This window comes from Rhinopithecus roxellana, chromosome 6, assembly GCF_007565055.1.
Source record: "Rhinopithecus roxellana isolate Shanxi Qingling chromosome 6, ASM756505v1, whole genome shotgun sequence".
Lineage (NCBI taxonomy): Eukaryota > Metazoa > Chordata > Mammalia > Primates > Cercopithecidae > Rhinopithecus > Rhinopithecus roxellana.
The window spans coordinates 52403846-52684367 of record NC_044554.1 but is presented as its reverse complement, the minus strand read 5'-3'; the positions used below and the strand labels follow the sequence as shown (position 1 = coordinate 52684367).

The 280522-nt window shown below is 47.6% G+C and overlaps 3 protein-coding genes across 9 annotated transcripts; 1 reads left to right on the top strand and 2 right to left on the bottom strand.

The window, feature by feature from the left end:
* The first annotated feature begins 5025 nt into the window (after positions 1-5025).
* Positions 5026-26757, top strand: RAB19 (RAB19, member RAS oncogene family). Its single transcript, XM_010356276.2, has 5 exons — positions 5026-5092; positions 5215-5363; positions 9730-9953; positions 13718-13901; positions 25950-26757. Exons 3-5 carry the CDS (start codon positions 9753-9755, stop codon positions 26216-26218), a joined length of 654 nt encoding a protein of 217 aa, XP_010354578.1. The 5' UTR covers positions 5026-5092; positions 5215-5363; positions 9730-9752; the 3' UTR covers positions 26219-26757.
* A 44932-nt stretch (positions 26758-71689) lies between these two features.
* On the bottom strand, positions 71690-92188 carry MKRN1 (makorin ring finger protein 1). 2 transcript variants are annotated; one of them, XM_030932466.1, is made up of 8 exons: positions 91779-92188; positions 85671-85799; positions 78246-78475; positions 77519-77745; positions 75267-75481; positions 74402-74512; positions 73708-73846; positions 71690-73345 (listed from the first exon to the last, which is right to left on the bottom strand). In XM_030932466.1, exons 1-8 carry the CDS (start codon positions 91961-91963, stop codon positions 73133-73135), a joined length of 1449 nt encoding a protein of 482 aa, XP_030788326.1. In that variant the 5' UTR covers positions 91964-92188; the 3' UTR covers positions 71690-73132. The 2 variants fall into 2 exon arrangements, with proteins under 2 accessions (XP_030788326.1, XP_030788327.1); XM_030932467.1 differs by lacking the exon at positions 91779-92188 and adding an exon at positions 91216-91604.
* Positions 92189-133223: 41035 nt separating this feature from the next.
* On the bottom strand, positions 133224-263359 carry DENND2A (DENN domain containing 2A). Of its 6 annotated transcripts, none has more exons than XM_030932781.1 (19): positions 263075-263354; positions 223562-224702; positions 209116-209243; positions 207104-207225; positions 194476-194673; positions 190019-190112; positions 189127-189177; positions 187465-187652; positions 180250-180359; positions 178666-178735; positions 176515-176592; positions 167253-167393; positions 164780-164928; positions 142737-142914; positions 140834-140875; positions 138488-138605; positions 136726-136971; positions 134438-134524; positions 133224-133545 (listed from the first exon to the last, which is right to left on the bottom strand). In XM_030932781.1, exons 2-19 carry the CDS (start codon positions 224554-224556, stop codon positions 133514-133516), a joined length of 3027 nt encoding a protein of 1008 aa, XP_030788641.1. In that variant the 5' UTR covers positions 224557-224702; positions 263075-263354; the 3' UTR covers positions 133224-133513. The 6 variants fall into 6 exon arrangements, with proteins under 6 accessions (XP_030788641.1, XP_030788643.1, XP_030788642.1 ...); XM_010359807.2 differs by having other exon boundaries at positions 133232-133545; positions 194476-194676; XM_030932783.1 differs by lacking the exon at positions 136726-136971 and having other exon boundaries at positions 194476-194676; positions 263075-263359.
* Positions 263360-280522: the final 17163 nt, after the last annotated feature.

The following is a 280522-nucleotide window of genomic DNA, read 5'->3' as shown; positions in this document are numbered from 1 at the left end:
TGGGGAGTCCACTCATGTTGGCTTTATCCAGAAGCAAAACAAACTTCGCATAACTTTTTGTTGTTGTTGTTCGTTTTTTAAACTTCGCATATCTTTTTTGTTTTGTTTTGTTTTTGAGACAGAGTCTTGCTCTGTCGCCCAGGCTGGAGGGCAGTGGCGCGATCTCGGCTCACTGCAAGCTCCGCCTCCCGGGTTCACGCCATTCTCCTGCCTCAGCCTCCTGAGTAGCGGGAGGCGCCCACCACCGCGCCCTGCTAATTTTTTTGTATTTTTAGTAGAGACGGGGTTTCACCATGTTAGCCAGAATGGTCTCGATCTGCTTACCTCCTGATGTGCCCGCCTTGGCCTCCCAAAGTGCTGGGATTACAGGCATGAGCCACCGTGCCAGGCCAAACTTCGCATATCTTTATAGCAGGAGGTAGTTTTACAAGTTGGAGCAAGGCGCCCATGCCCACTAAGTGTAGTCTCCTACCCTCCCGTAGGAACTGGGAGATACAGGCACTAACTTCACGTCTGCATTTCAAAAAGATGACCCCCAAGTCCTTGAGGACACATTTCTGAGTTGTGATACTGGCAAGAGGCTCATTTTGCCGTTATAAAGATTTGTATACATTTGAAAAGGAAAGAGAAAGAAATTTTGAAAGAAAAGAGAGAAGGCTGAGAAGTCTCTATTTTCAGCAGAGGAATTAAACCTGTTACTTTTCACTTTTATTTGCCCTTATACAGTGGTAGTTTTGTCTCTAGGCATCCAAGGAGAAATATGATGTCAGGATGAGTAAAAATAAATGAGCCAAATATGTTACTTTTATTTTTAAAAATGTATTGTGAGTCGTTTATTTTTCAGCCTAAAAAAGGAAGCAAATTCTGACACACACTACAACATAGATGAATCTTAAAAAACATTATGCTTGCCGGGCGCGGTGGCTCAAGCCTGTAATCCCAGCACTTTGGGAGGCCGAGGCGGGTGGATCACGAGGTCAGGAGATCGAGACCATCCTGGCTAACACGGTGAGACCCCGTCTCTACTAAAAATACAAAAAAACTAGCCGGGCGAGTTGGCGGGCGCCTGTAGTCCCAGCTACTCGGGAGGCTGAGGCAGGAGAATGGCGTGAACCCGGGAGGCGGAGCTTGCAGTGAGCTGAGATCCGGCCACTGCACTCCAGCTTGGGCGACAGAGCGAGACTCCGTCTCAAAAAAAAAAAAAAAAAAAAAAAAAAAAAAAAAAAATTATGCTAAGTGAAATAAGTGAGACATAAAAGGACCAGTACAGTACAATTACACTTATATGAAGTAGCCAGAATAGTCAAATTCATAGAGTCAGAAAGTAGCATAGTGGTTGCCCATGGCTGGAGGGAAGGGGAAATGAGAAATTGTTGTTTAATGGCTATGGAGTTTCTGTTTGGGATGACAAAAAAGTCCCGGAGAGGGATGGTGATGTTGGTTGCACAACAATATATTTAATGCCATTGAATTGTACACTTGAAAATGGTTAAAATGGTAAACACATATGCATAGAGTGAGATACATACTTTTTTGTGTTGTATTTACATATGGGTATATACATATATATGTGTGTGTGTATACTATCAAGTATATGACCCGTGTCACCAGCACTCAGGGCTAGAATGCCTTCTTAGCCACGTGGTGGTGTGGACCTGAAGTTCCAGCTGCTAGGGAGATTGAGGCAGGAGGATCACTTCAGCCCCGCCTTTGGAGGCTACAGTGAGCTATGATTGTGCCACTGCACTCCGGCCTGGATGACAGAGGGAGACCCAATCTCTTAAAAAAGAAAGAAAAAAAGTGTATATATACACACATATTTATACATATGAATGCCTTCTTTCCTGTAGCCCAAGCTATGCTCTTTGTATTTATAGTGACCTTGGTGGAGAGGGTCGGGTGGTAGACAGAGGCCCGATCTCTCTCTCCTTGACTTCCAAAACCATCAGGATAGGCCGGGCGCAGTGGCTCAAGCCTGTAATCCCAGCACTCTGGGAGGCCGAGACGGGTGGATCACGAGGTCAGGAGATCGAGACCATCCTGGCTAACACGGTGAAACCCCGTCTCTACTAAAAAAAAATACAAAAAACTAGCCGGGCGAGGTGGCGGGCACCTGTAGTCCCAGCTACTCGGGAGGCTGAGGCAGGAGAATGGCATGAACCCGGGAGGCAGAGCCTGCAGTGAGCTGAGATCCGGCCACTGCACTCCAGCCTGGGCGACAGAGCGAGACTCCGTCTCAAAAAAAAAAAAAAAAAAACCATCAGGATATTTAAATATTTGTAGAATTTGTTTTCTACCTGTAGATGTTCTCCAAGTGCTCAGTGGGTCTGAGTCATGTGACTTTTTTTTTTTTTTAAATAGTAACCACCCTGGGTGCAATGGCTCACCCCTATAATCCCAGCACTTTGGGAGGCCGAGGCAGGCAGATCACCTGAGGTCAGGAGTTCGAGACCAGCCTGGCTAATATAGTGAAACCCCATCTCTACTAAAAATACAAAAATTAGCTGGGTGTGGTGGTGGGTGCCTGTAATCCCAACTACTCGGGAGGCTGAGGCAGGAGAATCGCTTGAACCCGGGAGGTGGAGGTTGCAGTGAGCCAAGATCGTACCATTGCACTCCAGCCTAGGTAACAAAAGCTAAACCTTGTCTCAGAAAAAAAAAAAAGAAAAAAAAAAGTAACCATTACCAGAAAAAGACAACATTTGGACACTTAACTTCATGACATTGACACCTAACAGGTTTTATTTCCTGATCACACATTTGGGGCAAATCTTGACCTACACTGGATTTCTACATTGTGCTGGTGGTTCTCACCCTGCAGCAATATTTGGCAGAGTCTCTTGTTTTCTTGCTCTGCTTGCCAGTGTTGAGTTTATCTCACCCAGAAGAGAGTATCCTGAAAATGGATATGTAACTGGAATTTTGGGTAAGATAAATATTTTCAAGGATATCTGAAGACATCATAGAAGTAATATTCTTGGACAGTGAATAAATTGCCCTGTATTTCAGTGCTTCTCAAACGTTGTGGATCCCAGCCTACAGTAAAAAAAGACATTTCAGGCCGGGCACAGTGGCCTACACCTGTTATCCAGCACTTTGAGAGGCTGATGTGGGAGGACTGCTTGATCCCAGGAGTTCGAGACCAGTCTGGGTAACAAAGTGAGGCCCTGGCTCTGAAAAAAATGAAAAAAATAGCTGGGCATGATGGTGTACACCTATAGTCCAAGATACACAGGAGGCTGAGGCAGGAAGATTGCTTGAGCCCAGGAGGTTGAGGCTGCAATGAACCATGATGGTGCCACTGCACTTCAGCCTGGGTGACAAAGCGAGACCCTGTCTCAAAGAAAAACATTTTTTCTTTTTTACATCACCCAGTACAATATGCATGTGTACAGCTGACCCAAATATTTTGCAAAACATTAGTAACTGTTACTACATAAGATACATTCTGAAATTGTTTCCTAATCCCTGCTTGTGAAAACGCTGGTTGCAACCCACAAAGATTGATTTCATGACTCATTTATAGGTCTCAGCGCACAGTTTGGAAACAGGACACCAATGTCAACATTTTATCAAACAAGATGTCTCTGTTTCAATTTTACTTATTGTGTCTTTAATGCCATTTAACTGCCTACATATCACATCCTATGTAGTGGAGAAAATCTGGTCCCTGTGATAGACAATGAGAGGCAGTTACTGTTCTAGACTCTGTGGAAAAAATAGTATGGAAAAGTCACCTCAGCTTTATGCTTCTGCCGCCAGCGTCTGGGACTGATAAACTGGAGGTTTTCTGCACGGTAACCTTTGCTCTATGGTAGAATTTTTGAGAGAGTGAGGTAGACTTTTTTTTTTTCAGCTCTTTCTTCCCATATACCTTCAAAGTTCTTTTAGTTTTAATTTTTATTTCCTTGTCTTTGCATCATCTTCTTTCCCTGACTCCTCACAAAGAGATATTCAGATCCACAAAACAAAGACTTAAATTACTTACAATCTGGCCAGGCATGGTGGTTCATGCCTTGTAATCCCAGCACTTTGGGAAGCCAAGGCAGGAGAATCACTTACTTGAGCCCAGGAGTTTCTTTTCTTTTTTTCTTTTTCTTTTTCTTTTTTTTTTGAGACAGAGTCTCACTCTGTCACCCAGGCTGGAGTGCAGTGGCGCGACCTTGGCTCACTGCAACCTCCACCTCTCAGGCTCAAGTGATTCTCTTGCCAGAGTACCTGGGATTATAGGCACACCACCATACCCGGCTAATTTTTGTATTTTTAGTAGAGATGGGGTTTTGCCATGTTGGCCAGGCTGGTCTCGAACTCCTGACCTTAGGTGATCTGCCCACCTCAGCCTCCCAAAGTGCTGGGATTACAGGCATGAGCCACCACGCCTGGTCAAACCCAGGAGTTTCAAACCACCATGGGCAACATAGGGAGACCCCATCTCTAAAAATTAAATAAATAATAAGCGGGCATGGTGGTGTATGACTGTAGTCCCAGCTACTTGGGAGGCTGAAGTGGGAGGCTTCCTTGAGCCTGGGATGTTGTGGCTGCAGTGAACCATGATCACACCTCTGCACTCCAGCCTGGGCCACAGAGCAAGACCCTGTCTCTAAAAAATATGCATATATATAATAAAATAAATTACTTAAGATCTATATCCTCCTTTAGTTGATATTCTCTCAGCTAACAACCCCCAGGCCAGCTGTAGTCCCAGATACTCAGGAGGCTGAGGCAGGAGGATTATTGAGCCCAGGAGGCTGAGGCTGCAGTGAGCCATGATGGTGCCACTGCACTTCAGCCTGGGTGACAGAGTGAGACCTTGTCTCAAAAAAAAAATTTTTTTTACATCACCCAGTACAATATGCACATGTACAACTGACCCAAACATTTTGCAAAACAGTCACTGTTACTACATGAGATACATTCTGAAATTTTTTCCTAACAAGGGACACCAGGACAAATTGAGAGCAAAGGACGCAAGAGCACACAAGAGAAGATAAGTAGAAGAAAGGAGCAGGGGCAGCATCGTATGGGCCAGCGCTGGTTGAATTTGCTGGCTCTTCCTTCCCATGAGGGCTTTCTGCTAGGCCGGCAAAGGCTGGTGAGAAAGCCGGTTCTGCGCTCTGCCCTGTGCTGGCCACTTTCACCTGGCGCTTTGTACCCTGCGGCAGCCCTGGGCTCAGGGCAGGTGGGAGGGATTGTACTTTCCTTTCACTTTCTCAGGACGCCAAACCTGACACCTGGGGCCAGAACTACACTTCCCACCAAGCAGCGAGGCAGGAGGAAGAAGGGGGCACTGAGGGCTGAAAAGGAAAACCAGAAGAAAGAGAAAACATTACCTGCTGACCAGCAGAGGTGAGAGAGCTGGACAGGTAAGTGACAGGTGAACCAGGAAGGCTAAGGTTGCGGGATGCCGGCGGGAGGACATCATCGGGGTGGACGCTGCTGTGTCTCCCGGCAAGGGTTGTAAGCTAAATGAAAGGGGGCTTTCGTGGAAACCCTGAGGACTCCGGAGGGTGGGGGGAGACATGGAAGTAAAGTCTCAGCTCAAGTTACAGTGATAAGACCAAGACACCGGAAGTGGAATGGCTGTCTTTAGTTGAAAAGTCAGACAGGAAAATGTGGTTTGCTTGTGTCTGTTGTCTGCTGGATCATCTACCCATATTGATTTCAGAGAGGTCCAAGAAAGGTATGGGATCCTTCTTCATCGCCTTAAAGCCCTGGGTTTTTGCATGCAGATTGGACACTTGAGTGCATTTTACCTTGTGTGATGAGACAGACTGTCCTTGTCTATGACTTCAGAGAAAACCAGGGTAAAACAGAGAAGTGAAGAAGGATGTCACAAGGCAGGGGCAATTTGCAGCACATCAGATGTGATCATTAAGTGGGATCAGGTTTCAGTTACTTTTAGAGCTATTGGATGAGGAGTCCGAACACACTCTCATGAAGAACAGTTAAAGAAGATGGGGATATTCTCCTCGGGGGGATATTCTTGCTGCTTCAAATATCTGATGGGCTGTCATGTGGAACAGGAATGTGATGTGTCTTGGCAGAGTAAGGATAGCACTGAGCTAGACAGATGGAAACCTCATGGAGGGAGGTATCAATCCCACAGAAGTGAGAACTGCCCAGTGTAAAATGGAAATTTTTCAGGAGGTAGTCAGTTCCTTGTGATCAGAGATATTTAAGCATGGGTGGACATTTAAGCCACGGATGCTGATGGTAGGAGTAAAGTTTCAGGTAGGTGACTTGTTCAATTGGTGTTTTCCAAACCTGGCTTGTCATCAGAATCATCTGGGGAAGAGACAGCATGAGAGAGAAGAGGGGAGGGTAGGGGAGGGAAGAGAGAGAGAGGTTTTGGGTTTTGTGTTTTTGTTTGTTTGTTTGCGTTTTGAAATGGAGTTTCACTCTTGTTGCCCAGGCTGGACTGCAATGGTGCGATCTTGGCTCACTGCAACCTCTGCCCTCTGGGTTCAAGCCATTCTCCTGCCTTAGCCTCCCATGTAGCTGGGATTATAGGTGCATGACACCACACCCGGCTAATTTTTTGTATTTTTAGTAGAGATGGGGTTTCACCATGTTGGCCAGGCTGATCTTGAACTCCTGACCTCAAGTGATCCACCTGCCTCAGCCTCCCAAATTGCTGGGATTACAGGTGTGAGCCACTGCACCCGGCCTATTTCTTATGATTTTAATAAAGATGGGCAGGGGGGTGGGGGGCCGGTGGGGAGTCTCATTATGTTGACCAGACTACTTTCAACCTCCTGTCATCAAGTGATCCTTCTGCCTTGGCCTCACAAAGTGCTGGGATTACAGGCATGAGCGACTGCACCTGGCACAGTAAACATATTTTTTTTTTTTTTTTTTTTTTTGAGACGGAGTCTCGCTCTGTCGCCCAGGCTGGAGTGCAGTGGCCGGATCTCGGCTCACTGCAAGCTCCGCCTCCCGGGTTTACACCATTCTCCTGCCTCAGCCTCCCAAGTAGCTGGGACTACAGGTGCCTGTCACCTCGCCCGGCTAATTTTTTTTTTTTTTTGTATTTTTTAGTAGAGACAGAGTTTCACTGTGTTAGCCAGGATGGTCTCGATCTCCTGACCTCATGATCCGCCCGTCTCGGCCTCCCAAAGTGCTGGGATTACAGGCTTGAGCCACCGCGCCCAACCAGTAAACATATTTTAAAGTTAAAAACACAAAACACAAAACCTGGCCCGGTGCAGTTTTGAGATCATACCACTGCACTCCAACCTGAGTGATAGAGCAAGACTCTGTCTCAAAAAAAAAAAAAAGAAAAAGAAAAAGAATACTAAGAAATAATTTTTAGGCCGGGTGCGGTGGCTCAAGCCTGTAATCCCAGCACTTTGGGAGGCCGAGATGGGCGGATCACGAGGTCAGGAGATCGAGACCATCCTGGCTAACACGGTGAAACCCCGTCTCTACTAAAAATACAAAAAACTAGCCGGGCGAGGTGGCGGCACCTGTAGTCCAGCTACTCCGGAGGCTGAGGCAGGAGAATGGCGTGAACCCGGGAGGCGGAGCTTGCAGTGAGCTGAGATCTGGCCACTGCACTCCAGCCTGGGTGACAGAGCGAGACTCCGTCTCAAAAAAAAAAAAAAAAAAAAAAATAGCCGGGCGCGGTGGCTCAAGCCTGTAATCCCAGCACTTTGGGAGGCCGAGACGGGCGGATCATGAGGTCAGGAGATCGAGACCATCCTGGCTAATACGGTGAAACCCCGTCTCTACTAAAAAATACAAAAAAAAAAACTAGCCGGGCGACGAGGCGGGCGCCTGTAGTCCCAGCTACTCGGGAGGCTGAGACAGGAGAATGGCGTGAACCCGGGAGGCGGAGCTTGCAGTGAGCGGAGAGCCGGCCACTGCACTCCAGCCTGGGCGGCAGAGCAAGACTCCGTCTCAAAAAAAAAAAAAAAAAAATAATAATAATAATAATAATAATAATTTTTAAAAGAACAAGGTAAAATTAGTTTAGCAAGTCTGGGATGAGCTCCGAAAATATATTTTTTTCAATGATATTCCCAGATAATTCTGACCATCAGTTAGTTTGTGAAACACTGTCATTAGAAACCTTTATTTTCCAACCAGACACAGTGGCTCATGCCTGTAATCTCAACACTTTGGGAGGCCGAGGTGGGCAGATCACCTGAGGTCAGATGACTGGAGTTCATAACCAGCCTGCTCAACATCGTGAAACCCCGTGTCGACTAAAAATACAAAAATTAGCTGAGCCTGGTGGCAGGTGCCTATAATCCCAGCTACTTGGGAGGCTGAGGCAAGAGAATCGCTTGAACCAGGGAGGCCAAGGTTGCAGTGAGCCAAGATCACACCATTGCAATCCAGCCTGGGCAAGAAGAGTGAAACTCTGTCTCAAAAAAAAAAAGAAGGAAATGTATATTTTTCAATGATACTCGCAGATAATTCTGATAATCATTTAGTTTGTGAAACACTATCATTAGAAACCTTAATTTTCCGGCAGTGCGTGGTGACTCAGGCCTGTAATCCCGGCACTTTGGGAGGCTGAGGTGGGTAAATCACTTGAGGTCAGGCATTCGAGACCAGCCTGACCAACATGGTGAAACCCTGTCTCTACTAAAAATACAAAAATTAGCTGGGTGTGGTGGTGCAGGTCTATAGTCCCAGCTACTCGGGAGGCTGAGGCAGGAGAATCATTTGAACTGGAAGGCAGAGGTCGCAGTGCGCTGAGATTGCACTCCAGCCTGGGCGACAGAGCAAGACTCTGTCTCAAAAAAAAAAGAAAAAGAAAAAAAAAAACCTTTGGTAAAACATGCCATAACCAGCCTTTGGTAAAATATGCCATAACATTATAGCCATGATTTTAATTTTGAATATTCTCAAAATCCTAATTTCCTGGTTGAAAAAATTAGGCTCCAAACAAGACAAAAAGGCCATGTCACTCTTCTCCAAGTTGACTTACCAATCACCGCTTATCAATCCTTGTTGTTGGCTGCCTGGATGGTCAACATTTTTGTTTTTGGTTTTTCTTTGAGATGGAGTTTCACTCTTGTTGCCCAGGCTGGAGTGCAATGGCGTGATCTCAGCTCACTGCAACCTCCGCCTCCTGGGTTCAAGGGATTCTCCTGCCTCAGCCTCCCAAGTAGCTAGAATTACAGGCATGAGCCACCACACCCAGCTGATTTTACATTTTTAGTAAAGACGGGGTTTCTCCATGTTGTTCAGGCTTGTCTCGAACTCCCAACCTCAGGTGATCCACCCACCTCAGCCTCCCAAAGCACTGGGATTGCAGGCATGAGCCACCGTGCCTGGCCTGGATGGTCAGCCTTATAGCAGTTGGGAGTCTTTCTCCCCAGGTAAAATTGACACTGGTGGGACGTCCAATGGCAGGTGAGTCACTGCTGTAGGCATTTCCTCTGCCATCCTCCTGCTCTCCAGGCACTCTGATGGAGCATGTGGCACCTCATCTCTAGGCCTAGGATATATCACTGCTTTTCTCTGATGGTGTTGACCGTCCACTGGACCCACCAGAGAATGGCAGTAGAAACTCTTTATTCCAAGAGCACCCCTAAAGTAAGATCAACACATGTAAGGCAGATGTCCGCTTATGGGGGCAACTCCTCTGTGCCTAACTACCATCATTAGCATCATCTTCTCACAAGGATGTAGCGCTGTGAAGGTAATGACCTCCCTCCATCTTGTCTTGTACTGGATCCCCAGTTCCTGGTGCTGAATTCCATCCTTTCTACCTAGCTCTATTCTAGGTGGCAAGAATCATGCACTTCTCCAGCTCAGCCAGGGCAGCAGATGAGAACTTTGACTATTTGTTCAAGATTATCCTCATTGGGGATTCCAATGTGGGGAAGACGTGTGTGGTGCAGCATTTCAAGTCTGGAGTCTACACGGAGACGCAGCAGAACACGATTGGAGTGGACTTTACCGTGCGCTCCCTTGATATTGATGGCAAGAAAGTGAAGGTCAGAGGGCACTGGGACGGGACTGATTCCACCTTTTTTTTTTTTTTTTTTTTTTTGAGACAAAATCTTGCTCCGTTGCCCAAGCTGGAGTGCAGTGGTGCCATCTTGGCTTACTGCAAGCTCCACCTCCCAGGTTCACGCCATTCTCCTGTCTCAGCCTCCCAAGTAGCTGGGAGTACAGGTGCCCACCACCATGCGTGGCTAATTTTTTTTTTTTTTTTTTTTTTTTTTTTTTGTATTTTTAGTAGAGACAGGGTTTCACTGCGTTAGCCAGGATGGTCTGGATCTCCTGACCTCGTGATCTGCCCGCCTCGGCCTCCCAAAGTGCTGGGATTACAGGTGTGAGCCACTGCACCCAGCCAGTTCCACTTCTTTTAGCCAGAATTCGCAACAACAAAGCACATGTCTGAGCAATAAAATATTTCAATACAAAACATAAAATCATACAAATAGTGGAAGAAAACATGGGAGTATTTATTTTTCTCATCATGGAATGGGAAAATCAGGCTTTAAATGAGACACGAATCCAGAAGCTGATAAAAAAAATACTGCTGAATCTAACTATGAAGGCCAAATTCATACATTTCTCTAACTATATAAAGGTCAAATTTGCTTTTTTTTTTTTTTTTTCTTTTGGCAGGGGGAGGGGATAGACAGGGTTTTTTGTTTTTGTTTTTTTGAGGCAGAGTCTCACTCCGTCACCCATGCTGGAGTACAGGAGCGCAATTTCAGCTCACTGCAATCTCTGCCTCCTGGGCTCAAGCAATTCTCATGCCTCAGCATTCCAAGTAGCTGGATTTACAGGTGCACACCACCACGCCTGGCTAAGTTTTGTATTTTTAGTAGAGATAGGGTTTCACTATGCTGGCCAGACTGGTCTCAAACTCCTGACCTCAAGTGATCGACCCGCCTCTACCTCCCAAAGTGCTGGGATTACAGGTGTGAGCTACCACACCCAGCCTGAGACAGGGTCTTGTTCTGTCACCCAGCCTAAAGTGCAGTGGCATGATCACAGCTCACTCCAGCCTCCATCTCCCTGGCTCAAGCCATCCTCTCACCTCAGCCTCCTGAATAGCTGGGACCACAGGTGCACCCCATCACGCCCAACTCATTTTTTAAATTTGTTGTAGAGATGGGATTTTCCTGTGTTGCTCAGGCCAGTCTCAAACTCCAGGGCTCAAATCCTCCCACTTCACCCTCCCAAAGTGCTGGGATTACAGGCATGAGCCACCATGCCTGGCCTTAAAAGGTCAAATTTTCTAGCGGCCAGGCAAGGTGGCTCACACTTGTAATCCTAGCACTTTGGGAGTCCAAGGCGGGTGGATCACTTGAGGTCAGGAGTTCAAGACCAGCCTGGCCAACATGTTGAAACCCTGTCTCTACTAAAAATACAAAAACTAGCCAGGCGTGGTGGTGGGCGCCTGTAGTCCCAGCTACTCAGGAGGCTGAGGCACGAGAATCTCTCAAACCTGGGAGGCAGAGGTTACAGTGAGCCGAGATCATACCGCTGGACTCCAGCCTAGGCGACAGAGTCTCAAAAAAAAAAGAGGTCAAATTTTCTATGTACTCAAAAATGCCATAAACTGCCAGGCACGGTGGCTCATGCCTGTAATCCCAGCACTTTTGGAGGCCGAGGCAGGAGGATTACCCAAGGTCAGGAGTTCAAGACCAGCCTGGCCAATGTGGTGAAAACCTATCTCTACTAAAAATACAAAAAATTAACTGGGCATGGTGGCACACACCTGTAATCCCAGCTGCTCGGGAGGCTTGAGGCATGAAAATTACTTGAACCCAGGAGACAGAGGTTGCAGTGAGCCCACATCACACCATTGCACTCCAGCCTGGGAGTCAGCAAGACTCTATCTCAAAAAGATAAAATAATAAATAAAAATTTTAAAAATTTGGCCGGGCGCGGTGGCTCAAGCCTGTAATCCCAGCACTTTGGGAGGCCGAGGCGGGCGGATCACGAGGTCAGGAGATCGAGACCATCCTGGCTAACACAGTGAAACCCCGTCTCTACTAAAAAATACAAAAAACTAGCCGGGCGAGGTAGCGGCGCCTGTAGTCCCAGCTACTCGGGAGGCTGAGGCAGGAGAATGGCGTAAACCCGGGAGGCGGAGCTTGCAGTGAGCTGAGATCCGGCCACAGCACTCCAGCCCGGGTGACAGAGCGAGACTCCGTCTCAAAAAAAAAAAAAAAAAAAAAAAAAAAAAAAAAATTTTTTAAATTTAAAAATACCTCAAAGAAATCAACAGAAAGGGCTAGATGAAGCAAGTAACAAAATCTCATTAATTATTAAATCTGGATGATAGGTGTATGAGGGGTTTTTTTTATTTTTTTTTGAGACAGGGTCTCACTCTGTTGCCCAGATGGAGGGCAGTGGCGCATGATCTCAGCTCACTACAGCCTCGACCTCCTGTGCTCAAGGGATCCTCCTGCCTCAGTCTCCCAAGTAGCTGGGACTACAGGCATGTGCTGCCATGCCCAGCTAATTTTTGTATGTTTCATAGAGATGGGGTTTCACCATATTGCCAGGCTGGTCTCAAACCCCTGAGCTTAAGCAATCCGCCACCTCAGCCTCCCAAAGTGCTGGGATCATAGGCATGAGCCGCTGCACCCAGCCTCATTTTTCTATTATCTCTAGCTTTGGTGTATGGTTTGCAAACTTTCTCTAAAAAATAAATTTTATATAAATAGTATGAGAATATGAAGAAATTGTTACCCTCAGACACGGTGAGAGGCTGTGTGAATTGGTGCTGCCGCTTGGGTGGCTAATTTGGGAGGCATTATTGTGAGGACATTCCAGACATGAACAGCTTGAGTGTTCCTTTAAAATCAAAACAGTTCGGCCAATATTATCACCTTTGCCAGTGTTCAGATCCATGGGCAGCCTCAAAAGATGAGCCCCCAAATCTGGACCATGTGATGAATCAGGTGAAAAGGCAAAGAACACAAGACCCCAGGATAAAATAGGTCTGCCTCTCTGACAGCAGCATCCCTTCAATCAGGGCTGTCCAAGCTTCTGGTTTTCCTGGGCCATGTTGGAAGAAGAATTGTCTTGGGCCACACATAAATTACACTAACACTAATGATACCTGATGAGCTAAAAAAAAAAAAAAAAAAATTGCAAAAAGATCGCATAATATTTTAAGAAAGTTTAAAAATTTGTGTTGGGCCACATCCCAACCTGTCCTGGGCCAAATGTGTCCCGCGGGTTGCAGGATGGACAAGTTTGTCTTAGATGGTCTTTCCCCAGCCAAGGAGCATACCCAAGTCATCCAGTGAAAAATTTAAAGAATAGATTCCTGCATCCTACTCTAGATCTGCTGGGTCTGAATATCTAGAAGTGAGACCCAGAAAACTTTTTTTTTTTTTTTTTTTTTTTTTTTTTGAGATGGAGTCTCGCTCTGTCGCCCAGGCTGGAGTGCAGTGGCTGGATCTCAGCTCACTGCAAGCTCCGTCTCCCGGGTTTACGCCATTCTCCTGCCTCAGCCTCCCAAGTAGCTGGGACTATAGGCGCCCGCCACCTCGCCCGGCTAGTTTTTTGTATTTTTTAGTAGAGACGGGGTTTCACCGGGTTAGCCAGGATGGTCTCGATCTCCTGACCTTGTGATCCGCCCGTCTCGGCCTCCCAAAGTGCTGGGATTACAGGCTTGAGCCACCGCGCCCGGCCGAAAACTGTGTTTTTAAGATGATGTAGGAAAAGGAGTTCCCATTACCTGTGGGAACCCCTGATTTGGACTCCCCTTCCTGTCCTTCTCCAGATGCAGGTGTGGGACACAGCTGGCCAGGAGCGCTTTCGCACCATCACCCAAAGCTACTACCGCAGTGCCCATGCGGCCATCATCGCCTATGACCTCACCCGGCGGTCCACGTTTGAGTCAGTCCCTCACTGGATTCATGAGATAGAGAAATATGGAGCTGCAAATTTGGTCATTATGCTGATTGGTATGGCATTTTTAAAGTTTTTAACTTTAGTTTACTCTCCTCTGAGGATGCTCAGCTTTCTTTTTTTTTATTATTTTTTATTTTTATTTATTTATTTTTTTGAGACAGAGTCTCGCTCTGTCGCCCAGGCTGAAGTGCAGTGGCCAGATCTCAGCTCACTGCAAGCTCCGCCTCCTGGGTTTTACGCCATTCTCCTGCCTCAGCCTCCCAAGTAGCTGGGACTACAGGCGCCCACTACCTTGCCTGGCTAGTTTTTGTATTTTTTAGTACAGACGGGATTTCATCGTGTTAGCCAGGATGGTCTCGATCTCCTGACCTCGTGATCCGCCCGTCTCAGCCTCCCAAAGTGCTGGGATTACAGGCTTGAGCCACCGCGCCCGGCGATGCTCAGCTTTCTGCGTGTTTCTGATGGCAGTGGAAAATGAAATCTTAAATGTGCAAGTGATGGATAGGGCCTCAGAAAGTGCCTTTAAACTGGATCCCACCATGCCCAGTCCTTTTTTTTTTTTTTCAATTTTTGTAAAGATGGGGTTTTGCCTTGTTGCCCAGGCTGGTCTTGAACTCCTGGGCTCAAGTGATCCTCCTGCCTGGCCCTCCCAAAGTGCTGGGATTACGGCATGAGCCACTGTGCCTGGCCCTTTATTTTTATTTTTGACAATCTCTACTGCAGAGTGAACAGGTGAGTTTTGTTTTTTACTTGTTTATGGGAATCTAGTAGGTATATATATTATATATATATTTATTTATTGGGTACAAGTGGGTTTTTTTGTTTGTTTGTTTGTTTGTTTGCTTTTGAGACGGAGTCTTGCTCTGTCGCCCGAGCTGGAGTGCAGTGGCCAGATCTCAGCTCACTGCAAGCTCTGCCTCCCGGGTTTACGCCATTCTCCTGCCTCAGCCTCCCGAGTAGCTGGGACTACAGGTGCCGCCACCTCGCCCGGCTAGTTTTTTGTATTTTTAGTAGAGACGGGGTTTCACCGTGTTAGCCAGGATAGTCTCGATCTCCTGACCTCGTGATCCGCCCGTCTCGGCCTCCCAAAGTGCTGGGATTACAGGCTTGAGCCACCACACCCGGCCTGTTTGTTTTTGAGACGGAGTCTTGTGCTGTCACCCAGTCTCGAGTGCAGTGGCGTGATCTCAGCTCATTGCAAGCTCCACCTCCCGGGTTCATGCCATTCTCCTGCCTCAGCCTCCGGAGTACCTGGGACTACAGGCGCCTGCCACCACGCCTGGCTAATTTTTTTGTATTTTTAGTAGAAACGGGGTTTCACCATGTTAGCCAGAATGGTCTCGATCTGCTTACCTCCTGATCTGCCCGCCTCGGCCTCCCAAAGTGCTGGGATTACAGGCATGGGCCACCGCTCCCGGCCACAAGTGGATTTTTAAAAAGAAAAAAGAAGAGTCAATTTATAAGTGTTTACCAATAATTTACATTAAAATACATAAACTAGGTGGGGCGCAGTGGCTCATGCCTGTAATCCCAGCACTTTGGAGGGCGAGGCAGGTAAATTGCTTGAGCCCAGGAGATCGAGACCAGCCTGAGCAACATGGCAAAACCTTGTCTCTACAAAAAATAAAAAAAAATTAGCTGAGTGTGGTGGTGTGCACCTGCAGTCCCAGCTACTCAGGAGGCTGAGGAGGGAGGATTGCTTGAGCCCAGCAGGCAGAGGTTGCAGTGAGCTGAGATTATACCATTGCACTCCATATGGGTATCCAGTTTTCCCAGCACCATCTATTGAAGAGACTGTCCTTTCTCCAACATGTGTTCTTAGCACCTTTGTTGAAAGTGACTTTATTGTAGATGTATGGATTTATTTCTGGATTCCGTATTGTGTTCCATTGGTCTATGTGTCTGTTTTTATCAGTACCACACTGTTTTGGTTACTATAATTCTATAGTATAATTTGAAATAAGGCAATGTGATTCCTCGAGGTTGGTTCTTTTTGCTCAGGATATCTTTGGCTATTCTGAGTCTTTCATGCTTCCATATAAATTTTAGGATAATCTTTTCTATTTCTGTGATGAATGTCTTTGGGCCAGGTGTGGTGGTTCATGCCTGTAATCCCAGCACTTTGGGAAGCTGAGGCAGGAAGATAGCTTGAGACCATCCTGGTCAACATAGTGAGACTTCATCTCTACAAAAACTAAAACAAAATAAAATAGTGGGATGTGGTGGCACAGGCCTATAGTCCCAGCTACTTGGGAGGTTGGGGTGGGGGGATCACTTGAGCCCAGGAATTTGAGGCTGCAGGGAGCTGTGATCATACCACTGTACTCCAGCCTGGGTGAGAAGGCAAAACCTTGTCTCTTAAAAATAAATAAATAAATAAATAAATAATAAAAGGAAACAGTTATGTCCTAGTAGAACAAAGATGGGAGAGCTGTGCCATGGCATACAAAGGGCCGGAGTGGACAGGCAGGTGCAGCCCATGCCCTCCAGGGGCAGAAGGAAACCCAGCAATGGTGACTCCTAGAGAAGGGCGGCACACGCATCTCACTTGAGAATGAAGCAGTTCTAAGCTATGTGCGGTTTCCCCAGGAATGTGGACCAGATCTACCTTTTTATTAAGGTCATGCATCTCCAGGACACAATGGAGGCAGTTCTTCCTCAGGGCTGAAGGGAAAGCTGTCCAACCTCAGGTGCCACCCTCTGTGCTACCTTCTCTCTTTTTGAGACGGAGTCTTGCTCTGTTGCCCAGGCTGGAGTGCAGTGGCATGACCTTGACTCACTGCAATCTCCGCTTCTCAGGTTCAAGCAATTCTCCTGCCTCAGCCTCCCAAGTAACTGGGATTACAGGCTCCCACCACCACCCTTAGCTAATGTTTGTATTTTTAGTAGAGACAGGATTTCACCATGTTGGCCAGGCTGGTCTGGAACTCCCGACCTCAGGTGATCCACCCACCTCAGGCTACCAAAGTGCTGGGATTACAGGCATGAGCCACCACACCTGGCCCCTCTGTGCTGTCTTTGAAGGCAGCTCCCTATCTCCAGCCCACAAGCCCCCAGCTGCCTCTCCCTCAGCCAGCTCCATCTTTAACTAGTCGCTCTGTGAAACAGATGCATCAGAGAAGGGTGACAGATGCCAGGATGTCGCAGGATTTCCAGGAGTCTCAGAATGTTCTCTTGGTATTTTTACCCTAGTCTGTCTTTCATAACAATCATCTCTGCCTCACTTCTTCCTCGGTTCTAAAAATGTCCCCAAAGATGACCTGGAGTGTTGCAGTCTCTCAGTTTATAAAGTGTCCATGTCAGAGGGCTGACACAGGGGCCTTCCTGTTTTCTGTACGTGGCCTCCCCACCTGAATCCAGAAAAATTTATGTCATCCCTCACGGAAGTGTCCCTCACACAGGTGCTTCTTTCTGTCTCAGAAGTTTATCCCCAGCTCCTTGAAGCCACTTCATCAGCACAGGAAAGACCCCAGTGTCAGTGGTTGATTGCATGTTGATTGGTACAGCTCTTCCTCCTCTAGCTGGCCACAGGGGGCCCGGATCCTCCTAATGGCACCATGTAAAACCCTCAAAGGCCTCCGTTTCCCTTAGAATAATGCACATATTCCTGAACATGGTTCATAAGGTACTTCAGGTCTCAGCCCTGCTTTCTTCTGGGCATGGCTGGCTTCCCATCTTTCTCCCACCCCCACTCCATCGCAGCAAGGGCTTTAGGAGGTGACCTCATTTATGTATGTATTTATTTATTTATTTTTAATTTTTTTTTGAGATAGGGTCTTGCTCTGTTGCCCAGGCTGGAGTGCAGTGGTGCAATCTCGGCTCACTGCAACCTCTGCCACCAGGGTTCAAGTGATTCTCCTGCCTCAGCCTCCCAAGCAGATGGGATTACAGGCACCTGCCACCATGCCTGGGTAATTTTTGTATTTTTAATACAGACAGAGTTTCACCGTGCTGGACAGACTGGTCTCAAACTCCTAACCTCAAGTGATCCATCCGCCTCTGCCTCCCAAAGTGCTGGGATTATAGGGAGCTGACCTTTTTTTATAGGTTATCCTGGATGCTCTGTCTCATAACTTCCTTCAGCATCTGATATTTGTCCCTCTAAGGATCTTAACCAAACCTTCCGCTTAAAGTCCTGTTATATTTACAGGTCCACAGTCACTCAACAAAATATTTTTCAAATATTTTTCAAATATTTCAGAGTTCAGAATTTGTCAGATTTTAGAAAAGTGTACTCTGTGTTACATAACACCCTCAGCAGGGTCTGGGCCAATGCCCCATGGCCAAATACATTACTATTTATGCAGTCAAATGTATAAATAGTCATACAGAACAGGTTGAATAAAATCTTCAAGGCCGGGCACAGTGGCTCACACCTATAATCCCAGCACTTTGGGAGGCCGAGGCGGGCGGATCACTTGAGGTCAGGAGTTTGAGACCAGCCTGGCCAACATGGTGAAACCCCGGCTCTATTAAAAATACAAAAAAAATCAGCCAGGCATGGTGGTGAGTGCCTGTAGTCCCAGCTACTTGGGAGGCTGAGGCATGAGAATCTCTTGAACCCAGGAGGCGGAGGTTGCAGTGAGCCAAGAGCACACCACTGCACTCCAGCCTGGGTGACACAGTGAGACCCTGTCTCAAAAAAAAAAAAAGAATATTACCAGACCGCTCTCCACCCCCACCAGCTTTCACTTCGTTACTCCCTACTCCTTCTGCCCCAAAGGCAAGTGCTTTTATGATAAATACTTCTTTGCTTTTTTCTTTTTTAATCATTTTACTACCTAAGCCCACATCCCTAAATACTGCAGTTTTGTTTTGCTTTTTTTTTTTTTTTTTTTTTTTTGAGATGGAGTCTCGCTCTCTCACCCAGGCTGGAGTGCAGTGGCCGGATCTCAGCTCACTGCAAGCTCCGCCTCCCGGGTTTACGCCATTTTCCTGCCTCAGCCTCCCGAGTAGCTGGGACTACAGGCGCCCGCCACCTCACCCGGCTAGTTTTTTGTATTTTTTAGTAAAGACGGGGTTTCACCGTGTTAGCCAGGATGGTCTTGATCTCCTGACCTCGTGATCCGCCCGTCTCGGCCTCCCAAAGTGCTGGGATTACAGGCTTGAGCCGCCGCGCCCGGCCTGCTTTTTTTTTTTTTTTTTGAGATGGAGTCTCACTCCATTGTCCAGGCCGGAGTGCAGTGCCATGATCTCGGCTCACTGCAAACTCTGCCTCCCAAGTTCAAGCGATTCTTATGCCTCAGACTCCCAAGTAGCTGGGATTACAGGCAGGTGCCACCATGCCCAGCTGATTTTTGTATTTTTAGTACTTACAGGTTTTACTATGTTGGCCAGGCTGGTCTTGAACTCCCGACCTCAAGTGATCCACCCATCTCAGCCTCCCAAAGTGCTGGGATTACAGGCATGATCCACCATGCCTCATCTTGTTTTGCTATTGTTTTGTACGTTATATATAAACAAAATCATACCTTTTTGCCTAAGTTTATTTCCCTCGATATTGTTTATGAGTTTCATCCATTGTTGCATGTGGCTGTAATCTATTCTTTTGTATAATTTGTATACTATTCCTTTGCAAGAACACCCTACAGAGTATTTCTCTGTTCTGTTGGCAATGGACATTTGAGTTGTTTCTAGTTTAGGGCAACTAGGAAAATAATGCTGCTCTGAGCATTCTGGTACATGTTTATTGATGCCGATGGGCACACGGCTCTGCTGGGTAATACCCAGGAAAAAAATTGCATGGTCATGCCGCTCTAGATAATCTCAAACCACTTGCAGAGTTGTTGTTCTAGTCTATACTCCCATCAGCAGCGTGCCCAGGTTCCAACTGTTCTACATCCTCACCAACATTTGGTGCTGTTAGTCCTTTTACTTCCATGCATCCTGAGAAGTGTGTCATGAGATCACTAGTGTTTTCCATTTGCACTTCCCTGTCTATTAATGAGATTGAACACCTTTCAGAGGTGTGTTAGCTATTTGGATATCCTCTGTTGTGAAATACTTTTCAAGTCCAAGTCCCATTTTTCTGTTTGTTATCTTTTTCTTGTTAATTCCTAAGAGTAGCTTATATCTTCTGAAAATGAGTCTGTGTCAGTGTGGGTCCTCCAGGAAGCAGATGTTGGGACAGGATAAGATAGACATGCAAGAGATTTATTGGGAGAAACAGCAGTGAGGGATAAAGAAGAAGGAGCAGGGCTGGGCACGATGGCTCATGCCTGTAATCCCAGCACTTTGGGAGGCCGAGGCAGGTGGATCACCTGAGGTCAGGAGTTCGAGACCAGCCTGTCCAACATGGTGAAACCTCGTCTCTACTAAAAATACAAAAAATAGCTGCGTGTGGTGGCAGGCGACTGTAATCCCAGCTGCTCAGGAGGCTGAGGCAGGAGAATCGCTTGAACCTGGGAGGCAGAGGTTGCAGTGAGCTGAGATTGTACCATTGCACTCCAGCCTGGGGGCAACAGAGTGAGACTCCATCTCAAAAAAAAAAAAAAGAAGGAGCAGAAGGAGGAGGCAGGGAGTCTTCTATGAGATGTAGACCTGCCCCTGGGAAGGAGTGAACGGAGGAAGGACAACTTGGTAGGTAGAATGAGTCTTAGACTAAGCTCAACTCGAAGAAAGTTTATTTTTCAGGCGATGGGGTGCTCAAAAGCCAAGGTTGCCTGATAGAGGAGTCGAATCCTGCATCTTCCAGCATGGTTGTGCATGAGTGCCTGCACGGTACAGGGGATGGGGTGCTATCCCCCCGGGGCACTGCACTAGGGTCCTGCTGGACTATCTGTCACCTGCATTCCCTGCACTAGGCTGTCTTGAAGGAGGCCCCAGCCATTGTCAGTTACATGTGTTGCAAACATCATCTTCTACCCTGTGGAGTAACCTTTCCCTGTCTCTTCTTAAAAATACCTGAAGGAAGGAACATTTTGGTTTTTTTATGTTTTATTTTTTATAGATAGGGTCCAACTCTGTCACCCAGGCTGGAGTGCAATAGTGCCATCCTAGCTTACTGCAGCTTCGAACTCCTGGGCTGAAGTAATCCTCCTGCCTCAATCTTCCAAGTAGCTGGGACGACAGGTGCATTCCACCATGTCCAGTTAGGTTTTGTTTTGGTTTTGGTTTTCTTTTTTCTTTTTCTTTTTTTTTTTGAGGCAGAGTCTCGAACTGTGACCCAGGCTGGGGTTCAGTGGCCCAATCTTGTCTCACTGCAACCTCCACCTCCTGGGTTCAAGCGAGTCTCATGCCTCAACCTCCCAAGTAGCTGGGATTACAGGCATGTGCCACTACACCCAGCTAATTTTTGTATTATGAGTAAAGATGGGGTTTTGCCGTGTTGGCCAAGCTGGTCTCAAACTCCTGGCCTCAAGTAATCCACCAGCCTCAGCCTCCCAAAGTGCTGAGATTAGAGATGTGAGGCACCATGCCCAACCCCAGCTAGTTTTTTTTATGTTTTGTAGAGATGGAGCCTTGCTGTATAGCCCAGACTGGTCTTGAATTCCTGGGCTCAAGTGATCCTCTTGCCTCAGCTTCCCAAACCACTGGGATTACAGGCATGAACTACTATACCCAGCCTTTTCCTCTCTTGATGGTGTGTTTTGGTGAACAGATCCTCTTAATTTTAATATATTTCAATCTATTGATCTTTTCTTTAATAATGATTGCTTCCTGTGTCCTATTTAGGAAATTTTTTCTTAATTGAAATCATCAAGATTATATTACCTTTTAAAGTTTAATCGATTAATTATTATCATTACTCTGCCTTTTACATTTAGATCTGTGATCTACCTGTAATTGATTTTTTGTGTATGGTGAAAGGTATGGGTCAAAACTTTTTCATATAAAGATCTAATTGTCTCGGTACAGTTTACTAAAAAGGCAACCTTGGCCAGGCACAGTGGTTAACGCCTGTAATCCCAACACTTTGGGAGGCCGAGGTGGGCTGATCACCTGAAGTCAGGAGTTCAAGACCAGCCTGGCCAACATGGTAAAACTCCATCTCTACTAGAAAAATACAAAAATTAGCTGGGTGTTGTGGTGGGTGCCTGTAATCTCAGCTACTTGGGAGGCAGAGGCAGGAGAATCACTTGAACCTGCGAAGTGGAGGTTGCAGTGAGCCGACATCGTGCCACTGCACTCCAGCCTGGACAACAGAGTGAGACTCTGTCTCAAAAAAAAAAAAAAAAAAAGGGCAGCCTTTTCCACTGCTCTGTGGCACCATCTTTTTGTAGAGTACACCATTTATACATGAGTTTGCTTCTGAGCTGTTTTTCCTCTCCATTGATCTTATTCATTCATGCTCTTGGGAGTGAAAATATCTTCAATATTACAATGGTTTATGACCCTCCAAAGGGCCATACACAGTACATCTGTGGTATTAAATTTTCATAGGCCATGATCACTCCACTGAACTCCAGCCTGGGCAACAAAGTGAGACCCTGTCACACACACACAAACAAAACAAAACAAAACAAAACAAAAAATTTGCCATGTGTGGTGGTGTGTGCCTATAGTCCTAGCTATTTGAGAGGCTGATTGCTTGAGCCCAGAACATTAACGTTGCAGTGAGCTATGACCATGCTACTGCACTCCAGCCCAGGTGACAGGACATGACCCTGTCTCAAAAAAAAATGAATAAAGGCCAGGCACAGTAGCTCATGCCTGTAAGCCCAGCACTTCGGGAGGCCGAGGCGGGTGGAACACTTGAGGTCAGGAGTTCAAGACCAGCCTGGCAAACATGGTGAAACCCTGTCTTTCCAAAAAATACAAAAATTAGCCAGGCATGGGGGTGCACACCTGTAATCCCAGTACTCGAGAGGCTGAGGCAGGAGAATCGCTTGAATCTGGGAGGTGGAGGTTGCAGTGAGCCAAGATCGCACCACTGCACTCCATCCTAGGCGACAGAGCAAGGCTGTGCTCAAATTAATAAATAAATAAGGTGGATGGTTAAACAAATATTGGTCCTTGGCTGGGTGTGGTGGCTCACGCCTGTAATCCCAACATGTAGGGAGGCCAAGGTGGGCAGATCACCTGAGGTCAGGAGTTCAGGCCAGCCTTGCCAACATGGTGAAACCCCGTCTCTACTAAAAATACAAAAATTAGCTGGGCATGGTGGTGCACTCCTGGAGTCCCAGCTACTTAAGAGGTAGAGGCAGGAGAATCCAGCCTGGGCAACAGAGAGACTATGTTTAAAAAAAAAACAAACCACAAATGTTGGTCCATGCATATTATTGAATACTACTCAGCAGTGAAAACCATTAGTGGTATGCAGAAAACAAACTACTGATTTATACAACAACTTGAATGGATCTCAAAGGAATTATGCTGAGTGAAAAAAAGACAATCTCAGAAGGTTGCGTATATGAATCCATTTATATAATATTCTGGAACTAGAAGAGATTGGTGGTTAGCAGGGGCGGAGGACCGGGGGTGGTGAGAGTTATAAAGGAATAATATGAAAGAGAGCTTTGTGAGAATGGAGCTGTTCAGTGCTTTGACTGTAGTGGTGATTAAAGGAATCTACGCATGTGATCAAATTGTGTATAATTATAAACATACACACAAATAAGTGCGTGGGACATTTATTCATTTCATAACAAGAAATCTTTTTATTTTTTATTTTTTAGAAAGAATTTTGTTCTTGTTGCCCAGGCTGGAGCGCAGTGGCATGATCTTAGTTCACTGCAACCTCTGCCTCCCAGGTTCAAGTGATTCTCCTGCCTCAGCCTCCTGAGTAGCTGGGATTATAGGTGCATGCCACTACACCCAGCTAATTTTTTGTATTTTTAGCAGAGACAGGGTTTTTACCATGTTGGCCAGGCGGGTCTCGAATTCCTGACCTCAGGTGATCCACCCACCTTGGCCTCCCATAGTGCAGGGATTACAGGTGTGAGCCACTGCGCCTGGCCAAGAAATTGTTTTTTTTTTTTTTTTTTGTTTGTTTTTTTTTTTGAGATGGTGTTTCACTGTTGTCGCCCAGGCTGGAGTGCAATGGTGCGATATCAGCTCACTGCAACCTCTGCCTCCTGGGTTCAGGTGATTCTCCTGCTTCAGCTTCCCAAGTAGCTGGGACTACAGGCATCCACCACCACACCCAGCTAATTTTGTATTTTTAGTAGAGATGGGGTTTCGCCATGTTGGTCAGGCTGGTCTCAAACTTCTGACCTCAGGTGATCCACCTGCCTCGGCTTCCCAAAGTGCAGGGATTACAGGCATGAGCCATCAAGCCTGGCCTCATGACAAGAAATCTGATTAAAGTCTGTGGATAGCACCCATGTCAGTTTCCTGGTATTGATAATGTGCTATATTTATACAAGATATTACCATTGGGGGAAACTGGGTGAAGGGTAAACTGGACCCCCCCTTTCTCTCTCTCTATATATATGTATATATATGTATAGATATGTGTATATATATGTATATATGTATAGATATGTGTGTATATATACATATGTGTGTATATATGTGTATATATATACACATGTCTATAATATATACATATATAATGACTTCCCGTATATCTATAATTGTTTCAAAATAAAAGGCTTAAACATGTTTTATGGAAGAAGGGGGAAGTAGGGAAAAAAATCTCTACAGAGGCTCCTGTGGGGACAGTAATGAAAACCAGGTTGAGAAACACTAGTCTAGCTTGTCTTAATTACTACAGTTTTATAATAAATCTTGATGTCTGGTAGAACAAATCCTGTGGGAAAGTAATTTTATCTTTAGATTCCTCCCTCAGGGAAACCAAGGCAAACTTTTATTGTATGTAAATTATAGCTTTCTCAGAAAGTCCTTTAGGCCAGGCGTGGTGGCTCATGCCTATAATCCCAGCACTTTGGGAGGCCAAGGCGGGCAGATCACTGGAGGCCAGGAGTTCAAGACCAGCCTGGCCAATATGGTGAAACCTTGTCTCTACTGAAAATACAAAAATTAGCCAGGCATGGTAGCACTAGCCTGTAATCCCAGCTACTCAGGAGTCTGAGGCACAAGAATAGTTTGAACCTGGGAGGCAAAGGTAGCAGTGAGCCGAGACAGCACCACTGTACTCCAGCCTGAGTGACAGAGCGAGACTACATCTCAGAAAAAAAAAAAGAAAGTCTTCCATTATGCACCTCCAATCCAGCAAATCCTGATCACAGTCTACTCAGCTAAATGAGCCCTGTCTCACATAGCATCCAACACTCTGCTGTTTGAGGGGGGGAAAAAAAGAGTAAAAAGAGGAGCAAGGGCTGGGTGCAGTGGCTCACACCTGTAATCCCAGCACTTTGGGAGGCCGAGGCAGGAGATCACCTGAGGTCAGGAGTTCAAGACCAGCCTGGCCAATATGGCGAAACCCCATCTCTACTAAAAATACAAAACTAGCCGGGCATGGTGGCAGGTGCCTGTAATTCCAGCTGCTTGGGAGGTTGAGGCAGGGGAATTGCTTGAACCCAGGAGATGGAGGTTGCAGTGAGCCAAGATTCTGCCATTGCACTCCAGCCTAGGCGACAAATTGTGTATAATTATACACAATTTGATCACATGCATAGATTCCTTTAATCACCACCACAGTCAGATTGCACTCCAGCCTGGGCGACAGCCTACACTCCACCTTGAGACAAGAGTGAAACTCCGTCTCAAAAAAAACAAAAGAAACAAGCAAACAAAACAAAGTGCCCTCAATGACCGTTTGTGAATGAGTGCATGCATGCCTATTGAAGAACTAAAATGTTATTTGTAAAGTTCATCTTGAAAGAAACCAGATTTTTTTTTTTTTTTTTTTTTTTTTTTGAGACAGAGTCTCACTCTGTCGCCCAGGCTGGAGTGCAGTGGCCGGATCTCAGCTCACTGCAAGCCCCGCCTCCCGGGTTCGCGCCATTCTCCTGCCTCAGCCTCCCGAGTAGCTGGGACTACAGGCCCCCACCACCTCGCCCAGCTAGTTTTTTGTATTTTTTTTTAGTAGAGACGGGGTTTCACCGTGTTAGCCAGGATGGTCTCGATCTCCTGACCTTGTGATCCACCCGTCTCGGCCTCCCAAAGTGCTGGGATTACAAGCTTGAGCCACCGCGCCCGGCCAGAAACCAGATTAAGTTATTCAATGGAATATCTGCTTATCTTTTTCCTTCCAGGAAATAAATGTGACCTCTGGGAAAAGCGGCATGTCCTGTTCGAAGATGCCTGCACACTGGCTGAGAAGTATGGCCTCCTGGCCGTTTTGGAGACATCTGCCAAAGAATCCAAGAACATAGACGAAGTCTTCGTGCTCATGGCCAAGGAGCTGATCGCCCGCAACAGCCTGCACCTATATGGGGAGAGTGCCCTGAACAGCCTCCCACTGGACTCCAGCCCCGTTCTCATGGCCCAGGGTCCAACTGAAAAGACCCACTGCACTTGCTAAGATGTTTGCAAAGCCAGTCACACACACCAAAGAGGCCGCCTCTGAAACTAAAGGTAGCCAGGATACCGTAGTGTTGCCCCAGTGGCACTTTAGACCCCAGCGTGGACTTGCCGCTCACCCCTAATCCTCCCAGTCTGGATGGGTCACGCTTCTCCCTTGACTCACACCACAGGTCATAGCTGCTGACTCTCAGGAAAACCAGCACCATTGTTTTCACTGACTCTTGACTCCTGGAGAAAGCAGGACTTCAGGCCAGGAGAGGGAGGACGAATTGTACTCTTCTCCCCTTTCACTTTTCTGTCTCCCCAACGCTTCTGCTGCTTTCTACTGAATTTTATTTCTTGCTTGAAGAAGAGCGTAGTAAAGGAGAGGAGGGAGGCGAAACAGCAAGAGAGAGAAGAGGCTGTTTGGAACATTCTGGAGCAGTTTGAAACAGCTCAGGCAGGGAGAATGAAACAAAAGCCTGCAATAAGAAACCAGAGGCCGGCGCGGTGGCTCAAGCCTGTGATCCCAGCACTTTGGGAGGCCGAGACGGGTGGATCACGAGGTCAGAAGATCGAAACCATCCTGGCTAACACAGTGAAACCCCGTCTCTACTAAAAATACAAAAAACTAGCCGGGCGAGGTGGCGGCACCTGTAGTCCCAGCTACTCGGGAGGCTGAGGCAGGAGAATGGCGTGAACCTGGGAGGCGGAGCTTGCAGTGAGCTGAGATCTGGCCACTGCACTCTAGTCTGGGTGACAGAGCGAGACTCCATCTCAAAAAAAAAAAAAAAAAAAAAAAAAGAAACCAGAATGCTGCTATCATTTTGTTCCTGACATTCACACCTCAGGTCTTCACTTTGGGGAGCAAAGCCTTTTAGCAGAAATACCAGAAGTACCATCTTGCCAAATGGTCAGGAACTGTCTGATGGAGATGGAACTGGAATTCACTCTATTCTAGCAGGGGTCCCTTGGCCACCCACCTGGGATAGGGGACACACCTACAATTTTTTTTTCTTTCTTTTCTTTTTTTTTTTTTTCTTTGAGACAGGGTCATACTCTGTCACCCAGGCTGGAGTACAGTGGTGGGATCTTAGCTCACTGCAACCTCCGCATTCTGGGTTCAAGAGATTCTCCCACTTCAGTCTCCCAAGTGGCTGGGACTACAGGCACACGCCACCACACCTGGCTAATTTTTGTACTTGTAGAGACGAGGTTTCACCATGTTGCTCAGGCTGATCTTGAACTCCTGAGCTCAAGTGATCTGCCCACATTAGCTTCCCAAAGTGCTGGGATTATAGGCATGAGCCACCACACCAGATCTTCTTCTTCTTCTTCTTTTTTTTTTTTTTTTTTGAGACTGAGTCTTACTCTGTCACCCAGGCTGGAATGCAGGGGTGCGATCTCCGCTCACTGCAACCTCAACCTCCACCTCCTGGGTTCAAGCGAGTCTCCTGCCTCAGCCTCCCAAGTAGCTGGGACTATAGGCGCCCACCACCACGCCCAGGTAATTTTTTTTTTGTATTTTTAGTACAGACTGGGTTTCACTATGTTGGCCAGGCTGGTCTTGAACTCCTGACCTCGTGATCCACTTGTCTCGGCCTCCCAAAGTGCTGGGATTACGGGCATGAGCCACCATGCCCGGCCTTTTTTTTTTTTTTTTTTTTTTTTTTTTTTTGAGACGGAGTTTCACTCTTGTTGCCCAGGCTGGAGTGAAATGATGTGATCTCGGCTCACTGCAACCTCCCCCTTCCAGATTCAAGCGATTCTCCTGCCTCAACTCCCTAGTATCTGGGATTACAGGCGCCCGCCACCACGCCTAGCTAATTTTTGTATTTTTAGTAGAGATGGGGTTTCACCATGTTAGCCAGGCTGGTCTCGAACTCCTGACCTCGTGATCCACCCGTCTCGGCCTCCCAAAGTGCTGGGATTACAGGCGTGAACTGCTGCACCCAGTCTTTTTTCTTTTTTTTTAATTGTAGAAATGAAGTCTTGCTCTGTTGCCCAGGCTGGTCTCCAATTCCTGAGCTCACAGGATTCTCCCACCTCAGCCTCCCAAAAAGCTGGGATTACAGGCGTCAGCCACCATGCCTGGCCCAATTTCTTTCTAGAACCCCAAATCATCTGCCAGATCAGAAGTCATTTTGAATTAAAATTAAATTGGTTCATAGATGAACATCAAGCCAGCGTTGTATTGCTCCTTCTGTAAGATGTGGCCAGAGAGCAGCTGGTGCCTTCTGGAATGTAGTAACCCCGGATTTCAGAACTAAACATGTAAGAGGAGGCTGGAAGGCACCAGGTGCCCCTCGTTTCCAGGACTGTGTTAGGGGACATCAGGGCAAGCAGCAGGAGCAGGCCAGGGAGCCCTTCCAGGGTCCCAGGGAACTGTGGACACTCACCTAGGGCTTCTGGAGGGCAAACACCACTTATGACTGCAGCTGCCACTTACTGAGCTGCTTCTTGTGGCCAGAAGTTGTGTGAGGTCTGTGGGAAGTGAATGGTCCCCTTGGTTTGTGATGTCAGTGGAGGGGAAAGAGGTACCAGCTGCATTCTGCTGCTCCTCTTTTTTTTTTTTTTTTTTTTTTTGAGATGGAGTCTTGCTCTGTCACCCAGGCTGGAGTGCAATGGGGCGATCTCAGCTCACTGCAACCTCCAACTCCCAGGTTCAAGTGATTCTCCTGCCTCGGCCTCCTGAGTAGCTGAGATTACAGGGGTAGACCACCACACCTGGCTAATTTTTGTATTTTTAGTAGAGACAGGGTTTCACCATGTCGGTCAGGCTGGTCTTGAACTCCTGACCTCAGGTGATCCACCCGCCTCAGCCTCCCAAAGTGCTGGAATTACAGGCTTGAGCCACTGCGCCCAGCCTGCTACTCTTAACATCCTTGGACTTTCTCTCATCCAGCAGTAGCTCTCAGTCCCCCCTTTCCCTGCTCCACTCTTTTTCTTTTCTTTTCTTTTTTTCTTTTCTGAAACAGTGTCTTGCTCTGTTGCCCAAGTTGGAGTGCAGTGGCATGATCTCGGCTCACTGCAAGCTCTGCCTCCCAGGTTCAAGCGATTCTCCTGCCTCAGCCTCCTGAGTAGCTCGGACTATAGGCATGTGCCACCACACCCGGCTAATTTTTTGTATTTTTAGTAGAGATGGGGTTTCACCATGTTAGCCAGGATGGCCTCGATCTCCTGACCTCGTGATCCGACCCCTCGGCCTCCCAAAGTGCTGGGATTACAGGTGTGAGCCTCTGTGCCCAGCCCTTTTTTTTTTTTTTTTTTTTTTTTTTTGAGATTGGGTTTTGCTCTTGTTGCCCAGGCTGGCGTGCAATGGCACGATCTGGCTCCCTGCAACGTCTGCCTCCTGGGATCAAGTGATTCTCCTGCCTCAGCCTCCCGAGTAGCTGGGATTACAGGCGTGTGCCACCACACCTGGCTAATTTTGTATTTTTAGTAGAGACAGTGTTTCTCCATGTTGGTCAGGCTGGTCCCGAACTCCCGACCTCAGGTGATCCGCCTGACTTGGCCTACGAAAGCGCTGGGATTACAGGCATGAGCCACTGCACCCGGCCCCCTGCTCCACTCTTAGCATCTGAGTATCAGGGCCCCAATCACAGCCCATCTGCCTTTCAGGGAGAGGAAGGCAGTCTTTGGGCTCCTTTCCTGGACTGGTCTTCTCCTTGGCCTTAAGTTATTCTCCTGCTCCTTTATACATTTCTTGGTCCCCAAGGAGTCCTTAGGTAGGAGCCAGAATTTAAATTCTGACCTTCGGGATACATCCATAAACTAAGCCAGCCACAGAGAAGGACAAAACTATGAGACCTACGGAGCATGAGCCTCCTGCCAGTTCTCCTTCACCATCAGGAAGCACTCTTAATTTTTCTCAGTTAAGGTGCCTTTTAGAAATTTCTTGTCTTGCGACAGAGTCTTCCTTCCTTGTTGATTAGTCTATTCTTGAGGAATGGATCCATCAATCTGTTCAGTGTGTGTCCCAGTGCTGGCTCAGGGTGGGCACCGATCAAGATGAACGGCCTGCCGTGCCTCCCATGGGGGCTAGCCCTCTCCCGTTCTGAGGAGCAGCCATGCAGCCTCCGCTGAAAGCAAGCCGCACCCTCTTTCCCCTCCTCCTCCACCCCCAGGAAGAGATCTCAGGTCAGAGACCAGTGGCAGCCTGGAGTACTAGTCTTCCCTGAGACATCTGTATTTTGATGGGAATCAAAGACACAAACCGACACATAAAGCTGTAAGGTTGGAACTGTAGCCAGGACTTCAGCTCACAGGATCACAGGAAAAGAAAGGCATCTAGAGAGAAGGAGGCCTTCTGGGAACCCCTGAGATCACCGCTAGGACAGCCATCATCCTAGTGTGGGACATCCCCACCGGGAGATTGTTTTTCTATGCACAGGTGTCCTCCACTCCAGGCCTCCCAGACAGGTGTTGAGGGGATGGAGATGGCTGCTTGGTGCCGGGTGGAGGGAGGGCTCCACACAAAGACACCAGTCACCTGAGCAGCTCCCCTAAACAAGCCGAAGCCCAGAGGAGTCATGTGAGTCCCTCATTTTTGCTGGAGTGTCTGCCTTTCCTTACAGAACCCTCCTCTCCGCACTTTGTTCACAAAGGGCAAGTTCTGAGACCAGCTGCCAAACCCTGGCTTTCACAGTCCAGTTAAGAATTTGCATTAGGCCGGGTTACCTGAGGTCAGGAGTTCGAGACCAGCCTGACCAACATGGTGAAACCCTGTCTCTACTAAAAATACAAAAATCAGCCAGGTGTGGTGGCGTATGCCTATAATCCCAGCTACTCAGGAGGCTGAGGCAAGAGAATCACTTGAACCTGGGAGGCGGAGGGTGCAGTGAGCCGAGATTGCACCATTGCACTCCAGCCTGAGTGACAGAGTGAGACTCCGTCTCAAAAATAAATAAATAAATAAATAAATAAATAAAAAGAATTTGCATTAAAGTTCTGAGAGGTACTGCAGCCATATCCACGGGTCCTTCCTCACTCAATCAACTGTCTCTACCAGGACACCTACCAGAAAAACCAACTTCCTAGGTCTGTCACCAATATAGCAGCCTCCTGTGTTTGGGTGCAGGTACTTGGCAGTGTGTGTGCACGTGCCCAGGCTCACCCACTTAGTCAACAAGTCAAAGCAGGGGCCCACAGCTCTCTGCGACCCACCTGGACAAACGTGGCCCGTGATAGAAGGAGAGGGTGATAGTATGAGACTCAAACCCCTGGGCTGGGGCACTATGTATCCTTGGACAAGTCACACACCTCTGTGAATTCCCTTTGCTCAAGCATATGATGCCGTTGCTTAATTAAACACTTGTGAGGTCCAAGAGAGGGAATGACTGTGAAAATACTTTGAAAATATAAAACCAGGCCAGGTACGGTGGCTCATGCCTGTAATCCCAACACTTTGGGAGGCTGAGGTGGGAGGATCACCTGAGGTCAGGAGTTCAAGACCAGCCTGGCCAACATAGCAAAACCCTGTCACTACTAAAAATACAAAAAATTAGCCGGGTGTGGTGGCATGTGCCTGTAATCCCAGCTACCCAGGAGGCTGAGGCAGGAGAATCGCTGGAACCCAGGAGGCAGAGGCTGTAGTGAGCCGAGATTGTGCCACTGCACCCCAGCCTAGACGACAGAGCAAGACTCCATCTAAAAAAAAAAAAAAAGATATAAAAGCAAGACAACGGTGATAGGGAATCATTGTCATGCTGTTCAGCAGCCATCAGGGAACTGAAGCTCAGTGTCTGGACACTTGGTTTGGTATTTAAGGCCTTGCCACCTGGGAAGAGGTGGAAAGGGGTGCATCTTCCCTGTGGCCTACTAGTTCCTTGAAAATAAAGCCCTTCTGTACTCTATGTGTTGGCACAAATACTCTTGATGACATAAAGAAATTCTTGCCGGGCGCAGTGGCTCAAGCCTGTAATCCCAGCACTTTGGGAGGCCGAGACGGGCGGATCACGAGGTCAAGAGATCGAGACCATCCTGGCTAACACGGTGAAACCCCGTCTCTACTAAAAAAATACAAAAAACTAGCCGGGCCAGGTGGCGGGCGCCTGTAGTCCCAGCTACTCCGGAGGCTGAGGCAGGAGAATGGTGTAAACCCAGAAGGCGGAGCTTGCAGTGAGCTGAGATCAGGCCACTGCACTCCAGCCTGGGCGACAGAGCGAGACTCCGCCTCAAAAAAAAAAAAAAAAAGAAATTCTTGAGAAACTCACATTATCTGAAAATGCACATGTCAAAGCACTGTCCTCACAAGAAGCGATGGTAAAGGACTTCATTGTCCCTCCACAGAGCAAACAGCCCTGAACTACCTACACCCAACCTCACAGAGCCCCTGTGGCTGGTCCCTGCCACTTAGCCTGCCCAGGGAAGAGTTGTGGTGGGGGATGTGAAATTTTGGGGTGGTGTCTCTTCCGAAAGAGGGTTCGCAAAACCCTTCCTGCCGCTATTCCAAGCCCTGTGCCCTTCAGCTCCAGAAAGGACCTTTTACAGCTTCTTGGTGCCAGCATGTTCTGACAAACGCCATTTCTAGAATAATTTCCTAAAGGTTCCAAGATCAAATCACACATGGTTAATGCAACATAATTTCCAGGGCATAGGAACAGAGGGATATGAAATTGACTGGGTGTCGGAGGGATGCTGTGCGTCACTCATGATGACGAATGCTGGAAAGGCCTCGGGTTGCCTGGCCCGAAGCAAAGGCTGAGGCAGTGTTCCTTGGGTTCTCTGGACTATCTTTTTTTTTTTTTTTCTTTCTTTCTTTTTTTTTTTTTTTAGAGATATGGTCTCACTCTGCCACCCAATCTGGAGAGCAGTAACATGATCATAGATAGCTCCCTGTAGCCTTGACCTCCCAGGCTCAAGTGATCCTCCCACCTCAGCCCCATGAATAGCTAGCTGAACTACAGGCTTGTACCACCATACTCGGCTCATTTTTTGTATTTTTTGTAAAGATGGGGTCTTGTGGCTGGGCATGGTGGCTCACGCCCATAATCCCAGAACTTTGGGAGGCCAAGGTGGGCAGATCACGAGGTCAGGAGTTAGAGACCAGCCTGGCCAACATAGGGAAACCCCGTCTCTACTAAAAATAGAAAAATTAGCCGGGTATGGTGGCACATGCCTGTAGTCCTAGCTACTCGGGAAACTGAGGCAGGCAAATCACTTGAACCTGGGAGGCAGAGGTTGTGGTGAGCTGAGATTGAGCCCCTGCACTCCAGCCTGGGCAACTGAGCGAGACTCCATCTCAAAAAAAAAAAATAGATGGGGTCTTTCTATGTTGCCCAGGCTGGTCTCAAACTCCTGAGCTCAAGCAATCCTCCCGCCTCAGCCTCCCAAAGTGCTCGGATTACAGGTGTGAGCCACCACACTGGGCCCCTGGACTATATTCTTCTGACTTGGTCATGGGTGAAGCCTCTGGGGAAAGCAGGCTCCATTATGAACCCCAGGAAAGTGAGAAGAGTCAGATGACAGCTGCCCGCCTAGCTCAGACCTACTAAGACCTGGAGAAGGGTTGGGGTGAACAGCAGAGTTCAAACAACTTCAGTACAGAAAACCCTCCTACGTTTCTTGATAAATCCACTGACCAAGATGTAATCTTCAAAGAAAACTCCCTCTTTAGAGAGACTCCTACCTTATTCCATTTAAAAATTCTAGGGGCCAGGTGCAGTGGCTCACATCTGTAATCCCAGCACTTTGGGAGACCAAGGCAGGCAGATCACTTGAAGTCAGGAGTTCAAGACCAGTCTGGCCAACATGGTGAAACCCCATCTCTACTAAAAATAGAAAAATTAGCCAGGTGGGGTGGTGCACGCCTATGAAAAAAGAAATTATATTTTAGAGATGGAGTCTGTCTGCATTGCCCAGGCTGGTCTTGAACTCCTGGACTCAAGGGATCCTCCTGCCTCAGCCTCCCGCGCAGCTGAGATTACAGGTACCAAAGTTGGTGGCTCAAACTCCTCTGGGCTAGGGCGGGGCAGAGGTGAACAGGGAAGCGTTTGGGAGAGGCAGATATGGGTGTGGGCCTGGGTTCTTGCTGACGGAGGGAGTTAGGAGGGTGGCCTGGGCCTCGGGCTGGGTGGCCGCAGCTGTGCTCGCGCGGTGCCCAGCTCACCAGGTCCCTGATCGGGAACCACAGCGTGATCCGTCTCCGAGCCCCCTCCACGGAGTTTCTTGCCTGGAAGAGGTTCCTGCTGATGTGGGCGCTGAAGTCTCCCCATGTGGTCCCGGGGCGCGGGACCACACTGCACCCTTCGCAGGCCTTGGGTAGCAGGGTTTCCCCCGCGGGCGCTCGCGGTGCCCGACAAGGACGCGCTGTGCGCGAGCAGTGTTTTCATCCCCATCAGCGTGAAGCCGCCTCTCAAAGCGCTGGATCCCGTCCACAGCGAGCCGCCGCTGCGCCCCATCTGGCTTCTCCGCGAAGAGGGACCACTCCAGGGTCCAGGAGGGCTCTCCTGAGCTGGGGTGCACCAAGGCTCAGCCGGGGCCCACAAGCAGCAGCGACACCCGCGCGCAACTGCCCGGAGAAGCCGCCTGTGACGCTGGCCCGCGGGTTGCCTGCTGAGCGCTAGTATCAGTTATTTCTACAACCTCACAACATGCAGCCACCCTGTACTCCCATTCCTCGCAGCCTCATGCAGCAGCGTGTCATTGGCACTCTTTGGAGTGTGGGGGTGTGTGTAACAGGGTCTCAGGTTAGGCGCGGTGGCTCATGCCAGTAATCCCACTTTGGGAGGCCGAGGTGGGAGGATCGCTTGAGCTCAGGAGTTGGAGATCAGCCTGGGCAATATAGTGAGGAGACCCCCATCTCTACAGAAAAAAAAATTTTAATTAGCCAGGCATGTTTGTGGGAGTCTGTGGTCCTAGCTAATTGGAAGGCTGAGGTTGGAGAATCGCTTTAGCCTGGGAGGCGGAGGTTGCAATGAGCCAAGATCCACAACTGCACTCCAGCCTGGGTGACTGAACCAGACCCTGTCTCAAATTAAATAAATAAATAAATAAATAAATAAAGTAAATTGATCTTTCTAGGTTGCCCAGGCTGGTCTCAAACTCCTGGACTCAACCAATCCTCCAGCCTCCCAGGTAGCAGTAGCTGGGATCGCAGGTGGCACCAGGGCACCTGGTTCTGGCACCACAATGTACTCCTATGCTTCTCAGGCTAGTTGGAATGAGGTGGTTTAAGACGAGATTCTTCTTCAGCAGAATGAGGTTCTTTATGTAGTCACACAAGAAGCTTGCGATGAAAGAGCTGGGAACCTGGGTGGCCACCATTAATTCTCTTTGATCACTATTTATTTTTATATTTATTTATTCATTCATTCATTCATTCATTTATTTATTTATTTTTTGAGGCAGAGTCTCACTCTGTCGCCGGGGCTGGAGTGCAGTGGCCGGATCTCAGCTCACTGCAATCTCCGCCTCCCGGGTTCACGCCATTCTCCTGCCTCAGCCTCCCGAGTAGCTGGGACTACAGGCGCCTGCCACCTCGCCCGGCTAGTTTTTTTTTTGTACTTTTTAGTAGAGACGGGGTTTCACCGTGTTAGCCAGGATGGTCTCGATCTCCTGACCTTGTGATCCGCCCGCCTCGGCCTCCCAAAGTGCTGGGATTACAGGCTTGAGCCACCGCGCCCGGCCTGATCACTATTTGTAATAAAATGCTGACTTGGCTTATATTAGCCAGCACTTCATCTTTGGATTTTTTCATTTCCCTGGCTTTTATGCAGCATCCCCCTGACCCCTGCCCATACATACACATACACCATCCTTCTAGTTCCCCAGCCCCTCAGTGCTATCTGCTGCTATGGACAGCAGAGTTTCCAAGCTTTTTCCCTTCCTGACTGTATTCTAGATAGCTAGTGAGATGTGAAAAATAATATTTCTCTCCTAACATTTTTTTTTTTTTTTGAGATGGAGTCTTGCTTTGTTGCCCAGGCTGGAGTGCAGTGGTGCAATCTCAGCTCACTGCAGCCTCTGCCTCCTGAGTTCAAGTAATTCTCCTGCCTCAGCCTCCCGGGTAGCTGGGATAACAGGTGCCCACCACCACACCTGGCTAATTTTTGTATTTTTAGTAGAGACGGGGTTTCACCTGAACTCCGCCAGGAGCTCACCAGACAGGGTCTCGAACTCCTGACCTCAAGTGATCCACCCACCTTAGCCTCCCAAAGTGCTGGGATTATAGGCGTGAGCCACCGCACCTGACGTCTCCTAACTTTTTATATGAAAAACTTCAAACACAGAAAAAAGTTGAAATAATAGAACAGAACAATGAATGTCTACCCATCACCCACATACCTAGATTCAAATTTTGTTATAATTTTCCCATATTTGATATATAGTAGATATCACACTTCAGCCCTCCAAAGGTTTAATATGCATTTCCTACAAATAAGAGCATTCTCCTAATAGCTGGGCATGGTGGCCCACGCTTGTAATCCCAGCTACTTGGGAGGCAGAGGCAGGAGAATTGCTTGAACCCAGGAGGTGGAGGTTGCAGTGAGCCAAGATCATGCCACTGCACTCCAGCCTGGGCAACAGACTGAGACCCTGTCTCAAAAAAAATTAAAACAAAAAAAGTTTAAAGAATATTCTCCTAAATACAATGATCACATCCAAGGAAATTTACAGTGATTCACTAATATCATCTAATATTCAGTCCAAAATGTCTTTGGTAATTTTACTTTTTTTTTTTTCATGTTCCCCTTGTTACCCAGGCTAGAATGCAATGGCACGATCTCAGCCTACCACAACCTTCGCCTCCCGGGTTCGAACAATTTTTCTGCCTCAGCCTCCCGAGTAGCTGGGATTACAGGCATACGCCACCACACCCAGCTAATTTTGTATTTTTAGTAGAGACAGGGTTTCTCCATGCTGGTCAGGCTGGTCTCAAACTCCCTACCTCAGGTGATCTACCCGCCTTGGCCTCCCAAAGTGCTGGGATTACAGGCGTGAGCCACTGTGCCCGGCTTACATTTTTGTATCAAAAAAAAAACCAAAAAACAAAAAACACAGAATTCCAACGCTTGTAATTCCAACTACTCAGGAGACTGAGGCACAAGAATTGTTTGAACCCAGGAGGCAGAGGTTGCAGTGAGCCAAGATCATGCCACTGCACTCCAGCCTGGGTGATAAAGCAAGACATCATCTCAAAAAAAGGAAAAAAAGGCCGGATGTGGTGGCTCATGCCTATATAATCCCAGCGCTTTGAGAGGATGAGGCGGGCAGATCATGAGGTCAGGAAATCGAGACCATCCTGGCTAACACAGTGAAACCCCGTCTCTACTAAAAACACAAAATACTGGCCAGGTGTGGTGGTGCACACTTGCAATCCCAGCTACTTGGGAGGCTGAGGCAGGAGAATCACTTGAACCAGGGAGGTGGAGGTTGCAGTGAGCCAAGATTGAGTCATTGCACTCCAGCCCAGGAGACAGTATGAGACTCCGTATCAAAACAAAAACAAGAACAAAACAAAACAAAAACCCCCCAGAATCCCACATCTGTTAGAATGGCCATTATAAAAAAAAGATGAAAGATAACAGGTATCGGCAAGGATGTGGAAAAAAAGGAGACCACAATCACTATGGAAAATGGTATGGAGGTGCTTCAAAAAACCTAAAACTACAACTACAGGATCCAGCAATCTCCCTTCTGGGTAGCTATCTAAAGGAAGTGAAATCAATATGGGGGTTTTATTTTGGGATTTTTTGAGACGGAGTCTCGCTCTGTCACCCAGGCTGGGGTGCAGTGGCCCAGTCTTGGTTCACTGCAACCTTCGCCTCCCAGGTTCAAGTGATTCAACTGCCTCAGCCTCCTGCGTAGCTGGGATTATGGGCCCCACCACCATGCCTGGACAATTTTTGTATTTTTATTTTCATTTGTTTATTTTATTTTTTTTTTTTAATTAAAAAAAATTTTTTTTTTGAGACAGAATCTTGCTCTGTGTCAAAGGCTGGAGTGCAGTAGCGAGATCACGGCTCACTGCTATCTCCGCCTCCCAGGTTCAAGCGATTCTTCAGCCTCCTGAGTAGCTGGGACTAACTACAGGCACTTGCCACAATGCCCTGTTAATTTTTTGTATTTTTAGTAGGGACAGGGTTTTACCATACTGGCCAGGTTGGTCTTGAACTCCTGACCTCAGCTGATCTGCCTGCCTCGGCCTCCCAAAGTGCTAGGATTACAGGTGTGAGCCACAGCGCCTGGTCTATTTTTTTTTTTTTTTTTTTTTTTGAGACAGTGTCTCACTTCGTCACCCAGTCTGGAGTACCGTGGCACAATCTTGGCTCACTGCAACCTCCATCTCCCAGGTGCAAGCGATTCTCCTACCTCAACCTCCCAAGTAGCTGAGATTACAGGCATGAGCCATCACGCCTGGCCTAGTTTTTGTATTTTTAGTAGAGACGGGGTTTCACCATGTTGGCCAGACTGGTCTTGAACTTCTGACCTCACATGATCCACCACCTCGGCCTTCCAAAGTGTTAGGATTACATGCGTGAGCCACCGCGCCCAGCCGAAATCAATATGTTGAAGAGATAGCTGCACTTTCATGTTCATTGCAGCATTATTCATGATAGCCAATATATGGAAGCCACTTAAGTGCCCAGCACAGATACATAGATAAAAAAATATGGTGTATATATATATATATATATATATATATATACACACACACACACATATATATACACACTATTCAGTGTGTGTGTGTATATATATAAAATATATATATACACACTATTCAGCAATTAAAAATAAGTAAATTCTGTCATTTGCAACAACATGGATGAACCTGGAGGACATTATGCTGAGTGAAATAAACCAAGCACAGAAACACAGATACCACATGTTCTCGCTGATATGCAGAATCTGAAAAAGTCGAACTCATAGAAGTACAGAGTAAAATGGAGGTTACCAGGGGCTAGAAGCGGGGTGGACAGGGAAGGAGAGAATGGGAAGATGTTAGTCAAAGCATATGAAGTTTCAGTTAGACAGGAAAAATAAGCTTTTGAGATTTATTGCATAGCTCAATGACTATAGTTAATATATATTTCAGGCTGGGCATGGTGGTTCATGCCTGTAATCCAAGCACTTTGGGAGGCAGAGGCGGGCAGATCACCTGAGGTCAGGAGTTCAAGACTAGCCTGGCCAATGTGGTGAAACCCCATCTCTACTAAAAATAAAAAAATTAGCCAAACATGGTGGTACATGCCTGTGATCCCAGCTACTCGGGAGGCTGAGCCAGGAGAATGGCTTGAACCCAGGAGGCAGAGGTTGCAGTGAGCCGAGATCACGCCACTGCCCTCCAGCCTGGGCAACAGAGCGAAACTCTGTCTCAAAAAAAATAAAAAAGGAAAATAAAATAATAATATATATTTCAAAATAGCTAAGAGTAAATTTCAAATGTCTCACCAGTGAAGGAAGTGAGATCATTGTTAATTAACTTGATTTAATCATTTCATGATGTATACAACACATTGTATCCTATAAATGTATATAATTATGATTTTTCAACTAAATATTAATAAAAATAACTAGGATCCAGTCATGTGTTTTCATTTTACATTTAGTTGTCATGTTTCTCCAGACTCCTCACTTTTTTCCATGACGCTGGCTGTTTGAAGATAAAGGCGTCTTTTAGAATTCTGAATTTGTTTCTTCAAGGTTAATTTCTTTTTTTTTTTTTGAGACAGTATTTCACTCTATTGCCCAGGCTGGAGTGCAGTGGCACGGTCACAGCTCACTATGGCCTCAATTTCCTGGGCTCAAGTGATCCTCCCACCTCAGCCTCCCAAGTAGCTGAGACCACGGGCTGCTCTGGAATTCCTGAGCTCAAGGGATCCTTCTGCCTCAGCCTCCCAAAGTGCTGGGATTACAGGCATGAGCCACTGGGCCGGCCAAGGTTACTTTCTTCTACCCACTGTTTTCCCCATCTGCTGGAAGTCAGGCCTAAAGGCTTGTTATTAGGGCTAAACATTTTGGGCACCACAGTCACCTGGGGGATGCTCTGTGCTTGCTGCTGTATCAGGCCTGAAGGTCATCTCTTCTCGGAAATGCTGAGTTCACTCACTTGTTGGAGGTGGAGACTGAAGATCTCTCTGTGAAAAAGCATGTTTCCTCCTTTGCAGTAAGATGTCCTCATTGAGCCGATACTTTGGACTATGCAAATACTGACATTTCACTAACTCTTTTCACCACCCACTGATGATACCTGTCTGAATCAGTTTAATCAAGGGTTATAAAATGGCGCTTTTCAAATTATATCATTTCTGCTACATTTGTTAACTGTCACTCTTCCATAAAAAAGAGCTTTCCCTCATCAACTGGGAATGAACCACAGAAGCACTAATGTGTCATATTTGCGTGCCTAGTAGAGGTAAAGATTTTTTTCATTTTCAAAACTGTCACTTGCAATAGCTACTATTCACATTTTACAAAGAGATTAAGGCTAAATAATTTGCCCAAGGTAACATTCCAATAAGTGACAGGAGACGCTTGGTCCCAGGATTTTGCTGATTAGGTAACCTGAAATCCCCTTACTATAAGTACCTGAAAACACTGGATAAAATATTTATAAATGGGCCAGGCGCGGTGGCTTACACCCATAATGCCAGCACTTTGGGAGGCTGAGGCGGATGGGTCACAAGGTCAGAAGTTCAAGACCAGCCTGGCCAACATGGTGAAGCCCCATCTATACTAAAAATACAAAATTAGCTGGGCAGGGTGGTGTGCATCTGTAATCCCAGCTCCTGGGGAGGCTGAGGCAGGAGAATCTCTTGAACCCGGGAGGTGGAGGTTGCAGTGAGCTGAGATTTCGCCACTGCACTCCAACCTGAGCAACAGAGCAGGACTCCATCTCAAAAAAAAAAAATTATAAATGGTTGTAAATTCATAGTCAAACTCAAAAAAAAATTAAGGCAATGCCTAGGGGCTGAGAATGAATCAGCAAGTCCCCCATGGTGGCCCACATCTGTAGTCCCAGCATTTTGGGAGGGTGAGGTGGGATGATGGCTTGAGCCAAGCAGTTTGAGACCAGTCTGGGCAACATGGCAAAACCCTATCTCTACAAAAATACAAATTAATTGGATGTGATGGTGCATGCCTGTAGTCCCAGCTACTCAGGAGGCTGAGGCAGGAGGATCACTTGAGCCTGGGAGGTCAAGACTGCAGTGAGCCAAGATCATGCTACTGCACTCCAGCCTGGGCAACAGAGTGAGATCCTGTCTCAAAAAAAAAAAAAAAAAAAAAAAATTCCAGGTGTGTGCCAACATGCTTGGCTAAATTTTGTATTTTTTGTAGAGACAGGGTTTCGCCATGTTGGCAAGGTTGATATTGAACTCCTGACTTCAAGTGATCTGCCCGCCTTGGCCTCCCAAGGTGCTGGGATTTGGCCACCGCGCCTGGACAAAAATGTATGTTTCAATTACACACTCAAGGCCGGACGCAGTGGCTCATGCCTGTAATCCCAGCACTTTGGGAGGCCAAGGTGGGCAGATCACCTGAGGTCAGGAGTTCCAGACCAGCCTGGCCATCATGTTGAAACCCCATCTCTACTAACGCTACAAAAATTAGCTGGGTGTGGTAGTGGGCACCCGAAATCCCAGCTACTCGGGAAGCTGAGGCAGGAGAATTGCTTGAACCTGGGAGGCGGAGGTTGCAGTGAGCCGAGATCACACCATTGCACTCCAGCCTGGGCAATAGAGTGAGACTCTGTCTCAAAAATAAATAAATAAATAAAATTATACACTCAAAAGAAGGAACACAAAACTTGAACAAATACAACCCTAATGACACACATCAATCTACCTGCACATTTACCTGCACATCAATTCTAATCAATATTCTGAAAATCTCATCAATTTCTGGGATCATGCACTTTATGGGATTACTTACCATTGAAATTGTCCTACCAACAAGTTACACAACAGGAGAACACAGTCACTGAAAACCATCGACCTGTAATTAACCAGCCTTTGCTTCTGTTGAAATTACAGTGTGCACTTGAAAGGGATCCATAAAATTTACCAGTTTCCCTGAATTAGAGGCTACAAGGGTCTTGTTTGCTGTGAAAACAGGGACAACTTCTCTGAAGTTTACCACAGTCCCATAACTGGCACTGTGAAACTGCCTCAGGCAGATTTTGCTTTATAGATATGGTACTGTGTGTTAATTCTGGCACTTTTTTCACGTCTTCCAAATTGTGTAATTGGTAACAAACAAATGATATGAAATTAAGTGAAGGCCAAGCATGGTGGCTCACGCCTGTAATGACAATGTTTTGGGAGGCTGAGGTGGGAATATTGCTTAAGCCCAGGTTTTTGAGACCAGCCTGGGCAACACGGTGAGACTCCATCTCTATAAAAAATTAAAACATAAAAAATTAGCTGGGCATGATGGCATGAACCTGTAGTCCCAATTACTTGGGGTGGAGGGGGAAGCCTGAGGCAGAAGTATGCCCAGGAGATCGAAGCTGCAGTGAGCCATGATCATGGCACTGAATTCCAGCTTGAGCAACAGAGAAAGACCCTGTCTCAAAAAAATAAATAAATAAATAAACAAAAGTTCCAAGAGGAACATTTTGGGTTTTTTGTTGTGTGTGTGTGTGTGTGTGTGTGTGCTTTGTTTTTTACTTTTTTTTTTTCTTTTTTGGAGATGGAGTCTTGCTCTGTCACCAGGCTGGAGTGCAGTGGCTCGATCTCGGCTCACTACAACCTCCGCCTCCCGCATTCAAGCGATTCTCCTGCCTCAGCCTCCCGAGTAGCTGGGATTACAGGCATGCACCACCATGCCCGGCTAATTTTTGTATTGTTAGTAGAGACGGGGTTTCACCATATTGGCCAGGCTGGTCTCGAACTCCTGACCTCGTGATCTGCCCACCTCCACCTCCCAAAGTGCTGGGATTACAGGCGTGAGCCAACGTGCCCAGCCATTTGTTTTCTACTTTTTAACCCAACACGAATATGCTTGAACAAAAAGTACATTTCAGAAGAATACATTTTTTTTTTTTTTTTTTTTTTTTTTTTTTTTTTTTTTTTTTTTTTTTGAGACGGAGTCTCGCTCTGTCGCCCAGGCTGGAGTGCAGTGGCCGGATCTCAGCTCACTGCAAGCTCCGCCTCCCGGGTTTACGCCATTCTCCTGCCTCAGCCTCCCAAGTAGCTGGGACTACAGGCGCCAGCCACCTCGCCCGGCTAGCTTTTTGTATTTTTTAGTAGAGACAGGGTTTCACCGTGTTAGCCAGGATGGTCTCGATCTCCTGACCTCATGATCCGCCCGTCTCGGCCTCCCAAAGTGCTGGGATTACAGGCTTGAGCCACCGCGCCCGGCCAAGAATACATTTAATATAATTTATTATATTATATTATAATATTGATTATAATATATTATAAAATGTCTCAATATTTTATTTTGTCTGCTGGTGTCAAATGTACTTCCATATGTGGGGGAATTGTTCAGTTAATATATCCATGTTCATAAATTTTTTCTGAATCTCTTCCCCCACTTTCTTACTTTTAAGACCTATTGGCCAGGGAGGTGGCTCACACCTGTAATCCCAGCACTCTGGGAGGCTGAGGCAAGCAGATCACCTGAGGTCAGGAGTTCAAGACCAGCCTGGCCAACATGATGAAGCCCCATCTCTACTAAAAATACAAAAAAATTCAGCTGGGCGTGGTGGTGGGCACCTGTAATCACAGCTACTTGGGAGGCTGAGGCAAGAGAATCACTTGAACTCGGGAGGCGGAGGTTTCAATGAGCCAAGATCACACCATTGCACTCCAGCATGGGCCACAAGAACGAAACTCCATCTCAAAAATATATATATATATATTAGTATTAATAGTAATAATAGTATAATAGTAATAATAGTGGTAAACACATATGGCAGTTACTACGTCCCAGCACTGTAGCAAACAATTTATCAACTATATTTTGGAGTATGTACTATTTATCATTCCTAGTTTTAAAATGAGGCTATGAGACACAGAGACATTAAGGTTATACAGCTAGTGAATGGCAGAGCCAGGACTCAAATCCCAGCAATCTGATTCCAGAGTCCACTTTTAACAATTATGCTGCACTGGAGGCTGTGGCTCACGCCTGTAATCCCAGCACTTTGGGAGGCTAAGACGGGCAGATCACTTGAGGACAGGAGTTTGAAAACAGCCTGGCCAACGTGGTGAAACCCCGTCTCTACTAAAAATACAAAAATTAGCCAGGCATGGTGGTGCCTGCCTGCAACTTGAGCTGCTTGGGAGGCTGAGGCAGGAGAATCACTTGAACCCAGGAGGCGGAGGTTGCAGTGAGCCGAGATGCCACCACTGCACTCCAGCCTGGGTGACAAAGCCAGACTTTGTCTCAGAACAAAACAAGCAAACAAAGAAACAAAAACAACCGGCCGGGCGCGGTGGCTCAAGCCTGTAATCCCAGCACTTTGGGAGGCCGAGACGTGCGGATCACAAGGTCAGGAGATCGAGACCATCCTGGCTAACATGGTGAAACCCCGTCTGTACTAAAAAATACAAAAAACTAGCCGAGCGACATGGCGGGCGCCTGTAGTCCCAGCTACTCGGGAGGCTGAGGCAGGAGAATGGTGTGAACCCGGGAGGCGGGGCTTGCAGTGAGCTGAGTTCCGGCCACTGCACTCCAGCCTGGGCGACAGAGTGAGACTCTGTCTCAAAAAAAAAAAAAAAAAAAAAAAAAAAAAAAAAAAAAAAAAAAATTATGCTGAACTCCCTCTCAGATAATGGCCAGCATCAGATTTGGGCTCCATCATATTAACCCCTCATCATTCTCAGCACACACACACACACACACACACACACACACACACACGAGAGCGAGAGAGAGAAACATACCCACTCCAAGATATACTCTCATGCATGTATTTCAATGTCTTCCAAAGTAAAATTGTGCAGCTCTTTGTAAAAGAAGCTAAATAGGAAGGAGTAGGTGGGGTGGAGAAGGTCTAGATGGCTGGGTGGAGTAGCCCAAATCCGTCTAACTGTAGGAGAATCAGGGGCAAGCTGTGCCTGAAATGTTCTAGGCCCGGCCTGTGTACACTCTCTTAGATCATGAGGAAACTCCAGTTCACTCAGTGCAAGGTTATTTGGGTGAGCCAGGGCAAATCAGGCTAAGCTCCACCCTATCATCCGAGTCCAAGGGTTGTAACAGACACTGGAAGGCAAACAGGGGTGGGGAAGGATGCAGTAAGGCAAGCACAGATCAGCGCCCCCTGCAGGTGGTTAGCAAAACTCCGGGTCATTGAGACGCGTTTCTGAGGATTCATTATCATCAAAGGCAGTAACAGAATCTGTTTGGCCGGGCTCGGTGGCTCACGCCTGTAATCCCAGCACTCTGGGAGGCCAAGGCGGATGGATCACGAGGTCAGGAATTCCAGACCAGCCTGGCCAAGATGGTGAAACTCCTTTTCTACTAAAAATACAAAAATTAGCCGGGCGCGGTAGCCAGTGCCTGTAATCCCAGCTACTCAGGAGTCTGAGGCAGGAGAATCGCTTGACCCGGGGAGGCAGAGGTTGTACTGGGTCAAGATCGTACCACTGCCCTCTAGCCTGGGCAACAGAGCAAGACTCCATCTCAAAAACAAACAAAAAAAGTAGCCAGGTGTGGTGGCGGGCGCCTGCAGTCCCAACTCAGGAGGCTGAGGCAGGAGCATCACTTGAACCCGGGAGGTGGAGGTTGCAGTGAGCCAAGATTGCACCACTGCACTCCAGCCTGGGCAACAGAGCAAGACTCTATCTCAAAATAATAATGATAGTAATAATAGAATCTGCTTCAGTTTTTCATTTTCAAATATCAATATCCAGGCTGGGCGGGTGGCTCATTCCTGTAATCCCAGCACTTTGGGAGGCTGAGGCGGGCGGATCACCTCAGGTCAGGGGTTCGAAGCCAGCCTGACCAACATGGAGAAACCCCATCTCTACTAAAAATACAAAATTAGCTGGGCATAGTGGTATGGTGGTGCATGCCTGTAATCCCAGCTACTTGGGAGGCTGAGGCAGGAGAATTGCTTAAACCCGGGAGTGTGGTGAACCGAGATCAGGCCGTTGCACTCCAGCCTGGGGAACAAGAGTGAAACTCCGTCTCAAAAAAAAAAAAAAAAAAAATCAATATCCAAGCCAGTGGCTCGTGCCTCTAATCCCAACACTTTGGGAGACCAAGGTGGGAGAATCACTTGAGCTCAGGAATTCAAGATCAACCTGGGTAACACAGCAAGACTCCATCTCAAAAATTTAAAAAGTAGCTGGGTGTGATGTCACATGCCTGTAGTCCTAGCTACTTGGAAGGCTGGGGCAGGAGGATCATTTGAATCCCTGTGTTTGAAGCTGCAGTGAGCTATGACTGTGCCACTGCAGTTCAGCCCAGGTGACACAGCAAGACTCTCTTTAAAAAAAATTTTTGTAAGTACATCAGTAATGGAACCGGTTCAAGATCTGTGATCAATTACTAAATGAACATATGCAAATGCCCACAAGAGGCACTCCGCCTGCTTCAGCCTCCCAGAGTGCTGGGATTACAGGCATGAGCCACTGCACCCGGCCCAAAATTCTTATATAGTGTATCAAGATATTTCCAGGTTTACCTCAGCAGGATACTGCTAGCTTCAAAAATGGTCTTGACATCCATCCTACAGTTTGTTTTGTGTTTATTTTTCACTGTACATTGTTTAATTTGTGCTCAAAAATATTTGCCAACCCAGACACAGTGGCTCATGCTTGTAATGCCGGCACTTGGGGAAGCTGAGGTAGGAGGATGGCTTGAAGCCAGGAGTTGGGACCAGCCAGGGCAACATAGTGAGGCCCTGTTGCTACAAAAAAAAAAAATCAAAAGAAATTAGCCAGGTATGGTGGCATATGCCTGTGTTCACAGCTACTTGGGAGGCTCAGGTGGGAAGATCGCTTGACCCCAGGAGGTCAGGCTGCAGTGAGCTGTGATCTGTGATCGTGCCACTGCACTCCAGCCTAGGTGACACTGTGAGACCCTATCTCAAAAAAAAAAAAAAAAAAAAAAAAAAAAATCCCTGGAATCACCAAGCATGCTAAAAGTAATAAGGAGCGCAATAATTTGGAATAATTCTGCAGAATCATCCAGAGGTTGCTCTTCACCTGATAGATGTTGCATTTGCTTATCAAAAGATAAAATTTTTTTTTTTTGAGATGGAGTCTGGCTCTGTCCCCCAGGTTGGAATGCGGTGGTGCGATCTTGACTCACTCCCGGGTTCACACCATTCTCCTGCCTCAGCCTCCTAAGTAGCTGGTAATACAGGCACCCGCCACCTCACCCGGCTAATTTTTTGTATTTTTAGTAGAGATGGGATTTCACCGTGATATCCAGGATGGTCTCGATCTCCTAACTTCGTGATCCGCCTGCTTCAGCCTCCCAGAGTGCTGGGATTACAGGCATGAGCCACTGCACCCGGCCCAAAATTCTTATATAGTGTATCAAGATATTTCCAGAACTTGAAAGATAGATATTTAAAATAAGTAACATAGCAATGATTATATTCAATAAGATTTTCACTTGTTGGTATTAAAATTATCTGCATATAATTTTTTTTTTTAAGTTGCTTGCAAGCTGGGCGCGGTAGTTCATGCCTGTAATCCCAGCACTTTGGGAGGCTGAGGCATGCAGATCACTCAAAGCCAGGAGTTGAAGACCAGCCCGGCCAACATGGCGAAACCCCGTCTCCACTAAAAATACTAAAAAGTTGGCCAGGCACTGTCACTGATGACTGTAATCCCAGCACTTTGGGAGGCCAAGGAGGGCAGATCATGAGGTCAGGAGTTCGAGACCAGCCTGACCAACATGGTGAAACCCTGTCTCTACTAAAAATACAAAAATTAGCTGGGTGTGGTGGCATGCACCTGTAATCCCAGCTACTCAGAAGGCGAAGGCAGGAGAATCGCTTGAACCCTGGAGGTGGAGGTTTCACTGAGCCAAGATTGTGCCACTGCACTCCAGCCTAGACAACAAAGCAAAACTCTATCTCAAAAAAAAAAAAAAAAAAAAAAAAAGCTGTGGTGGCACATGCCTGTAGTCCTAGGTACTCAGGAGGCTGAGGCAGGAGAATCGCTTGAACCCAGGAGGCAGATGTTGCATTGAGCCAAGATTGTGCCACTGCACTCCAGCCTGGGTGACACAGTGAGACTCAGTGAGTCTAAAAAAAAAATAATAAAAATTGAAGCTGGGCGTGGTGGCTCACACCTGTAATCCCAGCACTTTGGGAGGCCAAGGCAGGTGGATCATGTGAGGTCAGGTGTTCAAGACCAGCCTGGCCAACATGGCAAAACCTCATCTTTACTAAAAATAGAAAAATTAGCTGGGTGTCGTGGCATGCACCTGCAATCTCAGCTACTCAGGAGGCTGAGACAGGAGAATCGCTTGAATTCAGGAGGCAAAGGTTGCAGTGAACTGAGATTATGTCATTGCACTCCAGCCTGGGCAACAGAGCTAGACTCCATCTCAAAAATTAAATAAATAAATAAATGAAAATTAAGACACAAAATTTCAAATACAAAAATAAATTGTGGGCCAGGCACAGTGGCTCATGCCTGTAATCCCAGCACTTTGGAACGCTGAGGCAGACAGATCACCTGAGGTCAGTAGTTCCAGACCAGCCTGGCCAACATGGCAAAACCCCATCTCTACTTAAAAACACAAAAAATTAGCTGGGTGTGGTGGCGAGTGTCTGTAATTCCTGCTACTTGGGAGGCTGACACAGGAGAATCGCTTGAACCCGGGAGGCGGAGGTTGTGTTGAGCCAAGATTGCACCATTGCATTCCAGCCTGGGCAGCAAGAGCAAAACTCTGTCTCAAAAAAATTAATTAATTAATTAAAATTAAAATAAAAAATACAATTCAAGCAATGTTTAACATAATTAAAAATAAACTGTGAACATTACCTTAAATATTCACTATATATATATTCTGCATATATATATTTCAATATATCAACATAAATTGTCAATATATCAACATAAAGTCAATATATCAACATAAATTGAAAACTCCACTCTCAGTAGTAGTTGAACAGCATTGTGAATATAATTAATGCCACTGAGTCGTGCACTCACAATGGTTAGAATGACAAATTTTCGGCTGGGCGCCGTGGCTCGTGCCTGTAATCCCAGCACTTTGGGAGGCCGAGCGAGGCCAGCAGATCACTTGAGGTCAGGATTTCAAGACCAGCCTGGTCAACATGGTGAAACTCTGTCTCTACTAAAAATACAAAATTAGCCAGGCATGGTGGTGCAGGCCTGTAATCCCAGCTACTTGGGAGGCTGAGGCAGGAGAATCACTTGAACCTGGGAGGTGGAGGTTGCACTGAGCCGAGAGGGTGCCATTGCACTCCAGCCTGGGCAACAAAAGCGAAACTGCGTCTCAAAAAAAAAAAAAAAAAAAAAAAGGCCGGGCGTGGTGGCTCACGCCTGTAATCCCAGCACTTTGGGAGGCTGAGGCAGGCGGATCACGAGGTCAGGAGATCGAGACCATCCTGGCTAACACGGTGAAACCCCGTCTCTACTAAAAATACAAAAAAATTAGCCGGGCGTGGTGGCGGGCGCCTGTGGTCCCAGCTACTCGGGAGGCTGAGGCAGGAGAATGGCGTGGGCCCGGGAGGTGGAGCTTGCAGTGAGCCGAGATTGCGCCACTGCACTCCAGCCTGGGCGACAGAGCAAGACTTCGTCTCAAAAAAAAAAAAAAAAAAGGAAATGCATTTGCCCAGGCTGGAGTGCAGTGGTACGCTGCAGCTCACTGCTCTTAAGGGATCCTCTCCACTAAGCGTCTGGAGTAGCTGGAACCACAGGCACGTGCCACTATGCCTGGCTTATAACAAAAAAAAAAAAATTGTAGAAACAGTCTCCCTCAATTTTTTTTTCTAATATATCATTTTTTAGATTTTTTTCTTATGCTACTCATTGCAGAAAAAATTTTCAATTACAGAAAAGCTTAAGAATATTAAAATCAGCTTAAAATATTAAAATTAAAATTTAATATTTAAGAATATTAAAATGCCTGTAATCTCTGCTACTTGGGAGGCTGAGATGGGAGAATTGCTTGAGCCAAGGAGTTTGAGAGCAGCCTGGGCAATTCAAAAAAAAAAAAAAGAAAAAAAGTCAGGCATAGTGGCTTATGCCTGTAATCCCAGCACTTTGGGAGGCCGAGGTGGGTGGATCACGAGGTCAGGAGATCAAGACCATCCTGGCCAACATGGTGAAACCCTGTCTCTACTAAAAATACAAAAAAAGTAGCTGAGCGTGGTGGTGCACACCTGTAGTCCCAACTACTTGGGAGGCTGAGGCAGGAGAATCGTTTGAACCCAGGAGGCAGGGGTTGCAGTGAGCCGAGATTGCACCACTGCACTCCAGCCTAGGCGACAGAATGAGACTCCGTCTCAAGAAAAAAGAAGAAAAGCAAAGAAAAGAAAAGTAAAGAAAAGAAAAGAAGGAATATTAAATCACCAGAGATCCCATGCAGAGGGACTTTCTCAACATGATCATGTATATGTTCTTTTTTCCCATACCTTCACTTTCTTTTTTTTTTTGGAGACGGAGTCTCGCTCTGTTGCCCAGGCTGGAGTGCAGTTGCCGGATCTCAGCTCACTGCAAGCTCCGCCTCCCGGGTTCACGCCATTCTCCTGCCTCAGCCTCCTGAGTAGCTGGGACTACAGGCTCCTGCCACCTCGCCCGGCTAGTTTTTTTGTTTTTTTTTTAGTAGAGACGGGGTTTCACCGTGTTAGCCAGAATGGTCTCGATCTCCTGACCTCGTGATCCGCCCGTCTTGGCCTCCCAAAGTGCTGGGATTACAGGCTTGAGCCACCACGCCCGGCCTCCCATATCTTCACTTTCTATAATATTTTGACATGCACAAGGAATTAGCTATCAGGTAGTCCCCAAGGGGTATGAGTCCTGCCCATGTCATTTACAATATGAACTTGACAACTCATTTCCATTTTGGGGATCTTAGTATTCTCAACTGAGAAAAGAGGTGACTGGACTAGAGAATGCTTCCTCAGGCTGGGCATGGGGCTTACGCCTGTAACCCCAGGACTTTGGGAGGCCAAGGTGGGTGGATCACCTGAGGTCAGGAGTTCAAGACCAGTCTGGCCAACATGGCAAAACCCTGTCTCTACTAAAAATACAAAAATTGCCGGGCACAGTGGCTCAAGCCTGTAATCCCAGCACTTTGGGAGGCCGAGACGGGCGGATCACGAGGTCAGGAGATCGAGACCATCCTGGCTAACACAGTGAAACCCCGTCTCTACTAAAAAATACAAAAAAAACTAGCCGGGCGAGGTGGCGGGCGCCTGTAGTCCCAGCTACTCGGAGGCTGAGGCAGGAGAATGGCATAAACCCGGTCGGCAGAGCTTGCAGTGAGGTGAGATCCGGCCACTGCACTCCAGCCCAGGTGACAGAGCGAGACTCCGTCTCAAAAAAAAAAAAAAAAAATACAAAAATTAGGTGGGCATGGTGGCGCACACCTGTAGTCTCAGCTACTTGGGGAGGCTGACACAGGAGAATCACCTGAACCCGGGAGGCAGAGCTTGCAGTGAGCTGAGATCAAGCCACTGCACTCCAGCCTGGGTAACACAGCGAGACTCCGCCTCAAAAAAAAAAAAAAAAAAAAAAAAAAGAGAACGCTTCTCCCTGTGTTCCTAATGTAAAGGCTGGAAAAAAAAAAAAAAAAAAAAAAAAAAAAGGAGATTGCTTCTCCATCTTGGCTGCGTAGTTGCGTAGTGACAGGCCTCAGTAGTTTGCTAAGTGTACCAATTCCTAAGTCCCAGCCCTAAAGATCAGCTTCAGTAAGTCTGGAGTGGTGTTCATATGTACATTTTAATTTTTTTATTTTATTTTTTTTTAGACAGGGTCTTGCTCTGTCACCCAGGCTGGAGTGCAGTGATACAATCTTGGCTCATGGCAACCTCTGCCTCCCAGGTTCAAGTGATTCTCATGCCTCAGCCTCCTGAGTAGCTGGGACTACAGACATGGACCACCATCGACCATGCCTGGCCAATTTTTTTTTTTTTTTGAGACGGAGTCTCGCTCTGTCACCCAGGCTGGAGTGCAGTGGTGCGATCTCGGCTCACTGCAACCTCCGCCTCCCGGGTTCACGCCATTCTCCTGCCTCAGCCTCCTGAGTATCTGGGACTACAGGCGCCCAACACCATGTCAGGCTAAATTTTTGTATTTTTAGTAGCGACAGGGTTTCATTGTGTTAGCCAGGAAGGTCTCAATCTCCTGATCTCATGATCCGCCTGCCTCAGCCTCCCAAAGTGCTGGGATTACAGGTATGAGCCACCGTGCCTGGCCAACTTTTATATTTTTAGTAGAGACAGGGTTTCACCATGTGGGGAAAAGAAAGAGAGATCAGACTGTTACTGTGTCTATATAGAAAGAAGTAGACATAAGAGACTCCATTTTGTTCTGTATTTGAGATGCTGTTAATCTGTGACCCTACCCCCAACCCTGTCCTTCCAAGAGACATGTGCTGTGGTGACTCAAGGTTTAAAGGATTTTGGGCTGTGCAGGGTGTGCTTTGTTAAACAAGTGCCTAAAGGCAGTATGCTGGTTAAAAGTCATCACCATTCTCTTCATCTCAAGTACCCAGGGACACGTAGACTGCCAAAGGTAAAGGTCGCAGGGACCTCTGCCTAGGAAAGCTAGGTATTGTCCAAGGTTTCTCCCCATGTGATAGTCTGAAATATGGCCTCGTGGGAAGGGAAAGACCTGATCGTCCCCCAGCCTGACACCCGTGAAGGGTCTGTGCTGAGGAGGACTAGTACAAAAGGAAAGAAGGCCTCTTGGCAGTTGAGATAGAGAAAAGCATCTGTCTCCTGCCTGTCCCTGGGCAATGGAACATCTGAGTGTAAAACTCGATTGTATGTTCTATTTACTGAGAAAGGAGAAAACCGCCTTAGGGCGAAAGGTGGGACTTGCTAGCTAGCGCAATGCAGATCTTTATGCACTTAAAAGGTTTATGGAGATGTTTGCATATGCATATCAAGGCACAGCACTTTTCCTTAAACTTATGTCACAGAGTTCTTTATTCATATGTCTTACTGCTGACCTTCTCCCTACGATGATCCTATTATCCTGCTACTTCCCTTTTTCTAAGATGGTAAAGATAATGATCAATAAATACTGAGGGAACTCAGAGGCCGGTGGGTTCTCTGTATGCTGAGCGCCGGTCCCCTGGGCCCACTTTTTCTTTCTCTATACTTTGTCTCTGTGTCTCATTTCTTTTCTCAAGTCTCTCGTTCCACCAAACGAGAAACGCCCACAGGTGTGGAGGGGCAGGCCACCCCTTCACACCATGTTGGCCAGGCTGGTCTCAAACTCTTGACCTCAAGTGATCTGCCCACCTCAGCCTCCCAAAGTGCTGGGATTACAGGCATGAGCCACCGTGTCTGGCCCTTTTTATAAGTCTCTTCACGAGCAAATTCTCACAAGCCAATCCATAGACTGACATTTGGAAATCATTAGATTAAAACTGATCTCTCTTGTTCCTCCCAGCTCTCAGAGCTTCTGCACCCAAAGCCTTAGTAGCCAGAGACCACAGAGATCTAAAGCATAAATTGACATGCCAGAGAAGCCCACTGCTTTCTAGAAGCTTTTGCTAATCCAAGCATGTGTACCTTCTGCTCAAGTTAAGCCTTACTATATATTTTGTCCTGGGAGATGTGAGAGATAAAGGAGTATCAAGGAGTTTCCTGACCTAAAAGAACTCCATGTTTAGCAGGAAAGAAGCTGACATACCCAGAAGGGGAAACATGGCATAATTTGTGGCCACCAACGTGGACTCGCAGGGCAGTTCAGGGTGGTGAGAAAGCTCCGGGGCTGGCTGCAGAGTCTGGGAAAATGTCTTCCAGAAACTGGGACCCCAAGGGGTCCTGTGACAGAAAGGACTGCCAAGGCTGAATCAATGACTGGGGTGTGAACATGAAGGTGATGAGGAGGAGGACACAGCCCAGTGCTCCAAGTGAGGAAGGGCTGGTGCTGGAATGTGCTGGGGCCTGGGCCATTCTGAAGAAGCAGAATGAAGAGGTTCATGGATCTGATCCTAGTTCTGCAGGCAGCAAAAAGTAACCAGGGATTTGAAGGAAGGGAATTATATGATGCTATGAACAGAAATACATGAAGGCAAGGGGTGGGGCCAAATCTGAGATGAGGATGGTTTCCAGTTGCAGAAACTAATGATGAGGTGATCTCGGGGTATCACAGCTCTCCAGCAAGCTATTACTATTAGAGATCACACAAGCACTTGACAGAAGGCCAGGACTCAGGCACAATGTGAAGTCATGTGACACTGGGGATGATTATTATTGTTTCGGTGAAAACACTACTGGACACAGCTATTTGTGCAACTCCCTCGAGCTCCTCCCTTAAGGCAATTATATGTTGTCATTAGCTTTGTGTCCCTACCATTGTGCCTTATACACAGAAGTTGCTTAAAATGTTATTTGGTGAGGCCAGGCACAATGGCTCACGTCTGTAATTGCAGCACTTTGGGAGGCCGAGGCGGGCGTATCACCTGAGGTCAGGAGTTCAAGACCAGCCTGGCCAACATAGCAAAACCCCTTCTCTACTAAAAATACAAAATTAGCCAGGCGTGGTGGAGAACACCTGTAATCCCAGCTACTTGGCAGGCTGAGGCAGGAGAACTGCTTGAACAAGGGAGGCAGAAGTCGCAGTGAAGTGATTTCACACCACGGCACTCCAGCCTGGGTGACAGAGCAAGACTCCATCTCAAAAAAAAAAAAAACAACAAAAAACAAATAGAATAGATCAGCAGCTCCCCACCACTGCCCCCAATATTTTTCTTTTTAAGAGACAGGGTCTCAGCCAGGCACAGTGGCTCACGCCTGTAATCCCAGCACTTTGGGAGTCCAAGGCGGGCGGATCATGAGGTCAGGAGATCAAGACCATCCTGGCTAATGAGGAGTGGAAAAATACTGAATATCAGAGGTCAGAAAAGTCAGGAAACTCCCCTTAATGCTAAAACAACAAGGTTATCTGGAAAGCCCCTAGCAGGGCAAGCGGCCGTTTATGGTTTGGTCAAAGGGCGGGAACCAATGAACAACTGACTAATGTTTAACTTTAAATGTCAGCCAATTGTAAACCTACAACTGTAAAAATCCCCAGTGACTCTGTAACTTGCTGTAACTTGTTTGTGTCTGACTATAAAAGACGGCTGAACACCGAGCTCGGGGTCTCTCCCTAGGATCTGATACCTAGCTGGAGGGAACCGAGTTCGAACTCGAAATAAAGCGATCCCTGCCGCTTGGCTTTGTCTCTGGACTCTGGTGGTTGCTTTCGGCTCATCGCGGGTCTGGGCATTACATCCTGGGGACTCGTCCGGGATTGCCCCTAAGCCCACCAGACCCCAGGCCAACGGGTCATCGCAAAAGTGAGTAAGCCGGCTCTGTTTATGTGTTGTCTGTCTGCCTCTGAATAATCCCGCGGGGTCTGTATATGAGACTGATCTAGTCCTGGCGGACACGCTATAGGACAGTCAGTGGAGGCCGGTGGGAGACGTCCTCCGGTACTCATCTGGGGCTCTGTATTCTGTGGCCCATCTGCTTCTGGTCGGGTCCTAAACCCGAGACGTGCTAGCGATCGATATATCTTGGTTGTTGGAAGTTATCTGTTGCACGCCCCTTACTAATTTACCTTGATTTACAGGAGCTCCGGAGCCAGTCCTGTAGCAGGCACTAATATCCCTTACCACCCATCTTCTATCAACAGGACTTCCTCGGAATGGGCAACTCCCAGACCACACCACTTTCTCTCCTTGTCAATAATTTTAAAGATGTGAGAGCAAGGGGACATGATCTCAGTACAGAACTTAAAAAGGGAAAATTAATAACCCTCTGCTGCTCTGAGTGGCCCACCTTCGGCGTAGGCTGGCCAGCCGAGGGAACTTTTTGCCTCCCCATTATCCTCCAGGTAAAATCAAGGGTTTTCCTGCCAGGTTGTTCGGGACACCCAGATCAGATCCCCTACATTTTAGTCTGGCAAGATCTGGTGGAAATCCGCCCCCGTGGCTAGCTCCCTTTCTGCTGACCTCTGAACCCTGTAAAACCCTAGTCGCGCAACCAACTGGGACCACCAAAAGACCAAAAACTCCAACTGCCCCCGCCTTATCCTCCCCCTCCCGGACCCCATGCCCAAGCCCAACTGGCCGCACTCCCAGGAAGCCATGAGGGCCGAGAAGCGGCCGCGGCGCCAGGAGAAACTGAAAGTGAACATGGCTCGGGAGGGCTGGCAGGGCGAACGCGTGGGCTTGTCCAGTGTGAGGCAACTCCACGAGTTCCCGATTCCACTGTAGTGCTCCCCTTAAGGGAAATAGGACCCCCCGATGACACAGGTAACCCTAGACTCCAGTATTGGCCATTCTCTACCAGTGACCTGTACAACTGGAAGACTCAGAATGCCTGGTTCTCTGATAACCCCAAGGACTTAACAGCCCTTCTAGATAGTGTCATGTTCACTCATCGGCCCACCTGGGATGACTGCCAACAGCTCCTCCACATTCTGTTCACAACGGAGGAACGGGAGAGAATCCAGGTAGAGGCTAGAAAGTTGGTTCCTGGAGATGACGGTCAACCGACTGCAAACCCCGACCTCATTAATGCAGCATTTCCCTTGACCAGGCCAACGTGGGACTACAATACAGCAGAAGGTAGGGGAAAGCTACTCATTTATCGCCAGACTCTAATGGCAGGTCTCCGGGCTGCAGCTCGCAAGCCCACTAATTTGGCTAAGGTATATTCTGTTTTACAGGGAAAGACAGAAAGCCCCGCTGTTTATCTAGAAAGACTAATGGAAGCCTTTAGACAGTATACACCTATAGATCCAGAGGCACCTGAAAATCAGGCAGCAGTCGTTATGTCCTTTGTCAACCAGGCGGCCCCAGATATTAAAAAAAAGCTACAAAAATTAGAAGATTTGGAGGGAAAACAGGTCCAGGACCTCCTTCGCATAGCACAGAGAGTTTACAACAACAGAGATGCTCCAGAGGAAAGACAAATTAGGGCCACTGAGAAAATGACCAAAGTCCTGGCGGCGGTCGTCCAAAAAGAACAACCACCACCAGGAAGCACCCAATCCACGCGTGCCCCTAGGCGCAATCTGAGTAAAGACCAATGTGCATACTGTAAAGAAATTGGTCACTGGATAAAAGACTGCCCCAAAAAGAAACAGTGCCAGCCAGGCCAAGGACAATGGCAGCCCAAATCTATGCCGATACTAGTTACCCAAGATACAGACTAGGGGAGACGGGGTTCGGATCCCCTCCCCGAACCTAGGGTAACTTTACAAGTGGAGGGGTCCCCGGTCCAGTTCCTGGTCGATACCGGGGCACAACATTCGGTCTTAGTCAAGCCCTATGGAAAGTTATCTTCCAACTCCTCCTGGGTTCAAGGGGCCACAGGAACCAAGAAATATCCATGGACAACCCAGAGAGCAGTAAACTTGGGAACCGGGAAAGTGTCCCATAGCTTCCTGGTCATCCCTGACAGCCCTTGTCCCCTGTTGGGGAGAGATCTGTTGACAAAAATGGGGGCACAAATCCATTTTCAACCAGAAGGGCCCAAAGTGACTGACTCCCAAAACAGGCCACTATCTGTTCTTACCGTAACTCTAGAGGATGAGTACCAGCTTCACCAGGAGTTAACGCCTCCTAACCAAAATATAGACTCCTGGCTCCAGAACTTCCCGGAGGCTTGGGCAGAAACAGGAGGGCTAGGGCTAGCAAAGCACCGTCCTGCCATTTTTGTTGAGCTTAAGCCCGGGATGGACACTGTTCGCGTGCGCCAATACCCAATGGCCCTGGAAGCCAAAGAGAGAATTATACCACACATCTGCCGACTCCTAGATCATGGAGTCCTACGCCCCTGCCACTCACCATGGAACACTCCGCTGCTACCAATACAAAAACCCAACAGTAAAGAATATAGGCCGGTACAAGACTTAAGAGAAGTCAATAAAAGGGTAATGGACATACACCCGACGGTGCCAAATCCATACACCCTCCTGAGTACCTTGAGTCCTGAAAATCAATGGTATACTGTTCTAGACCTAAAAGATGCTTTTTTAAGCCTGCCTTTAGCCCCTAAAAGCCAGGAAATTTTTGTCTTTGAGTGGACAGACTCTGAGAGAGGCATAAGTGGCCAACTGACGTGGACCAGACTGCCACAAGGATTCAAAAACCCCCCAACTCTGTTTGATGAAGCCCTCCACGAAGACTTGGGTGAGTACCGACGCCAACACCCCAGTATAACTCTCTTGCAGTATGTTGATGATCTCTTAATAGCGGCAACGTCCCCAGAGGCCTGCATCCAAGGAACCAAAGACCTCCTGAAAACCTTGGGAAACCTGGGTTATCGAGCCTCAGCTAAAAAGGCCCAGCTCTGCAGGCCAGAGGTAACCTACTTGGGGTATCTACTTAGAGGGGGACAGCGCTGGCTAACAAATGCTCAAAAAGAAACTGTCCTACAGATCCCGACTGCAGTCAACACGACAGGTAAGAGAGTTCGTGGGATCTGCAGGGTTCTGCAGACTCTGGATACCTGGCTTTGCTGAACTGGCAAAACCCCTCTATCAGGCTACCAAAGAGCAGCAGCCCTTCAATTGGACTGAAGAGGCTGAGCAAGCTTTCCAGCAAATCAAAACTGCTCTGCTCTCGGCCCCCGCGCTGGGTCTTCCGGATGTCTCTAAGCCTTTCCACTTATACGTGGACGAGAGCCGGGGCATAGCGAAAGCAGTATTAACTCAAAATTTAGGTCCCTGGCGCAGACTGGTTGCATACCTCTCAAAGAGACTGGACCCGGTAGCTGCAGGATGGCCTCCTTGCCTCCGGATGATTGCTGCAACGGCCCTGATGGTCAAAGACGCTAACAAACTGGCCATGGGCCAAGAATTACAAGTCACCATCCCTCATGCTGTCGAAGTCATCCTCCGACAACCCCCTGACCGATGGCTCAGCAATGCTCGGCTTACCCATTATCAAGGGCTGTTACTAAACCCCCTCAGAATAACATTTAAGCCCCCGACAACCCTAAACCCAGCATCATTGCTGCCAGACCCAGACTTAAGTAAGCCGCTCCACAACTGTGCTGAAATACTAGCCCAGGTACATGGAGTCAGAGAAGACCTCCAGGACCAACCGCCACCAGATGCAGACCTCAGTTCCACTTCCAGGCCCGTCTAACACTTCTCTCAGCCTAAACCCTAACAATAGCCACATACCACCCCCGATTCACTGATGGAACCCACCTGGTTCACTGATGGAAGCAGCTTCGTTCACCAAGGACAGAGGTATGCGGGGGCGGCGGTAACCTCAGAGACTGAGATAGTTTGGGCTGAGCCTTTACCTCCAGGAACATCGGCTCAAAAGGCTGAGTTAATAGCCTTGGCACAAGCCCTGAAACTAGGCAAAGACCGTAAACTGACAGTATATACTGACAGCCGGTATGCATTTGCCACTGCCCACATACATAGGGCTATATACAAAGAGAGGGGGCTTCTCACAGCTGAAGGAAAAGACATTAAAAATAAAGAAGAAATCTTAAATCTTCTGGCTGCCCTTTGGGAACCCAAAAAGCTGGCTATCGTCCACTGTATGGGACATCAAAAGGCCACTAACCCAGTCACTCGAGGAAACAACCTGGCTGACCAGACTGCAAAAGACGTGGCTAAAACCACTCCTCAGCTGCTGGCCCTCCAGCTGCCTGATCCCGGGCCCAGAGAATTGCCCTTTCACCCAGAATACTCAGAAGAAGACCTCCAGTGGATAAGTAAACTCCCTGGAACACAGGTCAGTAATCAGTGGTGGAAAGATTCTAACAACAATACCATTCTCCCGGACAGGTTGGGGCAGCGAGTAATAGCACAAATCCACCGAAGCACTCATCTGGGCCCGCGGCGGATGTTAGATTTGATCCAACACGCTGGACTAAAAATTAAAAACGCCCCTGAAAAAGTAGACGCCACGGTTAAAAACTGTGTAGTATGTCAACTCAATAACGCCAGACATGGGACCCAAACCACGGGAAAAAGACACAGGGGAGATAGACCTGGTATATATTGGGAAATTGACTTTACTGAAATAAAGCCAGGAAAATATGGATACAAATATTTACTAGTTTTTATAGATACATTCTCAGGATGGGCAGAAGCTTTTCCGACAAAAAAAGAAACTGCACAGATTGTGGCCAAAAAGATCCTAGAAGAAATCCTGCCCAGGTACGGCTTTCCAGTCATGATAGGGTCGGATAATGGGCCGGCCTTCACCGCAAAGGTAAGTCAGGGACTGGCTTCCATCCTTGGGGCTAATTGGAAACTACATTGTGCTTATCAACCCCAAAGCTCAGGTCAGGTAGAAAGAATGAATAGAACATTAAAAGAGACCCTAACTAAATTGACCATGGAGACTGGCGCTAACTGGGTAGTCCTCCTCCCCTACGCTCTGTTCCGGGCACGTAACTCTCCTTATAAACTAGGACTTACCCCTTATGGCAAACCACCCCCTATCCTCCCTAACCTTAAAGACAATCTCCTCAAAGCTGACACAGATAATGGTCTTGAACTTTTGTTCTCTTTACAAGCCCTACAGAGAGTTCATGAGGAAGTCTGGCCCAAGCTAAAAGAACTATAGGAAGCTGGGCCTCCACCCATTCCACATCAATACAAACCGGGAGACTGGGTCCTCGTCAAGCGCCACCGACAAGAAACCCTAGAACCCCGGTGGAAAGGACCATTCCAGGTGATCCTGACTATGCCTACAGCCCTCAAAGTGGAAGGCATCGCCGCCTGGATTCATCACACCCACGCCAAGCCTATAGACCCACTCTCGGACCTTGTTACATCCTCGACGGGAGAGGCAGCAACCTGGACAGTTGACCGGACCAAAGAAAACCCTCTAAAACTTGTTCTATGTCGTCAGCAACCTAAACTGTAACTATGACACCTACCTCCTTTATAACTCTTCTACTCTTATGGATCCCTTGTGGGGAGACCCAGGCAAACCCGGCAACATCCCCTTTCGCTTGGCGTTTCTTCCTGACTGAGAACTGGACCAATTATGCTCAGACAGAACAAAAGGGCTATGTATTAGGCACTGCTGACTGTCCCCCGGGGGGTTGTGGCACTCCCATCCATCTAAATTTCACTGATTTTAAACACCAGCCAGGAAAAGCAGCACCCGCAATTTGTTTCCTCTTTGACCAAACACTCTCTTATTGTAATAACTCATGGGTAGAACAAAGTGTCGGCTGTCCATATAGGTCCTGCAAAATCCACACCGTTAAAATCCTAAAAACTTCTGAGTCCCTATCCAGTCAAACGTGGCAGTCACACAATTTCTTTAAAACCACATCAGGCTATACCTGGGTTATCTGGGACCCCTGGGACTCCCGCTGGACTTCCCAGCAAAAAGGGGCTATGTACTTGACTTCAGAAACTACCTGGCCTAGTAGCCGTCTCTTTCTCTGGCGTTCCCTTGTTCAGATCCAGACCACCCTACACGCGGCTATACAGAACCAGGAAAGGGAATTAAATGTCCAGCTTTCAACTTTAACTCCTACCTGCCCCTTTTCCTGGTTATCCCTATTAAGAGAAGGGTTAGAAATCACAAACGCCACTGGCCTAGGCAATCTCTGCATGCTTCTTCTGCGCAGCTCTAGGGCGACCGCCGTTAACCGCAGTTCCACTTCCAGGCCCGTCTAACACTTCTCTCAGCCTAAACCCTAACAATAGCCACATACCACCCCCCATCCCTGACGTCCCCTTGTCCCTAAACCCTGGACAGACACAAGTTTCCTTTTGTTATTCAAATGCCAGCACTACCCTCTGTAATACAACTTCCATTCCCAACTCAACCCTCTTTGCCCCTCCCGGTTCTTTCTTCCGGTGCAATGGGACCCTATATAAGAACCTTTCCACTCAGGCCACTATAACCCTACTGTGTCTCCCTGTCACTCTAGTCCCCCAACTAACCTTGCGCACCCCTGCAGAATTTTCCAGGTGGGACTCCGCCCTTTTCCCTAGACCAAAATGAGCTATATTCCTCCCCCTAGTAGCCGGAGTCTCACTCACCACGTCCTTAGTTGCTGCAGGACTAGCCGGGGGAGCTTTAGGTCACTCCCTTATCAGCACTGCAAAACTCTCTCATCAATTCTCCATAGCTATGGAAGCTTCCGCCGAATCCCTTGCCTCATTACAGAGACAATTGACCTCCCTTGCCCAAGTTACTTTACAAAACCGCCGTGCACTAGACCTGTTAACGGCCGAAAAAGGAGGGAGCTGTCTTTTCCTCAGAGAAGATTGTTGTTTCTACATAAATGAATCTGGACTCGTAGAAACGCGAGTTCAACAACTACATAAACTCAGCCTAGAATTGCAGAAACAACAATTCACCTCTGCTGCCAACAGCTGGTGGAATTCCTCCATGTACTCCCTTCTAGTGCCCCTCATAGGACCATTCATAAGTATACTTCTCTTACTCACTATAGGACCATGTATAATAAACAGATTAACAAACTTTGTAAAAGAAAGACTCAACACTGTCCAGCTTATGGTCCTGAGAGCCCAGTACCAACCTGTACTCACCGAGACTTCCGAGTCAGACATATAAGACCCAAGATTGGCTCTCAAGATACTAGAGAGAGGGGGGAATGAGGAGTGGAAAAATACTGAATATCAGAGGTCAGAAAAGTCAGGAAACTCCCCTTAATGCTAAAACAACAAGGTTATCTGGAAAGCCCCTAGCAGGGCAAGCGGCCGTTTGTGGTTTGGTCAAAGGGCGGGAACCAATGAACAACTGACTAATGTTTAACTTTAAATGTCAGCCAATTGTAAACCTACAACTGTAAAAATCCCCAGTGACTCTGTAACTTGCTGTAACTTGTTTGTGTCTGACTATAAAAGACGGCTGAACACCGAGCTCGGGGTCTCTCCCTAGGATCTGATACCTAGCTGGAGGGAACCGAGTTCGAACTCGAAATAAAGCGATCCCTGCCGCTTGGCTTTGTCTCTGGACTCTGGTGGTTGCTTTCGGGTCATCGCGGGTCTGGGCATTACACTAACACGGTGAAACCTTGTCTCTACTAAAAATAGAAAAATTAGCCGGGCGTGGTGGCAGGTGCCTGTAATCCCAGCTACTCAGGAGGCTGAGGCAGGAGAATGGCGTGAACCCAGGTGGCAGAGCTTGCAGTGAGCCGAGATCCGGCCACTGCACTCCAGCCTGGGCGACAGAGCAAGACTCCATCTAAAACAAACAAACAAACAAAAAAAAAAAAAAACGAGAGAGAGAGACAGGGTCTCACTATGTTGCCAAGGCTGAAGTGTAGTGGCTATTCACAGGCATAATCATAGGACACTGTGGGCCTCAAACTCCTGGACTCAAGTGATCCTCCCACCTCAGCCTCCCATGTAGCTGGGATTACAGGTCACCGTGCCTGCCCATCCCCTGAAATCTTGAGGTTTAGGACTCCACAGGGTCAAAAGAAAACAGATAACTATGATATACTATGCCACAAACACAGGCATAGTATAGCGAGGAAGAATGTAAATCTACTAATGTCACCCAGAAACGTGAGATAGGTGCACAAAGGCAGCCAACAGTAGCAGATCTATATAAACAAACACAGATTTGGAATCCAAAGCTGTAGCACTTATACACTGGCTGTTAGACAGGGTTAGTTGTTTAACTTCTAAACCTTAGTTTCTTCATTTGCAAACTAAGAATAATAAGGGCTTAACTTCTTTACACAAATGAGAGGATCAAATATGACAGCCATGAAAATGGTTTACAGGCCGGGCGCGGTGGCTCAAGCCTGTAATCCCAGCACTTTGGGAGGCCGAGACGGGCGGATCACGAGGTCAGGAGATCAAGACCATCCTGGCTAACACGGTGAAACTCCGTCTCTACTAAAAAATACAAAAAAAAAATCTAGCCGGGCGAGGTGATGGGCGCCTGTAGTCCCAGCTACTCGGGAGGCTGAGGCAGGAGAATGGCATAAACCCGGGAGGCGGAGCTTGCAGTGAGCTGAGATCCGGCCACTGCACTCCAGCCTGGGCGACAGAGCGAGACTCCGTCTCAAAAAAAAAAAAAAAAAAAAAGAAAATGGTTTATAAAGCATCACACGAGTTCTTTTTTTTTTTTTTTTTTTTTGGAGACAGAGTCTTGCTCTGTCGCCCAGGCTGGAGTGCAGTGGCCGGATCTCAGCTCACTGCAAGCTCCACCTCCCGGGTTCCCAGCTATTCTCCTGCCTCAGCCTCCCAAGTTGCTGGGACTACAGGCGCCCGTCACCACGCCCGGCTAGTTTTTTGTATTTTTTTTTAGTAGAGATGGGGTTTCACCGTGTTAGCCAGGATGGTCTCGATCTCCTGACCTCGTGATCCGCCTGTCTCAGCCTCCCAAAGTGCTGGGATTACAGGCTTGAGCCACCGCGCCTGGCCACAAGTTCTTATTTGAACACAGTGGTGTAAGGATGGGCGCTGTGGCTCACGCCTGTAATCCTAGCATTTTGGGAGGCTGAGGCAGGAGAATCTCTTGAACCTGTGAGGCAGAGGTTGCAGTGAGCTGAGACGGCACTACTGCCCTCCAGCCTGGGCAACAAGAGCGAAACTCCCTCTCAAAAAAAAAAAAAAAAAAAAAAGTGGAGAAATTAGAACCCTCACACATTGCTGACAGGCATGAAAAGTGGTACAGCCACTTTGGAAAACAATTTGGCACTTCCTCAAAACGTTAAACAGTTACCATATGACCCAGCAATTCTACTCCTAGGTATACACCCCAAAGAATCTGAAAACGTATCTTTACACAAAAACCTGTACACAAATGTTCATAGCAGCATTATTCATAATGGCCAAAAGGTGGAAATCACTTCAGTGTCCACCAAGTCATGAATCAATAAACAAAATGTGGTATATCCATACAATAAAACAGCAGTCCCCAAACTTTTTTGCACCAGGGACTGGTTTCCTGGAAGACAATTTTTTCCATGGATGGGGGTGGCAGGGATGGTTTCAGGAAGAAACTGTGCCATCTCAGATCATTAGGCATGAGATTCTCATAGGCAGCACGCAACAAAGATCCCTCGTATGCACAGTTCACAATAGGGTTCATAGTCTGAGAACCATGACATGCCGCCACTGATCTGACTGAAGGCGGAGCTCCAGGAGTAATGCTTGCTTGCCGCTCACCTACTACTGTGCAGCCCGGTTCCTAACAGGCCATGGATTGGTACTGGTACTGGTACTGGTAGGTGGCCTGGGGGTTGAGGACCCCTGTAATAAAACACTATCCATCCATTGAAAGAAATGAAGTACTGATAAATGCTACAGCACAGATGAAACTTGAAAACATTATGCTAAATCAAAGAAACCAGTCACAAAAAGCCACAGATTATACAATTCCATTTATATGAAGTGTCCAGAACAGGCAAATCCATAGACAGGAATCCTGTCTCTATGGAGTAGTAGCATGGGTTAGTGGTTGCCAGGGGCTAGGGAAACAGAGAAATGGGGAGTGACTGCCAATGGGTATAGGAGTTTTTGGGGTGATGGGGGGTGGTGATGAAAATGTTCTCGAGTTAGTGGTGAGTACTGCATACTCTTTTTGGTTTTTTGTTTGTTTTTGAGACGGAGTTCAGAGTTTCACTCTTGTTGGCCAGGCTGGAGTGCAATGGTGTGATCTCTGCTCACCGCAACCTCCACCTCCCAGGTTCAAGCGATTCTCCTGCCTCAGCCTCCCAAGTAGCTGGGATTACAGGAATGCACCCGGCTAATTTCGTATATTTTAGTAGAGACGGGGTTTCTCCATGTTGGTCAGGTTGGTCTCGAACTCCTGACCTCAGGTGATCCATCCACCTCGGCCTCCCAAAGTGCTGGGATTACAGGCACGAGCCACCGTGTCCAGCCTGTTTTTTGTTTTTTTATGAGACAAAGTCCCACTCAATCATCTAGGCTGGAGTGCAGTGGTGTGATCTCGGTTTGTCGTAGCATCCATCTCCCGGGTTCAAGCAATTATCCTGCCTTAGCCTCCTGAGTAGCTGGGACTACAGGTGCATGCCACCACACCAGGCTAATTTTTGTGTATTTTTAGTAGAGTTGGGGTTTCACCATGTTGGCCAGGCCGGTCTCAAACTCTTGAACTCAGGTGATCCACCTGCCTTGGCCTCCCAAAGTGCTGGGATTACAGGCATGAGCCCAGCTAACATTGTATGTTTAAAACCACTAAATTGTACCCTCTAAAAGGGTGAATTTTAGGGTATGTAAATTAGATCTCCATAAAAAAGACAACTGCTGACATGAGACATAGATTAAGACTAAAGTTTAGCTCATAGATGGTCTTTAGGGTGTGATGGAAGGAGGCAGTCGACAAGCCTAGATGGGGAGAATAACAATGGGATTGAAGGAGGACATATGCAGCACCCAGCAGTATGCAGAGTGGTGAAAGACGATAATGGGGCTGCAAAAAGTTCTACATTCAATGCTTTTGAAATCACATGTGTCCTCTCAAACTCAACCACTTCCCTGACGCCACCCATCATAACAGAAATATGTTTACTGAAGACTTACTGGCTTAATAGAATAGCTGTTATTAGAATACTTCAAAAATCAGACTAAAGAAAGGACTGGGCCTTTCAACGTTGCATGCATGATGGTTTATTGATCACTAACTTGCTAGATTTGACTGGTTATTGAACCCCAGCAGGGTAAAAGGGTATTTGGAGTTCTTTTACTAGTACCCTTGCTACACCCTCTTACTTCTTAATACAGTCTGCACTTCCATATGGTCATTTTCAGTTGTAAATTATTTCAAATGTTAAATCAAAATTCCTCCACATGCATTTGGCCTGCAGGATTTGCTCTTACTGGTTTTGGCCTATGGAACCAAGTTTAAGTTTTTTTTTTTAATTGGCTAGGCACGGTGGCTCACGCCTGTAATTCCAACACTTTGGGAGGCCAAGGCGGGCCGTTCTGGCCAACACGGTGAAACCTGTCTCTAATAAAAATACAAAAATTAGCTGGGTGTGGTGATGCACATCTGTAGTCCCAGGTACTTCGGAGGCTGAGACAGGAGAATCGCTTGAACCCGGGAAGTGGAGGTTGCAGTGAGCCAAGAGAGCGAGCACCACTACACTCCAGCCTGGGTAACAGAGTAACCCAGTCTCAAAAAATAAGTGTCATGTACCTATTTCAGACCCACTGAATCAGAATCTGCGTTTTAACAAGAACCCCCTCCTCTCATTCATTTGCACATTAAAGGCTGAGAAGCCCTGCTCTGGAGACTGGTTCCAATTGCAGCAGATCCTGATCAGGTGAGTGTGTTGCAGTTTATTAAAGCATTAAATTGTAGAAGAATGTTTTTGATATTTTAAGGCAATCCAACATTATTCCTGTAAATGTTGCTGACATTGTTATGTTACTGACTTGCACGTATATACTTTTCTGAAAGTAAAAGTTATACCTAACACAGGAAGTTGAATGTGCCCTGTAGGCCACTGAGTGTCCTTAATGGTGACGTCCAGGAAAAGCTATTGGATGTCTTGCCTTTGCCTGCCTCAGGCTTTAAGACGGGATGTCTTCTGTCTGCAGGGTACCTTTTCTCCCATTCAGATCTCAATTCAAATGAGCGTTCCATGGCCAGACTAGCCCAGGCCCCCTATCGAAAGCAGTCACCAGTTTTATGAAGGGCCACAACTGCCTTATTAGGATATTTCATATTAGGCTACTGGCAAAACAGACAAACGAGCTCTCCCTCTATCCATGACACAGAGATCCAGGATCCCTCCTGTCTTCTGACTCTGCCACTTTAACACATGGCTTCCAATACCTCCATGAAACAGGGACGATGACAAGGAGGGCACACGGCACATGATGTGAGTTAGTCATGCAGCACCAACCAAACTGCAAAGGGCCTGGGAAGTGGAAGGGACCACATGTGCTAGTTTGATGAGCACTTGTTCTGCAAACTTTGCTCTGCTCACAGCATCTCTAGCACTAGTACAGTGCCTGTATGCACAAGGACTCAAATTACTTGTAAAATATGTGGATACCTTCATTCTGCTAAAGAGGTCAACCATTAAGTGTTTTAGGACAGGCGTGGTGGTGCCTGTAGTCTCAGCACTTTGGGAGGCAAATCACCTGAGGTCAGGAGTTCCAGACCTGCGTGGCCAACATGGCGAAATCCTGCCTCTACTAAAAATACAAATATTAGCCAGGCATGGTGGCTGGCGCCTATAATCTGAGCTACTTGAGAAGCTGAGGCAGAATAGCTTGAACCCAGGAGGCAGAGGTTGCAGTGAGCCGAGATTGTGCCATTGCACTCCAGCCTGGGTGACAGAGCAAGACTCTGTCTCAGAAAACAAACAAAAAACATGGCGAAACCCCATCTCTACTAAAAATGCAAAAATTAGCTGGGCATGATGGCACGTACCTGTAGTCCCAGCTACTTAGGAGGCTAAGGCAGGAGAATCGCTTGAACCCAGGAGGCAGAGGCTGCAGTGAGCCGAAACTGCGCCACTGCACTCCAGCTGGGGTGGAGTGAGACTCCGTCTCAAACACACACACACACACACACACACACACACACACACACACACACTCGCGCGAAGCATATCACTAGAACCTAAAAATGCTTTTATTTGCTCAGGTACTGTGTGGTGTTACTTCTTCTATACACTGATGAGGGGGCTGAGATAAAGACCTAGTGAACTAAACAAAGAGCCCAGGACAGTTCTGGGGGAAGTAGGATGTGAGGCATATTCCACTACTAGCAACAGATCTCTTCCTGTCATTCAATACAAAGAAATAAGCGGTGTCTTAAGACAATTTAAGACAGAGCACTTCCTTTATCAACAAATGTAAACTTGTTTAAAGGTTTGCAAAATAAGTCCTGGACAAGGAAAAGTAATAAAACACAGCCGCTGCGTGAGAGTGAGTTTGCATTTACCACTTCAGATGAACAAGTACGTAAGTACTTACTGTTTTTAAAAATTATTTCTCAGCTGGGCGAGGTGGCTTATGCCTGTAATCACAGCACTTTGGGAGGCCAAGGCAGGCGGATCATGAGGTCAGGAGATGGAGACCATCCTGGCCAACATGGTGAAACCCCATCTCTACTAAAAATACAAAAAAGTAGTTAGGTGTGGTGGCGCACATTTGTAGCCTAGCTACTCAAGAGGCTGAGGCAGGAGAATCGCTTGAATCCAGGAGGTAGAGGTTGCAGTGAGCCAAGATCGTGCCACTGCACTCAAGCTTGGTGACAGTGACACTCTGTCTCAAAACAAACAAACAAAAAAAAGTCTTTTGCTTAATTTTCCTTATACAATGACAGTTTAAACAAGATTTCAAGACAGGACAGGCTGTTTGGCCTCAGCGGCTTCTCACCCCAAAGGTTTATCGGTTGCTCACATTCCATGTCCCTCACGGATTAACTGAGTGTTCCAGTTAAGTGTACCAGCATGGTGACCCAGGCTGGTTGAACAGTCACCTTCTCACAATTTACTAGTTGCCATGGAAAGAGGATCACATGTGGGCTCTTAAACTTTCATCCAGAAACGACACTTCTGCTCACATTTCAGCCTAGGAAAGTCAGCTGGGCCTTGCAACTGAACCACGAACCCACAAAGCAGGATTGGAAATCTGTTGCCAGTACTATGACTACCATTTCAATACCTACCTTTATCAATATGAAGCCTCTTTCTTCTCCTTTATCAACTACCTTTATCAATACCAAGCCTCTTCCCTCCCAAATCACTGGCACGATGCGATGTCATTTATTGTGTATAGTGGCAGGGAAGAGGTTGAAATTGTAGTTTTGCGCAAATGAGAAAGTGAGACATTTCATCCATCAATGCTTACACCTCAGCTTGTTTTGCAACAGGCAATTAACACTAGGGGGAAGAAGAGAACTCACTCTCAAAGGATCCAGCGAGGGGGGCGAGCTGCATTCCAGATTACTCTGCCTAGTACACAATCTTCCACTGCCTTTTCCAAGATACAACAGTTGCTCTAAACATACACTTCTCTACACCCCAGAAGTGACTGATTGCCACTCCCTGGACCTTGCCATACCCTTCTCTCCTGTTGCAGATTCAGATATGCAAACAGGGTGTTTCTTCCTCCTTTCCAGAAGTGCTCAAGGCTCTCTCCACCTCCTAGCTCCAGCACTCCCAACCCATCTCTCAGGCTCTTTCTTCCCCACCCCTCTGCAGGCCCCCAGAACAGCCTGATTAGTACAGCTGAGGGTGGGCTTAACTCCCCCAGGGAGATGCTGTACTGCAAGCTTACAGAAACGGACTACTCAGTGGATCTCCAGTTATTGTCATGACTACAGTAAGTACACTCAGAAATGATTCCTAAACATTTTACAGTAGCATAATTTTTTTTTTTTTTTTGAGACGGAGTCTCGCTGTCGCCCAGGCTGGAGTGCAGTGGCGTGATCTCAGCTCACACCATTCTCCTGCCTCAGCCTCCCAGCCTGTAAGCTGGGACTACAGGTGGCCCCCACCATGCCCGGCTAATTTTTTGTATTTTTAGTAGAGACAGGGTTTCGCCGTGTTAGCCAGGTTGGTCTCGCTCTCCTGACCCCATGATCCGCCCACCTCGGCCTCCTAAAGTGCTGGGGTTACAGGCGTGAGTCACCGCGCCCGGCCCCAATAGCATAAATTCTTTCTCTTTTTTTTTTTTTTTGCGGTGGAGTTTCCCTCTCACTCTATTGCCCAGGCTGAAGTGCAATGGTGCGATCTCGGCTCACTGAAACTTCCACCTCCCAGGTTCAAGTGATTCTCCTGCCTCAGCCTTCCAAGTTGCTGGGATTACAGGCACGCGCCACCACACCCAGCTAATTTTTGTATTTTTAGTAGAGACGGGGCTTCACCATGTTGGCCAGGCTGGTCTCGAACTCCTGACCTCATGATCGGCCTGCCTCAGCCTCCCAAAGTGCTGGGATTACAGGCATGAGCTACTATGCCTGGCCATAAATTCTTAATATAAATATTAAAATCGAGGAAGTTATTTTTACAAGTGTGGAAAAAAGGTAACCTGAAGGTCTTCCATGGGAATGGCAGAATGGTTCTTAGTCACAAAAAATTCACAATAACGAAAACGCCTTAAAAATTCACAAAATAATGATGCAGAACAATAAGCTTTCAAAACACAATTATGTTATGACCTTCCCCCGTTATCTGAGGGCACGAAGCAAGTTCAACCACAAGTGTGTGGTGGCAGAAAACTGCTGGTGCCTTTTGCTGATCAGGTGGCTCAGTGTTAGTGTTGAATATTTTCAAGTATAGAATTGTTTGATGACCCCAGCTAGGTAAGGTTCCCCTTTCTCTCTCACACACATTTCTCAAATTACCTATCCTCACGAATACCTGACAAGAGACCAATCGAAGAGTCAGTGAAAGAAAAACATTATTCTTTGACATTGGCACATTTCAAAACAGCTCATTACACAGAACAGCCAACTTTTTTTTTTAAATTGTTTTATTTGGGAAAAGTGCTTCTTACAAAAGGGCAGCTGCAAAATACAGAGACCTCTGCAACAATTATTTGTTTTTTCTTAAAGTGAAAGAATGGGCGGGATCCAAGGAATCAAAGCAGTAGATGGACAACCCAGGAGCATCCCCGAGTTACTTTCAGGAAACAGAGCAACAAAACACAAAGGCAAAATTTCCAATCAAGGAATTCTTCCAACAACTTAACTTTAGCTAGTCTCAGGGATTCTCCCAAGCCCTCCCCTTCGGTGGCAAAGTATGACTTATCACTGCAAACCCATTATTCCACTACAATAAACACCTTAGAACAGAGTTTTGAACCACATCTGTCTACCTGAAAGCTCAGGGGTGGAATGAGGCAAATACAAAAACAAACACTAAAAACCCGACAACAAAATGCCCCAAATGAGGACAAAGGTTTCTCAGAAAGTGCCAGTACTGGAAAGGCTATATCGTAAAACATTAAATACAACTGTGTATCCAAGACCCAGTTTGTGTTAATATATGGGATAACCAGGTAGTTTTAACCTCTATGGCTAACCCGATTTCTCTATTGATATAGACAGAGCTAGCACTGCTATATTGACAACTACCAATATACTGCTTTGCCCTTTAAGATCTATCTGTCACACAAGGCTTAAACCACTAAACCAAGTTTTTCTACTAAGGCTAAGAATACTGCATCTATGCAGGGATGAGAAGCTTATCACACACCCACACTCACACACACCATGTCAGCCCTTGGGAGTCAACTTCCAACTCTGCATTGATGTTATGCCTCTCTTATCTTTTATATGTATTCTTTCTCAATTTTCCTATCATGCAAAACAGTAGAAATCTCAACACATTCACACCTGATTCTGGTTACCCAGTAGTATTACTTGTGTGCAATTAAACAAGAGACCAAAACCACAGAACAAGTGCACGTGGTAGGGAACAGATAAAAAAACAGATGTGCAGATTTCACCAGAAACCTCAAGGATCCACATCCCATGTCTGTGGCAGAGGGCTATTGGCCAGCTTAGGTCCCTTCACCCATCACTCCTATTCTTGGACCCCAAAGCAGGGCCACTGCTTTTACTTTTGAACCTGGGGTCCTCAAAATGAGTGTGTGAAAAGTCCATAAACGCAATCTGGTTGAAAACAGATGACGCAACACACCTACACTAACTGTCTGACAGTTAAATTTGTGTTACAAAAAACTAACTTTTAAGATTTATTTTTGTAACTTTTTTCAACAGGGAAAACAACACACTCCTCAGGGAAAGGTGAGGGGTTGAGAAGACAGGCCCTGGGTAAAAATTCTTAGGACAGCACCTGGAGTTGAGAGGCCTGCCTAGGAGAGAACACAGGCCCTGCCACACCACCACAGGGCACAGCTGCTGTCTGGGGTCAGCGGACCAGTTCACACGCCACGCAAGGTTGCTATAGATCCAAGTCATAAAAATCTTCCAGCTCATCATGAAACAAGTCCCACTCATCTTCAGAGTCTGTTAGTTCGTCATCCCCACCTGCAGCCAAAAGCATAAGCAACATCTCGCCCAGCTCAAAGGTGACAACCTCTTCTTCATCGTTGTCAAAGGGGTTGCTGTTCTCTCTTTCCTCAATGAGTTCCCAGAAGTGGTTCCTTCGTTGGGCCTGTAAAAAACAAGGCCATGATAGGGATGGCACTGTCGAGCAGTATCTTCTATCCTGTTGTTTATAAGGCAAAACGTCCAGCACACCAGAGGGCATGACGAACCAGACTTCTTAGTTAGGGTTTCCATTTACCACTTCCTCCCCTATGGTTACTCGATGGAAATCGTTTAGGCTAGAACTTTAACACACATTTTTTCCTTTCCTATCCCTCCCAGGTTTCTGAGGTTTGTTTCCTCCTTTAATACTCTACACTTTGGCTCCCAGACCTGAGCGTTAACCTTTTCCTTCCCCTACCCCAGTATGTGCAGGACTCAACTGATACCTTGGAATTTCCCCTCTTTTAAGAAAACAGTGAGAGTTACCCGGTATCTGCTTGATGTTCCCACTTTCTGTCTCTGTGGCTCCTCTCTACGGCCATCAGGGTACGCATGCTTGTAAAAACAGTTCCCTCCAAATGGGCAGCTCCCACGTCCTTCATCAAAATACCTGCACGCCTTGTTGCTGGAAAGGAAAATATCGCAACCCTTATTCACAGTGGATTTCAGGTCTGTATTTGACTATCATCCGGGGTTTCTTTAAACAGGTAGGGACTAGAACCAGTATGTCAGCTTACAGCCCTCCCCAAGATGTGTTCTTATGAACATGTGTGTGCCAATGCAAGAAACACTAACTAGAAACCGGTAACTCTGTTCAAGTCTATGCTGGTTAATAGCTCTGCAGATGCCATAGAGAGAAAATCTTCTAGAAAGCCAACACACAAGAACATAGGACAGCTATGACATGGATTCAGAATAACGTAGAACCCCACTCGTGGGGCCTTACTTGTCAACAATAGAGACCTCTTTATAACACAGTCCCTTGGTATGGACCCCAAGGACTGTGTTATAGCAAGATACGTACTGGGTTAAGTGTTATCAGGGTGACAAAATAAATTCTCCTGGGAAGTCAAAGAAGGGTAGGAAGGAGGTAGGAGTGTATAATGCAGCACCATTCTTTTCAAAGTGAACCCAAGCTCTGTTGGGCTCTTCGCTTGAGAAAAGGCTGCAGTGCTCATACCTCATTGCCTCCTTGTATTTCAGAATGAGTTTCTGCTTCTCTTCTTTCTCCTCCACCCAGTACTCACTTGGAATGACAAAGTTAGATGTGATCCGGCATTCTGGGCAGGACCTGGGAAACAATGAACAGGCTGCAATGCAAATTCCCCTTTCACAGGCCCACTCTTCAAGGACACACCCTGGTGTGTCGCCTCCAGACTTAAAGACTAAACTGAAAGGCACGTGGGCATTTCCTGAAAGGGTTCCACATACTGTCACACAACTGACCATTTCTTTCAAGCAAAACAACCTCCTTTATAAATCCAACTCAATGGCTAGCCAGTTCTTTTTTTTTTTTTTTAAATATAACTTAGGTAGAAAACAAAAACAAAAGAAGACATTTCACACAGACTCCTTTTTCTTTCGTTTAAATAAATTTATTTCTTGTAGCTTTGCTCTGTTTAGATTATGTGGTTTTTGTTCAGTTATGAGAACAATCTTTAAAGGATGGTGGATTATTGGCTAGCTTAATGAATGGAATAGGAAAGTGGAAAATGTAAAATGTCAGGAAACATACATTCAGAGCTAGATCAGTTTGTTCACTGAGCCTAAACTGGCTAATAATCCATTAAACACAATCTCCTCAGAAAAAGCACGAAGATTCTACTAACTGATACACAAGGTTTCCTCATTCAAATAAAAGTAGATATAGACCAACTAACCTAGAAGCTAGCTGGCATACAAAGAAGAAATCCCCATTAGAATATCCCAGTTTCAAGATAAAATGCATGCATTTAAATGCGGTCCATCTGGTTGAAAGTTGGCACAAGTTACTAAATTCTTCCCCAAAAGAGAAAGCACAAATGAAGACTGGGGAGGAGTCTCACTTTATGATCTTGCTCTCAAATTGCTTAGCACTCCTCCACTTGCGAATGCACTTGAGACAGTAGGTGTGGTTGCAGTTGGAGAGGATCCCAAAGCGGCGCTCGCTGGGGTTGGCTTTCTCATAGACCACCTCCATGCAGATCCCACACACCATGTCCTTGCTGCGCTGCACAGCAAATGAGAGCTCCATGTCCTTCTCATGGGCCTCAATGCACGACTAGAGAAGGTGGAGAGAAAACAAGTGGAATCGAGTCATTGAATCCTGAAAAACTTGAGCAACAGTTAATGATGCACGTTCAAAGAACCAAACAGTCAACTGAAGAAACAGTGTTCCCGAGCTGACAAGAAAATTAGCTTTGCTGACTAGTAAACACAGGTGTGGTGTTTTTTGGGTTTTTTGTTTGTTCGTTTGTTTTGCGGTGGTACTTAACAATGCTAGAAAATCAAACTAGGAAGACTCAACTTTGGGAACTGAAAAATTACCCAATTTTCTCTGCCCCAAACCTGGAGCTCAACTATATTAAAGACAGTTTTCCATACTGTTTGTTATTTCTGGTTTCTACATGAGGTTAAGACCCTACTTAAAACCTGTCAGAAAATAAGGGTGACAGGCACGTAACTCTCTTGTGCTTTTAAACAAAAACATCTTCGAGATTTTTCAACTACTCAGCTTGATAGATTAGCCCACTTTGGGGCTATATAAATAATGTTGCCAAGAACATTCATGTACCAATTTTTGTGTGGACATCATATTTTAACTTATAAAAGTCCAAGGTTGGGTAGATCACATGAGGTCAGGAGTTTGAGACCATCCTGGCCAACATGGCGAAACCCCGTCTCTACTAAAAATACAAAAATTAGCTGGGCGTGGTGGTGCACTCCTGTAGTCCCAGCTACTCCGGAGGCTGAGGTGGGAGAATGGCTTGAACCAGGAAGGCAGAGGCTGCAGTGAGCCGAGATTATGCTGCTACACTCCAGCCTGGGCGACAAAGCAAGACTGTCTCAAACAAACAAACAAAATACAGAAAAGCAATGTCATCCATAATCTCACATCATCACTAAACATGTCTTTTCCTAAACCTTTAAAAAAAAAATCCATATATTCAGAGGTAGGTTCCACTATTTCAATATATAGCTATAACATACAGATAGGGATCAAATTATGTCTACCTTATAACATGCCTTACCCCCTACAACCAAATTTAAACAGATGGAAATTTAAAAGAGACAGAAATGATTAGAAGCAAACTTTGCTCCAATAAATTTAAAGTTTGTAATACACTGTCTTCTGAACCTACCCTGGCTCCCATACATTGCTGCTGGAAATGTAAAATCCTAAAGCCACTGTGGAAAAGTATGGCAGTTTCTCAAAACATAAAGCATACAGTTCCTACGTAACCCAGCAATTCCACTCCTAGGTATATATACCCAAGAGAACTGAAAACACATCTTCACAAAAAAATCTATATACCAATATTCCTAGCAGCCTTATTCATAATAGCCAAAAACTGGAAATGACCTAAGTGTCCATCAACTCATGAATGGAAAAACAAATGTGGTCTAGCCATACAATGACAATAATTCAGCCATCAAAACTAAGAACAGATACACACAACCACACGGAGAACCTTGAAAGCAGTACGTTAAGTGAAAGAAGCCAGTCACAAAGGACCACATTACAGGATTCCATTTATACGAAATGTCCACAATAGGCCAATCCAGAGACAAAGCACATTCGTTATTGCCAGGAGCTGGAGGAAGGGTGGAACAAAGACTGCTAATGGGTGTAGGATGATCAAAGTATCCTAAAATTTGTACAATGGCAATGGTTGCACATCTCTGTAAATATTCTAAAAACCAATGAAATGTGCATTTTCAAAAGATTAAATATATTCAGCTTGAATCTCAGAAACATTATTTTTTAAAAGAGGAAAAAAATGTTAGAAGTCCATAGTCTGAAGTTCTGGAAGTATGACCTCTTTTTTTCTTTTGCCTCAACCTCCCGGGCTTGAGCGATCCTCTTGCCTCAGCTTCCCAAGTGGCTGGGACTACAGACACCCGCCTCCATGCCCAGTTAATTTTGTTCACTGGACTTCTTGATAAAGCATCCAAGAAGCCCAAGGAAGGAAAACTTCCCTACTCACTGATAACCATTCAATTCATCAAATGTTTCTCTGAAATAAACCCACAATGCTGTGAAAAGGCAAATAATGATTATCACACCTAATAACACACACACTCCCTAAAGACTTACTTTGATATGCTGTGATCTCTGGGCAGCATCCATCGGATGCAGGACTTGCAGCCCACACATGTCACAAGAATCTCCGTGGAGATACACACAGTTCTCCCCGTATCGGCACTCTCCCACTGCAGCATAGGGGCACAGCTGCTTCTTTGTCTCCACGGCGGTTTGCTCTTTCTCTGATTCTTCCTTGGTCACTGAGCCCTGCAGGGGTGCTTCAGTGCAGGAAGGTGCAGCTGAAAATGTGTAAGAGGGTGAAAAAAGTCCAAACAATAAGGCAGATACATGAACTATAAGGGAACTGAGAATCTAACTTCAAAACATGAAAATAAAACTGCAATTAAATACCAAAACAGTCTATTGAACTCATTTCTTCACTTGAAAGAAAGGAATGTTTTCTAACACTGGTATTTCTAAGATTAGACTTGTAAAACAAAACAAAACAAAACAAAAAACACTGCTTCTTTATCTACGTCTTGGGTAACTGAAATTTATTTCAAAAAGTACTCATTAAAGAGAGGATTCAGTTTTTCAAAACATTCTGAATTCATTTCACTGGGATTCAAAGTTTCCTTCACTCTATCTGTAAATCTTAGGTAATCCAAACTAAAGTACTGTACTAAGATTAAACTTAAAAAGGAATGGAATCAGAAAGGGGAAAGTTGTCAAAGCTAAGCAAATGGATGAACTGCTATCCAAGCCCTCTAACTCTTATTTTCTTCTTCAGAATACTTACTACGGCCACAGTAGGGTTGCCCAGGAACAAACTCAATAGCATTCACCCAGTCCTCTGAACCTGCTCCTACAGTTGCAAAGTTTGAATTTCTTGACTCAGCTTCGCCTGTATTCATTTCAACAAGTGGTCCAACTATCGATGAGAGACTTGAGGAAGCAGCAAGGGATGACTTTGTAGTTAGCTCTGTAGCAGTTGCTTCTTCCTGTTTCAATGGCTTGCTATGTTCATATCTAAGAAAAAAATCAAAAGTAAGCAGTCGGCTGGGTGTGGTGGCTCACACCTATAATCCCAGCACTTTCACCAGAGGTCAAGAGTTCAAGACCAGCCTGGCCAATGTGGTGAAACCCCATCTCTACTAAAAATGCAAAAATTAGCTGGGTATGGTGGTGGGCAAACAAACAAAACAAAACAACTCTCTGGTTTAAAAGATAATTTCCAAAAACAAAAAATTAATTATTTTTACACACTTTCTTTTGTTTTCTTTTCTTTTTTGTTTTTGAGACGGAGTCTCACTCTGTCGCCCAGGCTGGAGTGCAGTGGCCGGATCTCAGCTCACTGCAAGCTTCGCCTCCCGGGTTTACCGCCATTCTCCTGCCTCAGCCTCCCGAGTAGCTGGGACTACAGGCGCCCACCACCTCGCCCGGCTAGCTTTTTGTATTTTTTTTTTAGTAGAGACGGGGTTTCACCGTGTTAGCCAGGATGGTCTTGATCTCCTGACCTCGTGATCCGCCCGTCTCGGCCTCCCAAAGTGCTGGGATTACAGGCTTGAGCCACCGCGCCCGGCCTCTATCTTTTGTTTTCTTTGAGACAAGGTCTCGCTCTGTCACCCAGACTGGAGTGCAGTGGCATGATCACAATTCACTGCACTCAACCTCCCTGGGCTCCGGTGATCCTCCCACCTCACTCAGCCTCCCCAGTAACCAGGACTACAGGTACACACCACCACACGCAGCTAATTTTTATTTTGTAAATACGGGGTTTTGCCATGTTGCCTACATTGGTCTCCTGGGTTCAAGTGATCTGCCCCGCCCAGCCTAGCTATAAATGTGTAAGGAAGTTTAATCAATTTTTCTGTCTCTGTGAGAGAAGACAACTCTTTCTTTTTTTTTTTTTTTTTTTTTTTGTTGAGACGGAGTCTCGCTCTGTCGCCCAGGCTGGAGTGCAGTGGCCGGATCTCAGCTCACTGCAAGCTCCGCCTCCCGGGTTTACACCATTCTCCTGCCTCAGCCTCCCGAGTAGCTGGGACTACAGGCACCTGCCACCTCGCCCGGCTAGTTTTTTGTATTTCTAGTAGAGACGGGGTTTCACCGTGTTAGCCAGGATGGTCTCGATCTCCTGACCTCGTGATCCGCCCGTCTCGGCCTCCCAAAGTGCTGGGATTACAGGCTTGAGCCACCGCGCCCGGCCGAAGACAACTCTTTCTTTCCCTGGTTGGTTTACAACTCCCACCCCATTGCTTCTGTGGCCTTTAGTATTTTAAAGTATCAGATTCTTCAGTTGGTCCAAAAGTCAAAACTCCAAACAAGAAGCCAGCCAAGCCAGCCCAGGCACGGTAGTTCACACCTGTAATCCCCAGGACTTAGAGAGGCCAAGGCAGGCAGATCACTTGAGGGCAGGAGTTCGAGACCAGCCTGGCCAACACACTGAAACCCCATCTCTACTGAAAATACAAAATTTAGCCAGGCATGGTGGCACACGCCTGTAATTCCATCTACTTGGGAGGCTGAGGAGGAAGGTGGAGGTTGTGTCACTGGGCCACTACACTCTAGTCTGGGCGACACAGCAAGACTGTCTAAAAAAAAAGAAAGAAGTCAACCAAGACAATATCGCCCCTTTCCCCAGAGGGTGTCCAGAAACAAAGACTGGGAATTATAATGGCATTCTGGGAGAATACTAGGTATCTGCAATATGCAAAACAGTCCCAAAGAACAGTCCCGGCCGGGCGCGGTGGCTCAAGCCTGTAATCCTAGCACTTTGGGAGGCCGAGATGGGCGGATCACGAGGTCAGGAGATCAAGACCATCCTGGCTAACACGGTGAAACCCCGTCTCTACTAAAAATTACAAAAAACTAGCCGGGCGAGGTGGCAGGCGCCTGTAGTCCCAGCTACTGGGGAGGCTGAGGCAGGAGAATGGCGTGAGCCCGGGAGGCGGAGCTTGCAGTGAGCTGAGATCCGGCCACTGCACTCCAGCCTGGGTGACAGAGAGAGACTCCGTCTCAAAAAAAAAAAAAAAAAAAGAACAGTCCCAAAACAGCAACAAAGAACTGGCCTCACTAAACAACAGCACCATCATTACAAAACATTGATGCAGAAAATCCTCTGAACTGTTGTGGCTATGATGCTATCCTTCATTATCAATGATCTACTCCCTCTATGAAGAGGGAAATCCCAGGGCATTGAGGAAGTTACATAAAAGGATCCCAACACTAAGAGTAAGAAGTAGGTGGCCAGGCGTGGTGGCTCATGCCTGTAATCCCAGCCCTTTGGGAGGCCAAGGCGGGTGGATCACCAGGTCAGGAGAACGAGACCATCCTGGCCAGCATGGTGAAACCCTGTCTTTACTAAAATACAAAAAAAAATTAGCTGGGCATGGTGGTGGGCACCTGTAGTCCCACTTACTCAGGAGGCTGAGGTCGGGGAATCGCTTGAACCCAGGAAGTGGAGACTGCAGTGAGCTAAGATCACACCACTGCACTCCAGCCTGGCGACAGAGCAAGACTCCATCTCAAAAAAAAAAAGAGTAAGAAGTAGGTTTAAGTTCCTAGATATAATTTTAATAGGAAACAATCACAGAGCAAGCCTTTCTTTAAGATTCCTTCTTTAGCTAGTCCATAATCATCTTTTAATAATCACCCATATCAGCCAGTAATCAACAATTATCACCAAACTTTCAAGTAGACTACTATAGTTTCTCTTTCTTTCACTGTATGCTATGAGATCTAAACCCAGCTCCATTCTGGCTCATCCTTTAAAGAGTTTTAGAAAAGGGGCAGCTACGGCCGGGGGCGGTGGCTCACGCCTGTAATCCCAGCATGTTGGGAGGCCAAAACAAGGGGATCACAAGGTCAGGAGATTGAGAATACCCTGGCTAACACGGTGAAACCCCATCTCTACTAAAAATACAAAAAATTTGCTGGGCATGGAGGCGGGTGCCTGTAGTCCCAGCTACTCGGGAGGCTGAGGCAGGAGGATGGCATGAACCTGGGAGGCGGAGCTTGCAGTGAGCTGAGATCGTGCCACTGCACTCCAGCCTGGGCGACAGAGCGAGACTCTGTCTCAAAAAAAAAAGAAAAGAAAAGAAAAGAAAAGAGGCAGCTATATCCTTATTAAAAAGAAAACTAAGAGGTCAGGAGGCCCAGTGGGTTCACATCTATGATCCCGGCATATTGGGAGGCAAAGGTGGGAGGATCAGTTGAGGCCAGGAGTTTGAGACCAACCTGGATGAGAGAGGGAGACCCTGTCTCTACAAACAAAACAAAAAACTTAGCCAAAGGTGGTGGTTGTAGTAAGTCGTGTTCACACCATCGTGTTCACTGCAAACTCCACCTTCCGGGGTTCAAGTGATTCTCCCACCTCAGCCTCCCAAATAGCTGGGATTACTGGCACATGCCACTATGCCCAGCTAATATTTATACTTTTAGTAGAGACAGGGTTTAACCATGTTGACCAGGCTGGTCTTAAAATCCTGACCGCAAGTGATCCACCCGCCTCAGCCTCCCAAAGTGCGCGGATTATAGGTGTGAGCCACCGTGCCCAGTCCCTTTCAACTTTGAAGTTGAGCCATGTGCATCTGCCTCAATATCAGAGGCTTACCAAAATAGGGAACCTACCTAATTTCTTCTGGTCTCAAAACTATTTGGGGCTGGCAAAGTTGCCTGAAAAATAAGCTGGTTAATATGCAAAGCCTAGGGCTTAGCACAGATTTCTTCAATTTAACCTTCAATTTTTCCATTCACTTATCCACACAGTCCATTCAGATGAGCACTTCTGAAATAGGGACCAAATGCTAATTAACTATAGCCTTCTGATTCTATCTCAAAGTCTATTCTCATCCCTCTGCTTGGGAGGTTGGATTCTTCACTCTCATCAATATTCAACTCCTCCTGCCCCAGTAACAGTTGGCAGTAACTCTCAAAAGACTGGAACCCAGTTCAAGGAACACAGCTCCCCTACAATTAGCCTCAATACCTGCAGAGACTGTACCACCACAAAGATTGCCCCATTCATCATTGTAGGGTAAAGTTCTCACTACTTTTTCTGCCTTTTATATTGGGACTGCAGAAGACATGCCTAGTGGAGAGGCTGGGCGCCGTAGCTCACGCCTGTAATCCCAGCACTTTGGGAGGCCAAGGCAGGTGGATCACCTGAGGTTAGGAGTTCGAGACCAGCCTGGCCAACACAGTGAAACTCTCTCTCTACTAAAAATACAAAAATTAGCCGGGCATGGTGGCGCATGCCTGTAATCCCAGCTACTCGGGAGGCTGAGGCAGGAGAATTGCTTGAACCAGGGAGTCGGAGGTTGCAGTGAGTCGAGATCATGCCACAGCACTCCAGCCTGGTGACAGAGTAAGACTGTCTCAAAAAAAAAAAAAAAAAAAAAAAAAAAAGACATACCTGGTAGAGAGTTTGAGAATAATGTCTCTGTGTCACTTTTCCCCCTTTCCAGCAATACTCTAATGACAAATTAGCAGAGGGCAAAATGAGTAACAACTAAACAAAGTTTTCATGGGATCAACTTCTGAAATCCTACACAGTCATTTGAAAAAGATCTTCTCTTCCCCCCCATCTTGACTGGACTCTCTAATAAACAGATGTGGGATGACTTAATATTAATATCCCACCCCATCAATAATGTCAGGTTCTGAACTCTAATCATTTGAACCCAGTGACTCACACTAGATTTTCTGATAATGACAGTTAAAGTGACTATGACGCCAGGCGTGGTGGCTCACGCCTGTAATCCCAGTCCTTTGGGAGTCCGAGATGGGGGAATCACGAGGTCAGGAGATCAAGACCATTCTGGCTAACACATTGAAACCCCACCTCGGCCGGGCGCGGTGGCTCAAGCCTGTAATCCCAGCACTTTGGGAGGCCGAGACGGGCGGATCACGAGGTCAGGAGATCGAGACCATCCTGGCTAACAGGGTGAAACCTCGTCTCTACTAAAAATACAAAAAAACTAGCCGGGCGAGGTGGCAGGCGCCTGTAGTCCCAGCTACTTGGAGGCTGAGGCAGGAGAATGGCGTAAATCCGGGAGGCGGAGCTTGCAGTGAGCTGAGATCCGGCCACTGCACTCCAGCCTGGGCGACAGAGACTCCGCCTCAAAAAAAAAAAAAAAAAAAAAAGAAACCCCACCCCTAAAAACACAAAAAATTAGCCTGGCGAGGTGGCGGGCGCCTGTAGTCCCAGCTACTCGGCAGGCTGAGGCAGGAGAATGGCATGAACCCAGGGGGCGGAGGCTGCAGTGAGTTGAGATCGCGCCACTGCACTCCAGCCTGGGCGAGACAGCAAGACTCCATCTCAACAACAACAAAAAACATTGACTATAACACTGTCAAGTCTTACCGAGGGTAGTGGTTTCAAGTATGTCCAAAACTCCTTGACATGTCTCCCTTCAAAAGTTGGAGCCCAATCCTCTCCCTTTACATGTGGGCTGGACTTAGTCCAGAATCAGTGGAAGTGACACTACATGACTCCTGACACTAGGTCATAAAAGGCACTGTGGTGTCTCCTTGTCTCCTCTGTTAAATTGTTTGCTCTGGGGAAAGCTAGCTGCTAAGCAGAAAGGACACTAAAGCATCCCTATGAAAAGGCCCATGTGGGCCAGGCATGGTGGCTCAGGTCTGTAATTCCAGCACTTTGGGAGGCAGAGGCAGGCAGGCAGACTGCCTGAGCGCAAGTGTTGAGACCAGCCTGGCCAACATGGTGAAACACCCTCTCTACTAAAAATACAAAAGTTAGTGGGGTGTGTGGGCCGGGCGTGATGGCTCATGCCTATTTAATCCCAGCACTTTGGGAGGCTGGTGTGGTCTGGTCAGGAGATCGAGACCATGCTTTCAACAAGGTTGAAAACCCCGTCACTACTAAAAATACAAAAATTAGCTGGGCGTGGCAGTGCATGCCTGTAATCCCAGCTACTCAGGAGGCTGAGGCAGAAGAATTGTTTGAACCTGGGAGCCGGAGGTTGCAGTGAGCCGATATCGTGCCATTGCACTCCAGCCTGGGTGACAAGAGAAAGACTGTCTTAAACCAAACCAAACAAACAAAAAACCAAACAAAACAAAACAAAAAAAAACAATCCTGGCTGGGCATCGTGGCTCATGCCTGTAATCCTAGCACTTTGGGAGGCCGAGGTGGGCAGATCACTTGAGGTCAGGAGTTTGAGACTAGCCTGGCCAACATGATCAAACCCTGTCGCTACCAAAAATATAAAAAAATTAGCCGGGCATGGTGGCACACAGCTGTAATCCCATCTTACTCGGGAAACTGAGGCAGGAGAATTGCTTGAATCTGGGAGGTGGAAGTTGTAGTGAGCCCAGATCTTGCCACTGCACTCCAGCCTGGGTGACAGAGGAACGAGACTCAGTCTCACAAAAAAAAGAAAGAAGAAAAAAAAATATATATATATATATATATCCTGGAGTCCTCATCAAGTCTTCAGATGACTACTACCCTTGCTAAAATTTTGACTGCCATCTCTTAAGAGTCTCTGAGCTAGAACTATCCAGCTAAGGCACTCACAGAATCCACAACCCCAGAAACTGAGATAATAAATGTTCACTGTTTTAAGTTACTCAATTTGGGGGTGGGTCAGGTTCCGTGGCTCATGCCTGTAATCCCAACACTTTTCCGAGGCCAAGGCAGGAAGACTGTTTGAGCCCAGGAATCTGAGACCAGCCTACGCTACATAGCGAGACACCCATCTCTACAAAAAATTAAATTTGAGGGTTACCTGTTTAACATCCATAGATAATACACCTAGACATTACTGAACTAGGAAGACAGAAAAGCCCTACCCAATTTTCTTTTTAAGGTAGAGTCTCGCTCTGTTGCCCAGGCTGGAGTGTAGTGGCAGGCTCTTGGCTCACTGCAACCTCCATCTCCCGGGTTCATGCAATTCTCCTGCTTCAGCCTCCAAAGTAGCTGGGATTACAGACACACACCACCATGCCCAGCTAATTTTTCTATATTTTGTAGACACGAGGTCTCACTAGGTTACCCAGGCTGGTCTCAAACTTCCAAGCTCAAGCAATCCTCCTACCTCAGCCTCCCAAAGTGCTGGGATTATAGGCATGAGCCACTGCCCAGTCAAGAGTCATTTTCAAAGCATTATTTTTAATCAATGACATATAAAGCTATCAGAATTACATCTTTTACATTTTTCCTCCAACCCACCCCTGAAGAAATTTATAAACAAATTCTTACCTGCAGCGGTCTCCATAAATACAGTACCCTCGCTGAAAATACTTGCACACTACACTATACGGACTGTCAGAGAGGTCATGCGAGTAGCGACAGTTGTCTCCTTCCTTACAAACCCCATGCATAAAATACCTGTGAGACAAAGGAACACAAAACTAGATTAAAATCAATCCTTGAAAAGATTAAAACCAATTAGTATTCATGGCTAATATATTCAACCATCAAATACATAAACATACGAAATAAACACAAAGAAAGGGCCGGGCTGGGTGCCTCATGTCTGCAATCCCAGCACCTTTGGGAGGCTGAGGTGGACAGATTGGGAGGTCAGGAGATCAAGCCCATTCTGACTAATATGGTGAAACACTATCTCTACTAAAAATACAAAAAATTAGCCGGGCGTGGTGGCAGGCGCCTATAATCCCAACTACTCAGACGCTGAGGCAGGGGAATCGCTTGAACCCGGGAGGCGGAGGTTGCAGTGAGCCAAGAGCCTGCGACTACACTCCTGCCTGGGCAACAGAGCGAGACTCTACCTTAAAAAGAAAATTGGGTAGGGCTTTTCTGTCTTCCTAGTTCAGAAATGTCTAGGTGTATTATCTATGGATGTTAAACAAGTAACCCTCAAATTTAATTTTTTGTAGAGATGGGTGTCTCGCTATGTTGCATAGGCAGGCCTCAGATTCCTGGGCTTGAGATCACGCCACTGAGTCACTGCACTCCAGCCTGGGCAACAGAGAGAGACTCCACCTCAAAAAGAAAGAAAAAGTAAAAAAAAAAGATAGTCTACGTCAAAGAATTTCTCCTCCAAACAAAAACCAATGAATATAAGTAGGTGTCTTGTTTTTAAATGACACCACCGAAAAAAAACACATCATCCAAATTCACCTTAACGTCACTACCCAAGTTGAGTTTGCCTTCAGTGAAAGCCTGGGCCATGTATTACTTCTGAAGTTCCTTCCACCGTGCAGACTCTGACTCCATGAGAGACACTGTCCAGTAATAAAGACAAAATTTACTAGAATCCCCCTGCTGCTGTGCCTCTTAGAAAACTAATAGTGGCTGCTAAGATAGAAAACAAACTGCCAGGTTACCCTGTAAGGGTACAAGAGAACCAAACAGCACCCTCAGAGCATCTCTAGGCATCTTAACAACCTCTTTAGGAACTTCTATAAATTATAGATATGGCATTTAATCAATTCATCTGCAGTGACATTTCTTACTTTGATATTTAACTTTTAATGAGTGAGTACACTGTTTATCAAACTAGATTATAAATTCCTGATGGGTAAAGACCGGTTTATTCCCCCTTTTATCTCCTACTATCTGTCCACATAACATGTACTTGTTAGATAAAGGCAGAAGGCTGGGCGCGGTGGCTCCTGCCTGTAATCCTAGCACTTTGGGAGGCCAAGGCAGGTGGATCACCTGAGGTTGGGAGTTCGAGACTAGCCTGACCAACATGGTGAAACCCGTTCCTACTGAAAATACAAAATCAGCTGAGCGTGGTGACACAAGCCTGTAATCCCAGCTACTCAGGAGGCTGAGAGAGGAGAATCACTTGAACCCAGGAGGCAGCGGCTGCAGGGAGCTGAGACTGCACTGAGCCAATATTGTACCACTGCACTCTAGCCTGGGCAACAAGAGCAAAACCCCATCTTAGATTACAAAAAGAGAGAGAGAGAAGAAAAAGAAAAAGGTAGAAGAGCCTGGGTGGTGGCTCACGCCTGTATTCCTAGCACTTTGGGAGGTTAAATTGGGCGGATCATCTGAGATCCGGAAATAAAAAAAAAAAAAAGAAAGAATAAAAGGCCGTAGGGTGGGCCCGGTGGCTCACACCTGTAATCCCAGCACTTTGGGAGGCTGAGGCGGGTAGATCACCAGAGGTCAGGTGTTCAAAATCAGCCTGGCCAACATGGTGAAACCCTCTATCTACTAAAAATACAAAAATTAGGCCAGGCATGGTGGCTCACACCTGTAATCCCAGCACTTTGGGAGGCTGAGGGAAATGGATCATGAGGTCAGGAGATCGAGACCATCCTGGCTAACACTGTGACACCCTGTCTCTACTAAAAATACAAAAAAAAAAAATTAGCCAGGCATGGTGGCACGCACCTGTAGTCCCAGCTACTCAGGAGGCTGAGGCAGGAGAATTGCTTGAACCCGCGGTGGGTGGGGGGCCCAGAGGTTGCAGTGAGCCAAGATCACGCCACTGAGACTCCGTCTCCAAAAAAAAGAATGAAAGGCTGTAGAAGACAGCTAGATGTGATGATGAATCACGGTACCAGTAGCAAATTTTTCTTTCCCAGCTGCATAACCTTTTTAATACCATCTAAATATTTATTACTTATTTCCTCTCACAATCACTAGGTAGTTTCCAAGTAATAAATTTCACTACGGACATCACAGCACTCAGATAAAGAATTTCCTTCTTTCTTTCTTTTTTTTTTTTTTTTTGAGATGAAGTCTCGCTCTGTCACCTGCCTGCCTTGGCCTCCCAAAGTGCTGGAATTAATAGGTGTAAGCCACCATGCCCAGCCGATTTTTAAGTTATGTTAACCACATTTTTCAAAACTTTTGAGGCCAGGTGGCTCCTGCCTGTAATCCCAGGAATTCGGGAGGCTGAGGCAGGTGGATCACCTGAGGTCAGGAGTTCAAGACCAGCCTGGGCAACATGGTGAAACCCCTTCTCTACTAAACATACAAATAATTAGCCAGGCGTGATGGCACGCACCTGTAATCCCAGGTCCTCGGGAGGCTGAGGCAGCACTCTAATAAAGCGGGGTCTAAATTCGAATTACAACTTCTCTTTAAGTATTAACTGTTCTAACTGCACACACTCAAGGTAACTCAAGGTAGCAGATGCAATGAGCATATTTCTATTTCTTAGTATTTCTCTAATAAAAGATATGAAAAACAGCCTGGTGGTGGCAGCATAACACAGTTTCTGAGCGAAGGTATTCTTAGGTTACTTAAGCGGCAGAAATAAAACACAATGAAAACCTCAGGAGAAACATCAGAAAAAATGTAACCAGTAAGAAAATACAGGTGATTCCGAGCAATTAAAAACATTCTAATCAAAACTAACTTAAGAGGATTACACCCTAAGTGAAGAAAACAGCTTTAGTCAAATTCCTAGATACAGGAGAGATGTGCTATAGGGAGAAATCAGCACAAACACTAAACCACACCTCTAACCTGATTCTCTTTAGGGGACGTTTACCTAGCAAACATACTGAAAATGTTTATTTATAATACAGTATACACATCTGCACTCTCGAGCACCTAATATTGTGTCTCCCATTGCTGGCGTGCAATGTTTACTTACTGAATGATTGAATAACGTAAGTTCCAGAAAGATACACATGTGGCCGGGCATAATCCCAGCTACTCAGAAGGCTGAGGCAGGAGAATCGCTTGAACCCGGGAGGCAGAAGTCGCAGTGGGCGGAGATCTTGCCACTGCACTCCAGCCTGGGCAACAGAGCGAGATTCCGTCTCAAAAAAAAAAAAGAAAGAAAGAAAAAAAGAAAGACACACATGTGTTCTATTAAGTACTTTGTCTTTAGTAATTTACAATTTTTTTTTAAATGGAAGGAGAAGAATCTTACAAAGTTCCTGTTAAAGTGGGTAATTCTAGGTATGGCTTTATCAACATCATTCAAGCATTTACTGAGTATCTGCTCTATGCCAGGAACTGAGGAAAGAAAGTCCTGCAGATAAAATAGGGCCCTGCTCTTCTCAGAAAGCTCAAAGTGTATAATAAAGATCATAGTTAGGCCGGGTGCAGTGGCTCACGCCTCTAATCCCAGCACTTTGGGAGGCCGAGGGGGGCAGATCACCTGAGGTTGGGAGTTCAAGACCAGCCTTGCCAACATGGCGAAACCCCGTCTCTACTAAAAATACAAAACTAGCCGGGTGTGGTGGTGCATGCCTGTAATCCCAGCTACTGAGGCATCTGTAATCCCAGAGCCTGAGGCAGGAGAATCAATTAAACCTGGGAGGCAGGGGTTGTGGTGAGTTGAGAGCACACCTTTGCACTCCAACCTGGGCAACAAGAGGGAAACTGTCTCAAAAAGAAAAAAAAAAAAAAGATCATAGTTGACATTCCTCTATCTAAAGGAGAAAATAGTTTTTAGTAAGAGATCATGTTGGTACCTAGAACAAATGAAAACAATGTCAAACACTAAAATCCCAGACCTATCAAGTAATCTGCACAACAACAAAAAAAGTCTCAAGCAAAAGCTATACTAAAAAACCCCAAAAACTAGTAAATCTAAGCTCTTTCTTTTCTTTCTTTTGACAGTTTCACTTTCACCCAGGCTGGAGTGAAGTGGTGTGATCTCGGCTCACCGCAACCTCCGCCTCCTGGGTTCAAGCAACTACCCTGCCTCCGCCTCCCGAGCAGCTGAGATTACAGGGGCCTGACACCACGCCCGGCTAATGTTTTTTGTATTTTTAGTAGAGACAGGGTTTCACCATCTTGGCCAGCCTGGTCTTGAACTCCTCACCTCGTGATCTACCTGCCTTGGCCTCCCAAACTGCTGGGATTGGAAGTGTGAGCCACCGTGCCTGGCCTAATTTTCATATTCTTAGTAGAGACAGGTCACCATGTTGGCCAGACTGGTCTCAAACTCCTGACCTCAGGCGATCCGCCTCAGCCTCCCAAAATGCTGGGATTACAGGCGTGAGCCACCGCGCCGACCTGGCCACCCCGACAGGCCGGCTTCAATTTTTAAAAAATGTAACTAGCACATATAGATCAACTGTAGCATTGTAAAAGGGAAATAGATATTCAAATAATTTGCTTCTTGAGTAGAAACTTTAAAATCATCATTCCTTGCAATATTCCACTTTTACAATCCACCGATGAATAAGACAAGTGATCTGAAATTGCGTTTCTGCTTTCTACATCCCATTATGTAAAATAACTAAGCTTATTCTTCACACCTCAAATGTATCATATCAAAGGCTGAGAGAGCTTCGAAGGTCGCCAGGATAAATGTATCACATCAAAGACTGGGAAGGTTTCAAATTTCACCCTTAATACTACAAATTCTTATTAGGAATCGTTTTTACATACTAGCATTTAAATTACACCACCTAGGTGAAAACCGGCATTTCAGCTGATTTATTCAACTGATAGAAAAAGAAAAGCTTACAGTCGCTACTGATCACTATTTAAAAACTGGAATATAAAAAACGTACAATTAAATGCCCTCTTCTGCGTAGAGCTAGGTAGTTTTTTTTTTACAAGTGTACACATCCATACAACCGCCATCCCTTAATTTTTCCAATATTTAAGTCTCGCATATCAAACCAAAACCAAACCTCTCTCTTCCGGGAGCGAAGAGCCCTTTCACTCCCTTCAGAAGATGCGTAAATTTCAAAAGAGGAACACAGCGCTGGGGGAGGGTAATAATCTGCAGCTCAAAAAACCGCGGGTGGAGAAGACGACCCCGGCCCCCGAACGTCTGCTTCTAAGACAAAGCTCAGCACCGCCAACCTCGACAAACATACAAAGAAGAAATACAAAAGCTTCTTCTCACAGTTGGGCGGAGGATGGGGGGCGGAGGGACCGAGGGACGTGAAAAGACGTTACAAACGGATGGCACGGAGGGAGAAGAGAGCCGGGAGCCAGGCAAGCTCGCTGGGGCCCTCGGCCGGGTATCTAGGCCCGGAGAGGATCGCTGGGAGACCGGCTGGAAGAGCCCACCTCCCGAGCCCCGGAAGCCGGAGGCAGCGGCGGGGGCATCCTTCCAGCGGCAGGGGAGGAGCCAGCCCACCTCTCCCCGATGCGCTCGCAGCCAGCTCAGGCAACGCTCAGAGAAGAGTAAGCGGCGGTGCAGTCCCGCGGCTCCGCAGCAATCGCGCACCGCCAGGCCCCCGCGGACAGCGATGAGGTCTCCGCGGCCCAGCGGGGGTTGACGCAGTGACTGAGGGAACGCGGCGGCGGCGGCGGGGGCCGCGAGGGCTGCAGAGGTCGAGACAACGCCGGTCCCCACCTTCCCGCGCCTCTCGCCGCCGGCCGGCCGCCCTCCTCCCTCCCGCGCCGCAGGCTTCGCCCGCGGCCCCCTCCCCGCGGCCGGCGCTCCGCCGCGCAACGTCCTACCTGCAGGTGACCTGTTTAGTCCAGCCGCCGCCGCTGCCGTCGCTGCCGCCGCCCCCTCCACCCGCCCCCAGGGACGGGGCGGTGACTGTGGGGATCGGGGTGGGGGAGGCTGCTGCCGCCGCCGCCGCTGCCGCTCCTGCTCCTGATGTTGTGGCTGTTGTTCCGGGAGCTGCAGCCTCCGCCATTACTGTTTATCCCACACAGCAAAGGCCCCGGAACTTCCGGGATCACATAGTTCCGGTCCGGCTGCGGGGAGAGGACGGCGAGGCCAGGAGAGGGGAGGGGAAGGACACTGAGGCACCCGCTCCGTCCCCGCCTGCTATGCGTCGCTTCTCTGAGCGCTCTCGCCACTTCAACTGCGGGGCCGGAGCGTGCGCGCCCGCGGCCCGCCCACGGCGCCGCTGATTGGTGGAGGGGACGTCTCCTCTGGGAAAGGGGCGGGGCTAGCGGGGGTTCTGTACAGGTGTGTCCTGGGCTCGAAACCCCTGCGACGAAAGTCCACAGTTAGCGGCTTGCTTCCTACCAGAGGCTGATATAGTGGAGCGGGGCTGGGGACTAGGAACCCGCAGTCGGAAGACCTGGGTTTGAATATACACTTTACCAATTCTCTAGTAAGATTTGAGCTAGGTACCTGTTCTGAGCCTCAGTTTCAGCCTCTCTCAAATCAGGATGACAGCAGACCCACATATGGTTGCTGTGAGGATTACATGTCTTTAGAAATCACTGAACTTAGTGCCTGGTACATGGTAAACAGTTAATAAAGGTTATATCATTCCTGGTATCAGAGATGAGATCTTGGCCAAGTATTTTGGCTGAGCAATGCTCTGAAGGGCTGTTCCCCTTATCTCCCGGCTTCCCTTTCTAAGCTATGTGTGTCTTCCAGCAAATTATCCTACCTCTTGGTGCTCCTGCTTTCTCCTCTGTAAAAACGACAATAATAATAATAATAATAATAATAATAGTCCAGGCGCGGTGGCTCACGTCTGTAATCCCAGCACTTTGGGAGGCCAATGTGGGTGGATCACCTGAGGTCATGAGTTCGAGATCAGCCTGACCAACGTGGTGAAACCCCCGTCTTTACTAAAAATACAAAAATTAGCCGGGTGTAGTGGCTAGTCCCAGTTACTCAGAGGCTGAGGCAGGAGAATTCCTTGAACCCCGGAGGCGAAGGTTGCAGTGAGCCGAGATCGCGCCACACTGCACTCCAGCTTGGGCGGCAGAGTGAAACTCCGTCTCAAAATAATAATAATAATACATAATAGTACCTACTCCAGAGATGGCTGTGAAAATTAAATGAGAGTCTGTTTAAAAACCTTTGCATTGGCTGCGCGCGGCGGCTCAAGCCTGTAATCTCAACACTTTGAGAGGGAGGGGGGCGGATCACGAGCTCAGGAGATTGAGACCATCCTGGCTAACGCGGTGAAACCCCGTCTCTACTAAAAAATACAAAAATATTAGCCGGGCGTGGTGGCGGGCGCCTGTAGTCCCAGCTACTCGGGAGGCTGAGACAGGAGAATGGCGTGAACCCGAGAGGTGGAGCTTGCAGTGAGCTGAGATTGCGCCACTGCACTCCAGCCTGGGCGACAGAGCGAGACTCCATCTCAAAAAAAACAACAACAATCCTTTGCGTTGTGCTTTTGACACTGTGGTGAATACAAAATGAGTAACAAAATATGTCTGGAATATCCTAGCTTTTTTTTAAATGCATCTTTAAAATTGTATATATTTGCCGGGTGCGGTGGCTCAAGCCTGTAATCCCAGCACTTAGGGAGGCCGAGACGGGCGGATCACGAGGTCAGGAGATCGAGACCATCCTGGCTAACACGGTGAAACCCCGTCTCTACTAAAAAATACAAAAAAAAAAACTAGCCGGGCGAGGTGGCGGGCGCCTGTAGTCCCAGCTACTCGGGAGGCTGAGGCAGGAGAATGGCGTAAACCCGGGAGGCGGAGCTTGCAGTGAGCTGAAATCCGGCCACTGCACTCCAGCCTGGGCGACAGAGCGAGACTCCGTCTCAAAAAAAAATAAAATAAAATAAAATAAAATAAAATTGTATATATTTAAGGTGTAAAACATTGTTTTAATATACATGTACATAGTGAAGTGATTACCTCAGTCAAGCAGATTTAGCATATCACCTCACATGAATATTTTGTGTATGTGTTTGTGGTAAAAACCCAAACTCTACTCTTAGCAATTTTCCAGTATACAATACAATATTATCTATTAACAATAATCATAGTCTTCATGTGGTACATTAGATATCTAGACTTACTCATCCTATGCAGCTGCAGCTTTGTCCCCTTTGACCTAGATGTCCCCATTCCCCACTCCACTCCTGGTAAACCACTGTTCTACTCATGTATTCAACTTTTTCACATCTTCACATATAAGTGAGATAATGTAGTATTGTTCTTTGTGTCTGGCTTATTTCATTTAGCATAATGTCCTGCAGGTTTATCCATGTTGTGGCAAATAGAGGCTACCATACAGGTAGTAACCTTCAGAGACACAATAGGTGGTAAATATTTCTTTCAGACTTTCAAAGTTGTCAGACTCTCAGTTAGTATCTCCTAGATCTGGAGAAGGGAGGGCCCCAAAGAAGTCTCTTGTAAATACAGCCTTCTATTTTAAGGCTGAGAAATAAGGAATATCCTAACTTCTGAGGATTACTTCTTTTTTTTTGTTTTGTTTTGTTTTTTTGAGACCGAGTCTTGCTCTGTCACCAGGCTGGAGTGCAATGGCGCAATCTCGGCTCATTGCAACCTCTGCCTCCCGAGTTTAAGCGATTCTCCTGCCTCAGCCTCCCAAGTAGCTAGGACTACAGATGCATGCCACCACACCCAGCTAATTTTTGTATTTTTAGTAGAGACAGGGTTTCGCCACGTTGGCCAGGATGGTCTCGATCTCTTGACTTCATGATCCCCGCCAAACCCCCCGCCTAGGCCTCTCAAAGTGCTGGGATTACAGACGTGAGCCACCGCGCCCGGCCTGGATTACTTCTAAAACTATGAGAAGTAAAGTGTACTTAACTTTTAATTTTGTTTAGAGATGGAGTCTCACTATATATTGGCCAGGCTGGTCTCCAGCACCTGGGCTCAAGTGATGCTCCTGCCTTGGCCTCCCTAAGTGCTGGGATTATAGGCATGAACTACCACTCTGGGCCTGAGAGCGTATTTAATTATTTTTCCCCATAAGGCCTACTGTCCACTCAGATGCAACGTATTAAACTCTGAGCTTCCATAGGCAGTTTTTCATAAGCCCTTAAGTTCGACTTTTCTGTAGTCTCTACTTTGAGAAAGTGAAAATCAGCCTATTGATCATCAGACCACAATGCGCCCAACACAGGCAAACAAAGAAGGTGGCAAAAACAACAGAAAAGAATGCATCTCCCAAGGCCACACCACAGCAAGATAACTAATAATCCCCTTGAAGGAAACCAAAATATTTCACTTCACCTCAAAATATATACTTCTGGCCAGGTGTAGTGGCTCAGGCCTGTAATCCCAGCACTTTGGAATGCAGAGGTGGGCGGATCGTGTGAAGTCAGGAGTTCGAGACCAGCCTGGGCAACATAGCAAAATCCCCGTGTCTACTAAAAATACAAAAATTAGCTGGGCTTGATGGCGTGCGTCTGTAATCCCAGCTCAGGAGGCTGAGGCAGGATAATCTCTTGAACCCGGGAGGGGGAGGTTGCAGTGAGCCGAGATCAGGCCACTGCACTCCAGCCTGGGCAACAGAGTGAGACTCCATCTCAAAAATAAATAAATTCGTTAATTAAACTTATTTGACATATTTTATTATTTCATAATAAAAAAGAAAAAGAAGATACCTCTTCAGAAGAGTTGGAAATACAAGAATAGAAGGAAAGAAATACAAGAGTAGAAGGAAAGCTGTCTTTTATGGGAAAGACTTGCATCTGTAGAGAAAATCTGCCCTGAGGCAGCCAGGCTTTCTTTGGAGCCCTCCCTTCCCCAGATGTAGGAAACATTAGCTGAGAGCCTGACAACTTTTAAAGCCTGAAGGAATATTTACTACCTATTTTGTCTCTGAAGGCTGCTACCTTCTGTGTAGCAGACCACTGTGGCTAGCCAGGCTTCCGCTTCTCTCCATCCCATAACTGCTGGCCACCATATGATTTACCCTTATATCCTGTTTTGGGGTATGTTCCCCATTCTTTCAGTAACATCAAGATGGAATATAACCTTCCCTTCCCCGTTGAGGGGCTGGGATCATCACTCTCTTATTCTTCTTCTGCGCATTAGTAACTTTGTATGCCTTTTCACCAATTAATCTGCCAGAGTTTTTGTTTGTTTGTTTGTTTTGAGACAGGGTCTTGCTCTGTCATGCAGGATTAAGTGCAGTGGTGCAATCTTGGCTCACTGCAATCCCTGGACCTATCAGGCTCATGCGATCCTCCTGCCTCAGTCTTCCGTGTAGCTGAGACCACAGGTACACACCCCTATGTCCAGCCAATTTTTTTATTTTTGGTAGAGACAGGGTTTCGCCATGATGTCCTAGCTGGTCTCAAACTCCTGGGCTCAAGCAATCCTCTCGTCTTGGCCTCCCAAAGTTCTAGGACTACAGCCTCTCGGAGGACTGGGATCTTTGCAGAGATGTATCCCAAGTGACTAGAATAGTGTCTGGCATATAGTAGGTGCTCAATCTCTGATGTTATCAAAATTACCCAGCAATACTATGCCTTGGCTCACCATCCATACCAAACAAAAGTAACAATGTGTTGTATTAAAAGGAAACAAAATAAACAAAAGCCATCTCTCCTTTAGTGTGCCGGGGTAAACATGCAGCAAAAGGACAATTCATGCATTTATTTCCTACCAAACTATTTATTAGGGACCCTACTGTGCCAGCACTACATAGCCAGGTGTTTTTTGTTGCTGTTGTCGTGTTTGTGTATGTGTGTGTGTGTGTTTGTGGGATGGAATCTCGCTCTGTCGCCCAGGCTGGAGTGCAGTGGTGTGATACCGCCTCACTGCAACATTTGCCTCCTGGGTTCAAGCGGTTCTCCTGCCTCAGCCTCCCGAGTAGCTGGGACTACAGGAGCCCACCACCATGCCCAGCTAATTTTTGTATTTTTAGTAGAGATGGGGTTTCACTATGTTGGTAAAGATGGTCTCGAACTCCTGACCTCAAGTGATTAGTCCACCTCCTCCTCCCAAAGTGCTGGGATTACAGGCATGAGCTACCACGCCTGGCCCGTGTTTTTGTTTGTTTTTAATAGAAACCAGGCTGGTCTTATCCCCCCTTCCCTTCCCACACCTTGGCCTCCCAAAGTGCTAGGATTATAGCCTTGAGCCACCATGCCTGGCCTAGGTTCTAAATTGTAGGCGGAGTGTGATGTGTAGGCCTTGGTGTGATGTGAAGGGACCCAGAACTTTCTCCGATTACTAATGCCTTCTCAGATGCCAAAGTCCAGAGGGGGATGCCTGTATGCTGGGAAGGACTCCAGTAGGAGCAGAAGATCTTTGCCTCATCCATCTCCACTGACTGGGGTTAAGGCCAGTAAAGGAACACAGGGAACTTCACCCCAAAATATGACTCCCTGGTATAATGAGTGTTTTGAAATAAATATGCCCTAGAGATCAACAGGGTCAGAAGAGACTTCCCCAATCTACATAAAGACCCAAGGACCCTCCAAGAGCAATTGTTTTTCCTCCCCCTGTCTATTATCTTTTGATCTTTTGCAGGAAGGAAGACCAAGAATGTAATCACATCGGAACAGATTCTTTTACAAGACAATGTCTGTCTTTCAGGCTCATTCAGTTTCCAAAGAGAACCATTTACAAGTTAATCTCTGTTCCCTTATCCATTCATTCTGACTCGTAATCATTTATTGCCCTTTAATAGAACTGCTGTGTTTCTGATCTCTCCCTCCTCTCTGAAATAAGGCTACACAATTACTGGGATATTGGGTAATTACTGTGTGATTCCCCCCACCCATACCCCGTGCATGTTAATAAATGTGTATGCATTTTCTCTATTAATCTGCCTTTGTCAGTTGATTTTTCAGCAGGGACACTTGGTAGAGAAAGCAGGAATAACAAGAGGCGGTGGTGGGTATCTCCTTCACAACTTTACATGAAACTATAGTCATTTTCTTTCTTTTTTTTTTTTTTTTGAGACAGAGTCTGGCTCTGTCGCCCAGGCTGGAGTGCAGTGGTGCGATCTCGGCTCACTGCAAGCTCTGCCTCCAGGGTTCATGCCATTCTCCTGCCTCAGCCTCTGGAGTAGCTGGGACTACAGGCGCCCGCCACCACACCCGGCTAATTTTTTGTATTTTTAGTAGAGATGGAATTTCACCGTTTTAGCCAGGATGGTCTCAATGTCCTGACCTTGTGATCTACCCGCCTTGGCCTCCCAAAGCGCTGGGATTACAGGCGTGAGCCAACACGCCTGGCCCAAACTATAGTCATTTTCTGAGCGTGGTGATCATACTCATTAGAACAAAATGTTGCATGGCTTGGCAAGGAGTGTTGAGTAGAACTAGTCAGGATAGCAGAATACTTAAAATCATAACTGCAAAAACAAAAACAAACAAAAAAATCATAACTGCGCAGAAAATCTGAGCTATATAGGAGTCACATGGGCACTTTTGTTCCTGTACATAGTGGCTGTGTGGCATTGAGCAAATTACCACCTCAGTTTCCTTGTTGATGAAATAAAGCCAAAAACATGCCGGGTGTGGTGGCTCACACCTGAAATCCCAGCGCTTTGGAAGGCCCAGCTGTTCGTGTAACCGCCCAAGGAATTCACCTTGCCTGCTGCCTAGACAGACCCAATTCATCAAGATGGGAATTGCAATAGAGAAAGAATAATTCATGCAGAGCCGGCTGTCCAGGAGACCAGAGTTTTATTATTACTCAAATCAGTCTCCTGGAGCATTCAGGGAGCAGAGTTTTTAAGGATAACCTGGTGGGTGGGGGGAAGCCAGTGAGCCAGGAGTGCTGATTCGTTGGTCAGAGATGAAATCCTAAGAAATCGGAGCTGTCTTCTTGCACTGAGTCAGTTCCTGGGTGGGGGCCACAGGATCAGCTGAGCCAGTTTATTGATCTCTTTCCTGGGAGCAGCTGGGATTATAAGCACCCGCCACCACGCTGGGCTAATTTTTTTGTATTTTTAGTGGAGATGGGGTTGCGCCATGTTGGCCAGGCTGGTCTCAAACTCCTGACCTCGGGTGATCAGCCCACCTGGGCCTCTCAGAGTGCTGGGCACTGATCTTAGGAGAAGTTTAGGGAGGGTCAGAATCTTGTAGCCTCCAGCTGCATGACCCCTAAACCGTAATCTCTAATCTTGTGGCTAATGTTAGTCCTACAAAGGCAATCGAGTTCCCAGCCAAGAAGGAGGTCTGCTTTGGTAAAGGGCTGTTATGATCTTTGTTTAAACTATAAACTAAGTTTCTCCCAAAGTTAGTTCAGCCTACACCCAGGAATGAACAAGGACAGCTTGTAGGTTAGAAGGAAGATGAAGTCAGTTAAGTTAGATCTGTAATAATTTTGCAGAGGTGGTTTCAGTCGGATCACTTGAGGTCAGGAGTTCAAGATCAGTCTGGCCAACATGGTGAAACCCTGTCTCTACCAAAAATACAAAAATGAGCCAGACATGGTGGTGTGTGTCTGCAGTCCCAGCTACTCAGGAGGCTGAGGTGGGAGAATTGCTTGAACCTGGGAGACGGAGGTTGCAGTGAAGCCAGATAACGCGACTGCACTCCAGACTGTATGACAGAGCAAGACTCCATCTCACACACACACAAAAAAGAAAAGAAATAAAGCCAAAAACGAAAAGCAAACAAAAAGCTGCACACAAAAACACCTTCCTTATAAATATTAAAGGAGTTAATGGATGCAAAACTCAAAGGATATTCACTTCATTTAATAACTGCTAGATATAGGCCGGGCGTGGTGGCTCATGCCTATAATCCCAGCACTTTGGGAGGCCAAGGTGGGCAGATCACGAAGTCAGGAGATTGAGACCATCCTGGCTAACACGGTGAAACCCTGTCTCTTTTAAAAACACAAAAAATTAGCTGGGCCTGGTGGCACACACCTGTAGTCCCAGCTACTCAGGAGGCTGAGGCAGGAGAATCCTTTGAACCTGGAATGCAGAGGTTGCAGTAAGCCGAGATCGCGCCACTGCACTCCAGCCTGGCGACAGAGCAAGACTCTGTCTCAAAACAAAACAAAACCTATTAGATATGTGTTTGCTATTGTTTTCATTGCTGTTGTTATATGACATTAGAACAGGGTTGTCAAACTTAGCAAATAAAGATATAGAATGGCAGGCGACCCTGGCTCACATCTGTAATCCCAGCCCTTTGGGAGGCTGAGGCAGGAGGATGGCTTGGAGCCAGGAGTTCTAGACCAGCCTGGGCAATATAGTGAGACCTCCATCGCTACAAAAGAAAAATTAAATTTAAAAATTAAAAAAAATCAGGATGCCAAGTTAAATTTGAATTTCATCTAAATAATCAGTATTTAGTATAAATATATTCCAAATATGAGATACACTTAAAATTTATTCATTGTTTATCTGAAATTAAAATATAACTAGTGTGTTGGCCTTGCACAGTGGCTCATGCCTGTAATCCCAGCACTTTTGGAAGCCAAGGTGGGAGGAACACTTGAGGTCAGGAGTTCGAGACCAGCCTGGCCCACATGGTGGAACCCAATCTCTACTAAAAATACATCAAAACTTAGCCAGTCTTGGTGGTGAAGTATGCTGTAATCCCAGCTACTCAGGAGGCTGAGGCACCAGAATCATTTGAACCCTGGAGGCGGAGGTTGCAGTGAACCAAGATCACGCCGCTGCACTCCAGCCTAGGCAACACAGCAAGACTCCGTCTCAAAAAAAAAACAAACCTGTATATAGTGTTAAAGGAAAATAAATCTTGGGACCTGTAAATTACTAAACTAAAGGGAAAAGTCAAGCTGGAAACTCCTTAGGGCCAACCCATCTCCCATTCTATTCAAAGTCACCCCTCTGGTCACTGAGAGAAACGCATATCTGATTGCCTCCTTTGGAGATGCTAATCAGAAACTCAAAAGAATGCAACCATTTGTCTGTTATCTACCTATGACCTGGAAAACTCCTCCCTGCTTGGAATCTTCCCTTTTTTGCTTCAAGTTGTCCTGCCTTTCCAGACTGAACCAATGTTCGTGTTGCATATGTTGATTGATGGCTCATGTCTCCCTAGAATGTATAAAAAGCAAGCTGTGCTCTGATCACCTTGGACACATATAATCAAGAACCTCCTGAGGCTGAGTGCAGTGGCTCATGCGTGTAATCCCAGCACATTGGGAGACCGAGGTGGGCAAATTACTTGAGGTCAGGAGTTCCAAACCACCCAGGCCAACATGGTGAAACTCCACCTCTACTAAAAATACAAAAATTAGCCAGGCATGGTTGCATGCACCTGTAATCACAGTTGCTCAGGAGGCTGAGGCAGGAGAATCACTTGAACCCTGGAGGTGGAGGTTGCAGTGAGCCAAGATCATGCCATTACATTCCAGCCTAGGGTCCATAGATTCTGTTTCAAAAAAATTAGCTGGGCCGGGCGCGGTGGCTCAAGCCTGTAATCCCAGCACTTTGGGAGGCTGAGACGGGCGGATCACGAGGTCAGGAGATCGAGACCATCCTGGCTAACACGGTGAAACCCCGTCTCTACTAAAAATACAAAAAAAATTAGCCGGGCGAGATGGCGGGCGCCTATAGTCCCAGCTACTTGGGAGGCTGAGGCGAGAGAATGGCGTAAACCCGGGAGGTGGAGCTTGCAGTGAGCTGACATCCGGCCACTGCACTCCAGCCTGGGCGACAGAGCAAGACTCCGTCTCAAAAAAAAAAAAAAAAATTAGCTGGTGGGGCACACCTGCAATCCCAGCTTCTCCCAAAAAGCGAAGGTTGCAGTGAGCCAAGATCATGCCACTGCACTCCAGCTTGGGCAGCAGAGCAAGACTCCATCTCAAAAAAAAAAAAAAAAAAAGACCTCCTGAGGTTGTGTCACAGGTGCACATCCTCAACCTTGGCAAAATAAACTTTCAAAATTAACTGAGACCTGTCTCAGATTTGGGGAGTTCACACTAGTTAATCTATATTCTACCTGGCAACCTTATATAAAGAACCACACTTGATGATTTTCAAAGGCCTTACACCTACATTATTTAGTTTGAGTCCCACAGTGGCCTTTAGAAGTAGAAGTACAGAGTACTTTGCCATTTTAAAGCCTGGAAAATGAGGTTGTTGAGTCTTGCACAAATGCCCATAATCGCATAGCCCGTAAATGAGCTTGGAGCTTGAGGAATTTAAGCTTCTGCTCTTTTGCTTCCCTAGCTGGTGCTGGAGATTAGGCCTTGCTCTAAAGGAGCTTTTCCTTTGAAAGAAAAGACTACGGCTGGGTGTGGTGGTTCACTCCTGTAATCCTAGCACTTTGGGAGGCCAAGGCAGGTGGATCACGAGATCAGGAGATCGAGACCATCCTGGTTAACACGGTGAAACCCCGTTTCCACTAAAAATACAAAACCAAAATTAGCCCAGCGTGGTGGCGGGTGCCTGTAGTCCCAGCTACTCGGGAGGCTGAGGTGGGAGAATGGCGTGAACCTGGAAGGCTGAGCTTGCAGTGAGCTGAGATCGCGCCACTGCACTCCAGCCTGGGTGACAGAGCGAGACTCCGTCTCGAAAAAATAAAATAAAGTAAAATAAATAAATAAAATAAAATAAAATAAATTAAAATAACTCATGGCTGGGGGTGATAGCTCACACCCATAATCTCAGCATTATGGGATTACCGAGGGAGGCCCAGGCAGGAGCATTGATTGAGGAGGATTTAAACCTCAGTGAACCACTGGCCTACAAGAGAATACGGACTGTTTTTACAGGGAACAAATCATTAATTAAACTCCCTTTGGAAAGAAAATAACACATAGATCAACATTATGCTTATTGTGTAGGCTATAGTTTCCAGATTAAGGTTGTCAAAACTTATGTAACATAGTACAAACCAGATATGCTGACAATAAAATATTCCACACTGGCTTGGGAAGATGCCAGACAAATCTCTTATCTTTTAACTTTGCAGCACTTAATGTGATTGTGTCTTATTTGTAGTCTTCTATCCTTTTTTTTTGAGATGGAGTCTCGCCTTGTGGCCCAGGCTGGAGTGCAATGGGTGGGAGTGAACCCGGGAGGTGGAGCCTGCAGTGAGCCAAGATCACACCACTGCACTGCAGCCTCGGCAACAGAGCGAGACTCTGTCTCAAAAAAAAATAAACAAAAATAAATAAATAAAGGCCAAGACGGGCGGATCACGAGGTAAGGAGATCGAGACCATCCTGGCTAACACGGTGAAACCCCGTCTCTACTAAAAAATACAAAAAACTAGCCGGGCGAGGTAGCGGCGCCTGTAGTCCCAGCTACCCGGGAGGCTGAGGCAGGAGAATGGCGTGAACCTGGGAGGCGGAGCTTGCAGTGAGCTGAGATCCGGCCACAGCACTCCAGCCTGGGTGACAGAGCGAGACTCCGTCTCAAAATAAAAATAAAATAAATAAATAAATAAATAACCAAATGAATGGATGACACATGAATCAATGAATGCAAATGTGAATTTGTGGGGCCTTACCCTATCTCTAAGCTCCCCTCCTCCCTCAAAAGGGTTAGGAACAAAAGGATTTTGGGAAAAGATCAGGAAAACTTAGAGCAGTTCCTCCCTAGAAATGGCAAGATATCTCAGCTTTCCCACCCCAGCCCTCACCCCTGGAGGGGATTGTGCTTATGCTGCTGGAGGGCTCTCTTAGGGAGGGGCAAAAATACCAATAAAGTTACCTTCTTCTGTTCTGTCCCCTGCTACCAAATCTGACCTGCAATCAGCCCATAGGTGTCCTAAAGTATGGAAATGTACTGAGGCCACCTGCCGGTGGGAAAAAGATAAATTAGATTTCAGAAAAGGGCTGATAGTAAGCATTTTGAAATATAATACCGTCGACGGGCACAGTGGCTCACCCCTGTAATCCCAGCACTCTGGGAGGCCGAGGCGGGCGGATCATGAGGTCAGGAGATAGAGACCATCCTGGCTAACACGGTGAAACCCCGTCTCCACTAAAAACACAAAAAATTAGCCGGACGTGGTGGCGGGCGCCTGTAGTCCCAGCTACTCTGGAGCTGAGGCAGGAGGCTGAGGCAGGAGAATGGTGTGGACCCTGGAGGTGGAGCTTGCAGTGAGCTGAGATCGTGCCACTGGGCTCCAGCCTGGGTGACAGAGCGAGACTCCTCAAAAAAATAAAAATAAAAATAAAATAAAATATAATACCATAGAGCACGGTGGCTCATGCCTGTAATCCCAGCACTTTGAGAGGCCAAGGTGGGTGAATCACCTGAGGTCGGGAGTTCGAGACCAGCCTGACCAACATGGAGAAACCCCATCTGTACTAAAACTACAAAAAAATTAGCCAGGAGTGGTGGTGCAGGCCTGTAATCCCAGTTACTCTCAAGGCTGAGGCAGGAGAATCACTTGAACATGGGAGACAGAGGTTGCGGTGAGCCGAGATCTCATCATTGCACTCCAACCTGGGCAACAAGAGCGAAACTCTGTATCAAAAAATAAAATAAAATAAAATACCAAGAAGCTGTATTTATAAAACTCTTACATGCTTGAACCTTTACTTCCTTGATTTTTTTGTTTCGTTTTTTGGCTTAACATCCATTTACAGGCCAGGATTAATGGCTCATGCCTGTAATCCCAGCACTTTGGGAGGCTGAGGTGGGCAAATCATTTGAGGTCAGGAGTTCAAGACCAGCCTGGCCAACATGGTGAAATCCCATCTCTACTAAAAGTACAAAAATTAGCCAGGTGTGGTGGTGTGCCTCTAATCCCAGCTACTCAGGGGGCTGAGGCAGAAGAATCCCTTGAACGTAAGAGGCCTGGGCAACAGAGTGAGACTCAGTCTCAAAAAAAAAACAAGCCAGGCATGGTGTCTCATGCCTGTAATCCCAGCACCTTGGGAGTCCAAGGCAGGCGGATCACCTGAGGTCAAGAGTTTGAGATCACCTTGGCCAACGTGATGGAACCCCATCTCTACTAAAAATACAAAAATTAGCCGGCTGTGGTGGCAGGCACCTGTAATCCCAGCTACTTGGGAGGCTGAGGCTGGAGAATCGCTTGAACCCAGGAGGGGGAGGTTGCAGTGAGCCGAGCACGCCGCTGTACTCCAGCCTGGGCAACACAGTGAGACTCCATCTCGAAAAAATAAAAATAAATAAAATCCATTTATTAGTGAGGAGTTCTTGATTTTTTTGTGTGTGTGCTTTAAAAGTTATAAATGGAGGCCAGGTGCTGTGGCTCACGCCTGTAATCCCAGCACTTTGGGAGGCTGAGGCAGGTGTATCAGCTGAGGTCAGGAGTTCGAGACCAGCCTAACTAACATGGAGAAACCCCGTCTCTACTAAAAATACAAAATTAGTTAGACGTGGTGGTGCATGCCTGTAATCCCAGCTACTTAGGAGGCTGAGGCAGGAGAATCGCTTGAACCCAGGGTGCAGAGGTTCAAGATCACGCCATTGCACTCCAGCCTGGGCAACAAGAGGGAAACTCCATCTCAAAAAAAAAAAAGTTATAAATGGAACTACGATGTATTCATGTGCATGAGTCTGCTCTGCAGTTTGATAGAAAGCCTGACTGCATTGTGTGGTAAGCGTGTGTGAGTGATTTGTGTGCAGGTACCTTAGCTCTTCGAACTAATGCTGCTCCAACTCTCCTCTGCCATAGCGGAACCCAGCCTTCCAGGGAAGAAAGGCCAGGAAAGGCAGCCTAGTCTCTGCAGAAACTAGGAAGTGAATGCTGAGAATGAATTGACGAATTTCCTGGGTTTATTTGGTGAAAATGTAGCTTGCTTTAAAAAGAAAGGTCTCAGGCCAGGCGTGGTGGGCTCACATCTATAATCCCAGCACTTTGGGAGACCAAAGCGGGTGGATAACAAGGTCAGGAGTTCAAGACCAACCCGACCAACATGGTGAAAACCCGTCTCTACTAATTACAAAGATTAGCCGGGCATGGTGGTGCGTGCCTGTAATCCCAGCTACTCAGGAGGCTGAGGCAGGAGAATCGCTTGAACCCGGCGGCAGAGGTTGCCGTGAGCCGAGATTGCACCATTGCACTCCAGCCTGGGTGACAGAGCAAGATTCTGTCTCAAAAAAAAGAGAAAGAAAAAGTGTCTTCTGGCCGGGCGCGGTGGCTCAAGCCTGTAATCCCAGCACTTTGGGAGGCCGAGACGGGCGGATCACGAGGTCAGCAGATCGAGACCATCCTGGCTAACACGGTGAAACCCCGTCTCTACTAAAAAATACAAAAAAAAAAAAAAAAAAAAAACTAGCCGGGCGAGGTGGCGGGCGCCTGTAATCCCAGCTACTCGGGAGGCTGAGGCAGGAGAATGGCGTGAACCCGGGACGCGGAGCTTGCAGTGAGCTGAGATCCGGCCACTGCACTCCAGCCTGAGCGACAGAGCGAGACTCCGTCTCAAAAAAAAAAAAAAAGAAAAAAAGAAAAGGTGTCTTCCGGGTGCAGCCTAAATGAGCCACAGTCTTAGGGGATAATGGCATCAGTGGATTCATTCATTCCTTCATTCAGGTACGGTGGTCAGGAAAGGCCCTTCTAAGATAGTATTTGAAAGTAGTCCTAAAGGAGTGGAAAGAATGAGCCATGTGAAGACATGAGGGCAGAGCGCACAGGCCAGAGGGAACAGCAGGTATGGCCCGGAGGCCGGGCCCTGCTTGGGGTGATCAGGGACCTGCTGACGCCCCTGTGGCTGGACCCAGGGAGCCAGGCCAAGGGTGGTCAGAGACAAGGCAGACTGGAGAGCAAAGGGGAGATGGAATCACCTGATGGGTTCTTCCTGCCCTCAGAACAGACAAAATCGATCCCCTGAGACCATGGCACAGCAGTAAAGAATGCTGAATTGACAGAAGCTGGCTACAAATCAATCTCCTTGAAGTCTCTGAGGTTAGGGATTTTCTTTCCTTTCCTTTTCTTTTTTTTTTTTCCATATCAATACCTGGTTTAAATTTTTTTTTTTTTTTTTGAGATGGAGTCTTGCTCTGTCACCCAGGCTGGAGTGCAGTGGCGCGATCTTGGCTCACTGCAAGCTCCGCCTCCCGAGTTCAAGCGATTCTCCTGCCTCAGCCTCCCAAGTAGCTGGGACTACAGGCGCCCACCACCATGCCCGGCTAATTTTTTGTATTTTTTTTTTTTTTGAGACGGAGTCTCGCTGTGTCGCCCAGGCTGGAGTGCAGTGGCGCGATCTCGGCTCACTGCAAGCTCCGCCTCCCGGGTTCCCGCCATTCTCCCGCCTCAGCCTCCGAGTAGCTGGGACTACAGGCGCCCGCCACCGCGCCCGGCTAGTTTTTTGTATTTTTAGTAGAGACGGGGTTTCACCGTGTTAGCCAGGAGGGTCTCGATCTCCTGACCTAGTGATCCGCCCGCCTTGGCTTCCCAAAGTGCTGGGATTACAGGCTTGAGCCACCGCGCCCGGCCTTGTATTTTTAATAGAGATGGGTTTTCACTGTGTTAGCCAGGATGGTCTCGATCTCCTGACCTCGTGATCCATCTGCCTCGGCCTCCCAAAGTTCTGGGATTACAGGCGTGAGCCACCTTGCCTGGCCAATTTTAATTTTTTTTAGAGTAAGCACTATAATCTTTTTTTTTTTTTTTTTTTTGAGACACAGTTTCACTCCGTCACCCAGGCTGGAGTGCAGGGGCATGATCTCAGCTCACTGCAACCTCCACCTCCCGTATTCAAGCAATTCTCCTGCCTCAGCCTCCTGTGTAGCTGGGATTATAGGTACCCGCCACCACACTCGGCTAACTTTTATATATTTTTTTAGTAGAGACTAAAAACCAGACCATGTTTTTTTTTGGAGAAACTGAAAACCTGACCATGTTGGTCAGGCTGGTCTTGAACTCTTGAACTGGTGATCCACCCACTTCGGCCTTCCAAAGTGCTGGGATTACAGGTGTGAGCCACCGCGCCCAGCCGGAAATACTATAATCTTAAAAAAGAGTTCCAAAAAACTTAATAGCATTTTCAATCATGACTATTTCTGAAATGTAAACATTTGAAAGATAATTTATACAAAACTAAAAATCAGAAAGATTCATTCTTGCTTTTTCTTTTTAAAAAAATCCAGATAAAATTTGTCACAGGAAAGTTTGGCAAGCTACTGGGCACAGTAGCTCACGTCTATAATCCCAGCACTTTGGGAGGCGGTGGTGGGTGGATCACCTGAAGTCAGGAGTTCAAGACCAGCGTGGCCAACATAGTGAAACCCCATCTCTACTAAAAATACAAAAATTTGCTGGACTTGGTGGTGCGCCTGTAATCCCAGCTATTCGGGAGACTGAGGCAGGAGAATCACTTGAACCCATGAGGTGGAGGTTGCAGTGAGCCAAGATCACGCCATTGCACTCCAGCCTGGGCGACAAGAGCAAAACTCCATCTCCAAAAAAAAAAAAAGAAGGTCATTCTACTCAGTGTCTGCGCTGGGGGTTCTACATCTTATTTCCAGTCACTCAAACCAGTTGCGCCACCTGAGGTTAAGGGTTTTCAAGGATCGTTTGGTGGGCAGGGGACTAGGGGTTGGGGAATGAATGTTGGGGATGCAATCATAGGGGTGTGGAAAATGGACCTGTGTGCTGAGTTCCCCTCTGGGTGGGGTCCACAGGACTGGTTGAGTCATGAGTCATAAGTGCAGGTGGAGCCATCAGGTAGCCAGAAATGTAAAAGTGTGAAAGGACATCTGGGAAAGCCAATCTTAGCTTCTACAATAGTGATGTTATCTACAGGAGTAACTGGGGAAGTCACAAATCTTGTGACCTCCAGAACAATGGCTGGTTATCCTTTAACTATGCCTATATCTCAGCAAAATTCAGGCTCCTCTCATAATCCTAACCTTATGGCTTTTCATTAGTTTTACAAAGGCAGTTTGGTTTTGGGAAGGGCCATTATCATCCTTACTTTAAGGTTAAATTATTTATTTATTTATTTTGAGACGGAGTCGGGCTCTGTTGCCCAGACTGGAGTACAGTGGCATGATCTTGGCTCACTGCAACCTCCACCTCCTGGTTTCAAGCAATTCTCCTGTCTCACCCTCCCAGGTAGCTGGGATTACAGGCACATGCCAGCATGCCCAGCTAATTTTTGGTATTTTTAGTAGAGACAGGGGTTTCACCATGTTGGCCAGGCTAGTCTTGAACTCCTGACCTCAGGTGATTTACCCGCCTCGGCCTCCCAAAGTGCTGGGTTTACAGGTGTGAGTCACTGCGCCCTGCCTAAGGTTAAACTATAAACTAAATTTCTCTCAATGTTAGTTTGGCCTACTCCCAGGAATGATCAAGGACAGCTTGGCAATTAGAAGCAAGACGGAGGCAACAACGTCAGGTTTCTCTTACTGTATTAATTTTGCAAAGGCACTTTTAGAGACACAGTGAGAGCTAGTGTTCCCACTGAACAGACTCCTCCTCCCCAGTTTGCAGCACGCTTTAGGGTATCTTTGGGTGTTACTCTACCAGCCATGCAGAAGTTATCAGACCCAGTGAGACTGCAGCAGACTCAGGCCGCCAGGATGGGAGCGTTCTGAGTGGTGGGGTAGAGGAAGAACAGACTCCTTTTCCACACTTAGATAATCCCAGGTGCGCGGTGTCACTCTGGCTTCATGGCTGCTGCTGGTCCTGGCCTCACATTTGTCTGGAGGCTTCAGTCTGAGGGACTGCAGCAGTACATTCTGGATTTGGTAGTTAGCTAACATAGAGCTCAGTGTCGTGTGCCTACTGTCCAAAAAATAAAATTGCACATGTAATTGATGGCTGAAACCTGTTGATAAAAAGAGCCAAACTCTAGGGGTTGGGCTCAGTTGCTCATGTCTGTAATCGAGCACTTTGGGAGGTTGAGGAGGGAGGATCACTTGAGCCCAGGAATTCAAGACCAGCCTGAGCAACATTGTAAAAATTTTAAAAAATTAGCCGGGTTTGGCCGGGCGCGGTGGCTCAAGCCTGTAATCCCAGCACTTTGGGAGGCCGAGACGGGCGGATCACGAGGTCAGGAGATCAAGACCATCCTGGCTAACATGGTGAAACCCCGTCTCTACTAAAAAAATACAAAAAACTAGCCGGGCGACCTGGCGGGCGCCTGTAGTCCCAGCTACTGGGGAGGGTGAGGCAGGAGAATGGCGTGAACCCGGGAGGCGGAGCTTGCAGTGAGCTGAGATCCGGCCACTGCACTCCAGCCTGGGCGGCAGAGCGAGACTGCGTCTCAAAAAAAAAAAAAAAAAAAAAAAAATTAGCCAGGTTTGGTGGTGCGTGCCCATGGTGCCAGTTCTTGCTCTTTGTTTTTTCATTTAAAAAAAAATATTCTTAGGCCTGGCGCAGTGGCTCATGCCTGTAATCTTAACACTTTGGGAGGCCAAGGTGGGCGGATCACAAGGTCAGGAGATCGAGACCATCCTGGCTAACATAGTAAAACCTCGTCTGTACTAAAAATACAAAAAAATTAGCTGCGCGTGGTGGTGGGCACCTGTGGTCCCAGCTACCCAGTTACTCGGGAGTCTGAGGCAGCAGAATGGCATGAACCCCAGGAGGTGGAGTTTGCAGTGAGCCAAGATTGAGCCACTGCACTCCAGCCTGGGCAACAGAGCGAGACCCTTTTTTTTTTTTTTTTTTTGTGCAATCTCAGCTCATGAAACCTCCACTTCCGTGGCTCAAGCAATCCTCCCACTTGAGCCTCCTGAGTAGCTGAGACCACAGGCATGCTCCACCACACCTGGCTAAAGTCCCAGCACCTTGGGAAGCTGAGGAAGGAGGATTGCTTGAGCCCAGGAGCTCAAGACCAGCCTGGGAAACATAGCAAGACCCTGTATTTATTTATTTGTTATAAAAGAATTGTATTTATTTATTCATTTTTGAGATGGAGTTTTGCTCTTGTTGCCCAGGCTACAGTGCAGTGGTGCAATCTCAGCTCACTGCAACCTCTGCCTCCTGGGTGCAAGCAATTCTCCTGCCTCAGCCCCCCAAGTAGCTGGGATTACAAGCGCCTGCCACCACGCCCGGCTAATTTTTTGTGTTTGTAGTAGGGACGGGGTTTCACCATGTTGGTCAGGCTGGTCTTGAACTCCTAACCTCAGGTGATCCACCTGCCTCGGCCTCCCAAAGTGCTGGGATTACAGGTGTGAGCCACCATGCCCAGCTGATTTTTTAATTTTAATTTTTTTTGAGACAGTTTCACTCTGTCCCCCACGCTGCAGTGCAATGGTGTGATCTCGGCTCACTGCAACCTCCACCTCCCGGGCTCAAGCGATTCTCCTGCCTCAGCCTCCTGAGTATCTGGGATTACAGGCATGTGCCACCACATCCGACTAATTTTTGTATTATTAGTAGAGATGGGGGTTTCACCACGTTGGCCAGGCTGGTTTCGAACTCCTGATGTCAGGTGATCCGCTCACTTTGATCTCCTAAAGTGGTGGGATTACAAACGTGAGTCACCATGCCTGGCCTTCTATTTAAATATGCCAGGTGTGGAGCAAAGTGGCCAAATTTGAGATAGATCTCATAAGTAAAAATGCCAGGACTTGGGCAGGTTTCTTGCTGGGTTGTTACAATGACCTCCTAACTGGTCTGTCAACATCCACTCTGACCCCTTCTGTTCTATTGTCTGCATTGCAGTCTGTGATTTTCTAAGTCCAAAGGTACTTAATGTCATTCTCCTGCTTAAATTTTTTTTTTTTTTTTTTTTTTTTTTAATGTTTTGAGACAGAGTTTCACTCTTGTTAGCCAGGCTGGAGTGCAATGGCGTGATCTCGGCTCACTGCAACCTCCGCCTTCCAGTTTCAAGTGATTCTCCTGCCTCAGCCTCCTGAGTAGTTGGGACTACAGGTGCCTGCCACCAAGTCTGGCTAATTTTTGTATTTTTTTTTTTTTTTTTTTCTGAGACGGAGTCTCACTCCTTCACCCAGGCTGGAGTATAATGATACAATCTCAGCTCAGTGCAACCTCCGCCTCCTGGGTTCAAGCAATTCTCCTGCCTCAGCCTCTTGAGTATCAAGGAGTATAGGCGTGCGCCACCACACCCAGCTAATTTTTTTTGTATTTAGTAGAGACAGGGTTTCACCATGTTGGCCAGGCTGATCTTGAACTCCTGACCTTGTGATCTACCCACCTCGACCTCCCAAAGTGCTGGGATTACAGGCGTGAGCCACTGGGCCCTTCTAGTTTTTGTATTTTTTAGTAGAGGTGGGGTTTCACCATGTTGGTCAGGCTGGTCTCGAACTCCTGACCTCAGGTGATCTACCCACCTCGTCCTCCCAAAGTGCTGGGATTATAGGAATGAGCCACCACGCCCAGCAAAAATTTTTCATAGTTTCAGATTCCTTTCATCTGATTTTTAAATTTTTTTTTTTTTTTTTTTTTTTTTTTGAGACGGAGTCTCAGGCCGGGCGCGGTGGCTCAAGCCTGTAATCCCAGCACTTTGGGAGGCCGAGACGGGCGGATCACGAGGTCAGGAGATCGAGACCATCCTGGCTAACACGGTGAAACCCCGTCTCTACTAAAAAATACAAAAAAAAAACTAGCCGGGCGAGGTGGCGGGCGCCTGTAGTCCCAGCTACTCGGGAGGCTGAGGCAGGAGAATGGCGTGAACCCGGGAGGCGGAGCTTGCAGTGAGCTGAAATCCGGCCACTGCACTCCAGCCTGGGCGACAGAGCGAGACTCCGTCTCAAAAAAAAAAAAAAAAAAAAAAAAGAGACGGAGTCTCGCTCTGTCACCCAAGCTGGAGTGCAGTGGCCGGATCTCAGCTCACTGCAAGCTCCACCTCCCGGGTTCACGCCATTCTCCTGCCTCAGCCTCCCAACTCCCAAGTAGCTGGGACTACAGGCGCCCGCCACCTCGCCCGGCTAGTTTTTTGTATTTTTTAGTAGAGACGGGGTTTCACCGTGTTAGCCAGGATGGTCTCGATCTCCTGACCTCGTGATCCGCCCGTCTCGGCCTCCCAAAGTGCTGGGATTACAGGCTTGAGCCACCGCGCCCGGCCTTTAAATTTTTATTTATTTATTTATTTTGAGATGGAGTCTCATTCTGTTGCCCAGGCTGGAGTGCAGTGGCACAATCTCAGCTCACTGTAACCTCTGTCTCCTGGGTTCAAGCGATTCTCCTGCCTCAGCCTCCCAAGCAGCTGGGACTATGCCATGTGCCACCATGCCTAGCTAATTTTTTTTTTTTTTTTTTTTGTAGCGATAAGGTCTCTTTATGTTGGCCAGGTTGGTGTTGAACTCCTGGGTTCAAGTGATCCTCCTGCCTGAGCTTCCCAAAGTGTTGTGATTACAGGCTTGAGCCACCACATCCAACCTCTGATTAATGTTAAAGTTAAAATTAAAATCCTTAACATGATCTACAGAGCCTTATGAAATTTGACCCTGTTGTGAGCTAAATTGTATCCCGCACCCCTAAATTCATGTAGAGTCCTAACCCCCAGTACCTCAGAATGTAACTGTATTTGGAGATGGGGTCTTTATTGAATTAAAATGAGCTTTTTTTTTTTTTTTTGAGATGGAGTCTCGCTCTGTCGCCCAGGCTGGAGTGCAGTGGCCAGATCTTGGCTCACTGCAAGCTCCGCCTCCTGGGTTAACACCATTCTCCTGCCTCAGCCTCCCCAGTAGCTGGGACTACAGGCGCCCGCCACCTCGCCCGGCTAGTTTTTTTGTATTTTTTAATAGAGACAGGGTTTCACCAGGTTAGCCAGGATGGTCTTGATCTCCTGACCTCGTGATCCGCCCGCCTCGGCCTCCCAAAGTGCTGGGATTACAGGCTTGAGCCACTGCGCCCGGCCTAAAATGAGCTTATTAGGATGGGCCCTAATCCAACATGACTCCTTAGAAGAAGAAGAGATTAGGACATAGACACCCATAAAGGGACGGCCTTGTGAGGACACAGAAGAATCCTCTGCAAGCCAAGGAGAGAGATGTTAGGGGACACTTGCCCTGCCAATAAAACCACGTTTGCCAAAATTATAACTGACAGAATTATTACAGTGAAAGAGATCTGACTGAACTGACTCTGTCCTGCTTCATTTTTTTCTTTTTTTAAGACCAAGTGTCGCTCTGTCACCCAGGCTGGAGTGCAGTGGCTGGATCTCGGCTCATTGCAACCTCTGCCTCCCGGGTTCAAGAGATTCTCCTGCCTCAGCCTCCCAAGTAGCTGGGATTACAGTTGCCTACCACCACCCCTGGCTAATTTTTGTATTTTAGTAGAGACGGGGTTTCACCATGTTGGCCAGGTTGGTCTCGAACTCTTGACCTCAGGTGATCCACCCACCTCAGCCTCCCAAAGTGTTGAGATTACAGGCGTGAGCCACCACACCTGGCCTGAGCTGTGCATTTATTGTTGGAGCATAAAGGCCTAGGCAGCCAGGGCAGCTTGCAGCCAGCTGGTGGCTGGACTTAGTCCTGCAGGCCACAGGGAGCCCCTGGGTGGTTTCAGGCAGAGGACTGGCATGGTCAGATTACATTCTAGCTGTGGAAGAAAGGTAGCTCTGGGCCCTGCAGCTGCCAGTTTTGCTGGTGTTATCTAGCCTTCTAACTGGGATGTTTCCAAGTTCTACTCAAGGTTTCTACACACAAGCTGTTCTGAAAAACAAATCAACCCTGTTAATTGAGTCAAGTAAACAAGTCCTGACCATTTATCAGAGACCTTGGCACCCGCCTTGAAGTCTTTCTATGCCAAGCCATATCAAAATTCTAGACATCTTTAAAATCCACATGTGGGCTGGGTACGGTGGCTCATACCTGTAATTCCAACACTTTATGAGGCCGAGGTGGGAGAATCATTTGAGCCCAGCAATTCGAGACCAGCCAGGGCAACATAGTGAGACTTGGTCTCTACAAAAAACAAAAAATTAGGCCAGGCGCAGTGGCTCACGCCTATAATCCCAGCACTTTGGGAGGCTGAGGTGGGGGGATCACCTGAGGTCAGGAGTTCTAGACCAGCCTGGCCAACATGGTGAAACCCCGTCTCTACTAAAAATACAAAAATTAGCTGGGCGTGGTGGAAGGCACCTGTAATCCCAGCTACTCGCGGGGGCCGAGGCAGGAGAATTGCTTGAACCCAGGAGGCGGAAGTTGCAGTGAGCCAAGATCACGCCATGGCAGTCCAGCCTGGGAGACAAGAGTGAGACTTTGTCTCAAAAAAAAAAAAAAAAAATTAGTCAGGCGTGGTGGCACACACTTGTAGTCCCAGCTACTCGGGAGGCTGAAGTGGGAGGATCACCTGAGCCCAGGAGGTTGATACTCCCTGAGCCCAGGAGGTTGATACTCCCTCTCCAGGAGGCGGAAGTTGCAGTGAGCCAAGATCACGCCATGGCAGTCCAGCCTGGGAGACAAGAGCGAGACTTTGTCTCAAAAAAAAAAAAAAAATTAGTCAGGCGTGGTGGCACACACTTGTAGTCCCAGCTACTCGGGAGGCTGAAGTGGGAGGATCACCTGAGCCCAGGAGGTTGATACTGGAGGAAGCTATGAGCTCACCACCGCACTCCATGCAGTGTGTGTGACAGTGAGACCCTGTCTCAAAATAAAATAAGAAAAATATGCTCAAATTAATAGAGACAAAAAGTAGAATGGTGGTTGCCAGGGGTTGGAAAAAGGGGGAATAGGGAGTTGTTTCATGGGTATAGAATTTGGGAAAATAAAAAAAATTCTGGAGATGGATGATGGTAATTGTTGTATTAGGTTGGCACAAAAGTAGTCGCAGTTTTTGCCATCACTTTCTTTTTTTTTTTTTTTTTGAGATGAGACGGAGTTTTGCTCTTGTTGTCCAGGCTGGAGTGCAATGGCACAATCTCGGTTCACCGAAACCTCTGCCTCCTGGGTTCAAGTGATTCTCCTGCCTCAGCCTCCCTAGTAGCTGGGATTACAGGCGCCCACCACCACGCCCAGCTAATTTTTTTTATTTTTAGGAGAGATGGGGTTTCACTATGTTGGCCAGGCTGGTCTTGAACTCCTGACCTCAGGTGATCCACCGGCCTCAGCCTCCCAAAGTGCTGGGATTACAGGTGTGAGCCACCATCACTTTCAATGGCAAAAACCACAACTTATTTATTTGAGACAGAGTCTTGCTCTGTCGCCCAGGCTGGAGTGCAGTGGCGCAATCTCAGCTCAATGCAAGCTTACTGTGTGGTGAGCAGCAGAACCTAAGCCAAGCTTATCCAAGTCGTGGCCCAGCCTGGCCAACATGGCGAACCCCATCTCTACTAAAAATACAAAAGTTAGCCGGGTGTGGTGGCACACGCCTGTATTCCCAGCTACTCATGAGGCTGAGGTGGGAGAATGGCTTGAACCGGGGAGGCGGAGGTTGCAGTGAGCCGAGATCGCACCACTGCACTCCAGCCTGGGCGACAGAGTGAGTGTAAGATTCTGTTTAAAAAAAATAAAAATTGATAGGCCGAGCGCGGTGGCTCAAGCCTGTAATCCCAGCACTTTGGGAGGCCGAGACGGGCGGATCACGAGGTCAGGAGTTCGAGACCATCCTGGCTAACACGGTGAAACCCCGTCTCTACTAAAAAATACAAAAAGCTAGCCGGGCGAGGTGGCCGGCGCCTGTAGTCCCAGCTACTCGGGAGGCTGAGGCAGGAGAATGGCGTAAACCCGGGAGGCAGAGCTTGCAGCGAGGTGAGATCCGGCCACTGCACTCCAGCCTGGGCGACAGAGCGAGACTCCATCTCAAAAAAAAAAAAATTGGCCGGGCGCAGTGGCTCACACCTGTACTCCCAGCACTTTGGGAGGCCAAGGTGGGTGGATCACCTGATGTTAGGAGTTTGAGACTAGCCTGACTAACATGGTGAAACCCCATTTCTACTAAAAATGCAAAAAAATTAGCTGGGCTTGGTGGCACGCGCCTGCAATCCCAGATACTCGGGAGCCTGAGGCAGGAGAATTGCTTGAACCTGGGAGGTGGAGGTTGCAGTGAGCCGAGATCGTGGCATTGCACTCCAGCTTGGGCAACAAGAGCAAAACTCCGTCTCCAAAAAAAAAAAAAAAAAAAAATCTTCTCCACTAGGTGGGATGTCTCCTGAGGACAAGGAATGGGTCATTTTTCTTGTGCCATTGCTTGCTGAAGTCTCCGGCCCACAGAAGATACTAAAGCGACATGTGTTGAGTGGAATCTCAATGGATAATTCCTTTAGGGGTGGACTGTGATGTGGGGAGGGGTGGAAGGACTCAGGCCTGTGGAGCATTGTGTCTTGATTCACGGTCAGTGCTCAATGTGTTTACATAGACATGTGTCTATGTTAAATGCTGCCTCACTGGCCACAGCCTCTACTGGGAAAATCCTCGTGGCGCAAATGAGGCCTGGGAAGCTTGGTTTGAGGTGGGACCCATGTGAAATGGGCAAGTTGGAAGGCCCATTTCAGAGCTGGGAGAGGACAGCAGTGACACTGGCTCCTTGAGAAAGCAGCAGGGGTCTATGGGAAAAAGTGTCCATCCAGAGGTCCCGGGAATCCTGGTGTGTCTGTGCTGTGGAGGACTGAGGAGGGTGAGCCTCAAAAGCCCAGCCAATGCTTTGCCATTTGAAACTCTCCTTGCCCCAAAAATCAAATTTGAGGAGGAATCCAGCTCAGGATATTCTTTGTAAAATCAGAGAACAGAGGAGAGGAGTCGTAACAGTCAACTAGGGCTGCCATTACCAAGTTTCACAAACGTGGCTTAACTAAGAGAAACTCATCATCCCCCAGTTCTGGAAGCTGGAAGTGTGAGATCAAGGTGTTGATTGGCAGGGTTGGTTTCTTCTGAGGTCTCTCTCCTTGGCTTGTAGATGGCCACTTTCTCCCCATATCCTCACACAGTTTTCTCTCTAAGTGTGTTTGCATCCACATTTCTTTCTTTCTTTTTTTTGAGACGGAGTCTCACTCTGTCACCCAGCCTGGAGTGCAGTGGCATAATCTCGGCTCACTTCAACCTCAGCCTCCCAGGTTCAAGTGATTCTCTTGCCTCAACCTCCTGAGTAGCTGGGATTACAGGCACGCACCACCACACCCGTCTATTTTTTCTTTGTATTTTACGTAGAGATGGGGTTTGTCATGTTGGCCAGGCTGGTCTCAAACTCCTGACCTCAGGGGATCCTCTTGCCTCGGCCTCCCAAAGTGCTGGGATTACAGGCATGAACCACCGCACCTGGCCCCAATTTTCTTTCTTTTAAGGACACTAGTCATGTTGGATTAGAGGCCACCCATAGGCCCTCATTTTAACTTATTACCTCCTCCAGACCCTATCTTCAAATACAGTTACATTCTGAGGTGCTGGAAGTTGAGACTTTAGCATATGAATTTTGGGATGGACACAGTTAAGCCCATAATGGGTGGGAGAGGAGAGACGGGTACCCATTGTGCCCCCAAATGCATGACAGGGTGGAAAGACTGGTTCTTTAAAGATTCTGTCTTGGATTGGTGAGAGTAAATAGGCTAGAGTGATCACCTCCAAACCCTGGCCAGTCACAGAGGGCATCCTAAACCCCATTATCTTCTTTTTTTTTTGAGACGGAGTCTTGCTCTGTCGCCCAGGCTGGAGTGCAGTGGCTGGATCTCAGCTCACTGCAACCTCTGCCTTCCGGGTTCACGCCATTCTCCCGCCTCAGCCTCCTGAGTAGTTGGGACCACAGGCGCCCGCCACCTCGCCCGGCTAATTTTTTTTTTGTATTTTTAGTAGAGACGGGGTTTCGCCGTGTTAGCCAGGATGGTCTCGATCTCCTGACCTCGTGATCCGCCCGTCTCGGCCTCCCAAAGTGCTGGGATTACAGGCTTGAGCCACCGCGCCCGGCCTATCTTCTTTTTTTTAAAGTATAGATGGGGGTCTTGCTATGCTGCTCAGGCTGGTGTCAAACTCCTGGCCCCTCAAATGATCCTCTGGCCGCCTCGACCTCCCCAAATGCTGGGATTATCTTATGTGTATTTTAACACAATGAAACATGTAACGGCTATGTAAATGACGTTAAAAGGCATTTGGAATAGGTGAGTCTCACACAGCTGTGAGCCTGTTCTGTGTAAAGCCTGCAGGAGACAGAACTGCATCAGGAGCCTGGGCTGCTTGTCAGGAAGGCAGGCATCCCTGTGGAGAGAGGCCGCAGCCTGCAGTGCAGTCAGCTACCAAATAAGGAGGCACCCGAGCTATAAATAGCTGTTAAGACAAGCTGAGGCGTGCCCTGACTTTAAGGTCAGCTCAGCTGTTAGCTGCTTGGCAGACATGGGGGCAACAGCTAACTCTCGTCTCCTCCCTCCTCAAGCACCCCCTTGTTTTGCACAGGGCTCCAGCTCCTCCCTGCCTCCTGAATCGGACAATGTCACCATCAACTGAAGGCCTTGGACCAGGCTTCCAGGTCATCCGTCCTGGGTATGGCCACAGGTGTGCCAGGTGTCAGACAAGGCTGGGGACAGGAGGGACTTCTTCTGTTGTACAAATAGGGGAACAGGGGGCTGGGAGGAGAGGAGTCAAGTTCTAAGTTCCACAGTAAGCAGGTGGCAGTGCTGACGCAGCTGCTCTGTGCCTCACTCTCTCCTGTGCCCCTCGGCCCCTTTGGTGCCCTGGTCCCCAGAAGGGAAGGTAAGAGTCTGGAGTAATGGCTGGCATAAGTCTCCTCCCCTCCCCCAGGAAAGGCCAAGACAACCGGTTTGCCATTGAGATGCCAGCTGGGGCCGTGTGCGATGGCTCACACCTGTAATCCCAGCACTTTGGGAGGCCGAGGAAGGCGGATCACCTCAGTTCAGGAGTTCCAGATCAGCCTGGTCAACACGGTGAAACCCCGTTTCTACTAAAAATACAAAAACAATTTTTTTTTTTTTTTTTGAGACATTCGAGTCTCGCTCTGTCTCCCAGGCTGGAGTGCAGTGGCCGGATCTCAGTTCACTGCAAGCTCCACCTCCCAGGTTTACGCCATTCTCCTGCCTCAGCCTCCCGAATAGCTGGGACTACATTAGCTGGGACTACAGGCGCCCGCCACCTCACCCGGCAATTTTTTTGTATTTTTTAGTAGAAACGGGGTTTCACCATGTTAGCCAGGATGGTCTTGATCTCCTGACCCCGTGATCCGCCCGTCTCGGCCTCCCAAAGTGCTGGGATTACAGGCTTGAGCCACCGCACCCGGCCTAAAATACAAAAAAATTAACCTGGCGTGGTGGCATGCCCCTGTAATCCCAGCTACTCGGGAGGCTGAGGCATGAGAATCACTTTAACCTGGGAGGCAGAGGCTGCAGTGAGCTGAGATCACGCCACTGCACACCAGCCTCGGTAACAGAGCAAGACTCCGTCTCAAAAAAAAAAAAAAAAAAAGAGAGATGCCAGTTCGCTGGGCTTGGCATAACATGAAAGGGGGATGATGACTTTTTTTTTTGAAGATTATTGCTTTTTCTCAGCAATGTGCACAGTTTTAATGGAAAAGGATCAGGTTGTGCCAGCCCCAAGCAATGCACTTTGGCATAGGATTATTTTGAGCTGAAAGAAATTGAGGATCAACAGATGGAAGAAGGTTCTCTGCCCTCTTCTTAGCCAACCAAGAGCAGAGCAGAAATTTCCCTCAGTGGTGTGAATTTCCCTTGTGAAGGTGCCTCCCTTCTTGTACCAGAAAGAGGAGAGCCGCTCTTATCACCAGAGACAGAGAGCTGGCAGCAGGGTGAGTCTGCATAAACAAGCCTGATGAAAATAACCCTTGTCTGCCATTAATTTCTCCTGTATTCCTAGTCACTTTCCCACAAGTAATCAATCAACCCTTGAAGCCCAAACCCCCTTTCTTTTGTTAAAATGGTATATAAGCCCCAGAGTCTAAGCGACCTTTGAGTTTCAATTTTCTGTGAACTCCTGTGCTCATAAATATTAATTAAAAATTTATGCTTTGGGGGCTTGGTGAAGTGACTCGTGCCTGCTACCCCAGCACTTTGGGAGGCCAAGGCGGGTGGATCATTTGAGGTCAGGAGTTCGAAGCCAGCCTGGCCAACATGGCGAAACCCCCTCTCCACTGAAAATACAAAAAAATTAGTTAGGCATGGTGGTGCATACCTGTAGTCTCAGTTACTCAGGAGGTTGAGGCAGAGAATTCCTTGAACCCGGGAGGTGGAGGTTGCAGTGAGCTGAGATCACATCATGGCACTCCAGCCTGGGTGACAGAGCGAGACTTCGTCTCAAAAAAACGAGAAAACGCCGGGCGCGGTAGCTCAAGCCTGTAATCCCAGCACTTTGGGAGGCCAAGACGGGCAGATCACAAGGTCAGGAGATCGAGACCATCCTGGCTAACACGGTGAAACCCCGTCTCTACTAAAAACTGCAAAAAACTAGCCGGGCAAGGTGGCGGCGCCTGTAGTCCCAGCTACCCGGGAGGCTGAGGCAGGAGAATGGCGTGAACCCGGGAGGCGGAGCTTGCAGTGAGCTGAGATCCGGCCACAGCACTCCAGCCTGGGTGACAGAGCGAGACTCTGTCTCAAAAAAACAAACAAACAAACAAAAAAACACATAAAATTGGCCAGATACAGTGGTGTGTGCTTGTAGCTACTTGGGAGGCTGAGGTGGGGTTGAGCCCAGGAGGGCCAAGCTGCAGTGAGCTGTGATGGTGCCATTGCACTCCAGCCTGGGCAACAGAGCCAGATCCTGTCTTAAGGAAAAAAAAAAATACTAATCCTTTGTTAGTTATATGTGTTACAAATATCGTTCCCCAGTGTATGACGTATCTTTTCACTCTGCTAATGATATTTTTTGATGAGGTGACTTTTTTCCCCCAGTATTTTTTTCAATTACACTTCTCAAATTGAGAAATAATTTACATTTCCAGCCAGTGTATCTGCAGAAAAAAACAAAAACAAACAAACGGGGGGCGGGGCTTGGTAGGTCACGCCTGTAATCCCAACACTTTGGAAGGCCGAGGCGGGCAGATCACTTGAGATCAGGAGTTCAAGACCAGCTTGGTCAATGTGGTGAAACCCACCTCTGCTAAAAATACACAAATTAGCCAGGCATGGTACCCCCTACCTGTAATTCCAGCTACTCTTGGAGGCTGAGGCAGGAAAATTGCTTGAACCCAGGAGGCGGAGGTTGTAGTGAGCCAAGATTGTGGCACTGCACTCCAGCTTGGGCGACAGAGTGAGACTCTGTCTCAATAAAAGAGAAATAATTTACATGCAAAAACATGCACAGATATTACATATTCAGTCCTTCCCTTCCCTTCCCTTCCCCTCCCCTCCCCTCCACTCTCTTCCCTTCCCTTCCCTTTTTCTTTTTCTTTTTTTTTTTCAGAAGGAGTCTCACTCTGTTACCCAGGCTGGAGTGTAGTCGCACAATCTCAGCTCACTGCAACCTCTGCCTCCTGGGTTCACACCATTCTCCTGCCTCAGCCTCCTGAGTAGCTGGGACTACAGGCGCCCGCTACCACGCCCGGCTAATTTTTTGTATTTTTAGTAGAGATAGAGTGTCACCGTGTTAGCCAGGATGGTCTCGATCTCCTGACCCCGTGATCAGCCTCCCAAAGTGCTAGGATTACAGGCCTGAGCCACCACGCCCAGCCCTTTTCCTCTTTTTTTTTTTTTTTTTAAAGATGGAGTATCCTTTTGTTGCCTAGCCCAGAGTGCAGTGGCATGATCTCGGCTCACTGCATCCTCCACCTCCTGGGTTCAAGCAATTCTTCTGTCTCAGTTTCCGGAGTAGCTGGGTCCACAAGCGTGCACCACCATGCCCAGCTAATTTTTGTATTTTTTTTTTGAGACGGAGTCTCGCTCTGTGGCCCAGGCTGGAGTGCAGTGGCCGGATCTTGGCTCACTGCAAGCTCCGCCTCACGGGTTTACACCATTCTCCTGCCTCAGCCTCCCCAGTAGCTGGGACTACAGGCGCCCGCCACCTCGCCCGGCTAGTTTTTTTGTATGTTTTAGTAGAGACGGGGTTTCACCGGGTTAGCCAGGATGGTCTTGATCTCCTGACCTTGTGATCCGCCCGTCTCAGCCTCCCAAAGTGCTGGGATTACAGGCTTGAGCCACCACGCCCAGCCTTTTTTTTTTTTTTTTTTTTTAAGACAGGGTCTCACTCTGTAGCCTAGGCTGGAGTGCAGTGGCGCAATCTCGGCTCACTGCAACCTCTGCCTCCTGGGTTCAGGTGATTCTCCTGCCTCAGCCTCCTCAGTAGCTGGGATTATAGGCACACACCACCACGCCTGGCTAATTTTTGTATTTTTAGTAGAGACGGGGTTTCACCATGTTGGTCAGGCTGGTCTTGAACTCCTGACCTCATGATCCACCCACCTCGGCCTCCCAAAGTGCTGGGATTACAGGCGTGAGCCACTGTGCCTGGTTAATTTTTGTATTTTTATTAGAAGTGGGATTTCACCATGTTGGCCAGGCTGGTCTCGAACTTCTGACCTCAAGTGAGTTGCCTGCCTTGGCCTCCCAAAGTGCTGGGATAACAGGCGTAAGCCACCACACCTAGTCTTTTTTTTTTTTGACTTGATGTTGTTTTTTGCCCATGCTGGTCTCGAACTTGTGGCCTCAAATGATTCACCTGGCTGGGCCTCCCAAAACGATAGGATTACATGCATGAGCCACCGAGCTCAGCTCTGCTTTTTGCTTTTAATTTTGGTAAGGCCGGGAAATATAGTCATGACGCCTCTGCTTGGTATGGCAAGCCCTCATTCGGCCTTCTTCCTCAGAGGGTAAACGGCCCCCGTCTCCAGATATAGGGCATCTGTGGCTTTACACTTGGATCTCATAGCCCCATCTCTTTTAATTTTTTTTTTTAACTTTTTTTTTTTTTTTTTTTTTTTTTTTTTTGAGACGGAGTCTCGCTCTGTCACCCAGGCTGGAGTGCAGTGGCCGGATCTCAGCTCACTGCAAGCTCTGCCTCCCGGGTTCACACCATTCTCCTGCCTCAGCCTCCCGAGCAGCTGAGACTACAGGCGCCCGCCACCTCGCCCAGCTAGTTTTTTGTATTTTTTAGTAGAGACGGGGTTTCACTGTGTTAGCCAGGATGGTCTCGATCTCCTGACCTCGTGATCCGCCCATCTTGGCCTCCCAAAGTGCTGGGATTACCGGCTTGAGCCACCGCGCCTGGCCTTTTTTTTTTTTTTAACGTTTTTCTTTTGTTTTGTTTTGTTTTTGAGACAGAGCCTGTTGCCCAGGCTGGAGTGCAGTGGCGCAATCAGGGCTCACTGCAGCCTCATCCTGTGGGTAGTCCTCCTCAATCACCCACAGCCCCGTTAATAGCTCTTTCACACCTGTCCGTGGGGCTGGTGAGAGGGAAGGGCAGGTCCGTGTGAATCTAGAGTTCTCTGACAGAAAAACAACCTAGTCCACATTCCCCTGGGGTGGGGGTGGGGGTGGGGGGTGGTGGCAGGGTGACGGGCACTGGAATTAGCTCTATAGCGGGAGGGACAACCTGTTGTGAGGTTCCAGTTTCAGACCTTAAGTGTGTGGTCTTTTAGGATTATACTGGGGCGGGAAGGGGTGACGGGCAGAGTACGAGGAGAGCAAGAGGGACCGGTAAGGAGCCCAGGGCTGATCAAAGGTCAGATGGTTTGCTCCCTGGCCTGCTGCCAGCATCTGTTCATGTCAGAAAGAAGTCAGAGGTTGGGCTGCTGAACTCCAGCTAAGTGCCGGGTGAGGGCTGGGTGTGGTCACTGTACAAGCCGTGGGCTGAAGTTAATTGGCTTTCACAGGTGTCAGCAGGTACATGGCCCTGCTCACTTGCCTTTGGCTTTGCTTTTTTTTTTTTTTAATTTTGATTTTAGGTTCAAGGGTACATGTGCAGGTTTGTTATATAAGTAAACTCGTGGCCGGGTGTGGTGGCTCACGCCTGTAATCCCAGCACTTTGGGAGGCTGAAGTGGGCGGATCACCTGAGGTCAGGAGTTCAAGACCAGCCTGGCCAACATGGTGAAACCCTGTCTCTACTAAAAATACAAAAATTAGCCGAGTGTGGTGGTGGGCACCTGTGGTCCCAGCTACTCAGGAGGCTGAGGCAGGAGAATCGCTTGAACCCAGGAGGCAGAGGTTGTAGTGAGCCAAGATTGCTCCACTGCATTCCAGCCTGGGTGACAGAGTGAGACTCCATCTCAAAAAAATAAAAAATAAATAAACTCACGTCACTGGGATTTGTTGTACAGATCGTTTCATCTCCCAGGTACTAAGCTTAGTACCCCATAGTTATTTTTTCGGATCTTCTCTCTCCTTCCACCCCTCCTGTCCCAAGTAGGCGCCAGTGTGTTCTCCTCTTTGTATCCATGTGTTCTCATCATTTAGCTCTCCCAATAGGCAGGAATATGCAGTGTTTGGTTTTCTGTTCCTGCATTAGTTTGCTAAAGAAGATGGTTGGCTGGGTGTGGTGGCTCATGCCTGTAATTCCAACACTTTGGGAGGTCAAGGCGGGTGGATCACCTGAGGTCAGGAGTTAGAGACCAGACTGACCAATATGGTGAAACCCTGCCTCTACTAAAAATACAAAAAAAAATTAACCTGGTATGGTGGTACGTGTCTATAATCCCAGTTACTCGGGAGGCTGAAACAGGAGAATTTCTTGAACCTGGGAGGTGGAGGTTGCGGTGAGCTGAGATTGTGCCACTGCACTCCAGCTGGGATGACAGAGTGAGACTCCATCTCAAAAAAAAAAAAAAAAAAAGATGGTCTCTAGATCCATCCATGTTCCTGCAATGGACATGATCTAATTCTCTTTTATGGTTGCATAGTATACCATGGTGTATATGTACCACATTTCTTTTTTCTTTTTCTTTTTCTTTTTCTTTTTTTTTGAGATGAAGCCTCACTCTGTCACCCAGGCTGGAGTGCAATGGCACAGCCCCAGCTCACCACAATCAGCCTCCTGGATTCAAGTGATTCTTGTGCCTCAGCCTCCCAAGTAGCTGGGAATGCAGGTGTGCACCACCATGCCGGCTAATTTTTGTATTTTCTTTTTTTAGCTTTAGTAGACATGGGGTTTCACCATGTTGGCCAGGCCAGGCTGGTCTCGAACATCTGACCTCAAGTGATCCACCTGCCTTGGACTTCCAAAGTGCTGGGATTACAGGTGTGAGCCACCACACCCAGCTCTCAAAATGTTTGAAGAAAGTTTAGGAATTTGTCTTGGGCCACATTCAAAGCTGTCCTGGGTCGTATGTGGCCCATGGGCTGTGGGTTGGACAAGCTTGTTTTAAGCGTTACTTTTTCGCAAACAACCTCTCCAGCATCTGTTATTTTTTGACTTTTTTTTTTTAATTGAGATGAGGTCTCACTCCTCTGCCAAGGCTCCTCTTGAACTCCTGGCCTCAAGTATTCCACCTGCCGTGGCCTCCCAAAGTTCTGGGATGACAGGCATGAGCCATCACGTTTGGCCGACTTTTTAATAATAGCTATTCTGAGAGGTGCGAGATGGTATCTCATTGTGGTTTTGATTTGCATTTCTGTAATGTTAAGTGATACTGAACTTTTTCTCGTATGCTTGTTGGCTGTATGTATAACTTTTCTTTTTTTTTTTTTTTGAGGCGGAGTCTCGCTCTGTCACCCAGGCTGGAGTGCAGTGGCCGGATCTCAGCTCACTGCAAGCTCCGCCTCCCGGGTTCCCGCCATTCTCCTGCCTCAGCCTCCAGAGTAGCTGGGACTGCAGGCGTCTGCCACCTCGCCCGGCTAGTTTTTTGTATTTTTTAGTAGAGACGGTGTTTCACCATGTTAGCCAGGATGGTCTCGATCTCCTGACCTCATGATCCGCCCGTCTCGGCCTCCCAAAGTGCTGGGATTACAGGCTTGAGCCACCGCGCCCGGCCTTGTATAACTTTTCTTACTAACCTTTGCACAGGCCTCCAGCTTCCACTCATCTTGTCCTCCCCTAAGCCCACTCCCTCAGCTTGCTTGGCTCCTCAGGGTCTTTGGGGCCTGCTGTGTACTGCTTTGGGTTTGCTTTTCAAGCCTATGCAAGGTATCCAGAGCAATGGTACTTAAAAGAAAAAAGAGGCCGGGCACGGTGGCTCAAGCCTGTAATCCCAGCACTTTGGGAGGCCGAGGCGGGCGGATCACGAGGTCAGGAGATCGAGACCATCCTGGCTAACACTGTGAAACCCCGTCTCTACTAAAAAATACAAAAAACTAGCCGGGCGAGGTGGCGGGCGCCTGTAGTCCCAGCTACTCGGAGGCTGAGGCAGGAGAATGGCCGTAAACCCGGGAGGCGGAGCTTGCAGTGAGCTGAGATCCGCCCACTGCACTCCAGTCCGGGCGACAGAGCAAGACTCCGTCTCAAAAAAAAAAAAAAAGAAAAGAAAAGAAAAAAGACCAGGTCAGGCATGGTGGCTCATGCCTGTAATCTCAACACTTTGGGAGGCTGAGGCAGGAGGATTCTTTGAAACCAGGAGTTCAAGAACAGCCCTGACGGCCGGGTGCAGTGGCTCACGCCTGTAATCCCAGTACTTTGGGAGGCCGAGGTGGGTGAATCACAAGGTCAGGAGTTCAAGACCAGCCTGGCCAAGATGGTGAAACCCCATCTCAAATAAAAAAAATTAGCCAGGCATGGTGGCGGGTGCCTATAATCCCAGCTACTCGGGAGGCTGAGGCAGGAGAATTCCTTGAATCCAGGAGGCAGAGGTTGCACTGAGCTGAGATAGCATCACTGCACTCTAGCCTGGGTGACAGATTGAGACTCCGTCTCAAAAAAAAAAAAAAAAAAAAAAAAAAGAACAGCCCGAGCAACATAGTGAGACCCCTATTTCTACAAAAAAAAAAAAAAAAAAAAAAAAAAAAGAAAAAAGAAAAAAGAAAAAAAAGAAAAAGAAAAAAAGAAAAAAAAATTTCAATTTACCAGCTTTGATATGCCTGAGAGTGTGACACCGGTGGTCCTGGGTGCTTTCACTCATTTCATTCTTTTTTTTTTGAGACAAAGTCTCACTCTGTAGCCCAGGCTGGAGTGCACTGGTGCGATCTCAGCGCACTGCAACCTCTGCGTCCCGAGTTCAGGTGATTCTCCCACGTCAGACCCACGAGTGGCCGAGATTATAGGCGCCCGCCACCACACCTAGCTACCTTTTGTATTTTTAGTAGAGACGAGATTTCACCATGTTGGCCACGCTGGTCTTGAGCTCCTGACCTCAAGTGATCCACCCACCTCAGCCTCCCAAAGTGCTGGGATTACAGGCGTGATGTTTTGCTTTGTTTTGTTTTGTTTTGTTTTGAGTCAGGGTCTTGCTCTGTCACTCAGCTTGGAGTGCAGTGGTGTAATCTCGGTTCACTGGAACCTCTGCTTCCCAGGTTCAAGCGATTCTCCTGCCTCAGGCTCTCGAGTAGGTGGGATTATAGGCGCCCACCACCACACTCAGCTAATTTTTGTATTTTTGGTAGAGATGGGGTTTCATCATGTTGGGCAGGCTGGTCTTGAACTCCTGACCTTAGGTGATCTGCCCGCCTCGGCCTTACAGGCATGATGTTCTTATTCTTCAAAGCACTTTATTATTTATTTATTTATTTATTTATTTATTTATTTATTTATTTATTTATTTGAGATGGAGTCTCGCTCTGTCCCCCAGGCTAGAGTGCAGTGGCCTGATCTCAGCTCACTGCAAGCTCCGCCTCCCGGGTTCATGCCATTCTCCTGCTTCAGCCTCCCCAGCAGCTGGGACCACAGGCGCCCACCACCTCGCCCAGCTAGTTTTTTGTATTTTTTAGTAGAGACGGGGTTTCAACGTGTTAGCCAGGATGGTCTCAATCTCCTGACCTCGTGATCCGCCCATCTCGGCCTCCCAAAGTGCTGGGATTACAGGCTTGAGCCACCGTGCCTGGCCCTTCAAAGCACTTTAAAAGCTCTTAGGAAATGCAGAATTTAGGACTTGAGGGACTAAAGAGTTGTCTCCAAAACTTAGCCCTAAGATCGCTCTCTGTCAGTAAAACTTAAGGGAGAATATGGGTATAAGAGAGGCTATCAGTCACCTGAGGAAATGAGCTACCTAAGACATCCTGTAAATGCAGGCATTTGAGGGAACTGTTGCCCCACTGCGTCGCCCGGGCTGGAGTGCAGTGGCGCGATCTCGGCTCTCTGCAAGCTCCGCCTCCCGGGTTCCCGCCATTCTCCCGCCTCAGCCTCCGAGTAGCTGGGACTATAGGCGCCCGCCACCGCGCCCGGCTAGTTTTTTGTATTTTTAGTAGAGACGGGGGTTTCACCGTGTTAGCCAGGAGGGTCTCGATCTCCTGACCTCGTGATCCGCCCGCCTCGGCCTCCCAAAGTGCTGGGATTACAGGCTTGAGCCACCGCGCCCGGCTGCTGTGTGAATTTCACCTCAATAAAATAAGAAAGAAGAAAAAGAAACAGGGGGAAGAAAGAGAATGGGGAGGGTGGAGAGCGCAAGTGGTTGAGGAACGAAGGGTTGTCCAGCGCTGCCAAGAGGAAGCAGAGGAAGATCTGGTGGGCAGAGGACACACTCTCTTGTAAGACAAGGCCACAGTGCCAGACCTCCCCAGCCCTCCCGGGAAAATGTTCCTCAGGCTCTTCGATCCCTTGGGCTGACTTCCTACTCACCAAGCAAGCTTATGATTATTATTATTTTTTGGGTGGGCACAGTGGCTCACGCCTGTAATCCTAGCACTTTGGGAGGCCGAGGCGGGTGGATCACCTGAGGTTGGGAGTTCGAGACCAGCCTGACTAACATGGAGAAACCCTATCTCTACTAAAAATGCAAAATTAGCTGGGCATGGTGGCACATGCCTGTAGTCCTAGCTACTTAGGAGGCTGAGGCAGGAGAATCACTTGAACCTGGGAGGCGGAGGTTGCAGTGAGCTGAGATCGCACCATTGCACTCCAGCCTGGGCAACAAGAGTAAAACTCTGTCTCTAAATAAATAAATAAATATTATTTTTTGAACTGAGTCTCTTACTCTGTTGCCCAGGCTGGAGTGCAATGGCTCTATCTTGGCACACTGCAACCTCCACCTCCTGAGTTCAAGCAATTCTCATATCTAGGCCTCCCGAGTAGCTGGGATTACAGGCACGCACCACCACACCTGGCTAATTTTTGTATTTTTAGTAGAGACGGGGTTTCACCATGTTGGCAAGGCTGGTCTTGCACTCCTGACCTCAGGTAATTTACCTGCCTCGGCCTCCCAAAATGCTGGGATTACAGGTGTGCGCCACCGCGCCCAGCCTTTTTCTTTTCTTTTTTTTTTGAGACAGACTTTCACTCTTGTTGTCCAGGCTGGAGTGCAAAGGTGTGATCTTGGATCACTGCAACCTCTGCCTCCCAGGTTCAAGGAATTCTCCTGCCTCAGCCTCCTGAGTAGCAGGCACGCGCCACCATGCCCAGCTAACTTTGTATTTTTAGTAGAGACGGGGTTTCTCCATGTTGGTCAGGCTGGTCTTGAACTCCCGGCCTCAGGTAATCTGCCCGCCTCGGCCTCCCAAAGTGTTGGGATTACAGGCGTGAGCCAATGCGTCCAGCCTATTATTTTAATTTTAGATTCAGAGGATATGTGTGTAGATTTGTAACATAGGTAAACTGCATCTGTTTCTTCTTCTTTTTTTTTTTTTTGAGACAGGGTCTCACTCTGTCACCCAGGCTGGAGCGCAGTGATGTAGCCTCTAGTGATCCTCTTTCCTCAGCCTCCCGAGTAGCTGGGACTACAGGAGTGTGCCACCACGCCAGGCTAATTTTAAAATTTTCTGTAGAGATGGGTGGACCCACTATGTTGCCCAGGGTGGCCTTGAACTCCTGGTCTCAAGTGATCCTCCCGCCTCAGCCTCCCGAAGTGTTAGGATTATAAACATGGACCTCTGTGCCCGAAAACCATGTTTATTTGAGGATAGCCATTGCAAAGGTGATACACGGGACATAGTAAACTATGTGCTGCATATTCAAGGAGGTAAAGGAAGACGAGGATTTTAAAGGAAAAGTAGGGAGGACCACATTGTTTTGAGATCATTATGCTTGGCTACAAGGATCCGTAATAAGACTGGCGCCAGTCTGAGGCTGGACAGGTAGTTGCTGGGCAGATATCCTCACACAAGTATTTTGTGTGTCTGCGTGGCTCCATTTTGATTCTGGCAACGTTCACATGGTCGTTTGCGAACATTTGTTAGGCTGTACACTAATATCTGTATGTGTATTTTTAAAGCATGTATATTTTGGCAGGGCATGGTGGCTCACGCCTATAATCCCAGCACTTTGGGAGGTCATGGTGGGTGGATCACCTGAGATCAGGAGTTTGAGACCAGCCTGGTCAACATGGTGAAACCCCATCTCTACTAAAAATACAAAAATTAGCCGGATGTGGTGGCACACGCCTGTAATCCCAGCTACTTGGGAGCCTGAAGGGGGAGAATTGCTTGAACTTCGGGAGGTAGAAGTTGCAGTGAGCCAAGATCGTGCCACTGCACCCAGCCTGGGCGACAGAGCGAGACTCCATCTCAAAAAAAAAAAAAAGTAAATAAATAAAAAAATAAAGTATGTATATTTTACTTTAAGCAAAAATGAAAATTAAGATGGGGCAAGTATGCTAAGATACTTGTACAAAGATGCTTTTTTCGATGTTATGATGTTTAAAATTGGAAACGTCCTGCATGCATAAAGAGCCAAAGGCTGATGAACTCACAGCTTTTAGTATCCCCACAAAATGGAATATTATGCAGTCATTAGGAATGTTGATAAAGATGTACATTTATTCGCTTGGCGTTATTAAGTAAACAATATAATGCGAAATAAGTTAAAAAAAGAAAGTATATTCCAAAAAGTGACCCTTTCTGGTCAATATACAAATATGCAGACTATTAATAAAGTTGACTAGTCTGAGGAGCTTGTTAGATACATATATTCCTGAGCCCCCACACTCAAGGATTCAGGGATTCTCATTCAGGCACCCCCCAGTCCCCACCCACACACACCCCGCCAGAGTTTTTTTGAGAAGAAGTCTTGCTCTGTTGTCCAGGCTGGAGTGCAGTGGCATGATCTCGGCTCACTGCAACCTTCGCCTTCCAAGTTCAAGCAATTCTTCTGCCTCAGCCTTCTAGGTAGTTGGGATTACAGGCGCTCACCACCATGCCCTGCTGATTTTTTTTTTTTTTTTGTATTTTTGGTAGAGATGGGGTTTTGCCATGTTGGCCAGGCTGATCTTGAACTCCTGACCTCAGGTGATCCACCTGCCTTGGCCTCTCAAAGTGCTAGGATTATGTGTGAGCCGTTGCACCTGGCAAGGCAGGTTAATTTTTATGCACAGCCTGATTTCTACCATTCTGGGGGCATCTTTGAGAATTTGATGTGAACTGTGGATCCTCACCTCTGAAAAAGTAATGGACACACCAAAGCCTGGGTAGAACTTGGAGGGGAGAGGTAGTCCATAATTCCAGCTGAGAGGAAGGATGAGAGATCACCTTCCCTCATTTTCCTCGTGTTTCTATGTATCCTCGGGAGGCCCCTTGCTCCCCCTCCCTAAAGGTTGAGAACCCCTGCCAGGTAGCACAGACCCCCTGGGCCATTGTTGAGGTTGGAGCCCCTCCCTTTTGTGTTTCTGTGAGGGTCTCTGGTGAGGGCTGCGGGCAGCGGTCGGCCTGGTTGTGGCCCTGAGGCCTGCTCTGGGAACCTGCCTGAGCTGCATTCTGGGCTCTTCCTGCCTCCCCGCTGTCCCTGCTGTCCCCACTGTCCCCGCTGCAGGACAGCTCTTAGGTCGCCCTGAGGTTTCAGCCTTCTTCACACTCTCCCTGCTTCTGGTCCAGAAAACGCAAGCTGCCTGTCTGGCTGCACAAGGCTAATGACGCTGCCCCCAGCGTTCTCACCCTCTGTCTTGTTACCATCAGCTGCAAAAGGTCCCCCCGCCCCCCACCGTGTACACGCAGTGCACATCCACTATTGCATGAATGCTGCTGCTCTGGGCCCCTGGAATGAGATGGGAATGGGGTCAAAGTTGTGGCTATGTGTTGGAAGGTGGGCCGTAGGCAGTGTCATAAACTTGAGGACCTCCAGGACAGTTTACTAACAGACTTCCTCTTTTTGTGTGTGCCTGTAAAAGCCAGGGACTACTCAGGCAGTGGACAGTTCATAGCTGCTTCTAAGAGAGCAGGCGGTCAAGAAGAGTCAGGTCCATTTGGGAAGAGAGACGTCCATGGCCTCGGCCACCAGGTGGCATCACTGACCCTTCTGGAAGTGCAGCGTGTCTGGGAAGCCACATCCGTCTACAGCTCCCGTCCCTCCCTGGCCTCCACTCTAGGGCAAGGGCCCAGCCTTTCACCAGGAGGCCTCGCGCCCTGAACCCGAGGCACCAGCTCTGCCTCCTCCCCTCACAGTCCTCGTGTGTCCTCAGCCCCGCCCAGAGGAGCACCTCATTTCTGTTGCCCATCACCGCACCTCTTCGCTCCATTGCTGAGCGGATGGATGGGACGAACGAGGGGAACATGTAGGGCAGGACAGGCTCCTCTTGTCCTTGGCATAATAAACAGAAAACCCACACATTTTTCTTACTTTTAATATCTAAGATTAAAAAAACCCCAACCACCAAAACAACCCATTTGCATGTCGGCGACACGCCTGGTCTCGGGCTCCCTTTCAGGGGCTGTCCTCCCGGGTGGCTCCCAGGCCCCCGTCCAGGGGAAAGCCCAGCCTCAGTCAGAAGCCACCGTGGCCTCCAGTTCCGCACCAGGACAACCTGGGAGCCAGCCTTTCAGAAAGGCCACCAAGAACTGTTTTCAAAGCATGGAGCTGCACTAGGAGGAAGTTTTCCCTTGAGGCTGAGCTGAGAGTTATTTCTTGTGGAGAAATTTCATTTTATTGCCTAAAAAAAGGAAAATGAGAACATTTCACAAGGTAGACAAAGGCGGGTGAGATAAATCTTGCCCTTTCCCCCCAGAAGTGGTGTGGGTAACAGGGCCCCCACGCCACCCCAGGGAGCCTCATCCCTTGCTCTGGATAAACCAAAGGGCTTTGTTCTTTCCAGAGATCCCCCTAGGGTCTTCCTTAGACTTTGAGGGGTTTGAAAGGAAGACCATCAGAGCTGTCTAGGAGGGCTGGCTTCTGCTGTGGTAATAAAGGAAGCACCGAATTGACACATCCCTCAGGAGCCAAGGGAGGAGAAAGTGCCCAGCAATGCTGTGTTATTTAAAACACTCCGCTTCCAGGTAGCCCTCCATCCTGCAGGAGGCACAGACATGGCACCCCTGGCAGGCCCTCTGGGAGGGCCTCACTGCTGCAGACACCTCCCTACTGGGGCCTCCGTCCTCTTTTTCTGCTGTGTTCTTCATCCTCCCTTTCCCTGTAAGGCCTTTTCACTGATTAAACTGCAGTCCTTGTAAGTGTCACGTTTCTACTTTCCAGGGGAATTTAGACACCAGTGCGAGTCTTTCTTGCCAGACATTCTTGTCTGGTTCCCGCCATGCTCCCTCGGCTCAGTTCCACTGAGATTTAAAAGTGTAGGAGATCATAGAGAAAGAAGATAGCAAGAAAGCCCGGGGACCCAGAAAAGGAGGTGCTGGGGGCAGCGTTTCCTTTGTTTTCTCTTTGGGGACAGATTAGAACAGGAGGTTAAAATGCCAGTAGCATCTGCCCAGCGCAGGCCGTAGAGCTCTGCATTATTCAGGGCGCTGGCTCTGGTGGAGGGAACTGGCTGGGACTCGGAGACAGACAGCTCAGAGGCACATAGGCTGGGCACCCAGAGCCGGGATCCTTACCTAGTCCCTTCAGGAACTTATTGACACCGCTGTGCTCTCCACTGGGGAGTGTTTCCAGATACTCTTGGGCTCGGACCTCAAACAGACCTGTTAACAAGAGAAATCCCAGTCATTTGAGTTATTGGTCTTTGTGCTTCTAAACGTGCCCATTTCCTCCCTACCAGAAAAAAGAGAAACTTTGTTTCTGAGACTAAGCTGCTCCTATAAACATGCTCTGAATCAGGTTTTATAAGGGTTTTATTGCTCTTATAGTTGCCCCACCTGTGCAATAACTGTCTTTGGAAGGCTATAAAGCCACCTCGTAGATGAAATCCTATTTTTATTCAACAAACGCCTTCCAAGTGTCTACACTGTGCCAGGTGGGCGGTTTTAAATATGAACCAGAGTGGCCAGGCATGATGGCTCACGCCTGTAATCCCAGCACTTTGGGAGGCCGAGGTGGGCAGATCACCTGAGATCAGGAGTTTGAGGCCAGCCTGGCTAACATGGTGAAACCCCGTTTCTACTGAAAAATACAAAAAATTAGCCAGGCATAGTGGTGCACGCCGGTAATCCCAGCTACTCGGGAGGCTGAGGCAGGAGAATCGCTTGAACCCGGGAGATGGAGGTTGCAGTGAGCCAAGGTTGCGCTTTTGCACTCCAGCTTGGACAAAAAGAGTGAAATTCCATCTCAAAAAAAAAAAAAAAAAAAAAAGAAAGAAAAGTTGAACCGGACTGTCCTGGCTCGGGAGGGGTGCCTGTGCGCTCCCATTTCCCTGCATTCTCCTGTAAGAGGGCCCTAGCCAAGTGGCTTAGTTTTCCAGGAGTCCCTCTGTGGAGGGAGGATGGCTGGATAGGCCATCTCCTAGGCAGCTTCTCAGACCCCTGGGGTCTGAGCTTCAGGCACTCTGTCTTATTGCTGACTGATTTTTCATGGACAGAGGGTTCTTTCCAGGATTTTTTTTTTTTTTTTTTGAGACAGAGTTTTGCTGTGTCACCCAGGCTGGAGTGTAATGGCGCCATTGTGGCTCACTGCAAGCTCCCCCTCCCGGGTTCAAGCGATTCTCCTGCCTCGGCCTCCTGAGTAGCTGGGATTACAGGTGCCTGCCACCACGCCCAGCTAATTTTTGTATTTTTAGTAGAGACGGGGTTTCACCAAGTTGTCCAGGTTGGTCTCAAGCTCCTGACCTCAGGTGATCTGCCCGCCTCGGCCTCCCAAAGTGCTGGGATTACAGGAGTGCACCACAGCACCCGGCTTTTTCCAGGTAATTTTTTTTTCTTTTCTTTTTCTTTTTTTTTTCTGAGATGGAGTTTCACTCTTGTTGCCCAGGCTGGAGTGCAATGGTGCGATCTTGGCTCACTGCAACCTCCGCCTCTTGGGTTCACGCAATTCTCCTGAGTAGCTGGGATGCTAGGCACACACCACCACGCTCGGCTAATTTTCTTTATTTTTAGTAGAGACGGGGTTTCACCATGTTGGCCAAGCTGATTTTGAACTCCTGACCTCAGGTGATCTACCTGCCTTGGCCTCCCAAAGTGCTAGGATTACAGGTGTGAGCCACCACACCCAGCTTCCAGGTAGTTTTTAAGCTTGTGTGTCTCCCACCTCTCTTACCAAGTGATCTGTAAAGAGATATTTAAATGGATCTGGTAGATCTATTAATATTTTAAAAACTCCTTCGGCAGGTGCCTCCTGTAACTCATACTCTCCAATGAGTTTTCTTTTCTTTTCTTTTTTTTTTTTTCTGAGATGGAGTCTTGCTCTCTCAACCAGGCTGGAATGCAGTGACATGATCTTGACTTATTGCAACCTCCACCTCCCAAGCTCAAGTGATCCTCCCACCTCAGCCTCCTGAGTAGCTGGGACCACAGGCACATACCATCACACTGATCTAGTTTTTTAAAGTATTTTTGTAGAAAAGGAGTTGCACCGTGTTGTCCAGGCTGGTCTCGAACTCCTGACCTCAAGTGATCTGCATGCCTCGGCCTCCCAAAGTGCTGGGATTATAGGCGTGAGTCACCCACTGTGCCCAGCCTGAGAATTTCATCAATTTGGAAAGCATGGGATAGAAGGAGAGCTTGCCACAGATGCTGGAATGTGGTTCTGGGAGAGGCTGGCAGAGGCAACAGAGAAGCCAGGAGAGGAGGCCTTCCCACCAGCTCAATCAGGGCATAACTGCAAGCTCTCTGGGGGAGGCAGGTACAGCCCTCTCTGTGCCCCTGCCCTGTGATCTTTCTCCCTGCTCATCAGCCGCCTGGAATAGGGGGAGCTCTAGCTGACTTGGCCCCAACAGAGAAGATGCCCTAACCTTTGGCATCCTGCCGGCGCAGCTCCCGCTCCTGGATGAAGCCCCGAAACATCTGAGTCTCCATGAAGACCTCCAGGAAGTGGCGGACACTCTTGGAGGAGACAGCTTTGCGGAAGGCCTCCCGCTGCAGGGTTCTCTCCTCGCGCTCACCCGACGTCAGGAACAAAGAGTAGTGTCCCACAATCTCCACGAAGAAACGGACAAAGGCTTCAGACACCACCTCATTCAAGGGGCTGGACTCTGAGCCTGAGTAAGGGGAGGAAAGGCCAGGAACGGTGAGGGCAGACAGGCTGGGCCAGAGCCCGTGAGACAAGCCAATTAGTAATCAAAGTACAGTAACTGCTAGTTCCCTTGATGGACACTGATTATCCAGGAGGAGGGTTACCCTAGGTTATTAAGACATTTCTTTCCTTGCTTAATTTTTTAAATTTTAAATTGTCAAAAACAAGTTTTTATTTTTATTTTTATTTTTTGAGATGGAGTCTCACTTTGTCACCCAGGCTGGAGTGCAGTGGCATAATCCTGACTCACCGCAACCTCTGCCTCCTGGGTTCAAGTAATTCCTCTGCTTCAGCCTCCCGAGTAGCTCGGATTATGGGTGCGCACCACCATACCCAGTTAAATTTTGCATTTTTAGTAGAGATGGGGTTTCACCATGTTGGACAAGCTGGTCTTGAACTCCTGACCTCAAGTGATCTACCCACCTCGGCCTCCCAAATTGCTGGGATTACAGGGTGAGCCACTGCGCCAAGCCTTTTATGTTTTTGTTTTGTTTTGTTTTGAGACAGAGTCTCGCTCTGTCGCCCAGGCTAAAGTGCAGTGGCCAGATCTCAGCTCACTGCAAGCTCTGCCTCCTGGGTTCACACCATTCTCCTGCCTCAGCCTCCCGAGTAGCTGGGACTACAAGCATGTGCCACCACGCCCGGCTAATTTTTTTTGTATTTTAGTAGAGATAGGGTTTCACCATGTTAGCCAGGATGGTCTCGATCTACTGACCTTGTGATCCGCCTGCCTCAGCCTCCCAAAGTGCTGGGATTACAGGCGTGAGCCACTGTGCCTGGCCCCAGCCTTTTATGTTTTTTGAGATAGAGTCTTGCTCTGTCTCCCAGGCTGGAGTGCAGTGGTGTGATCTCGGTCCACTGCAACCTCTGTCTCCTAGATCAAGCGATTCTCCTGCCTCGGACTCCCGAGTAGCTGGGATTACAGGTGCTTGCCACTATGGCCAGCTAATTTTTGTATTTTCAGTAGAGATGTGGTTTCACCATGTTGGCCAGGCTGGTCTCGAACTCTTGACTTCAGGTGATCCACCTTCCTCGGCCTCCCAAAGTGCTGGGATTATAGGTGTGAGCCACCGCGCCTGGCCACAGTTTTTAATTTTTGATTTTTTGAGATGGGGTCTCACTCTGTCGCCCAGACTAGAGTGCAGTGGTATGGCTCACTGCAGCCTCAACCTCCTGGGCTCAAGGGATCCTCCTGCCTCAGCATCCCGAGTAGCTGTGACCACAGGCATGTGCCACCATGCCCAGATAATTTCCACATCCCCCTTTTAAACAGGTACTTTAGGGCTAAAATGGGGGAGGTGGGAAAATCTTTCCAACAATTCATCATGGGAATGAAATACAGATAAACAGAATGAGGCCCCCGTTTCTCTCCTTATGTCTCCCTTGCTCATTTTCCTACCTGGCCCTTGCCCACTGCCCGTTTGTTCCCTGACCCTCAGAGTGGAAGGGAGAGACCCACTGGGCAGTGGCCGAACACTTACCATGCCTGCTGTCTAGGGGCCCTTCGTCCTGCTCACGAGCCAGCTCGTTCCTCTGTTCCAGAATGTGTTCCAGGGCCACCTGAAGCTTCCGGGGCAGAATGGAGTCCTCATCATCCATCTGGAAAGCAGAGGTAGCAGGTGGGCTTATGGGCATGGTGGCTGCGTCCTGGCCGCAGGACACACTGGAGTCACCGCAGGGCAGGCCTGGCTCAGTCCCCAGTTTCATGGAAGGAATACAACTGAAAGCCAGAGTTCCGAGGTTTCCATCTTGAGCCTACCTTCTTTTTTTTTTTTTTTTTTTTTTTTTTTTTTGAGACAGTTTCACTCTTGTCGCTTAGGCCGGAGTGCAATGGCACGATCTTGGCTCACTGCAACCTCTGCCTCCCGGATTCAAGCAATTCTCCTGCCTCAGCCTCCCAAGTAGCTGGAACTACAGGCGTGTGCCACCACGCCTGGCTAATGTTTTGTATTTTTAGTAGAGACGGGGTTTCACCGTGTTAACCAGGCTGGTCTCAAACTCCTGACCTCAGATGATCCGCCCACCTTGACCTCCCAAAGTGCTGGCATTACAGGCGTGAGCCACTGTACCCGGCCAAGCCTACTTTTTACAAGCAACGGGAGCCTCATTTTCCCCACTTGTAAAATGGACTACCAATCAATCTATACCTTGTTGTGAAGCTAAAATGGACTACAATTACCCTGTGAAAGGGCTTGGCACTGATAGGATACTCAATAGATGATTTCCACTGCCCCATCCTGTAGGGTAGCCAGTGGATTCTGGTAACCAGGGGATTCTGGCCAGGGCAGACGGCCTGCGTGATCCAAGGCTGGCTTTGGGATCTGCATCTCAGAGCAGGAGGGTCTCGGGAAGGGCCTACCCTGTGGGCCTTGAGGAAGTGAAAGTAATGATAAAAAAACAGCATTAATGCTACTGAACTTTTCAGCAATGTGGCAACACTTGGAAGTAATCCATCAGAATGCCCAGAGAAAATTTCTGTAATTACTATAATTACTTCTTCCTAGATCTGATAGAAGTTAGGCCTCTCTGGCAAATGATTAAAAAAAAAATACATGTGTGTTATCTTCTCTGCTAGTGAAAGTAACTGATGGTCATTATAAACATATATGAATGTACCAAAACAATTTAAAATCACTCATCATCTGTCTCCTTTCAGTTTCCCTCCTCAAGACAACACGCATTAATGTTTTAGTGGGTTTTCCTTTCAGTCCTTTTAAGGTGCACGTGCGCACGTGCGCACGCACACACACACACACACACACACAAAAACACATTTATTTTTCCTGTCTCCTTTTCTCTCCTTTTTTTTTTCTTCAGGAAAGGGTTTCACTCTGTCTCTCAGGCTGGAGTACACTGGCACGATCTCAGCTCACTGCAGCCTTGACCTCCTAGGCTTAAATGATCCTCCTGCCTCAGCCTCTTGAGTAGCTGCTAGGACTACAGGTGCACACCAGCAGGCCTGGGTAATTTTAAAATTTTTTTGTAGACACAAGGGTCTTACCATGTTGTCCCAGGCTGGTCTTTAACTCCTGGGCTCAAGTGATCCTCCTGCCTCAGCCTCTGGAGGTGCTGGGATTATAAGCGTGAGACACCAGGCTGGGGCAAATATTCTTTAAATGCATATTGAAGCTGGGCATGGTGGTGCACGCCTCCAGCTACTGAGGAGACTGAGGTGGGAAGATCACTTGAGGCCAGGAGTTTGAGACCAACCTGGGCAACATAGTCAGACCCTATCTTTTTTTTTTTTTTGGAGATGGGTTCTCACTCTGTCGCCCAGGCTGGAGTGTAGTGGCGCAATCTTGGCTCACTGCAACCTCCACCTCCCGGGTTCAAGCAATTCTCTTGTCAAAGCCTCCCAAGTAGCTGGGACTACAGGTGCCTGCCACTACGTCTGGCTAATTTTTGTATTTTTAATAGAGATGGGGTTTCACCATATTAGTCAGGCTGGTCTCAAACTCCTGACCTCAGGTGATCCACCTGTCTCAGCCTCCCAAAGTGCTGGGATTGCAGGTGTGAGCCACCGCACCCAGCTGTTTTTAAAAATGAAATATCTGGGTACCTATAGTTACAAGATTACAAAGATCTTTTTCTAATTGTTAGAAAACCATTTTGTGTCAGAACACGTGGAAAGTAATCCTTTGCCCTAACCCTTCCTTTTTGCCCCTTGCCTTCTGGCTTGTCCTCAGCCCAGCCCTGTCCTCGGGTCACACAGCTCTGCCACCCTGCTCTGCAATTCCACGGAGGCTTTTCAAGGCTGGAGAGCTGAGCCCCAAACGACACATAGGTGAAGACAAAGGGAGCAGGAGGCCGTCGCTGGCCTCACTCACCTGTCTGAGGAACCGGCTGTTGACGAGGTCAACCACAAGGACCTATGAGATGAGAGGAGAGGGACTGTCACTGTCACCAGCGCTTCTGGGATAGGGATGGACTCGTAGCCTTCTTCCTTCTTGGCATGCAGAGAGGCAGCTGGGGCGGGACTGGAGGTGAGCCATTTGTGGTTTCCTGATATTGCCACAGCAGCCACAGATAATGAAGAGCAGGGCTGGGGAGGGTCCGTCCTGAACTGCATGCTTTTTTTTTTTTTTTTTTTTTTTTTTGAGACGGAGTCGCGCTCTGTCGCCCAGGCTAAAGTGCAGTGACCAGATCTCAGCTCACTGCAAGCTCCACCTCCCAGGTTTACGCCATTCTCCTGCCTCAGCCTCCCGAGTAGCTGGGACTACAGGCGCCCGTCACCTCGCCCGGCTAGTTTTTTGGGTTTTTTTTGTTTTTTTTTTTAGTAGAGACGGGGTTTCACCGTGTTAGCCAGGATAGTCTCGATCTCCTGACCTCGTGATCCACCCGTCTCGGCCTCCCAAAGTGCTGGGATTACAGGCTTGAGCCACCGCGCCTGGCCTGAACTGCATGCTTTCAACACTGACACCGCAGGCTGGGACACGTGCGTGCTGTGGCTGGACTCTCCGCCCAGCTCTCACACTGGCTGAGGCAGAGCTTCTCATGCTGCCCTTTAGGGTGTGCGCTACTGAGGTGGGCCAAAGACACTATAGGCCTCCCTGGTTCCCACCGTAGGGCTGCTGCCTTGTCTTTCCCCCGGCTGCCCACTTAACCGTGTCATTTCTCTCCAGGGGAGAGGAGGAGAGAAACCCACCTGGAGACTCGGTTAGGCTTTGGGCTTTCACTGCTGAAGGCTTTCAGGATAAAGCACTTGCTCCCTCACTCCTCAGAGTGAGAATGAGACTTGGGCCAGGACCAGGGTGGGGTAAGTGAGGTGCCTGGGGCACAAAGGCCACACAAGGGCTGCTACTTCTGAGAGCACGACCCTCACTCAGACCCCAGCCAAGGCCACTGGCCATGATGGAGGAGGAGCCAGGGGCCTGGATGGTCACCATAACAACAGCTGGAAACACAGGAGTTCTCCCATATCCCAGAGGCCTGCCCAGGAGCGGAGGGCCACTTCCCCTTCCTTCCCACTCACACCCTCCGGGGATGAACTGAGCCACCTGCAGGAGCACAGGGCGCCAGACGAACTCCTGGCGGTCCTCATGCCTGCACTGAAAGCCCTAAGGCCGGTGGGTGATGTTTAATGGGGCATTAGGACTATCTGGGCAATTAGAGGAGCAGCTTCTAGGCACCCAGACAGAACTGCAGGACACAGGGACAGGCGTTCCTCCTGGTGCTTCGGGGCTGAGCAACATTATTTAAGCTTCCCTCTCTGACTGCTGGAAGTCCCCAGTCCTCAGGGTCGAAACCATTTAGAAGAAGGGGCTGGGGCTAAGTAACTCCAGAAGTGCCAAGCAGGACTTTCCCCGCTTCGATGCTAAACTAGACACCCAGAACTTGGGGATTAAAAACATTTTTAATGGATATGACAAAGGACCGGATCTTGCTAGCTCCTCAATGTGGGGGAGTGGGCGGGAGGGCAGGGGAGAGGAGAGGGCTATTCACGACTTAAGAGTTTCGACATCTGGCTAAATTGTTCGTTGCTGACCTTCTCAAGGGGTGCTCATACCAGGCATTTCATTTGGAAGGGAAAACAGTGTTTGCTGTCACTGAGGGTCTGACTGAGTCAGCCTCTGGGCAGGACACATGCCAGACAAAGCCCTGGTGGCCCCCTGCGCCCTGCTCCCCAACACTGCTGGCTCTGAGAACTGCTCCATGATGCCTGCAGGGCCAGCACCCTGCTCTGTTCTCCGCACCCTGCAGGGAGGGGGACAGGGCCGAGTGGGAGCTCACCTCTTCCAGTGGCAGCTCCCTGAGCAGGGGCAGAGAGCTGGAGAGCAGCCCGATGAGGAAGGGCGTTGGCGAGCACACGATGTCGACCATGGCGGGTGGCAGCACCGGGATGTAGGTGTGCTGCCAGGTGAAGGGGTAGATCAGTGCCACCATTGCGTGGCAGCACTTGGACAGGGTGCTGCAGCCAGGGAGAGAACAGGGAGAGAGGCCGGCTCAGCGAGGGCCCAGGGAAGCCTCCAGGGGAGAAGGCTCTCCCAGACGCAGGATGATTAGGAAAGGACACACGTGGATGGGGCATAGCACGCATAGCACGGGACAGTCTCAGCACAGGCCACATCAGGCACTTAGAGCCTATGCGAGAGGCTTGGAGGCACAGCTGCAGGGACGAGTTTAATGTCCTGGATAATTTTTACAAGTGTGTTTTCACATGTGAGCTACACGCCCTGCACCCTCCTGCTCTCAGCTTTTTTGTGTGAGCTATACTCTTATAAGGTTTTTATTTATTTATTTCTATTTTTAATTATTTTCGAGATGGAGTCTCACTCTGTTGCATAGGCTGGAGTGCAGTGGCGCGATCTGGGCTCACTGCAACCTCCGCCTCCCAGGTTCAAGCAATTCTCCCATCTCAGCCTCCCGAGTAGCTGGGACTACAGGCACTTGCCACCACACCCGGCTAATTTTTGTATTTTTAGTAGTGATAGGGTTTCACCATGTTGGTCAGACTGGACTTGAACTCCTGACTTCAAGTGATCTGCCCCCCTCAGCCTCTCGAAGTGCTGGGATTACAGGTGTGAGCCACCGTGCCTGGACTCTTGTAAGGTTTTAATTTACATTCCTTTCTACCCCTACTGCCTGCCTGCTCCCCAAACAAAACAAAAACACAAAAACAGTGAAAGCCTATTTTCTCAAGAATGCTCATTCTCTTACTGAAGATCTGAAGACGCTTTCTATCAAAACACTGTAGCTTTGGCTGTGTTCTGTTCCCAGCATTCTCTCAGCTGAGCATGAACACCTAGGTGCAATCCAGGAAAAGAAGGACAGAAAACTCCTTTGGTACTCACATGCCAGCGGTCAGCTCCAAATGGGTTCATGTAAAGGTGAAACTCATATACAGTTGAGCCTCACCCAGAATTCTGGTCAAGGATGATATGCTAGAGATGACTGAGGGCTGCCGGGCATGGTGGCTTACGCCTGTAATCCCAGTACTTTGGGAGGCCAAGATGGGTAGATCACCTGCGGTCAGGAGTTCGAGACCAGCCTGGCTAACATGGTGAAATTCCGTCTCCACTAAAAATACAAAAAATTAGCCAGGTATGGTGTACCCTAGCTACTCAGGAGGCTGAGGCAGAAGAATCGCTTGAACCCAGGAGGCGAGATTGCACCTTTGCACTCTAGTCTGGGCAACAAGAGCAAAACTCCATCTCAAAAAAAAAAAAAAAAAAAAAAGAGAGATGACTGAAGGCTAACCATTTTAAGCATTGAAAGTTTCAAAAAATAATAACATAGTAACATTGGGAGAGGTCAGGCACAGTACTGATGCCTGTAATCCCCGCACTTTGGGAGGCTGAGGTGGTCAGAAGTTCAAGACCAGCCTGGCCAACATGGTGAAACCTCATCTCTGTCAAAAAATACAAAACTTAGCTGGGCGTGGTGATGCACGCCTGTAATCCCAGCTACTCGGGAGGCTGAGGCAGGAGAATTGCTTGAACCCGGGAGGCAGAGGTTGCAGTGAGCTGAGATTGTAGCTTGCACTCCGCCTGGGCGACAGAGTGAGACTGTCTCCAAAAAAAAGAGAAAAGTTTATTAACAGTGATAATGGCATTGTGGTCATGGAAGAAACAAAAAAAGAATAAAGAAAAATGGTCAGGCCTGCCTTCGTAGCTCAGCCTGTAATCCCAGCACTTTCGGAGGCTGAGGGAGGATCACTTGAGGCCCGGCGTTCAAGACCAGCCTAAGCAATATAAGAAGACCCCCGTCTCTACAAAAAATGTAAAAATTAGCCTGACGTCTGATGGGTCATTGGATGGGGAAAATAAAAAATCATAAAGTATAAAAAAGTTAGCCTGGTGTGGTGGCACACACCTGTAATCCCAGCTACTGCGGAGGCTGAGGTGGGAGGTTCTTGAGCCCAGGAGGTCCAAGCTGCAGTAAGCAGTGATCGGATCGTGCCACTGCACTCCACTCCAGCCTGGTCAACCTAGCAAGAGTGTGTCTCAAAAAAAAAACACCAAAAACAAAAAACAAAACAAAACAAAAAACAAAGCAAGCAAGAAAAAGAGTAATGGTCACAATGTAGCCTTTTTTTTTTTTATTGGCAAGCACTGAGCATTATTGATCTCTCCGCAACAGTGCCTGAATTTAAGCTCAAGTCTGTTGAATGAAGGAGTGGATTCTGCAGGGTTATCATGTTGAATTATCAACTCTATTATGCTGCAAGACAGTGATGACTGATGGCCTTCCAAGGCGAGTGGGAGTTGACTTCCTCTCTTCTTCCTTGCAATCATCTCTTACTGCTGCTGAGCCTGCTGCAGCAGCTCCTCTCTCCTCTCATTCTGTTATACGATTTCTACAATATGATAGGATTAGAAACCTTAGACATGGCTGGGCGCTGTGGCTCATGCCTGTAATCCCAGCACTTTGGGAGGCCAACGTGGATAGATCACGAGGTCAGGAGTTCAAGACCAGCCTGGTCAACATGGTGAAACCCCCGTCTCTACTAAAAATACAAAAATTAGCTGGGCGTGGTGGCATGCACCTGTAATCCCAACTACTCGGGAGGCTGAGGCAGGAGAATGGCTTGAACCCAGGAGGCAGAGGTTGTGGTGAGCTGAGATCACGCCACTGCACTCCAGCACCTGGGTGATAGAGCGAGACTCCATCTCAAAAACAAACAAACAAACACCTTAGACGCTGGTTAGAAGTACTTGTAAGAATAAAAGTGAGGGCCCAATGGTTCTGCCATGAGTATACTACATCCTCCTCAGGTGTGGGGCCTATAGCCAGCACTGCATTTGTTAGAAAGCCTTCTTAACGTTAGTCTTCTGAACATTTGCCCAAGTTCTGACCTAGGCTTTGCTTAGGTAAAGTTGCAAGGAAGCTGAGTTTTGCCTAGATGGATCTATGCAGACACCCCTGACATCAGGCACCTCTAATCTCATTGTCCTAAAAGTTTCCTGAGCCATTAAAAAAAGAATCAATTAGCTCTGGCTTACTTGAGGAGAAAATATGTGAATTAAAAGATATTGGCCGGGCGCGGTGGCTCAAGCCTGTAATCCCAGCACTTTGGGAGGCCGAGACGACGGGCAGATCACGTGGTCAGGAGATCGAGACCATCCTGGCTAACCCGGTGAAACCCCGTCTCTACTAAAAAATACAAAAAACTAGCCGGGCGAGGTGGCGGGTGCCTGTAGTCCCAGCTACTGGGGAGGCTGAGGCAGAAGACTGGCGTAAACCTGGGAGGCGGAGCTTGCAGTGAGCTGAGATCCGGCCACTGCACTCCAGCCTGGGAGACAGAGTGAGACTCCGTCTCAAAAAAAAAAAAAAAAAAGATATTGGCCGGTCAGGAGTTTGAGACCATCTTGGCCGACATGGTGGAACCCCATCTCTACTAAAAATACAAAAGTTAGCCAGGGGTGGTGGTGCATGCCTGTAATCTCAGCTATTTGGGAGGCTGAGGCAGGAGAATCGTTTGAACCTGGGAGGTGGAGGCTGCAGTGAGCCAAGATCGTGCCATTGCACTCCAGCCTGGGCAACAAGAGTGAAACTCTGTCTCAACAACAACAACAAAAGCAAGCCAGCTGTGGTGGCTCACATCTGTAATCCCAGCACTTTGGGAGGTTGAGGTAGGAGTATCGCTTGAGGCTAGGAGTCTGAGGCCAGACTGGGCAACATAGTGAGACCCCTTGCCTACAAAAAATTTAAAAATTAGCACAGTGTGGTGGCACATGCCTGCAGTCCTAGCTACTCAGGAGGCTGACATGGGAGGATCGCTGGAGCCCTGGAGCTCAAGGTTGCAGTGAGCTATGATCGTGTCACTGCACTGCAGCCTGGGTGACAGTCTGTTTCTAAAAGAAGAAAGGGTTAAAAACAAAGATCACCTTGCTTCCAAGTGAGTTTCTCTTGGATCTAACACCCCCTGAAATATCCTTAAAATATACATTAGCTCATATAGAATGAATAAGTTAAAGAGATCTATTGTACAACATGGCAATTATAGTTAATGTATTGTAGAAAATTGCTGAGAGTAGATTTTAAGTTTTCTTATCACAAAAAACAAGTATGTGAGGTAATACATATGTTAATTAGCTCAATGTAGCCACTCCACAAAGTAAACATATTTCAAAACACCAGACTGGGCGCAGTGGCTCACGCCTGTAATCCCAGCACTTTGAGAGACCAAGGCAGTTGGATCATCTGAGGTCAGGAGTTTGAAATCAGCGTGGCCAACACGGTGAAACCTCATCTCTACTCAAAATAAAAAAATTAGCTGGGCATGGTGGCGCATGCCTATAATCCCAGTTACTTGAGAAGCTGAGGCGGGAGAATTGCTTGAACCTGGGAGGCGGAGGTTGCAGTGAGCTGAGATCGCACCACTATACTCCAGCCTGGGCGACAGAGTGAGACTCCGTCTCAAAACAAAACAAAACAAAACAAAACAACAACAAAATATATGTATGTATTAAAATATCATGTTCCAGTTAAGCCCAGGAGATTGAGATCAACCTGGGCAACATGGTGGGGCCTTGTTTCTACAAAAAAAAAAAAAAAAAAAAAGAGCCTGTGGTGGTGACACGTGGTCCCAGCTACTCAGGAAGCTGAAGTGGGAAGGTTACTTGAACCTGGAAGGTCGATGCTGCAGTGAGCCGTGATCATGTCACTGCACTCCAGCATGGATGACAGAGGGAGACCCTGTCTCAAAAACAATAATAAAATCATCATTGTCGCACATGATAAATATATGCCATTTTTATATGACAATTAAAAATAATTAAAATTGGCCGAGCTCGGTGACTCAAGCCTGTAATCCCAGCACTTTGGGAGGCCGAGACGGGCGGATCACGAGGTCAGGAGATCGAGACCATCCTGGCTAACACGGTGAAACCCCGTCTCTACTAAAAAATACAAAAATCTAGCCGGGCGAGGTGGCGGGCGCCTGTAGTCCCAGCTACTCCGGAGGCTGAGGCAGGAGAATGGCGTAAACCCGGGAGGCAGAGCTTGCAGTGAGCTGAGATCTGGCCACTGCACTCCAGCCCGGGCGACAGAGCAAGACTCCGTCTCAAAAAAAAAAAAAATAATAATAATAATTAAAATTTTAAAATACATGTACACATAGCCTTCTTTTCCATTCCCCAATTTGGGGGCCCCTGGACTAATAATAGTACTATTGAATCTTGTTCATTTATCACCCTAAGGCTCTTAACCTTCCTGTTCCCCGTCTTTGCAAATAATCATTCTCTTGATACTCACTGGAGTCTTGAAATACCTCTTAGCAGCATGGCATCCATGCATAGCACTGATATTCGGTCCTTATCTTTTCTTTCTTTTTTTTTTTTTTTTTTTTTTTTTTGAGACGGAGTCTCGCTCTGTCGCCCAGGCTGGAGTGCAGTGGCCGGATCGCAGCTCACTGCAAGCTCCGCCTCCCGGGTTTACGCCATTCTCCTGCCTCAGCCTCCGGAGTAGCTGGGACTACAGGCGCCCGCCACCTCGCCCGGCTAGATTTTTGTATTTTTTTAGTAGAGACGGGGTTTCACCGTGTTAGCCAGGATGGTCTCGATCTCCTGACCTCGTGATCCGCCCGTCTCGGCCTCCCAAAGTGCTGGGATTACAGGCTTGAGCCACCGCGTCCGGCCCTTATCTTTTCTTTCAAATGATCACTCCCAAGATGAGAAAAATGCTATCTCAAGATTTCATTCTTATCCCTATACTGTCTTGTTTATTAGCTGGGTAAGAGTAAGACATTGCATTTGGAAGATACCAAGAAAAAATAAAAAGAGTGAGAGAGTAATTAAGTTAGGACTTACATTAAGGAGAGTAATATCAATAATCTAGCCAGAGCTTAAGGTGAAGTGACTTCTATGTCTTTCTTTTTTTTTGAGACAGAATTTCACTCTGTCGCCCAGGCTGGCATGATCTCGGCTTACTGCAACCTCCGCCTCCCATGTTCAAGTGATTCTCCTGCCTCAGCCTCCTGTGTAGCTGAGATTAACAGGCGCACGCCACCATGCCTGGCTAATTTTTGTATTTTTGGTAGAGAGAGGGTTTCACCATGTTTGTCAGGCTGATCTCGAACTCCTGACCTCAGGTAATCTGCTTGCCTTGGCTTCCCAAAGTGCTGGGATTACAGGCGTGAGCCACGACATCCGGATGACTTCTACGTCTTTTGAAGGATCTAGATCTACATCCTCTGTCAAAGCAGAGATACCTTTTCCTAAGGCATCACTTCCTCTCAAATATTCAAGAATGTTAATACTTTTAGTTAATTCCTTACCATTTGTGTTTTAGTTCCTTGATCTATAAACCACTGAATGTGCTGAATTCACTTTGCTCTAAATTTTTTTTTGATTTTAGGACGAACATATGTTGATGTGTGGAGCCAGACTACAAAGTTGCTATGCTTGTGTCGTATGGTTGTAAAGTCAGGGCTTAGAAAATCAGAACATTAAAAAAAAAAAAAAAAATTAGCCGGGCGTGGTGGCGGGCTCCTGTAGTCCCAGCTACTCGGGAGGCTGAGGCAGGAGAATGCCGTGAACCTGGGAGGCGGAGCTTGCGGTGAGCCGAGATAGCGTAGTGCCACTGCACTCCAGCCTGGGCGACAGAGGGAGACTCCATCTCAAAACAAACAAACAAACAAACAAAAAAACAACAAAAAAAAGAAAGTCAGAACATTAACATATAAATGAGGGTACTTGTTTCTGGAGCAAGATTTTTCAGACTATAGTTGCAGCCCATTAGTGGGTCTTAAAATCATTTTAGAGGTTGCAATCAGCATTAAAAACAACAACAACAACAACAACAAAAAGAATAGAAAATAGGAATGTGCTGCATGTTTCCCAGCTGTAAATAACTACCTGTGTGTCGGCTGGGCGTGGTGGCTCACGCTATAATCCCAGCACTCTGGGAGTCTGAGGCGGGTGGATCACCTGAGGTCGGGAGTTCGAGACCAGCCTGACCAACATGGAGAAACCCCGTCTCTACTAAAAATACAAAATAATAATAATAATAATAATAAATAAATAAATAAAAAGAGCCGGGCATGGTGGCACGTGCCTGTAATCCCAGCTACTCGGGGGGCTGAGGCGGCAGGAGAATCGCTTGAACCCAGGAGATGGAGGTTGCGGTGAGCTAAGAACATGCCATTGTACTCCAGCCTGGGCAACAAGAATGAAACTCTGTCTTAAAGGAAAAAAAAAAACCAACTATCTGTGTGTCTGTGGCAGGGGCAGGTGGGAGGACATACCCTGGGTCTGATTGTAAAATGTACTTCTCATTGTGGGCTGCAATGAAAAGGGCTTGAAGCCAATGATTTGGACTAGAAGACTGGGAGGGGGGCAGGCATAGTGGCTCACGCCTGTAATCCTAGCACTTTGGGAAGCTGAGGCGGGTGGATCACCTGAGGTCAGGAGTTTGAGACCAGCCTGGCCAACATGGTAAAACCCTGTCTCTATTGAAAATACAAAAAAGTTAGCCAGATGGGGTGGTAAGCACCTGCAGTCCCAGCTACTAGGGAGGGAAGCTGAGGCAGGAGAATCGCTTGAACCCAAGAGGCAGAGGTGGTTGTGAGTCAAGATCACCATCACGCAGCTGCACTCCAGTGTGGGCAACAGAGTGAGACTCCGCCCCAGAAAAATAAGAGACCTTAAGAAGGAGATCCCTGCATGAAAGTATTTTACATGACACCAGACTCTTTTTATAGCATGTTTGTCAAAGTGTCTAAATGTGACTTGGAAACAAAGTGGTTCATGACAAGCTCCATGGTCCATTTCCCTAGACTTTGAAGCTCTCACTTTAGTCCCTTAAAGGAGAAGAAAAAAACGCAGTATTTGTGTTTAAGATTCCTTTCAGAGTTGTGTGGTTCAAGCACTTTTGACTTCACAGTTACAGAATGACAGAATTTTAGACCTGGAAGAGATCTTGGGGATTGAATCCAGTTTCTTTTGGATTTTTAAGGTAGGAAGAGTGAGGCTAAATGAGGCTAAAGTAACCTCTGAATGTAGGATGGGGCAGAGTAGGGAGAAAAGGGTCCTGCCGACTGGAGAAGGCAGGATTGCTGCTTAGAGGAATGCAGGCATTAGGAGGCACCCTATGATCCAGGCACAGTGGCATGTGCCTGTAGTCCCAGCTACTGAATCCCAGAGGCTGAGGTGGGAGGATGTCTTGAGCCCTGGAGTTCAAGTCCAGCCTGGGCAACATAGTTAGATCCCCATCTCTAAAAGAAAAAAATTACACGTATATAAAAAGGAGGCACAGTGAGGATAGCCTATGTGTGTTGTTTTTTTCAATCATTGCAATAGAAAAACAAAACAAAACATGTTTTTAATGTTTTTTCCCAACTCAAAGAAAAGGCTACCTGCTTTTTGTTGTTGTTGAGACAGAGTCTCCCTCTGTCGCCCAGGCTGTAGTGCAGTGGCCGGATCTCAGCTCACTGCAAGCTCCGCCTCCCGGGTTTACGCCATTCTCCTGCCTCAGCCTCCCAAGTAGCTGGGACTACAGGCGCCTGCCACCTCGCCCGGCTAGTTTTTTGTACTTTTTTTAGTAGAGATGGGGTTTCACTGTGTTAGTCAGGATGGTCTCGATCTCCTGACCTCGTGATCCGCCCGTCTCGGTCTCCTAAAGTGCTGGGATTACAGGCTTGAGCCACTGCGCCCAGGCTTTTTTTTTTTTTTTTTTTTTTTTTGAGATGGTGTCTCACTCTGTTGCCAGGCTGGAGTGTGGTGGCACGATCTTGGCCCATTGCAACCTCTGCCTCCCAGGTTCAAACGATTCTCCTGCCTCAGCCTCCCGAGCAGCTGGGACTACAGGTGCGCACCACCATGCCTGGCTAATTTTTTGTATTTTTAGTAGAGACAGGGTTTCACTATGTTGGCCAGGATGGTCTCGATTTCTTGACCTTGTGATCTGCCTGCCTCGGCCTCCCAAAGTGCTGGGATTACAGGTGTGAGCCACTGTGCCTGGCTGGCTACTGGCATTTTTACTTCCTTGTGGTCTCACTCCTAGAAGGAGGAAGGGCTGCTCCTTTCTCCTTGCTGTACAGCCATTTGGGACTCCTAAAGCCCTATGTTGCCTGCAGTGACAGAGAGGCCCCCGGGGCCTGGGACACCCGGAGGCCCTGGTTCAGCTGCAGCAAGTGTGAACCGTCTGGAGGAGAAGGTCGTGGGAGCAAGGTCAGGAAAGATGACCAGCAATGCTGCTGCTAGATGCAGAGGCTGGTGGAGAAACATGACAGAAAGAAAGTCAAAGTTCACTCAGTGAACTGGATGCATGGGGCTCCAGGGCAGAAGTGTTCAGGCTTGATGCAACAAATGATGACGACTGGCTGGGGAACCAGCTGGCCGCGTGGGAGGAGCTGCTGCTCCTCCCACAATACAATACAGGAGATTGTTTGTTGACAATCTCCTGTAGCAAGTTTATTTTGAGTAGTCTGATCCCACTGTTGTGGCTGTAGTGAACGTTTCTGTACCTGGTTATCATGAATACCTCCTTAGCTGGAGCCCATGGAGCACAGGGTGCTGGAGACAAGATGGCAACAAACAGGCAGGTGAAGGGGTCTCATTCCTCTTGCTCTCTAGCCCACATCACCTTTTTTTTTTTTTTTTTTTTTTTTAGATGGAGTCTCACTCTGTCACCCAGACTGGAGTGCAGTGGCATGATAGCTCATTGCAACCTCCGCCTCCTGGGTTCAAGCGATTCTCCTGCCTCGGTCTCCCAAGTAGCTGGGATTACAGGCATGTGCCACCAATGCCTGGTTAATTTTTTTTTTTGAGATGGAGTCTTGCTCTGGCACCCAGGCTGGAGTGCAATGGTGCAGTTTTGGCTTACTGCAACCTCTGCCTCCCTGGTTCAAGTGATTCTCCTGCCTCAGCCTCCCGAGTTGCTGGGATTACAGGCATATGCCACCACGCCTGGTTAATTTTTGTATTCTTAGTAGAGACGGGGTTTCACCATGTTGGTCTGGTTTGTCTCGAACTCTTGACCTCATGATCCGCCCATCTCGGCCTCCCAAAGTGCAGGGATTTACAGGCGTGAGCCACCACACCTGGGCCACACCAATATTCTAAAAATAATTCTGCCCCTAAACATTAAAAGGTCAAATTTTGCTAATAATTACACGAGTGACAGCCCTTTCCTCAAAATAAATGATAGAGCAGGAAATGCTTATTTTGAATGGAGGTTGTTTTTCTCAATCCCTGATGCAAGTGGTAATAAAATTTTGTTGCCTGACTTGTGAAGGCCAGAGGAGCCCTCAAGGAGGGGGACGGGAGGTGGGCACTGCTGGGACTGGTGGTCTCTTAGGAACATGCCAATAGGCAGTGGTTCTGGGATGCTAGGGATGACTGGTCAAGAGGGCTTGCTGCAGAGCGTGGAGGTGGAGGGGCTGGAGGAGAGGCAGTGTTTCTGAAGGAAGTCATAGAGTCCTCGCTCGCAGCTGGTTTGCATTACAGTGGTGTGGAGGAAAGAAACGCCAGCACTCACAGCTGTGATCAATTGTACAGAAGTGGGGCAGGGAAGAGAAGGCCCCAGTGGGAGGTTGGCTGGGCCGCAGGGCTAAAAGTTGGGCATGGGTGAGAAGGGTTGGGTCCAAGGATGTTTTGCTGTTGGGTGGTGGTTCCTGAGGGTTGGAGCAGTATTCCAGAACATCAGGATGCACTTGTAAGGAATGTGAAAGTTTTCCTGGAGCCGACTCTTTAGTTCTGGTTGCTACCAGGTCTCTGCTCCATACTTGGTGCTCCTATGCTCAGCTGGCGTCCAACTCTCTATGAACCAGTAAGGATCCAGCACAGAGCTTCCTCTAAGATGCTACCAGAAAAGTAAATGAAGAGTTTCCCGAATTAGAGGAACACCCCTGTAACTGGAAGGCTGATTCAATGACTACCCTTTAGTATCCCAAGCAAAGTAGCTCTCCTGTTAATGCACCACTCCCGAGAACATGAGTGAAAGGTAAACTCAGGTGTGGTCTAATGCCTGGTGAAATCTACCAGGAGTGGCTGCCTGGTTTCCATCACTGTACTTGCAAACCCTGAGGCCATGTGCCACACAGTTGAAAACGAACATGGGCTGGGCTTCAAGACAACTAGTTCTGTTACTCTCTGCGTGATCTCAGGTAAAGCCCTTAACTGCTCCACGCCTCAGATTCTTCACCTGTGAAATAACTAGACTAGATCACCGCTAGATCATTGCTGATGTCCTTCCAGCTTTTTTTCATTTCTTACTTTTTGAGATGGAGTTTCATTCTTGTTGCCCAGGCTAGAGTGCACTGGTGTGGTCTCGGCTCACTGCAACCTCTGCCTCCCGGGTTCAAGTGATTCTCCTGTCTCAGCCTCCTGAGGAGCTGGGATTACAGCCATGTCCCACCACATCCAGCTAAATTTTGTATTTTTTAGTAGAGATGGGGTTTCACCATGTTGGTCAGGCTGGTCTCAAACTCCTGACCTCAGGTGATCCACCTGCCTCGGCCTCCCAAAGTGCTGGGATTACAGGTGTGAGCCACCGCACCTGGCTGTCCTTTCAACTTTAATATCTACAAATGATGAACCCAGAAGAGAGAGCAAAGGCCAGGAGCTGGAAATAGGAGTTTTTGCTGAGGCCATCAAAAGAACGAAGGGTGTCACGGGAAGGTAATTCTAGGGCTCCTTCACCAAGGCAGAACAAAATAATGATGGTGACACTCACTAAGAAATTCATAGAGAAGGCCGTGTGCGGTAGCTCATGCCTATAATCCCAACACCGTGTGAGGCTGAGGCAGGCAGATCACTTGAGGTCAGGAATTTGAGACCAGCCTGGCCAACATGGTGAAACCCCATCTCTACTAAAAATACAGAAAAATTAGCCAGCTATGGTGGCACGTGCCTGTAGTCCCAGCTGCTTGGGAGGATGAGGCAGGAGAATCACTTGAACCCGGGAGGTGGAGGTTGCAGTGTGCCGAGATCATGCCACTGCACTCCAGCCTGGGAAATAGAGCAAAACTCTGTCTCAGAAAAAAAAAAAAAAAAGAATCACAGAAACCTGTCTGAGAGGTTTCCAGCGGCTGCAGTGCACCCAAAAGGTGAAGATGACAGTGTTTCAAAGCCAGTACAGTCTGGGAGGGATTTGACTCCAAGAGAAGAACTGGAATAAGCTTCCAGCCCCAGCATGTTAGCGATGGGTCTGGATTAGAAGACAACAGCATTTGCGGCTATGCTAAACTCTGAATCTTGCTCATTGGTACCTTGTTGGTGTTCATATGCAAAAATAGGTAGTTAATTCTTAACATTTAATCAGGCTGTACAATTATACTATTAAAATTGTATTTTTTTTTTGAAATGGAGTCTGGCTCTGTTGCCCAAGCTGCAGTACAGTGGCACCATTTTGGCTCATTGCAGCCTCCGCCTCCTGGGTTCAAGTGATTCTCCTGCCTCAGCCTCCTGAGTAGCTGGGATTACAGGCGCCTGCCATCACCCCCAGCTAATTTTTGTATTTTTAGTAGAGACGGGGTTTTACCATGTTGGCCAGGCTGGTCTCAAACTCCTGACCTCAGGTGATCCATCTGTCTCGGCCTCCCAAAGTGCTGGGGTTACAGGCGTGAGCCACCACACCCGCCTAAAATTGTTATTTTTCATAGGACTTTGCTGAACTAAATGTACTTATCTCTAAGACTCTGTCATCCATGCTGAGGACTAGCTAGACTTCTGAAGTATCTTATGGATGCCAGAGCAGCAAGGTGGCAGCTTTGAACACTTTCAGCCAGGCCTTGGGCAAACTCATCTCCCTAGAGAGTGTGTGGTGAGAAGCCCAACCTCTTGGGATGGCAAATGTTGGGTGCAACCAATTCTAGAGAGGACATGGGATTTTCATTTAAGCTTGTGTAAACTTATTAAAAATAACCAAACAAATAAGAGGATGAAAGTGCACAGCTACATATGAACTTATTTGTGTAGTTACCTATATGTCAAAGACAAGGTTCAAACTCCTGTATGTGTCAAGATTGGCCTACCTAATCCTACTTATCACTAGCCAGTAGTCTATCATTTAGCTTATGGTTTAATGTACTACAAACATGTAAGTCAATTTCTTATTTGTTTTATTTTTTAATTTGCTTTTTAAAGACAAGGTCCACCCCGGCTGGAGAGCAGTGGTGCAGTCACAGCTCACTGCAGCCTCAAACTCCTGGGCTCACATGATCCTTCCACCTCAGCCTCCTGAGCAGCTGGGAATACAGGCATGTGCCACTATGCCCAGTTCATAAATTTCTTGAATATTGGGCCGGGCGCGGTGGCTCAAGCCTGTAATCCCAGCACTTTGGGAGGCTGAGACGGGCGGATCACGAGGTCAGGAGATCGAGACCATCCTGGCTAACACGGTGAAACCCCGTCTCTACTAAAAATACAAAAAAAAACTAGCCGGGCGAGGTGGCGGGTGCCTGTAGTCCCAGCTACTCAGGAGGCTGAGGCAGGAGGATGGCGTAGACCCGGGAGGCGGAACTTGCAGTGAGCTGAGATCTGGCCACTGTACTCCAGCCTGGGCGACAGAGCGAGACTCCGTCTAAAAAAAAAAAAAAAAAAAAAAAAAAAAATTCTTGAATATTGAAAACTTTGTCAATTATAAAGGTTTTTGTTTGTTTGTTTGTTTTAAGAGATGGGGTCAGGCCGGGCGTGGTGGCTCAAGCCTGTAATCCCAGCACTTTGGGAGGCCGAGACGGGCGGATCACGAGGTCAGGAGATCGAGACCATCCTGGTTAACACGGTGAAACCCCGTCTCTACTAAAAAATACAAAAAACTAGCCGGGCGAGGTGGCGGGCGCCTGTAGTCCCAGCTACTCGGGAGACTGAGGCAGGAGAATGGCCTAAACCCAAGAGGCGGAGCTTGCAGTGAGCTGAGATCCGGCCACTGCACTCCAGCCTGGGCGGCAGAGCGAGACTCCATCTCAAAAAAAAAAAAAGAGATGGGGTCTTGCTATGTTGCCTAAGCTGTTCTCAAACTCCTGGGCTCAAGCAATCCTCCCGCTTTGCCCTAAAGTGCTAGGATTATGGGCATGAGCCACCATGTCCGGCCTCCCTCTAAAACTTTTTGCACATATTTGTTTACATGCAGCTCTGACTTTATCATTCAGCCTGGTCTATAGGTTTAGCCAAAACTTTGGGGAACTGAAATTAGTAAAGTACACTTGATCTTAGCCAAAAGGCCGAGAAGCGATGAAATTAGTAAAGTAAAACACAAAATGTTTATCATCAGGAAAATGAAGGCGAGGGTGTAGAGAAGTATTTATCTGTTGTCATGACCACAGAACAAGCCATCAAAACAGCATTCTTTCCTTTCCATCTGTCAAACTCCAGCTTGACAGAGCCATTAGAACACTCAATGTCCACCCTAAAGATAAAACAGAGCAAAAATGTTATTCTAAACTTGATAGATTTTTGGCTCAACTTAAAACCCTTTTATAACTCATACAATATTTGCCATAACTCCCTGAAGCTTCCTCTTGCAGTGGGAGACTCACAGCAGCAAAGATGAGAGAACAAATTGTGTTTGTGGGGGAGAGTGCTGCGGGGGTGCCTACCGACCTAGAGTGGGCGAAGGTCCCCTCTGGGATGTCACCGGGCCATGCACTGAGTCTGTGACATGTCCTGTTCTCATGCCCTGTTCCGTGCCCTCACTAACTTAAGGGCTACAGCTGGAAATCAGGAGAATAAGGAGGCTTTCTGCCACGTTAGCGGAGCAGGGTTGGGTATCAGTGCATGTGCAGCCCCGGGAGTACTGGGGATGAGAGTACCAGCTGTAACTTAACCTGAAGATGTTCTTTTTAAAAATTTTTTACTTTTTTAAAAGTTTGTTTGTTTATTTATTTTTGAGACAGAGTCTTGCTCTGTTGCCCAGGTTGGAGTGCAATGGCATGATCTTGGCTCACTGCAACCTCCGCCTCCTGAGTTCAAGCGATTCTCCTGCCTCAGCCTCCAAAGTAGCTGGGATTACAGGCACCCACCACTACACTCGGCTAATTTTTTTTGTATTTTCAGTAGAGACGGGGTTTCACCATGTTAGTCAGGCTGGTCTCGAACTCTTGACCTTGTGATCCACCTGCCTCGGCCTCCCAAAGTGCTGGAATTACAGGCATGAGCCACCGCGCCTGGCCTATTTTATTTTTTATTGAGATAGAGTCTTACTTTGTTGCCCAGGCTGGAGTGTAGTAGTGTGATCTCAGTTCACTGCCTGAGATCAACCTCTGCCTCCCAGGTTCAAGTCATTCTCCTGCCTCAGCCTCCTAAGTAGCTGGGATTACAGGCCCGCCACCATGCCTGGCTAATTTTGGTATTTTTAATAGAGATGGGGTTTCACCATGTCGGCCAGGCTGGTCTTGAACTCTCAACCTCAGGCGATCCCCCTGCCTTGGCCTCCCAAAGTGCTGGGATTACAGGCATGAGCAACTGCACCCAGCCTTTTTTTTTTTCTTTTTTTTTTGAGACGGAGTCTTACTCTGTTGCCCAGGCTGGAGTGCAGTGCAGTGGCTCTATCTCGGCTCACTGCAACCTCCACCTCCCTGGTTCAAGTGATTCTCCTGCCTCAGCTTCCCAAGTAGCTGGGATTACGAGTGTACACCACCACACCCGGCTAATTTTTTGTGTTTTTAGTAGAAATGGGGTTTCACCGTGTTAGCCATGATGGTTTTGATCTCCTGACCTTGTGATCCACCCGCCTCGGCCTCCCAAAGTGCTGGGATTACAGGCGTGAGCTACCGCGCCTGGCTGCTCCTGGCCTTTTTAAAAAATTTTTTTCTGGCCGGGCGCGGTGGCTCAAGCCTGTAATCCCAGCACTTTGGGAGGCCGAGACGGGCGGATCACGAGGTCAGGAGATCGAGACCATCCTGGCTAACACAGTGAAACCCCGTCTCTACTAAAAATGCAAAAAAAAAACTAGCCGGGCGAGGTGGTGGGCGCCTGTAGTCCCAGCTACTCGGGAGGCTGAGGCAGGAGAATGGCGTAAACCCGAGAGGCGGAGCTTGCAGTGAGCTGAGATCTGGCCACTGCACTCCAGCCCGGGCGACAGAGCGAGACTCCGCCTCAAAAAAAAAAAAAAAAAAAAAAAATTTTTCTTTCTTTGTTTTTTTTGAGATGGAGTCCCGCTCTGTTGCCCAGTTTGGAGTGCAGTGGTACAATCTCAGCTTACTGTAACCTCTGCCTCCTAGGTTCAAGTGATTCTCTTGCCTCAGTCTCCCGAGTAGCTGGGACTACAGGCATGTGCCACCACGCCCGGCTTATTTTTGTCTTTTCAGTAGAGACGGGGTTTCACCACACTGGCCAGGATGGTCTCGAACTCCTGGCCTCAAGAAATCCACCTGCCTCGGCCTCCCAAAATACTGGGATGACAGGCGTGAGCAACTGTGCCTGGCCTAAAGACTTTCCAGAATTTTCCAGGTCAGGCAACTTGCAGCCAATCATTGGTCTCCAAACTCTTGTTTGTCATGGCCTGGCCAAATAACACTTCAATTCCCTATGGCTACTTTCCCGTAAATCAGACAGATAGAGGTGGATACGGATTCCTCCACATGGCCCGTGGAGTCAGAGAGTTTCAAAGCTGGGGGAGACCTTGGGGGTGACCTGATCACACCTCTCTCAGTGGGACCCTGCTGGAAAGATAAAGGCCGTAAGGGAGGCCAGGAGGGCCCTGAGGAGAAAAGCACAGACTTCCCCACCACCGTATTAGCCTGACTGCCGAGCACAAAGCAGGGCCTGAGGGCCTGTGCTAGGCAGGCTTTCCTTATACATTTCTGTAGATGGACAGGTCCCCAGACCCTGCTCTTCACCCATCCCTGGAGCCTGCAGCCCAGATGGTTTCCCTCCGTCCTCTCCAAAGCCCGGCAGCTCTCCCACTCCCTGCTTCTTTGAGCAGAATGATGGATCCTCTGCAGGCCTGTTAGTTACCCATGTGACAGGGCTGTGGGGGGCGTGAAATGACGCAGGTCAGACACTCAGAAGGCACCTGGCACAGAGGCCGCTCCACGCCTGGTCGCTGCCGTCATCCTCATCAGCTTTGCTCACGCTTTGTTTACCCTCTTCCTATCTCAGAGCTCTTCAGGCCTTTCTTTATGCAGATTTCCATCTCTTCAGGTCTGCATGGAACCCGTGTAGGATGGAAGGATGATTTATTGGGCAGTGGGGAGAGCATGTGGAGCCATTTGTAACAGGAAAAGCGAGGGCTGCTTTCAGAGAAAACAAGACAGTGGAGTCCTGGAAAGTCAGAGCCACGTGGGGCCGCGTCTTACGAATGAGGAGACCCAGGGCCAACGGCTAAGGATGCCTAGGGGTCCTCCCTACTCTGGGAAACCTCCCTGAGTGATGGGGGAGGGATGTGTACCTCTGAAAGCTGTAAAGGGTCTAAAAACCCAGTAACAGTCTTTCTTACACACGCACACCATTACTGTACCATCGCCTGGCTCTGGCTCCAAGGAGGGCACCAAAATTATCCACATTCCCACTGCCTTCTCTTTTCCCACAGAAATCCCATCCTCACAGCGCCTGACATCTGGCAGCTGCTGAAGAAAACCCCTGATGGGCACGACGTGCCCGTGGGGAGACCTGCTTGCAGCAGCCACAGCTGGTGTCTGGACCCACTCACGGCATGAGCCATTTGAAAAGACGAACTCTCCAAGGGCAGAATGCCAGGCACTGTGGAAGGTTGGAGAGAAACACCAATGCCTCTCCCATGGATCGCACTGGTGACTGTCTCCGTCGTGGGGTCCCAGAGCAGGGCAGGGAGGGTGGCTGGGAAACAGCCAAGGCCCAGGAATCCAGGCGGGGTCCACTCTCGGCCGCTGGGCTTTGCTCATTTTTGTCTGTCTCTCGTGACAGCAGCTCTGTGGGGCTGGCCCAGCATCCAACCTGTCCACCCAGAAATTGGTCTGGCAAAAAGGCGGAGGCGTCAAGTCCTCTCCCAGATGTGGGGCAGGCATTTCCAGGTTTCTTTCTTTCTTTCTTTCTTTTTTTCAGACAGTCTCGCTCTGTCACCCAGGCGGGAGTGCGATGGTGTGATCTCCGCTCACCACAACCTCTGCCTCCCAGGTTCAAGTGATTCTTCTGCTTCAGCCTCCTGAGTAGCTGGGATTACAGGCGTGTGCCACCACGACCAGCTAATTTTTGTATTTTTAGGAGAGACGGGGTTTCGCCATGTTGGCCAGGCTAGTCTTGAACTCCTGACCTCAGGCGATCTGCTTGCCTCAGCCTCCCAAAGTTCTGGGATTACAGGTGTGAGCCACTGAGACCGGCTGGTCTATCCAGGTTTCTTTGTGTCCCAAGCCTTCTGACATGTCTCCCTGAATTGCCCTTTGGGGATGTGTTTGTCTCTGACAAGGCCCCTTCCCTTTTCTGTTCCCACCTTTTCTCTCCCTGCACTTTGTTTTTAAGTTTTTTTTTTTTTTCTTAATTTTTAGAGACAGAGTCTCGCTCTGTCACCAGGACTGGAGTGCAGTGGTGTCTCACTGTACTTTTACCAGAAAAATCCATGATACTTTGTTTTCTTCCCCCTGGAGGGAGTCTGGGGGAGGCTGGGGTGTGTGAAGGAGGCCCACGGCTCCTCTCCAGTGGTGCTCTTCCCAGACATCTTCTCAGGGTGGGCCCTCCCCAAGTCTAACATCTTCACCCCCGCAGGCACGTTCCCCAGGGACTCTGTCCCCACCACCACTCCAGCTGGGCTTCCTTGGCTGGCTTTCCACTTCTAGCCCAGGCCTTTCTGAAATCCATCATTTTCCCCTCCCCCAAATCCAAGCCTGAGAATTCCACCTCTAGGGGATGGAGGGAGTGGGGGATGGAGAGGGTAAAGACAGTTACTATGGTGCTCATGAAATCCGATCCTGGTCACTGAAGGGTTATTACTCATCCTGGCTTCCAGGGCTCCAACCTTGAGAACTCCCTCGGCTGAATTCCCCAGTGCCCAGGAGCTTGGAGAGCTCCCCAGCACCCAGCACCAGCTGCAGGCTTACAGAGAGGGCCTGCTTCCAGAGCTGACAAAAGTGCACCAGGAGTACAATCACGCTGACATTTAAAAGTGAATAGTGAACTAAAACACAGGGTGGGAGCAGGCTGGGAACAGCCAGATGGCTGCTGTCCAAAGAGGTGCATCAGAAAGGTGACCAGATGTGCCGCATGAGGGGAGAGGGTGGGGCCGCTTCCCGCCCCGCCTATCTACAGTTTGTCCCTTCCATTCTTACGTGCCTTTTTTTCTTCCCTTTTGTTTTCCATAGGTCAGAGTCAGATTTCCTCTCCAAACCACAGTGCTTCAGGCTTTTTTTTTTTTTTTTTGGCACTGCTTCTTTCCAGATGTACTTCTCAGGTGGCCTCATCTGCACCACCCGGTTGGCTGGCCCCGCATCTCGGCCCTTTCTGGGGCTGCAGCCACCCCTCACGCTTCTGTGCCCCCAGTTCCAAAGCAAAGAAGGCTCTGATTCAGTATTTAAAAAATGCAAGGAATTCTCTTTTTAGAAGCTTAGAATGAACCCAAGTCCTTGTCTGCATTTCCTTCTGGATCTTCTTTGATTTGTGACATGGCCTTAGCAAATCACTGAATGTGCCCACTGGGATGGGGGTGGCCTCCTATGGGGCACTGAGTCTGTGTGTGTGATGGGAGGGCATTCGCTTTAACGGTGAGGAAGGGATGCCCTCAGGATGGTCTGTCCTCTCGAGCATGGCCCTGCAGCCTTCTGTGAGCTGGCTTCTGTCCACCACTGCTGGCTCATCTCCCTCCCCCACCTTCCTCTCTCTGCGCCAGCCCTAGTGAACTACTTTGCAGTTACTTTTCTTTCTCTCTCTCTCTCTTTTTTTTTTTCTGAGTTTCGCTCTTGTTGCCCAGGCTGGAGTGCAATGGTGTGATTTCGGCTCACTGCAACCTCCGTCTCCCGGGTTCAAGCGATTCCTCTTCAAGCCTCCCAAGTAGCTGGGATTACAGGCGTGCGCCACCATGCCAAACTGAATTTTTTGGTAGTTTTAGTAGAGACGAGGTTTCACCATGTTGGTCAGGCTGGTCTCGAACTTCTGACCTCAAGTGATCCACCCACCTCAGCTTCCCAAAGTGCTGGGATTATACTCATGAGCCACTGCGCCCAGCGTACTTTGCAGTCCTGAAGGTGACAGCTAGGCCTCACCTGTCCCCATATCTCTGCAGGATGGCTCCTTTTGCCTGCAATGTGCTGACTACTTGTTCTGAGTGTTGGCCCTCAGAACTCGCCTCCCTGGGAGTGAGTGCCTTCCCTCGGTCTCCAGAACTCACTGCCTCCACCTGCCTCTAATGTGGTCCTGGAAAGTCGGCTTATGTCTCTGTTACCCCACTGCACTGAGACAAGTCTGTGTTTTTTTTTTTTTCTTTTCTTTCTTTTTTTTTTTTTTTGAGACAAGGTCTTGTTCTGTTGCCCAAGTTGGAGTGCAGTGGCATGATCATAGCTCACTGCAGCCTTGAACCTCTGGGCTCAACTGATCTTCCTACCTCAGCCTCCCTAGTAGCAGGGACTGCAGGCTCGAGCCACCATACCTGGCTAATTTTTTTTTTTTTACATTTTTTGTAGAGATGAGGATCTTACTGTGTTGCCCAGGCTGGTCTCAAACTACTTCACTCAAGCAGTCCTCCCACGTCAGCCTCCTAAAGTGCAGTGATTACAGGCATGAGACACCATGTCAGTTGTGTCTTTTCTCTGTTTTCCTACCACATAGTGGAGTGTCTGACACATGGCAGAATGAGTGGAAAGCCCACCAATGACAGGGAAGTCGCACACAGCAGTGCAAAACGGTATGCCTCCCAGATCTCCAGTCTGAGCTGCCAACTGATTCCATCCTTTATTTTATCTTATTTTTTATTTTTTGAGATGGAATCTTGCTCTGTCTCCAGGTTGGAGTGCAGTGGCATGATCTTGGCTCACTGCAATCTCTGCTTGCCGGGTCCAAGCGATTCTCCTGTCTCAGCCTGTGGAGTAGCTGGGACTACAGGCACCCACCACCACGCGCGGCTAATTTTTGTATTTTTAGCAGAGACGGAGTTTCACCATGTTGGCCAGGCTGGTCTCGAACTCCTGACCTCAAGTGATCTGCCTGCCTTGGCCTCCCAAAATGTTGGGATTACAGGCATGAGTCACCACACCTGGCCTATTTTATTTTTATTTTTGAGATGGAATGTCACTCTGTCACTCAGGCTGGAGTGCAATAGTGCAATCTCAGCTCATTGCAGCCTCTGCCTCTGGGGTTCAAGCGATTCTTGTACCTCAGCCTCTCAAGTAGCTGAGCTGGTATTATAGGCACGAGCCACTATGCCTGGCTAATTTTTGTATTTTTAGTAGAGACAGGATTTCACCATGTTGGCCAGGCTGGTCTTGAACTCCTGACCTCAGGTGATCTGCCTGCCTCGGCCTCCCAAAGTGCTGGGATTACAGGCGTGAGCCACTGTGCCTGGCCATCCTTTTTTTGTGGGGGCAGGAGGGAAGGTCTCCGTCTGTTGCCCAGGCTGGAATGCAGTGGTGAGATCTCAGCTCACCACAATGTCCACCTCCCAGGTTCAATCAATTCCCATGCCTTAGCCTCCCAAGTAGCTGGGATAACAGGTGTGGGCCACCACAGCTGGCTAATTTTTCTATTTTTAGTAGAGACGGGGTTTCACCATGTTGGACAGGCTGGCCTCAAACTCCTGGCCTCAAGTGATCCATCCATCTCAGCCTCTCAAAGTGCTGAGATTACAGGCATGAGTCACCATGCCCAGACTATTCCATCCTTATCTCAGAAGGGCTTACTCTTCAATGCTGGACAGTCACCTGCTCTACAGACTAGAGGGTCCAAGAGGGACTGTCATTCAAATGCTTTAGCAGAAGTAGCCAAGGCGGGTACCTGAGCTTGTCTGCAATGAAGATGACCCTCCTCTCCAGAAGCAGGGAGGCAAACACACAGACCAGGTGGCGGACGCTGAGGGAGGAGAAGAGAGACTCAAAGTCCACGTGCTCGAGCCGGGAGTCCAGTGGGCGGCACAGTTCGATCACCTGCCAGGGAACAGGAGCAGCCATGAAGGAGAGGCCCAGCTACACAGCCAGGCCTCTCACGGGCGTCGCAGTCACGGGGCTCTGAGGTCCTCATCAGGGGTGACCCACTGGCGGGGGAAAAGGGAAAGAAAAAAAGCAAAACGAAAGGACTGGGGGAAAAGAAAGATGCCAGAAGACTGGGGAAGGAGGTAGCTTTGGTAGGCAAGCAAGCGTCTCACATTCAGCTATGAGACTGAGGACAGTGTGGACGAAGGGGAGGAGACAGGATGGCAAAATCAATGGGTTTTGGCCCCAAATGGTTGGGGGCTCTCCCTGGCAACAGCATATCTGCACTCGCCATGGAGAGTTCACAGGACTTTTGAAAACTGTTCTGTCCCTGAGAGTCCAGTGGAGAGCATCTCTGTCTCTTGAGGAACTGTTACCTGCTAGGTGGAAATCCCAGGCTAGCATGGAACACCCAGCAGGCCTGAGCAGCACTTTGGAGACTTGCTGCCACCTCAAGAAGGTGTTTTTAAGGTAATCCTGACTCCATCCCACTCCGTTTCTGATGATGTGTGCTTTCAGCTTTTGTGCTTTGTGTCTCTATATTCTTTTTTTTGAGATGGAGTGTTACTCTGTTGCCCAGGCTGGAGGGCAGGGGTGCAGTCTTGGCTTATTGCAGCCTCTGCCTCCCAGGTTCGAGCAATTCTCCTGCCTCAGCCTCCCAAGTAGCTGAGATTATAGGTGCCCACCATCATGCCCAGCTAATTTTTGTATTGTTAGTAGAGACAGGGTTCCACCATGTTGGCCAGGCTTGTCTCGAACTCCTGACTCCAAGTGATCCACCTGCTTCGGCCTCCCAAAAGAAGGGATTACAGGCGTGAGCCACCATGTGCCCAGCCTGTGTATATATCTTCTTCTTCTGCACTTGTTGAAGTGTTCCTGAATTCCCTCAAGTTGGTACCCATCTCATGTTTTTTTCTCTTTAAATAGCTGTCTCCTTCCCAGTGAGTGGAGAGTGGATTTTACTCTTAGCATTGCACCTGCCTGGTGCTGCCCCCACGATGAGGCTTCCCCTCCGGTAACCTCCCTGCTACATCCCCATGGCCAAGCCACTGCATCTGGTATGCGATGTTTTCAGGTTCTCTGGCAACAGAGAGACTGCTGTTCTCTCTGCTGGGAAACTAGGTTGTTCCAGAGTGTTCCAGGCCTATTTTCCTCCCTCCTTTGTTTCCAGAGGTGATCTGGTTTGCTGAGGGTCTCTGAAACTGAAGACTCAAGGCTAAATGGGGTCCTTCTTCTGATGCCCACCAAGCCATGCAAAGCGGATGGGAGGGATGAAAACAAACTCCTTCATAAAATCCCAGCCCAGGCTGGCCACAGTGGCTCACGCCTGTAATCCCAGCACTTTGGGAGGCTGAGGCAGGCAGATCACGAGGTCAGGAGTTTGAGACCATCCTGGCCAACATGGTGAAATCCCGTCTCTACTAAAAATACAAAAATTAGCTAGGTGTAGTGGCAGGCACCTGTAGTCCCAGGTACTTGGGAGGCTGAGGTAGGAGAATAGCTTGAACCTGGGAGGCAGAGGTTGCAGTGAGCCGAGATTATACCACTGCACTCCAGCCTGGGCAATAGTGCAAGACTTTGTCTCAAAAACAAAAACAAGGCCGGGCGCGGTGGCTCAAGCCTGTAATCCCAGCACTTTGGGAGGCCGAGACGGGCGGATCATGAGGTCAGGAGATCGAGACCATCCTGGCTAATACGGTGAAACCCCGTCTCTACTAAAAAAATACAAAAAACTAGCCGGGCGACGAGGTGGGCGCCTGTAGTCCCAGCTACTCGGGAGGCTGAGACAGGAGAATGGCGTGAACCCGGGAGGCGGAGCTTGCAGTGAGCTGAGATCCGGCCACTGCACTCCAGCCTGGGCGGCAGAGCAAGACTCCGTCTCAAAAAAAAACCAAAAACAAAAACAAAAACAAAAACAAAAAATAAAGTTATAGAGGCGATACGGACTTGAAATGTAAATAGGTTTCAATACAATGTATGAATGAAAATGGGCTATTAAAAGAAACTAAGGATGTTTAGTGCAGATCCCTAACCTGAGGCCAACATCATGCAAAGGAACACCCCAGCTGCCATAGCATAGTTCTTGGGCTTGCTGCCTTGGGCAGAGTCCTAGCCTGGATGGATTGAAGGTGGAACTCACGATGAGTGATCTGGGCCAGCCCGAGGGGCGGGGAGAGGACACCATGGAATTGGACTGCTCACTGAAAGGCAGCCCCTCTGAGCACGGAGACTCGGCTGTCTGGGCCACTACCTCCCCAGGAAGGAGTCTGGCAACTTACCTCGGTTCCTGAACCTGGCAGGAAGTTCTTGACAAGGATGGTTTTGCCCAGGGCTGGGAAAGGAGCTTCCATGACACTTCTCATGAGTGGTTGAACCAGGGCAGGAGAGATGCCTCGTCTTTTTTCCACCTCATCCAATATCTGCAAGGGTCAGAAAAGCAGCTTAGCTATTCTGAAGCCAGAGCACCATGGCATGGTGACTTAAGAATTACGGGGAAGCCCTGCTTTCCCCATGAGGCCAGAACAGGCCTTCTGACCCTCCACATGATTGTCCCCAATTCTTCTCCCCTCTGTGTGTCCACACCCTTTGCCATGCAACGTTGCAGCTCCTACTCAAGGAGTGAAGTCTACTTCCTTGCCCCTTTGACTTAGGGTTTGGCCATGTGACTGGTTGTGCTAATACATGCATTCCCAATGGGGGTAATATCACCCCAAGGGGGTAAGAACTGGTTTTTGGCAGGAATGAAAAAACTTAGATATTATAATGGTTTGTAGCCCTCTAAGAGGTCAAAGTACATAAACAGATAATACAGTTTATTTATGGATTAAAATGTCATGGGAGGGGATATCCATCAGGAAAATACAAATCAAAAGCACCATGAGATACTCCTTCACACCCGTTAGGATGACTCTAATAAAAAGACAGATAATAACAAGTGTTGGCAAGGACGTGGAGAAATTAGAACTCTCATACACTGCTGGTAGGAATGTAAATAGTGAAGCTACTCTGGAGAACAGTCTGGTAGTTCCTCAAAAGGTTAAACATAGAGTTACCATATGACCCAGCACATAGCACTCCTAGGTCCCTACCCAAAAAAATGAAAACATGTATGTTCACATAAAAATTTGTACATGATTGTCTGTAGCAGCATTATTCATGATAGCCACAACACGGAAGAAACTTAAATGTCCATTAACTGAGGAAATGATAAACAAAATGTGCTATATCCATATAATGGAATATTATTTAGCCATCAAAGTGCTGATATATGCTATAACTTGGATAACTCTTGAAGACATTATGCTAAGTGGAAGAAGCTAATTATAAAAGGCCATCTAGTGTATGATTCCACTTAGATGAAATGTCCAGAATAGAAAAATCCAGAGAGACAGAAAGCAGATTGAAGGTTGCTTAAAGTTAGGGAGTAACTGCTAATAGGTATAGGATGTTTTGTTGGGGTGACTGCTAATAGGTATAGGGTGTTTTGTTGGGGTGATGAAAATGTTATAAAATTGTGGTGATGCTTGTATAACTCTGTGAATATGCTAAAAGCCATTGAACTGTATATATCTTTTATTCTTTTAGAGATGGGGGTCTTGCTAGGTTGCCCAGGCTTGCCTTCAACTTCTGGGCTCAAGTGTCCTCCTACGTCAGCCTCCTGAGTAGCTGAGACTACAGGTACTTACCACTGTGCTCAGCAAATTGTGTACTTTAAATGAGTGAATTGCATGGTATGTGAATTTTATCTCAATAAAGCTACTACTAAAAAACTAAAAAAAGCCGGGTGCGGTGGCTCAAGCCTGTAATCCCAGCACTTTGGGAGGCCGAGATGGGCGGATCACGAGCTCAGGAGATCGAGACCATCCTGGCTAACACGGTGAAACCCCGTCTCTACTAAAAAAAAAAATACAAAAAAAACTAGCCGGGCGAGGTGGTGGGCGCCTGTAGTCCCAGCTACTTGGGAGGCTGAGGCAGGAGAATGGCGTGAACCCGGGAGGCGGAGCTTGCAGTGAGCTGAGATCCGGCCACTGCACTCCAGCCTGGGCGACAGAGCGAGACTCCATCTCAAAAAAAAAAAAAAAAAAAAAAAAAAAAAAATCCAAACTCTCCACAATCTAATTGTAAATCAAAGAGTCTAAATTAAAATGCCACTTATGAAGCTGTGTAAGGTGGCACACACCTGTGATCCCAGCTACTTGAGAGGCTGAGGCAGGAGGATTGCTTGAGCCCAGGAATTTGAGGCTGCAATGAGCTATGATCATGCCACTGCATTACAGCCTGGGAAACATAGTGAGACCCAGTCTCTATTTTTAAAAATTGCCATTTATAAAAGTATCACAGGCCGGGCGCGGTGGCTCAAGCCTGTAATCCCAGCACTTTGGGAGGCCGAGACGGGCGGATCACGAGGTCAGGATATCGAGACCATCCTGGCTAACACTGTGAAACCCCGTCTCTACTAAAAAATACAAAAAACTAGCTGGGCGAGGTGGCGGGCGCCTGTAGTCCCAGCTACTCGGGAGGCTGAGGCAAGAGAATGGCGGGAACCCGGGAGGCGGAGCTTGCAGTGAGCTGAGATCCGGCCAGCCCGGGCGACAGAGTGAGACTCCGTCTCAAAAAAAAAAAAAAAAAAAAAAAAAAAAAAAAAAAAAAAAAAAGTATCACATGTAGCTATTGAGCCCTTGAAATATGGCTAGTCTGAATTCAGAGTTTTTTTTTTCATTTATTATTATTATTATTTTTTTGAGACAGAGTTTTGCTCTTGTTGTCCAGGCTGGAGTGCATTGGCACAATCTCGGCTCACTACAACCTCCGCCTCCCAGGTTCAAGCGATTCTCCTGCCTCAGCCTCCCGAGTAGCTGGGATTACAGGCGTGCACCACCACACCTGGCTAATTTTGTAGTTTTAGTAGAGACAGGGTTTCTCCATGTTGGTCAGGCTGTCTCAAACTCCCGACCTCAGGTGATCCGCCCATCTCAGCCTCCCAGTGCTGGGATTAAAGGTGTGAGCCATTGCGCCCAGCCCAGATGTACTGTTAAGTGTAAAATACCAGCTGGGCACGGTGGCTCCCACCTGTAATCCCAACACTTTGGGAGGCCAAGGTGGGCAGATCACCTGAGGTTAGGAGTTCGAGACCAGCCTGGCCCACATGGTGAAACACTGTCTCTACTAAAGCTACAAAATTAGCTGGGCGTGGTGGCAGGCACCTGTACTCCTAGCTACTTAGGAGGCTGAAGCAGGAGAATTGCTTGAATCCAGCAGGCAGAGGTTGCACTGGGCCGACACCACGCCATTGCACTCCAGCCTGGGCAACAAAAGCAAACCATCTAAAAAAAAAAAGTGTAAAATACCAACTGAATTTCAAAATACACAATCTTTCTTTTCTTTTCTTTTCTTTTTTTTTTTTGAGACTGAGTCTTGCTCTGTCGCCCAGGCTGGAGTGCAATGGCGCAATCTTGGCTCACTGCAACCTCCGTCTCCTGGGTTCAAGCGATTCTTGTGCCTCAGCCTCCAAAAAAAAGTGTAAAATACCAACTAAATTTCAAAATACACATTTTATTTTGAGACAGTCTCGCTCTGTCGCCCAGGCTGGAGTGCAGTGGCGCAATCTCAGCTCACTGCAAGCTCCACTTCCCAGGTTCACACCATTCTCCTGCCTCAGACCCCCGAGTAGCTGGGATGACAGGCACCCGCCACCATGCCCGGCTAATTTTTTTGTATTTTTTTAATAGAGACAGGGTTTCACCGTGTTAGCCAGGATGGTCTTGATTTCCTGACCTCGTGATCCGCCCATCTCGGCCTTCCAAAGTGCTGGGATTACAAGCATGAGTCACTGCGCCCGGACTTTTAAAAAATTTTTTTATTTTTTGAGACTAAATCTTGCTCTGTCGCCCAGGCTAGAGTGCAATGGCCCAATCTTGGCTCACTGCAACCTCTGCCCCCTGGGTTCAAGTGATTCTCCTGCCTCAGCCTCTCAAGTAGCTGGGATTACAGGCACGTGCCACCGCACCCGGCTAATTTTTGTATTTTTAGTAGAGACGGAATTTTGCCATGTTGGCCAGGCTGGAACTCCTGACCTCAGGTGATCCAACCACCTTGGCCTCCCAAAGTGCTAGGATTACAGGTGTGAGCCGCCGTGCCCAGCCCTCGAAATAGACAATTAAGAATATAAAATATATCAATGATTTTTTTCATGTCAACTATATGCTGAAATAAAATAATACTTTGGACATATTCTGTTAAATAAAATGTATTATTAAAATTAAAAAGACAGGATGGCAGTTCCTCAAAAAACTAAATAGAATTACCATATGATCCAGCAACTCTATTTCTGGGTGTATACCCAAAATAATTGAAGCAGGGACTTGAACAGATATTTATTTGTACACATATGTTCCTGGCAGCATAATTCACAATGGCCACAACGTGGAAACCACCCAAATGTCCATCAGTGGATAAAGGGATAAATAAAATGTTGTACATACAAAATGGATAAATAAAATGTTGTACATACATACAGTGGAATATTATTCAGCCACAAAAGGAACGAAGTACAGATACATGCTACAATATGAGTGAACGCTGAAAATATTATGCTAAGTGAATTGAAGTCAGTCACAAAAGGACAACTATTGCATGGTTCTACCTCTATGACGTTCCTAGAATCCTCAAATTCATAAAAATAGAAAATAGAATGGCGATGGTAAGGGGTTGGTGGGGGGAATGGGAAATTATTGTTTAATGAGTACAGAGTTTCTTTTTTCTTTTGAGATGGAGTCTCGCTCTTGTTGCCCAGGCTGGAGTGCAATGGCATGATCTTGGCTCACTGCAACCTCTGCCCCCCAGGTTCAAGCGATTCTCCTGCCTCAGCCTCCTGAGTAGCTGGGATTACAGACGCCCACCACCACACTCACTTAATTTTTTTTTTTTTTTTTGAGCCGGAGTTTCGCTGTTGTTGCCCAGGCTGGAGTGCAGTGGTGCGATCTCGGCTCACTGCAACCTTTGCTTCCCAGGTTCAAGTGATTCTCCTGCCTCAGCCCTGGCTAATTTTTGTATTTTTAGTAGAAATAGGGTTTCACCATGTTTGCCAGGCTGGTGTTGAACTCCTGGCATCAGGTGATCTGCCTGCCTCAGTCTCCCAAAGTGCTGGGATTACAGGTGTGAGCCACTGCACCTGGCTCTAGCTAATTTTTGTATTTTTAGTAGAGATGGGGTTTCACCATGTTGGTCAGGCTGGTCTTGAACTCATGACCTCAAGTGATCCCCACCTCGGCCTCCCAGAGTGCTGGGATTACAGGCGTGAGCCACCACGCCTGGCCTCAGTGGGTACAGAGTTTCTGTTGGGGGAGATGAAAAAGCTCTGGAGATAGATGCTGGTGATTGTTGCACAACAGTGTGGATGTAATGCCACTGAACTGTTAAAATGGTTAAGATGGTAAATTTTTCGTTATGTATATATTTTAGCACAAGAAAAAGACAATAACATGAAACAATTAGTAAGAATTTTGGGGGAGGCAGTTAAGGAAAACACATCTAAAAAGGCTGCTTCGGGGGACAGTAATTTAAAAAAGCTTGTGGCCAGGCACAGGGGCTCAGGCCTGTAATCCCAGCATTTTGGGAGGCCAAGGCAGGCAGATTACCTGAGGTCAGGAGTTCAAGACCAGCCTGGTCAACATGGTGAAACCCCATCTCTACTAAAAATATAAAAATTAGCTGGGTGTGGTGGCAGGTGCCTATAATCTCAGCTACTCAGGAGGCTGGGAAGGAGAATCACTTGAACCTGGGAGGCGGAGGTTGCAGTGAACCGAGATCACGCCACTGCACTCCAGTCTGGGCGACAGAGCAAGACTCCATCTCAAAAAAAAAAAAAAAAAAGAAAAAAAGCTTTTGGGACACTGGGCAGAATGAGGCAGAAGCATTGCCATGCGGGTTCTCTATCCAGGCCTTAGGAGGCCTGCCTTTGTGTTTTGTGTGCCCTCTTGTGCCTCTGCCATTGCCACGAGAAGAGCACATATGGGCCATCTCACTGTCTAGGAGTATGGGAGACATGTGGACCAGGCCTGCGCCCAGACTTGCAGCCTCTAGAGCAGCTAGATCAGCCAACCAGCCAGCCTCAATCAGCCAACCCAGCCTCTTCACAATACTTGCCTAGCCCAAACCCCAGCTGACCTTACAGCTGGGAGAACAAATGATTGAATATTGAAGGCCCTGTGGTTCATTAGACGGTATTACTAGAGCAATTGTTAACTGATACCCTTGCCTTCAGAGATTCTAAGAGCTGCTCTCTTCTTCTCCATGACTCCTTTCTGTTCTAAAGGACAATATGCCATTTTGGTCATCCTTGCCCCACACCTAGAAATAGCTCAAGTTCCTGGGCTCAGTTAGCTAAAGCTCTGGTTCCGGTTCTGTCCTGAATATCTGCTGTGTGGTCTTCAGCAAGTCATCACACTGCGCTCCTAAAATATCCCTGGTCAGAAAACAGACAGGAAAACCAAGGACTCTGCATCACAGAAGTATGTTAGCACATTTCCTGGCTTCACGTCCCCTGCCCATGACAGCAAGGACGCTTATGTGAACTTCAAAGCCTCCACTTGGAAGCTGGCCTAACTCACATGAGCTGTTTGACTTCCCGTGTTCATGAGCATTCTGACAACAACAAAGGCTACGACCCATAACCTTACTTCATATGTAAACAAGTCCCATGAAAGACTGGCCTGAGCAGTAATGCCTAGCCTGCTAGACCTTGCCAATGGCCAACCCCAACATACAATGATGACCACTTCTGGTGGAGGGGAGGGGAGACCCTGGCTAAGATTACACTGATAGCATTCATTTTCCTTCTTTCTTTTTCCTTTCTTTCCTTCCTTTCCCTCCCCCTCTTCCTTCCTCCCTCCCTCTCCCCTCCCTCCCTCCTTCCCTCCCTCCATCCCTCCCTTCCTTCCTCTTTATCTTTCTCTTTATTTCTCTTTCTTTTCTTTTTTTTTCCTTTTCTTTCTTGACAGGGTCTCACTCTATCGCCAAGGCTGGAGTGTACTGGTGTGAACATGGCTCGCTGCAGCCTAGCCTCCTAGGCTCAAGCAATCCTCCCACCTCTCAGCCTCCCAGGTAGCTGGAACTACAGGTGCACACTACCATGCCTGGCTAATTTTTTTGTATTTTTTGTAGAGACAGGGTTTCACCGTGTTGCCTAGTCTGGTCTTGAACTCGTGGGCTCAAGCGATCCTCCTGCCTTGGCCTCCCAAAGTACTAGGATTGTAGGTGTGAGACACTGCACCTGGCCTTCTGTTTTTTGTTTTTTAATTAGAGACAGGGTCTCGATAGTTTTCCCAGGCTGGAGTGCAGTGATGCGATCACAGCTCACCACAGCCTCGAACTCTTGGGCTCAAGTGATCTACTGGTCTCAGACTCCTGACCAGACATTAATTCTTTCAAACAGACTTGCAGAGAAGTACAAGTTCTACCATGGGAAGAGATTACACTACTATCTGTATAATTCAGGCTTCCTCTGAATTTAGGTAGAGGGCGGGCAGGAGGAAGGCTTTTTTATAGAAATGCTTTTAGGGGCTGGGCACAGTGGCTCATGCCTGTAATCCCAGCACTTTGGGAGGCCGAGGCAGGTGGATTATGAGGTCAGGAGATGGAGACCATCCTGGCCAACATGGTGAAACCCCGTCTCTACTAAAAACACAAAAATTAGCTGGGTGTGGTGGCACGTCCCAGCTACTCGGGAGGCTGAGGCAGGAGAATTGCTTGAACCCAGGAGGTGGAGGTTGCAGTGAGGCAAGATTGCGCCACTGCACTCCAGCCTGGCAACAGTGTGAGACTCCGTCTCAAAAAAACAAACAAACAGGCCAGGTGCGGTGGCTCACGCCTGTAATCCCAGCACTTTGGGAGGCCGAGACGGGCAGATCACAAAGTCAGGAGATCAAGACCATCCTGGCTAACATGGTGAAACCCCGTCTCTACTAAAAAATACAAAAAACTAGCCGGGCGAGGTGGCGGGCTCGGGAGGCTGAGGCAGGAGAATGGTGTGAACCCGGGAGGCGGAGCTTGCAGTGAGCTGAGATCTGGCCACTGCACTCCAGCCTGGGCGACAGAGCGAGACTCCGTCTCAAAAACAAACAAACAAACAAACAAAAAAGAAATGCTTTTAGGGAGTACTGCTTTAACATCCATGGACCGTAGGCGCAGGAACTTCAATTCCCAAAAGAAAGCTCAGACAGATCTATATACTCAAGAAGGATTGAAAATAAATTTATCAATTGGGTCGGATGTGGTGGCTCACGCCTATAATCCCAGCACTTTGGGAGGCCAAGGCGGGTGGATCACTTGAGGTCGGTTTGAGACCAGCCTGAGCAACATGGTGAAACCCCATCTCTACTAAAAATACAAAATTAGCCAGGCGTGGTGGCACGTGCCTATAATTCCAGCTACTCAGGAGGCTGTGGCACAAGAATTGCTTGAACTCGGGAAGTGTAGGTGGCAGTGAGCCGAGATCGTGCACCACACTCTGGCCTGGGTGACAGAGTGAGACTCTGTCTCAAAAAAAGAAAAAAAATTATGAATTAGACACTCATGTCTGGTTAATATAGGAAATGATGTTGGATTATATCTAGTTTTTGAGATCAGCATCATATAGGATAGTAATTATTTCCTATACACCAATCCAGAATACTGGGGTAGATGAGCTAATTCAATATGGCAATTCCTATGTGTTCATATATTGGCTCATTTTCCAGAAAAGAAGACCAAATTATATGAATATTTTGATAAACTTAGAGCAGTATTAAAATAATTAATCCCCCCTCCACAAAACTGTTATACATACATGACACATATATACGTGGGTACACACCTATCCACCTATTATAGTAGCCTTTTTCACGCCAAAGCTCATATGACAAAAGGCAATGCTCAGAAGAAGAAAAATAAAACACCTGCAATATTCTGGGAGGGTCCTCCACCCCTCCGATTCTCAACTTCAATTATCTCACCCTCCCTGCACTACATACACTTTCTGAACCTGGCCCTTCATTAACTCTTTTTTTTTTTTTTTTTTTTTTGAGACAGGGTCTTGCTCTGTCACCCAGGCTGGAGTGCAATGGCATGATCTCGGCTCACTGCAACCTCCACCTCCCGGGTTCAAGTGATTCTCCTGCCTCAATCTCCCGATAACTGGGACTACAGGCATGCACCACCATGCCCGGCTAATTTTTTTTGTATTTTTAGTAGAGATGGGCTTTCACCATGCTGGTCAGGCTCGTCTTGAACTCCTGACCTCAAGTGATCCGCCCGCCTCAGACTCCCAAAGTGCTAGGATTACAGGCATGAGCCACCGCACCAACGCACCAGGCCTATCAACTCTCATTTCCTGAACCAATGGTGAGAGAATAGAGGGGTGATGAGGAGAGGAGTGAAGAAATGGGAAGGGAAGTAGGTAGAGAATAAAATGAGAGAAGGCCCAGGACATGGGGGTATTCCCTGGACCCCTCTAGAGCCCTCCCGTTCCTTCCCTTCCTCTTTCTCTGAGGTCCAAGTTCTCACCTTTGAAAAGAGGCTGAAGCATCCCAGGCGGCTCACAATGCAGTAAACTTCTGGAAGGCGCTTCCCTTTGCCTCCAGGCTTTTTGGAGAGAAACACAAGGGAATTATGAGTGTTGACAGCCTCAGGGAAGAAAGGAACCCACATGTTTTTTGGGAAACTATCAAGTGCCAGCTGTTTCCACATATCGTAGCTCTGGACAACCCAATAAAGTAACTTGTTATCCCATTGTGTTTACTATAATGTTTGTTATAATTGTTTGTTATCACTATATGTTTATTATAATGATAATTTCAAGTGAGAAATCATTTCTGAAGATCTTTCTGAAAACTCAGTTTTAAGCTAATTTTCAAACCAAAAAATAACAAAGATCAATCTCAATACTTTTTTTTTTTTTTGAGACGGAGTCTCACTCTGTCACCAGGCTGGAGTACAGTGGAACAATGTTGGCCCACTGCAACTTCCACCTCCTGGGTTCAAGCGATTCTCCTGCCTCAGCCTCCCAAGTAGCTGGGATTACAGGTGCATACCACCATGTCCTGCTAATTTTTGTGCTTTTAGTAGAGAAGGGGTTTCACCATATTGGCCAGACTTGTCTTGAACTCCTGACCTCGTAATCTGCCCACCTCGGCCTCCCAAAGTGCTGAGATTACAGGCGAGAGCCACTGCACCCTGCCCAATCTCAATACTTAAAAAAAATTTTATTTATTTATTTCTAGATACAGAGTCTTGCTCTGTTGTCCAGACTGGAGTGCAGTGACGCGATCTCGGCTCACTGCAGCCTCTACCTCCCGGGTTCAAGCGATTCTTGTGACTCAGCCTCCTGAATAGCTGGAATTACAGGCGTGTGTCGCCATGCCCAGCTATTTTTTTGTATTTTTAGTAGAGATAGGGCTTCACCATGTTGGCCAAGCTGGTCTTGAACTCCTGAACTCATGCAGTCTGCCCACCTCGGCCTTCCAAAGTGCTAGGATTACTGGCGTGAGCCTGTGCCCAACTTCAATCTCAATACTTTAACCCTAAAGTAATTTGATCAACAACATTATTATCTCACTTAACTTTTTCAATTATCCATGCTTTTTATTTTACTGATTAATTCAAAAAATGTTTCTTGAATACCTACTATGTGCCATGCATTATACTTGACTCTCAAGTTTTTCAGCCTATTTCAGGGACTCAAGTATATTCTCAGTGGAAAAAGACTCACCATTACTGAAGATTTTCAAAAGAACGGGCCTGAAAATGACAATTCTGAAATGCTTTAGCAGGATTATTGCACTGAAATAAGTTCCTGACTTTTAAAGGTGATTCTTCTGAAGGGGACATTCTTGAATTATTTGAGTCTCCTCTCCTTAGCACCCATTCTGAATGTTCTCTCTAAGTGATCAGGGTCTGTTTGGCATGTTTTACTAGAAAAAAATATTTTGCTTAAAGAGAGAAAGGTCTTTTATTTGGCAGGAAAAATAATGGAGAAAGTATTTTTGTCCAGTTGCAGTGGTTCATGCCTGTAATCCCAGCACACTGGGAGGCCAAAGTGGGAAGATTGCTTGAGCCCAAGAGTTCGAGACCAGCCTAGGCAACACAGCAAGATCCTGTCTCTACAAATAATCTAAAAATTAGCCATGTGTGGTGGTACATGCCTGTGGTCCCAGCTACTTGGGAAGCTGAGGCAGGAGGATCACCTGAGCTGGGGAGGTCGAGGCTACAGTGAAACATGATCCACTGCACTCCAGCCCAGGCAGCAGAGTGAGATCCTGTCTCAAAATGAAATAAAAGTATTTTCCTTCTGATGGAAACAGACATTCCCACCTACCAAGAAGACTCAGGTGAGCACCCTCAATTCCTGTTTTTTAATTTTTAATTTTTTAGTATATATTTTAAAAATAGAGCCGGGGCCTCATTTTGTTACCCAGGCTGGTCTCGAACTCCTGGTCTCAAGTGATCTGTCCCCCTCATCCCCCCAAAGTGCTGAGATTATAGGCATGAGCCACCGTGCCAGCTTTTTTCTGTGGTATTAACTATCCTGATTCACCTGCCACTCCCCCTGCTCCTTCTCTTCCTGTGGCCCATTGGGGAATCTCAGTCTCATGGGACCAGGAAGTCAGACCTGGCTGTCCACGAGGCTCTTGCAGGCTGAAAGCAGACTGTACTCACCAGCAGTCTTCGGCAGTAACCGAACCTTCTGCTCCCGTCTTCTCCAGTTAAGACAAATGAGAATGTTTCACTGTGGTTGGGAAAACACAAATGCATCACAAAGCAAAACAAAACCAAAGACACCTCATCACTCTGCAGCAAGGGGTGGCAGCGAGCAGCCAGGGGACACACTGCAGGAGGCCGTAGGAAAGGCCGCTCCCCATCCCACCTGTCCCTGTTCGTGCTGAGACGCTGGTCACCTATAGCTTCATTGTAAATGTCAGTGAGACTGGGCTGGGCATGGTGGCTCACGCCTGTAATCCCAGCACTTTGGGAGGCCGAGGTGGGTGGATCACTTGAGGTCAGGAGTTCGAGACCCACCTGGCCAACAGGGTGAAACCCTGTCTCTACTAAAAATACAAAAATTAGCCAGGCATGGTGGCACATGTCTGTACTCCCAGCTACTGGGGAGGCTGAGGCAAGAGAATTGCTTGAACCCAGGAGGCGGAGGTAGCAGTCAGCCAAGATCATGCCATTACACTCCAGCCTGGAGGAAGAAGCAGGACTCCATCTCAAAGAAAAAAAAAAGTCAGTGAGACTGAGAACTAAAGTGTTGCTGTGGCCTGAGAGGAAATGTGGTACTTTGTTTCCATCCGGGGCTCTCCCATCATTTTTTCTTTCTTTTTTTTTTTCCGAGGCAGAGTCTCACTCGGTTGCCCAGGCTGGGGTGCAGTGGTGTGATCTCGGCTCACCACAACCTTCGCTTCCCAGGTTCAAGCGATTCTCCTGCCCCAGCTTCCCCGAGTAGCTGGGATTACAGGCGCTCGCCACCATACCTAGCTCAGGGCTCTCCCATCATTCAATCACCTGGGCTGCCCCACTTTACAAAACACAACTGTCATTGACTCTGGAGGCTGAAGAGAGGGAAGCGCCTGGGGTGCTTTCCTCAGGGAGCCGAGCATGTGTGAGTGCAGTGACATCTGCTCATCTGGGGATGTGACTCGGTGAGAGAGCAGCGGAAGAGTGTGATGGTTCTGTGCCCCTCTTGGAATTGCCCCGGGGCAGCTCTCTCAGGTCATGGTCTGTACAGGGCAGCCCCAAGGCTTGGACGGTCCTTAAAGACTGCTGAGCCACCCTCAAGGAACGCGGTACCCCTTAAAGACAGGACCCGCAGCCTACTGAGTTTGGCCAAATGCTGAAACATCTGATAATAAAAACACTGGTGTCTAATAACACAAGATGAAGCAGAAATGTAAACGGATCCCAATCCAAGAAACAGTTGGATAGGAGACTGAAGAGATGTTTCAGGATGAGAACGGGGAAGGGCAATGTTGTCCTAACTTTTCCCAGGCTAAGAATTACCTTCCGGGAGGCTTCTGAAACAAACATCCCCAGACTGAGGGGGAGGCCTGGGAGGTCTGCATGCTGGGCAGGTGACTCTCACCTTCAGGGAAGCTTTAAAAACACCCCATGGGGAAAGCTCTAGGCCAGGGCCCATCAGGATTGCTTAACGGTGGGAATGACTCACGGGGTCTGCCACCTGTAACCCCGTCTCTAAGTCCCACTTAGTCTTTGGGGCTGGGAAGGGGAGAAGCCAGCTCGTACCTGGTGAACTGCTGGACAGGAACCCAATCCTTGGCATCAGGGAAACAGAACTGGGGAATAGCCTTCAGTTGGTCCTCAGCCTCTCTCATGAACTTGAAAGATCTTTCCAACTGCAGGGAGAAAGGTGAGAGATGGTTCGAGAACAAACCCCAGCGTGGGAGAGTGAGGCAGACGATGGCAAGAATGGCCTCTCCCACCTTTCCACATTTGTGACTGCCGCCTTAACCTCTTCCCTTAGGAAGGGCTTGCAGCTCGGTCTGCTGGGGCGTTTTCCGCCCCCCAGGGCAGTTCCAACTATAGACCTCTGGGAGAAGTTGGGAGGAAAAAATAGTATGCTTGAGGGAAACGTTATGCTTCTCCTGCTTGACATTCTAGAATGTAACTATTTCAATGAATAAAAAAAAACTGCCAGCGGTCCTTTCCAAATAGGAGGCTCAGGAAACTGGAGGGCAGAGCCTCGAATCAGGCCTTTCTATCTCTGGGCCCAGGCAAAGCAGTCCCTTCTCACTCCAGGCAATGACTGTTACAACACTCTCAGTGAATAAATTCAGTAAAACCAAATTATGCTGGGAAATTCAACTAATTTCAGACAGTCTTTGAGTGTTGGAACTAGAAGGAAGCGTGACGCCATCCAGCCTGACATTCTTATTTCAGCAAGAAGGAAATAAGCCCTGAGGTGTGACGTGATGTGTCCCGGTCACATGAGTTAATGTTCGAACTAGGAAGAAAAATGATCTAATCTTTTTTTTTCTCTCTCTCTCTATGAGATTCTAGCACATCATACAGTATCTGACATATCAAAGACCGGATGAATGTTATCTTGTTAAAGAACAGGATGAGCACTTTGGGAGGCCAAGGCAGGAGGATCACTTGAGACCAGGAGTTCAAAACCAGCTGGGGCAACATAGCGAGGTTCCATGTCTACAGAAAAAAAAAAAAAAAAAGAACAAGGGCCGGGCATGGTGGCTCACACCTGTAATCCCAGCACTTTGGGAGGCTGAGGCCGGTGAATCACCTGGGGTCAGGAGTTTGAGACCAGCCTGGCCAACACAGCAAGACCCCATCTGTACTAAAAATACAAAAAAATTAGCCACGTGTGGTAGCGGGCACCTGTACTCTCAGCTGCTTGGGAGGCTGAGGCATGAGAACTGCTTGAACCCAGGAGGTGGAGGTTGCAGTGAGCTGAGATCACACCACTGCACTCCAGCCTGGGCAACAGAGCAAGATGCTGTCTAAGAAAAAAGAAAAAGAGCTGGGCACGGTGGCTCACGCCTGTAATCCCAGCACTTTGGGAGGCCAAGGCAAGCAGATCACGAGGTCAGGAGATTGAGACCATTCTGGCTAACATGGTGAAACTCTGTCTTTACTAAAAATACACACAAAAATATTAGCTGGGCGTGGTGGTGGGCGCCTGTAGTCCTAGCTACTCGGGAGGCTGAGGCAGGAGAATGGCATGAACCCGGGAGGCGGAGCTTGCAGTGAGCCGAGATTGCACCACTGCACTCCAGCCTGGGCGACAGAGCAAGACTCCATTTCAAAAAAAAAAAAGAAAAAAAAAGGGACAGGATTAATTAATGAAGTCTGATTTAGAGACTAAAGTCCTGAGTTTGTTTGTTTTGCTTATGAACAGAAATTCGTGATTTTTTGGTCTCTCTATGTATAAATATATATTTTTTAGAGCCAGAGTTTTGCTATCTTGCCCAGGCTGGACTTGAATTCCTAGGCTCAAGCAATCCTCCTGCTTCAGCATCCTGAGTAGCGGGACTTACAAGTGCATACCATCACACCTAGCCAGCAATCTGTGCTTTTAAAAAGCACCCCAGATACAAGTTTGGGAAACACAAAATAATAATTTCTAATTATTTATCTCATTATTATTCATATTTGTTTATAAACAGGTACTTTTTCATGTGAGGAGAATTGTAGGCTTTGTTGCTATTGTTAATAGGTTATTTGTTAAATTTCCTTTATAAAAAGTTAAAGAAAAATGCATCATGCTAAGGTTATCTTCAGTAATTTGAAATATCACATATCTGAATATCTGAAGTTAGGAATTGATAGTGTCTAACCTAAATATAACGGCTAACTTCCTTCCTTCCTTTCGTTTTTTTTTTTTTTTTTTTTGAGACAGAGTCTCACTCTCTCACCCAGGCTGGAGTGCAGTGGTGTGATCTTGGCTCACTGCAACATCTACCTCATGGGTTCAAGTGATTCTCCTGCCTCAGCCTCTTGAATAGCTAGGATTACAAGCATGCACCACCACATCTAGCTTTTTTTTTTTTTTTTTGTATTTTCAGTAGAAACAGGGTTTCACCATGTTGGCCAGGCTGATCTTGAACTCCTGGCCTCAAGTGATCTGCCTGCCTTGGTCTCCCAGAGTGTTGGGATTACAGGCGTGAGTCACGGTGTTTGGCCTTAACCTAAATTGTTTCTGTAATAATTTGCATCAATTTCTTTGTTTCCAATAGCTTGCTAGTGAGCTCCACTTTATTCATTCATTCATTCATTCATTCATTCATTCATTCATTCATTATTTTGAGATGGAGTCTTGCTCTGTCACCCAGGCTGGAGTGCAATGCTGCAATCTTGGCTCACTGCAACCTCCACCTCCTGGGTTCAAGTGATTCTCCTACCTCAGCCTCCCAAGTAGCTGGTATTACAGGTGCCTGCCACCACGTCTGACTAATTTTTGTATTTTTAATAGAGACGGAGCTTTACGATGTTGGCCAGGCCAGTCTCGAACTCCTGACCTCAAGTGATCCACCTGCCTTGGCCTCCCAAAGTGTTGGGATTACAGGCGTGAGCCACCGTGCCTGGCCCGAGCTCTACTTTAAAACACCCCTGCAGACAGTTTCTGAAGTCGGCAGGCCAGCAGTCCTGTTCACCGCTCCTGACGCTCAACAAGCCTTCCCAAAGTCACCAAGTGTCAGGGAGAGGAGGGCTCTGAAGAAGAGTATCCAAAGGCAGAGAGCACCAGGCTGATTGTTTCCAATTTTAAAAACTGCTTCCTGGCCGGGTGCGGTGGCTCATGCCTGTAATCCCAGCACTTTGGGAGGCTGAGGTGGGCAGATCACGAGGTCAGGAGATAGAGACCATTCTGGCTAACACGGTGAAACCCTGTCTCTACTAAAAATACAAAACAATTAGCTGGGCATGGTGGCGGGCGCCTGTAGTCCCAGCTACTCTGGAGGCTGAGGCAGGAGAAAGGCATGAAACCGGGAGGCGGAGCTTGCAATGAGCTAAGATGGAGCCACTGCACTCCAGCCTGGGCCACAGAGCGAGACTCCATCTCAAAACAAACAAACAAACAACAACAACAAAACCCGCTTCCAGTATGATTCCCCTCAGGCTAGACCAAATTTAATTGAAGCCATGGGGTGCCACTAATACTAGTGGTTGAGACAGCAATCAATCCGTAAAACACAGTCACTATTTATAGACTTAGTTGTCCTTTAGTTGTTCTCCTTCAGAATAAATAGCCACTATTTATTTTCTATATAACAGTTCTTTCTTCCATCCACGATGACACAGACGAACCCAATTGGCCCAGGAACAGTCTTTGAGTTGGTAATTCACAAACTCAGACTGTCCCCTAAACAGTAATTTTGACTGTCCTTGCACAGTCATGCAAAGAAGCAAGTACCAGCGGGGTGTAATTATAGGAAGGGGTCATTAATTACCACAGAGTGAATGACTTAAATTATAAAGAACACCAAAGAAAGGACCAGCCAAGAATACCAAAGGAAGGAAGAATACCAAAGGAGTTTCTCCACAGAAGAAACAGCATTCAGGACTGAAGAGCAGACCTCGTGGGGAAACAAGTTCCAGCCCTTTTCAACAGCCCACTCACTACTTGCATGCACCCACCCCAGATCACACATAGGACACACACAAATACAGGCACACATGTGCCTACGCACACGTCGTCAACCTATGAGTTATCAGCGTATATGCACACAGGCTCGTATATGCACAGGAGCACAGTTACAGTCAGCTGCACACAGAAATCTCCCACAAATACAACCAATCACAGATGGCTGGAAAACAGCCCAGTCTCCTTGAACTGTCAAAGATAAATACGGGATGGGAAACATTTTAATGGAACATTAGCATGCAAATAGGGACTGTGCCTTGATTCAGGGGACTGGACAGAAGTGAGGAATAAAACCCACAAAAAAAATTTAAAAAGAGAAGAGAGAGAAGGAGGAAAAGGTCCTTTCTTCAGACGGAGCAAGTGAGCAAAGGCAAGGAGATAATGCCTGACATGTAAAAATGCGTGTACAAGGATGATCACCATTGCACTAAAAAAAAAAAAAAAAAAACAGGCAGAGTGGGTCCCAGCACTTTGGGAGGCTGAGGTAGGCGGATCGCTTGAGTCCAGGAGTTCGAGGCCAGCCTGGGCAACAGAAGAAGACCTGTCTCTAAAAAAGAGACTACAGGCTCACACCTGTAATCCCAGCACTTTGGGAGGCTGAGGCGGGCGGATCATGAGGTCAGGAGATCGAGACCATCCTGGCTAACACGGTGAAATCCTGTCTCTACCAAAAATACAAAAAATTAGCTGGGCATAGGGGCGGGCACCTGTAGTCCCAGCTACTCGGGAGGCTGAGGCAGGAGAATGGCGTGAACCCGGGAGGTGGAGCTTGCAGTGAGCTGAGATCACGCCACTGCACTCCAGCCTGGGTGACAGAGGGAGACTCCATCTCAAAAAATAAATAAATAAATAAATAAAATTAAATAAATAAATAAACAAGCTGGGCATGGTTGCATGTGCTTGTAGTCCCAGTTACTTGGGAAGATGAGGCGGGAAGGATCACTTGAGCCCAGGAGGTTGAGGCTGCAGTGAGCTGTGATCGTGCCACTCCACGCCATCCTGGATAACAAGAGCAAGAGTGAGATCCTGTCTCAAAAATACACACACAGGCTGGGTGTGGTGGCTCATGCCTGTAATCACAGGACTTTGGGAAGCTAAGGTGGGCGGATCATTTGAGGTCAAGAGTTTGAGACCAGTCTGGCCATTATGGTGAAACTCCATCTCTACTAAAAATACAAAAATTAGTTGGGCGTGGTGATACATGCCTGTAATCCCAGCTCCTCGGGAGGCTGATGTAGGAGAACTGCTTGTACCCGGGAGGTGGAGGTTGCAGTGAGCCAAGATTGCACCACTGCACTCTAGCCCAGGCAACAGAATGAGACTGTCTCAAAAAACAAAACAAAACAAACAAAATACACACACACACACACACACACAAACACTGGTAGCCAGATACATTTCCAACAGAAGGGGACTGGTTACATAGATAAATAGACTAGGGAATACTCACATATTGGAGCATTATATAACTTGAAAAATGATGTTTTAGAATTTTTGTTAAATATGCTTATAAATAATGAGAGGTTTACAAAAGAGTCATGCAGCATGATACAAAAATTCTGCAGTATATGATTCCACTTTTGTAAGAAAATTACACCATTAGAAAAGACTGGAAGAAAAAGAAAATGTTAACGGTGATGGTCTCTGTGTGGTGTGATTACCAGTGATTTCTTTCCTATACATTTCTGGATCAGTTTCTTTTTAAACAGTGACTGTGCAACTTTACTTTAGAAAAAAAATTTAATGTGGGTGACTCCAGGCTGGAAACAATAATCATTTGATCATTATGGTGAATCATTAACTAACCCATGAACTAACGCAGCCTTGATTCCTACAACACTGATTAAGCATTGCCATGTGAACAGCATTGTGTTAGGCCCCAAGGCAATGAACAGGATAGTAGGACAACCCTTCACGCCTCAGTGATCTCTGTTGAGAGTCAGTGTGAGCACACCCCGCAGCCTCTCTTATCCATGGGCAGCCCCTGCCGAAAAAAAAATCTGGGTATACCTGTGGTAGTGGGGTGTCAGGGGCTCATTCCTTAGAGGTGTGACAGCTAGAGGAAGGTGAGTGTCACCTTTGGAAGGCCAGTGCCTATGGTTTACTTCAATTTACATAATTGCTATCCTGAACTCCAAAAATAGGACTTGATTGTGGTGTTGGAGCATGGTGGGCACGATGGAAGGACGGCTGGCCTGGGAAAGGAGGGGAGGCCTGGGGACAGCGGGATCTGGGCCTTGGTAGATGCTAGGGTTATGCCTGGGTCGTGGTGGCAAAGGGAGGCCCTGAGTGGGCAAGGACAGAAGCTCCCTCCCTTCTGCCCTCCCTGAGGCATGAGTCTGTCCAGAGACCATCAGATTCTACCTGGTGAATCTCTGCATGCTTTTCCGGGGCTGGGGGGAGATGGTTATTTTATGTCCTCCTGGCAGAGTTTAAATTCCTTGAGGACAGGAGACACATTTTGTTCATCACTGTAATCCCCTAAGGCCAAGCAGAAAATTACTTGAATGTAATATATTCTTAGTAAATTCTAGTTGAACTGAATTAGAATATGGTGGAACCTCTTTAATATTGATGTCAAAGCCTAAGAATAATTTATAAATTATTGGCCATGTTACTTCAGACTATATTAAGTGCTATTTTATTTATTTTATTTATCCAAGAACCCTCTCTAGAGGTCTGGATTGAGATTCCCTTCCTGTAACAAAAGGAAGGGACATACAGAGAGATGCACAGCACACAAACAAAGCAGACATTTAGCACAGACACAAGCGTGATGCTGCTTGGGGAGACTTGGGGCTTCAGGGGAAAGAGACTTCTAGGCTAGGTTAGGAAGAGATGTGGCTGTCTGGATAAAGAGATGGAAGGAAGGGCAAAGAGGATGGCATGGTCAGCACAGGAACCACAAGAAGTGAGAAAGCATTTCTGGCCATACTTTTTTTTTTTTTTTTTTTTTTTTTTTGAGACAGAGTTTCGCTCTGTTGCCCAGGCTGGAGTGCAGTGGCGCGATCTCAGCTCACTGCAACCTCCACCTCCCGGGTTCGAGTGATTCTCCTGTCTCAGCCTGAGTAGCTGGGACCACAGGCTGTACACCATGCCTGGCTAATTTTTGTATTTGTCTGGCCATACTTTTTGAGTCCCTGAGTCTCTCCTTTCTGGGACCTCCCAAATTCTCTAGCAGCAGCATTTTTTTTTCCATCTGATATACCCTAATTAGGATCCATTTTCAAGATTCTAGATGCTAGGTGGTCCTCAGACTCCCACACCTCCCTGAATTCATAACTCCCAACAAGGTGATGGTTAGAACCCTGGCAGGCCACAGGGACCTGGCCACCCTGTACCTTCAGAGGGAACTGTTGGGTGAGTTCTGGCACGTAGGCAGCCCCAGCCTGCTTCTTGTGCAAAGACACAACCACAAAATACTCGAAGAGCTGCCTCTCCTGGTACTCGATGAGCTCCCGGGCAAGCGATGGGTACCGAGGCGCCTGCTTCAGGCGAGACTTCACGTTGACCAGGCGCTGGCTGTGAGCTGGGTGAGGAAGAGTGGGAGAGAGAGAGAGAGAGAGAGAGCGCACAAAGAGCCTGAAATGACCATGAGCCCATGTGGAACTGTACTGAGCTGCAATAGGTTATGTAATTCTCAGCTCAAGTACTTTTTTTCTAATCCCCAAAGTGTTTCTGTGTCTAACAAATTGGTAGGAAACTCTTTACTTGGGATATCTGCCAAAGTTCTGGGAGAAGCAACACTCAGTTGGCTACCAAATCAATCAGGGTGCAGGAGCCTGGAATCGTGGCTCTACTCTGCCATGGTTTTGCTGTCTGGACTCTGGGCAGAGGCTGAAGATGCCCTTGCCTTCATCTGTCTGATGAGGTAGGGACAGTGACTCCTCCCCTCACCCATTTCCCTCATCTTTTGGTTTGTGTGATGTGACAGAATCCAGACCAGAGGGCTTTTGGAGCTGGGAGCTTTATAAACATCCCTTGTGACTCAACTGGCAGAGATCCCACTAACTCAGGAACTCCTGTCCACCTCCTCTTCTGCCACTGACTCTGCAATGAAATGGCCCTGCTTCATTCTAGAGGTGAGTCTGGGAGCAGCTGGATGTCTGAGGTGAATGCAGCAGGGTCACTGAGTGGACGGGTCTCTGTCACCTCGTTCAGCAACCTGGACTTGCTGTTTTTTTCTTTTTCTTTTTTAGATGGAGTCTCGCTCTGTTGCCCAGGCTGGAGTGTAATGGCTCAATCTCGGCTCACTGCAACCTCTGCCTCCCGGGTTCAAGCGATTCTCCTCCCTCAGTTTCTCGAGTATCTGAGGTTACAGGCACCTGCCACCACGCCTGGCTAATTTTTTGTATTTTTAGTAGTGACAAGGTTTCACTATGTTGGCCACGCTGGTCTCGAACTCCCGACCTTGTGATCCACCCGCCTCGGCCTCCCAAAGTGCTGTGATTACAGGCGTGAGCTGTCGCGCCTGGCCTCTGGACTTGCTTTCTTTGGCTTCTCCCTGGGGTCTGAAAAAATTGCAGAAAACTCACTAAAGCCTAGGCCCAGACTATCTAATTTTAGACCCCCAGGGACCAATTATTTCAACAACTTCATCAGACAGACGAGGAACTAGAGGCCCTGGATCTTAAGTGATTTCCTCCAGATCACACAGTAATTTGAGCAGAAGTGGGCAGAAGCTCCAGGTCTCCGAAGCCTTAGGGCCGCAGTGTCAATCCTTGAAGCATGGAAAACATCAGGACATAGGGAGAGGCATGGGAGCAGGGGTCGCTGCCGTTATTGTAGCCTCCCTGGCTCTCAGCAACTGTAGTGCCATTTTGATCATGCCCATGGCAGACCGGCCCTGGAGCACCCTGTGGCCCCACTATCTACTGAGATGTTCACATTTTGCCAAGCAAGCTCGGGCAGGACGCTTCTGTCCCTCATACTAAGGAGGAGGGGCCACCTTTGCAGCTTCCAAGTCACCTGCCTGCATCCTGCACAATAGCGGCTCTCCTCACCTTTCAGCTTCTCCTCTGTGTCACTGTCAGACTCACTGTTCTCATCTGTCACTAGAAGAAAAGAACAAGGAAGACAGTTGCAAATGTGAGTTCTTCTCATGTAGGAAGCTCTTTCTGTGTGGTAGCACAGATCAAACGTTCTAATTCAGAGGGGGTGTTCTGTTGTCTTTTTTTTTTTTTTTTGAGGCGGAGTCTCACTGTGTCACCCAGGTTGGAGCGCAGCGGCACAATCTTGGCTCACTGCAACCTCCACCTTCCAGGTTGCAGTGATTCTCTTGCCTCAGCCTCCTGAGTAGCTGGGATTACAGATGTACACCACCATGCCTCGCTAATTTTTCTATTTTTTAGTAGAGACAGGTTTCGCCATGTTGGCCAGGCTGGTCTCGAACTTCTGACCTCAGGTGATCCGCCTGTCTCAGCCTCCCAAAGTGCTGGGATTACAGGCGTGAGCCACTGCGCCCAGCCTCTTGCTGTCTCTCAATGTATTGTACAAACCACATCTCGTCCAACTCAATGTACTGCCAAATTAATCTGGTTCTAGTTCAGATGGTACTAGATGGTACCTATATCAGATAATACAGCAGAAGGTCCTGGTCCCTTTTGTGGAGGTTAAGCAAGGAAGGTTGCTCCCACAGTCACGCCAGGGCCTGTAGTGCTGGGCTGACTTGGTGGTGGGTGAGGACAAGGATGAGGACAAGGATGGGGAGGCAGGGGACATGTCACCCAGGCTGAGCTCCCAGCCCCGCCATTGTCCCAAAGACGGTGCAGGACATTTACAAAGCATCAGCTTGTTCTCCTCCTTGGTGAGTCAACCAGAAAAAATAGGAAGCCACTTCTGGAAAGAATCTCTTTTCCGATTCTTGCGGGAGAGGGCTGGTGGTGGGGGTTCTACCTTTTCCTGAGTTGCTCTCCATTGACTGGGACAGCCTCTTCACCCGTTTCTTTCCTCTCCGGACCTCATAAATGGCGTTGATTCGCAACACCAGCTGCCAGACACCAGGAGAAGAACAGCCAGTGTTAGCAGCACGCTCTCTGTGGCGGCTGGGCTTCCCTCACTGCCCTTCTCCTACGATGATGGAGGGCCAGGGCCGGGGGGAGCGGGAGACACTGCCTATGGGCTCGTGGGTGTCTTTCAATCTTTTTTTTTTTTTTTTTTTTTTGAGACAGTTTCATTCTTGTTGACCAGACTGCGGTGCAATGGCGCCGATCTCAGCTCACTGCAGTCTCTAACTTCTGGGTTCAAGAGATTTTCCTGCTTCAGCCTCCTGAGTAGCTGGCATGACAGGTACCCACCACTATGCCCAGCTAATTTTTGTATTTTTAGTAGAGATGGGGTTTTGCCATGTTGGCCAGGCTGGTCTTGAACTCCTGACCTCAGGTGATCCACCCACCTCGGCCTCCCAAAGTGCTGGGATTACAGGCGTGAGCCACCACACCCAGCCCAGTCATTTTTTTTCTACCACACAGGAACGTGACTGTCAAGGAAAGGAGGCTGCCAGCCCCACTGCCCTGTGGGCGTCTGTTGTCTGGATGGGGGGACAGCCCATTGCTCACGGTGTGGTGGCTGCTTTCCCTCTGAGGCTTCGATGTCACTGCAGCTTGGGAAGGAGCTTTTCCTCCCAAAACAAAACAAGAAAAGGAAGAGACAGGAAAAAAAAAAAAGGTTCCCAGGCAGGGCTCCCTTCGTGGGAACCATTCCAAAGAATGTCAGAGCAGCCCTGAGTGGGGTGGGAACCGGGATTAGAACGGGTCCCAAGCCCTAGCTTGGGACTTCGGGGAGCAGCACCATGCAGCCGAGCGTGCAGCCCAATCTGTAGAGGGACGTGCACCCCCAGACGCCATGCACCTTCCATGTGTTCACAGGACACACACATGCAGTGTGCAAGTGTACACGGATACCCTGGGGTGGGACACATTCCAAGCCTCCAAGCAGGCCACTCAACCTAAATGGTCTCCCCCATCACCACTGCCAGACACTCTGTGCCCTGCCCCTCCCCACCTCCCAGGCCGGCCTAGTTATCTGATGCATTTGAAAGGAGACCTGCTTCCATGGAAAATGTTTTTCATATTTCAGACCAAAAGAGTTTGGTGTTTCTTACGTATTTGTTTTCCCCTTTCTTGTGTGAGAAGCTGGTGAGTGCGAATTTATGTATTTTGCTTTGCTGGGTCCCCCGGGGCTTGCTATCAAAGAGCACACATTCATGCCACATGTGATTTAGAATCCCACACATGGAGGAACTCTAAAATTAGTTGTTCTGTGTGCTTACAAAATTAATCTTACTATCTCGTAGCTATATGTTAAATGTTATATAACACTTTTATCTGTCTATGTCAGTAAACAAAAATATAGGATGGTAACCAATTTCCATGTTCTATGAATATTTTACTTATCTATTTATTTTGAGACAGAGTCTTGCTTTGTCACCCATGCTGGAGTGCAGTGGTGTGATCTTGACTCACTGCAACCTCTGACTTCCAGTTTCAAGTGATTCTCATGCCTCAGCCTCCTAAGTAGCTGGGATTACAGGTGTGTGCCACCACACCCGGCTGATTTTTTTTTTTTTTTTTTGTATTTTTAGTAGAGACAGGGTTTCACCACGTTGGCCAGGCTAGTCTCGAACTTCTGACCTCAAGTGATCTGCCCACCTCAGCCTCCCAAAGTGCTGGAATTACAGGCATGAGCCACTGTGTTGGCTTGAATATTTTAATTCTTATTTTCGATATTTAGAAAATGTCTGGCCCTCTTTGCCTCTGGCTGGTTGGGTGTCTCTGGGCCATTTAGTTGACCTCTATGGGGTCAAATGTCCTCATTGGAAAAATAAAGGGGTTGGAGTGTTTCATTTCTGTTGAAACACTCCAAATTTCTAATAGCCAAGTGTCCATGGACAGATAGATGGATATACAAAATGTGGTATATACATATGATGGAACACCATTTAGTCTTTTTCTTTTTGAGACGGAGTCTTGCTCTGTCTCCCAGGCTGGAGTGCAGTGATGCGATCTCGGCTCACTGCAAGCTCCACCTCCCGGGTTCACACCATTCTCCAGCCTTAGCCTCCCCAGCAGCTGGGACTACAGGCACACGCCGCCATGCCCGGCTAATTTTTTCGTATTTTTAGTAGAGATGGCGTTTCACCGTGTTAGCCAGGATGGTCTCGATCTCCTGACCTTGTGATCCATCCGCCTCAGCCTCCCAAAAGTGCTGAAATTACAGGCGTGAGCCACCGCGCCCGGCTCATTTAGTCTTAAAAAAGAAGAAAATGCTGACACATGCTTAAACCTTGAAGACACTAAGCGAAGTGAAATGTCATTCACGGAAGGACGATACTGTGTGATTCCTCTTATGTGAGATACCTCCAACACTCTAACTTTCTGGGTTCTAGGATGAAAGTTCTTAGCTGTCCTCAGACTTGCCAGGTCCTTTCATAATCTTTCCTAGTGCTGCCAAAGTGAGTCACTCAACAGGCACCACTACTTAAAGGCATATTCCCTAGGTGGACTTCAGCAGAACCATCTCTTTCTCTTTCTCTTTCTCTTTCTCTCTTTTTTTTTAGAGGCAGCATCTCGCTCTGTCACCTAGGCTGGAGTGCAGTGGCGCGATCAGAGCTCACTGCAGCCTCTAACTCCTGGGCTCAAGTGATTCTCTCTCAACTCAACCTCGCAAGTAGCTAGGACTCTAAGTGCACACCACCATGCCTGGCTAATTTTAAAATTTTGTGTAGAGATGGGGTTCCACCATGTTGTCTAGGCTGGTCTTGAATGCCTGGGCTCAAGTGGTCCTCCTATCTTGGCCTCCCAAAGTGCTGGGATTACAGGTGTGAGCCACTGCATCCGGCCTCCCTTGACTTTCTTTCAGGTCGATGAGTTACTCAGAGAAATCCCATGAAAGCTACAGACAGTGTCCCACACGGAAACTTATCTGCATAAAGTTTTACATTTTTATGGATTTCATGACCCCCTAAAGCCCATCCATGAACTCTGAAATTAAGAATCCCTGCTCTACGAGTTCCTGTAAGAAGCTGATATTGGCTGGATACGGTGGCTCACACCTGTAATTCCAGCACTTTGGGAGGCTGAGGCGGGCGGATCACACCGTCAGGAGTTCGAGACCAGCCTCGTCAATATGGTGAAACTCCATCTCTACTAATAATACAAAAATTAGCTGGGCATGGTGGCTGTAGTCCCAGCTACTCGGGAGGCTGAGGCAGGAGAAACGCTTGAACCTGGGAGGTGGAGGTTGTAGTAAGCCGAGATCACACCACTGTACTCCAGCTTGGGCAACAGAGTGAGACTCCATCTAAAAAAAAAAAAAAAAAAAGTTGATCTTGAAGGAGTTCAGGACATAGCTCCCCAAAATATGCCACTTTGGCATATTGATTATTTTTAACTAAAGACACTTGAAAAACAGAAAGTGCATGAAGGTCGCTCTGACCTTCCCTTTTCTTCTTAAAACAGGAGATGAAACTCCACATAAAAGAGGCCCTCCTTATAACAGGAGGAAAGAAACATTATCACCAGTGATGGCGAGTTGAGGCTAAGAGAAATCTAATCAAACAAATCTTGTTTAACCCCTATCTTCCTGGTTACTTTTCCACAATTGCCGCTCTTTGTTCAGCCTAGTATATAAACACATAGATCCAGTCACTTCTTTGGGTCTTACATTTTTCTTTTGAGGGCTCCCACGTACTTGTAAATAAAATGAGTACGCATTTTTCCTGTTAATTGTCTTACGTCAGTTTAAATCTGAGGCTCAGCTGGAGACTCTAAGAGGGTAGAGGAGAAATTTTGCCTACCCTACAGTACCAAACTGGTCAATGAAGAGAGACCGAACTGCAGCACTGAAACTGAGCAAAAGGAAATGTAACCAACAACAGATGCATAAAGATGTATATATCCAAGCCCCTGGGAATATTTTACCTTTTTGGCTGCAAAGAGCCACAAGAGGATTGTTGACAAGGGCTGTCTCAGAACACAGACTGGGACCTGCCTCTGCAGCGGGTGTAGACCAAGTCTCAGGTCAGAGCATGATGGATGGTGTTCTGTTTTTTTGTGGCGATGAAGGAAGGAGCTGTGGCTTTTTGAGGATGGGCATTAAAACCTTGTCTGGGATCAGACAAGCAGCTGAGATTGGGAGAAGAGTGGCTAAGAGGAAGACCACAGGACCACAAAAATGATCAGGATGAAGGTCCAGATATTCCAGCCTGCTGGCTTCACTGTGTCCCCCTGGCCTGCAGCAACACAGGTGGGAGAGGGGCCAGTGATGTATCCCCCACCCAGACCCCTCTGCAGTCTTCTTTCACGGAGAAAGGGTCATGCATATCTGAGCATGAAGCTGGTTGCCACCATTACCTTAGGTATCTTTCTCTTCTTCCTGCCGTTCTGTGGGTCTCCAAGGTTAAAGAAAGTGTCGTCAGGGCTGCTGGGAGTGGAGGGGGGGCTGATTTTGGAAGGGGACCCAGTTCCATCCCGACTCAGCTTCCTAGTGTCCAGCAGTTTGAAGTTCCTCCTCTCTGAATTTTGTCGGAAAAAAGCAGGTTTGGACAATGACTGCTATGAGGGAAAGGGAGAAAAGAAGTGTAAATGAATTCAAAGGAGACTAACCAGTGGATAACTGGTGGTGCCAGGGACAAGACAATGAAATTGAGAAGAGGAACTGGTCTAGTTCCTCTATACCTTCCCAGGGTAGGTGGAGCTTGGTTATGCCAGTAAGTGTTCAATGAACACGTATCATCCAGTTATCAAAAATGTGTGTGATGAGCGATGTAAATCTAATCCAGTTTCTCTTTCTTTTGGGGAGTCTTACTCTGTCACCTGGGCTGGAGTGCAGTGGCGCGATCTCAGCTCACCGCAACCTCCGCTTCCCAGGTTCAAGCAATTCTCCCCCTTGAGCCTCTCGAGTAGCTGGGACTACAAGCACACGCCGCCATGCCCGCCTAATTTTTTGTATTTTAGCAGAGACGGGGTTTCACTGTGTTGCCCAGACTGGTCTCAAACTCCTAAGCTCAGGCAATCCACCCGCCTCAGCCTCCCAAAGTGCTAGGATGACAGGCGTGAGCCACCACGCCCGGCTGTTTCTCTTCTTGGACAAGTGCAAGGTCACCTGCCTCAATCCCTAGACGTTACAGCTGAGGCCTTCTGACAACCCAAGACACAAGGACTGGGAGTTACAGGGACTAAGCCTCACTTTGGCCTTGCTGCAAGATTGCTGAGTGTCTTTTATACAAGGAATTGTGTTTCTTTTTTTCTTTTCTTTTCTTTTTTTTTTTTTTTTTTGAGACGGAGTCTCGCTCTGTCGCCCAGGCTGAAGTGCAGTGGCGCAATCTCGGCTCACTGCAAGCTCCGCCTCCTGGGTTCACGCCATTCTCCTGACTCAGCCTCCTGTAGCTGGGACTACAGGCGCCCGCCACAGCACCTGTCTAATTTTTTGTATTTTTGGTTGAGATGGGGTTTTACCATATTAGCCAGGATGGTCTCGATCTCCTGACCTCGTGATCTGCCCGCCTTGGCCTCCCAAAGTGCTGGGATTATAGGCATGAGCCACCTGACCCGGCTGGAATTATGTTTCTTTGGGCCTCAATATCTTATTTCTAAAACAGGCCTCTTCAAAGTCAAAAGGCTGGCCAGGTGCGGTTGCTCACACCATAATCCCAGTACTTTGGGAGGCCGAGGAGGATCACTTGAGGTCAGGAGTTTGAGACCAGCCTGGCCAACATGGTGAAACCCTGTCTCTACTAAACATACAATTTAGCTGGGTGTGGTGGCGCACACCTGTAATCCCAGCTACTTGGGAGGCTGAGGCAGGAGAATCGCCTGAACCTGGGAGGCGGAGGTTGCAGTGAGCTGAGATCACGTCACTGCACTCCAGCCTGGGTGATGGAATGAGACTGTCTCAAAACAAAACAAAAAACAAAGTCAAAAGGCAAACAAAACACTTGCTAAAAAAATTTAGAACACATAGAAAATAACCCACAGAAATTAACTCATTTTCCTAAAATACACTACAAATTAATGAGAAAAAGACTAATGACTCAAAAGAAAAACAGGCAAAATAATGGAAAATTTAGAGAAAAAGAAATACAATGATTCTCAGAAACATAAAAATATTCTTAGCGGCCGGGTGTGGCGGCTCATGCCTATAATCCCAGGACTTTGGGAGGCCAAGGTAGGCAGATCACAAGGTCAGGAGATTGAGACCATCCTGGCTAACATGGTGAAACCCTGTCTCTACTAAAAATACAAAAAAAAAAAAAAAAAAGAAAGAAAGAAAATTAGCCGGTGTGATGGCAGATGCCTGTAGTCCCAGCTACTCAGGAGGCTGAGGCAGGAGAATGGCGTGAACCCGGGAGGTGGAGCTTGCGGTGAACCGAGATCGCACCACTGCACTCCAGCCTGAGCAACAGAGTGAGACTCCATCTCAAAAAAACAAAAAGATTCTTAGTTTCACTCCCAAGAGAAAGGAAAATTAAAACTCCATTAAAGAAACATTTTTTTTGCTCAGAGATAAGAAAATTTGATAGCTCACTCTGTTGGTGAAAGCGAGAGAGAAAAGTCACTCCCACACTGTCATACAGGCTTGGCGGGAGTATCACTTGGTACAGGGCTACGGAGGGCAGTCTACATGAGCTAACAAAATTATGATGCATATAGCTTCAGACCCCGCAATTCCACCACTAGGAATTTACTCTGCTGATATACTCTTATTTGTGCAATGTTATTTTTTACAAGGAAACATATTGTGCAAAGGATATTGTACATTGCGACATGGTTTGTAATCACAAAATACTGGAAATAACCTAGATATCCATCAATAGAGGCTGGTCAAACAAATTATGATAAACCCACACAGCGGAATACTATGCAATTATTTAAAAAATCTTAATGTACTTGTCGGGCATGGTGGCTCAAGCCTGTAATGCCAGTACTTTGGGAGGCCGAGGTGGGTGGATCACCTGAGGTCAGGAGTTCGAGACCAGCCTGACCAATATGGTGAAACCCTCGTCTCTGCCAAAAATGCAAAAATTAACCTGGCATGGTGGTGTGTACCTGTAGCTACTTGGGAGGCTGAGACAGGAAAATTGCTTGAAGCCAGGAGGCAGAGGTTGCAGTGAGCTGAGATCATGCCACTGCACCCCAGCCTAGGCAACAGAGCAAGACTCCGTCTCAAAAAAAAAATTAACAAAAAACTTAATGTACTGATATGGAAGGTTCTTTCAGAGATATACATATATAATATTTTTACAACATTGACATTTTTTCATACTTCAGTACACCAACTGTATTTTTCTTTAGTGTATTTTTTATGTACTTTGCTTATCTTTTAGGATTCTAACGTTTTTACTATTTTCAATGAGCTCTACATAGAACAGATATTAACTATTTGTCAGGTTTGCCGTAAGTGTGCTTTTCCCATGTGGTTTATTTGTAGTTTTATTTTAGTTATAATAACTTTTTATATGAAAATGTGTTAATCTTTTCTTTTGTAATTCATTTAATCTCTTCTTTTTTTGCCTAAAAAACTATCCCCTCTTAGAGGTTTAATAAATATTCAATTCCATTTTCTTCTGGATTTTCTTGGTTTGTTTCGAACACATTTTATTTATTATTCCATCAGTAATTTATTTTGTGATATGTTCATCTAAATCATTTTTCCCCGAAATAACTTATTCCTATTCTATTTAATGAATGAGCTTTTCTTTATCAACTTATGAGGCCACATTTATCCTGTCTTAAACTCGCATAGAACAGGCATATTTTGCTACATTGATTTCTCCATTCACTATTTGTTTAGTTCCAAATAGTAAGTAGCAATAACTTAGGAATCTTTTCTTTTTAAAGATTTCCAAAAATAAAGATTCCTAGTTTCCTAAGTGGCCAGCTCCAGTGTTTTATCACAGGTCTCCAAGGAGCAATAAATTATGTAGTACCATAAACCTTCAGCAGAGGAAGAGCTGACTGGATTAGGCACCATGAGCATCTCAATCCTACCAGCACAAAAAGAAGGAAGGGGGGCAAGCCTTCTTTGAGGCTACAAATTCCATCTACAGTAAAATCCAAGGAAATGATCCTATCATTGCACTAGAATCTCCTATCAAATTGTTGGGAATGCAGGTATCTGCTTTTGTTAGAGATGTAGACTGTGATGGTGTTCATTCAAAGATCTGACCTGTGAGAAGGTCAGACGAGAAAGAAACCAGAGAAGGAATGGAAACACAGCACACAGCTTTCTGAAGAATGTGTGGGCTGCATCTCTGAGTGGTCACCCTGCTGGAGAACGGGGATCCTGATGTGTCCCACAGCACCCCAAATAAGCCACCAAATGTTCAGGGAGCTTTCGTGATGGGGTGGGATTTCAGCAGATATTTATTTGATAGAATGGGAAGACTTACCTGTGGTGGAGAGTATTAGCAATGACACAGCACAATCTGAGAATAGTGGGAGGGAGAGTAAATTAGATCAAAAGAGTCTTCAAGGTTTAGAGTAAGTGCAGTGAAACAGATGGAAGAGATGATACAGCAATGAAGATATCTAATTGTCTACTGAAGGAAGGCCTTTGAAAGTGAAGATATGAATCTTGGACTTAGGGATCAGAAAACTTTTTCTTTTTTTTTTCTTTGAGACGGAGTCTCACTCTGTTGCCCAGGCTGGAGTGCAGTGGTGCAATCTCGGCTAACTGCAACCTCCACATCCCAGTTTCAAGTGATTCTCCTGCCTCAGTCTCCCAAGTAGTTGGATTACAAGTGAGTACCATCACGCCTGGCTAATTTTTGTATTTTTAGTAGAGACGGGATTTTGCCATATTGGCCAGGCTGGTCTTGAACTCCTGACCTCAGGTGATCCGCCCACTGTGGCTTCTCAAAGTGCTGGGATTATAGGCGTGAGCCACCAGGCCTGGCCAGCACACCTTTTCTTAAAAGCCAGATTGTACTTAAGGCTTTGTGGGCCATATCCTCTCTGTTGCAACTACTAAACTGTGCCCTTGTAGTATAAAAGCAGCTGTAGATAATATGTAAATGAATGAGCCTGGCTGTGTTCCCATAGAACTTTATTCATAATGTCAGGGTACCAGCAGTTGTTTGTTACACCCAGAATTATAGTATAAAAGGAAAGTCGCTCTAGGATCCCAAGAATGATGTGTCAGACTGTGGTCCAGAGAAGATTCTAGCTTTCGATCAGAGGACCTTACACCAACATGTATGGCACCCAATCCCATTGTATCTCTCTGGAGTAACCTCAGGGGCTTAGCTCTGCTGAGAGGCTCGCAGACACCCCCTGATTGTATAGATCTCCGACTCATGATGGGCACAGCAAAAGATTTGTAGTGTCCAAAAGCGAAAAGAGACAAGAACCCTCATGGTCTGAGGTCTGATGTCCCTGCTGAAGCCTCTTCAGTTATTTCAGGAGAGTGGCTGGGGACATCCTGGTCGGGTTGGGGGGCACAGTGGCAAGGAAGCTGTGTGCCCCATCAGAAGGGCCTGAGCTGTACTCGAGCCCAGGTTCATTAACCCTTCTTGTCTGTGAATGGTGGCTGGTGGCTCAATTCCTTCCAGTCCTCTACTGCCCCTGTCTTTACTGCCTCAGGAGACTCTGCCTGTGGGAGACTACAGGGGTCCTTGATATAAACTATCCCCATCCCCCTCACCCATCTCAACATCATTCCTACTCTTAGGAGACCTCCTGTGCTGTCTGTCATTCACACAAACATACATATTTGCCTGTAGGTATACACATTCTTATATGAAAGAAGAGACACTTCCCTAAATATATATACAGAGAAAGGCATATAAGGGCCGGGTGCAGTGGCTCACACCTATAATCCCAGCACTTTGGGAGGCTGAGGCAGGCGGATCACTTGAGGTTAGGAGTTCGAGACCAGCCTGACCAACATGGCGAAACCCCATCTCTACTAAAAATACAAAAATTAGCCGGGTGTGGTGGCGGGCACCTGGGTTACTCAGGAGGCTGAGACAGGAGAATTGCTTGAACCCAGGAGGCAGAGGTTGCAGCGAGCTGAGATCACGCCACTGCACTCCAGCCTGGGCAACAGAGTGAGACTTCGTCTCATAAAACAAAATAAAAATATAAAGGCATACAAGGGCATTCTAACAATGGGGACTAATAACATTCTATTCAGATAATGGAATACCGTGCAGGCAAGAAAAACCGTTTCTAAAAATAAATTAGGCTAGGTGTGGTGGCTCATGGCCTGGCCTCGTGGCTCATGCCTGTAATTCCAGCACTTTGGGAGGCCACGGTGGGCAGATCAAAGGTCAAGAGATCAAGACCATATGGCCAACATGGTGAAACCCCAACTCTACCAAAAATACAAAAATTAGCTGGGCTTGGTGGCGCGTGCCTGTAGTCCCAGCTACTCAAGAGGCTGAGGCAGAAGAATCGCTTGAACCCGGGAAGTGGAGGTTGCAGTGAGCCACGATCATGCCACTGCACTCCAGACTGGCAACAGAGAGAGACTGTCTCAAAATAATAAAAATAAAAATAAAAAAGAAATTGATGACATGGGAAAATACTCATGATCATTTATATAAAAAGCATCAAAATTACATATACAATATAATCACAGATCTTTTTTTTGAGACAGAGTCTCGCTCTGTCACCCAGGCTGGAGTACAATGGTGCGATCTTGGCTCACTGCAAACTCCACCTCCCAGATTCAAGCAATTCTCCTGTCTCAGCCTCCCAAGTAGCTGGGATTACAGGTGCACACCATTGCGCCCGACTAATTTTTACATTTTCAGTAGAGACGAGCTTTCACCATGTTTTCCAGGCTGGTTACAAACTCTTGACCTCAGTTGATTCGCCCGCCTCGGCCTCCCAAGATCACAGATCTTTTTAAAAAATGTATACTTACATGCACACAAACACACGGACGCACACCACACACAGTGTGTGTGAGAGAATCAGAGAGGAAATAGACCGAAGTGTCAGCAGTGGGTGTTGGGATTACATGCGCGTTTTAAAAAGATCTTCAGAATACACACACATAAATACACATACACAAGATGCCAATCTGGGCCAGGCGAGGTGGCTCACGCCTGTAATCCAGGCATTTGGGAGGCAAAGGTGGGTGGATCACCTGAGGTCAGGAGTTTGAGACCAGCCTGGCCAAAATGATGAAACCTCGTCTCTACTAAAAATACAAAAAAAATTAACTGGGCATGGTGGCGGACGCCCGTAGTCCCAGCTACTTGGGAAACTGAGACAGAGGTTGCAGTGAGCTGAGATCACGCCACTGCCCTCCAGCCTGGGCAACAAGAGGGAAACTCCATCTCAAAAAAAAAAAAAAAAATGGGCCGGGCGCGGTGGCTCAAGCCTGTAATCCCAGCACTTTGGGAGGCCGAGACGGGCGGATCACGAGGTCAGGAGATCGAGACCATCCTGGCTAACACAGTGAAACCCCGTCTCTACTAAAAATACAAAAAAAAACTAGCCGGGCGAGGTGGCTGGCGCCTGTAGTCCCAGCTACTCGGGAGGCTGAGGCGGGAGAATGGCGCAAACCCGGGAGGCGGAGCTTGCAGTGAGCTGAGATCCGGCCACTGCACTCCAGTCCGGGCGACAGAGCGAGACTCTGCCTCAAAAAAAAAAAAAAAAAAAAAAAAAAAAAAAAAAATGTAAATCTATTACAGAAATACTAGAAAATAGAGGCATAAAGAAAAGTAGAATTCCCAAATTGTGGATGAGTTTTATCTTCTTCATTAAACTTTTCAGTAATTACAATACTTATTCTGTATCATGTAACCAGAAACACTTTTATAATTACAATGTTCTCAGGAAAAAAAAAAGAAAAGCATGTATGTATGTATTTACTTATTTTTGGAGACAGGCTCTCACTCTGGAGAGCTGAGGCACAAAAATAGCTCACTGCAGCGTTGGACTCCTGGGTTCAAGTGAATCTCCCATGTCAGCCTCCTGAGTAGTTAGGACTACAGGCACGTACCACCATGCCTGTCTAATTTTTAAATTTTTTGTAGAGATGGGGTCTTACTATGTTGACAAGGCTGGTCTTGAATGCCTGGCCTCAAGCAATCCCCCCACCTTGGTTTCCCAAAGTGCTAGGATTATAGGCATGGACCACTGCACCCAGCCTGTTATTTCACTATTATTATTTTTTATTTAGTTTTGAGATGGAGTCTCATTCTGTCGCCCAGGCTGGAGTGCAGTGGCGTGATCTCAGCTCACTGAAACCTCCGCCTCCCAGGTTCAAGCGATTCTCCTGCCTCAGCCTCCCAAGTAGCTGGGAATACAGGCGCGTGCCACTACACCTGGCTAATTTTTGCATTTTTGGTAGAGATGGGGTTTCACCATGTTGGCCAGGCTGATCTCAAACTCCTGACCTCAGGTGAGCTGCCCGCCTTGGCCTCCCAAAGTGCTGGGATTACAGGTGTGAGCCACTGTGCCCGGCCACCCAGCTTGTTATTTTTAAAAAGAACATATATTGAAAAGTATAGGCCAGGTGCAGTGGCTCATGCCTGTAATTCCAGCACTTTGGGAGGCTGAGGCGGGCGGATTACTTGAAGTCAGGCGTTCGAAAGTAGCCTGGCCAACGTGGTAAAACCCTGTCTTTACTAAAAATACAAAAAATCAGCCAGCATGGTGACCTGTGCCCGTAATCCCAGCTACTCAGAGGGTGGGGCACGAGAATCACTTGAACTCGGCAGGTGAAGGTTGCAGTGAGCCGAGATCGAGCCACTGCACTCCAGCCTGGGCGACAGAGCAAGACTTTGTCTGAAAAGAAAAGAAATGGTGGGTGATATGTAGCAAGAAAACAGTCCCTTTCAGGAGCTTGCAGTTTGTGTTTAGCAGCAGCAGCATCTGCCCCCAGCTGCACGCTTGGTCCTTTCTGAGGAGTGCCTATCCAAAAGGCCCTTCCCTCTCAAATGGAAATTCTAGTGACTCAAATAACTAGCCATGGCCTAATAAAATGAACATCCCAAAGATGGCTGAGGATCTCTCCGTGGCTCGCAGGGGAGGTCGCATGGAGGGACTGCTCCTGCAAGCTCTGAGGTCCCAGATGCAGCCCAGATGCGGCAGATGCTTCACAAATATTTGATGAGCTAATGGAGGAAGTGGTGAAGTCTCCAGCTGTGCCCTAGAGCAAGGCACACAGCAGACACCCAGATGTGGATGAGCAGAATAATGAGCATGGACACGGTGTCCCGCTGAGGGCTTGCAAGGATCTGTGGCAATCAGACACATGCTCTGGACAACTGGATTGTCTTTCTTCAGGACAGCTACAGCTACAGATACAGATACAGACACAGCTGGACGTTAAGTTCTTGTTGACATTCTCACTTACTCGGCTTAGCTGCTTTGGCGGCAGAGGCTCTAGGTTTTCTCCAGCCCAGCAGGGACAGGAAGAAAAGGGTTGGTAAGCCTTTATTTCCTGGTATCAGGCAGGAGTGCTCTGCCTTGAATGCAAAGCTGCCTTGGGTAGATTTTTTTTTTTTTTTTTTTTTTGAGACGGAGTTTCACTCTTTTACCCAGGCTGGAGTGAAGTGGCGTGATCTTGGCTCACTGCAACCTCTGCCCCCTAGGTTCAAGCGATTCTCCTGCCTCTGCCTCCCGAGTAGCTGGGATTACAGGCACCCGCCACCACATCTCACTAATTTTTAGCAGAGATGGGGTTTCACCATATTGGCCAGGCTGGTCTCGAACTCCTGACCTCAGGTGATCCACCAGCCTTGGCCTCCCAAAGTGCTAGGATTACAGGAATGAGCCACTGTGCTTGGCCTGGGCAGAGGTTTTTCATTGTTCCTCGGGGTGAGGCAGTTCACTCCCCACATGATGTGGGGAGCCAGGTAGGACCCAAAGGGGACAGACCAGGTGTGACAGCTTGCTTTCTTATTCTAAGTCAGGCTTCTCTGCCATGGGAAATGAAGGATTTCCTAAATGTTGAAGACATCCCTATTGCAATGAAAACACCAACAACACATTTCCAAGGCAAGCAGAAAGTATTTGCTCATTGTCAGTTGCCATGGATTATTCTTGATGACACCCTTTTCCATAGGAGAAGAGAAATGGCAGTTAACAGGCAATACTTGGTACAGGCAAGTATTGTAGCAATTTATCTGGGTCTGTAAGATCCATCCTTTGGGATAGGTTGTTCCCTCACCTCTTCCAGAAGCCTGGTGGCAGGCAGCATCCTTTCATGGCCATCAAGCACAGAAGACAGGCTTCAGGTGGAGAGAGCCCCACCTGCCAGCGATGCTGACCCTGTGGGGCAGGGACAGAAAGACCACTGCTTTTCCTAGACTGGAAACAGAGCCTTGCAATGAGATTTAAGTTGACCTTTGCAGCCAGTACTTGGCCTTCCTTAATTTCTTCTACTAAATATTGTAGAACTGTTAGTCCTTACGGGAAAACCAAAGAAATAGAATATATACATTTTATTTATTTATTTATTACTGTAATCCCAGTACTTTGGGAGGCTGATGTGGGCGGATCACGAGGTCAGGAGATTGAGACCATCCTGGCTAACACGGTGAAACCCCATCTCTACTAAAAAAAAATACAAAAAGTTAGCCGGGCGTGGTGGCAGGCACCTGTAGTCCCAGTTACTCGGGAGGCTGAGGCAGGAGAATGGCATGAACCCGGGAGGCGGAACTTGCAGTGAGCCGAGATCACGCCACTGCACTCCAGCCTGGGCGACAGTGTGAGACTCCATCTCAAACAAACAACAACAAAACAGCAACAACAAAACATGAAATGATTTCACTGAGTGTTACAGATAATCAGAGAGGAAGAAGTCCCAGAGATTGGGATGGCTGGTGAAGCTTCTTAAAGGACGCATGATTGAACTGGGCCTCAGAGGATGGGGAGAGGTCCCAGTGAGAGCCAAAGGCAGAGGTAAAAATGACCTAGCATAGCAGTTGGCAAATTTTGGCCTGTGGGCCACATCTGGCCCACCACCTGTTTTTGTACAAGCCATGACTTAAGAATTAACTTTTACATTTTTTTTTTTTTTTTTTTTTTTTTTTTTTTGAGACGGAGTCTTGCTCTGCCGCCCAGGCTGGAGTGCAGTGGCCGGCTCTCAGCTCACTGCAAGCTCCGCCTCCCGGGTTCACGCCATTCTCCTGTCTCAGCCTCCCGAGTAGCTGGGACTACAGGCGCCCGCCTCGTCGCCCGGCTAGTTTTTTGTATTTTTTAGTAGAGACGGGGTTTCACCGTGTTAGCCAGGATGGTCTCGATCTCCTGACCTCGTGATCCGCCCGTCTCGGCCTCCCAAAGTGCTGGGATTACAGGCTTGAGCCACCGCGCCCGGCCAACTTTTACATTTTTAAATGGTTGGAAAAATAAATAATATTTTATGACAAGTAACAATTATATAAAACTCAAATTTCAGCATCCAGGTCAGGTGCGGTGGCTCACGCCTGTAATCCTAGCCCTCTGGGAGGCTGTGGCAGGCGGATAATTTGAGGTCAGGAGTTTGAGACCAGCCTGGCGAACATGGAAACCCCGTCTCTACTAAAAGTACAAAAATTAGCCAGGCGTGGTGACGCATGCCTGTAGTCCCAGCTACTTGGAAGGCTGAGGCAGGAGAATCACTTGAACCCGGGAGGTGGAGGTTGTATTGAGCTGAGACTGCGCCACTGCACTCCAGTCTGGGTGACAGAGCAAGATTCTGTCTCAAAAAACAAAAACAAAAAACAACAACAACAAAGGTTGATTGAGATACAGCCACATTCATTTATTTACACATTGTCTATGACTGCCTCACACTGCAGTGGCCACTCTCAGTAGTTACAACAGAGACCATATGGTCCACGAGCCCAAAACATTTACTCTCTGGCCCTTTAGAGAGAGTGTGCATGTCCCAGGCCTACATCAGAGGGGTAGTTGGTAGGCTCTGGCTGGAGGGGGCATTTGTATGTAGGAACTATGGGAGATTAGGGGTAATGGGTGCCAAGATATCTGTTACAAATGCTAGCCCTGCAGGCAGTAGGTTGAAATTACCATCTACATGAATATGGTTATGTTATCTATATGCATACGGTATGTAACTCCAAAAGGTTCAAAAGGATATTCTGTAAAAAGAAGGTCAGCCTTCCTCCCGTCCTCTGGGTATTCAGACAGGACAACCCCTCTGAGGTCCTCAGTTACTCATGCTTGGGTATCCGCAGAGAGATTTTTTTTTTCACCTCCAATATTGGGGATGGAGATATTCTTATACATACATGTGTGAGTTTACATATATGTATATTCTTTCATATTTATATACATGCATATTCTTTCACTTAAAAAACCCACATACAGACATGTGCGAGTTTACATATATGTATTTTTTTTCATTAAGAAACCCACAGGCTGGATGTGGTGGCTCAGGCCTGTAATCCCAGCACTTTGGGAGGCCAAGGCTGGTCGATCACTCAAGCCCACGAGTTCAAGATCAGCATGGCCAACATGACGAAACCCCGTCTCTACAAAAAATACAAAAATCAGCTGGGCTGGTGGCGTGTGCCTGTAATTCCGGGTACTTAGAAGGCTGAGTTGGGAGGACTGAGTCTGGGAGTTCACCTGCAGTGAGCCGTGATTGCACCACTGCACTCCAGCCTGGGTGACAGAGCGACAACACCCTGACTCAATTAAATCAACAACAACAACAACCCACAAATACTTTAAAACTACTGTTCTACATCATGCCTTTCCATCTTGTATCTTAGAGTGTGCTCTGTGTTAAGACATTCTTAACAGTTGTATGGGACAGATGTACATCTTTTATTTACCCTGTTCGAGGAGGTTTCTGAGTCAGAAGCTCAATGGTATTTTAGGAAGCTTTTTTGGGCAGGGGGGCTCCAAGAGAACTAGAGGCAGAAAGACCAGTCAGCCAGCGATGTACAAATCCAGGAGCCTGGCAGGGCAAGTGGGGGTGGCCTGGAATTCCAGCAGTGGCCGGAACTCCAGAGTGCTCAAGGCCACCGTGCTGCGGCCCCCTCTCTTGCCACCTCTCCCTGGGGACTCATACCTTGGTGAGCGTGTCAGGGATGGAAGAGGTGGGAGAAGCAGGAAAATTCAAGACACACTTCTTTCCCAGGCAGCGACCGTGTAACTCGATGTCCTCATAAGGGTTCTCCTTCACTGGCGGATCTGTGTTCAAAGGCAATGTGTCAGGAACCTGGGAACACTGAGGACATTTCCCTTTTCGAAACACTGAGGTCAGCATCTTGGCCTCTCCTGTGTCCGTCCTTGTAGGGATATCTGCTGTTTTGCCATCCATGCGCCCCTCCTCTTGGTAGCAGCCCCTGATTTCACTGGGTTACCTCTCCATCTCTTCATCTGTGGCCATGGGAGATTAACTCCATTCTCAGTTTCAGTGCTTTAGCTAATCTAAGTATCCCAAATCCCTGCCTCAGTGATCAGTTCAGGGAAGGGCTCATATTCTAAGCCTAAGGGGATATCACTGCATGGCATTCCTTGGCTCCAAAGGTGAACAAGGGACCTTGGCTGGTCTAATGAGGGTAAACCTTAGGATTTCTGGTGGGACTTGCAAGATACAAGCTCTTCTCTCCACCAGGAAGATATGAATTCCAGGAAGCTGGTGGCAGCCATTGTGGGGATCCTGGGAAGCCTGCTGAGAATAAAGCTAACCTGAGAGGTAAGAAATAGAGGAAGGAGGCTGAGTGTGGTGGCTTACACCTGTAATCCCAGAACTTTGGGAGGCTGAAGCGGGTCGATCACTTAAGCCTAGGAGTTTGAGACTAGCCTGGGCAACAAGGGAAAACCCCGTCTCTACTAAACACACACACACACACACACAAATTAGCCGAGCGTGGTGGTGGGTGCCTGTAATCCCAGCTACTTGGGAGGCTGAGGCAGGAGAATCACATGAACCTGGGAGGCGGAGGCTGCAGTGAGTCGAGATTGTGCCATTGCACTCCTGGGCAACAGAGTGAGACTCCTGTCTCAAAAAAAGAAAGAAAGAAAACAAATGGAGGAAGGAAAAGCTAGTTTAGTTGAGTTTTCTGTTCCTTATAATGGAAGCATCCTCTTAGGCAGTCACTGCTAAGAGAAGTCCAGATCTCTCTCCCACTTCAGATCTGGGAATCCCGCTGCTTTGGCAGGAGCCCATCTCCAGCAGCCTGGACACATGCAATTCCAATTGCTTAGCTCAGTATCTGCCCTTCCTCAAATGTTCTATTTCCTCCTTCTCCAAGTTTTTTCTAGTATTGATGATTACATGCCCGCATGTCTGCGTATATCCACTCTACCTGCCCCTCACTTGCACATACATACGGGTTTCTCCCTTTTACCAGCTTGTTTCTTCCCCCAGCCCTCACACCCACCATAAGCAGTTGGATTCGCCTTTCGCTAAAACCATCAACCTCCCCGAAGATGACTGAACTCACCAAACTCTGAATCTGAGACCTGCTCTGAAATCTCAGAGGAAGCTTTGGGGCCCAAGTTATTTTTTAAATCACAGACATGCATTTAGTCTGTGTTCTGATGCCCTGTTAGTGCCACACTCTGACAGTTTCTGAAGGAGGCTCTGGTGTATAGCGTTTTCTTTCATTCAGTAATCCCTGCAGCTGACTGAGCATCTGTCGTAAGTGAGGGAGTTGACATACCATTCTCTCCAGTCCTTAACCTTGCAAGGGAGCTAGCTTCATTCTCATTAGGCAGATGTGAGAACTGACGTTCAGAGATGTGAAGTCACCCACTCAATGTCCTGCGGCCAATAGGCAGCAGAGCCAAGACGTGGTTCTGGATCTTCAGACTCTAGGCCCCACACTTCTTGCTACGCCACGCTGCTACACTGCCTCCTTGGCCACGCATCACCAGCCAGTCTTCCCCCTCCAGCCCGAGAGTCTCTCACATATCCCGTGAGGCTCGCTCTCCCACCCCACCTGCCTGCTCTGTCATCCGAGTGCACAGGTGTCTTCGAGTGTCTGCATGTGTGTTTCCAGCAGCCAGCCCCATTCTCCCTCCCCTTTCTCCTAGACAGATTCAGACCCACACACAGACGCTGTAGCCTCTTACCTAGAATGTCTTCATAGACGTTCTCCTCCGATAAAGTACGTGTCAGCCCCAGCTTAGTCTGCGCGTACCAGTCCACCCTGCTGCTCTCAGAGGAAGACTGCAGTAAATCTTCAAACTCATAGGATTTTCTGGGATGTGCAAGATGGGAGGAAAAAAACAAAGAATTTGAATCAAATTAGATTCAGAGAATATATTAATATATCCCCTCACCCAAATTGTCTTTTTCTTGGAAAAATTATTACCGAAATCAACTTCTTTTATTTTATTTCATTCTTAGAAAAACTATTACCGAAATCAACTTCTTTTATTTTATTTTATTTTTTGAGACAGAGGCTTGCTCTGTTGCCCAGGCTGGAGTGCAGCGGCACCATCTTGGCTCACTGCAACCTCCGCTTCCTGGGTTCAAGCAATTCTTCTGCCTCTGCCTCCTGAGTAGCTGGGACTGCAGGCATACACCACCATGCCTGGCTAGTTTTTGTATTCTTAGTAGAGACGAAGTTTCACCATGTTGGCCAGGCTGGTCTCGAACTACTGACCTCAGGTGATCTGCCCACCTTGGCCTCCGAAAGTGCTGGGATTACAGGCGTAAGCCACTGTGCCCGGCCTGAAATCAACTTCTTTTATTGTAAAAGGTGTGAAAATCCATGAATAAAAGGTGTGGCTTTTATGTGCAAGAATGTTCATGCTATTATGCTAAGTGAAAATAATAAAGTATATGTAAAAAAATACAATCCCAACTTTGTAAACAAACACGTACATAGAAAATAAAAAAGGGGGCCAGGCGCAGTGGCTCACTCGTATGGACAGGGACTGTCTATACTATTTGATACTATTTTTATACTAAACTTAGTGTCAGGACACTAAGTTTCAGCCCATTTATGTAGTTCATCCAAGACTAAAAGGCTTGTGAATAAAGATATGGAACAGTCCTTATTATAGTATAGATAGTCCCCGACTGTCTTATTACAGTATAATCAGGGACTGTCTATGCTATAGGTACACAGCACCATGCCCTGCTAATTTTTGTACATTTTTGTAGAATGGGGTTTTGCCATGTTGCCTGGGTTGGTTTCAAACTCCTGACCTCAAGTGATCCTCCGGCCTGGGCCTCCCGAAGTGCTGGTATTATAAGTTGGAGCCACTGTGCCCAACCCAAAATTACTACTCTTAACCCCCACCCCACTTTTTTTTTTTGAGATGGATTCTCACACTGTTGCCCAGGCTGGAGTGCAGTGGCGTGATCTTGACTCACTGCAACCTCTGCCTCCTGGGTTCAACTGATTCTCCTGCCTCAGCCTCCTGAGGAGCTAGGATTACAGGCATGCACCACCATGTCTGGCTAATTTTTGTATTTTTAGCAGAGATAAGGTTTCACCATGTTGGCCAGGTTGGTCTTGAACTCCTGACCCCAGGTGATCCACCTGCCTCAGCCTCTCAAAGTGCTAAGATTACAGGGGTGAGCCACTGCACGCGGCCTCTTATACACATTTTATCTATCGGAAAACAGAGGCATAGAGAGATTAGATAAATTGCTCCAGGTACATTCGGAAAAAGTGGTGGAATCAGGGTCTGACTCCAGGAAGTCTGGTTGGAGACTGATGCTCTTAATGACACAAGGCATTATGTATGGAGAGCATTTATTTAAGTGAGGCGCATCAGGAGGGAAGCTGCATTCACAGGCTCCAAACTAAAACAGGCTGAGTTTCAACAGTCTGTCGTTGGGAACCTGAACTAATTTTCCATACAAAACTGCATTACACAGTGATAATTACATTACTGCATTACACAGTACTGTGCGATACCCAGGCAGACCCTCTATTTCCCTCACATAGTAAGTAATCTATGCTATGAGGAGATGCTATGAGCCCTCACAGGGAAAAGGGGGACAGGAAAGGGCCATTTCACTGGGAGCCAGACAGTTTCTCCCACTCTCAGGGCCGGGGTAGTAACCACCACCTACAGGTAAAGCCTTGACTGCCCAGAATTAGAGCATGACCCTGGCTGAGTTTGGCCTTTTCTTTGAGAGAGAGAAAGGGGCTGTAGCTGTGCCTTGCTTTGCCATTGTGAGAGCTCTATTTATGTTTAGAAAAGGGTCTCCTTCTGTTGCCCAGGCTGGAGTGCAGTGGGGCCACCATAGTTCACTGCAGCCTCAAACTACTGGGCTCAGGCAATCCTTGTCCCTCAGCTTCCTGAGTAGGTGAGACTGCAGTTGCATGCCACCATGGCCGGCTAAGTTTTAATTTTTTGTGGAAATGGGGGTATTGCTTTGCTGCCCAGGCTGGTCTCAAACTTACGGGCTCAAGCGATCCTCCTGTCTCAGCCTCCTTGTTGTCTGAGATTATAGTTCTGTTTTCATTTTTTAAAATCTCATTGGAAACAATATTTGTATAGGTCAAATTTCAAAATGATAAAGTACCTATGAAATAATATCTGAATCTTTAAAATGTTTTCATAATAAGTGCCCTAACAACAAAAGATATTTGTACAGGTTAAAGGCTCTCCAAATCTCAGCAGATGGCTTGCTTATTTAAAGCACATGCAATGCAGGCCGGGCGCAGTGGCTCATGCCTGTAATTCCAGCACTTTGGGAGGCCGAGGCAGGCTGATCACTTGAGGTCAGGAGTTCATGACCAGTCTGGCCAACATGGTGAAACCTTGTCTCTACTAAAAATACAAAAATTAGCCGGGCATGGTGTTGTGCCCCTGTAATCCCAGCTACTCGGGAGGCTGAGGCAGGAGAATCACTTGAACCCGGGAGGTGGAGGTTGCAGTGAGCTGAGATTGCGCCACTGCACTCCAGCCTGGGCAACAGAGAGAGACTCTGTCTCAAAAAAAACATACATACATACATACATACATACATACATACATACGTAAAACTAAAGCACATGTAATGCAAGCGGGAATCCGGATTATGTGTTGGGGTTTGTTGGGATGGGATTAGCTTTTATCCCAGTGGTTACTGTCAGACACCTGGGATTTCAAGACATAGTTTGAATGTTTTGTATAATCTTTCTATATTTCCAAGAACAAGATGCTACTATAAGAGTTCGGGCCAGACACAGTGGCTCATGCCTGTAATTCCAGCACTTTGGGAGGCTGAGTCAGGAGGACTGCTTGAGGCCAGGAGTTCAAGGCCAGCCTGGGCAACAAAGTAAGATCCCATCTCTACAAAAAATAACAATTACAAAAATTAGCTGGACGTGGTAGCATGTGCCTGAAGTCCTAACTACTTGGGAGGCTGAGGTGGGAGGATCCCTTGAACCTAGAAGGGGAAGGTTGCAGTGAGCCGAGATCATGCCACTTGCACTCCAGCCTGGGTGAGAGAGTGAGACTTTGTTTCTGGAGAAAAAAAAAAAAGTCAGCCATGCTTTGCATTTGATTTCTGACACATAAAAGGTATCACTAGTCTAAACAGTATTAGAAAAGTCCAATTTGAAAACAATTAAAAACTCCCTTTAAAAAAATTAAGATGGGGGTAGGTGCAGTAGCTCACACCTATAATCCTAGCACTTTGGGAGGCCAGAGCAGGTGGACTGCTTGAGTTCAGGAGTTTCAGATCAGCCGGGCACACAGCAAGACTCTGTCTCTATAAAAAATACAAAAATTAGCTGGGTGTGGTGGGGCACATCTATAGCCTCAGTTACTTGGGAGGCTGAGGTGGGAGGATCCCTTGAGCCAGGGAGTGGGAAGATGCAGTGAGCCAAAATCAAGCCACTGCATTCCAGCCACTGCACTCTCACTCATTTTGAGACAGAGCGAGACCCTGTTTCAAAATAAAAGATGGTTATTCACATTGCAAAACTAATTTGCAAAACAATTCATCAAAACGTTTCTCAAATAGCAGCCCTATTTCCTGTATTAAAGTGTTGGTTTTCAGGTGACTAATTCCTATGCAGTAAATCTGAAAGGCAAACAAATTAACATGAGGTCCAGTCCATTAGAAGATCAAGGAGAAGCCAGAAATCTTTACCTGCCCAGTTTCTAGAACTAGTGGGAAAATAGGATTCCAATTACAACATTTGATCTATCATTGTCATGTGTCGGTAACACATGCCAAAGCATTTAGAAAGTTAGCTCTTCCTAGCAGTTCTTTATTTTCTTTCTCTTTTCCTTCCTTCCTTCTTTCCTTCCTCCCTCCCTCCTTTTCTTTCTTCTTTCTTTCTCTCTCTTTCTTTCTCCCCTTCCTTCCTTCCTCTTTCTTTCCTTCCTTCCTTTTCTTGCTTGCTTTCTTGCTTTCTTTCCCTCTCTTCCTTCCTTCCTCTCTCTCTTTCTTGCTTTCTTTCTCTCTCTCTTCCTTCCTTCCTCTCTCTCTCTTTCTTGCTTTCTTTCTTGTTTTCTTTTTCTCCTCTCCCTTCCCTTCCTTCCTTCTCTCTCTCTATTTCATTCTTCCTCTCTCTCTTTCTTTCTCCTCCATTCCCTTCCCTCCCCACCCCTCTCTTCCCCTCCCCCTCCCTTCCCCTCCCCTTTCTTTTCTTTTCTTTTTTTTTTTTGTGACAGAGTTTCCCTCTTGTCACCCAAGCTATTGTCACCCAGGCGCAATCTCGGCTCACTGCAGCCTCTGCACCCTGAGTTCAAGCAATTCTCCTGCCTCAGCCTCCCAAATAGCTGAGATTACAGGTGCCTGCCACCATGTCCAGCTAATTTTTTTTTTTTTTTTTTTTTGAGATGGAGTCTCACTCTGTCGCCCAAGCTGGAGTGCAGTGGTGCAATGTTGGCTCACTGAAAGCTCCACCTCCTCAGTTCACACCATTCTCCTGCCTCAGCCTTTCCAGTAGCTGTGACTACAGGCGCCCGCCACCATGCCCAGCTAATTTTTTTTTTAATTTTATTTTTAGTAGAGACAGGGTTTCACCGTGTTAGCCAGGATGGTCTCGATCTCCTGACCTTGTGATCTGCCCACCTCGGCCTCCCAAAGTGCTGGGATTACAGGCATGAGCCACCGTGCCCAGCTAATTTTTTGTTTTTAGTAGAGACGGGGTTTCGCCATGTTGGGGAGGCTGGTCTCAAACTCCTGACCTCAGGTGATCCCCGCCCTGCCTTTTTTTTTTTTGAGAGAGAGTCTGGCTCTGTGGCTCAGGCCGGAAGGCAGTGGGGCGATCTCAGCTCACTGCAACCTCCGCCTCCAGGGTTCAAGTAATTCTCCTGCCTCAGCCTCCTGTGTAGCTGGGATTACAGGCACCTGCCACCATGCGTGGCTAATTTTTGTGCCCGGACCACCATGCATTATTTCTATAGCATACATAAATGTCAGGGACATCAGTCCTCCCCTTCTGAGGTTCAGGTAGGTGATTAGGCTCCCTGAAGAGGAGAAAGGTGAGCACATTCATCCTCCAACTGCTAAGCTAATTCTGTTCTGTACAAATTTTTTTTTAACTTGAAAGTTTTAGTACCCTCATTTACACATTAACTTTGAGAGAAAGGAAACTGTGAAAAGTTAATGAATGATAACCACATCCAAACAGGCTTCTCTCTAATTTAAACATGTTCAACATTCATTCCACATCCTGTCTGCATGTTTAATAAGTAAACATGCGAATCACATTTCATTGTGCTCAAAGTGGGTGATACAAAGGCGAGAGGTCCCTGCCTTTGGGGAGCCCACAGCCTGGGAAAGGGGTGTAACTTCCACTCAGCCTCACTTTACTTCCCGGGTCCTCAAATGATCGTTTGATATTTGGTACTTCTGAGTTTCAGAGATGCTAGAATGAGCTGGTTGTTCCAAAGAACTTTGCTTAAGGGCGTTGTAACCTATGCAATAGCCAGATTTCCACAACCAACGCCAAACACTGTGATTCTGAGTCGTATTTTGAATGTTCTTCACGACTTCTCCATATTTTTGTAAATGAAATCCTAACTTAGAGCTCCTTCTGTTTGGACAGTGCATAAGAATCTCAAAGCCGAACTCGTAATCCCATTGCCTCTCCCTGATGAGAACCAGCTCCTTGCCCAGTGTGGCCATCCAAAGGTTTAGGTCTTAAACCTGGAAATCAGACTCCCAGCATCCCTCCCACTTACTGCCTACGTCTAACTAGTTAACCCAAGTTTTACCTCCAACGCATCTCTTGAACCCACCCACTTCTCTCAGTCCCTAAGGTAGCTACACCACAGGGTAACCATAAGACCTCACTGTTCCTCCCCAGCGCCTCTCCCCACCTGCCCACTGGTGCCCACCCAGTCTCCAGGCTGCTGCTAGGATGGTCTCTTAAACATGCAAATCTTTTTTTTTTTCTTTTTTCTGAGACGGAGTTTCACTCTTGTTGCCCAGGCTGGGGTGCAACGGCGTGATCTAGGCTCACTGCAACCTCCGCCTGCTGGGTTCAGGCGATTCTCCTGCCTTAGCCTCCCAAGTAGCTGGGATTTCAGGTGCCTGCCATCCATGCCCGGCTAATTTTTTCTATATTTACCTGAAATGAGGTTTCACCATGTAGGCCAGGCTGGTCTTGAACTCCTGGCCTCAGGTGATCCACCCCACTCAGACTCCCAAAGTGTTGGGATTACAAGCGTGAGCTGCTGCACCCGGCCTTAAATGTGCAAATCTGATCATCTCTCTCCCCTTCTTAAAAATGTTCCTGTTTTCCATTGCTCTTAGGTAATAGGCCCAAATCCATACCGTGTGTACAGGTCCAGAAGACTTTCAGGCCTCACTCCAGACCCTTCCTGGCCCCTCGGGCCATGCTCCTGCCTTGCAGTTCCTCTGACACGATGCAGTCTTTCTTGTCTCAGGGCTTTCACCTATTAGTTCACTCAAATTGAACGCCCACTCCCCACCCTCCTGCTGGCCTGAGTGTCACTTCCTCTTGATCCCGTCTGTTTCCCTGATAGGCTACACATCCCTGATGAATGTTCCCATGGCACCAGGATTCCTCACAGCACTGACAGCAGTTATGATCACACCAGCTGTGTCCTTCTATTACTGGTCTGCAAATCCTGTGAAGACAGAGTCTCCGTTTATCTCGCTCATTATTACATTCCTATGTCTAACACTCAATAGGTGTGTGGTAAATATTTGTTGGTTGAATAAGTGAATGAATATTTTATGTTATTATTTATTTATTTATTTGTGTTCTGTCGCCAGGCTGGAGTGCAACCTCTGCCTTCCGGTTCAAGCGATTCTCCTGCCTCAGCCTCTCAAGTAGCTGGGACTACAAGCGTGCACCACCACACCTAGCTAATTTTTGTATTTTTAGTAGAGATGGGGTTTCACCATGTTGGTCAGGATGGTCTTGATCTCTTGACCTTGTCATCCACTTGCCTCGGCCTCCCAAAGTGCTGAGATTACAGGCGTGAGCCACCTCGCCACGCCTATTTCATTTTTTGAGACGGAATCTTGCTCTGCGCCCAGGCTAGAGTGTAGTTGCACGATTTCGGCTCATTGCAACCTCTGCTTCCTGGGTTCATGTGATTCTCCTGCCTTAGCCTCCCAAGTCGCTGGAATTGCAGGTGTGTGCCACCATGCCTGGCTAATTTTTGTATTTTTAGTAGAGACAGGGTTTCCCCACATTAGCCAGGCTGGTCTCAAACTCCTGACCTCAAGTGATCTGCCCACCTCGGCCTCCCAAAGTGCTGGGATTACAGGCGTGAGCCACCATGCCTGGCCCAGTGAATAAATATTTTAAAAGCTGGTTTTAAGTGCCACATTTACTGTTTATAATTTATCTCTACTTCAAGATTTTAAAAAAAGCAGCTGTATTCTTGAGTTAATTTTTAGCAAATTGGTTTGAATCCATTTCCCCCAGGATTATTTTCATCTATGGATTAAAAAAGCTTGACTACAGGCCAGGTGTGGTGGCTCACGCCTGTAATCCCAGCACTTTGGGAGGCTGAGGCAGGTGGATGACAATGTCAAGAGATCGAGACCATCCTGACCATCATGGTGAAACCCCGTCTCTACTAAAAACACAAAAATTAGCTGGGTGTGGTAGCACACACTTGTAGTCCCAGCTACTTGACAGGCTGAGGCAGGATAATGGGTTGAACTGGAAGGCAGAGGTTGCGGTGAGCTGAGATGCGCCATTGCACTCCAGCCTGGCGACAGAGCAGGCTTGAGTCCAGGAGTTCAAGACCAGCCTGCTGGGCAACATAGCAAAACCCTGCCTCTACGAAAGTACAAAAATTAGCTGGGTGTGGTGGCGTGTGCCTGTGGTCACAGCTACTCCTGAGGCAGAGGTACGAGAATCGGTTAGCCCAGGAGGTGGAGGTTGCAGTGAGTCGATATTGAACCACTGCACTCCAGCCTGGGTGACAGAGCAAGACCCTGCTTAAAAAAAAAAAAAAAAAAAAAAAAGCTTGGCTAGCCTGGCACCTAGCAACTATTTATTTATTTATTTATTTATTTATTTATTTATTTTTTGAGACGGAGTCTCATTCTGTCGCCCAGGCTGGAGTGCAGTGGCACGATCTCAGCTCACTGCAAGCTCCGCCTCCCGGGTTTACACCATTCTCCTGCCTCAGCCTCCTGAGTAGCTGGGATTACAGGTGCGCAGCACCACGCCCAGCTAATTTTTGTATTTTTAGTAAAGACGGGGTTTCACCATGTTGGTCAGGCTGGTCTCGAACCCCTGACCTCGTGATCCACCCACCTCGGCCTCCCAAAGTGCTGGGATTACAGGCGTGAGCCACCGCGCCTGGCCCCCTAGCAACCATTTAAAACATCATCCAGCTGGGTTAGAAACCAAGGATGCCCTGACTTCCATCATCTTCCTCCAGCTGCCAGAGTCTTTCTGCCTGTCTATCCTTAGTGGCCACAGGCAGCTCTTCTCTATGACTCACCATACCCCAGGAAGGGCATTTCTACCACCAGGTGCTCAGGGCAGGGGGCTAGGCAGGAGGAGGCTTCCATTAGCTCTCAGCTTGCATTCTGTTATCAGGTAGCTCCTATACTTTTTACTAGGACCACTCACAGGGTTTCTGCTTTTCTCTATCCTGGATCCAAACCCTAAATGTCAGAAGGAAAAACTATTTCTGTCCCCCATTGTGGCTAATATCCAACAATTTGCACCTTTCAATGAGAAATGACATGAAAATCACTCTTGTAATGGACAACAGCAACCTTGGAAGAGCAAGCACCATCTCTCTGTTTTCCAGTGCAGCTTCTATTGAAATAAATGGCTTTACTAAACCAAGTTTCTCAGAAGCTTCCAGAGTAGCTTTTGCTCTAAACATCAACTAAATCGAACAATGTCCTCCTTTGAAGACTTGAAACATTCAGATTTTAGACGTGGTAATTCCGAGTTGTCTCAGGGACATCTTGCTGCCTGAGACGGACCACTGCTTGGCTGGTAAGTTAATTTAAACTGTTAAACCTGTGAGAGCTGAGGGCTGCTGCCCAGCCAGAGAGCTGTGGGGAATCCGTATCAGTCCCATAGAAGATGGAAATTATGGAATCAATAACAGCACAGTGTGATCTGGCAGCCATATAATGACTGAGGTTTTGTGTCCTCAAGAAGTTCTGAAAGTCTTACACTAAAGCCCCAAGGAAAGGCCAAATCTATATGGTGCCAAAACAATCAGCTGAAAAGTTGAAATTTTGGTCAATGCAGTTATTTGGTTTCATAAAGATCCACAAGCTGTCACATGACCAAGTTAAACTAAAATTTAAAAATCTGAATTCCAGTTAAGACATTTTGAGTATGTAGATACATGTGAATTCAGGATGCTGCTCACACTTAAAAAGTAGGAACTTTTCTTGTTATATATTGGCCTTAAGGCACTCTTGCCAGAGCTATTAAATGTAGGCCATAAAACACATAGAACCCAGTTAATGTTGCTGTAGGAACCTTATCTTTGGAATTTCCTGACATTTGAGGGTTTCTCATTTTCCATTTTAGGATTAAAGGCCTGAGTCCTTGCATTTAATTTCCTGGGGCTTTAGAGAAATGAAGAAAGAAGAGAGAAGACAGCAAATAGAGAGGGAGAGAGGAAAGGAGGGAAAAAGGAAGGAAAGAGAAGAGGAGAAAAGAAAAAAGAAGAGAGAAATGGGAAGAGAAACAGAAAAACACGCTTTCTTACACCGAGGATCTGAAGCCACAGGTTCTGCTCTTAAGGAGGTGAACTAATGGGCCTATGAAAATAAGCTGAGTACATTCTCTAAGGCACACACAGCCTGGCCATGAAATTCTAAACCCTCATAACCTCTACATCCTTAATCATTTCTTTCTTCAACCTTGGTTTGGCTTTCCTCCCTCAGAGAGGGTAGTGCGTCTGCCAAATTCACGGTACAGTCCTTTTTGTTTTTAAGAGATAGGACCACAGTAAAGAGCATACTTTTTTTTTTTAAGAGTAGAAAGTGAACATCTTGCCCTAATCACCTCCATTGTACTATTTTAAACAAAATGAAAAACCCAAAGCCAAAATTGTTAAAACACAGCTGATGCAACCATATTCAAACTGGCCAAGAAAAATTTCATCTTTGGACTGAAATAAGTAACTTTAGCTGGTTATAAAGAAAATGCTGGAAGACTGAAAAGCACAGATGGTAGTTAAGAGAGAAAAGATAATGGGAATAACTGTTCCCCAGGTTGACTCGCCTGCCCAGTGATGACACAGATGAAGGATTCCAGTTTCCCAGAACCAACCTGTCCCTGGGGCTGTGCGGCCTCCTTGGAGGAACAGCCAGAAGGGGTGTGGAAGGGCTGCTGTGGGAAGCACTGGGCAGGAGCAGCAAAGTCATGGGAGTGCTCGGGGACCTGGGCTTTGGCACTGGCTGGAGAAGGGATCTATTATTGGAGATGGATTCAGATTTTCTCAGAACATAAAGAAGGAAGCATCTAAGTTCTTCTCCAGACCTCACGTAACACTGACACTCAAACCTAGTAAAGGTAGTGCAATCATCCTGTATGTATTCTGTACAAAAAAAGATAGTGCAATAAAACCCAAGTATAGACCAGTCCAATTTATTTACTGATCCAAAAATCTTAAAATATTAGCAAGTAAAATTCAGTAGTACATTAAAAGAATAGCAAACCAGGCCCGAATGGGAGTTCATCCCCCACATTTAAGGATGGGTTAGTATTAAGATATAAATTCACTATGAATGGATCAGAGCAGAAGAATCATATGATCATCAGGAATTTCTGAAAAGTACTTTAACAAAAATCTAATCTCTAATCCTAATTTTTAAAACTCTAAGTGAAAAAATAAATATAAAAGGACACTAACTTGATAATATAAAAACATCTCAAATAAGAGTGCCTGCGAGTGAAACTCTAGATGCATTACCATTAAAGTTAGGGGTGAGGTAAGGCTGCACACTGCTTTCAGCACTATGATTTAACACTGTTCGGAATTCTCAGCCAGTGCAATTTGGTAAGAAAATTAGGTATACATTAAAAAGAAAAAGGTAAAATGATGATTCCTTGTAGATAATATGGTTATATTCAGAAAGCCCAAGAGAATCAACTGACAGACTATTAGACATGATAAGAAATTTAAGATGTCTTAAAATACACACACACACGGACAAAATAAGTAGTTTTCTTAAATACAAAGACCATATGAGAAAAAAGACTACATTAACCATTGCATTAAAAAGAGAAAAGACTTAGAAATAAACGTAGCACATATTTTGTGTATGTGAAATTTGATAGTAATATTTAGAACATTTAGAAAAATACAGGCAGAAACGCTCAAGACATTTTTGGAAAAGGTGAATAATAAGTAAATAAACAAATAAGAGGTTTATAATTACTAAAAAGGAGAGAGACACAACGATTATTATTATTTTTTGCATATGACATGATGTTATATATAGGAAGTCCAAGAGGATCAACTAATTGTTAGCAACATTAATAAATTTCTATAATTCTTGCTAGATATTAAAATACATTATGGGCTGGGCGTGGGGCTCACGCCTGTAATCCCAGCACTTTGGGAGGCCGAGGCAGGGGATCACTTGAGGTCAGGGGTTCAACACCAGCCTGGCCAACATGGTGAAACCCTGCCTCTACTAAAAATACAAAAAATTAGCCAGGCGTGGTAGTGTACCCCTGTAATCTCATTTACTTGGGAGGCTGAGGCGGGAGAATTGCTGGAACCCGGAAGGCAGAGAATGCAGTGAGCTGATATTGTGCCACCGCACTCCAGCCTGGGTGATACAGCGAGACTCTGTCTGAAAATAATAATAATTATAACAATAATACATTAGGAATTTAAAATAAATAGTTTGATACTGAAAAAGATATAACTTGATTAATTAAACAGAATGGAGCCATAGAAAAATAAAACACTTAACACATTGAAGAGGCTCTGTACTAAGTTTATGTTTACACATGTTAACTCATTCAATCTTCACGACAACTCTGTGAAGTGGTTACTATAATATAATTATCACCATTTAACAGGTAGGTGAAATGAGGCCAACACAAATTTAGTGGCTTGTCCAATGTCCCACAGCTAGTAAGTAGCAAAACTAGTAATACTATATGCTCCTTATCACAGCATTATTTGTAAACTGGGAATAACATATATACACACATATATATGTAAATAAATTCTAGAATATGCAAGCTTTTCTCCCCCTTGAAGAGAACATAAGAAATTATGCTATTTACAGCCAAAAGAATCATCCTACATCAGACCTACAACAGACCATGTTGAGTGGGGGGTGACGGGATTTAATTTATAGTTTATATTTTTAGAAGACTCCTCTGGCTGCTGAGGGAGAAATGTTCTGGGGGTGGGAGGTGAATCCAAGATGATTAAGATGGTGGCAGTGGAGGAGATATAGGCAGATTTGGGATAAATTAGGAGGGGGTATGTGAAAAAGATAGGAATTGAAGATGACATTTTAGGTTTGTGGCCTAAGCAATTAAACAAAGGGTGAAGCCATTTGGTAGGATGACAATTATTTTAAGAGGAGGTGGTTACTGGTAGCCTGGATGGAGAATTTAGGTTTGGACAGGTTAAGTACAAATGATAAGACAACCAAATGAAGATCTGAGCAGGAGATGACTACACAAATCTTAAGCTGGGAGAGCGAGCTGGGGCTGAATGCCTCAATTTGGGAATCATAAACATGACATTGACATTTAAAGCCATGGGACTGGATGAGATCATTTAGGAAGTGAGTGTAGATGGAGAAGAAAAGTCTCGGCCGGGCGCGGTGGCTCAAGCCTGTAATCCCAGCACTTTGGGAGGCCGAGACGGGCGGATCACGAGGTCAGGAGATCGAGACCATCCTGGCTAACACAGTGAAACCCCGTCTCTACTAAAAATACAAAAACTAGCCGGGCGAGGTGGCGGGCGCCTGTAGTCCCAGCTACTCGGGAGGCTGAGGCGGGAGAATGGCGCAAACCCGGAAGGCGGAGCTTGCAGTGAGCTGAGATCCGGCCACTGCACTCCAGTCCGGGCGACAGAGCGAGACTCCGCCTCAAAAAAAAAAAAAAAAAAAAAAAAAAAAAAAAAGAAAAGTCTCAGGTCTGGCCCTGGGTTGAGGTGGGGATAGGTTCGGGGTGTGCTCTGACAGACAGAAGGAAAAAAGAATGGAGCTCAGAGGAGCCAGAGAAACAGGACTTCCAGGGACGTGGGTGACCCAGAAGCCAAATGAAGGAAGTGTTTCAAGATGGAGCGAGTCAACAGGTGTTCCTCGAATACTGAGGGGGCCAATTAAGAAAAGAACAAAGAACTGGCAATTGGATTTAGCAAGATGGAGGTTACTGGTGGCCTTGGGACAGGGTAGTTTCAGGAGGAGGTTACCAAAGCTCAATGGAGTGGGTCAGGAGAAAATAGGAGGTGAAATGATGAAAGGGAGTATGACAACTATCCTGAGGAGATTGCTCTAAACCTGGTCTCTAGATTAGTGGGTATCAAACCAAGTAGCATGTTACAGAAATGGACTAGAGATTAAGTTGCAAAATAGAAAAATTGTTTTCGAAGCACAGATTTTATTTTTAAGCATTAACATGCTTTATTATTTAATGTGTTATTTTAACATTGTAAAATATTCACAGTGCGTGCATCCATATGTATAAATGAGGAAACTGAGGCTTCAAGAGGTTAAATAACTTGTTTAAGCTCACATAGATAGACACTGATAGGGCCAGTGTAGACTCCAGGCAGTGTGTTTCTAAAGCCCATACCAAGAAAAATTCAAGCACTGGTAGTTAGCAGGGACTACCAGGTTGTAGACTGCCAGGGTTAACATAAGTCCTTCATTTAACTCTTGGTTACTGTCCCAATTCCAAGTCCTTATTACATCTAAAGGGTAATTTTTAAAAGCAAATACTCTTCTTTTTTGAGGACTGAGAACAAACACAAAATACATGCATCAGTTACCAAGTTTCCAGGTTAATTAACAAAGTATCTTAAGCTATGAACCATCTCTGGTCTACAAGATTCATCAGTTTAATAAAACAAATAATTCAGCTGAGAACAGACAGTTAGGATGGGACATAAACCACTGAGAGAGTCAGGTGGCAAAGCTCTGCCCCGCCACACCGGCACCTACCTGTGGTCTGCACTGGATTTCTGTCTCCCAGTCCACAGTCTTCTGTTCACAGAGGACGGCGGGGGAGAGGAGGGCAGAGGTGGGGGAGGTAGAGAGGGCAGAGGAGGCAGGTTTCTTTTCTCTTTCCTGAAGCCGATGCCAGGCTTCCCATCTTTGTCCCCTTCTCCAGCATGTTTGAACGTTCTCCGGGGTTTTGGCAGAGGGTTGATGAAGGGCTTTGTGGGGGAACCCTCCGGGCCCCTGTACACGTTCTCAAGGCTCCGGTCCCAGGGCCTTCTGCATGAACCTTTCCTGTCCTCCACAGCCTCGGAGGCAGGCTCCCTGCCTTCCAGGTCGGAGGGGTGGACCCTCTGGCTGACTTCGGAGCCACTCCCGCCTCCCAGGTTCTCAGGAAGGGTGGGCCCCGCCTCTGCCTTTTCAGGTGGGCAGTGTGGGGAGTAACAAGTTCCTGGCAGCTGAGGATCCAGCCCTGCTGACCCATCCTTCAAAGCCTGCTCGAGTTTCTTGACCTGCTTCAGCACTGAGAGGTGATCGTTCTGAAAGCGCAGCTTGCCAAGTCTTGGCTCTCGGCCTCGGCTCCAGCTAGGATCCACTTCCCGGTCTGGCTGGCTTAGGTCTTGCCCCGGCTCTGGGTCCTGTCCCACGACGTTCACTGCTCCTTTATTCCTCTCCTTCTCTGTGCTCTCTGTTCCTAGCCTCATTCCATTCTTAGCCTCTGTGACCTGAGTTCTCACCCCATCACTACTCCTCCTCTCCACCACACAGGACGTCAGATAATCCCCCTGTGCATCTGCTCTCCTGCTGGGTGCAGGAGCAGCCACCTCTTTCTTCCCTTCCCATTCTGATATCTTGTCCTTTATGTTGAGGGACTTGTGCCAGGGTCCGGCTCTGGCAGATGAGCAAGGGTTCTGAGCGCCTCTGAGCTGCTTCTTCCCAGCCCTGCTGGCTTCCGCAGCTGGGTCACTGATGATCATATCCAAGCTGAACATATCCATTCTCGACTCTAGCGTGAGGTTGCGGAGCCCTTCCGGGGGGGGTCCTTCTGAAGCCCGACTCCTGATCAGTCTCTAGGAAAGGAATGGAGGACTTAAGCGGATGCCTTCGAGGGTCTTTCTCAGTCCTTGGACCTTCCACCTTGACCCTGCACAAGAAAGACAAACACCAGGTGAGTGATTCTTATTGTTCTTGGCTGGTCACAGAGATTTGCTAGAACTTAGATATAAATGTTATATGAAAGTCACAAACCACAAACATTGAAATCCCCATTTAAAAAAAAAAAAATCACTTTGTGGGCAGGGTGCCGTGGCTCGCGCCTGTAATCCCAACACTTTGGGAGGCTGAAGTGGGAGGATCATTTGATGCCAGGAGTTCAAAACCAGCCTGGGCAACATAACAAGACCCCCATCTCTACAAAATTTTTTTTTTTTTTTTTTTTTTGAGACGGAGTCTTGCTCTGTCGCCCGGGCTGGAGTGCAGTGGCCAGATCTCAGCTCACTGCAAGTTCCGCCTCCCAGGTTTACGCCATTCTCCTGCCTCAGCCTCCCCAGTAGCTGGGACTACAGGCGCCCGCCACCTCGCCCGGCTAGTTTTTTGTATTTTTAGTAGAGACGGGGTTTCACCGTGTTAGCCAGGATGGTCTCAATCTCCTGACCTTGTGATCCACCCGTCTCGGCCTCCCAAAGTGCTGGGATTACAGGCTTGAGCCACCGCGCCCGGCCTACAAAAAATTTTTTTAAACCATCAATTTGTGTTTTTCTTGGGGAGACAGCATGGTGAAATGAAGGAGCAATCAGGTTTTGGAGTCGAATAGGCTTGGGTTTAAATCCTAATTCAGCCACGTGACCTTAGGCAAGTTGTTTAAATCCTCTAAACCTCAGTTTCCACCTCTGTAAAATGAAGATAATAATAATATGGGCCGGGCATTGTGGCTCACGCCTATAATCCCAGCACTTTGGGAGGCCCAGGCGGGTGGATCACGAGGTCAGGAGTTTGAGACCAGCCTGGCTAACACGGTGAAACCCCATCTCTACTAAAAATACGAAGATTAGCCGGGTGTGGTGGCAGGCCCTGTAATCCCAGCTACTCACTTAGGAGATTGAGGCAGGAGAATTGTTGGAACCTGGGAGGCAGAGATTGCAGTAAGCTGAGATTGTACCACTGCACTCCAGCCTGGGCGACAGAGACTGTCTCAAAAATAAAAATAGAAATAAAATAGGAGTAATTTCATGAGGTAAAAGATTACATACGCTGTTTTTCCTGCTTTTTGTATCCGCAGGCAGTTATTTGCAATGACTATTTGAAAACTAAAACGACATCACAAGTCATGAAGTTTGTGCTACCCCTGAACTTGACAAATTGTCTGATTCAAGTGGGCAAAGCCACAGTGATTGGGTGCATCTGAACAGAACCTCCTCGGGAATGGAGCCTCACTAGAGTGAGCTCTCCATGAGCCTTGCCACCAGAACAGGGATTGTTCTGTTATTTTGGCCTCTTGTGGCCAAGTCTACACCCCTAGCACCCAGAACAATGCCCAGGAGAGTTGGTGGTCAATAAATATCTGGTGCATGAATGAATGCCTGAATAAAGAGGCAGATTCAGACTTCACACTTGGCCTAGAAATGCACTGTCTAATAGAGTGGCCACCAGCCACACGTGACTATTTAACCTTAAATCCAATGAAATTCAAGCTTCAGTTCCTCAGTTACACCTGCCACATGTCAAGGACTCAGAAGCACCATGTGGCTGATGGCTACTGTACTGGATGGGGAAGAAGAATATTTCCATCACTGAAGAAAGTTCTGGTCTAGATGTATATGTAATGATATATGCTTCCCAATGTAATTTTAGGAGATTAGGTAAAGCCATGAAGATTTTAAAAATCATTTTGAAAGGAAAACATTTTTAGATTAGTCTAACAAAAATGAGAGTATTTGTGTTTTCCAATGCAAACATTCTTCCACCAGCAAAGGTTATGACTGGGCACAGTGACTTTAGATGTGCCGACACTAGCTAACACCTCATGGTGCCCATTTTCTGAATGTATAGATCTGACTGCATGGAAATTCAGAAACTCCAGTTAAGGTTCACCGTGAGAGATGAATAAGTAGCAACTTCATGCATCTTGTTACTATTCAGCTTTCTATTCTAAAGGTTGTTTGTATAAAGACCTCTTCCTCAATGGAGACATTAGCACATAAATTACGCCACAGTTCTTGGTTGCACGGCATAAATTAGAAACTTGTGAAAATGCAAACACATTTTTTTGGCAAACACATTTTCCTATTTTAAATATAGCTATCAAGGCAGAATTCCTTATTTAAATAAACAATTAGGGTTCAAAACAGTGTGTTTACAAAGAGAAAATATTTTTAAATTGTTCCGTCACCACTGGGGACATTAGCATGGATTCAGATTTTAGTCAGAATCAGTGTGTTATTTCACTGAGGGTTCAAAAGGCAGAAGTGATAGTCCTTGCTCTCATGGTGCTAGAGGCAAGTTGAAGAGAGAGACAGACACACACATGAAAACCACAACAATTGGCCGGGCGCGGTGGCTCAAGCCTGTAATCTCAGCACTTTGGGAGGCCGAGATGGGCGGATCACGAGGTCAGGAGATCGAGACCATCCTGGCTAACACAGTGAAACCCCGTCTCTACTAAAAAATACAAAAAACTAGCCGGGCGAGGTGGCGGGCGCCTGTAGTCCCAGCTACTCGGGAGGCTGAGGCAGGAGAATGGCGTAAACCCGGGAGGCGGAGCTTGCAGTGAGCTGAGATCCGGCCACTGCAGTCCAGCCTGGGCGACAGAGCGAGACTCCGTCTCAAAAAAAAAAAGAAAGAAAGAAAACCACAACAATCCAGGTTAGTGCCTGCATGGGGATGACTGATGATCTACAACATGGTTATTAATGTCCTATGTGCTGTGAGGCACTATTGCCTAGTTAAATACATGGGCTTTGGAATTGAGGGACTTGAGTCTTGAATCCTAAGTTTTTCATCTTCCTTCTGCAGACTGAAACTTTATGAGTCAGAGGCCACATTTATGTTGTTTACTGTGTCTGGTGCATAGCAACTAGTCAACAAATATTTATTCAATGAATGAATGAATTCATGAGTTAACATGTAATATGCCCAAACTACAGCATACATTCCTAAATCTTGGTATCAACAAATGGAAACTATTATTATTGTAAGTATCATAGTTATTGTCTAAGAGCCCAAACACATGGAGTGACATCACAGTCATGGAAACTCTGTCTGAAAACTCGAGAGGAACAAACGATGGCTTGCTGGAAGCTCACACTGGATTTATAAAACTCATGCAACAGAGGCAAGGATGCCGCAACCGCCCTACGAGTCCCCAAGGACAGAGTTCCTGCTCCATGTGGTTGCCGGCCCAAGAGTTTCTAGAGTTCCTGTTTACAGGATTCTCCCACCCTGTAAGGGGTTCCAGCCTGGGGCGCAGAGCTGAGAACCCCTCAGTGGCTGCCAACTGCTTTGTGGAATGTGAGAGGATCAGAGAAAGGGCTCCATCTGGGGAGAAGGAAACAAGCACGCTGATATTAGATGGGAAACCTGACTGTGGACAGGTACAGCTGCAAAGACTTAGGGCTCAAACATAATTAAAATACCTGAACATCCTAGTAGTTAGAAAAATAAACCTGGAATTGGAATGCATCAAGGAAAGGTGGTAGGAGAGTAAGAAGCTGAGCCAGCGTCTACACTGTCGGGGGAGAAGTGTTCTTACTTGTCAGCCAATTGGCAGCTCAGGTTTTCAGTCTGGCTGTGGCTGCCCTTGGCCGGCCTGCACACTGTCATCATGTCAGCACCAAGGGGAGCTCCAGGTCGCCTAGGGGGACAGGGATGCACACCCAGTGAGCCATGACAGCAGGGCCTCCCTCAGAGGGGAGCAAATCTAGGCCCACACTCCAAACTATTTATCCCTGATAGGTTCCACCCAGGAGCAGGGGGTGGAAAGAACACACAATTTGGAATCCCCAGTCTAGCAGGTAGAGCAAGGGTGCAATCCCGAGGTCCACCCGGATTCAGAACTCATGCCACCCTCTTTGTATATATCTTTTTTGTTCATTTGTTTGTTTTTTTGAGACAGAGTCTGGCTCTGTTGCCCAGGCTAGAATGCAGTGGCGTGCTCTCGGCTCACCACAACCTCCGCCTCCTGGGCTCAAGTGATTCTCATGCCTCAGCCTCTCCAGTAGCTGGGATTACAGGTGTGCACCACCACCCTTAGCTAATGTTTGTATTTTTAGCAGAGATGGTTTTTCACCTTGTTGGCCACGCTGATCTTGAACTCCTGGCCTCAAGTGATCTGCCCGCCTCAGCCTCCTTAAGTGCTGGGATTACAGGCGTGAGCCACTGTGCCTGGCCATCTTTGTATATATCTTTTAGCTAAGTTCACCAAAAATTTTAAGAATACATACAAACTTAGAAAGCAAAACATAAATAACAACAAGACCCAGTGCTTTTTCAGGCTCTCTAAGAACCACTGTGATGAGCTAATAGTCCCCAAAGAAGAAAGAAAGTAGTTGCCCTTTTATTTGACACAAGACATAAACCACACACCAAAGTGGAACTGTCTCCACAGGGATACTCTAGCCTTCTGCGAACCCTGACACTGGGTGTAAACCCACACTGCCCTTGTCTACAGAGCCCCGCATGGGGAGCCCCTCCCAGCTCCTCCAAACTGAGGAGGAAGAAACACCCAGTCACGAGGTCATCTGTCTGGTCTGAGGAACACCAGGAGATGATCTTGGCAAACCCAGGAATCCCACTGAGTTCCTTAAACCCCCCAAATAGCAAGGCCTGTGTGGACACCAAGGCAGCAGCCTCAGCTCAGAAGTAGCAGTTGAAGACTCTGGTGCCCGACCCCCATATAAACTGAAGTAACTGATTAAACTTCATTGCTTCATAGCAAGTCCTTCCAGAACTCTGTGGGAAGAAGTGTCTCCCAACACGAGCATAAATGGACATGGCTCAGGTGAAGGTGCTGGCAAGGTGAGGCCCATCAGAGAAGGCCAACAGGATGGGCCACGCAGTCCTTCTGTAAGGCATGAACACCAGCTAGCTGGTCGTCTCTAGTGGAGGGGAGCCACCTCCTTGACTACAGCTCAAGGCATATCAAGATACTGGGTATTCACATTACTTTTCCAGGGAAGCCCCCTCCCAACTCCTCCAGTTTCCAAGATTCCTAACCCTATTTCCCAGGATGGTTTCCCTGTTAGGTGATGGGATGGCTGCCTGATGTCCTGGCCTGGGCATCCTCTCCCTCCAGAGAAATCAAAGGGCAGAACTTCAAGACATGCAGGTAGCTTTTGAGAAGAAGGAGAGGAAGGGAGGAAAGCCAGAGAGGAAGAGAAAAAGAAAAGGAGAGTGCACCTGGGTAACAAATGAACAAGAGGGAGGCTGGGGAACCATGAGGTGAGGGAGCAAGGAAAGGAACAGACATGTCTGCCAACTGTGTGTGTGTGGGTGGACAGGAACATGGAGCTCTGGCCTGTCCATGGAGTTCAGCTGTCCCCCTACCCAACAACTCAGCACCAGACATTGTAGGGCTCGATCTATGTTGTAACCAAGCCTACTTCTTTAAAACAGCCAGGCCCCAGGGCTTGCCCATCCCATCATGCAGCATAGCGCTGAAAGGCCTTTCAGGGACAGGAAGGAACTCATTGTCCCTCTTACAAAGCTCTGCAGAGCTGAAAGCTTCTGGAGTCCCTCCCCTTGGCTGGGCCCACAGACACTACTCTTCTGTCCAGCATCTGGCAGAGGCCCCGGTGGACGTCAGGGAGAACAGCCCCTCCCCACCACTGCCACCACCCTCCATGCAGACCAAACCCACAAGAATCCAACCTTGTTCCATATGAGCCAGCAGCTCTCTTCCAAGCTGGCATCCCCTTTCACTGGCACTAGGACAAGGTGCCAGGCCGTGTGCAGGATGAACCAGAGGACTCAAAGATGAGTGAGACACAGTCTTTGCTGTCATCGACAGCACCAGGGCTGTGCCTGGGTCACAGTCAACTCTGTAACTCCTCCCATGCCCTCAAGAAAACAGTTTCCCTATAGTTCTCAGGAAGCACAGCTTTTCCAAAAGGAAAAAGGTCCACTGTGTCTAATGCACAGAGATGCATGTGTGAACCTGGAGGTCAAAGATCACAAAAAGCACTTAAACAACTTGGTACTTAAGTGAACTCACTTCCCATCAGGGAGTAATAACTTCCAGCATGAAAACCACGATCTCTAGAGAAACGGCTGATGCCGTATACTGAGAAGCAAGTGCAGGGGGCTTCAGAGGCTGGCACTGAGGGGGCATAGAATCCCCCTGCACACTCAGCAATCAATCCATCAGCATTTCCGAATTCACAAAAATATTAAAAATGCTGCTATAAAAAATTGACCTTTCCCTTTTTGTCTCTGATGATTAGCAGTTGTTAACTGGCTGGGCACGGTAACTCACATCTGTAATTCCAGCACTTTTGGAGGTTGCAGTGGGCTGATCACTCGAGCTCAGGAGACTGAAACCAGCCTGGGCAACATGGCAAAACACCGTCTCTACAAAAACACAAAACTTAACCGGGTGTGGTGGTGCATGCCTGCAGTCCCAGCTACTTGGGAGGCTGAAGTGGGAGGATCTCTTGAGCCCAGCAGATGGAGGTTGCAGCGAGCTGAGACTGCACCACTACACTCCAGTCCAGGTGACAGAGTGAGACCCTGTGTCAAAAAAAAAAAAACAAACAAACCAAAAACCATTAATTAAGTAACGAACCCAGCTGAATTTGCTAGTTGGGATGCTCTGTGACTTAAAATACCATGATAAACTTCATTATCACTTTACAGGTCTGGGATTGTGAGACAGAACTATTTTCCAAAGTGTGGTCTACCGGGGCTTAGTTCCAGTCAACCTGGGAACTCTGTCAGACATGCAGATTCCTGGGCGCCTCTCCAATGTACCAAGACGTACCAAAGCCAACTGTCTGAGGGCTGCTCTGGAATCTGCATTTAAATATGGTAAATCAAAGGCCACAGAGGCCAATGTTCTGGCCTGGGCATCTCTCACTCCCAAGAAATCAAAGGGCTGGGCTTCAAGAGAGCTTGAGTTTTTACACAACCCAAGGTTCCTTATTTCTTTTTAGGCAATTTGGTCTTGTGATCCAAGTAGACTATATTCCAAGAGACATAATGGAATGATTGATAGTAATAACACATTTTCCCACTCAACTGCTTTCCATAAAAATAGAACTTTCTATTAACCAGATGGGCTTATTACTAATAATTTTAATTAGACTGGCTGTGCATGGTGGCTCATGCCTGTAATCTCAGCACTTTGGGAGGCCAAGGCGGGTGGATTACTTGTGGTCAGGAGTTTGAGACCAGCCTGGCCAACATGGGGAAATGCTGTCTCTATTAAAAATACAAAAATTAGGTGGGCATGGTGGTGGGCACTTGTAATCCCAGCTACTGGGGAGGCTGAGACAGAAGAATCACTTGAACCTGGGAGGTGGAGGTTGCAGTGAGCTGAGATCGCCCCACTGCACTCCAGCCTGGGCAACAAAGCGAGACTCTTTTTTGAGACTCTGTCTCAAAACAAACAAACAAAAATTAGACTAAAAAGTCATACAAAATTTTGAAGCTAGCTGATGACTACACAAGAGTTCATGTAATTTTTGTAGGCTTGAACATTTCTGTAAGTTTCAGAAACTAAGTCCTATAAGCTGAAGAAAAGTATTTTTAAAATTCTAACATCTATAGCTGATGATGTTTATCAACCCAGTCCATAATCTAACCCTGTTGTTCCTCTTGCTAAAGTGAATACTGTAAAATCTTTTCTTGGCTCAAGAATTTTGTTTGGCCATTGACATGATGTTGACTGGAGGGTTCAGAAGTTAAGACGCTGGGTGGGACTGGTCTGAAGGCAGTGAGTCAACTCAGTTGATTATTCACAGTCAGTTACGCATCCAACTCCTTATTCTACTCTTCCCCTCTTCTCACTACTGCATTTGACTGGTATCTTTGTGGGGTTTTTTCAAGTATTCTTTTTTTCTTTTTTGAGACAGGGTCTTGCCCTGTCACCCAGGCTGGAGTATGAGCCTGATAGAAATGTCCTAAAATTTCATATTGGTGGTAGTTGCACAATATGGTGAATACACCACAAGCCAGTGAACTGTACAGTTTAAGATGGTGAATGTTGGCTGGACGTGGTGGCTCACGTCTGTAATCCCAGCATTTTGGGAGGCAGAGGCAGGTGGATCACCTGAGGTCAGGAGTTCGAGACCAGCCTGACCAACATGGTGAAACCCTGTCTCTACTAAAATTACAAAAAATTAGCCGGGTGTTGTGGCACATGCCTGTAATCCCAGCTTCTTGGGAGGCTGAGGCAAGAGCATCACTTGAACCCAGGAGGAGGAGATTGCCATGAGCTAAGATTGCACCATTGCACTCCAGCCTGGATGACAGAGTGAAACTCCGTCTCAAGAAAGAAAAGGAAAAAAAAAAGATGGTGAATGTTATGTGCATTCTATCTCAGTGGAAATAAATTATGTAAGTACAGTATATATTCCGTGAAAAAAATAAGATAAATGCACAGGGGAAGAGGTGGAGTGAGGAATAAAATCCACACAATTATAATTTCCCAGTGCCCTTTACTAATCTAAACTTGGTATGTCAGCTCTGAAGCATAAGTAAATATGTATTATATATAACTGGACACCAAAAGCGTAATATTTGTTATACTAATTTTTTTTTTTTTTGAGACAGAGTCTTGCTCTGTTGCCCAATCTGGAATGCAATGGCACAATCTCAGCTCACTGCAACCTCCACCTCCTGGGTTCAGTGATTCTCCTGCCTCAGCCTCCTTAGTTGCTAGAATTACGGGCATGTACTACCACACCTGGCTAATTTTTGTATTTTTGGTAGAGATAGGATTTCACCATATTGGCCAGGCTGGTCTCGAACTCCTGACCTCAAGTGATCCGCCCACCTCGGTCTCCCAAAGTGCTAGGATTATAGGCGTGAACCACCGCGTCCAGCCCTGTTAAACTAAATTTAAAAATAGGGTTTAGGGCCAGGCGCAGTGGCTCACACCTGTAATCCCAGCACTTTGGGAGGCTGAGGTGGGTGGATTACCTGAGGTCGGGAGTCCGAGACCACCCTTACCAACATGGAGAAATGCTGTCTCTACTAAAAATACAAAATTAGCCGGGTGGTGCACGCCTGTAATACCAGCTACTCAGGAGGCTGAGGCAGGAGAATGGCTTGAACCCAGGAGGCGGAGGTTGCAGTGAGCCGAGATCACGCCATTCACTCCAGCCTGGGCAACAAGGGTGAAACTCTGTCTCAAAAAAAAAAAAAAAAGTTTAGCTGAGTACAGTGATGCAAGCCTGTAGTCCCTGCTACTGGAGAAGCTGAAGCAGGAGGACTGCTTGAGACTAGGAGTTTGAGGCTGCAGTGAGCTATAATGGCATCTGTGAATAGCCACTGCAGGCCAGGCATGGTGGCTCATGCCTGTAATCCTAGCACTTCGGGAGGCCAAGGCAGGCAGATCACTTGAGGTAGGAGTTCAGCCTGGCTAACATGGTGAAACCCCGTCTCTACTAAAAATAGAAAAATTAGCCAGACATGGTGGTGTGCGCCTGTAGTCCCAGCTACTTGGGAGGTGGAGGCAGGAGAATCACTTGAACCCAGGAGGTAGAGGTTGCAGCAAGCCGAGAGCGCACCATTGCACTCAAGCCTGGGTCAAAAAAAAAAAAAAAAAAAAAAAAAAAAAAAGCTACTGCACTCCAGCCTGGGCAACACAGCAAGACCCCATCTCCTAAAAAATAGTTTAGACTACTCTGCCTATGGGGTAGCCCTGCTTTGCTTATGGAGCAGCCGCCCTTAAAATTTAAAAAAAAGAAAAAAAAAAAAAACCCACCGCTTAGATTGTGAAACAAAAATAAAATATCAGGACCTCCAACTCACTATGCCAAAGGGAAAATAACAGCTTGGGAACTGAGTCACACACAAAAAAACTGCCTTCCTTTTGTTCCCAAACAGATAGCTGTAATTTCACATGCTAACTTTATCTGGTATCAAATGTAGACCAACTGAGAGTTGGATGAATACACAACTGACTTTTCCCCATTCCCTTCGTTTCCCAGGGAAAACGTGGATTCACTGAGCACTAATCAGAGCCTCACCAGAATGTGACCACTTGCCTCACTGCCTACCCTTCTCCCCTTTTTTCTTTTCCTCCTTCCCCTCCTGCTCACTGTTCCACTTTTAAACACTGAGGTCCTCAAAGCCTCTTTGGAAAAAGCACAGGAGACACAGATCTTTTTAATTTTTTATTTTTTGGGGACAGAATCGCTCTGTCACCCAGGCTGGAGTGCAGTGGCACGATCTTGGCTTACTTCGACCTCCGTCTCCTGGGCTCAAGTGATTCTTGTAACTCAGCCTCCTGAGCGGCTGGAATTAACAGGTATGCACCACCACATCCAGCTAATTTTTGTATTTTTAGTAGAGATGAGGTTTTGCCACCTTGCCTAAGCTGGTCTCGAATTCCTGGCCTCAAGTGATCCACCTGCCTTGGCCTTCCAAAGTGCTGGAATTACAGGTGTGAGCCACCGTGCCTGGCCAGGAGACAGGTTTTACTGGGACTTGTGTTTCTTTTTCCCAGGAGTCTCCTCAACCTTGGCAAAATAAACCTCTAAATTGATTGAGATGCCTGTTATTTTTTGGTTTACAGGATTGTAAATGATTACATATTAATAAAATTACATTTTAAATAGTTTTTGTGTTGCAAATAAAGCCACCGGCTATTCAGCTTTAGTGATTCCAATATCTCTTAGTTTTATTAGCTTATGAAGAGCAGGCAAAAAATAGAGGGGAAACCATAGCAATTACAGGAGAACAAAAATTGTTGTTTTCTTGTCTGAGCATTCTTAGCAAACGTATCTGGAAATTATTTGTTTCCAAAAACAACTTGAGAAATAAAAGCACACAATCAATGTAATACAACTCTTGCTGTGTCTAACCACATAGTGCAGCTCATTCTGGAGTCTCGATGCTTCATTTTCCTCATTTTCTTTAAACAAAACTTTTTCTTTTTTTTTGAGATAGGGTATGTTGCCCAGGATGGAGTGCAGTGGTGCAATCACAGCTTCCTGTTGCCTCGACCTCCCTGGGCTCAGGTGATCTTCCTACCTCAGCTCCCCACTGCCCCAGGTAGCTGGGACTACAGGTGTGCACTACCATGCCTGACTAATTTCCATATTTTTTGTCGGGACAGGGTTTCACCATGTTGCCCAGGCTGGTCTCAAATTCCTGGCCTCAAGCACTCCTCCCACTTTGCCCTTCCAAAGTGTTGGGATTACAGGCGTAAGCCACTGCACCCAGCCAATGAAAAGGTTTTAAAAAATTTAAAGTGGGTTGCTCTAGGCCTATGCATAACTTTATTTATTTATCTGAGTCGTTATATTTTCAGAAACAAACCAATATTTTCGCATTTGGAGGAAGATAGAAGATAGAAGAATCTGAAGCAGCTGAGGAGTAAGAGAAGCCAAAGGCAGTGTGCTGCCTCAGAACAACACCTGGGGACAAATTTGGTGAAACTACGGACTGCATCCTTCTTGGACCAAATGCTTAAACTACGCCCTGCACAAAAGCACTGCACATCAAGCCCTTAGAGCACCACACCAGATAGATGGAGGCAGTACCAAAGGTACAACTTCTCTGCTAACAACCTAAGTCTGCCCATTTCTAGGAGTTCTGCATTTTTTTTTTCTTTTTTGAGATAGAGTCTCACTCTGTCACCCAGGCTGGAGTGCAGTGGTACAATCTTGGCTGACTGCAGTCTCGACCTTCCTGGTTCAAGTAATCCTCCTGCCTCAGCCCCTCAAGTAGCTGTGACTGAGGCAAGAGCGCGCCACCCTGTCCGGCTTTTTTGTTTGTTTGTTTTTTGTTTTTTTGTATTTTTTTTGTAGAGACAGGGTTTCGGGGTTTTGCCATGTTGGCCAGGCGGGTCTTGAACTCCTGAGCTCAAGTGATCCACACACCTTGGCCTCCCAAAGTGCTAGGATTACAGGTGTGAGCCACTGAACCCAGGCCTACATATCATTTTTCTTATGCTTAATGCATCCACCAACAAATAACTGGATAAACAAAAGTGTTCTACACATACAATGGAACAGTATTCAGCCATAAAAAGGAATGAAGTTGAGATACATGTTACAACATGGATGAACCCTGAAAACATTGTGGTAAGTGACAGAAGCCACTGACAAGAGATCACACATTGTGTAATTCAATTCTCAAGAAATTTCAGAATAGGCCAATCCTGGCCGGGCGTGGTGGCTCATGCCTGTAATCCCAGCACTTTGGGAGGCTAAGGTGAGCTCAGGAGTTCAAGACCTGCCTGGCCAAAAAGGTGAAACCCCACCTCTACTAAAAATATAAAAATTAGCCGGGTGTGGTGGCCGGTGCCTGTAATCTAAGCTAGAGGCTGAGGTGGGAGAATCACTTGAACCCAGGAGTGGAGGTTGCAGTGAGCCAAGATCACGCCACTGCACTCCAGCCTGGGCAACAGAACGAGACTCCGTCATGCACACACACACACACACACACACACACACACACACACACACACACAATGGGCCAATCCAGACACAAAAAGTAGATTAGTGGTTGCCAGGGGCTAAGTGAGGCGGGGAAGTGAGAAGTGACTGCTAATAGGTATGAATTTTGGGGGCAGGATGATGGAAATGTTCTAAAATTATAGAGTGGTGGTTGTTGCACAACACAGTATACTAGAAACCACTAAATTGTATGCTTTAATGGAGTGAATTTTATGGTAAGTGAATTATATCCCAATAAAAGCATTATTTAAAAAAAAAGAATCAGCAGGGACAGTTACTAAAAGTGAGGAGTCCCAGACCCACCCTAGACCAAACGAAGCCGACTGCCAGAGTAGGATGTAGGAATTTACATTTGTAAGTTTCCCAGAGAGTTCACAGGCATAGTAGTAAGAGTTGCTGGTCTAGAGTTGAATCCTGGGGTTTCTTTTCTTTTCTTTTCTTTTTTTTTTTTTTTGAGACGGAGTCTCGCTCTATCGCCCAGGCTGGAGTGCAGTGGCCGGATCTCAGCTCACTGCAAGCTCCGCCTCCCGGGTTTATGCCATTCTCCTGCCTCAGCCTCCAGAGTAGCTGGGACTACAGGCGCCCATCACCTCACCCGGCTAGTTTTTTGTATTTTTTAGTAGAGACGGGGTTTCACGGTGTTAGCCAGGATGGTCTCAATCTCCTGACCTCGTGATCCACCCGTCTCGACCTCCCAAAGTGCTGGGATTACAGGCTTGAGCCACCGCGCCCGGCCCCTGGGGTTTATTTTCATGTCACTTGCATTGTCAGTCAGCATAAGAAATACTCTATTTTGCCCTCTCCTTTGTAAGGCAGTATATTTAATAATTAATTAATTAATTTTTTTTGAGACAAAGTCTTGCTCTGTCGCCCAGGCTGGAGTGCAGTGGTACCATCTCAGCTCACTGCAACCTCTGCCACCTGGGTTCAAGCGATTCTCGTGCCTCAGCCTCCTGAGTAGCTGGGATTCCTGGCGTGTGCCACCATGTCCAGCTAAGTTTTGCAGTTTTAGTAGAGATGGGGGGGGCGGTTTCACCATGTTGGCCAGAATGGTCTCGAACTCCCAACCTCAGGTGATCCGCCCGCCTTGGCCTCCCTAAATGCTGGGATTACAGGTGTGAGCCACTGCGTGCGGCCTGCAAGGCAGTATTTTACTCCAGTAAATACGTCTGTTTCAGAGCATCTTGGGAATCTGATGCAGGTGTTACCAGCACAAAGTGCATGCACCTTTTCCTCGAACCCAGATGCTGGTGCTCGGAGATGCTGCTCTGCTGGTTCTTCCCTCCATGGCCTTCAATATCAAGGCTCCCCTGTACTCTAAAGGAGGCCTCAGGACCAGGAGCATCACCGGAGTAATTTCAGGAATCTCTGTCATTATAAATACTCAGTCATTGACAATAATACTTTCTTTTAACAACTTGAAGGCCAGGCGCCGTGGCTCATGCCTATAATCCCAGCACTTTGGGAAGCCGAGGTGGGTGGATCACTTGAGGTCAGGAGTTCGAGACCACCTGGCCAACATGGTGAAACCCTGTCTCTACAAAAATACAAAAATTATCTGGGCGTTGTGGTAGGTGCCTGTAATCCCAGCTACTTGGGAGGCTGAGGGAGGAGAATTGCTTGAACCTGGGAGGCAGAGGTTGCAGTGAGTCGAGATCGCGCCACTACACTGCAGCCTGGGTGACAGAGCGAGACCTTGTTTCAAAAAAAAACCAAAAAAACAAAAAACAAAAATTCAACTTGATCAGTATTTTCTTGACCAACACCTGTCAGTTTGTTTGACAAATGAAGTTCCTGGGAATCTGTGGCTCGGGCAGCCTGAGACTGCAGACTGGACTGACCACACCCTGTGATGTGCTGGATGCCAGAGGCAGCTAAAGATGCAGATCATTCTCACTTTCATAAACCCAGGAAGGGTTTTTCACATCTGCAGAACATTCTAACATATAGAGATGCATTTGGCTACCTTAGTAGGATAGAAACACACTTTGGACTTGACAATATTTGCAAATCATGCTTTTTTACCATTCTCCAGAGGGTGAAAATAGAAGAAGTGCAATTTAGTGGCCACCTTGGATCGGAACACTAAATTACAGTGTGTAGAAAGTTTCAGTGGCAACAGTCCTCCAGAGTTAATGCTCGATAACTGCCAGGGTCACCTCTCTGATCAAGGCTAGTATGAGTTTGCCATAAATCATTAAAGCATGAGTTACAGAAGTTATGAAATATGCTAATACAGGTAAAGTATGGTTTAATAGTCTGAATTCAGATAAATGTATTTTTTGAATAAAAAAGTACACTTCCTTTTGTGTATTACAGATCACCAAACAGGGAGGAGTCAGGTTCCAACTTACTTCAACTTCCAAACATTTAAACTTGCTCTTCCTTCTCTCTGTTCTCAGGTAGGCCGGAAACCCAGCTGAGAAACCCTGTTTGTTTCTCATCTCTACAGAAATCAGTGTTAGTGTTCCTACCATTTTTTTGTGATGAAGAAACAGAGCCTCAGGGAGTTAGGTTACATGTCTAAGTTCATACAATAACTCACAAGTAAGGGGTCTATGTTTTGAATCCACGTCTAGTGCTCCTACGACAATATTCCCGTGGTCTCACATTACCTAATCTAGACTAGAACTAGACTCTAGCTCATTATTACGAATGTCTGTCCTGCTCACCTCTTCAAGATCAGCAACTGTTTTATACTTCTACACCATGCCACACTTCAGAAACATTTAATTGTGATGGCAGAAAGTTTTTTGGTGTGTTTGGATCTGTTTTTTTACAGTTATATGATTATATATTTCTTTCTTTTTTTTTTCTTTTTTTGAAACGGAGTCTCATTCTGTCACCCAGGCTGGAAGGCCAGGCATGAGCCACAGCGCCTGGCCTTCAAGTTGTTAAAAGAAAGTATTATTGTCAATGACTGAGTATTTATAATGACAGAAATTCCTGAAATTACTCCTGCAATCTCGGCTCACTGCAAGCTCCGCCTCCTGGGTTCACACCATTCTCCTGCCTCAGCCTCCAGAGTAGCTAGGACTACAGATGCCCACCACCACACCCGGCTAGTTTTTTTGTATTTTTTAGTAGAGACGGGGTTTCACCGTGTTAGCCAGGATGGTCTCGATCTCCTGACCACATGATCCGCCCGCCTCGGCCTCCCAAAGTGCTGGGATTACAGGCGTGAGCCACTGCGCCCGTTCTGATTATATATTTCTATACTTGGGGAATATATCCTAACACAATCCTACGGATGTAAAAAGTGTTTGCATAAATATTCATAGCTGTTACTTATAATACTGAAAAGTTAAAAGTTACTCAAAAGTTAAGCAATGTAATGGTAATGTAAACTATAATTTAGCTATTCAGTGGAATATAGCTATTCAATGGACTATTATAACGTAAATTAAATTATGTTTAAGAAGACTACGATTCTACAGAGACAGAAAGTAGGCTGGCGACTGCCGAGGCTAGCAGTGGGTGGGTGGGAGGAATAAGGAGTGACTGCTAACAGGTTTGCGTTTCTTTCCGAGGTGGCGAAAGTGTTCTAAAATTGATGGTGGTGAGGGGTTGCACAATTCCATGAATACACTAAAAACTCTGCACTTTACTTATGTATTTATTTTTTTGAGATGGAGTCTCACTCACTCTGTTGCCCAGGTTGGTGTGCAGTAGCGCAATCTCAGCTCACTGCAATCTCTGCCTTCCAGGTTCGAGAGATTCTCCTGCCTCGGCCTCCCGACTAGCTGGGACTGCAAGCGTACACCACCATGCCCAGCTAATTTTTGTATTTTTAGTAGAGACAGGGTTTCGCCAGGTTGGCCAGGCTGCTCTTGAACTCCTGACCTCAAGTGATCCGCTTGCCTCGGCCTCCCAAAGTGCTAGGATTACAGGTGTGAGCCACCATGCCCAGCCAAAACTGTACATTTTAAATGGGTACACATTAAACTATACACTTTAAATGGGTGAATTGTAAGGCATGTGAATTATATCTCAATCAAGTATCTCAATCAAGCTATTATTTAAAAAGAAAATTTTAGGCTGGGTGTAGTGACTCACACCTGTAACCCCAGCACTTTGGAAGGCCAAGGCTGGTGGATCACCTGAGGTCAGGAGTTCAAAACCAGCCTGGCCGACATAGTGAAACCCGTCTCTATTAAAAATACCAAAAAAATTAGGCGGGCATGGTGGTGGGTGCCTGTAGTCCCAGCTACTCAGGAGGCTGAGGCAAGAGAATCACTTGAACCCAGGAGGTGGAGGTTGCGTCAAGCCAAGATTGCAACACTGCACTCCAGCCTGAGCGACAGAGCAAGACTCTGTCTCAAAAAAATAAAAAAAGAAAATTTTAAACTGAAGCTAAAAAGAAAAAAGAAGACTTATTAAATGGAAAAAACGTTCATGTTGTAATGTTAGCCAAAAGAGACAGAATCCAAAAGCTTGTGTCCAAAATGAATGAAACAATGTTTAAAAGGGGCGGGGGAGGAGGAATTTATTACTATTCAAAACTGCACACAAAAGAAAATGACTGGAAGTAAATTTAATGAGGGAGTAACAGTAGTTGCCATTGGGTAAGAAACTTTGATTTTTTTTCCATTCTCTAATGTCTATATTTTTAACAACAAAACCCAACCCCCCAGGTTTCCAAATTTTCTATAATGAGCATGTATTATAGTTGCTATTACAAATACAGCGGGGGAGGGAGGAATATAAGTGCTGCTGTTGTCTGTGGGTGTCTGGGTCGGCTCTGCGGCGCCCAGCAAGCCCCACAGCTGCCTTGCAGCCACGACCACAGCTGCAGGGCATCCAGCTCAGGTGAGTTCATCACTCCGCACCTGTTTTGCTTTGCCATTGTATCTCCTGAAGGGAAGGCTAAGTGATACTTTATTCTCATTAGCTCCTTTCCCCTAGAGACAACCAAGATTTAGATCCTGTTCTACCGTAACCACATCCCAGTACAGATGTTTCAATGGGTCCAGAGTGATTATGTGGAAACCAATGGCTAAAGGGACATACAGTCATCCCTTGGTATCCTCGGGGGATTGATTCCAGGATGTCACTCAGATACCAACATTCATGGATGCTAATGGCAAAGTATTTGGATATAACCTATGCACATCCTCCCATATTCTTAATTTAAAAATTATTATTATTATTATTTGAGATGGAGTCTTGCTCTGTCACTCAGGTTGGAGTGCAGTGGCGCGATCTCGGCTCACGGCAACCTCCACCTCCTGGCTTCAAGTGATTCTCCTGCCTCAGCCTCCCGAGTAGCTAGGATTACAGGCACACCCTGCCACACCCAGCTAATTTTTGTATTTCTAGTAGAGGCGGGGTTTCACCATGTTGGCCAGGATGGTCTCGATCTCCTGACCTCATGATCCGCCCACGTCGGCCTCCCAAAGTGCTGGGATTACAGGTATGAGCCACCACGCCCGGCTAAAAAAATTTTTTTAAGAGACAAGGTCTCGCTCTGTGGCTGGGCTGGAGTACAGTGGTGGCATCATGGCTCACTGCAGCCTCAACCTCCTAGGCTCAAGTGATCCTCCCACCTCAGCCTCCTGAGTAGCTGGGACTACACGTGTGAGCCACTAGGCTCAGCTTATTAAAAAAAAAAAATTTTGTAGCGACAGGGTCTTGCTATGTTGCTCAGACTGGTCTTGAACTCCTGGCCTCAAGCAACCCTGCCAGCTTGGCCTCCCAAAGTGCTGGGATTACAGATGTGAGCCACCACCAGGCCTGGCCCTTCCACATATTTAAATCATTTCTAGATTACTTATAATACCTAATACAACCTAAATGCTATGTAAATAGTTGCTATACGGTGTTGTTTAAGAAATAATGACAAGAGAAAAATAGTCTGTACATGTTCAGTACAAATGCAAACACCCTAGGCATAACTACATTGTACACATCTGCAACGTAACATGTTCTGGAATGTTTTTTTTCTGAGTATTTTCAGTCTGTGGTTGATTGAATCCTCAGATGCGGAACTCACAAATACAAAGGGCCTGTTATAGTCATGTAATTCATTCTTGCAATAGTTGTGCCTGCTTCTCTGAGGGAACAGAGTGACACCTGGGAGAAATGTAAAATAGATTAATTTGCCCTCTAACAGTTTCCATTCTCACACAGGAAATAAGATGCACATGAATGTCTCCAGTACACAACACAGTAACATAAGCAAAACACGTGAAAGTGAACGCCATTTGTGGAAGAGCAGCCCTGAGTTAGGCTTGAAGATTGGGCTGAATTTCGTTTGGGGTACGTGGCTGGGAGGCACAGATATTTGCATAATCTCAGAATGACTAATATTTAAGGAAGCACCAACCACTGAATGAAAAGCAACACTGTTTCCATAAGGAGGAGACGCCCAAACGATTTTTAGGATCTCTTTGCACAGGTCAAGCAACACACAAACCAAGGCAGAATCTGTGAACACAACGTAGACTTTCTGAAAGCTGTTGTCAAGATGATACCAGAAGCATAATGACCTTTAAATTTTTAAATTTTGGGCTGGGCGCGGTAGCTCATGCCTGTAATCCCAGCACTTTGGGAGGCCAAGATGGGCAGATCACTTGAAGCCAGGAGTTTGAGACCAGCCTGGCCAACACGGTGAAACCGTCTCTACTAAAAATACAAAAATTAACCAGGCGTGGTGGCACATGCCTGTAATCTCAGGTACTCAGCAGGTTGAGGCAAGAGAATCGCTTGAACCCGAGAGGCGGAGGTTCCAGTGAGCGAAGATTGTGCCGTTGCACTTCAGCCTGGGTGACACAGCGAGACTCCACTCAAAAAAAAAAAATTAATTTTGAAATAATTTCAAGTTTACAGAACAGTTGCAAGAATAGTACAGAAAATTTATATCCTCTTTATACAAATTCACCAAGTTTTCACATCCCCTCCTCCTCAGACTGCTAAAATGATCTTTTGGAGGCTCAGCTTAAATGAGTGCTATCCAGCCATCAGGAGCTTTCGGTGCTCATGAATATAAAAGAACACAGAATTTTACAACCCCAGCGTACTGAAGTAAGCATGCCCAGGTCCAAGAGATAATTCAACCCCCTGTCGCAGCCCCAACCATCCACCAACCCTCCAGGAGGGCACTGAATATTTTTTCCTTCTTCTTTTTTGTGGAGATGGGGTCTTGCTATGTTGCCCAGGCTGGTCTAGAACTTCTGGACTCAAGGGATCTGCCCGCCTTGGCCTTCCAAAGTGCTGGAATTACAGGCATGAGCCATCACGCCAGGCCCCATGACTGTTTGAGACAGAGTCTCGCTCTGTCGCCCAGGCTGGAGTGCAGTGGCCGGATCTCAGCTCACTGCAAGCTCCGACCCCCAGGTTTACGCCATTCTCCTGCCTCAGCCTCCCGAGTAGCTGGGACTACAGGCGCCTGCCACCTCGCCCAGCTAGTTTTTTTGTATTTTTTTAGTAGAGACGTGGTTTCACCGCGTTAGCCAGGATGGTCTCGATCTCCTGACCTCGTGATCCGCCCGTCTTGGCCTCCCAAAGTGCTGGGATTACAGGCTTGAGCCACCGCGCCCGGCCCCCATGACTGTTTTAAACACGAATCTGTATCCACATGGCTGGAGCTGACTGAACTTTGGCTGCTAAGTAAACTAAAGCCCTCATTAGGTTTGCCTTTAGACTGGCCCAGGAAGTTTGGTGTGAACTGATCGTTCTCTGCATTATGGAGGTCACAAAAGCAGCCCCCAAGAAGTCCTTCTCTGGCTGGGTGCAGTGGTTCACGCCTGTAATCCCAGCACTTTGGGAGGCTGAGGCAGGCAGATTACCTGAACTCAGGAGTTCAAGACCAAAATGGCAAAACCAAAATTAGCCAAGTGTGGTGGCAGGTGCCTGCAATCCCAGCTACTTGGGAGGCTGATGCAGAAGGATTGCTTGAACCTGGGAGGCAGAGGTTACAGTGAGCCAAGATCATGCCACCACACTCCAACCTGGGCGACAGAGCAAGGCTCTATCTCCAAAAAAAAAAAAAAAAAAAAAAAAGGCCCTTTCCCTCCCAGAGGAGACTCTCATGACACTGAAGGTGCTAGGAGCATCTGAAGTCTTAGTAAGGGTGTTGTCAGGAGACCTCATCTTTCTGAGGACCTAAAGAGCGTATGGAGGGCTGGGTGCAGTGGCTCACACCTGTAATCCCAGCACTTTGGGAGGCCGAGGCGGGCGGATTACAAGGTCAGGAGTTCAAGACCAGCCTGGCCAACATAGTGAAACCCCCGTCTCTACTAAAAATACAAAAATTAGCCAGGCATGGTGGCGGGCGCCTGTAATCCCAGCTACTCGGGACGCTGAGGCAGGAGAATCACTTGCACCCGGGAGGCAGAGGTTGCAGTGAGCCAAGATCACACCACTGCATTCCAGCCTGGGTGACAGAGCAAGACTCCCTCTAAATAAAAAAAAAAAAGAGCAAATGGAAAGTGTCACAACAGGAAGATCTGCTGAACCCTTGAAGTTAAATAGGCCACGGTATCAGAAGGTGTCCAATTTTCTTCCTCGCTCACTTCCTTCCTTCCAGTAAAACCCCACTGAAAAAACTCTGGCCTTATACTGACATGGACAAAGGAGAAGTTTCTGTGGGAAATTAAAAATAAATAATGGCAGGTACACTTTCAGTTCTTGTTTGGATCTATAATCTAGGAGAAAAGTCCATCTCACATCCCCGTTTCCACCCCTAATGCCCCGGCAGGGCCACATGTGAGTGAAAAACATTTACGAGAGGCTGCAGAGTCCGGATGAGCAGAAGGAGGAGCTGAGCTGACAGGAGGAATGGGATGATCGAATCCTTTTCCCATCCCCCGGTCTATTTATGGAGTCATCTGCCTTCAGGAAATGCTGAGCCCTCTCTCCCAGGACCCTGTTGGGAGTGACGCCTGTGCTGGTTGACCCAGCCTTCCACATCCTCCTCCTGGCCTCAGCAGTTCTCCGCTTGTGACCCAGTGGGTTACTGGGAACCCAGCTGGTATATGACAGTGCTTCTCAGAGGTCCCAGTCTAGTGAGGAAATTCAAGGAGGAAAGGCAAAAAAAAAAAAAAAAAAAAAAGTAATGATGCTGGAAAAGCCCCTGGCACGGAGAGGCTCCTCAACACCGACACAGGGAGGGGACAGGTGGGACGCCAGGGCTGCAGTTGAAAACACTGTGGCCCAGGGCTTTTGTGGCTCACCTAGCCTGTCACCTGGCCACATGGTGGCAGAGGTAGAAGCAGAACCTAGGGCTCCTGTTACCCTGCCTGGGGCTCATTCACCCCCTCACCCTCCTTTCCATTGCCTCAGGGGACTCAGGTTTCCATGGAGAAGCTATCACAGGAGAACCTGGATCTCCTAGTTACATGTTCCATGTTCTTGAAGGCATTTACTTTCCTTTTTTTCTTTTTTTTTTTTCTCTGAGCTGAAGAGCCACTTCTTTAGAAACTCAGAGAGATTTGTGAAGTTCGTGTTTCTGGTGACTATTTTTTTTTTTTTTAGAAGTGAGAAATGTTCTTCGTTATTATCAGGCTGTTGAGAGATTTATTTATTTATTTATTTATTTTGCTTTTTGAGAAATCTCTCTCTGTTGCTGAGGCTGGAGTGCAGTCTTGTGAATACAGCTTCAACCTTACGTCCAGCAATCTTCCTGCTTCTGCCTCCCAAGTAGCTGGAATGACAGGCGTGCACCACCACGCCCAGCCTGGAGTTTTTTTTAAAAAACAACAAAAAACAAAACATATTTGCCTTATAGCTACCAGATAACATTAGCCATGAGGCCGGGCACGGTGGCTCATGCCTGTAATCCTAGCACTTTGGGAGGCCAAGGCAAGTGGATCACCTCAGGTCAGGAGTTGGAGACCAGCCTGGCTAACACGGTGAAACCTTGCCTCTACTAAAAATACAAAAATTAGCTGGGCGTGGTGGCACATGCCTATAATCCAAGCGACTCTGGAGGCTGAGGCAGGAGAATCACTTGAGCCCACGATACAGAGGTCCCAGTGAGCCGAGATCGCGCCACTGCATTCCAGCCTAGGCGACAGAACGATACTCTGTCTCAAAAAAAAAAAAAAAAAAAAAAACAGGCTGGGCACGGTGGCTCATGCCTGTAATCTCAGTACTTTGGAAGGCTGAGGACGGCGGATCACTTGAGGTCAGGAGTTCGAGACTAGCCTGGCCAACATGGTGAAACCCTGTCTCTATTAAAAATACAGAAAAATAAGCTGGACGTGGTGGTGTGCGCCAGTAAACCTAGCTTCTCTGGACGCCAAGGCAGGAGAATCACTTGAACGCAGGAGGCAGTGTTTGCAGTGAGCCGAGATCAAGCTCTGGCAGACAGAGTGAGACTCTGCCTCAAAAACAACAACAACAAAAACAAACAAACAACAAAAAAAGAAAACAAAAAAATTAGCCATGGGCTCCTACTGAATGCTTTTTCTTCTTTTATTTTATAAGAAAAGAAGAAAAAGTTGATGTTCTAACTAAATGTATATAACCTTGTGTTATGTCTTCTATGGTTGACTTCAAATGTTATACATTTTTTACTGAAGGTTTCACATTATGTTTTAACACCTTAAATTAAGCTGCAATGATGAATGAACAGCTGATACTAAGCACTTACTATTCCCTAAGCAAGATTTTACACAGGTCATTTAGTTTAAGGCTCACAGTAAGCTTACTATCGCCTCCCCTTCTCAGATGTGGAAATTAAGGCCTGGAAGGATTAACTTTTCCCAAGGCTGCATGGGTGCTGCATGTGTCAGGGTGTCTGACTCCAGCATCCAGGCGCCTAACGCCTACATGTGCACCTTGGGGGCAGGGTATGGGCCTTCCACTCCTCAATCCAGAGTAGGAACTTGGGAAATAGTTATGATTTGATTTTATTCAAAGTACCCACCACCCAGTCTCCTCCCTTCCCCTTCTCCGTCCCCTGCACACCATGCACTCTGTGACACTGAGGCCCTGACTGGCCAGCTCCTCCACTTCCAGAGGCAGCCCTCGGGCTGCCATTTTGTGGCTTCTTTTCCCTCTGAAGGCTTTCCTGCTGTTGATTGTGATCTGACCTCACCGGACAGTAATCCTGAGAATGGGAGGAAGGACCACCCGGTGTGATCTGTCCTGGTCTCTGAGCACCTGGACAGCTCCAGGATCTGTGCCTCCCAGGGCTGGAGGCTCATGCTGCACCACTGAACAGCCCACTTGAATGGAATGCACCCAAAGGTCACGTTCGTTTGCTTGCTTCCTGGCACAACATCTCCCTCTCCAGCTGTGCTACCCACAGAATCCTCTTTCCCACCTCCTTTCTCCCTCTTGCCTTCCTGTCCTCCTCTTCCTTTCCTCCCCTCAGACTCTTCCCACCCTCTTTTGCTGGCTTCTGTTCTTTCTTTCCATGAGCAGAGAGTTTCCAGGCCTGGCTCCCGGCCAGCACATTTGGACAAAAGGCAGCAATCTTAGAGGGAGACGTCATCTCCCATCCCCTTGCTTGGGGCCAGCACAAGAGAATGGAGCTGAGGCTACTCCTGCAGCTGCTCCTGGGTTCTGAGAAAAAGCTTGAGAGAGGGTTTATCATTAGGATTAAAAGCAAAGGGTTTGGAATCAGACAGACCCAGGTTTAAATTCCAGGGAACTTGGAGAGCTGCGGGACCTTGATCAAGTTGCTTTTCTAAGCCTTAGTTCTCACCTCTGTAAAGTGGTGATAATGGTAGCACTTACTTTAAATGACTAGTAAGGATTAGATGAAATTGCACCTGTAAAGCATTTAGCACAGTGCATAGCCCAGAAAAAGCGCTCGGTAAATGTCTTCCATTATTCTAAGGTGAACTTAACCCTGTCAAATAATACTAATAAGTAATAATGCTCTAATATATTATTTTAAATTTATATTTATTTTTAGTTTAGTTTTTTGAGATAGACTCTTGCTCTGTTGCCCAGGTTGGAGTACAGTGGCACAATCTCGGCTCACTGCAAGCTCCACCTCCAGAGTTCAAGCAACTCTTGTGCCTCAGCCTCTCAAGTAGCTGGAACTACAGGCGCACACCACCATGCCTGGCTAATTTTTTTGTATTTTTGGTAGACACGGGGTTTCACCATGTTGGCCAGGCTGGTGTCGAACTCCTGGCCTCATGTGATCTGCCTGCCTTGGCCTCCCTAAGTGCTGGGATTACAGGTGTGAGCCACTGCACCTGGCCTGTTTTTATTTTTATTTTTTCTTTTATTTTTTCAGATGGGGTCTTACTCTTGTCACCCAGGATGAGTGCAGTGGTGCAATCACAGTTCACTGCAGCCTCAAACTCCGGAGTTCAAGCAGTTCTCCCGCCTCAGCCGCCCAATTAGCTGGGACCACAGGCGTGCACCACCACAATTGGCTATTTTTTTTTTGTAGTGACATAGAAACAGGGTCTCGATTTGTTGCCCAGGCTGGTCTCTAACTCCTGGGCTCACCCAATCTTCCCACCTCAGCATCCTAAACTGCTGGGATTATAGATGTGAGCCACCATGCCCAGCATACATTCATTCTCTTTTTTTTTTTTTGAGACAGAGTTTCGTTCTTGTCCTCCAGGCTGGAGTGGTTCAAGCAATTTTCCTGCCTCAGCCTCCTGAGTAGCTGGAACTATAGGTGTGCACCACCATGCCCAACTAATTTTTGTATTTTTAGTAGAGATGGGGTTTCACCACATTGGCCAGGCTTGTCTTGAAATCGACCTCAAGTGATCTGACAGCTTCGGCCTCCCAAAGTGCTGGGATTACAGGTGTAAGCCACTGTGCCCAGCCAGCATGCATTAATTCTTAATGAATTAGTAATAACACCATGTCCTCAACTCACCTGCAGGGCTGCTTACGAAGCCTCATTTGTTTGCAAGTGTGGGTAAGCTCTAAACTACTCTTCAACATGTAAGTGCTGTTATAATCTGAAAAGCTGGTTTTGGAATTAGAAGGTGACCTGCTCCCCTTTCCTTTGCAGCAGAAGTCAGGGTGCACAGTGACTTGTTGCACTGGCTATGGTGCCAACTGTGAAAGTAAGGCGGAGGTCGCCCTCAGACCAGAGCAGCCTGCTCTGACTGACCTGAGACCCTACTTCTGTTTGTTTACTATCTGTGCCTGGTGTTTTGTACTCAGAAGTTGTGCAATGACTGGAAATGTGTTCATTTTTATTTAGCTAACTTTCAAGATACGGATAATCCCCTTTGGCCTAAAATTTCTTTTTCTTTTCTCTGTTTATTTACTTATTTTTTTCGAGGCAGAGTCTTGCTCTGTCACCCAGGCTGGAGTGCAGTGGCATGATCTCAGCTTACGGCAACCTCTGCCTCCCAGGTTCAAGCAATTCTCCTGCCTTAGCCTCCCGAGTAGCTGGAACTACAGGCATGTACCACCACGCCCAGCTAATTTTTTTGTATTTTTAGTAGAGAGGGGGTTTCACCATGTTGGTCAGGCTGGTCTTGAACTCCTGACCTCAAATGATCCACCTGCCTTGGCCTCCCAAAGTGCTGGGATTACAGGCGTGAGCCACCGCACCTGGCCTATAATTTCATTTAGTTAATCTGAGCCAGCATTGATCAATTTAAAACTAATCAATATGATTAATCAGCAAGCTGGAGACAGTTCTCTTTGAGGTGCTATTGGCAATATACAAGTATAAAAAATGGTCCCTGCCCTCAAGCTAGAGACAAAACATATAAACCCTATCAACCAAATGGCAATAAAACATTGCAATTGTTCAAAACAGAAAGACAAGGTTGGTTTAGAGAATGCCTGACACACCCTTAATAAAACTCACAGAAAACTCAAGAGGAATCCACGAAGATCTATTTTTTCAAAGACAGTTAGGACAACCAAAACAGAATGGTGTCTAGGGTCAAAGTCAGTATTCAAAACTAACCGCAGAGGTGTGCAGGAGCGCCATCAGACTGGGTGGAGGAATACTTTTGAACTAAGGGGGCAAATGTTATGAAACAAATATAAACTGGAGAAATTCGGAGGAGGGCAATGAAAGGGGAGCCAGGGACTGCTTCAAAGAGGTAGCGCCTGGTGGCCAAGAAAGACTCCATTGGATTCCGAGAGTTGGGGAAGGGAAAGTGCTCCTGAGGAGGCCAGCGCATGGAGTAAAGAACAAGGCAAAGCCTGCCCAGCATGAAGACCGCTTGCTAGGACGGGAGCCTGGGACTCATGCGGGAGCCAGGGAGAAGACAGATCCGGCAGCAGGCTAGACGTTGGGATGTTTCGAAATAAGAGGAGTGAAGGTTTGCTAAGCCAGGGAAATAAGGAGGCCACAGAATGTAATGAAAATATGTTCTCTTTTGGACACATTAAGGTGAGAGTGGTATATTCAAAAGGCAGTGAGAGGTAATGAGCTAACGGTCTGTATAAAGCACAACTCAGAGGTCCAGTTTGGGAGGGAGCGATGAAACTGAGCATGATGAGCTGAGGGAGACAGTGAAGAAGGACAAGGGAGTGAGCAAGTGAGGCACGGGTTGCTCTTATGGTGCTCTTGTTACTTCACTCTCTATACGGTGTCTTTTATGTTTCTTTCTTTTTTTTTTTTGAGATGGAGTCTCATTCTGTCAGCCAGACTGGAGTTCAGTGGTGCCATATCAGCTTACTGCAACCTCCCCCTCCTGGGTTCAAGCAATTCTCCTGCCTTAGCCTCCCGAGTAGCTGGGATTACAGGTGCCTGTCATCATGCTTGACTAATTTTTGTATTTTTAGTGGAGACAGGGTTTCACCATGTTGGCCAGGCTGGTCTCGAACTCCTGACCTCAAGTGAGCCACTGTGCCAGGTTTGTTTTTTTTTTTTTTTTTTTTTTTTTAAGACAGGGTCTCGGCCGGGCGCGGTGGCTCAAGCCTGTAATCCCAACACTTTGGGAGGCCGAGACGGGCGGATCACGAGGTCAGGAGATCAAAACCATCCTGGCTAACACAGTGAAACCCCGTCTCTACTAAAAAGTACAAAAAACTAGCCGGACGAGGTGGTGGGCACCTGTAGCCCCAGCTACTCGGGAGGCTGAGGCAGGAGAATGGTGTGAACCCGGGAGGCGGAGTTTGCAGTGAGCCGAGATCTGGCCACTGCACTCCAGCCTGGGTGACAGAGCGAGACTCCGCCTCAAAAAAATAAAAAAATAAAAAAAAAGACAGGGTCTCGCTGTCACCTTGGCTGGAGTGCAGTGGCACCATCACAGCTCACTGCAGCCTCTACCTCTTGTGCTCAAGTGATCCTCCCACCTCAGCCTCCTGAGTGGCTGGGACCACAGGCATGTACCACCATGCCTGGCTAATTTTTGTATTTTTCTTAAAGACAGGGTTTCACCATGTTGCCCAGGCTCTTCGTATGTTTCTTTACCTGGGCCTTCCAACTAGACAGGGAGTTCTAATGGCAGAACACACACACCGGCTTCTTTTTATTCCCTACAATGCCTAACCGAGATTTTGGTCTACTGTGAGTGTTGCATAAATACCTGTTGAATAAGAACAGGAGGAATCAGTGACGATCTCTTTTTTGAAAGACAATTAAAACAACCAAAACAGTATGGTTTCTACACTGAGGAGGCAATATTATTCAAAATACCTAACAGGATGGGCTGACACCTAAAATCCCAGCACTTTGGGAGGCCAAGGCGGGCTGATCATTTGAGGTCAGGAGTTTGAGACCAAACTGACTAACATGGTAAAAGCCCATTTCTACCAAAAAAAAATAATAATAATACAAAAAATTAGCCAGGAATGGTGGCACACACCTGTAATCTCAGCTACTCGGGAGGCTGAGGCAGGAGAAACACTTGAACCTGGGAGGTGGAGGTTACAGTGAGCCAAGATCATGCCACTGCTCTCCAGCCTGGGCAACAGAGTGAGACTCTGTCTCAAAAAAAAGGAAAAAAAAAAACACACACACAGCAAAATTATAACAAAGGTGTGCAGGAGCCCAACAAGCTATGGCCTTACTGTTAACCCTTTAATGGCCAGCTCTTGGCAGGGGGAGAGTTAATGGTCCTGGGAGTGTGGGACACTTTATTTACCAACCAGAATAGAAGCATTTCAGTATTTTGACAAGTGGCGCGGATACATCACTGCACACATTTTACATTCACCTTGGGTTTCAAGAAGGAAGGGTCAGGGGTGTGTCAAGTGCATTAGTGAGATAAAGAAGCATGAGAACAGGGCACTGGCCACAGATGAACCATTAGTAACCTGAGATGTGGTTTCAGCAGATGGTTAGGAATAGAAGCCAGATTTCGGGGGTGTGGGGAAGGAACATGTGGATCTGCCTCATGGGACTCCTGCATTTGTTCTGCTTTTTTCTTGCTCCCAAAAGGAGCATTCTCTTTCTCGCTTTCTCCTGACAAACTGGCAGTCTGAATCTCGGGGTTGGGTGTGTACCCAGAAGCAGCCTCTTAGCCCCCTTACCCATCTCTCTCAGTTCCATACCAGACCAGGAATCTTGGCTGTCCTATGTTCACGGGAAGGAGGAGCCTGGAATAAGAGGCTCTCCTGGCTCTCTGCGGTGCTAGAATCTTCAAGTCTGGTTGCTTTGAGAGGGATTAAGAAACTCTCTCTTTGACATTTTTCCACCCCATTAGATACATCAGTCAGTGGGAGGGTAAACAGAGGGCACTGGTCCCCTTCTGATATCCTGGAAGGTTGTGTATGTTTGTTGATCGTCACAAATACAGATGATGAAATAGAGCAGATGACAGATGACAGTCACCACAAGATGCCAGGGAGTTGTATTTGAGGTTGGATGACCACACACTTCATGACAAATCTGAACAAATCTCATCTGCAGCTCAGAGCATTAAGTAGAAAATCCCTCTGAGACTCCAGGGTGCTGGAGAAGTTGCCCTGGCTGAAGATCTCAGAGCATGAGGCAAGCTGGTTTGGGAAGTTCCTTTCCATCTTCGTGGTCACCACCCCGACCAAATCTGTGGCTGAGAGACTAGTCTCACTCCAAGCTTGGGGGGCGCAAGTTCTATGTCTTAGGCTGTCCCATTATTTCTATCTAGTAACCAAACCAGAGCATATGGCTTCTCCCCCAACCAACTTCACCCTAGACCACGACGGGTCAGTCTGAATTGTGATTTGCTGTGTGATCCCTTACAAATGCCTCTGCTTGGTCATCTGGGGAGGTTTAGCCTGTATTTCCCAGGCACGTGAAATGCCCATATAAAATTATAGAAGTGTCCTGTTTTAACGCTTTAAAGTTTGATGGAAGAAGATAGGCAGTTATTATTTTTCTATGGTGAGCTGGAAGAGGCAGTGAAAATAGGATCTGTCTCCTCTGATTCACTGAATGGGAGCAAGAAGGAAGTTCATATGCAACCTTGGACTACCCACCTGGCCTCCTCCCCTTCCCTAAACTCAAGCCTCAACTCTAGATGTGGATAAGAAAGGTGATGGGAGATAGAGGGGTGGTACCAAATCACCTCTGGCTGGGTCAACACACCTGTCCCAGCAAGGAGAATGAATGAGCATATCCAACTCTCAGCCTTTACCAGAGTGGCCACAAGGTGCAGTTTGCAGGGACCAGTCCAGGTTAAGCCTATTGTACATCAATTAACAACTTATTTTTAGTGTTTTTTTTTTTTTTTTTTGAGGAATTTAGCTCTTGTGACCCAGGCTGGAGTGCAGTGATGCAATTTTGGCTCACTGCAACCTCTGCTTCCCAGGTTCAAGTGATTCTCCTGCCTCGGCCTCCTGAGTAGCTGGGACTACAGGCGCCCGCCTCCACACCTGGCTAATTTTTGTATTTTTAGTAGAGACGGGGTTTCATTGGCCTGGCTGATCTCCAACTCCTGACCTCAACTGATCCGGCCTGCCTCAGCCTCCTAAAGTGCTGGGATTGCAGGCATGAGCCACCACGCCCGGCCATTTTTTTTTTCTTCTTTTTTTAGACAGTCTCTGTCTTTTGCCCAGGCTGGACTGCAACCTCCACTTTCTGGGTTTAAGTGATTCTCCTGCCTCAGCCTCCCGAGTAGCTGGGATTATAGATGCGTGCCATCACACCCAGCTAAATTTTTTTTTTTTTGAGACAGAGTCTCACACTGTCGCCCAAGCTGGAGTGCAGTGGTGCAATCTCGGCTCACAGCAAGCTCCGTCTCCCAGGTTCACACCACTCTCCTGTCTCAGCCTGTCAAGTAGCTGGGACTACAGGAGCCCACCACCACGCCTGGCTAATTTTTTGTATTTTTAGTAGAGATGGGGTTTCACCGTGTCAGTCAGGATGGTCTTGATCTGCTGACCTTGTGATCCGCCTGCCTCAGCTTCCCAAAGTGCTGGGATTACAGGCATGAGCCACCACGCCCAGCCCTAATTTTTGAATTTTTATAGAGATGGGGTTTGGCCAGGCTGGTCTCAAACGCCCGACCTCAAGTGATCCACCCGCCTCGGCCTCCCAAAGTGCTAGAATTACAGGTGTGAGCCACTGCGCCTGGCCTAATGCTCTCTTTTTACTTTCTCTACTGTCCCACTTTGTGTATATGGTTACCCTATCTTTTACCTACCATGAACTTGCAGAGAATTTAGTGCTGAATCAAATTTGACCATTATTGCATCTTTTCTTCTGAGAAGTGGGGGAGTGTAAGGGAGAGAAAGAGAGGCCCTTGAAATTGCTTTGCTGGGTTGGCTGTGTTGTGTCACTCGGTCCACCCATCCTAGGTTTCAACCTACACAACATGTGGAATCGTAGTGATGTGCCATCAAGGTTATGGAAACATGAAACCAATAGCAAGAGACAAAATTGGGACAACATAGAAGACAATCTATAAAGATTTTTTTGAGACTTCTGTCGCCCAGGCTGGAGTGCAGTGGCATGATCTTGACCCACTGCAATCTCTGCCCGCCAGGCTCAAATGATCCTCCCACTTCAGCCTCCAAGCTCAGCTACTACCAACAATGCTGCCACAAATACTCTACAGCCCTTGTTCCAATATTTTTCTAAGATAAATTCCTAAAAGTGGAATTGCGAGATTCAAATAGATTTCTTTTTTTTTCTTTTTTCTTTCTTTTTTTTTTTTTTTGAGACAGAATCTCGCACTGCTGCCCAGGCTGGAGTGCAGTGGTGTGATCTCGGCTCGCTGCAAGCTCCACCTCCTGGGCTCACGCCATTCTCCTGCCTCAGCCTCCCAAGTAGCTGGGACTACAGGCGCCCGCCACCATGCCCCGCTAATTTTTTGTATTTTTGGTAGAGACGGGGTTTCACTGTGTTAGCCAGGATGGTCTCAATCTCTTGACTTTGTTATCCACCCGCCTTGGCCTCCCAAAGTGCTGGGATTACAGGCGTGAGCCACTGCGCCTGGCCTAAAATATATTTCAAAGCCACATACTTATTGAATCTATTTGTGCCAAGTGATGGTTATTTTGAAAATGAGATTCTAATACTCTCTTCTAAAACAATAATAAGATATAGTACCTGTCTGTTCCTTAACCCAATTGTACCCACACTGGTTTTGCCCTGAATATTTTATGAATTTCTATTTAAGTTAATATGAATATTAAAATTCATACTGTGGCATATGCATAGAGGCAATGTATTATATTTTGAGTTTTGTTAACTTTTAAAAGAAAACATATTAAAATTAGAAATTTAAAATTTTTGGCCAGGCGTGGTGGCTCACGCCTGTAATTCCAACACTTTGGGAGGTCGAGGCCAGCAGATCACTTGAGGTCAGGAGTTCCAAACTAGCCTGGCGAACATGGTGAAACCCCCTCTCTACTAAAAAATACAAAAACTAGCCAAGCAAGGTGGTGGGCGCCTGTAGTCCCAGCTACTTGGGAGGCTGAGGCAGGAGAATTACTTGAACCTGGGAGGCAGAGGTTGCTGAGCTGAGATCATGCCACTGCACTCCAGTGCAGCTACTTGGGAGGCTGAGGCAGAAGAATTGCTTGAACCCAGGAGCTGGAGGTTGCAGTGAGCCAAGATCACGGCACTGAACTCCAGCCTGTGTGACAGAGCAAGACTGCGTCTCAAAAAAAAAAAAAAAAAAAAATTTTGGCCAAGTGCAGTGGCTCATGCCTGTAGTTCCAGCACTTTGGAAGGCCAAGGCAGGTGGATTGCTTAAGTCCAGGAGTTTGAGAACAGCCTGGGCAACATGGGGAAACTCTGTCTCTACTAAAAATACGAAAATTAGCTAGGTACGGTGGTGTGCACCTATAGTCCCAGGTACTCAAGAGGCTGAGGCAGCAGGATCACTTGAGCCTGGGAGGTGGAAGCTGCAGTAAGCCATCATTACATCACTGCACTCTAGCCTGGGTAACAGAGCAAGACCCTGTCTAAAAATAAATAAATAAATAAATAAAAATAAATAAATAAACAAACATTTTATGACCAATATAACTTTCATATATTACATACAAGTAATATAATATTACATATAAGTAAGTTTATAAGTAAACCTACAATTTTTAAGTGTACTTTTTTAGAAGACAAAACAACAAAAGGAAATGCATTTGGCACTCTGCTTGAAGTGGTCTGACAAGCCCTTCAGATAAGATCCGCAGTGTGTGGAAGGCCTGGGGATCCTGGGAGGAGGGGTCACAGCCAAGGTCACGGCTCCCTGTACTGGCCCCACTCTCCAGCCAATGATCCCTGCTTTCATTTCCTTCTGAAGGGATGCCTATGACCTCCTGGTTCCCTACCACTGAGGGAAGCTAACCTCTTCCCTAAGCTTGCTGCAAGGGTGACTCACCCCTTCCTTCCCCAAGACCAGGGGAAAAAACGATCACTAGGTTTCCCATATTTCAGCCAGTTGGAAGAGTGGGTCTCGGGCTTATCTGTTCTTTAGCCCCTCTGAACTGCAAGCCAGGGATGAACGTGCCAAAGAGAAGCTGAAGCTAGAGTGGCAATGCTAGGCCCAGCTGGCAAACAGCTTAACTTCTAGGCAAACAGAGGGCTGACGGAATAAACTTTTGCCCACGTCAGACACTGATTTTAAGGCCAGGGCAAAGGAGAGTCTGACTCTGGTTTCCCAGCATGTCGCTGTCTTTTGCATATGAAAAGTAGAGAACTTAACTCATCGCTTGCCCTAGTTCCAGGAAGTGCTTGCCTCCTATCACTAAAGGGGGCAGCAGGACCTGGCACTCTTCCCCCTGAGTAACCAGCACAGGGAATTTCAAGAGAGTCTGGGGTACAAGTGGAGGCCATCTGGTTCAGGTGGCAGAAGAAGGGTCTATGCCTGGACACACGAGGCTGACAGCCAGTGCCCAGAGCCAGGCTCCTAGGGTAACAAGCAACAATGCGTGTAGGCAGAGAGGCAGTGATGAGGACAGTGAGAGTCATGGCCCGAAGGGGGCTACACAATGAACCCGTGGAAAACCAGTCTCACTAAAATCTCTCCAAGAAAGAGCAATTCAGGGCAGCTCCAGGGAAGCAACTCCTAACCCCCAGTCTTCAGCAAGGTGACTGCCAGAAGGAACAGAGGAGGGCTGGTAAAGGTAGACCTTGGGGGAGAAGCAGCGAGACCAGGAGTCCAGGAGACTGTGCGGAACGCCAGGAACAAGCAAGGCCAGACTTGTCCACTTTTGAGGACCTGCGAGGCATCCCATGTGCCCCACCCAGGATCTTCTGGAATGAGTTTCTATGCCTCCCTGTGATGGGCTCTCTATAAGTGAGTGTTAGAACAGCCAGTCTCAACCTCAGCTGTACCATAAAATCATCTGGGGATCTTAAAAAAATACTGATGCTGCCGGGCGCGGTGGCTCAAGCCTGTAATCCCAGCACTTTGGGAGGCCGAGACGGGCGGATCACGAGGTCAGGAGATCGAGACCATCCTGGCTAACACGGTGAAACCCTGTCTCTACTTAAAAATACAAAAAACTAGCCGGGCGAGGTGGCGGGCGCCTGTAGTCCCAGCTACTCGGGAGGCTGAGGCAGGAGAATGGCGTAAACCCGGGAGGCAGAGCTTGCAGTGAGCTGAGATCTGGCCACTGCACTCCAGCCTGGGTGGCAGAGCAAGACTCCGTCTCAAAAAAAAAAAAAAAAAAATACTGATGCCAGGGCCTACTCTCAGAGATTTTAATTGACCTAAGTATCAGTCGTTTTTAAATCTGCCTCCCCAGCCTTTTTTTTTTTTTTTTTTTTTGGACACAGGCCCTCACTGTCGCCTAAGCTGGAGTGAAGTGGCACAATCATGCTCACTGCAGCCTCAACCTCCCTGGGCTCAAGTGATCCTCCCGCCTCAGTCTCCCGAGTAGCTGGGACTACAGGTGTGTGCCACCGTGTGTAGTTAATTTATTTTATTTATTTATTTTTGAGATGGAGTCTTGCTTTGTCACCCAGGCTGGAATGTAGTGATGCAATCTTGGCTCACGCAACCTCCGCCTCCTGGATTCAAGCGATTCTCCTGCCTCAGCCTCCCAAGTAGCTGGGATTACAGGCATGCGCCACCACATCTGGCTAATTTTTGTATTTTTAGTAGAGATGGGGTTGGCCAGGCTGGTCTCAAACTCCTGATCTCAAGTGATCTGCCTGCCTCAGCCTCCCAAAGTGTTGGGATTACAGGCGTGGGCCACTGTGCCTGGCCAATTTCTTTTATTTTTTATAGAGATGGGCTCTTGCCATGTTGCTCAGGCTGGTCTCAAACTCTCCTCCCCAGCATTTAAATGTATATTCTAATGCACAACCCAAGATTTAAAATGTTAAGAAATTTAATTGGAGGGGTAGAATCCCACCCCTACTGAATGTTAATTTAAGACAGCTATAGTTGGCAAGAAATAGTTTAAAGTTTAGAGGGTATATTAGCAATGTATGGACATAGATTCTGCAGGTTATCTGCCTTCTGCAGAAACCAAAGAGAAGATCCTGGCCAGGAAATCTGTGCCTGAGTCTGCAGGACCTCCCAGTTCTCAGCTCCCACTCCTGGTTTCTCTAGAACTTCCTTATGTTGTAGCAAACAAGATTTCCACCCTCCTGGGCCTCTCTGGTCTCCTGAAGAGGATCTCTGGTCTCCTGAGTCCCACCCTTTTCCTACCCCTTTAGAGGCAGGATCTACATCAAGTCTGGAGGCAGAAGGACCAGGACCGCCCTGGGAAGTGGACTTGCCCATATGAATGGAATCCTACAATGCTGTGTGCAGTCTCCCTGCCTGTTTCCCCGGGGGTCAGGATTCCTGGATGCTGGCCCTTCCAACACGCTATGCCCTATCTGTCCCCTTCTGCAGACCAGAGTCTCAGCCCACCCCTCTTTGGGCTATTCTATGATGAGCCTCCTTCCCTTCATGGTTGAGCACCCCAGACGCCTTGCTCTCTACATTCATGGAGATGGGTGTCAGCTCTTCCCACACTTGAGGTACCACTGTGTCCTCTGTATAGGATTCCCCTGGCCCCATACCCTGAGATGACACCCAGTCCTCACAGAAGTGCAGTTCACTCCCCTAGACATAACAGGATGGCAGAGGAAGGCAGTAATGGGGAGTTTTATCTTCCCATCTTTTGTAACACCAGCAACGAGGATTTTTTTTTTCTACGTCACTCTTCAGTCTTTACATAAAGTTCCACATGATAAATTCCCAGCTGAGTTCAATTCCAGGAAAAGTTTTGTTCTGAGAATTAATTTGTATGGTTTCTGTTGTCCAAAATCCCAAACTATGCAACCCAGTGTATTTTTGTTTGTCCCTAAGCTGCCAGAAAACTTACAGCCAAATGCGTTATCCAAGTGTTGTAATCTGCTAAATGCAGGCCACTCCGAAGGTCCACATTCCTTTTGCTTTGCTTTGTTTTCTCCCGAGCATTTCTGTACATACTTGCTTTTAGTCTAAGTTATCACACTCTGCCCAAACCAGTGATCAGGTCCTGCTTCTTGATCCTGGCATCCTTTCAGCTTCTCCTGCTCCTCAGTAATTCTGGCCTGGGTGTTGCAAAAAGTCTTGGTCTCTTCCTCCTCCTTCAGGCCTCCCCAACCAACAACCAGAAGGAGCGCATCACTCTTGCTTCAGTGCATACTCCTGCCTCCTTCTGGCGGATCCTTCCTTCCCTGTGCCTCTGCCCTGACAGCCCCCGCCTCACCTCTCCCCAGCACGCACTCACATGCTGCAACCTGCAGCCACACTGAATTCCCCTCACTGGCCTCTCCTAGACCCTCTTGGTGACTTTGCACATTCTGTTCTTTCAGCCTGAAACAACCTTCCCTGCTGTTTCCTTGGTGAGGCAGTTTTTAGGGCTTAGCCCAAGCATCACCTAATCTGTGGGGCTTCCCTGCAGCAGCTCCTCTCTGGGCTGCCCTAGCTCTACACCATGCAACCCTCACAGCCAGGCTGGGCCAGGACTGGTTTTACTTTTTTGTTTGACTACCCAGCTAGGATGGTGTTCCTGGAAGGAAGGGGGACGTCTCATTCCTCGCTGTGCCACTGATGTCTAGCATGCATGCCTAGCAACACAGAGCTGTTTAAGGGGATGAATAGAATACTTGACACACGATTTTATTAATCTTCCAGAATGAAAGGACTGGAGGCCAGGCACAATGGCTCATGCCTGTAATCCCAGCACTTTGAGAGGCCGAGGCGGGCAGATCACCTGGGGTCAGGAGTTCGAGACCACCCTGGCCAACATGGTGAAACCCCATCTCTACTAAAAATACAAAAATTAGCTGGACGTGGTGGTGGGCGCCTGTAATCCCAGCTACTCAAGAAGCTGAGACAGGAGAATTGCTTGAACCCAGGGGGCGGAGGTTGCAGCGGGCTGAGACCGGGCCACTGCACTCCAGCCTGGGTGACAGAGCAAGACTCTGACTCAAAAAAATAAAAATAAAAAACAAACAAAAGGACTGGAGGCCAGCCTCCCGCCAGCCTTTTCATTACCAGGCCTCAGAAACCATCTCTGACACACACACACACTCACTCACACACACTTCCTCTCGGAGCTCTTCTCCCTCCCACACTGCCCACCCAAAGACTTTCTACTCCACTCTTTTGGTATCTGATATTTGATGATGTAAGGAGAAGGGATTTCTTTCTCTTCTTTTATGTGGTAACCGCAGAGGGTGTAAGAGTTTACTAATAAGATTACTGTAGCACGCCTATTACAACTCTGTTACCCCCAGCCCATTACTGTCCGATGTCATTTGGAACCTTGGGGAAGTCACATTCCTGAATCGCATCTGAACAGCAGCTGGAAGTCAGCACCAGCTGGTTAAGGCAGGGTCACTGCACTTCCCTTGCCCAATTTACGCCCCTGGAGAGCCCTGACCAGCTTCCTACTTCCTGTCCCAGGCCCCCCATAACAAGATTCCACGGCTGAGATCTGGCTCTGCTCCGTGGTCTCACCCAGCTCTCTGTGACCCTCCTAATACGACTGTGTCCAGACTTCCCCTGGGCTCCATCTGCTCCCAACTCCACCCTTGGGGACAAAGTGGAAGAAGTAAGACCATTCAATCATCTTTACCTTCTTGCTTTCCCAAGACTGCAAATGCTGACCGCTGTGAGGGGGGCCCAGCTGCTCAGCCGCCTCGATGCCCTGCGCTTGCACGCGCACGCACACACACACACTCGCACACACACACAGACACACAAGCGCGCACACACATACTCGCGCACACACACACACAGACCTGCGCGCACACAGACAAGCGCGCGCACACACACTCACACAGACACAAACACGCGCGGACACACGCGCACACACTCACACTCGCACTCGCGCCCCGAGGGACCCAGCACAACGCAGGGCGGGGGTCTGCAGGCTTTCTGCAGGTCCCCGAGGCGCGCGGGACGGCGGCGTCCGGGCTCAGCCCTGGGAGTCAGCCAGAGCCCGGGAGGGACGCCTGGATCGCGCTCTGCACAAGTCCCGGGACCAGGCGGGAACTCAGACTCCCGTCTGCAGAGCCACTTCCCCCGTCAGGGCTCGGGTCGCGCGAGCCGTTTCCTCCCTCCCCCGCGCGTCCCCTCCTCCGTCCCCTTTCCCTCCCCAGCTCGACCCTGCACCCCGTGACCCGGCCCGGCCCTACCTTCCCGCGGGCGGCGGCTCCGCGGGCTCTGGGGCGCATCTGGGGGGCTCCGAGGCGGGCCAGGACGGCTGGCGGCACGGCTCGGGGGCGGGCGGCGGCGGGGGCCGGGGAGGCCATGGCTCTCCGCCCTCCGCCCCTTTGTCCGCCGAGCCTCCCCCGGCCGCCCGCAAGCCCCTGGGGGTCCCCGCCGCGCGCGCTCCCGTGGGGTCCCCGCCGCCCCCGGCCCCAGCGGCTCGCTTCCCTCCGCCGGCCCAGCGCAGGCTCGCCCGCGGCCCCTGCCTTCTCTTCCCGCGGCTCCGCGACGATCTGCGCGACGCGCGCCCCCTCCTCCCGACCCATCCCGCCCAGCCCAGTGAGCTAATCCGCAGCTGGCGGGCGCCCGGCCGGTTGCCACGGCAACCCCTCTCCCAGGGCCCGGCCCCGCGCGGAGCAGCGGTAAACAGGACCTTCTGCCGGACTCGCCCCCTCGCCTCTGGGGTGGGGGAGAGGTGGCTTAACCCTTCCTGGGAGCACGCCCGCCGCGCGCCGGCTCTCTTCCTCCCAGGCCCGGGCGGATTCGCTAGGTGCTCCCGGCCCGGGGCTGAGAGCTGGACGTCCAAGCCAAGGGAACGGCGGCCACATGTCCGGCCCCGCTCACTCCAGGCGGTTAACACACTCTCGGCACTGGGCCCGGGTCGGGGGCACCCCGGGCAGTAAGTCAGGCACCGCCCTTGCCCCAGGCAGCTTGCCGTCGGGCAGGGGTAATGACAGTCATGAGACGGGCGATGAGGGTGATGGAGGCCGGGGAGGGCCCAGGGCCAAGCGCCCTGCAGAAGGTCTCCCAGACCGGGCGGGAAGGGAGGAGGTCAGGAAAAGCTTCCAAGAGAAGTGACTTCATAGACCCGCTGCCCGCACTCACGCAGGACACCGTCAAGGAACACAGACTGCAGGATGCGGGCTGCCAAGCAGAAGTCTGCAGGGAAATGCCGTGCGCTGCGGGGAAGGCGGTCTGGAATACGGGCTGGGGCCTTCGAGGAAGTTCCCTGGAGCTTTGACCGGTCCGGGAACACTGAATAGTATTTGCATAGGTGGAAGAAAGTGGGGGAAAGGAAAGGGTTCTGAGTGGTGAGAAGAGCACCAGCGGAGGCCGGAAGCGGAGGCTAGGCATTTCAGAAACAGCCGAGTGAGGACCAGTGGGGAATCCGGTCTGATGGGTAGGCTTGGCCAGATTTCAAGTGGGGGAAGGAACGTTTTTGAGCAGAGGAGTGCCCTGATGACAGTGAGGGGGGCCTGGCGGGGTGATTTTCGCGCGGTGGGAGCAGGTTTCAGGTCCATCTCCACACCAGAGGAAGGCCATCCTCGTCTTTAGCTAGGTGACTTACAGAAGGACTGGGAGCCATGGTCCTGCGGGACAGCAAAGAGGCCTAAAGTTCAGGCAAGTGGGAAAGAGAGAAGAGAGGCTTAGCCGTACAAATCCACAGAAGGAGTGTGCGCGCGAGAGAAAGGCAGAAGGGAGACAGTGAAAAATAAGAGATGGGTGTAATGACGTAATACTGCCCAGGCAGTGCCTATAGACTGGGCGCCTGAGATTTGAGGGACTTGTTCAAAGTCACAGGAAAAAAAGCTGTTTTCTTCTCAACTGAGGGTTTTATGTATTCTGGGAACTCTTTGAAGCTTTTCCAGGGCTTACGAAGTTCCTTAAACTCCTCATGACATACCCATTTTAACTAAGCATAGTCAACTTTTAGAGCCCACATTTGCAAAGTGCAAGCTTTTTTTTTTAGTGTAAGCATTTGAATTATTGTTTTGTTTGTTGAAGCATTATTCAGTAAGTTTTTCACTTTCTAAATAAAGATCAGAGGCTTGGCTTTTTTTTTTTTTTTTTTTTTTTTTTTTTTTTTTTTTGCGACAGAGTCTTGCTCTGTCGCCCAGGCTGGAGTGCAGTGGCGTGATCTCAGCTCACTGCAAGCTCTGCCTCCCAGGTTCACGCCATTCTCCTGCCTCAGCTTCCCAGGCTTGGCTTGTTTTTTATTGATTGATTGATTGAGGCAATCTCAGTCTCTCACCCACTGTGGAGTGCAGTGGTGCGATCATAGCTCACTGCAGCCTCGAACTCCTGGGCTCAAGCAATCTTCCACCTCAGCCTCCCAGTTAGCTAGGACTACAGATGTATGCCCTCATCCTCGGCTTTTTATTTTTTGTAGGTCTTGCTATGTTACCCAGGCTAATCTTGAACTCCTGGCCTCAAGTGATCCTCATGACTTGGCCTCCCAAAGTGTTGGTATTATAGATGTGAGCCATCATGCCTGGCCAAGACTTGGCTTCTTGAAGGTTAATTATTCCCAGGGCTGCCAAAACATATAAGAAAGCAAACTGGTGCGATCTTGGCTCACTGCAACCTCCGCTTCCTGGGTTCAAGCGATTCTTTTGCCTCAGCCTCCTGAGTAGCTGGGATTACAGGTGTCTGCCACCATGCCCAGCTAATTTTCTTGTATTTTTAGTAGTAACAGGGTTTCACCATCTTGGCTAGGCTGGTCTTAAAAACTCCTGACCTCATGATCCACCTGCCTTGGCCTCCCAAAGTGCTGGGATTATAGGCGTGAGCCACCGCGCCTGGCCTTTTTTTTTTTTTTTTTTTTGAGACAGATTCTCACTCTGTCACCTAGGCTAGAGTACAGTGGTGTAGTCTTGGCTCACTGAAGCCTCTGCCTCCCGAGTTCAAGTGATTCTTCTGCCTCAGCCTCCCATGTGGCTGGGATTACAGGCGTCCGCCACCATGCCCAGCTAATTTTTGTATTTTTAGTAGAAACAGGGTTTCACCATGTTGGCCAGGCTGGTCTTGAACTCTTGACCTCCAGTGATCCTCCCAGAGTGCTGAGATTATATTATATAGGTGTGAGCCACTGTGCCTGGCCTTCCACTCCCTCATCTTTGACTTCCGGACACTAACTTGTTTTAGGAAAATAACTCCTGCCTTAGTTCCTTGGGTCTGAGCCTGATGAACTTTGTGTATTTCCAACCCTGTCTGCCTCTCATAGCCCCCAGCCCTCCAACTTCTCAGAGCTGCTCCCATTGCTGGGTCATCCTGTGGTTCTGACCATGACAGGGGTCCTACATATGGCCCCCTCCCTCCTTCCCCATGTGGCCCTGCCCCTGCTGGCTCCCTGGAGAAGGGAGACAAGGTAGCCCATGATAGCCCTCCAAGGCTGGTGCTACACGTTGGAGCCTGGAGGGGCCTCTCAGTCATCTCCTCTTCTCCTGTTCCTGGTGCTGACAACTCCAACAGTATATTCGTCCTCTGCCCTCCTTCTCTGTCCACAGCTTCTCTTCATGTTGGAGAATGAAGCTTAGGGTAGGAGATCATGACTGGCCTCAAGTTGGGAAAAGTGAGGGTGAGAGGAAAGGGTCAAGTTGATTTCTCTTTTGAGTATTTAATCTTGCTTCTTTATATTTTATTTTATTTTATTTTAATTATTATTATTATTTTGAGACAGAGTCTTGCTCTGTCGCCCAGGCTGGAGTGCAGTGGCGCAATCTCAGCTCATTGTAACCTCTGCCTCCCAGGTTCAAGTGATTCTCCTGCCTCAGTCTCCCAAGTAGCTGGTATTGCAGGTGTGCACCACAACACCCGGCTAATTTTTGTATTTTTAGTAGAGATGGGGTTTTGCCATGTTGACCAGGCTGGTCTCAAACTCCTGACCTCAGGTGATCCCCTCACCTCGGCCTCCCAAAGTGCCGGGATTACCAGCATGAGTCACCGTGCCCAGTCTTTTTTATTTTATTTTAAAATTTATTTTAATTTGTTTATATTGAGACAGGGTCTTGCTATGTTGCCCAGGCTGGCCTTGAACTCCCCACTTCCGCCTCCTGAATAGTAACCTTGTTTCCTCCACGCAGAGCAACCCTGGGCCACTACCCAGGAGGAAGAACATTTCTTCCTTCCTCTCCTCCTTTTCCTCCAGCGTCCTGCTGAGGAGCGCAGGCCTTGGTTGGAGAGGCACATTCAGCTTTGCAGCAGGTTGCTCAGCCTCTAAATCCCAGCTTTTTAAACCTTCATCTGTAGGGTGGAAATGGCAATGGCTGTGACCTCCTAAGAACACTGTTGTGAGGTTTTAGTATGGTGCCTGGTCCATGGGAGGACTCACAGGTACTGTCCTGTTGGTTATTATTTTCCTAATCTCCTTTTTTCCCCCACCATGAACATAGAGCATCAAGGTTGAAGAATGGCAGGCAGGCAGTTTTCCTTCTCCTGCATCAGTGCTCAATTCCCTCTCCCTCCCCACCCCTTGTAGGTCCAGGACCATCTACCAGCACGCACAGGCAACAGAGCTGGCTTTATCTCAGCCATAAGCCAAGGGAGTAGTGCATTCAACGGGCCCGCGTCTCTGTCCCTTGCTCCGACAGTGTTTGGATGGAACAGACCCTCTCTTCCAGGTTCTGACTCTTCCAGGTTCTTACCTCCAATAAAAATAAAAATAAAGAAACCAGGCCGGACGCAGTGGCTTATGGCTGTAATCCCAGCACATTGGGAGGCCGAGGAGGGCAGGTCACCTGAGGTCAGGAATTCAAGACCAGCCTGGCCAACTTGGTAAAACCCTGCCTCTACCAAAAATACAAAAATTAGCCAGGCACGGTGGCAGGTACCTGTAATCCCAGCTACTCTGGAGGCTGACGCAGGAGAATCAATCGCTTGAACCTAGGAGGGCAGGCAGGTGGTGACGAGACATAAGAAAGATCCTGCCAGCCAAGAGGCCAAGAAGGAATGGATCACAGTGACCCAAGTAGGGGAGCCAGATCTCAAGGGGATGGGTTGAGTCAGGGATGCCCCAAGGAACTGCACTGCCTGTACCTTCCAGAGGAGGGAGCCAGAGTGAGGACATGGATTGGATCTTGATCCAGAACTCTCCCTCCAGAGGAGCTGGCTCTGGGCAGAGCCGATGCTCACAGGCTTCATGGGGTAACAAAAAGAACATGGGTTGAGCCAGACACGTCTGGGTCTGTGGGACCTCAGATAAAGCACATAACCCGTTGGGGCTTGGTTTTCCCATCCATGAAATGGCAGGAGTGATGCTTCCTTGTTCAGAGTTGCAGGGCGGACCTAATTCTATGACTGGTCAAAGTGCCTGGGACAAAAATGATGCTCTGTCAACATTTACATTCAAAAGGAATCTCAGTGGAAATGAAAACATTTGAGAGAGTGTCCGAAGGCTCTTTCTCAGGCTCTGTCCCCTGCCTTGATGGGTGGGGCCAGCCCTGTCATATCCCTCGGTACTTCCCATTTCCCGTGGTTTCTTTCTTTTTTTCTTTTGAGACGGAGCCTTGCTCCTGTTTCCCAGGCTGGAGTGCAGTGGTGTGATCTTGGCTGACTGCATAGGTGCATAGGTGAAAGGTATACACATGGGAGGCTGGGGCGGGAGGATCACTTGAGCCCAGGAGTCCTGGGTTGTGATGCACTTTGCCAATCCAGTGTCTGCATTAAATTCAGCATCAATATGGTGACCTCCTGGGAGCTAGGGATCGCCAGGTTGCCTAAGGAGGGGTTAATCAGCCCAGGTCAGAAATGGAACAGGTCAAAACTCGCGTGCTAATCTGTAGGGGGATCACACCTGTGGATAGCCACTGCACTCCAGCCTGGGCAACATAGTCAGAATCCATCTGTAGAAAAAAAACCGGGAATAATTAGGCTGGGTTCAGTGGCTCATGCTTGTAATCTCAATCTCAGCACTTTGGGAGACTGAGGCAGGTGAATCACTTGAGCCCATAAGTTCAAGACCAGCCTGACAACATGGTGAAACCATCTCTACTAAAGATACCAAAAAATTAGCCAGGCGTGGTGGCGCACGCAATCTCAGCTACTCAGGAGGCTGAGGCATGCGAATCACTTGAACCTGGGAGGCAGATGTTGCAGTGAGCAGAGATTGCGCCACTGCACTCTGGCCTGGGCGACAGAGCAAGACCTTGTCTCAAAAAAAAAAAAAAAAAAAAAAAAAAGATAATAATTGAATTATATTTAAAAAGAAAATAAAAAAGCTATACACACAGTAGATGATTAATGGACAAGAGGTTTATTGATTGATCATCTGGAGAGCTGGTGTAGGGAGAAGAATCACATGTCTGTGCTTAGACAAGTTTGGATAAGGTAGAGCAAGGAAGGAGCTTATCTTAAGGGCTGGGAAAAGTCTACAGCCTCACCCTGACACAGCCTTGGCCAAGCCTCTCCCATATCCCTCCCATCCATAGACCAAAGCCCTGCAGGCTCAGAGCCCACCGAGCCATCTTATAGAGGCTCTAAGTCAGGGCTGACAGATGTCAGGTTTCCCCTTCTAGTCTCTTGCTGGCACCTGATGCCTTTCCTCCACAGAAGGCCACCTCCCTCCTGCTCTCATTCTGTCTCTAACCCCATCCTCAGCCCATTCTCCCACCTAGACACAGCTGGGCGCCAGTTCCTTGCAGTCCCTGCTGGCTGCCTTTCTCCGAGGAAACAAAACCAAGCCAAGCATCCTACCCAAACCTCAAAACCAGGCTTGGTTTGTTATTGGTCCCAATCAGATGCAATCCAGGAGGTGTGGGATGGGAGTGGGAGGGATGGGGGAGAGCGGAGGCCACCCAGGAGTGTGTAGAGCCCAGACTGAAGCCCCAGGGCTCTTTCATCCTCCCTGGCTGCAAAGGGCTGGTCTTTGGCAGAGATGCCTCTGTGCCCTCTGTCCTCCCAGGATGCTCTCACACCTACCGCTTTCCCTGGGACTGTAAGATGGGCAGCTGTTGAGGCCCACTAGGGGTGCTGTGGGGCAGATGGTCTTTGTTTTTACCATGGATGGCTGACCTTTCCCGGCTTACCACGGGGAATCTGGGAGAATCTCTGCATTGGCAGATAGCATCTCAATATATCGTTTTGAGATAAGAACCATTTCTGTTTCATTTCATGACCCCAATTTATTTTGGACTGTCTTTTTTCTCACACAAAGAATTAAAGTGTTTGTAACTTTATAAAGACTGGCATGTTTATGACAAAAAGCAAAGAACAAAGGTGTGAACTTTCCAGGTCCTTCACCACTAAGCAATGTCTCAAATATGAAGCCTGCCACGCCACGTCCCCTCTATACTTAGATTCTTTCTGCTCCTTTTGGACGATGTATTTGAACAGTAAAAAAAAGGAACAAGTATGTGGTGATTTGGATTTAGAGGCATGGCTTTCTGTGTTTAAGCTGTTGTTGCTCTTTGTGGTCACTGTGATTTCAGAATACAGGAGGACAGTCAGGCCAATGAATCCAACTCTTTTGCATGGACTTCTGTGCACGGGATGCAAGGCACCTACCTCTTGCTTCTGAGAGCCTTCCCTGCCTATTTTCTGGCCCAACGAGGCAATCTCTTCAGAGTCAGGAGAAGGAGTGAGGTAATACTCTTCATTAAAGATTTTATTTTATTTTTTTTTAAACAGGGTCTCACTCTCTCACCAGGCTGGAGTGCAGTGGCGTGATCTCGGCTCACTGCAACCTCTGAGTCCCTGGTTCAAGGGATTCTCCTGCCTCAGCCTCCCGAGTAGCTGGGATTACAGGCACGCGCCACCATGCCCGGCTAATTTTTGTATTTTTAGTAGAGAGAGGGTTTCACCATGTTGGCCAGGATGGTCTTGATCTCCTGACCTCGTGATCCGCCTGCCTTGGCCTCCCAAAGTGCTGGGATTACAGGTGTGAGCCACTGCGCCCAGCCCTCATTAAAGATTTTAATCATGCTGGACACAGTGGCTCATGCCTGTAATCTCAGCACTTTAGGAGGCCGAGGCAGCATGATCACTTGAGGCCAGGGGCTCAAGACCAGCATGGGCAACATAGTGAGATCCATTTCCACAAAAATTAAAACATTAGCTGGCTGTGGTGGCACACACCTGGGAGGTTGAGGCTACAGTGAGCTGTGATCTCACCACTGCACTCCAGCCTGGGCAACAGAACAGGACTCTGTCTCACCTGTCTACAAACAAAAACAACAACAAGAAAAGAGAAAATATTTTATTTTATTTTATTTTTTTTTTTGAGACAGAGTCTCACTCTGTCACCCAGGCTGGAGTGCAATGGTGTGATCTCGGCTCACTGCAACCTCTGCCTTCCAGGTTCAAGCAATTCTCCTGCTTCAGCCTCCCTAGTAGCTGGGATTACAGGTGCATACCACCACGCCCAGCTAATTTTTGTATTTTTAGTAGATATGAGGTTTCACCATGTTGGCCAGGCTGGTCTTGATCTCCTGACCTCAGTTTTTTTTTTTTTTTTGAGATGTAGTCTTGCTCTGTTGCCCAGGCTGGAGTGCAGTGGCATGATTTGGCTCACTGCAACCTCCGCCTCCTGGGTTCAAGCAATTCTCCTGCCTCAGCTTCCTGAGTAACTGGGACTACAAGCATGCGCCACCATGCCCAACTAATTTTTGTATTTTTAGTAGAGACAGGGTTTCACCATGTTAGCCAGGGTGGTCTCGAACTCCTGACCTCGTGATCCACCCACCTCGGGCTCCCAAAGTGCTGGGATTATAGGTATGAGCCACTGCGCCCGGCCAAGAAGAAAATATTTTAATCACACCAGGTTATGAGCTAGGCATTACATCCATGTCCTCATTCCTCATTGCCAGATCACCCTCTCTCTACCAAGATCCACCCCAAGCCCAAAGTCAGCCTTCAGACCTCCAAATGACTGTACAGCACTGCACTGCCTCTCAGAGGCCACACCTTGCTTGAGAGAACATATTCTGAAAGCTCTAATATCTGTCCCCTTCCTACGTCTCTCAGATTAAGTCAAATCAAAATTAAAAAGATTGGCTAAAGACAAGCCAGGTGATATACTACTGCTCTTGCTGGGAGTGTGACTTTGGGTGAGTCAACTTCCCTCTCTGGGTGTCAGATTCCTGCTGTCAGATTCCTGGGGAGATCACAGGGGCTGTCTGGTCCCTCCCAGCCCCAGCCTTCTCATGTAGGCAAAAAAGCGCAGGAGCAGTGGTCTGTTCTCATTCTCACTCAACGTTTTCCTGAATATGTGCTGGGCAGTGTTAATGCATTACAGAGATTACCTAGTAGGTAGGTTCTAATATTAGCCTCTTCTAGAGATGAAGAAGCAACCAAAAAGGGGTTGGCTGTCTTGCCCAAGGCCACTGCCAGGGAGTACTGGGGCTGAGATGAGCCTAGGCAGTCTGAGCCCAGGACGGCACCATCTTGGCTTTGTGGCCAGGACAAGCTTTAGAACAGAGAAGTTAACAGGGCTCGGTGGGGAATGGTGGCTCGCTCCTGTAATCCCAGCACTTTGGGAGACTGAGGAGAGCAGATCACCTGAGATCAGGAGTTCGAGACCAGCCTGGCCAACATGGCGAAACCCCATCCCTACCAAAAATACAAAAATTAGCTGGGTATGGTGGCGTGTGTCTGTAATCCCAGCTACTCAGGAGACTGAGACAGGAGAATCGCTTGAATTCAGGAGGCGGAGGTTGCAGTGAGCCAAGATCGCACGACTGCACTCCAGCCTGGCTGACAGAGCAAGACTCTGTCTCAAAAATAAAATAAAGAAGTTAACAGGGCCCAGGGGCAACAGAGTTGCACACAGCATGGTGGGGGCATACCTTGTCAGAACAGGAAGTGGCCTCAGAGATGAGCAACTCAAGCCCTCCAGGCAGGAGGGGAGGGGACTTGCCTCGGCCACACAGGGTTAGCACATGCACTGCACGTGGGTAGCAGTAGTGCCAGTTCCATGGCCCCGGGAGAAAGGTGTCTGGAGCAAGCCACCTAGAAAACCAGAAGGCAGAAACTAGAGGAGAGATTCTCGTGATAAGGAGTAATAGAGACAATTCAACTGAAGAGTGAAAAAGAGAAAGCGAGAAGGCTGTGGTCTCACCAGGAAGGGATGGGTCATTGCCACAGGGCACACGCACACAACGGCCTCCTCCTTTCCCTGCTTCTTTCAGTATTATTTCTGATATTTTCTCCTCTGCCAGCTTGGGGAGTAGATATGGGTGGCCCAGGGCCAAAATCCACATGCCAGGGCCCGACTCTCTTAGGAAGGAATTGCAGGCCAGAGACACCAAGCAGGACCTGGAAAGGGGGAGGGCCAGTGCTCCTCACACTTTTTTTTTTTTTTAAACAGGGTTTCCCTCTTATTGCCCAGGCTGGAGAGCAATGGTGTGATCTCAGCTCACTACAACCTTCACCTCCCCAGTTCAAGCAATTCCCTTGCCTCAGCCTCCTGAGTAGCTGAGACTACAGGCGCCCACCACCACGCCTGGGTAATTTTGTATAGTTTTAGTAGAGAGGGGATTTCACCACGTTGGCCAGGCTGGTCTCGAACTCCTGACCTTAGGTGATCCACTTGTCTCAGCCTCCCAAAGTGCTGGGATTACAGGCATGAGCCACCACACCTGGCCTTTCTCACACTTTTTATCTGCCTGATAATCCCATTGGGTTTACAAGAAAAAAAGAAAAAGAAAAAGGACAGATTCTAGCCTTCCCTGAGTGATCCTGATGCAAGGGGTCTGGGATGCAGCCCAGGCATGTGCAGTTTTACAAGCACTCCAGGTGTGTGTTTGCTTGTAGAGACAGAGTCTCCTATGTTGTCTCACTCTGTTGCCCAGGCTGATCTTGAACTCCTAGTTTTGAGAGATCTTCCTGCTCTGTCTGGCCTCCCAACGTTCTAGGATTATAGGTGTGTGAGCCACTGTGCCCAGCCGCCCAGGTGTTTTTGGTGGAGGTGGCTCAAGTCCCCACCAAAGACACACTGGTTTAGAGCCTGCTCAGGGGGGAACAAAGAAGTGGAAGCTGCAGCAGGTAAGTGCAGGGCGTTCCTTTCTTTTGTATTCAGTTCTAAAGAAAGTGTGGGTGTGGCCGGGCGCGGTGGCTCAAGCCTGTAATCCCAGCACTTTGGGAGGCCGAGACGGGCGGATCACGCGGTCAGGAGATCGAGACCATCCTGGCTAATACGGTGAAACCCCGTCTCTACTAAAAACTACAAAAAACTAGCTGGGCGAGGTGGCGGGCGCCTGTAGTCCCAGCTACTCGGGAGGCTGAGGCAGGAGAATGGCGTAAACCCAGGAGGCGGAGCTTGCAGTGAGCTGAGGTCCGGCCACTGCACTCCAGCCTGGGCGACAGAGCCAGACTCCGTCTCAAAAAAAAAAAAAAAAAAAAGAAAAGAAAGTGTGGGTGTGCGGTGGGAAGAGGGGTAAGGAGGTCGGGGGTGCTGAAAGGGTCTCTGCAGAGAACTGTCCACAAGGACCTAAGACCAGTGATTCCCAAGCAGGGACAACTTTGCTGCTTTGTTTGCTTCTCCAGGGGACATTTGGTAATTTTTCTTTCTTTCTTTTTTTTTTTTTTTTAAAGAAACAAGGTCTTACTCTGTCCCCCAGGCAGGAGTGCAGTGGCACAATCATAGCTCACTGTAACCCTGAACACCTAGGCTCAAGCCATCCTCCCACCTAAGCCTCCTGAGTAGCTAGGACTACGGGTGTGCCCCATTGCCATGCCTAGGTTTTTTTTTTTGTTTTTTGTTTTGTTTTTTGTATTTTTTTGTAGAGACAGAGTCTTGCTATATTGCCCCAGCTGGTCTGAAACTCCTGTGCTCAATCAGTCCTCCCACTTTGGTCTCCCAATGTGCTGAGAATACAGGTGTGGGCCACCATGCTGGCTGACATTTGGCAATGTTTGAAGACATTTTATTGTCATGATTGGGAAAGGGAAGTGCTATGGTCTGAACGTCCGCCTCCAAAATTCAGATATTGAAATCCTAACCCCCAAAGTGATGGGAGGTGAGTGGAGCCCTCATGAATGGGTTTAGTGCCCTCATCAAAGAGGCTCAGAGAAAGCTCTCATCCTCTCCCACTCCTTCCGCCACGGACACAGTGAGAAGGCAGCAGTCTGCAGCCCAGAAGCAGGCCCTCCCCAGAACTCAACCATGCTGCACCTGGATCCTGGACTTCTCAGCCTCCAGGACTGTAAGAAATAAATATTTGCTGTTTCTAAACCACACAGTTCATGGTATTTTGTTATATAGCACCTCAAACGGACTAAGACAGGGAGTGTTTCTGGTATCAAGTGGGTAGAGGCCAGACATGCTGCTAAACATCCTCCAAAGCACGGGACAGCCTCCCTCTCCACACACAACGAAGAATCGTCCTGTCCGGAATGCCTAAAATGCAGAGGCCGGGACGCCCAGAGCCAGCCCCATTCCCCACCTCCACCCTCTTCCCCTTGAACTAGTACTTGCCCTGCATCACATCTGCTGGGTAGCAATGTTAAGTGCGAGCTGCTAAACCCGGTCATGTGGTTCACGTGGAAAGAGAAGCACAGCCAGATGGGCCTTTGCCGAGTTCCCCTTCTCTTGCCTCCCGCCTGGGTCTGGGAACCTCCGGGAAGCGTGTGTTACTCTTCCCGAGTGAATGGTGCCACCTAGTGGGAATAGAGTTAACAACACCAGCAGAAGCATTTCATACACCTGGAAACCTAAAAATTAGCTGGCTTTCCACTGTTGAGAAGATTCAATGGGAATCAACGAAAGCCACCCAAATGAGGAAGGCAGAGGCTATTTATTTAGTGCTTTCCAAGGCCAGACAGTCAGCCACCATCGCTTGCATTTGGCAGGGAGTCAAATATAACTGGAGACTCAAATGCTAGTGGGAAAGGCTTCTATAGGATAAAAGGAAAGATTTCAGGTGGGCTCTAACTGGAAGATGTTGGCAGGGGGGAGGTGCAGGCAGCAGCATCTTATGTGATGGGTTTGGAGAGGATGTTTGGCTTTCTTGGCGTGGTCCTGAGTTGGAAGTGTCAGTGAAAATTAGGGCAGCAGGCAGTCATTGAGCAAGTCCTGACGTTCTGGGCCTTTTGCCATAGAAGGTTGGCTTGGCTTCCTGCCCCGGTTGCTGCAGAGGTTGCGGGTCACGGCCTCTGAATATGCAAAGGGTCAGTGACCACATATGACACTAGACATCCAAATGCATAGTTATATCTGGTCATTGTCCCTTTGCATATTCAGTCTCTTAATTCATTAAACATTCTATTTTTTTTTTTTTTTTTTGAGGCGGAGTCTCGCTCTGTCGCCCAGACTGGAGTGCAGTGGTGCAATCTCGGCTCACTGCAAGCTCCGCCTCCCGGGTTCACGCCATTCTCCTGCCTCAGCCTCCCAAGTAGCTGGGACTACAGGCGCCCGCCACCTCGCCCGGCTAGTTTTTTGTATTTTTAGTAGAGACGGGGTTTCACCATGTTAGCCAGGATGGTCTCGATCTCCTGACCTCGTGATCCGCCCGTCTCGGCCTCCCAAAGTGCTGGGATTATAGGCTTGAGCCACCGCGCCCGGCCCATTAAACATTCTAAATATATCCATCCCTCCTGTTACTAATCCTGAAACGGATTGCATAAAGTTACCCATGTGAGCAGCAGGTTGACTCCAAGCCAGCATCTGGGATTTTCAATGGTTGCCCTGATAAACTTTGATTTAGGGTTCATATGTGATAGAACTGTTTTTTATTGTTTACTGCCCATGGTGCCTTCATATGCATGACATAATTCTCCTAACTGACATGGGCCTCAGTACTAATCTCAACTTCACCTGTGTGGGAGCTGACTATAGCTCCTTACAATGATACACTTTTAGCACTACCACCACCACCACCAGTCATTTGGTGGTGGTGATGGTGGTGAAGGTGATGGTGGTGGATGGTAACAGTGGTGGTAATGATGGTGGTGATGATTATGGTGGGCCTATTGCTGCAGAGATTGTAGGTCGCCACCATCACTGTCACCATTACCACCACCACTGTCATTATGATCATCACCACTTTTGGCACCACCACCACCAGTCACCACCAACACCATCACCAGCACCATTGTCACCACCACTACTAATATCAATGCCACCACCATTGCCACTGTCACCACCATCACTGTCACCATCATCACCATCACCACCACCACTGTCACCACCGCTACCACTATTATCACCATCACCACCACCAACATCAACAATACCACCATCATTACCAACATCAATGCCATCACCATTACCATCATCACTGTCATCACTGTCACCACCATCACTGCCACCATCATCACCATCACCACCACCACTGTCACCACCGCTACCACTATTATCACCATCAACACCACCACCATCAACAATACCACTATCATTACCAATATCAATGCCATCACTATTATCGTCACCACTGTCATCACTGTCACCACCATCACTGTCACCATCACCATCACCACCACTGTCACCACCGCTACCACTATTATCGCCATCAACACCACCACCATCAACAATGCCACTATCATTACCAATATCAATGCCATCACCATTACCGTCACCACTGTCATTACTGTCACCACCATCACTGTCACCACCATCACCATCACCACCACTGTCACCACCGCTACCACTATTATCGCCATCAACACCACCACCATCAACAATACCACTATCATTACCAATATCAATGCCATCACCATTACTGTCACTACTGTCATCACTGTCACCACCATCACTGTCACCACCATCACCATCACTACCACCACTGTCACCACCACTACCACTATTATCACCATCAATACCACCAACATCAACAATATCACCATCATTACCAATATCAGTGCCATTACCATCACTGTCACCACTATCACTGTCACCATCATCCCCATCCCCACCACTACCACTGTCACCACCACCACCACCATTATCATCACCACCACCAACATAACCACCACGCCCATTACCAACATCAATACCACCACCATCACCATTGTCACCACCATCACCACCACCACTGTCACCACTGCTACCACTATTATCACCATCAACAGTACCACCATCATTACCAATATCAATGCCATCACCATCACTGTCACCACCGTCACTGTCACCACCATCACTGTCACCACCATCATCCCCATCCCCACCACTACCACTGTCACCACCACCACCACCAACATAACCACCACGGCCATCACCAACATCAATACCACCACCATCACCATTGTCACCACCATCACCACCACCACTGTTACTATCCACCACCATTACCTTCACCACCACCACCACCATCTTCACCACCACTATTGTCACCACCACCACCACCACCATATTCACCACTATGACTATCTAAAAGGTCAATGGTTCTCAAAATGTTTTCCCCAAACCAACAGCATCAGCATCACATAGTAACTATTAGAAATGCACATTCTTGGGCCTCACCCCAGACCTACAAAAATCAGCAATGGGGTGGGGCCAGCACTCCAACTAATTCTGATGGATGCTAAAGTTTGAGGGCCACCATTCTAGATAAATTTCTAGGATGCCCACAAGGGCCTTATTTTAAGTCAGACCTTCCACAATGTATCCTTTAAATTTGTGAAAATTTGCCTGTCTTATGAAGTAGTCAGAGAAACAGGACAACCTTTATCTAGATAATATTGAGGCAGAAATTCAAGCAAAAATAAATACTGCATTTATTCACTCCAAGAAAAGTAAGGGTTAAGTGAGAAACATAAGTTTTCCTCTACTGCAAGCAAGGCTATAGACAGGTTGTAGTGACCTAGCCTGCAAAAATAAGCTCCAGGCACCCCCAAGCAAGGTTAAAAGAAAAAAAAAAAAATTCCTTTGCTGTCTATCCTGTACTGAACTATTAGTTATGACTATGTTTGCCAATGCTTATATTTAGTAAATTTTTTTTTTTTTTTTTTTTGAGACAGAGACTCACTCTGTCGTCCAGGCTGGAGTGCAGTGGTGCAATCTTGGCTCACTGCAAGCTCCGCCTCCCGGGTTCACGCCTTTCTCCTGCCTCGGCCTCTTGAGTAGCTGGGACTACAGGCACCCGCCACCACGCCCAGCTAATTTTTTTGTATTTTTAGTAGAGACGGGGTTTCACTGTGTTAGTCAGGATGGTCTCGATCTCCTGACCTCGTGATCCCCCCACCTCAGCCTCCCAAAGTGCTGGGATTACAGGCGTGAGCCACTGCACCCAGCCAGTTTATTTAGTAAAATTTGTAAGTTCCTGTTTTTCTTTTGATGCAGCTGCAAGGCCAACTAGCTATACAAGGCCACAAGTTATGCCAAGTCAATAGTTGTGCCATAAATTCATGAGCTTGTCGCTGTATAATTTACTACCTTTGTTTTGCTCTTGTGTACTAGCTGATATAAGCTAAACTCTGTCTTTGTTTGGGGCTCAGCTTTTTGGATGTGAATCCACTGAGCTGGTGTGCAGCTTAAAATAAATATCCTCCTATATTCACCCATAGTTGTCTCTCTAGTCCTTTGCATTCCACAACATTTCTTGGTGAGTCAGCCAGGAGGAGTGGAGACGGCAGATCTACTGTCTCCTTTGCCTATGGGGCTGGAGCTGTGGGCCAGGGGAGACCTGTGATCCCAGGTGCCACCAGGAAAACTTCAGCCTGGAGGGGAAATTAGCTCTCCTGTGACCCGGCACCCCTACCCAGCAGTGCAACGGAACCTGAGAGGGGCTACAGGACAATTTCAGAAACAGCAAGCTTCAGAAACTGCGGTAAGGTATTGGGGCCCAAGGCAGGACCCGTCCCATAAGGATGGAAGGGGCGCCTGATCACTTCCCAGGGTGTAACTGGTAGTCTGACCCACAGGGGTTAGGGGTGGCAAGAATGGCTCACCAATTTGGATGAAACTCACGCTCCAACCGACACAGGACGTGAGAGTGGCTCGCTAAGTTGGTTAGGAAAAGGAAACGGGAGGCGGCGAGAGTGGCTCACCACCCCAATTAGGAACACAGGAACTGGGAACAGGGAGGTGTGTGAAAGTGTGTGAGAGACGGTTCTGGGAGAAACCAATGTGGGGAGTGACGTGGGGAGTCACAGATCTCTTAGCGTGAACTGTGTGCTCCAAGCGAAGTATGGGGCCAACCTGGACTAGTGGCGAACTACATATGGCTAGCAGGAGCTGCCCCACAGCTCAGAGTTGTGGTGGGAATAAGAACCTCTCCAAAGGCAGGTGGTGTCTGAAAACTCCTGTAACAGGAGAAGGTCTGGTTGGTCTGAGGCAAAAGGAAGAATGAGTATGCTGCATCGTAAAGGGAGGATATAGGAGGAAAGTCATCAAAACCCACTCCATTGGAGTACATCTTACAAAACTCTAAGAAACGTTTTGCAGGGGATTATGGAGTTAAGCTGACCCCCCAAAGGCTGAGAACTCTCTGTGAATTAGAATGGCCTTCTTTTGGAGTTGGATGGCCGGCTGAAGGAATTATAGACAGGGAAATAATTGGCCATGTATTTAGGGTGGTAACAGGGGTCGGAGGACAGGCTGGACATCAAGATCAATTTCCTTACATTAACTCATGGTTAAATATAGTACAAACAAGACCAGCCTGGATCCAGCCCTGTTTAGCAGCTCATTACAAAACACCTGTGGCGCAAGCTGAGCCAGAAGTGAAAGTAAGAGCAACTTCGCCAGCAGATACAGAGTTAAAGGAGAAGTCCCAGAGGGAGCA

Bases quoted from the DNA above. Each gene is read 5' to 3' on its own strand.
- RAB19 (XM_010356276.2), top strand. From the start codon at position 9,753: ATGCACTTCTCCAGCTCAGCCAGGGCAGCAGATGAGAACTTTGACTAT. The intron at 9,954-13,717 runs GTCAGAGGGCAC...GTCCTTCTCCAG, and splicing joins TTGATGGCAAGAAAGTGAAG to ATGCAGGTGTGGGACACAGC. The intron at 13,902-25,949 runs GTATGGCATTTT...TTTTCCTTCCAG, and splicing joins TTTGGTCATTATGCTGATTG to GAAATAAATGTGACCTCTGG.
- MKRN1 (XM_030932466.1), bottom strand. From the start codon at position 91,963: ATGGCGGAGGCTGCAGCTCCCGGAACAACAGCCACAACATCAGGAGCA. The intron at 78,476-85,670 runs GTAAGAATTTGT...TTTTTTTCTTAG, and splicing joins ATTTATGGAGACCGCTGCAG to ATATGAACATAGCAAGCCAT. The intron at 75,482-77,518 runs GTAAGTCTTTAG...CACCTTCTCTAG, and splicing joins AGAGATCACAGCATATCAAA to TCGTGCATTGAGGCCCATGA.
- DENND2A (XM_010359807.2), bottom strand. From the start codon at position 224,556: ATGGATATGTTCAGCTTGGATATGATCATCAGTGACCCAGCTGCGGAA. The intron at 189,178-190,018 runs GTAGAACCCCCA...CTTTTCTTCTAG, and splicing joins GGAGAGCAACTCAGGAAAAG to TGACAGATGAGAACAGTGAG. The intron at 176,593-178,665 runs GTGAGTACAGTC...CTCTCCAAAAAG, and splicing joins GTTACTGCCGAAGACTGCTG to CCTGGAGGCAAAGGGAAGCG.